This window comes from Falco biarmicus, chromosome 3 (genome assembly GCF_023638135.1).
Source record: "Falco biarmicus isolate bFalBia1 chromosome 3, bFalBia1.pri, whole genome shotgun sequence".
NCBI lineage: Eukaryota > Metazoa > Chordata > Aves > Falconiformes > Falconidae > Falco > Falco biarmicus.
Window position 1 is genome coordinate 75,152,941 of NC_079290.1, and position 288,358 is coordinate 75,441,298.

Sequence of the window (288,358 nt, forward strand, 5' to 3'; positions counted from 1 at the left end):
ACTGGGGATGTAGATCAAGACAACAGCAAGGACGGAGCTGCTCGCTTCCCTCTGGGTGGCCAGGTCTGGCCCATGATGTGGTACCACCTGGGTGGAGGGGCTCCCGGCTACAGGCAGCCCCCAACATGTCTGTGGTAGCCTGGGCTCCACAGGGACTGTCCCTGGCTCGGAGACAAGCCATCCTTCCCTGAAGTGCAGGTGGGGCCTGACAACCTCTCCCAAAATGACCACCTAGCAGCTGCTCCTGCTTCTGACCCCTCAGGGGTCTCCCTTCACACCGGCACAGGCACTCCTGAGCCAGCACAGCTGACTTGCTCTGCAGGGAGCCACCCCTGTATGGAGGAGGACAGGTTCTTCTCTCCTGTGAACAAGCTGAGTTGACTGACCTGGCTGAAGCACCTGTTGTCTTCTGCCCTCCACCATGGGCTGGAGGGCACTGCACTCTTCTGGCTGCATCCTGTGAAGAGGAGGACAAAGACCAACCAGCAGGACAGCGGCCTGTTCTTCAAGAAACCCAGTTCCTTTCATTTGAAGCCATTAAGAAAAGCAGAGAGCAGTGGCAATATATGTGTTTCACCTCCAGTCATAGTTTCAGGAATGAGATACAGTATGGCCCTTTCCTTGTGATCCCATCATCCCTGGTATGACATAGGACAAGTCTGTAATTCTCCAAATATTTTCAGAATGACATTTACAGAGGATTGCAGCTAAAGGCAACTAACCGTGAACACCAAATTTGTTCTCAAATCTTGCCTTACAATATACCATGCTATTAGGATTAACTACATTATTTTCTGACTCTTTTTAGTACTGAAGAAAACACTGGTGTGAAAACTCTTACTCTAGTGATTCTAAGGCAATATCGCACCAGCATTAATCATACTTATTTTTTCAGTCAGCTTCTACTTTGTAGTCAAAGCAAAATATACAGTGATCACAATTACTCTCGGTTGTGTGATAAGCCTAAAACAAAAAAAGATGGAAATGTAAAGACAGTGGTAACTATACAGCCAAATGCCTAAAGCACAGGATCCTCTTTTGGAAAAGTAAAGTGGTAAGGATGTTTTAAAAGCAAAGACGAAGAAAAAGAAGGAAATTCAGAGGTTAAATGAAATGCTCTCGCTGGTGGCTTGTCCCTGGCAAAATCTGCTTGGACCATCTTTTAAAATATGTGGAGAAAAACCAAAATCCTTTTACAAGGTCCCAATGGGTAAAATCCTTGATGAGCTATGCAAAGAGGAAGCACTGAACCCCAGGCTCAGGATGAGACTCAAAATCCTCAGCCCAGGCAACGCTAATTATCATATTAGAACAGGAGATATGCAGGCAAAACATTTCAGAGTTGCTTAGTTTTAAGGCCAATAATCAACGGCTGGTGGTTATGGTTTACATTGCCAAGAAATCTTCTTTAGATCTTTAACTTGATCTAAGTTTTATGCTCTGTTGTTCACAAACTCTCCCTGATAAGTAACCACAGCAGTTTAAGCAGGGAAGGCTTTGGAGAAGTCCAATAATCTTTGGGGGCTAAATCTCTTCCCATGCAACTAAACTTCAGCAGGTGGGAGAGAAGTCCTCTTGTACCAGCAAGTATCACTGCAGAGGAGAAACAGGACGTCACTGAACTGTCATTGAAACTGTCTCAGGCTACTGGGAACACAATAGAGGTAGGATGTCATATGCAATAACTTCCCCACACATCCCATTCTGGAGTGTTTTTATGGTGTCAGGGAGTTTCCTTCAGCAATCTGACACACCTAGAAATTTCCAGTCTGTGTTTATTGGGGAAGTAGTAGTGTCCTTAGCCACAGACTAATTAAAGGGCACAAACTATGAATATCATGTCTGCTACAGTTCATCCACAACTGAGCTGACACTGATGCTCACAGCACTTTTCTCCCTTTTTATCCTCCAGAAATAGGTACAATCTTTATTTTTGTATATACTGGTAGTTTGCATAATACTTACCTCAGCTTTGTATATAAATATTTCACTGAAGTAATATCAGCTCCAGCAGCTTCATCCTTCTCTATTTTGTTGTTCTTGTTGACACCAGGGAGGGAGGATGTGCTGTCCTTAATATTGCACTGCATACTTTCAGAAGATCCCCAAAATACTGCTTTCATCTTTGAAGAAAACATTCAATCTTCAGAATCACTCTGGGGAGAATTACAGGCAAGGTGCATAGGTGCAGAAATGTTTCTGTGGACCACACCAAATTATCTGATCTCATGATGGCCAGGGTCACGCTAAATTTCTTAGCCTATAAAGTACTATTGCTTGGATCTTTCTCACCACACGCATCTCTTCTCTAGCAGGCAGCATAACATTGACAGTTGTAGGTTACTGCTTGCCATGTTCATTAAGCAACAAACAGGGCTCTTTAATCAAGGTTGTTACTGTTTCTGCTGCCTGTGCTGCAGTAGGCATAAGATGCTGACAGGCTGCTGAACTACATCCAACTCCTGCATGTCACCTTGGCATAGAGGTCTACTGCAATACCCACTTCGGTGGAGGCAAGTTCGTTCTGTCTTCATCTCTGAACACCACGGGTTTTCCTCATCTTTCTTGTTATTATGCTCTAGTTGTGTTTGGACCAGAGAGCTCTAACTGTGGAACATCAGAGATGCGCCCCAGAGGAGCTCATGGTCTTTTCTAACCTAAACGATGCTATGATTCTATGGGAACAGAGGGTGCTGCTGAGGCTGCTGGCTAGAAGAGCCGTTAGCCAGAAGGGGGAGGTAGCATTTAACAAGAGGAAGCAGCTGAGGATTTCATTCTGACTGTGCAAGTGAAGTTTAGAGGTGAGGCGTCTCAGTAATGCAATCTTACAGGAGCAGTTATAAAGAGAAGGTTGAAAAAGCATTTTTCCAGCAGCTGGAGGGCTTGGGCTGGGATCAGCCTGGAGCACGGGGCTGTTGGGGGAACACAACAGTGAATGGCCTTCATGGCAGGTCGCAATTCCTCTTCAGACTCTTTCACAGATTGTTTCCAGAGGCATCATTTACTCTTAGTTGTTTGGTTGTTGCCATTAACATTATACACAGTAGCTAGCCAGTATTTTGTCAGTAATGTTCCACCTTTTCACTTTTTCCAGTGGCTATCTATAGCCTGTTTGCAATTAGTCTTTTTGCACAACTCCTTCCACAGTAATTTCTCAGACAGTGGTACCCTGCAAGCAGGATTATATGCTATGACTGCACTTGTCCATTGAAATAAAGCTTGCCACACTGTGACTTGTCAGCCACCACCCTTAGTGTTGTTGTACTGTAAGCATGTACAAGCTGAAAGGGGTGGCTGTTTTCTGACAGTCCTTCTGATCTTAAGGTCCAAAATGCTCCCTTTGTGCCTACATGGTTTGCCAAGGATGTGAGTCTTGGTACTGCGTATGTCTCCAAAGTCTGCTGTAAAGGTTTTGACAGAGCTTTTCCCATGCTAGAAAACCAAGAATCAAATTTCAATATTCAGATTTAGATGTCTCTAACCAGAGGTAAATTTTCAACCTGGGGTATTTTTCAGAGACTCCTGAAGCAACTGTGTTCAGCTTATATTCAACACCTTCCAGTGGCTGCAGTTGATTGTGTCAGTGTCATGGCTGGAGCTGATGACAAAGCCATGACATTTCTCCCTCCTGCATTTTAGGTCAGTGCACATGCAAAAAGGTCACTAAAGGGGAGACAGTGATTTCCATCCCTTCCCACATGTTGCTTGGCAGGACCAAACCATCAACAAAGGCTGAGGTGACAATCTGGTTTGGCCACATTGTTGCATTTTCTCTGGTGGAATCCATAGCCATCTTTTTCTAGGCTGCAGAGTAATGGAATGATTTGGTGACACTGGAACCCCTTGTTTGACACTGACCTTGATGGCAATTGGCTCAGCATGATCCTTTTTCAGTTTCAGAAAAGTGATGGTATTTCCAGAACAAGCTTCATCTGTCCATGTTCTCAGATAGTTCTTTTAACTTCAGAACCAGAAGGTACATTCATGTACCACTGAGCCGGGGGCCCCAGCCGTTCTGAGAATACTGCCCACAAGGGCTGTGGGTTTTTCCTGGCATATCAAATGATTACTTGGAGTGACTGTACACTCTCAGAGAATCCAGGTTCAGCTATAAGGCCTATTTGCCACCCGTTGGCCATTAATAGGCCAAGCTTGTTATCCTGGTTGTCAGAATCCATGGTAGGAGTATTAAGATGGTTGATTAGATTGCGATAGGTCTCTCAGTTCTGCCAGAGAATTTGATTCCCATATCAAAATAGTTTGTGTTCCTTGAAACTACTCAGTATGCATGTTACCATCCATTGTCGCAGCACTATCAAAACTAGCCGGCTGCAACAAGGCTTTTACCATCCCATACCAGGTCAGCTTCAACAAGTAGCTCCCACACCTTGCCCCAGCACAGCCACCAAACCCCACAAGGTTTCAAAAGTCCATCTACTGTTTGTGCTGTTTCTTCATCCTCTTTAAGCCAGTCCATCCTACTTCTTGCCTCTGCTACATCCAGAGTCTTCCCTCTTCTTGCTCCTCCCTCTCCTCTCTCAGTTTCTTCCAGGTCTCTCTTCATCCAGTGCTCCTCTTCCATACCTCTTAGAGCTATTTAACTACTTAGCTGGAACCAGCCACAGCTGCACATTATCCAGGTCAGCCAACCCACTGCCCCTGAGGCAAGCCCACAGCTGTATATGATCAATGTTAATTAACCTGCCTTCATTACTCTATAATTCTTCTACAATTCCTGTACAATCCCTAAGTCAAAGTTCTACTAATACCAGTCCTTTGGGGGTCTGTCTGCATGAGGTCTTTTAAACTTACTTCATCTAGGTCAGGTGCTGAGGTTTTTCTTGTTTCTTTTTTCTCCTTCAAAATGTATTTAGGTGTTATCAGTTTAAAAGGCCAATTTGTCTGCTTTCTAAGACTTTGAATCTTCTCTGTGCTGGGAAATGGTTTCTCACTCTCCCACTTGGACTTTACTGACTGAACACATGGCTGCACACATTCACAGACAGAATGTTTATTATTTCTGTTGAGATATTTTGCATAGGGTAATGCTCACAGGGAGAAGCGAATCTCTTGACCAAGACAGCTGCCTGGATGCTGATGTTGCAAATATCTCTCCATGGTGTCTTCAGCTAGATGGACTGAGACTCCCCAAACTGTTGTTCCGGTGAATTCTAGCTGACCACTACAGTGGTCATTTGATGATTGATGATTTAAGATCAATTGATGATCTTAAACTATGTTAGAAACACATCTTAACTATGGACAAAAGACAGCCACACCTGCCCATCCTTTCATAGGCAGGAATGGTTTCCACTGACTATATAAAATTACACGTGGTTTGGTCAATTCCGTAATCAACAACAGAAACTCCTTGGGGAAATCCCTGGCTGTGCACTGGGTCCTTCACCCCAAGTAGTTAAGCAATATATCTAAACATTCCGATAGCATCTATCAGCTCGAGGAGCAGAACTCCCATCTATCAGCAGGAGCTCCCTGGGAAACTTCTGGCATGGCCCCAGCTGCTGGGAGAGCTCCTGCAGTGATCAGTTGATTTTGTTTTGAAGTGGCTAGCAGATCAGTTGATCTCCTCATTGCCAAGCTACCCTAAATTCAGTGTGTTACTTCTTTGCCGATCCATCTGTCTTCCCAGCTATGTAGTGACTAGCTGGAGACCTCCTGGAGTAGTCAGTCAATTAATGACTAATTGGCCTCAGCATGCACACAGGCACAGCCTTCATCCAGCTGCACCACGGTAACGATAGAGTAAACCTGAATTTCATCCTTTTATCACAGCAGTAACTCAAATTCCTTTGATATAGCCACAAAACCTGAACTGCTGACCACTGTTTCGACCTTGTATCCTCGCAAAGGAACACTCACTATTTTCTCATCCTCATATAGGAGTGCTCAAAAGCATGATTTAGAGCAAGAGGCAAAGGGTGGCTTCCTAAGACCCTTCTCTCCAGAGGGACTTGAAAAGAGCTGTCACTTCCAGAGCACAGCATCCCTTTGAGCAAGACATGTCATGTCAGTGTTCTTCTGACAGATCCTATTCAGGCAAAAGGAGTGAGAGAAGGCCAGATCCTCTGGGCTGCTCCTCTTTACCTGCCCCGCTTCAGGAGCATTTTCTAAGAAGATTTCCCTTTTCTAGCACTCAGTTTAGTACTGAGTTTCTAGTTTCTGTGACGTCCAGAGTGTGTTTTGTGTTTCTCTTTGTGTTGCACGCACCCAGGACAGCAGCTGTGCTGCACAACAGACCAGGGAGAACATAGGGATTTCTGCTTTTATTGAAAGCACAAGACATCTCAGGGTGTTTCCTTACCCATGTCTAAATGTATAAAGTCATATGAACACAGCTACTGCCCTGAGGGGTATGGACTGGTGATAACTTGGCTGTGATAATGAGGGATGGGTAAACGCAAAGGATTGTGTCAAATACAGAGGTTAAGGATCTTTTATGAAGGGAAAACGGACTTCCAGAGCATCTGAGCACTGTCCCAGAGTGGCTGGATTGCAGTTCTTCACAGAGCAGGAAGACGAGAAAATCCACACAGGGAAACAAAAAGGAGCTGACATGCAGAATGAGATATCCAAGGGATTCTGGAGGAAGACAATACCCTACATAACAGACAGAATGAATTACCCCAGTCTTTCAGTGGGATGGTCATCTTTAATCACTCATCTTCAGTTGAAGTTGGTGTGCTCATCTGTTTAACGATGTTGTTCTTTCCTACGAAAGAACAAAACTTTCCAACATACTCTCTTCTCAGCACCAAAACTTTTTACATGCCAAATTAAAAATTGTCCAATTTGTAAAACCTTAAAATTGTGTGCTTGGAAAGCTGAAATAAAATAGCAAATTCCACTTCTCCTACACACCTTGCTCAAGTTACAAAACTGCAGAAATATGTAAGGGTTTTTATTAGTTCTTATTGTTTAACAGGTAAGTGACAATTATCATAACAAAAAAATTCATTAGGTCTTTTGAAAACAAATTATTCTTGCGTTCTACATATATTTGAACTTTCAACATAACAGCCTACAAAGGGGGAATATTTAAAAAACATGTAACAGACTGATAAACATGAGTTTTGGTAGAAACTAATAGGACCAGTGCTTCTAAAGCAGTTGCTTCTAAAAATTGTCCTCAGATAACTCTTCAGTCTTAATAGAATAATCTGCAAAGTGTCCATGAACAATAATTCAACAATTAGTTGTACAAATAATTGACACTTCTAAATAAGTGAAACTGAATATCAAACCATTGCAATCCAACTCTATACAACTGAGCGTACGATGCCTCAACTTAATGCATTTATACCGAAAAAAGTATTTTACCCTCGATTACATTTTCTTTAAGCATTCCGAGTAGTGACAAACTATGAAAAAAATGAAAAAGCATAAAATGTTTGATCTTTTAATACTAGTAACTAATGAATATGTACAAATTCAAGGCATGAATCTCAAATGCACTGGCATTGATTCACTAGCTGCTGTTTGTCAGCTGCGTTGCTTAACTGCCTACACCTACATATCAAATACACCACAGCGGTGTGGTCACACACTTTTCACATCCTGAAGGAATTACACACAGATTAAGTTATTCAAACTAGTCTGTTCTACTGGGCAATTAGGGCATGTGCATATAGGTAGCTACAGCAGCTTGGCTCAGGCTGTCACACAAAGTAGTAACTCAGTTGCGTTCTCATCTCCCAGCCCACATATGCTTGGCATGCAGACAAATTTTGGCCTCTCAGGCATTTGTGATGGTACCTCTTCCCCCCTCTCCCCCCTTCCCTGGTCTATCTACTATGACTTTATTTAAAAATAACACAACAAAACACAAAAGAAAATCAATGCATTAGAGACTAATAAATCAATTCAAAGTGAGCAAAATCACAACTGGAAAACAGAGTAGTTGGGAAACACATATTCTATTTAAGAATTTCTTTTCATGTTAAGATATTTTTGTTGAGTAACTGGATTAGGTCGCACACGTTGCTTCAAAAGATTTATCTGCTGTCTTCTGTGTCCAGACTGAAGTGAAACCAGGAGGAAATAAAGAGAAAACCCTGCATCTGCTGGAGTCTCTTTTAAACTTGGATGGGCATTCACTTAGCTGAACTGCTTCTGAGCCATGCAGTAGCTCATAGCCTAAAGCAAACCTGTTTGTAATGTCCAGCCCTCAGTAAAGAACTTCTAATTAAGGAACTGACAAGCTACCAACACTAACCAAAGTCAAGTGACAAAGGCCAGATTTTATAAACAAAAGTGTGAACACTGCCCCTTTGTGGTCTAAGGCTGGATTAGAAAGAAGAAAAAGGTTAGTATCCCAGCTACCTGGCATATTTGAAAATGAAGGTGGTTCTTACTGCTACAAGGACCCGAAGACTACTCAGAGTTTTAAAGGATTTAAGCATGGAAATGCACTGGGGTTTTGTTTTGTTTTTTTCTGCTTGTTGGGTGTTGTGTGGGTTTGTTGGTTTTTTTTTAATATATGTAGATCTGTTTATTTTACCGTGCTAACTTTAAAGCTAATTTAAAAGCCCCCTTTCTTAAAAGTTTGCAAAGCCTGTGTATCTGTAGGCTTTCATGGTCATGTATACAAGAAGGGGTGAACCATAAGCTCAAAATTTAAGCTGTGGAAAAGTATACTTCCATTTTGGGAGAACTGAGACAATTGGAGAGGGAGGTAGGGGCTACCAGTGCATGTTGCATTTAGGTTCCTATCTGCAAATTACAAACAGGACCTGTCCAAGGAACAGATGCAGATGCAATGGCTGTAACCCACGGAGGTTCCTGCAGGCTAACCAGGTAGCAGCCAGTGCATTGCGATGTAGAGGCAGCAGCACGGTGACATCTATAATGGATGCAGACTGTTGGGTTACAACTGAAACTTTGACTGAGAAAAAAGCCTAAGTATTCTTAACATATCTCTAGTATGATGAGAATACAACTTTGAGTTTATATGCTCTCTAGTACTCAAGCATGGATCTCTAGCTCCAATGAGAATTTCATCAATCTGTTTCCTCTGTTATTTTAATTAGCATCTTTTGGATGTTTCATTCATAAAGTACTATTTGTGTATTAAATTGGAAGACAGCGCAACACTGATTAATTTGAAACATGATGATACTATTCTCCCCTCAGAATAATAATACATACACTTATACGCACATGCATATTTATACACATGTATATTTATATAAATGTATGTATATACATGTAGGATATATGTGGCAAGCAGCTTGCTCAAACACGGTGTCTTCCAAATATCTGCCTCAAAATCAGTCTTGTTTAAACAAAACCCCCTAACTTTAAAATAATAATAATTAAAAAAAAGGATAGCATTAGACACCATATAAAACATCAGGGATAAGGAACACAATGTGCTATGGCAGTTGTCACACTTCTCTGTTGATGGAGCATGACCACCAACTAGGTAAATCACTCTAAATAGAGTTCTGTCTTGCTGCTTCTTTTACCTATGGAAGCTGGCCTATCTCTATACTACGCTGCAGTCTGCAATACAAACACACTCACAGAGTTTAAGAGCATGCATAGCTCACTAGGGCATCTGTTGGTAGTGAAAGGAAAGGCACCAACACTGCACACGTCCCATGCAAACACAAGTGCAACAAAGAAGAGAAACTGAAACACAGTAGGAGAATTTAACAGCTTCAGACTACAACTGTGATTGTCCCTACTATGCACAGTGGATGACATGAAATCCCGATACTTCCTCTGCTTATCGTTTTCCTAACATGGCCTTTTCTGCCCTCTTGAACTTCTGTAGTTCAATAGCTAGTTCCCAGTATCTGAGATACAGCCACATAAGTCTTCCATTCTGACTTTTACTTCTGTTGAGTAGATTGCCACAGTAGTTATCATGTTTGAAAATATCTTTTAAGCCACTTTCCATATGTAGAGCCACAGCAACAGGATCAGTTGCTGCTTTAACTAGCAGATTTTTCTCTATTTCTAGTCTCTGGCTTCTGGGTACAACAAGACTGCAGTAGATGTCCTGTCTTTCTTTAAGTCCCTCTTCAAATTCTTTTAGTAAAATATTGGCTCTCTTTTGCCACTCTTCTTCCTTTGCCAGACAACTTTGGTACAAGTTACCTTCTGCTCCTGAGTGCAAAAGGACTTGTTTTTCTCGCTCTAACTTCTCCTGCTCCTGCTCTAGGATCCTTCTTTCTTCTACTAGTTTGCGAGACTGGGACACGAGGGCTTCACGGTAACTCAGGGTTCTGTTGCGTTCCTTTTCAAGCTCCAACTCCAAATGAGCAACCGTGCGACGATTTTCTGTGATTATATCCCGATATTTGGCTTCCAGATTTTTTTGTAAAGATGAATGTTTTTTATAATATTCTTTTTTTTCTCTTTCTATTTCTTTTTGACATTCTCTGGTCCAGATCCAACCTGTCATATATAAAGGAGACTTCAGATATAACACATATAACATTGATGGGAATGATTAATTAACTATGCTTCTAAAGAAGCTATTAAGTGGTAAAAAACTTTCTTTCCTGCCCTCCCCAGTGATACTCACTTCTAGTCACATCCCACAAAATCTATTTCTGTGGGTCCATGTTCACAGTAAGTCACTTTAAATGGTCGTATTTCTTTTGAAGTAAAATCTCCCCGTGTCTTTTACTGCTAATACATACACTTCTTAGATTAAAGAGGAAAATAAAATTATGGGGAAACAAACTGGAGGCTTCTAATGCAGGAACTGCAGAGAACTTTCCAGGCCCAGGAAATAAACATACCTCTGCATCTCCTTGGGCTGTCACCAAGGTTAGGCTCTGTAGCACACCGTATGTCCGCTCTTCCGAGACAGGTTTGTAAATCAGAGGTTATTAAACATGGATTCGATTCCATGTGTGAAAAATGGCCGTTGCCTTAGTGCTGTGAACAGTGCTCCCTGGTTATAGCATTACAATCCGACCAGAGGAACCCTCCCCGGTGGGGTCCGGCGTTAGCCCCGCACCACCTCAGCTCGCCCTGTGGCTGGCGGGCGAGTGCCCGGGAGCGGCCACAAGCCCCGGCGCCCGCGGAGAGGCCCGGGCGCTACTTACGGAAGGCGGCCAGGCCCAGCATGGGCACCAGCAAGGCGTAGTTCCACCTGCTGCCTTCATCGCCGGGCTCCCGCCGGTTCGGCAGGATGTTCCAGTTGGGAGGGTCATTTAAATTATTCATGAAGGCACCTGAGATTTACAGCAGAGAAACACGGCGTGAGCAGCCGCCCTCCTGCGCGGCCCGCCGCCAGCTGCGGGACTGCCGTTTCTGCCCCAGGCCCTCACACGGCGGCCCCGCCAGCCGGGAGCTCACCGCGGGCGGGCCTCCGAGCAGCGCGACGCCGCCGGGCCGGCTCCCTGCCGGTCAGCCTCGCCGCCCCGGGGCTCCCCGCTGCTACCGCCCTCCCCTCCCCCGGCCGGCGGCACGGTAGCTGATGCTGCCGCCGTCCCGACGACCTCCAGGATCCTCCGCGCCGCAGGCCCCGGCCCCGCCGCTAGGCCAGCGCCGGCCCAAGGAGGGGCGCGGCCCCGACCGCCGCCCGCGGAGCGGGACCGCCACCTACCAGCCCGGGAGCGCGGGGCCGCGCCGGAGCCTTGTCGCTGTCACTTACCTGTGGGTCCCGCCCCCTCCCGGGGCGGCCCATTAGCCTCGAGAAGGAGGGGGGAAGCCGAGGGGGGCAAACCGACGGGCTTGCCCGGGTGCTGAGCGCTCCCGGCCGCCCGCTCGGGCGGCAGGGATGAGGGGAAGGTTGAGGAGGGGGGAGGACTCCGCACGCACGCGCTCAGGCCGTGGCTCCCCCCTTCCGACACACTTGGTCTCTCCCGCCGAGCCTCGGGGTAGTGGTGCTGGTAGCGGCGCTCTCGCGCGTGCGCCCTTGTCTGCGCCTCGGGCTCCGTGCGAAATGGCGGTGGCGGTAGCGGCTTCGCGGAGCTTGGCGAAGCGCTGGCTGCGGCCGGCGGTGCGGGCGGTGAGTGGCTGCTCTCGGCCCGCTCCGCGCTGCCCTGCCCGGCCGCCGGCGCCCCGGCGGAGGGGAAAGGGCCAGGCCGCGGGGCTGCTGCGGAGACGCCCGTTGGGGAGGGAGAGGGGCCTGGGGCCCCCGCGCGTCTCCTGCCCCCCCGGGGCCGCGGCGGGGGAACGCGCCTGGCCCCCTCCCGGCCCGCCCTCCCCCGCGGCGCGGCGTGCTGCGGCCCGTACTCGCTGTCTCCCCGGTGACCTTGGTGGCGAGCACCCGCCTGGCGCAGGGAGCCGCGGCTGGGCAGCGGCAGCGGCGCCGTGTGGGGCCGAGAGCCCCCTCGGCAGGCTCGGTGCCTCCGGTTCTTTTTTGGAAACGGGGCCGGCCCTGCTGCTGGGCCCCGGGGCAGGCAGCTGGGCGGTAACGGGCTGTGGGCACGGCCGGGCCGCGGGAAGCCAGCGCCGTAGCCTCAGGCCGTGAGCGGGCTCCCTGAGGGGCGGAGGGCGGCAGCGGGTGGCGGCGGTGCTGGGGCCAGGCAGGTGGAGCGCCTTGCAGCCCCGGCGTCGGGGCAGAAAGTTGGCTCCTTGTGGACCTGCGTGTGAAGCTGGTGTTACGTCTGCATGTGGCTCACATCTGGCTAGCAGCTGCTTCCAGCATGTGCGTCTTAAATGTGTGAAAGTGTTGTTTTAGCTGATCTGTAAGCAGTCCTTACTGAAGGCTTGGATTTTTCGCTGGTGAAGTGGGAGTTTCAGTTTCTTTCCACTGTTCTCGCGGTTTGTGTCCATAATGAGTTTGGGATTACAAACGATACACGTGTGGAAAAAGGACCCTGTAAAATGCAGCTGTAGTTGTCCCTGTCTTACAAAGCAAGCACAGAAGAGATGAACTATTGAGAGGGAGAAAGGCTTAAAGTGTCATCATGTTGTAGATGGCAGTGAACAAGCCCTGACTGGACCTTAAATTTCTCGAGGGCTGTGATGTTCCTGGTAGCACAACAGTTCCGGATTAGTGTGATCGGTGTTTTCTCAAATCTAGTGTAACATTTTTTCTGCTTTGTGGACTTTTGTTCAGACTCATTCTGAACAAAATTTAGTGGCAGCAGAAATTCTTCCACATAGCTTTAACAAAAAAGCCTGTGTGGATGGGAATAGCTGTTCTGGAAACTGTTATGTGGAAGCTTAGATATTAAAAGAAAAACAATCTGCTAAACAGTGAGGTGGTGTGGGTTTGGGTTTTTTTTAGATTATTTCCAGAGTCCTGTGATGCAAAATATATTTGATAACTTTTTATAGCACCTTTGGAAAATAAGTTTTTTTAGACTGAAATTAGTTGCAGGGCATTGTGGTAGAATTGTGACTGGAGATTGCAGCAGCAGATTGACCTACTTTTTTCCTCCCCTCAGATTAAACAATTTCTTTTGGGGCTTTAGGGCATAACCACAGTTTATAGCTCTTGGGTTTTGGTCTTTTTGGTAGTGTTTTTTCCCCTCAGTCATTTACACTTTCTTTGAGCAATACTAAGTAGATACAAACCTGCTTGTTGTGTGCTGTCTTTACATACAGTAAAGATTTTCTTTGAATTGCTTTATGTAATAACCAAATGTATTGTTGCTCACCTACAAGAAAGAATTTGTTGCAGTAAAAAAGTGTATTGTTGCTGGAACATTTTGGAAATGAGCAGTGGCAGGTATGTGCTAGAGAATGCATGGCCACTATGTTTAAAGTGTGTAGTGTCGCCTGCCATGTCAATTAGAGTTTTGCTAGCCTAACTTCAGTTGCACTCAGGCCTGTGGAAGCAATTTGGGTAGAGGGGACACTATTTTAGCTTGAGCTGTGATTGTTGGAGTGCTGATTTGCAGATAAATTGCACGTGGTACCTAGATTTCATCTGGCTGTCAGTGAGGTATCTGAGCTGATTCTGTATGTGAAATCCTAATGAACGGTGGTTAATACGGGAGTGAAGATGGGTGTGGAACTGCCCCAAAGTGTGGTAACACTGTAGGGTGGAAGGGGGAGAGTAATGCCTAGAGGAGGGTACTAGTGGAACTCCTTTATGAATAGGTGTTAAGACTGATCTTTATTTAAGGATGGCTGTAAAACCCAGAAGTGTGTTAGCAAATACGATGACGCATTAGGTTCACTGTTATGCAAGAAGATAATTTGGAGAAACTAGTATGAGAAATTACAAAGATAGGTTGAGGAAAGTGTACTGTAGTTCACTTCAGGGATGGGGCAAGAGATAGGAGGCATTTAGAAGTGGTAGGGAGGGAACACCTGTTTGTTAGCATATTATAGGATGATCAAAGCATGGATATAACAGTTGCTGGAAAAGGCACGTATCTCTCCAGCGCATTTCAGGATATATTTCAAGTCAGGCACTGCTGATGTCACTGCATGTGTCACTAGGATGACTTTGTGTTGCTGCTCTCAGCAATCATACATGTGGAATTAGGTGTATTTTTCTGATTGGGGTGAAGAAGGAATACCAGGTTCTAAGACATTGGAGATTTATATGGCGGAGACTAAAATTCTGATTGTTTTAACCTGCCAGAGCAAGGACTGGATACTGGGTAGTTTTGGGTGCTGGGTTTTTTTTGGTTTTGTTTTGAACATGCCAGGGAAGAGGAAATAACTTTACAGAACAGGAAAACTGTGCCATTGTGCTTCATTTAGGGATTAATAAATGGTTCTAAGTTGGTCACTAATTAATAGAGAATGAGAACAAGAGAAATATCTCTTGACTTGCAAAGCAATGATGAGCTGGAACAGATTTCCCTACCACCTAATTTTATCTTCATAAGTCTTGACCACCTGAAGTAATTCAGTTTCTGAGGATTGCTTGACATGAGAGGCATTTTTCATTAATTCCCGTGGTTCCCATAAAGCTGTCTTCATCTTTGTTTACTTATGAAAAAAATATGCAAGACTACTACAGCATTAATTGCAAACATATTCTTCTGTCAGTGCAGCCTCAGATAGGTCTGAGAGACTAGTTAGTGCTAGTGAAGTAAATAATAGTCTGTTAGGCCATTCTCTCATCCAGTCAAAATTTTTTTGTCTTTTTTTTTTTAAATTATTATTATTTATTTTTATTCCCCTGGGTATGAATATAGGAAAGCCAGAACATCATTGCATGTAGCTCTGAAATATGTTGATAAAATATTCTTATATATCTGGTATCAGTGGGAATTAAAGGTTTGTTACATTTGTGGGGTAGCTGAGAATGCTGAGTCTCCTTTGTGGAAATATTTGTTCTACAGTAGTTGTCTTGACCTCTTTCCGTAGTGGCCAGCGGCATGCCAGACTCTTGCACGTAATTTACACTTCACAGTCTATGGAAAGAAAAATGCTTCTACGAAGGTTTCTGATTCGGTATGTTTGTACTTTTTTGTATCTTAAGTAATGCTAGATAATATACTTCATGCTTGAGAGACATGAAAGAACCAGGCTTTTAGTGCAATGTTATATTCAAGTATGTAGGAGATTAAGTTGCTTGACTGCATGGGGGTTTTTAATCATAGAATCATTTAGATTAGAAAGGACCTTCAAGATCATGGAGTCCAGCTGTAATGAGAGATCATGGAGTCCAACTGTAATGATAGTTTCTACATAAGAGAGTAGGTAACAGACGCAGCCTTTGCTGCAAGAGTCTCTTAAGAATGTTAAACCTATGCTGCTTATGTCTCCATGAAAATTAAGTTTGACCTAGCTTGAAATGTTTGTGATCATAACCAACAGATTTATTTCTCCAGATTTCTACACAATATCCAGTAGTGGACCATGAATTTGATGCAGTTGTTGTGGGTGCAGGAGGAGCAGGTCTGCGGGCTGCATTTGGTTTGTCAGAAGCTGGATTTAATACAGCATGTGTTACAAAGCTGTTTCCCACCAGATCTCATACTGTTGCTGCACAGGTGAGAAATGAGGTAGAACAAATGTTTAAAAAATGCATGCTGTTCAAAAGCTGGTTTGGATATGCACATGATCATCATGTTTCAAGGCCAGTCTTCCTTTATAAATATTGCATATCTAGTCAAAACTATTTTGGAGGGCACTATATGTTTAGATTCTATTCAGTGCTTTTTCACTGCATTCAGTGTAACTTTGGAATTCATTGTGTTACACAAAACAGAAGAGCCATGGTGAAACTGATAAATTGCATGGGTTTTTCATAGCCATGTTAAATCTGACTTTACTGTATTTCTTGCACAGAGGCATAAAATAAATGGTATGTGATTTTCAACAGAAATGAGGAAAACCTATTAAAACTGTACTTTAGTAGTATAATTCCAGGAAAATGGATTTTCACTTTCAGGGAGGGATCAACGCTGCTTTGGGAAACATGGAGGATGATAACTGGAGGTGGCATTTCTATGACACAGTGAAAGGGTCTGATTGGCTGGGTGACCAGGATGCCATACACTACATGACTGAGCAAGCCCCGGCTGCGGTGATAGAGGTGAGGCTCACTGGAATTGATGTCAGATGTTAAGTATTTATAACACGGGCTAGCTTCCAAAGAGATCTTCTTACTGGGAAGATAGTAAAATAACTTGTTGGATTGTTATGCACAAGAATTTCTAATGCTTGTATTTGGGTTCAACAGCTGGAAAATTATGGGATGCCGTTCAGCAGAACTGAAGAAGGAAAAATCTATCAGCGTGCATTTGGTGGACAGAGTCTTCAGTTTGGAAAAGGAGGACAGGCTCACAGATGCTGTTGTGTTGCAGACAGGACAGGACACTCACTGTTACATACTCTGTATGGCAGGGTAAGTAGCTGTGAGGTAAATTTGGTTTGGATTTGTATTTGCAATTAATGACGATTTTTTTTCTCCCCCCCCTGGAGTTTGAGGGAGGGGGGAGAGGAAAACCACCACCCCACAGAAAAAAACCCCAAACACTCAACCAAACAAAACGCCAAAATACAAAATGTGTACCTGTTAACATATGAATGAGGAGTCCAGGGGAATGACTGATAACAGTTCTGGATTTCCTTCCTTCCTTCCTGAGGTATTGTACAAGGGTGTAGTCTAGGTGGTGCTTGTTTTTTATCAGGAGTACACAGAAACAGAATAAATTGAAAGATTGTAAATATAATGGCTCTTGGGAAGACAATGGGTGTTTATTAGTATGCACTGTTAGCTTTGTGCTCTGGAGTAGTTTTTCACTGTTAATATCTTTGTGTCTGTTAACTAGACACAAAAAGAATTTATGTAAACCTCCCCCCACCCCCCCACCTTTTTTCAAAAAATCTGAGACAGCAGCATTGGGAAACTCTGAAAAGAGGAACAAGGCAGTTTTCTTTCACTCATCTTTGAACAGGGAGAAACTAGAGTTGTAAATGCGAGAAGGCCTACTGTGCATTTCTGAGCTTGCTGTATGGCAAGTAAGTGACTACTGCTTTAGCATCTTTCCTACCAATTCTACAAACGATAATTGAAGAAAGAATGGATTCTTTTAAATTGGTAGTAAGCTACTTGAAACCTGAAATGAAGTACCTAGTAGCTAATGGTTTTTTTATTTACATAGTAGCTAGCTAATTGCTCTCCTTCAGGTTCACATATATATGCTGTTGCAATGCAAATGCTTAGTGCTGCCAAACATTGGTCTGATCCTTGAGGGCATGAAAGAATGTTTGACTTGATGCCTGCTGTTTCTGCTGTATACTAGGCTCCTGGAGATGTATTCTGCTTCTCTGTGAGAGGTTAAGTAAAACATGCTTGTACATGTATCAAGTACCGTAGCTGACTAAAGTGTTGACAAGTGTATAAAAAAAAAAAACCAACAGGTCTTGCTGACTAGCTATGACTCCCCAGAATTAAGTGTAAGGTAACTTGTGTCTCTTTAAGCTAGAATGGATTTATTAGTGAATTTTAATGATCTGTGAGGAAACTGGCTTCCCTGAAAGTTGATGGGGGTGGTTTTTATCTTGATACAGTCCATCTCCTTTGACAGTTTTGAAGAGAGTTTACTTTGGTTTCCGGATTTTTCTTAAAAGTTCTTTCTTCTGTTTTTCTCCAGTCCCTAAGATACGATACAAGCTACTTTGTTGAATATTTTGCCTTGGACCTCCTTATGGAGAATGGAGAATGTCGTGGTGTTATTGCCCTTTGCATAGAAGATGGCACTATACATCGTTTTAGAGCAAAGAACACTGTCATTGCCACGGGGTAATGTAATGCTTGTGATGGACAGAAACTTGAGCATGCTACTAGTTGGAAGTCTATGGGGATGACATGTTGACATGAGAAACACAATTTATATGTTCACCCCCCTCCTTTGATCAAAAGCAACATAACTAAAATCAGTCTTTCCCTCTGAAAGAAGGCACATACTAATTTTGTGATCAAGTATAAATTTAGTATGAGGTTTAACTTTGTCATTGTTCTAGAATTCAAAGTTGGAATATGTAAGAATATATCCAAATGGTCTTAGATTTTTAAAATGTCCTGCGTAAAGCAGACATTGTTGCAATGCTACCAACGTGTGTATATCTGTAAGGTTCTGAGTGTCCTGTAGGAAACAGCCATTTTCAAAATTCTGGAGAATCTGTTACAATAAGATACCAACATTGTAGTCTAATTGTTGCAGGATGAAATTACCAAAAGATGAGTCTAACTTAGCATTACTTGGTTGCAAAAGTTTGTATATGTTAGAATACTACATGCATTAGTCTTTTGCTGCTCATGGCTGTCTTCTATCTGTTTCAGTATGCAAAATATCTGTAACATATCTGTCAAAGAAAAAATACTTTGTTTGGTTGCCTTCATGATTTGGCTTGATTAAAGCCAGGGCTGTTTTCATACTTGCATATTTTGAGGTGTATACAATATGTAAATTGATATTTCTTCTGAGAGTTTTTCCTGAAATTGGGAGTATTGGCGGTTCTCAATAACATTCAAAGTGAATCTAGTTGTTTTAGGCCTAAGAATTCATGTTTAATACCTGATTTTAGACAACTAAGTTTTGAAACCTAAGAATATAAAATTGGGGCCATACTGAGGATATAAATCACTGTTATAAGCTATTTTTGATAAAACTGTTGGTAATAGTTTGAAAGAAGTCTTAAGGTATTGAATTGAGAGAACTTTCTGGAGTAATTTTTTCAGGCAAAAAGGCTTCTCATACTAACTTAACTATGCTGCTTTGGAATTGTTACTCTCTTTCTTGCATCCTCTGTCACCAGCTGTTTTTCAAATGTGGTTGAGCATAAAAGGGGCAATACCTATTTTGTTTTATTTTGGTTTGACTTGGTACAGGACATGGCAAAACTTATGCATTTTGCTTATTAATGCTCTGGTCTATTTCCACTGTTGTGGAAACAGCATAGTTGAGTGGTATGTGACAGCGATGTGTTTATCATCATCATCATCATCCCTTCCTTGCTAATTCTGTTAACTTTTGTGTTCCATAGTGGGTACGGCCGCACTTACTTCAGTTGTACATCTGCTCATACTAGTACAGGTGATGGCACTGCTATGGTTACACGAGCTGGTCTTCCATGCCAGGACTTGGAATTTGTACAGTTTCACCCTACAGGTACAGAATATTAAATAATACAACATTATTTTTAATGAGTTGAACTGATTTTTTTTATTGTTTTAAAATCCACTCAAGTCAGTTTGCACTTTTCTGCAGCACTTCATTAGTTGCCTGTGACAGATGTTCAGACTTGTCTGCAACTGCAGGTGAATATAAATCTGAGAGTAGTACTTATAATTTGAGAAATCTCAGCTGTTCTAATTTAAAGACCATTAGTTAACTGTTTTGAGGTGCTGTCTTTACAATACTAACAGGTTTTATGAATTCCAAGCTGAAACCATTTCGCCTCTTAAAACTTATGTTTCCTTTTGTCTTTAAAACATTAAAGAGTTTGACATTAGATACAGGAGCAATGGGATAGTTGGAAATGTTAGGGAATGACTTCTGTGGAAGTGGGGTAGTTGAACTAAAGCTACATATTTAGGACTCTGGTTTTATAGCACAGGATCAGTATCTAAGCTGTGAACAATGGTCACAAACTAAAAAACTTCTTTAATTTAGGTAATTAAACCCTTAGTATTAACTTGTGATGAGCGATGAAAATTTTTCAATTGTTCACTTAATTTTACGATGTTATCACAGAGATCCAATGTTCATTTGACTTAACTAAGGTTTTTCCAGTCAAAGAAGCTTCACTGCTTGTGTGATAAATCTGTAGCTTTTAACATAAGGATCAAGTGCATGAGTTGGTTAGCATTTTTGTTTTCTATGATGACCAGTGCTTAAAGGCTAATAGGTAGGCCTTCATTCTCTAAAGGAAAAGAAAACTGAGTAAGCTTGGACATTCCACACAACTTGAAGCCATCCCGTACTGCCTTAACATAGCAGAAGAGGGAACAAAAATGAGCAAACTAGCTTTGAGATAATCAACTTCTGGTTTACTTCAAAATCTTGAACAAAGTAATTGCTGAAGGTCCACATAGTCTTTGTAAAATTCTCCTGACTTATTGATGGGTGCAGATCTCTTCCAGTTCTAATATTTTTAGATATTCTGGGTGGTCCAAATCAACTTGCTTACCTTTTGGAAAGAGTGAAAGGAATAACAGGACTTGTTTCTAAGCAGTCCTGGAGGGCAGTTCCTAGTGGTATGATTAAGGTGGTATAAAATCCACCTCTGTGACTGATTTGCATTATTTTAAGATGACCTTGTTTGTTTAATCCTGATCATTCTGAAGCTGTCTAGATAATTATCTCATTTGATGGTATTTTCTTTCTTGACAGGTATCTATGGGGCTGGCTGCCTTATAACGGAAGGATGTCGTGGAGAGGGAGGTATTCTAATTAACAGTCAAGGGGAAAGATTTATGGAGAGATACGCACCTGTTGCTAAGGATCTGGCTTCCAGGGATGTAGTGTCTCGTTCTATGACCATAGAAATCCGTGAAGGAAGGTTAGTTAAATACTCTTAATGAAGCTGCAGAATAAATAATTTATACTAGACTGTGTACAGTGCAATAGTTCATTTGATAAACACCTGATAATTCATGGGAGTGAGCTTTAATAACTGTTAGCTGAATTCAGCATGCAGGGCAGAAATTTTCCTTGTAAATTTCTAATGATACTGAGGGAACACAAGATGTTAGGAGCCTCCTGTCTGAATTTGGTGCATTTAGACAGTTGCTCAAAGAAGCTTTAATGTATAAGCTCATACTGCAAACAGTGGAGGTAACTTAGTGCTCTGTTCTCTTGACTAACTCTTTGATTTTTACATATTTCTGCAGAGATAGTGGGGTTTAAATACTGTGAATTATTGTGAAAAGAAAGGTGGGAGGTGAAAAATAAGCTTAAATGCTGCCAGCTTCAGCAGTCTTTTCAATATACTAGATGGTCATTTTTGTCAGATAACTTTTGAAAAAAATAGGGGTGTTTTCCTGACAAATGAAATAAATTGGATCAGAAATATTACTAGTGTTTGCAGAATTCCAGTTACGTATTTCAATTGGTGGATTGCTTTTTTTTTTTTTTTTTTTTGGTAGGGGTTGTGGTCCTGAAAAAGACCATGTATACTTGCAGTTGCACCACCTACCACCACAGCAGCTAGCAACCCGTCTCCCAGGAATTTCGGAAACAGCTATGATATTTGCTGGAGTTGATGTCACTAAAGAGCCTATTCCTGTTCTGCCTACTGTGCATTATAATATGGGAGGTATTCCTACTAACTACAAAGGACAGGTAAGTAATATACGTAACTTCTCGTATTTCTTTATCATAATAATAGGAAAACATTTTCCAGATATAAAAGCATTAATGATGATTTTTATAAATGTGAGGATGATGAATAACAATAATAATATCAAATTAATGATTTCAGAGTACTTAAAGCACACAGTCTGATTTGTTTTTTTTAATAACTTGAAAACCATGTTCCAGTCCATCTGGAGATGGGAGTTCCAAGAAAATTCTAAAATGAAGTCACTATTGTGTCTGACAACAATTCTGTTATATCAAGTTTAGGATGATATAGTTGAACAAAGACTCTACTAAGTCTATAACTCAATGTATATTAACTCTCTGTGCCTCGTAATCTCTACACTGAAGCAGATTCCTCTAACTTATAATAGTTAAAGTCAATGTAATGGTGTCAGCTGTATTTTTCAGTATATCATACTTGTTATTTTTCTTAACGTAAAATTTTGCCTTAAAAATGCGCCCAGTTCAGACTTTCTCCCTGTGCTTTTTTGACTTGGTGCAAGTTGTGATAAAACAGAGCCATGTACTCCTCATAAGCATAGCTAAAGAAATCTTATGTTTTAAGGCCATCTGTATTTATGCAGTATTACTACTTACCCTTATAGAAGTAATGTATTCATGGGTTTAGAGTTGGAGAAAACTTTAAATTGCTTTGTGTCATCCTTACATGCACATGGTCTTGGCAGATAGAGGTTTGCAATATTATAAACTGTTTAAGAAATGAGTATTAATTGACTGTCTGAAATTATAGGTCATTACACATGTGAATGGTGAGGATAAAGTCGTACCTGGTTTATATGCTTGTGGGGAAGCAGCCTCTGCATCTGTCCATGGCGCAAATCGACTTGGAGCAAACTCACTTCTGGATTTAGTGGTTTTTGGTCGTGCTTGTGCCCTTACTATTGCAGAGACATGCAAGCCTGGTAAGTCTCGCTTTTTCAGAGACACTTGCCTTTATGATTTCATTTCCACTCAACAAAGAGTTGCTACCCGATTCAAATTCAGAATGCTAGACATAGACTCTTATTCATTAGAAAAGGCAGAAATCTGTGTTTATGCTTTTTATAGGCATGTTCTTTGCTATGCAAATGTTTGATATTAACATTTGCTTTGTGAGTTTAAAACTTTTTAAAACTAGAATTAGGTCAATGCTATTGACAAAAACAGTTGAGACTTTTCACAAACTAACAAAACAGAATATTGAATATGGAGACTTACTTCTCTACATCCTGCATGCATTTTCTACATTCAAAAGGTACTCTGTCTTACACTTCACATGTGTGTATGGTGGAATTTGCTGCCACCTTGTTGATTTATAAGGTAAACTGCAAATGTGAGTGATAAGTGATAGATATTAAAATCCTAACGTCTCATTCTATATATGTAGATTATCACTGCTGAATATTATTTTTAAATAATCTGGTTCAGAACAGTTACTGAGCTGAGAAAACAAAACAACCCCACCCAACCCCCTGACAAAATACTGTAAGGGGCAGTTATATTGCCAGAGCAGCTGAAGTCTATAGTAGTAATCTATTTTCTCATTGCTTAATGTCCAAATTAATAAGACTGTTTTATCAGTCTGCCTACACAAAGTGCACAGAGTGATGGTTCCTGATGGAATCAGTTTAGATCTAGCAGTTGCCTGTTGGCTCTGGCTTTGTGCAAACATATATTTGGATCTTTCTGTGGCTTCTTTGAGTTTGAAGTTGCAGGAGGGTTTTCATTAGTCTGAATGTGAAGTTACAAGTGAGATGCGGTGTGCTGGTAAGATGTTGTGTTTGATTTGTTATCCGTTAACAGATGGGTTCCAGTATTAGAGGTAAGATGCAGAGCTCGCATGTAACTGCCAAGCTTATCAACTGGTCCCTTAACAGATCCAAGAAAGGGCGGGAGGTTTGGAGCTGAGGAAGCAACAAAAGTACAGGAGAAAGTGGTAGGAAGGCACAGGCTTATTCCGTAGTTTAGAAGAATTTGCATCAAGTACTGTTTTTAAGGAATTAACAGTAGAATTTAGCCAGACTATTAAGTTTCCTGTGAACTGTCACAGGAAAGAATGCGAGTCATATATTCCATTAAGAACTCTATAACATTTAAGTGTATGGATACTATCGGTGGGAGTTCAGGGAAGTTTTATAGTTAACCTGTAAGTCAGAGGAAGAAAACTGATTGTTTTAGTCAAGTCTGACTTTTACTAGTTGCTAGTCTATGAACGTGCCAGAAACCAAACCCAAACCCAACCTACTAAACTTACTGAAACTTTCTTACTAGGAGAGCCAGTTCCCTCCATTAAACCAAATGCTGGTGAAGAGTCAGTTGCTAATCTTGACAAATTAAGATTTGCTAATGGAACCATAAGAACTTCAGAAGTGCGACTTAACATGCAGAAGGTAAGCCTGGTGAAGCTCTCAAGTGTGAGGTGAGAGAAGCTGAAAGCAACAGGGGTTTTGGTCACTTTGTGAAGTACACTTCAAGATTTGCCTTGCAGAAGTAAAAGCAGCGTGAGAAGACTGCTCAGCAAAGGCTGTACCAGTTTCATTAGTTTCTTTTTCCTGTCGTGGTTATTCCTCTTGGGTAGTTTACCTACTGTATAATAGAGTGGGATTTTCTCTGTTTGAGGTGAGCAGGAGGTTTTTTCCTCAGGCTGCAAACTTATTTGAAGTCAAAACAGCTCTACATCAAGCTCTGCTGGAACTAATGAAGTTACATTGGATGTTACGCATGTGCAGTACATGAAACTGATTTTGTTTTACTGTCTTGCAGGCAATGCAAAACCATGCTGCTGTATTTCGTACTGGTTCTGTACTCCAAGAAGGCTGTGAAAAACTTAGCCAAATTTATAGTGATCTGGCTCATCTAAAGACATTTGACAGAGGTAATTTGATAGCAAAGAATACATCTTGGCCAGAGTACTTGCTGAGAAAAAGTGTTGTGGTTTGGGGTTTTTTTTCTTTCTTTTTTCTTCTGTAAACCTTTTTAAACTTTGGCTAAAGACTGACCATTTTGAATCTCTCAAAATATTTTTTAGAGCCCGACTAAACATTGTAATTTGCAAAGTACTTGGTCTTACCGGTCACTTTTTGCTAGCATACTCTTTCAAAGACGCAGAGACTGAAATCGGATTTAACTGTATAAGGTACTAACTGCTGTTCTCTCAGAACATAATCCAAAGTTGTTCCTATACCAAGATAAACTTTGTTAGTATCTTCTGAAAAGGCCAGGGAGTTGCAAAAAGGCAGCCAGACTATTCATAGGCTGAGCACTCAGTTCTTGTTCTTTAGCTGAGCAGATAGCACTGCACACAGATATTGCCATGCTTTGCAGTGTATCTTAGGAGAACTTGGTTAATTAAGTACAGCTGATTATGTACCTTTTTTCTACTTGCATTGTTTATTTCTCTCCAACTACTGCTATTGGATGTATCCTAATGCTGAAGGTAGAGCTGGCTTTCTGGGACAGCTGTCACCAAGCATCAAGAAAAGTGTTACAGTAGCTTAAGAGTGTAGGGAATCAAAAAGAAGATACATTCATGCAGGTGAACTTGGGTCCACCTTAGAGATACTTAAATGAAGAACTACCTTGTATAACTAGCAGGTTTGGTTTTCTCTCTCAGGGTGGGTTGGAAAGGATCTGCTAAGGATCTACTTAAAAGAGCTACCATCTAGCCCAGATCTTGTAATCTGAAACAAGGTATGGTGACTGAATTGTAGCTATAATATAAAGCAGGTGAGAATCTATGGTGTAATTTTATCTCAGTAGTACACATGCAACATCTGGTAGACATGGTAGACAACACAGAGACATCTGGTAGAACTACTGAATTTGTCTAAGATTCGTTATGATTTTTGGGGTATAGGAATTGTTACTGAGCGTTGCAGGCAATAGTAATTCAGTATTGCAGAGTACTGTGACTGCGGTAGGGTAGAGTATTGGCTAGTTCGAATCTAAGTTTCAGCAATAGGACAGAAGTAAATTGAGGAATAATTTGTTTGTAGAACAACTTCCATAGTGTTTTAATATTTTACTAGGTATTGTGTGGAACACTGACTTGGTGGAGACCCTTGAACTGCAAAACCTGATGCTTTGTGCTCTACAAACCATTTATGGTGCGGAGGCTCGCAAAGAATCCCGGGGTGCTCATGCCAGAGAGGACTATAAGGTATAAATATTTTCTGTGACATGGATGTAGGATTGAATTTCCTTGTTATGTGTCCTCAGATGGATTACTTAAAAAGTTTTAATTTCTTCAGAGTATAGCCTTCAGAATCTTGAGTTAAGATTAGTGTAGTATTTGTTTGGGGTCCCATCTGCTCTGTCCTCGTTTGTTATATATAAAATGATCAATACATACAACATTGCATAACAGTCTTGAGAGAAGAGTTCCATGTGTGTATCTGATTAAAGAGGTCTAAACTAGGACTATAGTAATAATAAGGTCGTGAATACGTAAACAGGACTTCAAGCGGAATGGTTGTCCTATGCAGGGAGCAATACCTTAAAGTCCTTGCTAAGCCTCAGTATTTAAAATTTGACGTAGGCAGTGTTAAGATAAAACTTGCTGGCTATTAGGAAACGCATTGTGTTACAGCTGTAATTGGAACACAACTAATAATGTGGTTGTAAAGTGAGTTGCAGATGTAATTTTTGGTCTATACTAACCTAATTTTTCCTTAGTTACGGATAGATGAGTTTGACTATTCTAAGCCGCTCCAAGGCCAACAGCGGAAGCCATTTGAAGAGCACTGGAGAAAGCACACCCTTTCATATGTGGATATACAATCTGGGAAGGTACGTTGAGCCTGATGCTTGTGAGTCTTTCTCACTGTCAACAGACAGCTGGTGTCATAGACTGCTCTTGATACTATGACAATAGTGCAAATGATTGTCGCTGTCTGAGGTACTTCATATAGTTCAGTGTACCTAGAGCAAAAAATTGAATGTTTATTCTGTTGTTGAGCAGCAGGCATAACTGGGAGAAGTTGCTGCTGATCTTTGGGAAGTGACTGATTTGAGTTGGAATTGTTTTTCCCCTTGTTATCAGGCTAGTTCAAAGCTTTTTCTTCTCCTCTGATGATTGTAGAACCTGTTGTTGGTGTTTAGCACAAAGTTTTTATGGTATTTCAAAGATAGAACTGAAGTCAGACCCTATAAAAATCTTGAGTGTTGTGTATTTTATCCCATTCTTTGAATCCTTTTTGTTTCCTCTTCTCCATTCTCCAGCTTCCTTGAATCTAGTTTGGGGACAAGTGAGAACACTTCTTCGTGAATAGCTGCTGAGGACAGGAAGATAGGGTGACTCAGTTCAGTCTCCTGACTGATACATTGGGTTCTCTATCTCCAAGACTTTCCTAACTTAAAGAACTAGGAGCTAGCAACCTTAGCCATAACTTTATTTTTGTCAAAAAGGCCTTTTTCAAGTACTGGTCTTCTGATACTACTTCTGGTCAGGCTTTGCATTTAAGGAACTCAGTCAGTGGTAACTTGGTGGAACTTAAATGTTTCTTGTGTTGTGGGGTTTTTTTCTTCCATTTTTCTATGGAAGGAGAAGAATAATGGAGAAATTAATGTAACATCAATGAAGTCATTCAGTTGTTTGATCATTCTGGTTAGCTAGGCTGTCTTGTTTAGATACAAAAGTTTTGTTTGTATTAAAGTTCTTTGTTACCTTTTACTTTAGGTTACCCTGAAATACAGACCTGTGATCGACAGAACGTTGAATGAAGAAGACTGCTCAACTGTCCCACCTGCTATTCGCTCATACTAGTGTTTTATGTTTAACTAGCAGCCCTCTCCGGGAGGGGGTTAGTGTACATAAGCATAGCACAAGCAAATCACAATAATGTTGTCACTATCAGTTAATGGAATATGTTGACTAAATGCTTCTCTAGCTTGTATTCTGCGCTGGTTTACTGTACAATTATGAAAATGGAATGCAAGACAGCTTATGCTCTTTCACCCATCTGTCAAAACTGACAGGGAAAACACAAAATGTGTCTAAATAAAGTGATCAGAAGTCTTGTATTTGTAATTGAATATGCTGTTATGTATATAATCAGTGCCTTTATTTTGAATGTATAGTTCCATATTTAAGAACTAGAAATGCAGTAGCTTTAGACAAGACTGAGATGCTGAATTTTACGAAAATGTGCTAGTAACTTTTTTCCTAAAGCTAAAATTGTAAAAATGTCATACTGTTGTTTTATTGGAGGAAACAAGATAATTCTACTCCAGCTACTTCCTCCAAAATATACCATAAACAGTATATAATCTTAATAGCTAATATCGCTGGAACTTCTGCAGCCTTTTTTGTGGCATGTTCTGTGTTTAATTCCTAGACTGTCTTTTCTCTCAGAGGAACCAAGGGGCAGTTTTGCAGAAAACTTTGAAAACTTGAACTTGGTGTGCTTTAGTGCCAAGATGTAACTTGCAAGGCATCAGCTGAGCGGTTTCTAGCAGCATTTCTGTGAACAGCTCCCAGTTCTTGGGCGACTGAAGTGTACCTGCAGATTGCAATTGCATGAAGCACTTTGTAATTTTTGGTAATTCTTGTTTTCTAACCTGCTGAATGTTGGCTGTTGCTGGAAAAACGGAGAAGATGGAATGTTGCCAGTGAAGGCTGGAAGGATTGAATACACCATATTTACTCTTGCAGTATTTCTTTACCTTACAGTAGGGTGTTGGGATGGGTCTGGGGGAAAGTAGCACATCGAAGCGCTACTCTTGCACGTGCAGAAAGGGGAAAAAGGGATTGTATCTTGACTTTGCCTTTTTATGGGAAAAGCCGCGAGTAATGTTTCATACGCCTTTAAAAAGAGTACAGTAATAAGCTAACACCATCTTTCCCTTGCCTGGCAGCAGCCGTTTCCGTGCCTTCCCCGCAGCCGTTCGCGCAGAGGCGCCGGTTCTCCTCAGGCGGGCGCGGGAAGGGCGTCCCGCTGCGCAGGCCCCGCCCCCTGGGCCTGGCAGGCCCCGCCCCGCAGCAGCGCCGGGCGCAGCCTCTGCGACGGCGGGTGCCTCTGCCCCCTCGACGCTGGTCCGGGGCGGTCCCGCCGGCTCTCCCCTCCCCGCGGCCGGCCCCCGGCGCTGCTCCCCGCCGCCGTCACCATGCACCGCTCACTCCGCGCCTGCCGCCGCCTCGGCTGCTCCGCCGGCCTCCTCGCGCGCCCGCCGCCCCCGCGCGCCGCCGCCGCCCGCTGGGCCCCGCCGCCGCGCGCCGCCATGGTGAGCACGGGCCGGGGGGGGCGGGGGCGCGGTGACCTCTAACTGCCGCTGGCGGCCCCCGCCGCCGTGACTCCTCCCCCGGCGCCCGCCGGCGCGCGCGACCCTCCGGCGGCCCCGTCGCCCGTCGCCGCCCGGGAGGGGGGAGCGGGCGCGCGCGCCGCCCGAGGGAACGGCGGCAAGGCCGGTCCCGGCAGCGGGGCTTCAATCCGGCGGGGAAGATGTTGCCGCCGCGCCCTGCCAGGCTCGTCCCTCTTCCGCCGGGGGGGCCTGCGGGGCCCGTCCGCGTCCGGCGCCGTGCCGGGGCCCGGCTCGCCAGCCCCGAGGCGGGAGTTACCCCGGGGGGCCGGTCCGTGCGGCGCCCAGCCGTTCGGGTGCGCTGCCCGGGGCAGGTCCGTGCCGTGAGCCGTCCTGGCCGTCGGCGGGCCGGGCGGTGCGGCAGGGCCCGCGGCGGCAGAGCGGCGGCGTGCAGCGGCTTCTTCCGCAGGGATTTCTGGCCTGTTCTGGGAGCTGTGGAGGTGCAAGTGAGAAAAGGCCGTGTCCTTCCACACACGGGCTGCTCGGGGAAAGCGTCGCGGTGGGGCTGCCTGAAAACGGGCGCTTTCAGCCGAGCCTGCCCGAGGCCTCGAGCAGGGATCCCCAGTTACGGGGCAGGTACGGTCAGGCCACTGCCGGGCCGAAAGGCGACTGGGGCTGGTTTACTGCACCTGGTTCAATGTAGACACAAAAGTGTAAATCCGGCTGCGGAACTTCAAATCTCAGTACAGCAGCTAGGGTGGCACGCGGACACCTGAGGCTCAGGTGCATCTCTGTAAGTTTAGTCCCTAAAGCAAAGAGGTAACTTAGACTGTCAGAAGAATAAGTGGGGTGTTTAGGTTTTTATTAATTAATTGGTTTATTAAATTAGTTAATAAATTTCGACTAGAACGTTAATTTCCAATCTGTGATGTTGATTAAGGTGTAGAAAATGGCATTTAAAAGAACAAGCTTCCCAATGAGCAAATGAGCTGCATGGTGAATGAAACGTATACTGGTATAAGAAAACTATATATAAAAAGATATATAAAAAAACCTCAGAGCAGACTAACTCAAACTATTGGCCTGTCACATGGTTCCATTTTTTATTTTTCTGTTTAGATCATGTCCTTCATTTACTCGTTGAAGATCTAGTACTTATGAAAGGCTGCAATCTTACAAGGAACATGTGGTTTGATCTTTGCCGGTTAGAAATATGACCTGTCCTGTAAACATGTATTATTTATTGCTTGGGTTTAAATAACGGCAGTAGTTAGAGCAAAATGTCCCTCAAGTGAATTTGGAACTCGAGCAGCTGTTGAATTCTTACAGGAAAACTTTGTATGTTTTTATTTCCAATAGGAACACCAAAAAATATACCAACTGGTATTTAAATCTGAAAATAAACAAAAAAACCCACCACATTTTTATGTTTGTAGAGATTTTTCGGCAGCAAGAGTTGTTTCGGAATATTTTGTGTAGACACAACCAAACGTACGTGCTGTCCTGCGGTGTGACTATTCTGTTGCCTTAGCTTGGCGCTAAATTGCACAAGATGTTTTAAATGCAGTTGTGGTCGCAATGGTCCTTATTCAGCTGAATGTTTTAAAATACTTGATTTTGGTTTCTAAAGAGTAAATTTCAGAATTTGTGACTATTCCAGAGGAGAAATGACATTTAAAGATGGAAACATTCTTCATCTACTTAAGGAGAGCAGTTGAGCACAAATTCTGTTTTCTGCTGGCCTTGAAAGGTTGGTTTTGACATGCTAGAAATGATGATTCTTTTGCACTGAAATATCCAGAATTGCTGCATCTATAAATCAGAATGTAATTTTCCACAGGAAGCGTTACTGCTGCAGCTCTGCCATCTGAGTATCTCCAGTGCAATCTATGGTGCAATCGTTTCTAGCTGATTAGTTCCCTGCGACAAGGCAAAAGTGCAGTAATATTTGCTTAACTGTGTAAGCTTTGCTGTATGGCAACTTGTGATTTTGGAGGGCAGAGCACACCTTGTCGGGGCTCTTAAAAAAAAAATAAAAAATGCTTGTTTTGTAAAGGTGAGGAAGAGTAGTTCTGAGCTGAGACTTGCTGTAGCTTTGACAGAGATTAAGTAGTCGTAGGAGTTTGCCTTGGCTTGTGGCAGGGTTGCTGGGTCTCCTGGGTTCCCCTGCGGCGCAGTGGTGGGGGAAGAGAGGGCTCTCACCAGTGTGCTGCCATTGCACCATTTTACAGCAGGTTCCCTAGGTCAGGGAGTGACTACGGAAACTGCTTCAGATACGGGAACTGGGACCTTCAGCTCATAAAGCCAGTCAAGAGGGTGAATTCTAAGGAGTGAGGGAAGCAGGTTTTTAACATAAAATTTCAGACAGTGATTTCTGCAGGCTGCTATGTTAGTCTGAAGGTAATGCTGAAGTTTAGTTACTTTAGTGTGTATGAAAAATACCACTTTTCTATTTTACCTAATGTCACCTGTTACTTTATTAATCAGCAAATGACATTCAGCTTAAAGTACCTTACCCTGTTAACTTCCTTGGAGTTTGTGAATGTGTATAACATAGAACTGGCTAGGGAAGTAATTTTTTTAATAACGGGATTTCGTTGTTAAAAGGTACTTGTACGAGGAGGTTATAAGAACATAGGAATGGCTGATCCTTTTTATCTTTGTTTCATCATTGTTGACGGAATTACATAAGTTTGAGGAATCAATGGTGCAGCTGCTAGCTTTTTTGTCTAAAAGGTTGCAGGTAGTTTAACTATTATATCTTGTTTGAGTATGGATACTTTCGGTGATTGAACCACTGATGACATCAAGAGCAGGGCTTGGAGCCAAATTGGTTCTGCTTATTCAGCTCTAGGGAAAGCCTGACATTGTCTGCTTACACAAGGTGTGCAAATATCAAAAGTAGGGATTTTGGAGACCGTGTGTTAGTGGTCCCTGCTGTCGGAATATTCGTTTATGCATGTGTACAGTAAGACCCACAAGCATCCCTATTAAAAATTTTTGGTAGTGAGATACTAAAGAAGTATCGACTGTGTTCTGTTTCTTGTTAGCATGTAAATGAATGCTAAGTGACTAAAATAGGATAAAGAGGATTAAAGAACATGGGAATGGCATACTGGTCCACACTAAGCTTTGTATTCTTCTGGGGTCAGCATCTGGGAGAGCATGAGCTGAAACACAAGGTGTGGGGAACAAGACAGCAATTCTAGAGCTAACCTTTACTGTTTGTGGGCTTGGTCGCAGTTTCTTTTGGGTCACGTGCACCACCTGACCTGCAAGAGTGCTCCAAGCAAGTGTCTGGTGCCTCTGGTATGTGACTGTTGGAGTACCTGATGGCAGATCATCTCCATCTGGTTGGAACGCTGCTTAGGACAGTAAAAAGGCTGATACACCCCCCTGCATTGCTACTGCCTGCAGCTTGTTGTGCGTGGTGATGTGGGCCTGGGTAGGCTGCTGCAAAGTCAGTGCTGCTGGACAGGGTGCTCTGACCAATACCCAGATGTGCTTCTGTCCAAGAAGACTGAGACCCACCAAGCAAGGAGCAAGTAAAACAGACCAAGAAAAGAGGGGTACAGACTGACTTCAGAAGTGGACACCTAGGGAACAGTAAGAACTGTGCAAATGTATGCAATGCTTTCCTCGTGTTCTGACCCAGTCTTCACTTTCACATCAGGGCATTTCCTGAGTCTGGGGTTTGTCTGTATAATGACCCAATTTATATCTTTCTTCTGAGTATTTATCTTCCCTAAACTTGTGCGGAGTTCTTGCATCCATAGTCTCAGCTGGCAAGGAGTTTTGTCTGTCTGCTACTTGTGTGAAGAGCTGCTTCCCTTTCCTTGCTTTGAACCTGGTTCTTACTAGCCTAATGTTACGGCTCCCTTTCTTGTATTGGAAGAGACAGTGAGCAGCTAATGCCCATCACCATTCTACCAATGCTTTTATTGACCTCAGTTTTCCTTCAATCCTCAAGATGTCTCTTTTCTGAACAGAAAAGTCAGTTGTTTTAAGAAAGTTCTGTTCCCTGCCTTTCATCAACTTTATTGCCTTTCTTTGAACTATTTCCACTTTTTGGAGATGGAAGAACCAAATCTGCACAAAGACTTCAGAGTATAAATGAGTGATGGTGGCACAACAATGTTTCTTTCTGTATCCTCTGCTTTTTCTCATAGTTCTTAACATCTGATTTTCTTCTTTCTCTGCACTGCAACTGTGACTTGATGCTGTGATAGAGCTTTCCCAAGGACTCACCCTTGAGGGTCATGGTTAGGTATATGTATATACCCTACCTATGGAGTTGGGATTGTTTTATCTATGATTAAGGTTTAAAAAAATACTTATTTCCCTTCCTGAACACTTTGCAAGAAGGTAGTCTGTTCTCGGGAAGGATGAACACCTTCCTCACAGAAATGTGGGACTTTACTGACCAAGGCCTGGGGAGAGGAAGAGTAAACTGCTCTTTCCTGTCCAGCCTGGTAATCTTTGTAGAGCTGCATCTGAATGTGATCACATCATCACAAATGAATTAATTGTTTCAACAAAAAGTAAAAAATTACTTTTTAGTTGGTGTATGTCAGTGAAAATTAATTTACCTCTTGCTGTGTTAGATAATAATTCATGTATATACCAATGCAGGTTATACCTGATACAGAAATATTGCCTTACATAAATATTGCACAAAAAATACCTAGATGCAGTTTCTTTGTGTTGCACATCTAGGGCAACTGCGTTACTGGATTGTTAGGCTTAAGAAGGTGATTGTCAGTAACTTGTTACTGAATTAGTCAGTTCCTCCCTTTCAGTATATTTCTTAAGTCTAATGGGCAGTGTGGATTTCAAATAGGGATTGTGTTACGTGTATGTTGACGGGTGGATGCTACCCGAAGTCTTAAGTCTTGCAGTGCTGCCTGTCAGCAGTGGGTCTGCTAGATTACACAATGTTAGTAGTTGTGACTTTTACTGAGACAGGTGCTCAAACTAGAAAAATGTCTTAACTTTGAAAATACAATTAGAAGAATACCTATGACTAGCTAAGTGTCTTTGTTTTGTGTTTTTCACCCTTGAACGCTTTTTCTTACCTGTACCTGCTTTCAAAAAGGATGTGCTGTTTGCCAGTGTTTGAAATGTTTTTGTTTTTCCTTTGCCACAGTCCACTCAAGAGGCTTTTAGGATAGAATATGATACCTTTGGTGAACTGAAGGTCCCAAGTGACAAATATTATGGTGCCCAGACTGTAAGATCTACAATGAACTTCAAGATTGGAGGTGTTTCAGAAAGGATGCCAGTAAGTAATTCAAATCTATGTTGATTTCTTTTCTTTAAGTTACATTTGGGTTGTGATAGTGAATACCTTCTTCTTAGACTTTTGCTGGGAATATGAGCAACTTTGAATTTTAATTAAAATTAGAAATTCCATGGCAAGATAACTGTTCTGTGGTAGAAATATTTTTTGTTGCATTTAAATAAATTGAATGTTGCTTTTGAATAATTATGCTATTGCGTTGCTTAATTTTTTTGATAACCAGGATTAACAGAAATCTTTTCTCTAATTTTTCTGAAAACAAACTGAATGGAATGATTTGTTTGCTGTAGTGTTATATAGCTTGTTACTGAAGATGTTTAGTGTAGCATGAGTTGATATGAAGTTACTTTTTCATGTGTAATTTTTCCATACAGCATTAGTGTGCATGTGCTTTGTCATATACTGGACTTCCATGTGTTGAAACATCAGGTCAGTTTGCCCTTGAAAAGGTTATTTTAGAAATTAAATCAGTTCTCCTTTTCTGTTCATTTTAATGCATGTAATCTTTTTTGATATGCAAAGCATACCTGGACTTAAGCTGTGTACTGGTATCTGGACTGCTTGGATAAATGTTACTGTTAATAGAAGCATAGGTCATGTGACCTGATGGCTCTTTGGTTTGGTTGAGGACTACTGCTGGATTTAAGTCCAGAAGGAGTTTGGTTTAGAGCTAGACCTTCACTATAAGTTCCTGAAATGTCCTTTTGGGGAAAAAAAAAACATGTTTAAACTTACTCTTGTGTCTCAGGTTCAAGTTATAAGGGCTTTTGGCATCCTGAAGAGAGCCGCTGCTGAAGTAAATCAAGATTACGGTCTTGACCCAAAGATTGCTAATGCTATTATAAAGGCGGCAAATGAGGTAGGAACAAACTGTTCACAATACTAGATCTGTCATTGTATTTTTGTTAAGCTTTTCACGGAAGATTTGAAGGCTAGGGGAAGACCTCTTGGATTTCTCAAATTGTTAGAGGAAGGCATTTAGTGTTAGTAAATTTTGTGTTTCATGTTGAGGTATCATTTACTTAATGTTTTACTATTTTAATTCTGACATTTATAGAAATGGAAATGACTGATTAAATGCTTTTTGATACTTACGGTATAAAGATAATTTCCCCCATCTATTACGACTGCTCATTACTTGCACAGTGTTGACTCTTATCAGACGAACAGTATAAAAAAAAAAAACAGGAGAGGAATAGAATCTAGTTTCATTCCGCTAACGTGGTCTGACATGCCAAGGAAAGCTTTTTTGTTTTTGTTAAGCAATTGGATCTTAGAAATGTGAGAACCACCTGCAGTCTCAATAGTGTCTCTGTTACTAGTCTATTCCTTCTTCAGACTTAAGTTTATTAATAAATCTGTGCTTTTTAAGTATCACTTTTATAGCTAAAGAGGACATGATGTGACAAACAGAGGCATCTCCTCTTTCTCAGGATATAAGTGCCACCCAAGTGCAGAGTTGTGGAGGTATGGTAATACCAGGTGTGTTGCTTTCTGTAAAGCAACAGATACATTTATTTAGAAGCATTGTTTTACAGAGCTCGCTTGTTTGACTAGCTTAAAATATAAGTTACTCTTGGAGATGGGAACTTTGCCCCTGTATAAGATGGGAAATGCATAAGATCCTTTCCTGAAAAGCATGATTCCAGGAGGATTAATGTGTCCTGATAATCTGGAGATAGTTATCTAGCCTTAGAGTTCTGACAACAGGTCCATTGCTTTGCATTTTCAACTTTTCTGAAGCTACTATGTACAGGGGTGATAATTCTCAGCACAGATGTTGATACTATCACAAACACACATTTAGAAAAATCTCTAAATGCTTATCAGGTTCAACAGCCTCCAAAAAATGGAGATTGAACAGGAGAGTGTACCTGTTCCGTTTTGATTTGAGATGGTAGTTGTTACAGCCTACCTACTGAAGATGTCAGTTGGTATAGCCATCTTTGGCCGATCAGGACCTTGTTCCCATGGGTAATCAGCAAGTCAATACATAGGAATCTTTTTACGTCCATGTGGTTCTCTCACTTGTTTATATGTGCAACATTTTCAGTTACAGTTGAGGTACAGTAAAGACAGTCATGAGTCTCTTTTAGGTACCTCTCAATTTACAGCCATGTAGGTCCAGGGCAGTACTAGGGAAAGCATGCCTTACAGGAAGAAGGTGTTTGATACCAGCATCCATCTGCTGGCTCATTTTATTGATGCAAAATCTAATGTCTGTAGGTGTAAGAGGTCTGGAACTTCCCTGTATGAAATTTATTTCTGAAGAAATTTCAGAGTCCAGTTATACAAATAATTACTGTGTGTGCATGACAGATGATCTTTGGCAAAAGCACATCTTCTAGGGGACTACTTCCCATAAGGAATGGATTTCTGAATGCCTCTAATTCAAATGGTTGTGTAGCTGTGATCAGTGTTCATGATGAAACTGCGCAGCTGTTGAGCTTGATTTCCTAGGAGAAAGCAGTGCACCTATGATGATGAGAAATTTGTAAACAGGTAAGCACCATCTGAAAACTGATTTCTGACACTCAGAGGATGGTCTTAAGGAGGCACAACACTGAATCAGTACCCTGAAGCACGTTACATGCTCTGATTGAGAAACTACTTAAGTAATTTCCCTTGCCTGAGAGACCGAACTAACCTGAGCAAATAACTCCGGAATGGAGAACCAGCATGTACTACTTCTAGTTCCAGGAGGATTAGAATCCAGATTTCTTTAAAGATTGGGAAGGGGACGATGTTTTTGGACTTAAAAAAATTATCTGCATTGTTTGGGAAAGAGAAGTTGTAAGCTAAATGAACTTTTAAAAAGCTTTTCTTTCTGTGACTGTAGAACATGAAATCAAATTATCTGTTTCTCTGTTTCAGCACTCAGCATCTTCAGAAAGCATGGCACAAGTTTCTTGCTCCTTTAGTATCTGGTATTACATCACACTTAATTATTCTGGTATCAATTCACAATTGCTACATGTAGATTTACAAATATAATGGAGAACATTATTTCAGTTATAGCTAGAAAATTCCCAGGTTTATGCTTTTTAACTTTTTTTGTTCCAGTAGAACAACTTTTCTCTCTTTTTCCATTATAGGTAGCTGAAGGAAAATTAAATGATCACTTTCCATTGGTGGTGTGGCAGACTGGGTCTGGAACTCAAACCAATATGAATGTCAATGAAGTCATCAGCAACAGAGCCATTGAGATAATGGGGGGTAAACTGGGGAGCAAAACCCCAGTACATCCAAATGATCATGTTAACAAAAGCCAGGTCCTTATACTTGTATTATACTTCTTTTAATGTCAAAAGCTTTTTTTTAATTGTCAATTTTGAATTCTCTTGTTATTTATAGATTTTTAAAAAAGAAGTTTTGTGTACAGCTTTGTCAACAATTTTCCAAGTTTTTCAGTTTAAATGAACTTTAAAATGTTTGTCAGTGACAGTATGACGTTTTAGATTAAAAACTTTGAACTCACTCATGACAGATAAATTCACACATAATGTAGTGGCCAGAGGTGCCTTGTGACAACCACTTCTAGTCTTGAAAGAAGTTAAATATGGATCCAGTTTCTCAAAGTTGGGTACTTGTGACTGTTAATCTCCATAATAGTTGTATAAAGCACATAGAAAGAATGATAAAAATGGCTGAAGTCCTGTAATTAGTAAATGAAATAACTTTTTTTTTTTTTTCCTTCTTCTTCCCAGGGACCATGGTAGACATTTTTAGTGTATTTCACTCTTGATACTTCAGATTAGCTGAAGTTTTAAGCTACTGACTTGCTTATATCACTTCCTGGTCTTTTGTGCCTACTCAATATCCTGTGAGCTATGAGTTTAACATTATCAAAGCAACATGTAATAGATGTTCTAGTCACCTACAATTCCTTTAAAACCATTCATCCATTTGTTCCTCTTCTCTCATAACTACTACAGTGATTCTTTTTCTGGGTTTTTTTTGTCCCAATGTTGTTTTGAACAATCTACTCAATTTAGCTTTCTGTGGGCATAATCATTAAAAGTTGATTTTATTAATAAGGTGCTGGACTGGAATTTGAAAGATTTGGTTATTTCTGCAGATTGACTTGTGGAACACTCCTAAATTGCTTACTCTTAGTTTAGTTTCTTCTTGTTTGTAAAGTAAAGAGAATAAACCTGTACACATACATCTTACAACAATAATGGTGAGAAAAGCTTGTAAATACATTTCTTGAATTTCCTTCACAGAGTTCAAATGACACTTTCCCAACAGCAATGCATATTGCTGCTGCCCAGGAGGTTAATGAGGTATTGTTACCTGGACTAAAGAAGCTACAGAATGCTCTTGAAGGAAAATCCAAAGAGTTTTCCCAAATCATAAAAATAGGACGCACTCATACACAAGATGCTGTTCCACTTACGCTTGGACAGGTAAAAACCCCAAATTATGCATTTGTTTGGAAAATTCTTGTAAATGCATAGGAGGAAACCCAGATAAATTTGAGGACACCTACATTAAGTTGATTGTTTAAGAGAAATTATAGGAAATTAGCTAATTCTCAGTCTGAGTATTTTCATCTTTATTGGAGTTCGTTGGATGCTGTACTCTAATAACTGCATCACAGATTTTCTTGATTTTTTTCATATGTGTTATACTTATAACAGTAGTAAGATATAAATACTTTTTAAATTTTCTTCCATTACCAAATAACACAACATGGTATTTCTGTTACACTGACATTGCAAGGAAGAAGATAGTTTGTAATCTGTAAACTTATATGAACAAGGTTTTGCCAACACATAAACCTACTATTTGGAATGAAAATCTTTGATACATGACTTATTTTTATATATATATATGTATTACAAAGATAGCAAATCTTTGTTATCATAAACTGAATTGATAAAAATCCATGTAAGGTTTGTGGATTTTTTCCAAGAATGTACGGGTGGGGTTTTTTAGTGACTAGAAGTAAGGTAACAAAGCCCAAGATCCATTTCTCTGTTTGTACCTTGAGAACATTAGTTTAGTCCGAGAGGTGATTTACCGTGGATTCAGATCTTACTTAAGTACACAACTGAGATAAAAGGCAAGAGAAGGATGGGTCGTGTATACATTTTTATGTATGCAGATTGGTTTTATGTGTAATTGTTTCTGGTGTGAGAGCAGTCTTCTAATATATGTAAACTTTCCCTCTTAATGAGAACATGCTATGTTTTAGCATCTGGGTGAAGTTCAATGCCTTCATGATTTTAAAGAAATTAGTCTAATCTTGTTAAAAATGTAAATGTTTGTTCTTGATCGTTGTTGTTGCTTCCCCCTCTCCTTTCTTTCAAAGGAATTTAGTGGCTATGTGCAACAAATTAAATATGGCGTGGCTAGGATTGAGTCAACCATGCCAAGAGTGTATCAGCTGGCAGCTGGTGGGACTGCAGTTGGTACGGGATTGAACACAAGAATTGGCTTTGCTGAGAAAGTTGCTGCTAAAGTGGCAGAGCTGACAGGTGAGGAATGATATTGAAATGAGTTATCAATAAAGCAGTATATGTAACATACAGTTAAATTAAAACTAAATCTTTCAGTTTCCATACTTGTCATAAGCTCAGATTGTATTTATATTTTAACATGAAATTTTCTGTTAATGCTGTATGTTACATGCCTTATACTTCTAATGTAATGTATTTTTATAATTATACTCAGTGCATTGAAAGTGACTGCAATTACCATGTTTTTCTGAGCAAGGCTTATTGGAGACGGATACAGTTTCAGGCTTCTGTTATTAGCTCAGCTGTAATGCTTCTGTCTTGATCTTTGCTCCTCTGGCTCTTAATCACTAACCTGGCACAAAAGAAGGAAAAACACCCCCCCCCAAAGTGTTTTTTCATGTGAAGGAGTAAAAGTTAGCTGTCTGATTTTTTTGGTGCTGTCATTATAGATCCTAAAGCTTAATTTACAGAGCCATTGAGTTTTTGGATCTGTAAACCAGATCTTCTGTGTCACAGTATCAGGTTTTAAAATACCCTCAAATAAATGTGTACATCTGTCAAATTTGCTGTAAAATCTGAAACTGCTTATCAACAGTATTTTTGTTTTATTGCATCTGTTATTCACTGCCTTGTAGAGGGTCAAGACTTTCTTGTACCCAGAGAGGGAAGAAGTAACTTGTCATAAACAACTGCTGAGAAGCAGTACAGGGCTTGTTTTGGTGCTTGAAGAAGCCATCGGTGGTGTCAGGGAGCTCTCCCATCTTAATGCTTGTTAGGTGTACTATATGGACAGGTTGTACAAATTTAAAACAAGTAGGGCAGGCTCTTGGAAGTTCCACATGTTCTTATAGGGGAAGTTTGGAATGAACTCTGCATCTGAGAAAGCAGCTATGCAATTCAGAAGCCCATGCAAACTGGGTAGGATTTGGTATTTGGTGGGAACTGGAAAACACAAGGAATAATGGTGGTTATGCTGCTCTTTGAACTGGTAATGTAAACTCAGACCAGTAGTTTTGCAGGGCAGAAGTTCAGCTCACATTTGGTCCTTAGTCATGTCCTTTACCACTAATAACATACTGCTGAGAGTTTTCTTTTAGGGCAAAGCTCTGAAGAAAAGTTTTTTCATTACGGACCCTAGCCTTAAATCTCAGGCATTTAATTAATGTAAACAGAGCTGTTACTTCCATTGCTCCTGTGCCCTTGGTGTTGGCAGCAGTTTCAAGCATCCTCCTAACTCTGAATCAGCTTTCAGATGTTCTGTCTGGTTTGCGGTTCTCTCCCAGTGCTGATAACAATGTGGCTGCATCTTTTCTTCTTTAATTAGCTAATTCCATCGTGATTACTTTTTATTTCTCCTAATGTCTGCACTGTACTGCAAAACCCTCTATTTTCATAACTGAAAGAAGGCATCACAGCAATTGATAATCTAAGGAATCTTAACAATTTAATGTAAGAAATACGTAAGTTTGGGCTAAGCTGTAGGAGATCATTGACATTCACGAAATATTGTGGTGCAAAAGCAGTAATTAGTATGCAACACAGTATGAAAGCTTGAAATGTGTACCTTTGTTATGGGTAAATGCTCAAATTTCATGTTTCTTCTGTGTTTTAGTGACTTCTATTGTGTCTTGAATTTAATCTGTTTAAGAAATACATTTGTGAGAAAAGGTCTAGAGAAGAGAGGGGATCTTCATATTACTAGGTGTTGGGGTTTTTTTATTGAGCTAATTATGTGTTTGATTGTCTGTTTTATGTCTGCAAGGAAGTGCCTCACTGGTTTAATATTTCACCCACCTCCCTGTAGGTTTGCCTTTTGTCACTGCTCCAAATAAGTTTGAAGCTCTTGCTGCTCATGATGCTCTAGTTGAACTCAGTGGAGCTATGAACACAGTGGCATGTAGCCTGATGAAAATAGCTAATGATATTCGTTTCCTGGGTTCTGGGCCACGGTCTGGACTAGGAGAACTCATTCTGCCTGAAAATGAACCAGGAAGCAGCATCATGCCAGGTACAGAGAAAACATACAGCAAGAAATTGCCTGTTTCTTTTGTTTCAGACCGCTAATTCTTAACAGATACTTGCCAAACACCACCACAAATGTCAGTAAGTCCATGATTCAACACTTCTGTCAGTTTTTATGTTCTGCCACTTTTTGCCAAACTTGGTGGCCATAAAAATACTTTCTTGTACAGCTGTGTTGGCAAATAATGTGGGGGAGAGTAGAATCTGTAAATGTATGACTTATTAATGAAGTATACTTCTCAAAACTTTCTTTTAGAATTGCAAGACCTCTAAAATTTTTAGGTAAAGGCTTTTCTGAAACAAGCTGTAAATGATCTAATCTATGACATTGTAGCAATATCATGATGTAAATTGACTTCTGTCTTTACTTCCTAGCATGGTTAGTGTTACGTACTCACATTTTCCCTTCTGCAATGATCCTATTGCTATTGTATGGGAGGATACGAAAGGAAGGAATAATATTAGTAATATTCCTTGCCTCTCTCCTAAAAATTTATGTATATATTAATGGTGTACATCCAAAAATATTCTAGGCATGTTCTTCCTGTATGATAAATTGTAAAAGAAACAGGCCGTGAGCATATGGCTTTAAAAAAAGCAGATAATTAATGTTAATAGGATTATTTCTAGGAATGAAATTAACCATGAAACTTCCTTTCTATTACCTTTTTTTCCCTAGCAAAGTAAGCATAGTGTACTAATTTTATTACAAGTAAATCTTAACAAATTTGGTCAACTTTTTAAAAGTACTACTAGATTTGGTAATGATTTACCAGAAATGCCTACTTGCATGAGTAAAGACAGGTTATAATCTCCTGACTATTAAAAACAGTGGTAATTAACAGCTGTTTGGCTCACGCACATTTGATCCAGCTCTCAAAGGCTTGGTAGATTGCTGAAGCAGCCATAGCTGTTTTAAAAATCCTAGCTGAATTACTGGACTAGTACAGTCAATATCATTTATGAAAATTATTTTTTTTGTGTTGCACAGATGCAGGTAAGACATGTTACCTCCTACAAAACATCTTCTGTTGGATATAATTTGGTAGATGAAATTAGTGATTTTTGGTTGGTGTTTTTTGGGTTTGGGGTGGTGTGGATTTTTTTTTTCCTTCCTCTTCCTTCTTCGGTAACCTTTTTCCCTTCCTTCTGCAACCAGGGAAAGTGAACCCTACCCAGTGTGAAGCTGTAACCATGGTGGCAGCCCAAGTTATGGGAAACCACGTTGCGGTTACTGTAGGAGGTAGCAATGGACATTTTGAACTGAATGTATTTAAACCCATGATGGTAAGTTCATAAAGTTTTGAATATTTAGGACTTTTTAGATTGTTGTTTGTACAATCAGTTAACTCATTGGAAGAATACTCAGTGAATATTTGCTCAATACAAGCACTAGAGAAGCTAATAAATTGTAAGAACTAATTTTATTCTTTTGTATGTTAAGTGCTTGTTATTTTGACAGGGAAATGGCAATCTTTTTTACGTGAAACTATCTTATGTAGAAAAGCTTTTATCTTAACGGTGTATGCTTATCATCAGTCTAAGGAAGCAGGGAGAGAGGAACAACTGAGGCAAAATATTGTCAATGTCAAAGCAAATTTGGCATTTTAGCTAAAAATAAGATATTTTTTTTCTTTAGCAGCTATCTGTTACTAATTTCTGTTACTGCTGAATACCAAAGGTTTGCATGCTTTTGGCAAGTGAGTCATGCAAAATTGCAAATGATTAGTCATAGACTTCAGTTTTTTAAATTTTAGCTCCCTTTGACAGTGTGAGCAGGATACACCGAGATAGATACAGCTGCTTCTGTCTATTTAATCAAAAAAGTCAAATGGAGTGTTATAAATCACCTTGTACTGAAATTTGGATGTTTGACACCAAGTCGTAATTCTCATTTTCTTCTTTGGGCTGTCTACTTTTTATTTTTCCCCATAAAACCAAGAAGGAAAAAAAGAGGAAAAGAATATTAACAACAGCATCAAATCAGAAGATGGAGAACCGTGTGTAAGATGTTGAAGGAATAGCATAGAGGTTAGGGCAGGAATGATAGTTTAAAAAGAATTGAGGTGACTCGCAGAAAAGATCCTAATACTAATAGAAATTAAAGGAAAGTTTTTGAGTTTTTGTTGTCTTGTTAGAAATAAGAAGCACAAAGGAAGCAGCATGTAATATGCTGTTTTTCTGCACAGCCTATACTGACTGATACTGCTTTTTATTATGCTAGTTAGAAATGACTGAACGAACACTGAAATTTTACAATAAAATCTGTGTTTGTCTCTTCCTTACTGTGTCTGCTTTGGTAATGTATTTTTCCTGTGGATTTGAACATATTTCTTCTAAGAAGAAAAAGTTTTGAAGAGGGGGAAAACCCCCAGTAATCCTATTGAACAGCCAGGCGATGTACCTAGCAGAAGATAAATTTGATAGAAACAGACACCTCTCCAAATAAGAGAGTGGCATGTTATGGATTGTCGAAGTACATGACTAATGCCAGACATTATTGTATTTTATATTTTTAGATGTCTTCTCTTGATTGGTACCTGAGGGGGAAAATGACAATGAATCAGATGCCTCCATGTATTTTTTACTTGGTTATTTGTGAATTATTACAACAAAATTATTATGCATACTTTGGTTGTCTTTATGCAAGAGTTCTGCTGTTGAATGCTTCTCACAAATTCCATTAAATAGGAGTGGCTGAGCTTACCTTGCAAAAGGAGGAGGGTGTACTATTTACTGTACTCCTTTTCTGCAAATTTTCTGTAATTTCTGCAAATACACTGTTAAAGAAGTGGATATTGCAGGGGGTGCACTGGTTATGAACAACGGTGCCAGACTGTGCAGCTATTAATATCTGAATGTAGTAGTTGGTATTTCGTTTCTTTTTTTTGTTAGATTAAAAACGTTTTAAACTCTGCAAGACTTCTTGGAGATGTTTGTGTTTCTTTCACTGACAACTGTGTGGTTGGAATCCAAGCCAATACAGACAGGATTAACAAACTAATGAGTGAATCGCTGATGTTGGTAACAGCACTGAACCCGCATATAGGTAGGTTTAAGGCTCAGAAATTTCTCAAAACAGTATACCAAAATATTTTGTGCTAATGTTGTTTTGCATACATTATTCATGTTGTCACAGTGTTTAGGAAACCAAGTCATGGCTCAGGCCAAAAGTTAATTTACTTTAACATAAATAACTGCCTTTGCTGTTGAAAAAGATGTGTCCTCCTTGCCATGGCCATACCGGTGCATTATAAAAGTAATGCTGACTGGAGTAGAAAAAAGGAGATGGGGCGAATTTGTGTACCTGTCATCCTGATTTGACTGCCAATAATAATGAAAAGTGAAAGACTGTAACATGAGATTCTATTTTTAAAGGAGAAGGTCATATAAAACTTTGATCTAAATCCATGAAGACCAGAATAACATAATTGGGAGTTGGTGTAAATACTTTGTGCACATTTACTGCAAACTGAGTTAAGTGGTTACAGCAGTATCTAGCAAATTAATTCTCCAAAGGCAAAGTGTCCCATTTTTTCCTCACCTCTGAGAAACCGTCTGAAACTGCAAATGGCTCTCGTTTGCTTATTTTGTTACAGGGTACGATAAAGCAGCCAAGATTGCCAAAACGGCGCACAAAGAAGGGACGACGTTAAAAGAAGCTGCTTTGAAGCTTGGATTCCTTACATCAGACCAGTTTGATCAGTGGGTGAAGCCCAAAGATATGTTGGGTCCTCAGTAACTTCGGTAAAAAAAATAAAAGCATTCTTAACATAAAAAATAAATAAAATAAAACAAACAGCTTATGCTTTTGTTTCACAGGTTTTCATGGTATTGCTTTTTTAACACATCAGATGAACTGATCTGATGGGGAAGGTTCTACAGAGATATATTTTTTTATTAAAAAAAAAAACCACACAACAGAATGTCAGTGCAGATATAACTTGAAAGGTATTTTTTTAGGAGGCGACAGCAGTTCCGGACGGGTGCTGCCCGCCCCGCAGCGTACGCGTAGGTGGCACCCTACGTGCGGAGGGAGGAAACGTCTTCGGCTGCGGCGCAGCTGTCTGTCATGCCGGCCGCCCCACACGGCCAATCACAGCCGCCGCCGTCGGCAGGAGGGCGGGAGTTCCGGGGTGCGCCGCCGTGGGAGCGCTTCCGCCTTCGCGGCTCCGCCCTGGGGGCGGGGCGGGCCCGTCGGTGGGTTTCCGGGTCGGCGGGGAGCGCCGCTGCTGTTGCCGGGACCGGGACCGAGGCACCGCCGCCGCCATGAACCGCTTCTTCGGCAAAGCGAAGCCAAAGGCGCCTCCGCCCAGCCTCACCGACTGCATCGGGACGGTCAGTACCCTCCCCGGCGGGCCCTGCCGCCGCCTCGGGAGGGGCAGGGCAGCGGCGGGGTGGCCGCAGGGCCGGCAGGGCCAGCCGGGCTGTGGGCGGGCCCGGGGCTGAGGGGTGCCTCGCCGGCCGTGCCTCCGCTGGCGTGCTGCAGGTGAGAGTGTCGGTGGCCCGCCCGTGGGCGGGATGCGGGTGCCCGCACCGGCCCGGAGGCGCGGGGCTTGGAGCCGTGCGTCCGTGTGCGCCCGCGTACCTGAGCGCGGGTGCGTAGCTGTGTGTGGGCACAGTGTGCGTCTGTCTACATAGACACATGCCCGTGCTTTGGTGGAGCGTGTTTGTACATATGTATACATATACTTGTGTGTTTTAGTGTGCAGCTGTGCAGGAGCGTACATGTGCGCTGGTACCGGCATTTGAACGAGTATTTGTTTGCTGTGCCTGGGAACTCATCCCGTGTGTGGATGCACGTCATGTGCACGTAAGGCCTGGCTCTCCTTACATCCTCATGGATATTTGCAGTATTTCTATCTGAGGACTGCACAACTGCTGCTGATTGCAGTAGTGAACTCCTGCCACACCAGTTTGTGGTAAGGCAGGGACGGGAGCAAGGAAACCAGTGCCTCTGTCCAGTAGAGAAGGTGGGAGGGCAAATGTCTACTACCAGGGGCTTGCCGTAGGGACGGTGGTGAAGATGTGTACCTATGGACAGTTATGAAGCCCAGAGCAAGTAAGGAACGCTGAGGGGACACATGGTAGAACACTTTATAGCTGTTTTAAGGTTGGCCTGCCTGAAAAGAAGGTTGAGGAAGAGCTTTAAAATGGTTAATCTTGTGATTCCATAGTATTTTTTTGGCTTTTAAGTTTGTGAAGAAAACTGTGGTGTGTTTTTATAGCTCCTTCTGTCGTAAACTAATTTTAGAAGGTGGAGAAAGCATACAGAGGTCTTGAGTATTTGTCTTAGCGGTTAACGAAGTCAGTGAAAGGTCATTAATGGCTGTGGTGTAAGTGGAGGTTTACTAAGGCTAAGTAAATATTGTCTCAGGAATCTGACAACAAAAAATTTCTGTGGAAAATCATGATTTTCCTCCCAGAAAATTTATTTTGCTATCTGGTGAAGAGACTCCCTGAGTTAAATGCCTGATATTTGGTATGTGCTACCTACACATAGCCATGCACATCAGTCTCTGGCATACGTCAGTGGCTGGGGCAGGGAGAAGTGGTGATAGTGTTTTTCCCAGTAGGTTATTTTATTGGTGAAGAACCTGTATTGCTTTTTAGCTGTATTAAGCCCAAACATAGCTCTAAGTATGTTTAGTTAGAACAGTGAATAAAGCATGTGCTCAAAAATCAGGGGTACCTTTCCCATTGTTACCAGTAAATGCTTCAGTGGATGACTAGAACTCTAAAATCTGATATACTGTTATAAACTTAAATTTTATAAATTATAACTTAAGTATTATAAATACTTAAATCTTAAATTGCCGTTTTGGCAGCGTAAGCTGAAGGCCAGGAAACCTTTCCCTTATAACACTAATTCTTTATTAGTCTGTTAGATTTTTCAGGGGTGATTCTGCCATTTCCAAGTTAATGTCTGTTTTCTAATGTTGAAGCAAATGAAGACAAAATTTAGATATGTCAGCAGTCTTTATTCTACTAAGAGCTTGTTCAATTCCAGTGTTTTTGTGGGGTACATAAAAGTGTAATTTAAACAGCTGCTTTGATTGGCAACACGAGGAATTTAGGATGTTTTCCAAAAAAAGAGTCATCAGTACCGCCCACCAGGAGCTGCATGCGGTTTTGATTCTCTGTTAGTTGTTTGTAATTACATTCTCTGAAAATTTGGCAATACATGACAGCAGGTTAACTGAAAAGTAGTTGTGCCGGTCAGCTGTTGGGAGATGAAGGGCTGGCTCCAAGCACTGCTCTTTGGTATGAGGAAGTGTACAAACTGCTGTTACTGTTACTGAGCTCCATGTTAGCTTTTGCCGTTTTGACATCTTTCAATTCCAACTAAAATTTAAGACAATTCTGGTTTACTAGTAAGTGTGGGGAGAAACCTAGTTCCTTTTACAAGTTTGAAGTTTATGAATTAACTTTTTGTGCCGATTTACACAAAGTAATCTATATGGTTTGTGAAAGACTTGCTGTATTTTTCAGTTAATTTCCGATAGTTAAGTCTCTAGTATAGATCCTGCTAAAAGACTAGAGATATCATTAGATTTTCTTCTTAAATTGCATGTGAATTATTATTAGAGTTGTGTGAGATACTAAAAAAGCTTGCCCTGTTTCTTTACCGGGTTAAAATCAGGAGTTTGGAGACTTAAGTAATGTCACTTCTGTGTTGTTTTCAATCTTAGGCACATTTCATTGTATTTCTTGAAAGAGTCAAATTGCTTTGTAAAATATCTTACCATGTTAATTCAGTGGTAATTACCCATTAAATGCAGTTAGGAATTACTATATTTGGCAAGCAATGCTTAATGTTCATTATGCCTGTGTTTTGGATGTTCTTTCCTGTGTATGCAGAAGTAGTATGACTGAACCCAGTAAGATCAGCATACAACATGCTTTTTTTTTTTTTTTTTTTTTCGTGTTGCAAGATAACAAGCATCACCTTAAGTATCTAAACAATTCAAGATTTTTGCTGTTAAAGACCTGGTTCTGTGGGATCACTAATCTGAAGTGTTTACTGAAGGCCAGGAAACACTTTTCCCTACTTTTCTGTGATGGCTGGTTACTAATGAGCTTGCTGGCTGGCTGTGTGATGTCCTCCTGTCTCCTCACTTACCACCCCATGGGTATGTTCCCACTCTTTCTTGCAGTTTCTGCTCGCTTTTTTGCCGTGCTTGCCTTGACATTGCACTGTGTGGCAGGTTTTTTTAATCCTTTCTGGCTGAGCACAGTCAGATGACTCAAAGCTGTCATGAGGTTGGTAGGAGGAAGGATGCATCAGGAACTGAGGCACTGATATTGTTTTTACTTTTTCTTCTTTGAAAAAACACTCCAAATCTGTGGTTTTTTTCAGAGTAGTAAGTAGGAAACATAGGAACAAAAGGCTAATTAATAATTGTGACAACAACGTTAAAATTCAGTCTTATACTTGATGTTCTTATTATTTTTTTAAAATTGAAATAAGCTGCAGTTTTGCTTAATAGGGATTTGGGATACCATGATCACTTTCTTTTGTTTAGATGGGGCCCTTCTGTAGCAATGAAACGTATCTTGGTATGCCTTATTTGTGAATAGAAAACGGCTCTTCAAGTCCTAATACAGTCTAGTTTTCTTTTGGATAAATTAGATCTGTTGTCCCTTCTGTCCATTCTTATTTTTGAAAGCTGAGGTCTTGTGTAGTGTAATGTCTGTGTGACATTTTTATGTAGTTAATCAATGTAGGAGGATCTTTCTCCATTTCCTGCTAGTACTGCTTAAAGATTAATTATATAACTAAACCAAATAACTGATTCTCCCTTGTGAAGGCAGCTCACCTCAAACATGCATTTAGCTGATGAAGATCTTGAGGAGGTGCTACCTTTGAACCTCCAAGAGTTTTAAAATATCTATTTTTCTTGCTGTTAGTAAAATATTTGGCATAACAGAAAGCTTAATACAATTTTTCCAATGCCAGCTGTGCCCAGGCACTTTAGTGTCTTGTGTGGAGTGTTCATATAAAATTTTTAGCTCAGGATGCCTCTGGCAAATGTATGTTGATGTCATAAAGCAAAGATTTAAAAGGGTCACTGAGACACCAGAATAAAAATCTGCATAATTATACACGTTTAGCCACACTGTTAACAAGTCAGAATTGTAAATTTTCACTGATTGGTATCACACTATAATTGGAATGTCATTGTATTCTAATCCCTAGAGAGGCACTTTGGAATGAGAAGTTAATAAGCTTTACTTTGTTGTTTCCAGAGAAGTGCTGTCATAGTCGGTTCATGTTAAGGAGTCTTTCTTTGGGCTTTTAATGAGTTTGTATAAGCTGTTAGCATGATCTGTACCCATGCTTGGTTGCCTAATTTTCGTCTTTAACCCTCTTATGAGGAAGGGTTAAAATATTTCCGTAATGACAGCTCTGTGATATGCTTTGCACTAGGGCTGTTGCAGTTGACTGCTGAAGGCCTCTTCCTGAGCTATGCAGCTGCTATTGGGATTTGGAGCAAAAGTACAGTAAGAATTCAGACTAGCTACCAGGTGGAACTGCTGTGTCCTGGTTCCCTTTGTGGAAAGTGATGGGAAAAGTGTCTCTCTGACAAAGAAGTCAGGCACCTTTGAAAAAATGGTTAAGTCTGGGCTTCTTAAACATAACCAGTATTCCAGGTATTATTGTGAAGGATTAATGTTCTCTGGCCACCATAAATAAACCTCTAGCCCTGCTGAACACATCCCTGTCCCTTTTGCATTGCCCCCTTATCTGCCAGCATGGTGTACTTCTGTTTTTCTTTGTCTGTTCCAGTTTAGTCCCTGGCACTGTATGTTATCAGGAAATCCTGAATAGACACCATGACTTGAGTGGGTGTACAAGGGAGCATTTCAAAATGATGAAAACGTTACAATGGCAGAGCTTCCTGCAACCTCAGAAAGTTTCTTGTGCTCCTTGTAGAAGTTGTTTCATTTGATTCTGATTTTAGATTCTCTACAAACTTTAAACTGTTTGTAAAACCACTGAGTGAAGAAACAATGCACTTAGAAGCATAATAAAACTGAGGCTGTTCATTTTAAAGTCCAATACCTGAATAAAATCTTAATGAATTTTTTTTGTTTGTTTTCCCTTTTGTGTATTAAAGGTGGATAGCAGAGCTGAGTCAATTGACAAGAAAATCGCTAGGCTTGATGCAGAACTAGTGAAGTATAAGGATCAAATGAAGAAGATGAGGGAGGGACCTGCAAAGGTAAGAATCTTCTGTGGGATTTAAGCATGAGAGGATGTGACTTATGCTTCTTGTCATGTAGGGGTGATTTAGCCAGTTCGTCAGGTTCTTAGGATTGTATCTTGCCCCACTGATGACACACAAGATACTGCCAGGATTATTTTTATTCTGAAGCATCTCTTAGACAAGCATCTTTGAACAGTGTTTGCATTGGGTTTTTATTGTTTCCAAAGTGTAATGTAATTCCTCAGAAGTAACTTGCTTTCCTTCTTCCTTCTGTTACCTGAATTAAGTCTGGCAGAGAGGCTGTTTTGTTCATCAGCCAAAATAAAAAGTCTGCACTATGCAGAAAGGGAGTAAGAAACCCCATTTTTGAAAGGGAATGAACACATAATATCTAATAATAAATACGTATAAACAGTATTATTAACATACCTTTTGCAGTATTATTTGATGCCTACCATTAAAATATGTTGATGAAAGATGGTTCTGATGGAGTAAGTTTGACTTTGTGTTCTGCTTATAAAAAGAAATAAAAAAATTAAAAGTCAGAAATTTTGGAAGTATTTTCTACTAGAAGCTTTACATACAGGCTTAATTGGTTAATCGTTAGGGCAGAACAAACACTGAATGTGACTATTGTTAAACTCTTTGTAGTAGTAACTGAGGAAAATATTGGAAAATACAGTGCTATTCATTAGGTTTAAACAGTATAATCAAGTATAAAGTAAAATACTTTTCCTAATGTAACAATATTGTGTCTTTCAGAATACAGTAAAGCAGAAAGCACTGAGAGTGTTAAAGCAGAAGCGAATGTAAGTTTACACCTTTCTCAGTTTGGGATTAATGAAAGCCTGTTTTTAAGGGGAGTGGCACACTTCTCATTTTGCTTTCCAGTACTCTTGCTTCTGAACATTCTTTAAAGAAAAATGCTGACCAAGCTAGCCAGCTTTTCAGAAGCATCTTGTTACAGAGTCAGCATATTTGTGCCTTATTTGTATGTGAGTATATGAATTTGGATTGGGACAAGCTGACCTAAATCTGCTCATTATTAAAGCTGTGCTTGGCTCCTAAACTTTCTGAGGGAGTGCCTCATTTTATATTATTAATTGATTACTATAACTATTGTACTTGATGATCTTGGTGTGGTTTACTACACGTTTACCTGTTCTCTGTGGACACCCCTTAGGACTTGTGCACACGTACTGCAGGTAATTGTGTCTCTGCAAAAAACCCAGAATGGACAGGATAGATGATCCTGTGTCTGGTCTAGTCTAGTATCCTCTCTTGAAAAGTGTCCAGCAACAAATACAAAGGAAAGAATGTCAGAACATGCTAAGTGTTCAGTGGAGTAGCTTAGTCCCTGAACTGCAATTTTCTTAGATGCTATCTGAGCCAAAGCTCATATTATCTTGTATTTTATATCTCTCAGATGAATTATACTTCTGCAGACTTGCTCAATTACTTGTTAAGTATTTGTGATCTCTTGCCATCCAAAATACCCTATGGTAAGGAATACAGTAGTTAGATGTTGTGAGGAAGACTGCTTGGTTTTGTTTTTTCTTCTGGTTTTTGACTATGCTGCTTGCTAATCTTACTTGATAGTTGTTCCCTGTTGACAGTCACCGGGCCCCTCATAAAAGGGGAGCATAAAAGATGTGATGTCATAAAAGACATCATACCCCTCAGTCATCTCGTTTCCATTTTGCTGAACAGTAACACATTTAGTCGTTCATTCCTTGTCCAGAATTTTGTATTTGGATCATCCTTGTCTTGCAGACCTCTGCCTTGGATGTGTGAAGAAGAACTCATAGTTTGGTTTTATGCCTTTGTTTTTACGATTAACTTAACATAATTTACATTCTTGATTGGCTACAAGTTTATCTTTGAGAAGGATGATTTCTTGATTTTTTTAAAGTCATCTTTTTCTTTTTGGTTAGCCTCGATGGTTTCTTTTTGCTACCCTATCCTCTCCCCCTCTTCCCTGCTCTGCAAAGCTCCAGTGCAGAATCATTGAGGTTTGGATAACCTGCATCTCTTCCATTCTGCTTACAGCATTAGTGAGCAATGGCATGTATCTCTAGCTGATAGTAATTAAAACTCTTGCTATATCCTCACCTACAGTGTATGCCTATGCAAATATGATATTGGTAGTTAAAACAGAAGCTTAGTTCAGGAATAGCTTTGTCAGTTTTAAATACACAGAAATGTATAACAGCCACATTTTTATGAAGCTGTTTATTCTGCAATTGTTCGTAATAAATTTTTAAACCCCATATCTGTTCCTGTCTTTAGGCTACTGCTGATGACTTCCCAATTCTTTAAAAAGTTAAGAATGTTTGTGGCAATAAATAGTGTGGTGTGTTAAAACCATTATTTGCATTGTTTCTAACAGGTATGAACAACAGAGGGATAATCTGTCACAGCAGTCTTTTAATATGGAACAAGCGAATTACACTATTCAGGCACTGAAGGATACAAAGACAACGGTACCAGTATATTAATCTCACATTTGCTTAATTTGTGTATGCTACATCAGCTGCAAGCATGTTGTTTGACTCTATTCTAGGTGGATGCAATGAAACTGGGGGTGAAAGAAATGAAGAAAGCCTACAAGCAAGTCAAAATTGATCAAATTGAGGTGAGCTATAGTTCAAATTATTAAAGAACAGAAACAATATGCTGAAGTAGTGATGAGTGGACTGTGTAACTCAAAGGTAAGCTGATTGTTTTAGTTCATGTGAGTTTGCCTGCCTTTTTTATGGGACCACCATCGTAATTCCTTCCTGGTTTCTCTGGTACTACACAATCAGTTGTTGGCCTTACTGCACTGATTATTGTTTCCTTGCTGAGCTAATCTTTAATCTCTCCCTTCCTTCCCTCTGCACTTCAGCATAAATGTTGGTGAATACTTCCTGCTATGGCTTTTTTGTCTCTCTTCTGTTTGGTTTTCCCCCCCATGTTAGCAACTTGCAGATTAGTGCTTTGCTTCCCTAGTTCAAGGAAAACAAAATCCAAAACAAAAAAAGAAACTGCCCCCTCCCTGCCCCTGCCAAAAAAAACCCAAGCCACAAAGGAACACCAAAAACCAAACAAAAAAAAATAATTTCAAGAGGTCTGTAAGGCCTGGCCCTCTCTTCATAAAATGCCTAAAAAGGACCCTGGAAGTTCTGTAAATATAAAGTATGCTGCACTTCAGTACTAGCATTTGGTAAGAGTTTGATTCCTTTACATTCTCTTTCCTATGCTGTTTTTTTACATGGCCTACATTGTAAACCTTCAGGTAAGTGTCTCCTTACTTGTACCCAAGCACAGTGCCAGTAGGTGTGCTGAAGTATCTTCTAAATTTTGCTCAGGCATAACTCAGGTTCGTGCTTATTCTTCAGATGGTAGATAGAATTTCTCTAGATTTCATACTTCCCTGCTTTTCAAGGTAATGCTGGACTCTGTAATTTATTAGAGCTTTTCAATTTACTCTGAAGAATAATTAAAAGGATTTTGCAGAGATGTTGTTTCAAGGTTCCTCTTTTTCTACCTCATACATTTACTACAATTTTAATAATAAAGGCCATAATATAGTACTGAATGCATGTGTCTTGATTTGTATTAATGCTGCTTCAAAACATGGGTTATGCATCAAAAAATGTGAGTGTCGTGTACGTTGGAATTATTAAACTGAATTTGATTAAGCTCTGATAAATGTAACTAAAACTATTTAAATATAGACCAGTTGAAATTGTTTCGTGCTGCAGGACATACAAGACCAGTTAGAGGATATGATGGAAGAAGCCAATGAAGTCCAGGAGGCACTGAGTCGTAGCTATGGAACACCAGAGATTGATGAAGATGACTTGGAAGCAGGTTAGGAAGGCGGAGGATGATTTTTACATTACTGAATGTAAAAATCATCATACAGTCATACAGTGATTTTAAATTTCATTAGTCAAATATTTTAAGTGTGTTCAAAAAAAAAAAAATTTTTAACACTTTTTAAACCATAAAAGCTGGTTTAACACTTTCCTTTAAGACTAGTAACAAGAGCGTGAGACAAACATGAGATACATGCTAACAGAATGCTACAAATGAAGGAAGAAAGGTTCTCTCTCTTTTGTGTGTGTGTGTGCTTATTCCCAACTGATAACTCAAGTAATGCTAAATGAGTATGAATGTAAGCATTCAGTATGAATCCTGTTTCTCTGTAAGAGGACCTTTTCTTATGCAAAAGGAGTTCGTTGCATAGTTTTTTAACCAATGTAATTCAATTTCAGAACTGGATGCGTTAGGTGATGAGCTTTTAGCTGATGAAGACAATTCCTACTTGGATGAAGCTGCATCTGCTCCAGCAATCCCAGAGGTCACTCCTACCGATACGAAAAACAAAGTGAGTCCTTTCCTCTTTAAAAGCAAAATACTTTTTTGTTTTGTTTTGTTTTGGACTGATCACATTTGTGTTTGTTGCTTCATATTTGGAATCCTTAATATTTTGAATAAAAAAATGCTTAACATTTTTATGTGTTTTGGATGCTATATATGAGAATACAGTGTACTAAATGCTCTTTATTATATTCTAAGGACGTAAAATGGCTTTTTGCAACTCCTGTCTAACGTTGTCAGACTGCATGTACCATTACAGCTCCTAGAATAGTTATTCTTAAAAATGTAAATCTCATCTGCATGTTTGCTTTTGGGGCTTTAATATAGCTTCATATAACGCTGATGCTCTTGTTTTCTTATTAAATTACTATATATAATATATTATTCTTTCTTATTTTGTCCCCACAGTGACAAGTACACATATATTGCTTTATAGAAATCATAAGGGAACGTCTGTGAAATGTTTGGGTTGGTGGAGAGTTGTTAACCTGTTGCTGCTTCTTCTTTCTTATAGGATGGCGTATTGGTGGATGAATTTGGATTGCCAAAGATCCCTGCAACATAAATGTTTCAAAAGCACAATGAATATAATGAACTGTACTTTATAAATCAAATTAAGTATTTTTTTTTTAATTCTGGAAAACTTGTTCTTCCAGTGTAACCTTAATATCACTACATCCAGGAATGCAATATGAATGGCTAGTGGTGTTCTTTCTTTGAAGGAAGTTCTTCTACTACTGACTTTTCTGTTAATGGAAGATTTGGCACAATTCTCTTCGGTGGAAGCAGTCAGTCCAATAGGTTTTGATTTCTGTGCGTTATGGACAAAGTAATACATGAAGAGTAGTGGTGGCTGTTGATAGCTAAGGTTTATTTTGACTTCGTATTACGTTTCTCTTTCTTGGAACTAAGACTGTACGTTGCTGCTTACTCTGTAAAATAGCTCCCTTATTACTATACTTATTTGATAAAATAATTGAAAGCAATTTTTAAACTACTGCAGTCTTGAGACTTTTATGCTGTTGTACTTGTAACCTCCTTGAAAGCTGTAACAAATAGGGTTATTGTTAACTTTGTGTTCTATGGAGACATAAAATAACGTAGATTAGCAAATCCTTTTGTGTGGTTTCTGGTAATTAATTTGGCCTTAGCCTGCCCCCAGTTCTTACCAGCGCTCTGTGCTGCTGGAGCACAGGCTTTGCAGAGGTGGAGCCCGGCTCTGATCCCAAAGGCAGGCACACACCGGGCGTGCCCCGGCCCGGTCCCCTGCCCCTGGTTTGCCCGGAGCAGCAGTACAGGCCAGGGGACAGAAGGGCCCCACAACAACCGGCCGGAGGAACCTGCGAGATACACCTGACCAGCCGGCCGGGGGCGGAGGGTAACGGGGGAAGCGGCCGTCTCTGCCCCTGGCCCCGGCGCTCCTGGGTCTGAGGCGCTTAATTGTTTCCTCTCGTTAATTACAAAGGGGGCGGCTGTCGCCGCCGGTGAGGCCGGCAAACGGCCCCGCCCCGCCCGCGGGCGTCACGCTCCCCTTGCCCCACCCCTTCCCGTCTGGCGGGGCGGGGCCTAAGGCGGAAGTGACGCGCTACCGGCGCGCCCCGGGAAGCGCCGGCAGAACCGTTTCCTTGTGGCGGGGTGAGATGGCGGCGCCAGGAGCCCCGGTTACCGTCACCGTCACTTACAGTAAGAGCCGCCTGGGGGAGGGCACCTCCAGCCGCTGCCGAGGCGAGCGCGGCCCGCTACATCTCACCAGGTGTCTCGGCCGCCGGCGGGGCTGTGCGGGTTTGGCCCCGGGGCTCGCCCGTCCCTGCCGGCCGCGCTCCCCGTGAGCCTGGGTCCGGCCGTTGGCGGTAGCTCGGCGCTGCAGGGCGGGCGGGCCCGTGGCTGCCGCTGGTGCCGGGGTAAGCGGGAAACGCGCGGACGGCGGCGGCCCGAAGTGGTGGGGCAGGTGGGCGTGTGGCGGCCTTTGGTGCCGGGGCGCCCGCGGCTGCAGCTCCGCAAGGCCTCGAGGAGACAGCAAATGGCGGGGCCGGGGCTGTCGGTTGGGTGGCGGCAGCGTCCCGGGCCTTGCTGGGCCAGCGGCCCGGCCTGCCTCGGCCTCAGCGGGTCACGGCTCGTCCTCCGCTTTGCCTGGTCTCGATCCCGGCTGCTACCGTAACGTTACACATGTGTTCTGGCCACGTGTCGCCGCCTCCCTCAAGCTGGATCACTTAAGCGGATCCAACGGAAGGAAAAAAGAAAAAAAAGCTTTTTCTGTATCAACAAGATGATTAAACGGGGGTAGATCTGCTGTAAGGAGATGATGGGAACAGTTAACAAGGCTGTCCATGCCAGAGAGCATGGAGCAGAAGTCACTCTTTTGGTAGTAATCCTCATTTAGATGAAATATATCACTAAAGTCGGCACTGTAGGCTAAAAGCATGTGCTACCCAGTGGGCTGCCTTCTTGCTTGTTGAATAAGCTTGAATGTTTGTCGCTGGTGAGATGCCAGCTTGCAAGGGGTACTGGTGGTTTCTTCAGTATGACAGTTGAATGCTGACCTGATGAAACTGGTTATTCAAAGGCCAGCTGGTATGGTTGATCTTTTTTTCCTCGGGAAGAGAAATAGGAGGAGGGAGAAGAAGGTGGAAGGGAAGATGTGGTTAAATCTGCAAATAAATAGAAGAAGTTACTGCAAAGAGGTAAGAATAGCCTGGACTCCGTAGTTTTTAAAAATAAGATGGGAAATAACGTTATTAAATTTTGATGAAGTGGATCTAGGTGAGGTAGTAGGAGTAATGAGGATAGTAAGGTATTAAATCGGGAAGATATTAATCAGCTGATTTTTGTTAACAAAGCTTGTTAATTTTTAACGATTATTTTTAAAATTATTCAATAATAAATTCTGCTCCTCTTCCTTTTGCACTATGTTGGTGACATTCTTTCCATCTTTAGAGCTTGTTTATTTCTGCTTGCTCGTTTGTGCTTTCAAACTGTTATATTATTTTGTGAAAATGTTTCCTTTATCACCTGGCAGCTTTATCTAAGAGTATTTGGTAGGAACTTTATGGAATAATCTGTTTGTATCTTCATGACTCGTGCTCATTGATGCCCTCAGAAAGCTCTATTTGATTTGAGGGGTTTTCGTTTGCAAAGATGACAATAGCTTAACGATACTAAAATATTTATAATTCCAACATCTTGCTGTTTGCCAAGAGTCTTCTTATGTGAGAATATTTTTATCTTTCCAGTTATTTTCTTGTCTGGTAATTACTTTGACATCAATAAATAGCGAATAAAAGGCATTGCTCATCTTGGACTTAAGCTGTCCAATTTTTATCTGTTGTCAGATGCTAGTTGACTATGTAGCGCAAACATTTTATTAAAATTTTGCATGCATGAGTGAAAGTGGGGAAAGATGCTAATAAGGGTTAAGAAAGAGAATAGTAGCAGACCCACATATATTACCTGACAATCTGCAAGAAATTGTATAGACCTGTTTTTTATAAGTGTTTAGGCTTTTTGTTTTTTTAAATATTTTGGAATTTCGTACTGGTGGTTGCTTTAAATTAGTATTGTTATTTACTGAAGCAAACTGATAATACCAGTTCTAATCCATGAGATATATTTCATGGTGATTTCACTCTGCTGTGAATTTACACTAATATTTTATTACAGTCTGCCCAAAGTGGTACTCTTAATTTGGAATTAAAACTGTTTCTATTGCTAGGCAAACTTCAGCTGTTCTCTTTCTCATTAGCTGTTCGTTTCTTTTTTCTTTCTAACTGCTGACAGGCACAGCCTTTACACAAAGCAGTTATATATATCAAAACAGCCTTTTGAAATATATTGAGGTTAGGACTTAACACCCCAGCCCCAAAACAAACAAACAAACAGAGAAACCACAGATTGGGAAATTGCTTGGGGGAGAGTTTGTATGATGTGATTTTGAGCATAAAATAATTTTGGAATTAAGAAATATTGTTGGAGCTTGCAAGTTTGTCATGTGACTCTAGGCAGCTGGAACATTTTAAAATTTATATTTCTAGTGCTCTTCTTCGTAAAAGATACGCACACTTAATGATAATAGTTTTATTTCTGGTGTTTGTTAAGGACTTCTCTCTTCTTGCACAGTAAAAATGCCTGTCTTGATTTCCCTTGAGCCAGTGGTGGCTGGTTCCTGTGGGTGCTTTCAGATTGACAAGCCTTAAGTGTGTGGGAGCAGAAGGTTATAGAAAAGGGTCTATTGTAAAGCAGTTTCACAGACATACTCCTTTTTTCTAAAAACTTCCTGCTGTTTGAATGCAAGTATTCACAGGGACTTTGAATAGGATGTCCCATAAGTGAAAGGTGTCATAGAGGCTGAGGCTTCTTAAAGTGGTTCAGGCTGCATATGTATTATGGGGAGAAATAATAATTTTTGGATTGTGAGAATTCTCTTGGGTGGCTGGTGGAGGGGAGAGAGGTTAGGCATTGATACCTTGCTTCTCATTTATGAGGAGTAGGAAGCAAAGGAAGTGATAAATTGTCTCAGATTCCCCAAGACTTGTGCCATTTAAAGTTCCTTCAAGTGGGAAATGGAATACATCAGAAAGGTGTGACTTTCATGCTTTAGCTTGTGGGATGTCGACACCATCTACACTCTTAAAAGGTGGGGAATAATACTTAGCAGGAGCATTATGCCAGTAGAATTCACCTGATTAAACATTTCGGGTTATTAGAATGTAAATTTTTAGCTGAGGTAAGTCACTTCAAGAGGAAAGACATGCAATAGAATCCTTTGATTGGTAATTATTATTGTATGTGAGAATCAGTGATTTGAGAACTTCTGCAGAAATAAATATTAAAAACAGATTCCCTGTAATATTTTCTAGGTAAAAATAAGTATTACTGTTACTCTGTTTCTTCTTAGGTAATGAAAAACACAGTATTCGGGTTGCTTCTCAACAGGAAGATAGTGAACCTACACTACAAGACATGGCTGTACTTATTGAACAAGTCACTGGGGTTCCAGTTCCTTTTCAGAAACTGATATACAAAGGTAATGTATAAATCTATCAATGATTGATGATGATACCTTTACTTTTAGTCACTTTCATGTGTCGATGCTTTCAATGTCTTCAAAAAGACACTTAGGCTGCTAACTATATTTTAACTGTTTTTTTTCCTCTTCCATTTAGGGAAGTCTCTGAAAGAACTGGAACAACCATTGTCGGCACTTGGTATTAAAAATGGTTGCAAAGTCATGTTGATTGGGAAAAGGGTAAGTGTTGCCTTTGACCGTTTTTTTCCCCCCCCTTAAATTATTGTAATTTCTGTCAGTGCTTCAGCTACTGAACACAGAAACAAGTTACAGCATAAATCTAATCTTGTATACCTACCCACAGAGTTGAGTTCAGTCTCATGTTGTGGTGTGAATAACTTGGCAGCTTGTACATTTCTGAAATTCCATTATTGACTGACTTCTGCCTTACATTATTGACAAATTTCTGCCTAATCTGTTGCTTGTCAGTACTCATGAACCTTCTGTGCACTGATGACCTTATCTGCTCATCTTATTTTTCTAGTTTAAAAGAAAAATAAAAATATCTGTAGCTACTGAGTCTGCTGGGTAATTTCTGGTGAAATGACTTGTGGCTGCTTTTGCCAAGTAGAGGACAAGGTAGTATCTCATGATATAAATTGTTACCCTTACTTTAAAGGTGATAAGTTAACAAAAAGAAGTTCGCACTTTTCCTTTTTCCTTTCAAATTTGTATCATTTAATGTGTTTATATATGTTGCTGCTTTGATTATATTTGTAATTAAACTTTGGAAGAAGCTTATTTGATAGGTATTAAAATATGGAAAGAAAACAAGGTTAATACATATTTTTAATCAGCAGAAGCTTTATGACTATTAGCACTGTTGCTGCTTTTTAGCTGCATAGTGTCTCTGTTTGTTCCATAGTTGTGAATGTTGTAATTTTGAATACACAGAATAGTCCAGAAGAAGAGGCTGAAGTAAAGAAGTTAAAAGATTTGGAGAAGTCAGTGGAGCAAATAGCTAATAAGTTAGAGGAAGTTAATAAAGAGTTCACAAGTATCCAGAAGGTATGCTGGTTTTGTATCATTTTATATCTTTGTGAAACAATTTTGTAGGTATAAGTATTTTTAAAAAGTACTGTGTAAAGCTTTTGAGCAGTCCATAATAGGCTGCCCCTCCTAACTGTCCAAAGGTCCTGTAAAATTCTTACTGAATTTCAAATGCTGCTTGTGAGTTTGCTAGATAGAGACATGGCACTGTTTGGAAAAAGATAAATATTGTTGCATATTGGATAAATTAACATTTAGATCTGGAAAAGCATAAAGAGTTCTCTCAAAGTCTAATGTCTGTTTAATCTTTTAAGTAAACCTAGCAGAGCTTATATTTAGCATTTCAAGGACTGATAGATTACAGATTGAGACTAGTCCCTATCATATTTGAAACTACAGAAATAGTAGAAGGTGTTTCCTGCTGTGGTGCATTGATGCATTTTCTTAGCTGGATATTCTATAAGTTATGGAATAATTTTGATTTTCCTTCCCTCTGTTTTTCCTCCTCAGGGATTTTTAGCAAAGGATCTCCAAGTAGAAGCACTAAAACAGCTGGACAAGAGGATAAAAGGAACTGCAGAGCAGTTCATGAAGATCCTGGAACAGATTGATGCTATGGTAAGTAAATAACCTCAGAAGACTGTCAAATTGCAATAGAGACCAAACCTACTGTTAAGAATGTACTTGCTTGTAATTTATTTGATATTTTAAAATACTAAAAAAATTGTTTTAGCTTTGAAAATTAGTTAATTGGTTTGCTCATTTTTTCTTTAATATCCAGCTCTTGCCCCTGTATGTCTCCAAAAGACTACTTGGCAGCATCTATTTCTAAATGGTGACATTAATGCCTGTGTATGCTTCCCCATTCCACAGAAGAGCTTCATTTTGGGGCAGCAGCCTGTTAAGACTACATGAAATGGGTATCCTTTACTCAAGTTTTACCCTTTTAGTTTGTCTTGGCAAACTTTCATGTTAAACTTCATGGTAACAATAAAGGTCTGAAAAAAACACCCCAAAACAACAGATACACTTTGTATTCTATATCACGTAGGAACAAGGAGGTCCTGAAGACTGAAGAATTTTCTGGTCAGTCGTATGTGGACTGACAGTACTTTTACTTGAGATGCTTGCAGATTGAGGACTGGATTCTTTCATTGGAATGTACTGGGGTATATCCAAGTGCTTCACAGTCATTAATGGATCATAACCTTGCAGCGTATTTCCAGAGTACAATATATATCTTCCTATATCATGTAGTAGCTGAAAGCTAGGTGAGGATAAGGGACTTTGTGTAGAGATAGAAGATTGTGGCAACTAGGGTATGTCCTTATTCTGTTTCTCTGCTGGTTATTCTCTGTAAACTTTTGTTATGTAATTAGGTCATAATATCCTGCTCTGAAGGAAAAATGCTGCTTTTCTGTGGTAGTGATGTCTTTGGGTCTACTCCTTTGTACAGTGACCCTTTGTGGGATTGTTTCAGAAATATTTCATGCAAATGCCTGTAATTGGTAAACCAAATGTAGTTTACTTGATGGACACTTTGAAGTTCAGCTGCAGACTAAATCAAAGAGGAATAATTTGAATTGGCCATCATCAGATGCTATATGATACGGATGTGTTCCTAAGAATGGTGGAAGCTCATTAACTTATTTTTCCTCCTTTCATATTGTACACCTTTAATGGTAAACTAGCCTTTGCTGTTTGTTATAGCCAACAGTTCTTAAAATACTATTTTTAATTGTAATATGCTAAGTATTTTGAAGTCTCAAAAATTCTCTTTCCTTTTCTGCCTCACATAGAGGAAAATACTTTGCTGACAGTTCTTGAATCCTGTTAGACATACAGACTTTGTATAACTGATTTCCTGTTTGAAGTGGCAGATTTACAATCTGTTGCCATGAAAATAGCAGAGGTGACAACTGTTTAAATTGGATGGGATTAAAGCTTATTTCTGATCCCTTCAATTTCTGAATCTGTCCTATTTAGAAAAAAGTCAGTACTTGAAAAACCCTTTCACTGCTTCCTAATTAATCCAAACTGAATTTCCCAAGTTAACTTGATTCTGGTACTTTTTGCATGGCTTAAACAGAAAATGTGCTATTATCTACCTCCTTATCCAAAATACTCTAAATAGTACTGGACAAAGGACTTTCAGATTTAGTACAAGATTTTAGAAGGCTTATAGCCTAGTGACTTCACGTTTAGATTTAGGAAATAATGGATTCCCTGTGTCTCAGTTTTGTCTCTTCTGGAACTGGAGCTGCCAAAGCTAAAAGTAATTATAATTAGTATATTTTAATATTTTTAATAGTTTTTTACTTTGTTGTATAAGAGCCTATGACATGGACAAGCCTCAGTTCATTTTTTTTTTTTAGCAAGAAATAAGTGAGGATTTGTATTACGAATGATTGAAATTATGTTACACATACCAAAGTCCATATTTATTTGTGTTAATATACAAAGGTGGCTGTGGATTTTGTCATAAAAACTGAACTTCTGTGAGATTTCTGTGAAATCTTGCAGATGAAATACATGTAGTTGAGTGGAATCTAGCTGTTCAGTGTCTTGGTATTACACCAGATCAGATGAACAGGCCACCAACTTCCTGAGGTACTACATAGCTGTACTGTAGTTGTGCAATACATAGAGGTAGCAACACAGAAGAGTAATGAGGTATGTATATGCACATTAAATGGGTTCCACTGAAGTAAAAAAAGGTAAATAGAAATGCAAAGCAGGAAAGCATAAAGCTTCCAGAGAGTATTTTATCTGTATCTCAGAACTGTTTTATACAGTATTTAGTATTCTTTTTTGTTAGCCAAGTAAAAGGCAAGTTCTGACAAATCTCTTAAACGCTGTTAACCATATAGATATGCTGTTGATTCAACCAAAAGAATGTTAAAAAGAGATAAGGGGGGGGGGGGGGGGGGCGCGGAACTGAGCGAGCCAGAGACAGAATGGATGCACTGTAAAAGTGAAACTGGCAAACTCACACTATAAATGTTCCAGTTTGTTTCTTTGGCAGAATGGTTGTGAAAACTCTTTAAGGTGTCTTGGCTGTCATACATTGTTTGGTTCAATCAAAAACATCTGGCTTGATCCAAAATGAGATTTGTATGGTTATAGAGAGCTAAGGGTGACGAAGCCTGCATGTTGTTTTCTATCTGTTCTAGGGGTGTCACCCTCTTACTGTTACCAGACAAGCTTGTTAATTAGAGGAGCTGAGTTTGGAACTAATACTCATTTTTACTAGACTGTGTTCAACAACTGTGTATTTAAAAGAAGTCATTTGGGAAATGGAGAAGTAGCTTGGTAGTCATGCAGTGTTGGGGTGGGAGAAAAAAATGCAGTGTTGTCACTGCCAGAGGTGTGAAAGGAATGTCTTGAAGGGATGAGTTTGGGTAGAGTTAACTGTAACTTAAACATTTTAACGTTAAATGTGTTTAAGTAGCTACTGCTTCCACAGCAGGAAGGGTGGAGGGATCTTACGAGCATCTTACAGATTTTTGAATGCTATGACGCAGCTGGACATTCCCATAAGCCACAGACCTTTGAAGTTTCCTTCAGGAGAGATACAGATTTGGTCTTGTTGAGCATTCGAAGATTTGTCTGTGTGCATCACCAGAAATGCCATTTATTTCAGCAATTAAACCATTTGGTCCAGGAGTCAAAGTACATTATTTGTTACAAATCTCAGTGAGCAGAACAGAGAAGATCCTTGACTTGATCAACTGGCATAATGTTGTAAATAACTGAAGGGTTTTTCAAGAAAAAAGAAGTAAAGCTTTTCTGAGATCAGTAGGAAATTTAAATTCACAGTCATGACACTACTTATTGTGAGCCTGCTTTAATTTACATGAAGTCTGTCACCAGTATTGCAGTCTGAGAGGTTACTTTGTTCTCATAATGATTTCTTATTAAACGGCATGCTTGTAATCTAGGAAGACAATATTGCGGAGAACAGATTGTACGAACAACTGAAAGAAACCCTTTGTCTTCTGAGATACCAGTCATTGATTTTGTTTATATAGACTCATGAAAAAAACATCTGTCAAATTGCATGTATCAGTACTGAGGACACTGATAACATGACTGACTCATAATTAAGTTCTGATGGCCCATCTTCCTTTCTTGTGGGGTTTTTTTTTGGTTATAATTCTCTGTAAAAGTTATTTAAATTACTATACTGTTCGGATGAAGCTTTTTTCACTGTCTCCTTGCCCCTGCTATACTTGTCATCTGGTAAGTCCATACCAAATTAACATTTCAAGGATTACAGTAATTATTATGGAAAAAAACACCTTACTGTGTCTGTAACAAACATTTCCCAGGCTTCTGGGAAGTTTTGCTACTTAGAATAACATGAGAACTTACTACTAAACCTTTTGAATTTACCTGGATAAATAAGCATTCGATAAGCATTTGTTAATTGTGATTCTTACATCACATCTTAAATATGAATCATAACCATGAAGTCAAAGTTTTGGGGGAAAATTTTTCTAAAGCACATGGAGCACGAAAATGCTGTCATACCTCAGTGAGAGTAGAATGCTTAGTTACAGCTTCTGCATTCAGAAAAGCCGTTGACAAATGCTGCTGTTTAATAGCTGCTTTTAAAGAAACTGCTCAGTTGTCTACTTAGGTGAAGAAGACTCAGTGTCAATGTAATGTGCTTACCTAATTTACCAATTTATTTAACAATAAGTTTAAAAAAAGTGAAGGGCTGATAGTCAGTAAAACTGCACACAAAAATACTATATTTTCTTGATTTATAAAAGAAAATAATGAAAAATTGTCTTGTTAGATGGATGGAGTACCACCAAAAAATACTTTTTTCAACCCATTAGCATTGGTGGCATGTGTGTAGCAGAGTCATTTTTATTTTAAGTAATTTGATAACAAACTACGAATTTTTCTAGCTATTATTGCTAGTGACTGCTAGTATAGGAGATTGTCTCTTTTAAATATGATGTCCCTTTGGTTCTGATAAAATAGTCATAATTAATTTGGCTAGCATTTGTTTTGTTTATTAACTAACTACACTGCTATAAAGTGGATTCAGGCATCAGATACTACCTATTGGGGTCTATGGTTTAGGAAATAACCAGAGGAGAACAAAGATGTGGTGGGAACCCTAAGCTTAAAAATTGTTATTGGAACCACTTCCAAAACACATGAAGCTTGAGCAGAGCTGGAGGTGATGTTCTATGGCAGAGGGAGGCGGGTTTATTAGGAGATCAGCTGGGAGATGGGAAGAAATGCAAGAGAGTCTGTATTTCATAAGCAGTGATCAGGAGAGAAGGGTGCTGGGTTTGTAGTTGAAAGAACACTCAAGAATAGAGAGGATCTAGAGGCAGGAAAATACACAAATTTATCACTGTGTAAACAGCGATTGCTTTTAAGGAATTCTTGTATAAAGTATGAGTGTTGTGGATACAAAAGAACATCTGTGTATCTGCAGGGTGAGAACTCTTCAAGAGATACGGTTAAGCAACTCTGAGTTTGGGGTTGTGGGGTGGGATATAGCCACTGGTAACAGGAAGACTTGGGCTCTGTTTCTGGGTGGATGGCGGGAGGATAAGGAACCTGTGCCCAGGAGTTCTACAGGAGTTGCTGGGGTGAAGCCAGCACTGCAGTCATTTCTGACAGTTTAAGACCATATAGACCAATGACTGTGAGACTTGAGCAGGGGTTGGTCACAGAGGAAGTGCAATGCAAAGAGGAGACCTGCTATAAATGTAAGAATATGCTGTGCAGTAGAAAGCCATATACTAATCCAAATACTGCTCTGCAAGCAGTGCTAGCACCAAAATGTATATTTGGCAAGAATTTTGCATAAGCACTGCTTAGGCTTAAGCTACTCCTTCTTTAATTACCTGTGATTTTCATTAAATTTGGAAATGTTATTGTGACTTAAGGTTTATTGCCAGCTTCACCTGTTAAACCCTGAATAGTTGGACAACGTATTCCTGGAGAGGAGACGTAAGCTGACTAAGGTAAAACAGAGACTGTGAGATTTAATTTTATGTTAAGATTTGTGAACATTACTAATTTGATTGCAAAACATCTTTTAAGCAGCTTGGTAAGTTAGTATATTTAGGCCTTCCAACTCTATGTCTCTGTCAAGGGGATTACAAGGTGTGATTTAAAAAAACCCGCAGTTACGAGGGTGTGCAAGCAAACAGGAGTTTTTATGCACAGATGTAATTATAAAGAACAGTTTTGAAAAATGTTGTCAAAATTAGAAATAGTCTGAACTCAGATTTCAAAGTTTAGTCCAGTTACCAATATCTGTTTTAGAAGCAGACTGTGTATGGTAAGCCTAGCTGGAGTTCCCAGTCTGCTATTGAAAGTTAATTTAGGCCTATTCTGACAATAAAAAACTGTTAATTTGCTGTTTCGGATTGGTAGGAATACTTGTGTAGGTGAGAATGTCTTTCAGAAAATACAGTGTGAAATAAGCAAAGGGAGATGCGCAGTGTAACTGAGCTAGTACATAATTTCATTTTTAATTTGATTATTAAGAAATTCCAAGTCATGGAAAACTTCAAGGCATAGAAGAATTTCCTTGACAGTGAGATAACATTTTCATTTTCTGGTGAGAATCAGCCATTAATAATTAGACCTAACTGATCTTTGTTCGTTCAGGCTATTACATATGTGGAGTCAAAATAGTATGCATCAAATACTCTTTATGTTAAACATTTCTTGTCATATTTTGTTCATTTTAAAAAGTGAATTGTGTTGTTAAAAATCCAAGGGAAAACCGGGAATGTTTTCTGATGTGGTTACAGGGTCCTATGTCTAAGCTCTCTTACAGCAGTTCATATAACTTTATAATATTTTTTAAACTTTTTCCCTGTGAAAACTAAATACTTTCAAGACTGCCATTTTTATTTGTGGACTAGAGCTGGTGTTTGAAGAGAATTCACCCACAGCTTTAAACTAGCTTCTCAATTGTTTTGTTATATATTTGGACAGAAAAACACACGACAACGTTTTCAGTGTCCTACTTCCTGGGAGGAGACAGGCATGCTACCGTGAGCAAGAGCTTATTGCAGTCCATGGTACTGTAAAATACGCTTCATAAAGAGCAAAGTAGCTTCCAAATGGACAGTTTTAAAAAGCTGTGCTTTGGAAAATGGACACCTAGGTTTTTAGGCAGACCATCGCTGAAAAAGTAGTAACAGCTTCTGAACCTGTCCTGTGCTGTAAATCCATGGAAGTAAGGTGACGTTACATAAATGAATGAAGTGACTAGTGTAGAACAGGCTCCTGTAGGAGAATTTGCATTGTGCCTGACGGATTCCTGGCATTAACCTGGTAACTTCCTTTCAGAGCTCCTCCTCTTTTTCACAAAATAAGAGAATTTGGAAAGGATAGTTAGGTGGTGGAGTGCATCTTAGTACCAACTGAAGAGTTCCTTAATCTGCGTACTGACCTCTCTTGTGTCCCTCATGGTGATGGTGATTTTTCCACCTGAAAGAAATACGTCCAGTTTCTGGTTCTGTTTCAGGAGGTGCAGTCTGACATAAAAGTGCTCTGCAAGGGAAATACCTTTTCTGGTCTGGAAGAGAAGGGATAAAAGTTTATATGAGTTTTATCCAGCTTAACAATGCTGGCCTTTGGGAATACTGGTACTGGAGCAACAGAAATGGAATCTGGAACTACAGGAACAGAAGTTTCTTTCTCTTAACCCATCTTCCAAAGCAAACTAACAAACTGAAAAACCTGACTCTGGGAAGAGGTTAGTGTGGTAGTAGTTACTCCCACTTCCAGCTTCCATACAGTCCTAGGAGACGAGAAGCAGCGTTGTACATTCCTTCTTCCAGCTGAGTCTAAGAGTGAGAGGGATTTAAAATCTGAAACAGCCTGTAGCCATCAATAGCTGCATGTCAGTCATAGAATTTGTCCCACCAAGTTTCAGTAATGACAACTAGGTCATAGCTTTCTAGCAGCATGGTGGCTTCCAACTCCTGCTGTTGCCCGTGCTGTGTGCATTGGTGCAGAGGCACTTCAGCTGGGCTGTTGGCTGTGTCACGTGTTTAGAGGAACACACCTTAATTCCTTTGAGGTATTTCACTGGTGTTCCCTTTTGGCTCCTCTTTTGTCAGGAGCCCCTCGCTCATATCCATAAGACTTGAGGTGTGCTCCAGTGTATCCAGCATGTCTCAGAGCAGCAGGGTGAGGGCCCTTGCTAGCATCCATCCCTCTGACCTTGGCATGCTGTCCCACAGCTTGTCAGGCACAAGCTTGATATTATCTCCCTCCTGCTTCAAGTCTAGTTTAAAGCTCTGTCAATGAGCCCCACTAGCTGCAGATTCCCTTGCCAACCATCCCCAGGCCCTGAAGCCTCTTTTGATTGCCTTTAGAAATGTAAGAATGTGTTCTAGCTGACTCTGGAATGTGCTCATTTTCTCCTCACCCATGGTTCTGGAAAAGCATGCTAAGCCTGGTGATTATTTTTTTGTTATCACTTACAGTGTGCTGATTACTGCACAAATACTGGAGCTGTGTGATCCCTGAACTTACTGGGATCTTGATCTCAGTGATGCCTATAGTTTCACTTTCCATGATGGGCTGCTGCTTTGGTGTGAAGGCTTATATATTTCTGTCTCCTGTATTAGGTTATATACAAAACCTGTGTTTGGCTGGACACTAAAAGAAAAGAGCACCTTTATTTTTCAATTGTTGTAAGAGATTATATATCTAAATCTCCCAGTGAGGCTTTGCATTTTAGTTGAAACAGAGTATTATAGGGAAACCACTATTCTTGATATGGAGTTAGGGTGGAAAATAAAAGCTATACCAGTGAGAAACTCCCAAGATTTTTCTGCATCTTCAGCAGTGAGAGCACAGTGTTTCTAAGAATACTTGCATAAACTTTATATAATAATAGTCATCTGTACAGGTGTTTTACCTGTTTCAAAAAAACATCATAAACCTGAGCACTATTCCCCACCGACACCTGGATTTCACATAGCTCACAAAGGACAAAGCATATAACGTTTGCTGAGATAACTTACATGAATATGTTGGGTTGTAGGAGTACAGAAAATGATGCAGTTTGAATTAAATGAAAAGCTGTCAGCATGTGACACTTAACACGTGTTGTATTCCATGAGTAGATTGCAGAGAAGATGAGATGTACAGCTCAGACTGGCAATGCCTGCATTACTGATGATACATCCTAATGATGGCAGGTGATTGAGTTAATGTGTTCGTGTAAAATATTTAATCTTACAGTTGCTGAAAAAAACCCTAAAGTGCAGCAGAACAATTGATGTACACCACAGCAGACAAAAGCAGTGTATGTAGTCTATTGCTGTATGTTACCTAAAGACCATGGTAAATTTGCTAGCTCAGTTCTTTGCAATCAGCATGCCGCATCCCTGACTTTGTGAATTTATGACTTTTTCTTTTAAATTCTTTCTCATGTAATCATCCTTACTGAGAAGGCATGGCATTTTCATGATGCCTGTTCAGAGGATTCTTTGATACATTCAGTTTTTGCTGTAATTTAATATAATTTCAACATTAAGCTGCATCAACTTGTTTGTTTATTTTACTGCAGAATCTGCCAGAGAATTTCAGTGATTGCAAACTGAAAAAGAAAGGGTTGGTGAAAAGAGTTCAGGTGAGTTTGGGGTTATTTTTGTTTCCCGTTGACGCTGAGCGCTTGTGTAGCAAGGGTTTGTGAAAATGAGGATATTTGGAGCTTAGATTTTGCCAGTGTTTGCTCTTACATTGGTATATCTTATGACCTCTCTTTGGGAGGTATTTGATAGCTTTATAAAACAGCATACAAAAATACAGATTTTTGTGGTTCATGCTATTTTCAGATGTTTGTAATTTATACTAGCATTTGGCCTTATGGCTGCCTGAAGTTGTAATTCTGCTCACTTGCAAAGAAAACAGGATCATTCCTCTTTTCCTGTATCTTGGAGGACTGGGATAAAGAATGAGGTCTGGGCACAAGGATGCATTCAACTGACTCCTGCTGGATCTTGCTAGAGGTGTTCTTTGGGAAATTTTAGCTTCCATTGCAATGTACCAATTTTCTACAGAGAGTAAGTCTCTGAAGTAAAATCTGTACAGGAGAGCAGTTGTACTGAGGGGTAGGTTTTTTAATTGCTTTGCTATTGTATGATGCTTCTAAATTCCTAGGCATTGTTTCCTTAGAGACCTTGAGCTGAAGGTTTGTTAATAAATATTGGAACTCATCCTGTGTTGGCATTGTCCCCCCCCACGTCAAACTTCCATAAATGAATGGTAATGCTACTCATATTACTGGGTTTATTTGTATTATGCTAGCTTCAGTCGCAGGTTAGACTCTATCTGAAAATTGTTTGTGAAAGTACGTTGCATTCATGTTTAGAGTTGAAAGGTTTTGTCTTTTACTGTAACCCTATTAAAAACTTTCTGTTACCATTACCCAAATTTTTTGAAATAGCCATCTATTTTAGAGGAAGCCCTACCAAGAAGTACTTCATAGTAGAAATGGTTTGTGTTACAGCTTTAGGGACAAAGCACTTATACTCAGTTATAGAGGTAAGTTCAGATAATGCAAATTGAAATAAAGACGCTTGCTGGCATAGCTATGTGGTGTGGAGCTCTGAACATGCTCTTGATTCCACGTGTCTAACCAAAGCAGCAAAACTCTTTAATAGAGGTATGGCTATAAACCTCATGGCAAGGTACTAGAGCTGCACTCTTGGGTGAAGTTATTGCGTAAATAGGGGCTTTGTATAAGAACTGCTGTTAAAGCATAAAACAGTTTCTGTGGAGCAGAATCAGAGTTATTGATGTGCTTTTATAGGCACAGTGTTCTGCAACTGTAGGTTATGAACCTGTAGAGGACTGCAGAAAAATCTTAAGGGGTTTTAGAGCAATTAACAACAATTTGTTTTTCCAGAGCAAGAAAATGATGGCAAGTTATGCTTATTGCTCCTAAGTATCCATGAAAGTGAGCGGGAGCCATTAACTGCCTTCTGTTGCTGGCAGTCATGTATTTTCCAGAATGGGGAGACAGACATGAAACACTTGCAGCCAGCAACTGCAGTTGTTACCACCTTTGACTTTTTCATCCCTCAAGTCCTTACAGAAGTGATGATGGCTTAAGGCAGGGGTCCTCAAACTACAGCCTGCGGGCTGGATACAGCCCCGCAGGGTCCTCAATCCGGCCCCTGGTATTTACAGACACCCCCCCGCCGGGGGTTGGGGGGGAAACCAAGCAGCCGCAGATGGCTGCCTGCCACTGCATCTGTGTGCCGGCCCCCTGATTAAACAGTTTGAGGACCCCTGGCTTAAGGGATTGGTTGAAGACAGGTGATTGAAAAAACTGTGATGGTTAAGAAATATTCACTTGGCACAACAGTATGTTGCTCTAGAGGGAAGGAGATTTCTTAATGTAATTTTAACATTAAATACCTGGTTTGACTGTTAAAGTCTAGCACAGACATAGCAAAACTTGAGTGCAAGCCATAAATAGGTAGTGGGAGAGTCTTCTCAGAAACTACAGTGTACTCACATATGTTGGAATTGGCCTAAAACTATTTATTGGCTTAATGTGCTGGTGCTTTGTGCCGTGTACAGCACAAGCAAAGTGACGAGTGGCCGCTGGCTCTTAATTGCTTTGTGTGGATTGCTGTACTTGTAAGAACTCATGGGCAAGTTCTAAGAAAGCTCATGGTGCTGTGGACTGTCCCTTTTAGAAAGGAGCCTTCTGTCTTTTGAGGCACACCAGCTACTTACTGATAAAGGTGAGGGTTTGTGTTGGCCTGTAGTCCTGAGAAATAGAGGAGGCCTTGGTTTAACGAAAGCTTGTTTTAGATTTGGTTGATTAGGTTTGTCACTTGCGCCCTCAGCTACAGAAGTAGTATGTGTGTTAGAAAGGAGTTTAAAAGACATGTTCCAAACTCAAGCACTAACTTGTCTGAACCTTTATGATCCTTACTGTCGTTTATAAATTTTGGATCAACTCAAAGTACTGCAGCAGCAGAACCAGTGAGGATGGGCAACCATGTTATTGCCTTACCAAATATCATGTTTCTGTTGGATTCTGGGTAAACAAAATTATCAATAAGCTGTTATAAAACTGAACTGGAAGGTGGTGGTTGAGTTGGCTTCTTCAAATTCATGATGGAAACTGCAGTTTCTGTTCTTATGGAAGCATCTGCCATTGCTATAATTGCATCCCCAGTAACATTTGTTTATTTCTTATTCTCAGGTTTTTCTTGCCCAGTGTGATACCATTGAAGGAAATATTGGTCAAGAAATGGACAAGCTACAGTCAAAGAATTTGGCACTGGCAGAATAAGGCATTGCCCTACATAATTAGGAAACATAATTGCTCTATGAGCAAGAAGAAAAGTTTGCTCTTTGTTTTGGAGCACGTATTCAGCCTTTGTTTGTTTTGTTTTGTTTTTTTAAAGCCCAGTCTGTTAGACTGGTACCAGTCAGTCATTTCTTGCTGATTGTCTTGTTAGCCGCTTGGTTATATCTATTATTTTGAAAAGAAAATCCTTCCAGAAGAATGGCAGAAATAATCTTTGTGGTGAATTGTTACGTATCTTATGGACAAATGTTTAGTTAACTAAGTTATAAAGTTTGCAGTGATGGGCAGTTTTGTCTGATATGTCTTTGCATTTATTTACAGCTCAAATCAAAGAAGGTTTATAATCGTACAAGTGCCATAACTTGCAATAGTAAGAGGACTTCAGCTTGATTGAAAAAGGCAAACTGAGATGACATCTGGGATAGTCGAACATTCTAGTAGACAGTTCAGAGCAATAAAAAAATACGCATTTGTATCTACTTAATGTTTGTATGCATTTATAAATATAAGAAAGCTTGACTATAAGGGAGTCGTACCTATTTTAGCCTTAAATTGTCATAATAAATGGAATGTACTGTAACATGTATGGTACCTAATTTTGAGTGGTGCTTTAAGTTGTTACTGAGCTCCTTGATACAGACCTATGTTTTTTACATAGATTTCTGATGTACTGTGTTTTTTATAGATTATTCTTATTTTTATTGTTTGTGTTCTGTCTTGAGTTACAGTGGGAAATGAAACGAGATTACTCATGCTGCTTATATACCAAGGGTTCAGTTCAAGCAAAGTATAACTAGGGAGCTATTTCAAAAGGGCTTTTGTACTTTTTTTTTTTTTCTGATTTAACTGAGTTCATGATGCTATATTTAATGGAAAATTGCAGTGATTATTTCTAGTCTGTTAAGGTAATCAGTGAATTTTTATAACATGTTACAAAGTGACACAATTTTATTTTAGCAATGCTGTGCGTCTGAGGGTTATGACTGATTCTTGCAGTCATATATGTGCCATGCTTTAGCCTTCTCGGTTAGCTGAAAAAAAGCTTTTGCAGGAGATGGTGACTGTCAGCAGGTGCAGCCAACTTTGCAGTTGTTGGTCAGAGCCCATAGCTAATGTACCTGTAGTGGGAGTTGCTTTTTCACTAATGCTTCCGATCAGTAGGTTAGCTGTCTATGCAGTGGCAAGGAACCTGTTTCTGGGGGAGGAAAACACCCCCTCTTTCTCCTCAAATGAGTCAGGCTGAGGATGTTTAGAAATGTCCCTTAGGTAGTGAGCCTTTATCCATATGTGACTGTTTTAAGATTAGCTTGCCTTTGAAGATAAAAATAGGAAATGTGTGCAAAAAGATGTTAACTTCTAATAAATTATAAACCTTAAATAATATCTAAAGTATTATTATTAAAGTATTATCTTTGATGTTTGTAATTGGGGGAGCATTTCTTCAGTGAAAAATGCCATTGAACAAATGAAGTGATAGCCCTGCATTAGAAAGAGTCACTTTTATTCTAAACATGCCTTTTGACTATACCAAAATTGGAGTTGCCGTATTTTTTACCATTAACCTGTTTCTTCAAGGTTGTATTTTTTCCATATGTAACTTGCTTCTCAGCATCTGTGGAGGATTTCAAGGTCTCAACGAAGAAGCTTGTCTATCACATTAGGAAATGGTACGTTTGCTGGGACTGTGGATATTTTTTCCTAGGCTACTAGACTGGTCATGCTGCATTTCCCCAGCATGTCAAGATTAGGAGGAGGAAGAGTTGGTTGTAGCTATTTTTGTGAAACCCTACCTAGCTTGGTGCTGCTTCTAGACCAGATTCATCTGACTCTTAAACCACCAGCAACATTGTTGCTTAATTCAGGGAATGCAAAATTACCTGCTTTCCTGTAATGGAAAGGATCCTCACCCTCTCAAATGTAAGTCCTCTAATGTACTGAACTTTCACAGGTGCATGTCTGTTAAGTATCATCTTGTGTCCATGAAGAGAATTGGGAGCTGTGGTCATGGCTAAGACTGTGTCTGTTTCTGCTGCTCCTTTGCATTTTTCTCTCTTGGATGAGAACACTAAGGCTATAGGCAGACATCGTCTTCCCAGCACACCTTCCCAGAAACTGCTGCTTCTTGAGATGTGCTTGTGTGAGTAAATCCTCAGCCTGTCTCAAAGCCAGGTGGATTAACTTTCCTATGTTCCACAGCAGATCTTTTGATAATCAGGTACTTTGAGGCAAAGAGAATGATGATGAACCTCGCCCACCAGCACATCTGGATTCAGCAAAGGGTGGGTGTCCTCAGCTGAAGTTACCTTATGGTGGTAACTCACGGTATTGGAATATTTGGTTTCTAGGACATAAGTCTGTATATTGAAAACAAGCTTTTGGAATATAAAATTTTCTGTCTTCCAAATACAAAAATGTGTTGATTCACTTTGGAAAATGGATGGTTGTGTTTAGAGTTATCTAAGACCTGGAGTTGATTGACTTTTATACTTGGTTTGGAAAGGGGGGTCCTACACTTCATTTTTTCATGATAGCCTTAAATTTCAGTAAAAGCAAACTCCTGTGCTTTTCGAAATTGCAGCAGACCACAGCTGTGGGAGAAAGGGGAAGGAAGAAGAGATTTAACATATTCTCCAGTATTTGTAAACGTTAATACAGCTTAAGATTGAGATCTGCATTCTCACTGATGCTGTATTCTAGATGTACTGTGATACTTTGCGACTGAATCATTTCCTCACCCCAGCCGCTTGCCCTGCTCATGTCAAAGGCGCTCATGGCTGCACTTACCCCATCGTTTTCCTCCAGCTGCTGTGTTGCTCTGGCTGCGTTTACACCCACCCCCACCCCCCCACCTCTGCTTTGCCTTCTGGCCATTTGACGAACGTGGAAGTGGAATTAGACGCTTCCTTGCCCCGTTTGCTCCCGCAGCTCCTGCAGGCTGGTGGGAGAGGAACTAAATCCGCCGTTCAGGGAGCCGCGGGGCCTGGAGCCGCGGGACAGCTTGCTTTCTGGGAACAGCGGAAAACACAGCCTGGTTGTAGCCGTGTCCCCAGTGACCGGGTCCTCCTGAAGGCAGTGTCCCTGTAAACCTGGAGTAACGCTTCTTTGACTTGTAATGGGCACTCGTCGTTTGGAGTGGAGTTTTAACACCGTGGAACTTGGGGCTGGAGGGTTTTTTTTAGTTATATTATTGTACTCTCATAAATGAAAAAGCAAAAATAAAATGCGGAGCGTTCCCTGCTGTCCGTGGCCGCGGTGCGGGCTGTTCCAGCGGGGGGACCGCCAGGGCGGGAGGGGGGGGGTGGCGCCTGCGGTGTCACCCTGACTGGCCGTGAGCTGAAGCTTCAAGAAAAGCCGTTTCTGTTTTTGTTTTTTAGAAGCACTTTTCCCGGTTGGGACGTACGGGGTGTACTGGGTTTCTTGTTTATTTTTTACTTATTTTGGGGGGTGGCTTTTGCGGCACTTTTAAGGGCATTTATTCAGAGACGCGGCCCGCAGCTGCAGTACCATGCCTGGCTAGTTCCGACGGTGCTCCAGAGGCTTTAACTACTGAAGACCCTGATCAAGCCCAAGGTTTTTTTCCGCTTCTCTGCTGCCATCACCTTACTTTTGCTCCTGCGCCTCCCCCGCGGGCTGGGGAGGGGGGGGGGGGGGCGGGCGGGCCGGGCTCCGCTTCCCGCGCCCCCAGCCGAAGCTCCGCCCACCAGGAGCCCCGCCCATCCGGTGTACGTCGCGGGGCGGGGCCGCAGCGTCACTCGGGTCCGGGTCCCGGCCCCGCCCCGCCGCTCTGCTCGCCGGGGGAAGATGGCGGCGGCCGGGGTGGGCGCGGGGCGGAAGCAGGTGCGGCAGGAGGAGCTGCGGCGCCTCATGCGGGAGAAGCAGCGGCAGAACGCGGGAAAGAAGCGGATCGACTCGCCCTTCGCCAAATATCCTCGGCACTGGGCGCTCTAGCCCTCTCCTCGGGCGCGGGCGCTGGCCCGGCCCGGCCCGGCCCGGCCCGGCCCGGCGGGTGGGAGGGGGTGGCCGTTGCGGGGCGGTGGGGGGCGGGCGGGCGGGGGTCCGTGCCGCAGCGCCCTGCTTCCCTTAACGGCGGCCGGTACGTACAACAGCCTGGGGCACCTGAGCTGCACGCTGTGCAACGCGCCCGTCAAGAGCGAGCTGCTGTGGCAGACCCACGCCCTGGGCAAGCAGCACCGTGAGGTGAGCGGCCGGGGGCTTCCCGCCCGGGCGGCGCGGGCGGCTCGGCGCTGGGGGGGGGTCGGGGGGGAGCGGGGCGGCTCCAGGGCACCCGCTTTGCGGGGTGCGCGCTGACAGGTAACCGCTGAGCATCTGTCAGGAGAGAGTCGTGTCAGAACTAGCCTGAATGTCGGAGCTGCCTTTTCTTCTTGAAACCTGTGTACCCGTTGAAAGGGCAGCACTTGAGAGAACGGTCCGTGTCTAAGGGGCGTGCTCTGAAGTAAAGCTATTTCCACGTTAGCGACAACTTTCAACTGTCACTTGTCTGCGACCCCGACTTGTAAACCCTCCTTGGGATTGCTTTTTCACCTGTATGTTATCAAGTGGCAGCTTACACATGGTTAAGAAAATGTGTTACTTTTTCTTTATAAATTAGCAGTAAAAATAAAGAATTTGTGAAGCAATTTCAGGGAGCTTGTAACTTGTTTGCAACCTTAAATCAGATTTTTTTTATCCCTTTAAATTCTGCTGCCGCTTCTTAGTGGAAACTGAGAGACAAGTAATGAGGAAAAGACCAAAAGAACAGAGGGGTTCCTAGTTCATTGCTGCATACTGAGTAGATGGTTGTTGCAAGGCACAGTGACTTTAATGTCTTTAATACTACAGCTGTGTTTTAAGATGCTTAATATTCCAGGATCTTAGGATAGGTCCAGTTTTCCTGATCCTTCCTACAGTGTCTTACTGCTGTAAGTGTCGCTGATCTTAGTCTCCTTTCTCACTCATATAGCCTCCCTTGTGCAAGTGTCAATTCCTCTGCCCCCATGTCACGTCATTCAAGAAGAGGTTGACAGGAACATTGGTCTTTGTTTTGGTATCCGTGATGTCTATTTCAGTGCTCTTGTTGTAGAAAGATATTGACTTGCTTTAAGAAACTGTTCTAAAAGCACTGTATTTTAAGCTGCAATCCAGAAGTTCCTGCTAGGACAGTTTGCTGGATTTTGTACTTCCCTACAGAGAGTTGCGGAATTAAAAGGTACAAAGCAGACAGCAACTGGTTCTGCTGCTAGCACATCATCTCATCCTGTCAAGAGAAAAACTGTTGATACAGACAACACAGAGTTAAAGAGAATAAAAGGTAAGGAGAGAAAAATACTTACCAAGCACTTGCCAGAATCTAGCCACTTTACATCTTGAATGTTTTTGGTTTGTTTTTTTCTCATGGAAGTGAGTGTGGATGCGTGAGACTTGAGTTAGTATCAGCCTGTTGCTACTGAAAAGGGAAAAAGTCTGCCTTGCTCTTTCTCTGTGAGTTCACAGGTCAAGAAAAACCTGCATTTTTGGTAGCTTACCTAGTTTTCATCTGGGTTATTGGGTTAAGTTAGGTCATGGAGCTGTGGGCGTGGTCCAAACAACCAGAAAGATTGTAAATTAAACAGCAGAAGCGGTTGCCCAGAAGTGGTGTTACTCCTTTTCAGTGGGATCAAGCTACTGGTTTACTTCAAACCAGGTATGAAAGTTCATGCTACAGGAAAGATAGTTAATTTTTTTCCCTTGATGCTACTAATCGTGTAAATATATGAAATCTTATCTATCTGGGTGTGCATTTGTGAACTTGCTGCTATAGTAGGAGTCTGTCTGAGGGATATTTCTTTTAAAAGCACCGATTGTAAGAAGTGACTCTTGGTTTTATACAGGTACAGATGAAAAGCCACATACATCTACATCTGGGTAAGTAGGTCTTACTACATGAGAATTTCTTATTATGTACCAGCTGCTGCATTCTCACCCTATTCTTCCTTGTTTCTCCTTCCTAGCCAAGGGTAAAGGTTTAGATCAGGATTAGCAGATCCCTGTTAATTTTCTAATGTGTATGTTCCTGAACATGGCAGCATCTTCCTCAGTGCAGATGAGAAAATCTGGTATTAACTATAGTGTTTCTGACAAAACAGGAATTCTTTTACTGTCGCTATCGGACCTTTAAGGATTAATACGTGGTGGCATTACACAGTTTCTTAGAGTGAAAATAACTAGCTTGTGGCATGCAGTCTAATGCTAGCATACTGCAGAAGAGATGGTAGTTTGAAATTAAGACAAATTTAGAATGTATATTGAATTGTACATTTGAATGATGCTCACAAAAACCACCAAAAAATGTCATCAACATATCTTTATAAAGATTTTTTTTTGTTACTGAAAATTCCTGTAAATGCATATCATGCAGTTGAACTCTCGCAAATATAAATGACTTCAAGAGATTGGGTTAAACATCTTACTGCCACTAAAGATTTCTGAAGGGATTTGGACATCTTTATGTGGTTGTTAGGTATCACATGAGGCCTGCAGGTTTCCTGTACACTTCTTCACAGGATAAAGTGTTACTGTCTTGCACAGATACTATGTGTTGTTACCTTGTAAAACTTCTGAGTATGTGCACAAAATTAACAGTTGAGAGGTTTGTTTGTTCATTATTAAACTGATCAGTATGATTATTTTAAAATATAACCTGGAAAAATGTTTGGCTTGGAGGCCTGCAGCTATTCTAAGCAAATCTGGGTTTTCTCATTGCTGAGCCTGTGTGTCTCTTCTAAGCTGCAGTTATGAGCAGTAGTAGGTATCCAAAACAAGTAGTTGTGTTATACATGAAGGTTATCAAGGTTTACATGACATTAGTGTGGCCGTTGAACTATGAATTTTGTATTTAATGTGTTCACAGTAGGTATACTGATGCAAATGACTTTGCGGACATAGAATTACCTAAGCTGCCATTCCTCCCAATGTGCTTTGTTATGGGATATTTTTATTAATGTTTCTGATATTCAGTATTTAGATACAGAAATGGAACTGAAGTGTGTTCTCAGAATTAACCTGAGCGTTTCTGGGAAACTTCAAATGAAAGCAGCAAGTATGTGCTGCCTTCAGAGAGTGGTTACATCGGTAGCTGTGTGGTTTAGGGTGTTGCACACTATCCAAAAAATCATATTGCTCACAGATTGAATAGGCTTCGTATGGTAGACTGTAACTGATCTGTGTGAAGTTTGAAATAGTTATGTTGTGTGTTCTTTACTAGGCTACCAGCAGATTTTTTTGATGAAATGGAGCAGGATAGTGCAAATGAAAAGCTTTCAAAGGATCCAGGTCCCAGTTTATTGTCAGGAAATTATGATGATGATGATGATGATGAAGAGGAAGAACAAGATCAATCAGACAAATCTTCTGCTACGCATAACGCTGAAATTACACCTCCAAGTCAAGAAGTAGTAGCTAATTCTCTGCCTGCAGGTAACGCTGACTGAAATAGTGATTCAGTAAGGAGAAGCTGTGTTGTGATGATGGAGTGGTTTTCATGTATTTTTCTAATTATTGCTGTTAGCTGGTTAGGGTGTGTAACGTTGGAAGCAGAGAAAGGAGGTTCTTTGATGGCTTGTTACTGCGTGGTGTTTTCTTGGCATGCTTACTGATTTATGTTCTAATTGTTTGAGGTTGTCATGTGAAATAATGTCTGGCTGTTCTTCCCTTGATTCTATAAGGTGTTATTTGAAATTCCTGTCTAGTCAGAATTTTATGAAGAAGCTTGAACAGTTGTTCTTTCTGTTCATAGGCTTCTGTCCTTTCTTACAGACTTCTTTGACAGCAAAACTACAGCCGCTCCTATAGTTTCCCATTCAGGATCCATACAGAAAGCAGAGATACAGGAGAAGATAGTGGAAAGGTAAGCAGTCAAATCAAATACTGATGGATTTGGGAATTGTAAATAAACATTACTCTTCCAGGAAATACAGACAGTGATCACTTAGAAATATGTCATGTTGTCAACTTGTATTCTGCATAGTTTGTGTGTGTGTAGCATCTAGCATTATTTCAGACAGGTGTTTCATACAATAGGGGTAGGATAAGAGATGGAGCAATGCCATACAGTGTCAGACATCTCTATTTGGAAATTTTAACGCAAGATACTTTGGAAGCTTAATGGCAACCTCTGCTTTAACAGTTTAAAGAAAACCATTTGCTTGTTCTATAGTAATGGTTCACTTCACTTGAGCACTTTTTAGACAGTGGTTTAGGTTTTCAAAAGTACAGACTGTGCTGTTAAAATGTTTGGGTACTCAGTGCACTGGAAAGAATAGTTTAAGAAACCTAAGCTCCTGTTGTGACAGTGAGATTTAGACCTGTCTGTGTAGTTTCTCTTAAGTTAGGAAAGACCATGCTGAAGAAGAAAGTTTTGATGGTTGTAGGTAATACTCGGGGCATAAAGAACTGGCTCTGTTTCTGGGTCCTTTTCTACAAGATTATGGATTTTATTCTCGACTATTTTTAACTCTACAATAAAGCAGGTTGTAAAGTGTTAACTTGGGATAATAGTAGTCAATCATTTCAGGAAAGAAAACACGGCTGAAGCTTTGCCAGAAGGTTTCTTTGATGATCCTGAAGTGGATGCAAAAGTAAGTCATATGATCTTTTTGTGCTTCTGGATTTATTTCTGCCAGTTGTAATGCTTTCTGAGGAGTAGGGATGCTTTTCCAGGTAATAGTCATATCAGAATGTAAGAAAATGAACTATTTAGAATAGAATAGGCTGTTTCAGTTGGAAGGGACCTATAGCGATCATCTAGTCCCGCTGCCTGACTAGTTCAGGGCTGACCAAAAGTTAAAGCATGTTGTTAATGGGCGTTGTCCAAATGCCTCTTAAACACCGACAGGCATGGGGCATAAACCTCCTCTCTAGGAAGCCTGGTCCAGTGTTTGACCACCCTCTTGGTACAGAAATGCTTCCGAATGTCCAGTCTAAACCTGCCTTGTCACAGCTTTGAACCGTTCATTCTGTATTAATTAGAAAATACAAAAAGGGATGGGGGTGGGTGGGAAAAGCTTGTTAAACTCTCGGAAGATACTTTTGATTGTGGTTCCTTTGTGGCTCTTAAAGAAGACTGAAGAAGTGTTATTTGTTGATTGAAATGCTGGACTGAGATTTGAACAGTCCACCTGTTACTTTTATTTCTTTTGAGTCACCCCAGGAAAAGCATTTCACCTAATTTGTGTATCCAGTTCTGCTTTGGAATTAAGGATGTAACAATAGTTCTGTAATGTCCTTTGAAAGATCCTGTTGAAAAGTGTTCTATGTGACTGATGCTATACATCCTGTTAAGAGTGAAAATAGCTAGATTGTGGCATACGCTGTAATCTCTAGTACTGGCATATTACAACACTGAACTTGGTCTTCAGCCCTCTTGTCTTCTACCACTGTGGATTTTTTTGGTGCTCGGAAAAGAAATGCATGCATTCAACATGCATCTCAAAAAAACACAACTAAAAATCTTGACGTTTGGATCAGAATCATTCATACTACTTGCACAGTAGCAAATGATGACCAAAATAAATACTGATATTTGAATTAGAAACCCTTTTTGTTGCTGTTGGGGCTTTTTCGTTTGTTTGTTTTGTAAAATTTCCCACAGATTTGATGGCTTTCCTGCTCTGTTTATTGAAATAATAGTGTTGTAGGCTCAAAGTCTTTTCTGTTTTCCTGGAGTATTTTCCATATTGTTCACACTGTAGAAGGCTGCTGGTGTATTTAAATTGGATTGTGAGGCTGAGCCATGAATTCTGATTTGAACACCTTCCAAATAATGCTGCTTTATGTTCTGTTAGTCCCACTGTCCCAATTACAAGCTTTTGGTATCTCTTGCTCTGGCAAGGTTCTTTAGGCACCACTCATGCCCACGTGCTGGCATATGTGAATAGTTTTGAATAGTGACATTCTGAACATTGAAATATGTAGCTGAAAAAGCCACACTTTTTCTTTTGCATATGACTAACTGGAGTGTTAAATTTTTCAAATAATTAGTTTCACCATGAGCTCGGAAGCTTGTACAAAGCAGGATTGCCTAGCAGACAAAGGAGAATCTGCTTATATCTCTGAGAACATGGGTTAGTGATTTTTTGTTCTGGTCATCGCCTTGGCTACTAAAATCTACAAGTGGATACATTTTCCAACAAGCTCTTCCTTGAATTGCTTGCAGGTGCTCTTTCTTTTTAATCAGCCCTTTCTAAATTTAGCTAATATGCAGGGGAAGGAAAATATTCGTGACATTGCTTATACTGAGATGACTGCAGTGATTCTTTGCTGGACTCATACACAAAATAATTATTTTCAGAATTAACAGTGAGCCTTTGGAAGGGATATTGTGGGTGTGAAAAACATTAATTCTTTACATTAGTAATTTGTAAAGCATATAAATTCTGGATTAGATAAATATTTCAAGGAAAAATAATATCTTTAGTGTTTAAATTTATTGTAAGAAATACAAATAATTATGAATTACAAAAGACAACCACAATGCGTAATAACACAGTACATACACATATGATAGAAATAATCACAGAACAGAAAATGAAATGATGACTATTACTTCCCAGTATGTAGTTTGCTTGGAAGCTTCTAATTTATTCTACAAACTTAATTCATACTACTGGATTTTGTATAATCATTCAGGAATAAAATGTACCAAACTGTTGTCTTTACCATCATGATGACTGATGTGTTACCAAAAGAGAGGAACAAATAAAGAAAAAACAAAACTAATGCAAAAAGATGGTGTCATGAATTACTCTGTTGAAACTGCTTAGTTTCCACCCAGTCCAGAGCCAGGCATAATCTGTCATCTAACACATGTTATGTACCACATCTTCCAGTCTTGAATTGTGGAAGTTTTGGTCACACAGGTAGATTATCTTGTTTATTTGCTTGTTTTTAACAGAGTTTTGATTACCTTAGTTGTAGATCTTAAGTGAATTCTTACAGCTACTACTTTTTCAGTCTTCTCTTAGTAATTAATGCCACCTACCACAGAAGAATAAGCTTTGCATGTTGTTAAAAATTGGTATGTAGCTGTACTATTTCTTCTGTTAGCCAACAAAATTAGACTAGATCTGAAATATAGTCAGACTGTCTTAACACTAGTCATACTAGCGACAAATATCATTTGATATTTTATGTTATGCCAAAGGCAAATAATCCACTGCTTTTTGGCTTGTGAGATGGCTACTATATATGATTGAACAGGCAGTTTACAGAAGAATTTAAAGGTTATCACCTGACATAGTGAAATTGCAGACCATCAAATTAACAGACTTAGTCACTTCTGTGACTCCAAACATTCCACACCATCCATTCTTAGTCAATTATTCTTTAATGCTGCAGTCAAGGATGTTGTTTTAATCCAGGATTAGAGTCAGATTTTTCCACCAAAATCATTGTGCAGCTGCACTCTCTTATTCATATACATTAGCTAAACTGAAGCATGCTGACCTGACTTTTCTGAGAACACAGCGTAATTTGTCCGATTTCTCAGGTGTCTTACAGTGCCCCAAAGAGTTACTAGACATAAACTTTTAATAAGCTTGTTTTTTCATGTTCCTTAGGTGCGAAAAGTTGATGCTCCAAAGGATCAGATGGACAAAGAATGGGATGAATTTCAAAAGGCAATGCGACAGGTCAACACAGTAAGTAATGGAATCTATTTTTATTGATTCTAAATACTATACACAGTAAGGAAAACAACAGTTTCATGCAGCTCTGCAGCAGAATGACTGAAATCTGCATTTCTCAGCTGTTTGTTGCAATGCAGTTTGTGGTTAAATGCACTTTATAAATGAGCAAAGGGTTCCTTCTGTTTTCCACTTAAGGGAAATTAAGTTGAAAAAGCTTTTGGTCAGGATCCAGTCATCGATATATATCTAGTTACATTAGTTAAATTGTATTTAAATAAGATAGCATATATCTCAGATCAGTGTCCTGTATCCAAAGAGGACATAATTGTGGGCTCATCAGATGAGATATATTCATATTCAACTTTGAAAAACACAGAACGAACTACCACTCATATAAAGTATAGGTAACCTGGGTTTTATGATTAATTTACATGTTCTGGAAAGGAACCCCAAAATTTGGGAAAGTGACAAAAGATTTTGTGCATGTGACACAGAAGTTGGTCACAATTTTTTTGTACTTCCATTTTTTACTGTTTAGCATTGCATGGAAAGTCTTCCCGAAACAGGTTTTTATCTGCCCTTTTGTATAATATCAAACTGTCACTAAAGATACCTGGTGTTCTCAATCTTCCTTTAGAGTATTTGCTAGTTTTTAAATTTTAATTGTAAATAATTGCTTATATGTCAGCTGCTAAGAAAAGTGGTGCAAAAAAAATTATTGTTGCTCATTTTAAAGCGGTCAGCACTATAAACAGAGCGAATGTTCATACAAAAGCGGTGGTGGATACATTTTGCTAGCATTAGCCATTCAGATAATTCTTCAGCTTAGAAGGAATCTTCTCAGTTATGCGTGGACCATTGATTGCATAGCATCTCCCAGACATTCAGATTTGAGAAAGTATATGCTGAAAAAAATAACAGATTAGAAACACTTCGGGATCTAGTGGGAATATTTAACCAATACTTTCAATAAGCATGTGTAGTTAAGTTCCAGGCATTGGGGTATAGTCCTATTTCAACCTCAGACTTTGGATGCACGTAGTTTGTTTATGCTTAGTTTCAAATAGTAGTATATTGAAAAATTTGAAAGGTTAACCCCAAAGCAGCCAAACTGCTTTTAGTTTTAAGAAAAAACATTTCTACTTCAAATTAAACCAGATCAGATTTTTTCTGTATTTGCCTCCAGAGTCTTTTGTGAAGGTGAGAGTATACGTATAGGAGACTGACATTGACTGGAGGTAGAGGGGAGGAAGGAAAGACACAGAGATCAAAAAGGAACAACAGTGGAATTGAGGATGAAGGTGAATTTTCTTAGTGCTTTTCTGGTTTAGATTTCAGAAGCGATAGTGGCAGAAGATGATGAGGAGGGACGACTAGATCGTCAGATTGGAGAAATTGATGAGCAGATGTAAGTAGATCAATTTTTCCTCCAACTTTCTGTTCTCCAGCAGTAATGTGTCACTATTTGACTAGAGTGCTAAAAACATTTTTAATGTTACTCTTCTGTGATATTACCTGTCATTAATCACTAAATATTTGAAGGACAGACTCCTTCAAATTACAGAGTGATACCTAATAAATGCATGAATTCTGGTGCAAAGTTACGTAATTATTTGCAAAGAGAGGATGCACTGGAATCACTGAAAGTACAGCAAGCAGGCATGGGCAAAGTAAAGCAATAGTAGGCAAATTCTTTTAACAAACTGTCCCTATTCCCTCTCTCAAATGTCTTCCTTTGTATTTCTCTGTGAATTCTGATTGATATAGAATTTATGTGAACACTTCTAAAAAACAAAGTCTGATATTCTGTACTGCAATTAAAATTTTAATAACAAGATTTGTGTTTTCACCACTGATTTGCTGGACTGAAAATTTCCTGTTCTGTGACTAACTCTCCTTGTTTCTAATAAAAGTGTACTTAAAGGTTTTCTTGAATGTTGCACTTCATTGCATGAACTGGGGCTTTTTTGTTCATTTTGTTGAAATAGTAGCTGTAGCGGTTGGATAAGCATTAGTTTAAACTCTTAAGTAACCTGAAATACAGCTTAGTGGAACAGATTATCACCATCTTTATGTAGCTTAACATTTGATTAACAGTGATTATAGCAATGGTAGTGACTGAAAAGAAAAAAATGAATTCTGATTTTAATGAACCTTGCAACAAAAAGGAGACACTAAAAATTAAAGGAACACTTAAACCATCTGGACAGATTTATGTGCTACAGATAATTAGCATATAGTAACAACAGCATTGGATTCAAACTGAGCTTTGGTGGTACAGGAATGTCTTTTAACAGTGCTCATGTGATTTTGGAGAGGGCTTGAGCTAAGCCCGGCTGTCTTTGAGCGTTCATTTTCCCCAGTAGCTTAGGATGCTGTAGAACATAGAACCAAATTCAGAAATTTGTAGAGAATTTCAAGTTTGTTACCACAATTATTTTTCCCCAGAAGAAAAGTTCCAAATTGTTAAATACTCCTTTTGTAGCTTTGTCCTCTGAGTGTATTTAAGTGCAGGCTACTTCAAATTAAATTCAAAATCAAATTAATTTCAGTAACATTCATGTTTTCCTTAGCCTTCAAATACTCAGCTGTGACTGCCTGTAAGTAATCCTATTGCAGAAACACAAGGGGAAATAGGATCTAGATAATAGTTTTTCCTTGTTGACTTTTCCTAGCAAATAGGAATGAAGGAAGGAAAGATATATTCAAATCAGGCTGATATTACTTAGCATTTTCAACAAAATACCCTGTTAAAATGGCTAGAATAATTGTTATAAAACATATTTCAAGGACAGAACTTGTTAAGTAAATGGAAAACGGAAACTTGTGGATTGTGTTCACTTAAAATGTTTTGTAACAGCACACAGTAAGCACATAAAGAATCTGAACACTTGTGCTGATTTTCGATTTTCAGAGATGCCACCACTAAGTTATCAAATTGATAGCTGATTGATAGCTCATCTTTTTATGAAAACCGTAAGTGGAGCAAAGAATGGCATCTCTTCCAGTGTAGAAGTGGATATTGATTCAGTGTGTTTTTTTAAAAATTATTTGTGGTGGTATTGCAGTTGTTAAATGTTTGAATTAGATCTCATTGTTAAGAGAACTGACCACACCTCTCTGCACTGGTCTGTTTCCACTTGATTAACACAGAGAAAGTACGCTAGCGTATTGAAAGCTTATTTTTTAATTGATGGGAAACTGTGGAGCTTGCTTCATCCAAAGTCGGAGAAGCAAAATCCAGCACTGTAGAAATTATAGTTAATGTGGAAAGGCCACAAGTGTTAATAGGTGGTTTACTTTTCAACAGTGAATGTTATCGCCGTGTTGAGCTTTTGCGTAACCGCCAGGATCTGATGAAGGAGAAGTTAAAGGAAGCCATGAGATTAAGAGCAACACAAGAGAAAGAGGATGAAGCTATTGGTAGCGAAGACGAAGAAGAATTGCAGGATTTGCTGTCTCAAGACTGGCGGGTGAAAGGGGCTTTGTTGTAGCATTTCTGCATCATGGTTGATAATATCTTCCCGTGATGTTACTTCCATTGTTAGAAGTGAAATGCTTTTGTTAAATATTTATTTAAAGAGGATCATGTGGTGGTAAAGAGCCAAGTGTATTAAAAAAAATCTTTATAGATCTACAGTGGTGTATTACTTGCTGTAAAAACTGTATATTTCAAATGTTTTACAATATTGAATGCATCTTTCCTATTAAAATTATTTGTTTCCTACCAGAGGTATTTTAATAGAATTAATAAGTAACTGAAGAATCTCTAAGGTTTTGGAAGATTAGATATATCTTATCTGGTCATTTTGAGACTTGGGTTATTGTATATAGAAGTAAATTACTTGCAAAAGTGATAGCTTATAGAGTTTTCTGAGATTGGGGGGGTTAGGGAAAGGAAAATATTACACATATATGTTATCTTAAAATTTCTAAGTGCTCTTCCATCTGTTGCCCCAGCTCCCAATAAAATATGTACCTTTTTTTTCAGGATCTGTTACAGTTTCTCTGTGTAAGGACCAAGCTCAGAAACGTTGAGCTACAGCTTCTCCACAGTGTATATACACTGTGATGTGCCATAGGCAGTTCTAAGTATTTTTCTTCATAGTATTTTGTTTTGTTTAGCGCAGCCATAGTGTAGCATACCTCACTTTTCTTGAACCAGAGGGATGAAAACACAATGTTTACATATTTGCCTAGCTACATTAAAGGGTGACAGAATGCTAGAGAGGGAGGTACTGCACTGGAAACTGATGAGGTAAAATCATTTCTCTAGCTGTAAATACTAGAAGTTTTCTTAAGATATCTTGGGCACAGAGCATCTAAAATTGATTTCTGTTCTGATAAACACAGATGAAGTAAAATCAAGAACTGATGGACTTGACAAGGCTAGGACATAGAAAGCAGAACTACCTTGAGCTTTGGTAAGTGTCTTTTCCTCCCCCTCCCCCAGCCAGAGTGTATTTTTTTACTTTTGCCAATCTTAAAACATTTCAAATTTGCTGAGGACTTCTGAAAAAATAGGAAAAGTGTGTGGTTTGATTTTTCCATGATCCTTGGATTCAGCTCTTTATATTTATAAAGCTGTCAAAATTCAAGCAGTTTGGTGCATCCATTTATTCCTGCTCACATATGCTGGTTTACAGCCGTTGGTGTTTTGGTTGATTCAATAACCATGAGTGTAAGTAGCTGTTATTGCTAAAATGTTTGACATAACACTGCAGTCTTAGATGCATTAGTATTGTTGTTGAGATAGCAACGTTCAGAGAGTGTTGAAATACAGAAATGTTCAGAGAGTATTGAAACAAATAATTAAAGTTTTGGTAAGTTGGAGAAAATTTAATTGGGCCAGACCTGGAAATGTCTTCCTATAGCGTGAAACATTTGAATATTAATGTATAAGGTACCTGTCATGCTGTAGTTAAAGAGCTCTAGATGCATTTATCGCTATCAAGAGAACTTTCAGCTGAGAGTGTGGTACAATATTAACAGATGGACTGTTTTTTGGGGTTTGTTTTTTTTTAAAAAAAAACAAACCAAAAGACAGTCCTCCCAAATTCACTCTGAGAAGAACTAAGCTAAATTTCTAATAGTTCTGCTTATCTTTGCTTTTCACCAAACTCACTCACCAACACATACTAGCTTGTTAAAACTGAACTTTAGAACCACTCTCTGCATTGGGCTTCAATGTCAGAGAAACAGGTGGTTAAACTGAGATTTTACTGATAGTCATGGACATACGTGTTTTTACAATATAAAAATATTAACCTCTGAGTTTATAACTTACACATCCATTTTGTGCATATATCTGTAACTTTAGTTTCACTTTGCACATCAGTCTGCAAATCACGGTTTCAGCTGCTGATAAATAGGAAAGGAACTGAGCATTAAAACAGTTTAGCTGTTTTCATTCACTTGCCCTCTTTAGAGATACCTCGTGGTTAGAAGCTAAAGGCAGTGAGTTTAGCTACAGTGCAGGGAGCTTCTTCATTCAAATCCAAAACCAGTGCAGCCCATTGTTTTAATTAGTAGGAATAGATGGCAAGAGTAAACACCAGATCACTCCTCACGCTATTCATTATCCTTCCATGACTTCCGTTGAGAGAGTAAAGATGGTGGACAAGCCAATGTGTGTATGTATTGCTGAGGAAGTAACTGCCAGCATTGGTCCCTCTTGGTTGGTTAGGAATTGGTGCTTTTTTCTTTGGAGGAACCTCACAGATGCACAAATAGTGTTGTATACAAGTTTTATACAGCTTATTGTGTGCAACTGTATGTTTCTTCAGCATCCGAAACAAAGCTTTTAGAGAGCTTTGTGAAGAGATAGGAGTGACTTTGCTATTTGCCTCATACATTACATTGACGTGCATGTGCTGTTGTGTCAAGAAGTCAATAAATCATCCTGCTTTTTAGCAGTGGTTGTAGCATGGCTGTAAAGGGGAAGAGGGAATTATCCCAACTTTACTGAATGGTGAAGCTAATTTATCAAGGTAAATGTGTCTTAAAAACATAGGCATAATTAATTCATATTTAAATCTGTGGTCAGTTTTAGAAAACAATTTTATGGGTTTCTGATGAGGTATTCAGCTAGAAGATTAACTAGAGGAAATAATTGTTTTTAAAAATTTGTAATTCCTTAATTTCTAACTTCTCAATTTTCTGGAATTCTGTTTTTAAACAATAAAGATGAAAGTAGTCCTAATAACTAGCTCTGTCCATAGCCATTATTAAAACCAAAATTTTAATCTCTGGCACAGTGGAATTGAGAAGAATATTGTAATTCTCTGATCTCCAGGGTTTCCAGAAAACACAATCAGAATTTAGGGGGAAAACTTAGCATTTGTAATCCTTATTTATTGATAGAATAATTGAGTTTTGCCCAAATTTAAGAACTGTGGATCTCCTGCCACCAAAAAACTGTTGTGATTCCCCAGCTCAGTGGTTGTGAAACTGGTGACTTCCAGGACCAAAATGTGTGTGTGCGTGCATGTTTGCAATGGAGTTTTAACTAGCAGCTCTGCAGGGAGCAGCAAACTGCAGCTGCCTGTTGTTGGTAGCTAGCTGTTCTCTGGCAAGTGCAGTCAATCACAGACGATAATCTGTGTGCTAACTTCTCTCCTACCATGGAAGAAATAAGCTGCTGCGGTCATGACTTAGAAGTAGATATGGAAAAAGGGCTGTATTTGGTACAGAGGAGCCCAAAAGTGATTGCGCAGAAACAACCAAACCAAAATAGCAACAACAAACAAAACATTGTTCTGATTTGCTAACATGATTGTTTGTCATTCCTCCACTAAAGCATATAAACTTAAAATTTTGCTTCAGAATTACAAATATCAATTAAAAAGAACATTAATATTAGCTTTGGTCAGGCCCCTTGCCAATAAATTCAGTTTGAGGAGAGAAAAATTTTGCTGATTGCATGCCACTGTAATTCTCTGCATTTCATCATCTTAAAAGACACTGAGCTAGAAATAGTTCTAATGAGGACTGTTCTAATACTGGAGTATTTTCAGCACTTATAAAGACTTTTTTTTTTTTCTTATAATCAGGAAAGTTTGCACTAGGAATTGGACATACAGCCAAGAGGAATCATGCTATAGGTGTCATTAGAAGCTACATTGTGAGTATATAATGTTTCAGAATTTCCGATTGTTAGGTACCATCAGGTGAATTTGACACTTCTCTTTCATTTCAGCTACTGTCTTGAGACACATGCCAGTTGGAGAGTGACAGGACACATGCATTGATGCAGAAACTGAGTTAATCAACATTACTGCATTCCTTCCTGGAAACAAGCAGGAGGTACACTTCAGTAGCAAGAAAGGCAGTATGTACTTGTTTCCCTAGAAAGCGTTGCTCAGAACAAGACACTGAAATTTTCTGGTGTGAAGCAGTTTCTCAGTATCTGCCTTCATTTGATCTTCAAATGAAGGTTCATCACTTCACGTAGAACTATCCTGGCCTGTTAGCTGTGGAAAGAAATGCAAGCAATTTCCTTATGCAGACGTCTAAACCAGGTCTTTCCTCCAAAAACATAGCAGAGGGACTAATACCTTGCATAATTGGTGATTACAGCAGTTACAGAGGATATAAGAGATCTTTGTTCAAATCCCTCCTCTCTATGCTGTCCCCTTTGAACATGCAGTTCCAGTGATCTAGTTGAGCAGCCTAAAAATTTCAGTCTTTCCTGTAGAAGCTGTGCCACTGTAAAATGATTGAATTAGTATGCATATGTGACTTTCTTGTTCAATAATCATGGCACTTGCCCAAGAAGGGGAAGGTCCTGTTCCGAGTACATAAATAGTGCTGAAATACATTCAGCTGAGACTGAGGCTCTGGAAGAAACTGGATTTTGGTATCTCTCCCATCTCAGACAAGCACTCTTGTTTTCAATACTCTTTGATACTTAAAAATGCAAAAACTAGGCATGCTTCTGTTTCTGCGAGTTTGGGTGGGGAAGGTTCGGCGCATGCTTTAAGACTGTCTTGTGAAATCTCAAGAGAAACTCCCTGCCCATGCAGCCTGGTGAGGCCGAGGCACTTGCCAGGTGCCTACATTCATGGAACCAGTGAGGTTTATGCTGTTAGCTTCCTAGGAGCCTTGACTGGCACAAACACACAGTTCGGGGCCCATAGATGCCTTCTGGCTGTGTCTGAGAACAGAAAACACATTGCTAATAGCAATGGACTAGGTTATGTGGTTGAATACCTCTGTTGGTTTTCCTTCTGGTTGAATATTCCAGCCAGCATTCGTACTTTCTGTTTGTTTCATTTGAGAAACACAACAGAACTGCTTGAATTTGAGATGTTTGCCAGAACTCTGATACCGATTTCATGATGTGAAAGCTGCAGAACTTCTGTTATCTTTCATTTGGAAACTCACAGTTGTGTGGGCAGTGACCTTTTCATATCAAGTGCATGCTTTCTCTTAGCTATCTTTGGGCATGGGTGGTTTAGTTTTCTATCTTGGATAACATTATTTTTTACTTTTCTTTTTTCTCCCTCCAGATGTACCTTCTTGTATTTTGTTTGCCCATTTTGTATATTAAAAGTATCCAGGAACTTTTTCTTCTCATTCAGAAATATTTTCCAACTAAAATAATTAAATTAAAATGAGTCTTCAGCCTAGATTTTACCGCATTCCTGCCTGTATTTTTTGCAAAAGCCCTCTCACAAGAGACTTCGGTTTTTCCTTCCTTTGTCCATGTGTCTTTATTTTATCTCTCCTCATTCCATACACAGATGTGCCCCTGCACTAGTTTCGTTAAATCCTAGTCTTTTCTAGCCAATTCTGCAAGGCATATGGGAATTGTTAATGTGAAAGATGCTCTTATGTGACAGAGCTGCTGCTGCCCTTTGCCTAGCAGCTTTACTAGGAGAGCAAAGCCTTGACCTACTTACTGCTGAGCTGCAATAATGTTGGTTTTTTGTTGGCATTGTTGTTGCTGTTGTTTTTTCATTTACACTAGCCAAAGAAATCGCTTTTGCTGTTGAGGAAATTTAGAGTCTGCATTTAGGAAATGAAAGAGTATGCAGGTCTCTGCTGTGAAAGCAGCTTCAGCTCTCCTTTAAAGACTCAGAAGTTAAAATGTATTTTAAGTCATATAAATGTATTCTAAGTAATAATAACAAAGAATTTTGTCAAGGTTAGTACTACAGACTATAGTTCTTCTAACCTAATGGTTGGAATAGCTAATTCAACATTGGGTAAAGCTTCCTGAGTGCTGGGATGCAGTGATGCATTCTGTCATCTTCCTTGGCAGCCTTTATTGTCAAGAGTTGTGTGGCTGCATCTGTATTGAAGAAGCTGTTGACTTCTACAGATTGCCACGTCTTGGTCATATCATAGTTCCAGGCTCAGTCTCATGACCCAGACACACAGGAGCTCGCTGTACCCTAGAGTCAATGGAAAAAAAATATCGATATGCCCCGTGAGTACTTGGCCAGAGCAGTAAGGGGAACTGGGAACCCAAGCTAAATACCCGGAGACAAGTATAGACCTTAGCAGAGTAGGGATGGAGGTTGTAGAATTAGTTTCACGTCGTTAAAGATGCTACTCGCTTGCACTGCCAAAACCTCATGCTTTCTCATGAGGATAAAGCAATAAACATGAAAAGTATTGCCAATGCCCTACGAGGAGAGGGGGCCAGAGCACAGCCAGAAGCGCTGTATGCAGCAACACCTCAGGGCCAGCCCCTTTCTTTCACTTTTGTGTGAAGAGATAACTTTGGCAGATGGAAAGGAGGAGCTGAATGGCTCAAGCAGAGTGTCAGGGCAGGATGAAACACTTCTCTGGGCCAGCTCTCCATTCACTCTTTTTAATGCAAATTGTCATCATCCTCCCAGCTGGGCTAGTTTCCTGGAGGGGTGAAAGATGCTGTCTAGAAGCCTCTCTGAACGGTGCTGCTGGGAATGGGAGAATAGGAAGGGTCTGAGCAGTAATGTACTTGGTACCCAAGTTTGTTCTTTTGTTCTTGCTTTTCTTTCCCCAGTGTCTGATCTTACAGTCAGTATGGGAAAACAAGAGAGATACAAACCAGTGGCTTCTTTGAGCAAGAAGCCATGTTCTCTTTTCTATGCAGTGCAAGAAGTTCTCCAAGAGCAACTTTGTTAAAAAATGAACAAGGTTTTGCAGAAATGCTTATTCTACTAATTACACAGTCTGGCTTTATCTAATCCTGAAAAGACTTATCATCCCTGACAATGGGTTAATGTACTTTCTAACGTTGCTAGTATTGCACAGTTGTTACACTCTTTCCCAATGAGCACTGGGACCTTAAACATGATAATATGAAACCTTTAATTGTTAATGAAAACAAGCAGTTTGTCTATGATCTTAGTTTGACAATCCATAAAATAGTGTTTCTCAAATGACAAATTAGCAACTTGGTTACAAAGAACAAAGTTTAAACAACACAACAGTTGTATGCACAAAGCTACCACGTCTTTTTTTTAAATCAGGAAAAAAATTTATTTATAAAAACGTCTCATTTAATTTACTGTCAAGTCTCTAGCTGAATACAGTGGTTTAGAACACTAACGGCCCATGCTTTTATACAGATTAGCCAAAGCATGAACATCAATGAAAATTAACCCCCAAAAATAAGTTTTCTTTGCTTTATGTTATGAGCCACAACAGTGTTAAAACTGGAACAGTAATGAAAGCAACACAAGAGTTAGGAAGCACAGTTGCTTAAAGAGTAAAGGAAGTATTTTCTTTTGATGTCTCAGAATAATAAGAAAGTTAGAAATGGCAGAAACTCCTCTGTAGATTAGTCCATAGAAAGCATTGTCTCATGGGGCTTTGGAAAAGTCCTGTCTGGTGGCTAATGCACTAGGGCATGATGAGATACATTACAGAGCCCCCAGGCCAGTAACTTCTGAAGACAGCCTAAAATGTAGGAACAAAAATGAGGAAAAGAAAAAAAAAAAAAAAGGCAAAGAGAAAAAAAAAAAGAAAAAAAAAATCTTCTCACTATTAAAAAAATAACACTTGAGTACAACCAGCATAGAACAGCATTTCAATGCAGGCAAGTTTTCTCACACAGAGATTGGTGGTTTGTTTTTTTTTAAAGTGTCAGTTATTGAAACAGTTACAATAGTCCAGAACAATTTTACAGCAGTTTTCTAGAGCTTTAAAATAGCTGAGGTACCTTGCATTATTTCCAGTTTTTCCTTCATTATATACAAACAAACAAACAAACAAAAAAAAAGCCCAAAACAAACCAACCAAAAAAAAAAAAAACCCAACAAAACCAACCAAAACCCCCTTCTGGATAAGTGCAAACTGTAACAATGGCAGTTCTACAAATGGTTACAGTGACAAAACTTAGTGCAAAGGTACTAAGGTGAGGAAAAGCCCACAGAATACAGAAATGACACAAAATACTGAGATAGTACTTAGCCCTATACAATAATAATAACACACTTTGAAATACCATGTTTTAAAAAGTATTGCATTTGCATTGTGTTTTTAGTTTATATTAAAATGCACTGAATACAGTTCAATTGTTAAAGCTTTGTGTCCAAGGAGTGCAAAGTGGATGAGCATGGCGGGCTAATGGGATTCTGGATTTGGAAGTGGTGAGGAAAATATTGCATTACTGAGTTATGCAACAGAAATTAAAAAGAAGGCGGATGGACAAACAGAAAATGCAGTTAAAAACTAGTTCCAACAGCTAGCAACCAGCCATTACATCACCCAGCTGTCTTTGGTTTGGCTGCAACTAGATTTCTGGTTTTAGTTAATCTGAACATTGTTAAGTTCTTGTTAAAGGGATGCTATCTGTTCAGCTAGCAACCTTTGAATGCATGATTAGCAGTGAGTTACATAGGGATGTATTTTATACAGAAACCTAACAAAGAATGTTCATTTTGGCTGAACAAAGTATATGTGGGAGGGCGTACCAGAGTAGAGACTGTACATGTCTGATTTGTACCTACTACTAAGTACTTACAGAAGTAAGTACTTTGTCAGTATATATGAGAGTAAAATGTCGAGTGTAAAAGGTGAAGCCTACTCTCCCTCCCTAAAGTGGCGTTCTTAAAATCATGTTTTTCCAAACCAGAGGAAAATTGTTGCACCCTTTAAAAGAATGAAGTGCAAAGGCACAGGTGCCTGGTATTTTTTTATTGTTGTCTTCCAATAATTATAATTTAGCTGGTCAGACCAGAAAGCTTCATTTGTTGTACGCAGAAGTACCTGAGGTTCTGGTATTTTGTAGCCCCTATATCCTGCTTGCAGGCAGGTGTTGGGGCAGGGAAGACAGGAGTCTTCAGGCCTATTGAGAGCAGCAGAATGACCAAGGGGGCCAGCACGTTACGTGGGATTTCAGGGGCACTAACAATCATCAGAAGCGGCAGATTTGCAGGTTCTAGCCATATAGAAATTCATCAGAGGTGCCAGTTTGCCATAGAAAAATGTTCTGTAGTTGGAGGGATCCCTTCAAATGGATTTAAGTATATTTATATGCCAGGCAGCACTGCTGGAGTAACCAGCTGTCAAAATTTTGCCTCGTTTATGTTTTTCTTCCTCTCCAGGTGTCTCCTTGCTGGGGTGGGGGCAACCCTGCGGGGCTGCTGGAGGGCCGGCCCTGGCGGAGGGATGGCACTGGTGGGGCGAAGGCCCCAGGCCGGCGCCTGCCCACTGTTGGAACTAGTTGGTAGGTGGTGCCCGGGTGTTAGTCGTTATGGAGAGCGGAAGACGACTTGAGTCGGCAACAGTTAACACTAGCAATTTAACAGAAAATAAAAGATGCCGTATTGTTTCCTTGGTAACTAGGATCTACCACAGACTCTTGGTAGAGCTGGCAAAGCTTGCATTGTGTCTCATCCCTTCAATATGGAGCAAACTTCTGGCGGTCAGATTTCTTAACCCCGCTCGTCGAAGGAATTTTGGCAGTGTAAGCGGACAAACTCCCCGTGGCCCCCGCGGCGGCCGCGGCATTTAGTGCCAGGAGTGGGACAGTTTTCATGCCAAGCAGACTGGAGACAGGAACGGCATAGTGGGTGGTTGGCAGAGTTGGTAGGGGAGGGGGGGGTACTGACGGTAACGGCGGAGGCGGCCGCCAGCACGGCCATGGAGGTGGGGGTGGAGGTAGGGGTGGCAGACTGAGAGAGGTTCATGTTGAGGTCAACAGGGGTCGTGACGGAAGCGGTCTGGGTGCTGACTTTAGCCATCTCTAAGCTGCAAACGAAGAGAGGAAGAGGAACAAACAGGTTGGGAGGGTCCAGCCAGGGTGGTGGGGCCAGGAGGAGGAGGAGGAGGAAGGGATGAAGGGAGGGAGGACAGCAACCACAAAAGGGCAGGATTAGATCAGTGGACGAGGGGGAGAGACGAGTGGGAGGGAGAGGGAGGAGAGAGAAAAAAAGGGAAAATGAGGGTCAAAGGAGGAACATGTTATGTGTTAAAGAAGAGAAATAACAAAAGGGTTTTTCATGATTTGATGGTGAAAACGTTACTGAGACTCTACAGTTCTTTCAAAAAAAAAAAAGGTTGCGGGGGTTGCTAGTTCATTTTACACATGAAAAAAAGAAATTAAGGAATGTGGGTAATGGCAAAAAGATGGAAAAAATGAAACTGAAAAGAAAACTTAAAATAACTATGAATTTTACTCCCCAGCACTGGTATGGTGAATTTTGCTTTTCAAAATTAACGTTTTTTTTGAAAGGGGGACGCGGGGGGTTTTGCTGATTTTTTCAATTGGTCAATTTTGTGACATGAATAGTACCCTTTGTCATTTTGCTAGGATGAGAGGAGACTGAGCAATGATTTGCTGCTTCCATCTAAGGCATAAATTTTTGGTGTTTTTTTTTTTTAAGAAAGTTAGTTTTTCATTTTGTTCACTGAGATCAATGTGCATTTTTCATATAAAACAAACCTGATTAGCCAGTGTGTTCACTTCAGTTTGTACTTTTCCCAGACTTTTTTTCTTTTTTTTTTTAAATCACAACAAAATATTTATGCAATCTGATTATAAGGAAATTAGTAAAAAGGTAAACTGAAATACACCCCAGCTTCCACAGCAGTGGCATCCTTTCTGAGCTTGTGGCAGTGGTTACAGTGAACATAGAAGAGCTTACCAGCTAACAGACAAGGTACTGCATGGATACAACACACACATTGTCAGACAGGCCCCGCCAGCACAAGGAAGTTCAGATTAGCCCAACCTCTGAGCCCAAGGCAATGACAGGCTCCTTGGAGGATGTAGGTATCAAACCACCTTCATTTTAATCTAACCACCCATCGGCACGTGAGGTGAGTTTGGCCCGTGCACTTGGACTTTTCTCTACATTTTTAGACGTTAAAATACAGTCATTCCAAAAATACGGGGTTTTTTTCAGATGGCAAAATGTTTACCTAGAGCAGGGGTCCTCAAACTGTTTAACCAGGGGGCCGGCGCGCGGATGCAGTGGCAGGCAGCCATCTGCGGCTGCTGGGTTCCCCCCCCAACCCCTGGCCAGGGGGGTCTGTAAATACCGGGGGGCGGATTGAGGATCCTGGGGGGCCGTATCCAGCCCACGGGCCGTAGTTTGAGGACCCCTGACCTAGGTAATTCCTCCCCTTGCCATCTGTTGCAGCTTGTACGCTGGCTTTTGGGTCAGCGGACAACCTAAATACTAATTTCAAGGGTGCATTTCACGTGTGACCAGCTGGGAGACAGGGAAGCCTATCAAACAAATAGGACTACGGGTGAGAAAATCTTTGCTAGCTGCAGTCACATGTGCATTAATTCTAAGTTTGGGGTTTTTTTCAGTAATTACTTGCCAGGCTCCTGAGCTTTCTGTGGGAGTGAGCTGAGGAGCTGCTCCAGCTTCTCCCTCCCAGCGTGGCGTGCCAGTGAGCAGCCGGCCGGCCATGCAGAGGACCTGTCTGGCAGAGGACCTACCACTTTCTCACAAATCCCATCAGGCCTGGGGAAGCTTCCCAGCACAGCATTTGTGCTGGTCGCTGTTGGTGCCAGGGGCTGGGTGTGCAGACTTAAGAGAGCAGCTGTAGCCAGGCTAGAGGTTGGGAGGGGAGCATGGTCGCCCTACTCTGGGCTTGGAAGAGCCTTACTTTTCCTCAACTTAGACTTACATGCAGTTTTGAGAGTAACAGCCCCTGGTCTATTATTTATGGCCAGAGAAAGGCAAGGGCCAGAAGGCCTGGCTGCATTGCGCAAGGGCAAGGATGCAAGTGCTTGACCAGTGCTATATAGGGGATGGGGACGCTAGATTAAAGCCTCCCAAAGCAGTGCTGCTGATGGTGAGTCTAAAGGATACCTGAAGTGCGTCTGAGCTTGGGAGGAACACTTGAGCAGCAGGTCCTCTCTTCCCCACAAAAGAAAGAGGGCTTTTGGAGTATTAACTCCTTGGTGGCTTTTGCTGGGAAGTTAGAAGGTGCACATCTTCTCTGAGGACGTGGGAGGGGAGGAGGGTGAGTGCATGAAATGCAGACCCGTTTGTGGGAGGTAAAGCTTTGGTTTTCCTACCCTGTGGTGTTCATCTGTCCCCATGGATGAGCAGTTCAGAATTTTTCTAACCTCACAGCTGAGTAGTTCTTTGCAGAGGGAAGAGCATCCTTGTGCTGTTAGCTGTGCTACTTGCTACTTGCAATGTACTTGCGCAGCGGGGTTTACGTCAATAATACTGAATCAGTGAATGCAACTCCAGGGTATATCCTCGACTTGGCGTGTTGGAGTTGCATGGTGATACCTTAGTAGGTTTTGAGAAATTCAGTTTATGCAGATTATATTACTGGATTTTTTTTGTATTTCTAAATCAGTATTATTCTGGGAGGGAGGCATATAGAAAGATAATGTAGGACTTGGTGTTTCGGTGACTCTGAATTTGCCTGCCTTGCATTTAACAAGAACAAAAAAATCCTTACTGACACAGGGGGTATTCAAGTGTGAGCTTTTTCCTGCACTAGCAGGGAGAATAGATCCCACAGGTTAAACACTGGTGTTGGTAGCAGCCACTCAAACTCCCTGGTGCTCTGATGTACTCACACAGGTACAATTAAAGCAATAATTTGCCCTGCTTCACGTTTATTACTGATGGTAACACATAAGGTAAAAGTATGTCAGGTTAGCTATCGGCTGCCCTGTGACAACGGCAGTTTCCCAAACCAATTGTAGATGCAACAAAGTTGGATATGAAAGTGGATGAGGCAGCCTTCATACAAAATTTTCATGGTGCCAATTTTACACTGTCCCTTTGAAGACCTACACTAGATGAATATACACACCAAAGGCCCCATCCTGCATTACCCCAAACTAGTGAAAGAAATAAAGCTCAAGTGTGGCTTGGTGGTGCTGTTAGCTCGGTGAATGAACCTCTTGTCAAAAAGGCGGTAAAGAAATACCTTTGGGAAACTGCTCTTCAACAAGGAGCAAGTGCTTCTGGCTACAATTCATTTATAATCCAAAGTCCCATATTACACAGGAAACCTAAACTGCAGTTCATTCTTAATGAAAGCTAGAAGGTGGAATTGGATAATGAAAATCCAGTTACTACAGTGAAGACAAGTTAAGAGACAGAAGATTTTACAGGAAAAAAAAAAAAAAGACACTTCTACTGCAAACAAGCTAGGACACATTCTACTCATACAGAGGTCAGCACTCAGGTAATCAATACAGAATTAAAACAATACTTTAGAAAGATTTAAATCTGTCTTATTGTATCAATGTATTTATATATCTATGATTTAGAGTATGTTATGTACATATTTGACACCAGATTACAATAAAAGTCTTAAAACAATTTGATAAATTATTCTATAGATGGCAGCTTTGGTTGGAGGCTAGTTTAAAGATACACACAGAACGTTTCAGGACACTGGACAGGTACTATTTTTTACATCCTATGCTGCTTTTAGACATTGATTTATGCAGAAATACTGGCCCTGGAAACCAAATTCATGAGAATGACGTATTTTGTGGGGGAGAGGGAAAAAGTTCACCTTACCCTGAATGCTTATATGGCTTTTATTTATTATAATTATTTTGACATACCAGACTATAGTCTAGGCACTGTACTCCGCTCTTCCCCAACACTGTTTATTTCATGCCAACATCTATAAAAGAGACAGCAGTACTTGTGGCAGATTTAGGACTGACAGACACTGAAATTGGTTCCAGTGTGCGCAGGCAGCAGCAGCCTAGCTCTGCCTCTCAGAAACTTGCCTGAGCACCTTAACCCCAGCTACAGCAGACCTCCCTGGTGGCTGAAAGTTTCTCAGTTCTTCCTCCAGTGTGACTGCGAACTAGCACTGCTGCTGTGTTGGCACCTAACTGGACAGGAGTTTCTCTTGTGAAAGAAGAAATCAGGAACAGTGTCACTTCTTAAAATGAAAAAGTCACCTTAATGTCCTATGTTACCTTAGAGCTTAATTTATTATACATTACTTTAAGAGTCTTCATTTACAAATGAAGTCACTTCATCTAAATACAGTTTCAACACATGGTACATAATAATATATGATGGTTTATTGTAGATGATGGTAACAAATGACTTCTATCTAGAAATTCAACAGGAAGAAAGTATTTTGTTTCTGGTTTCACAGGGTATAGATAAGAGTATCCATGGTATATGCTGAGAAGTTTTCTTCTTTGCAAAGGTATGTTAAAAGACCTCAGATATATATCCCATTCCATCAAAAGAATCATTAAACAGCAATAAACAGAAGTGTAAGAGTTCACAGGCTTTTCTAGTGAGTCAAACAGAGGTTTGTTCACTAGAGTTTCTGTCTCTGGTGAGCAGCTCACTGCAACTCCATTAATAAGTGCATTAATTTATTTGCATGCTTTAGCTGTCTTGAAGATCTTAAATTGTTATCTTCTGAGATCCAGATGCATGCCATATGGTGTTTGTGCAACTAAAAATGAAGGGGTCTATTCTCCTCTCGATGTGTGGGGAATCCCTGAACACCAAGAGAAGAACATATCCTTAAGGGTTAAAGGAGGGAACACATTTTTATTTGATTACAGGGCTTATGGAAGTGACTTATATTTGCTACAAAGAATATTAAACAGAAGAGCTGTAGGTTGTTTTAGGATTCTGGAAATGGCTTATCTTAGGCTTCACAATGCCACCCCTCAATATATTTGTCCCTAGGCAACTACTTTCAAACTGAACTATAAAAAGGAGTATTTTTGTTTGCTGTAACACAGAGCTGCACGAACGTCCTTCTCCCCCGTTAAGGCATTTACAGTGGCTTGCAGTGGTGCACTACAGAACTGGGCTGGAGAGGAGGCTGGATCATAGGAAGCTGTAAACCTACTATGACTACAGCCCTCTGTATAAATCACATACTTTCTACTACCTTAACAGCAAACACAGTTAAACACAAAGCTTGATTCATATCATGGTGGTTTTTGGTTTGGGTTTGTTTTTTTGTTTTTTTGTTTTTGGGGGGGGGTGTGGGGGAGTGGGGAGTGGAAGAAAAAGGAAAACAAAAAAAGCAATAAAACCCATATATACTCCCCTTCCCCACAGTATATTGCCTTGGTCCACCATTTACAAGCACATCTATGAGACAGCAATACATCCATTACACTTTCTTCTCAGGGTAATTGCAAGTAAAGGCAGTATCAATTTTAACAGTTTTCTAAATAATCATATCAAAACTGATAGAGACTTAAGCCATCACAATGGCTTAGCTAAACAGCCAGTGCTTTCATTAACTCTGTCACTGGGAAGCAGAGAAGCAGATAGTCTCATCCTGTCTCATTAGGGAATGTTTTTTACACATATGTGATGCTGTCTCCGAAAAAATAAATCCCGTGCCTCTTTAGCAACCAAACGTCAGTTTAATATCAACTCCGAGTGGCAATTTCCAGTTAGTAAATCAAGTCTGTTTTGCAATGTTTTACTATATTTGCCATCTAGGACAGTAAAATGGGTCTGTGAAAAGTATTTTCTTCTAAAGAATTTATGATTGTCATTTCATTTGATTTATCTGCCTATATTTTAGGTGGATGCTAATGTGAGTATTCAGATTTTTCAGCTTGTGTCATTCATTGTGTACCTGGAATTGCACCAGATTAAGCTCCTTTCCATATAAACCAACAGCAAACACAGGTTCTAATGATACAGGCTTTACAGATCATTAGGAATTGAATAATACTATGCAAAATAGACACTGCGAAGCAACTTTCTGGATCTATCTAGGACAGACATTTGCTGAAGAGCAGACAGAGCAATCTCACAGAAGCATTATCACTTACAAAGCAAACTTACCTTGCATTAATGAGGTACTGTGCTAAGCTGATGTTTGCTGGGGATCCTGTGATTGTAACTTGTCGTTCTGCGGAGCCTTCTGTGGCATTAGCAATCTTGATCTGCGCTCCTGACATCTGCCTGATTTCATTTATCTTACTGCCTTGTCTGCCAATAATGCAGCCTATTAACTGGAGCGGGACAAAGACTGAGATTAGTGCCACAGACACAAGCAAAACCCACTTAACTGCAATTTGTAGTATTGCTAAAAACACGGCTATGAAAAGCTCGCTATCAAAACAAAAGATTTTTGCTGTGCCGTTTGGAAGGAATAACTAGCGCAGTCTATTGGCTTTATGATCGCACATCTCTAAATTAAGTTTCACTACTTCATAGTTATCAACTCGGCATCAGATTATTTCACTGTCTTGCGTGGCAGAAAATGACAGCATGGCATGGTGCTGACAAATACAAAACACAGCCCAGCCTGACCCGCCAGCGGCCGCAGCAAGCCAAGAGCGGCAGTGGCAGCCAGGCTGGCCCCCGGCAGCTGCCGCTGTGCGGCTCCGCACCGTCCCCTGCGCTGCTGGCCTAGGCTGCCCTGGGCATACGTGGGCCGCCCCGGCCAGGTGCTGCACTATTAAAGTCAGTGGGATTTACAGATCTGCAACTGCAGGCAGAAGCAGCCATAGGAAGAGACTGAAATTTGTCTGCGTTCCTTTACAGAAATTTACCAAACCCCTTGTTTAGTGAATAAAACTGAGCCTGAGGCAGGGGTGTGTGGATGTGCCTGTGTTCCTAGATTCCCTCCGTTTTTTTGGTAAAATTGCGTTGTCATCTTCAATTAACAGTGTTTTAGAGGTTGTTTAAATGCTCTTGGTGGAGTTACAAGCTTTCGGAAGCTGTGTGCAAGACCTCGAGAAGGTGTTTAGCAGCGCAGGTAACTGCTGCAGCTGGGTAAGGCAGTGTGACAGCTGTGCTGGGGTGCTGCTCATCCAGCACCTGGAGCCCCAGGAGCAAGTGGGCACCAAGCCAGCAGCAGAGGCTGAGATGTTTTGGATTCTTTAAGGATGACGAGGAGGACTTTTGTTTCGTGTTAAGGAAGGATGAATGCTGAGAAGCTTAGCAATGGCCAGAACGGGTAGAAAATGGAAACTTTGCTCTACAGGTCTGTTGACACTGGGATGGTGCTGCCAGTCTGACAGAAGGCCATGGCAAGATGCAGAGACTGCCTTCTGCTCCCACCCTTCCTGCTGCTACAGGCCCTGATGTCTTACCCTTCCTGGTGCTGTAGCACTTGGGAGTATCTTGCCAGAAAGAGATCCACATTGTCCATTTCGTCAAAAGAAGAAACCCCTTGCCCGCCCTGTAATCCTTGTTTCATGGTCAGGGACAAGCAGAAAGCCAAAGCGGGTACATGGGTAGCCAAAACAGAGACCAAGCACAGGAGGAGCACCCACCGTGGGGTTTCAGGAAATGTACACAGGATTTCCCATTCTGTTCAGACAGGAGGGCCTTGAGCTCCCTGGCCTTATCCCAAGGTCCTGGCTTAGTGTGTGGCTGCACATGCCAGCGCAGACAACCTATGTGAACCTCACCAAGAAGCCTCCAGCCTGTCTCTGTGCACACATGAACAGGCCTGCATGTATGGCAGATAGCAGGACAGAGATCCCGAAGCATCTGCTCCCTACGCCTCTCTGCCCTCCATGGTCTGCAGGTAGTGAAGGTGGGGCAGCCCAGAGCACTGGTGGAGAAAGCACTTGTGGGGCACTCAGGAGGCTGCCACTTATATGTGCTGGGGGTCCTCCAACAAGGTTTGTAGCCCAGGTGCATCAGTACAAAGCATTTGCAGTCTCCTAGCTGACTTTGAGTTAGGTAGCGAGGATTCAGTCCAGACTGGTCAAGGATATTGCAAGAGGTTCAGTAACCTTTGGTCTGAAGCTCTTCAAAGTCATCCATTTTTGCCATCACAATGGGCTGCTTGAAGATGCTCTGCAAGCTGTGACACAGTCCATAGCTCACACAGTACACCCTTCTCCATTCGTGACACAACCTACAGCTCACACAGAATACACTTCTCCATTTGCTATGCAGGAAGGACAGTAGTGCTGGGGTGCTTAGGCTGTCTCTGCGGTGCCTTTCCCATTATGCATACTTACGCTGAAATTCGTGCAGTATCTGAATATTTAAGAGCTGATGGGTTCTGGAAGAAGCTCAAGGGACTGGTTTTCATCTACAAAGCTTTGGTCAGTCAGGCCATGGACATTTGCTTTTACATAAAACACTTGCCCTGCCTTGCTTTGACATGAATATCATGTCAAACTGCACCCAAACACATATCTCTTTTCAAGACTGAACTTTCTAATGCTGTCAGCTGCCCCCCCATCATTCTGTAGCTGGCTGTTTCACATGATTTGGCAGGCTATGCATAATTTAGTCCCACGGAAGTCCCTCACCACAAAAGCAAGCTTCCCCAGACTTTGAACGGTGCTACCTTGCATGCAATGCTGTTTCATTTCACAGATACGAATTCGCTGCTTTTCCAAGCTCAGCAGATGGAGCTAAGGAATGTGGAGACGGTAAATATATAGCTGTCTTCAAGAACTTTAGGTGCTGCATTATTTTTGATGCTCACCTGCTTGCTCAAAACACAGTGAGCCTTAATCTCACTTACGGATTAAATCAAGAGGAAGTTCTCCAGAAAACAAGTGATAAAGCTGGCCCATGTGAGAGAGGAGCCAAGCATACTATAGACTATACCAAGCCTACTACGTGCTATAGTATAATACATATACTGTAAATATATATGCGTATAATATACACATACGCACATATACACACATAATATGTGTGTATATGCATACATATTTTAACTCTTTCAAGACTTGAGCAGAACAGCTCAGATCAGATGCGCACCTAGCCCAGCAGCCTGTCTCTGACTGCAGCAGTAGCATACACTTAGAAAAACAAGGATAAAACCCGTGTGAAGTATAAAACAGTTTCCACTGGTATCCCAGATTTCCACCTAAGGCTTACAGACTACCCGAGCAGCGGCTGGTATCTCTGCCTTTAAGCTCAATAGTCCATGTGTCTGACAATTTCTTTTTGAGCTCATTTCTCTTGCTGCCGCTCAAGAAGGGCCACAGCAGTGACCTGCGGAGCTTGCCTTTGTGCTGTGTGTAAGCATCACCATTTGTCCGGACATCTCGAAATATCAGCTGATGTCCCCTCCTTTTTGGACTGTGAACACCAGGGAAAAACTGTTCCCTTTTCACTTTCTCTACGCTGCTTCTGATGTGCCTTGCCTTACCTCAGTGCACGTCATTTCTCCTCATGCCAAAAACCCACCCAAACTAACCCTAAAACATGGATTCTGCTTTTTGCTCTTTTCTAGGTTTACCCTGTCCTTCAGTAAAGTTCTGGTGGTACTAGTGTAAACAAGACTGAATCAGAAGTCTGGACTCCTAAAGGGTGGGACTGGAAGGTCCACTGTGATTCCTCCTGCCCCAAACTCTTGATGATGATAGTTTCTCCCAATATACTATCCCACATCTGGCTCAGGTCCCTCTCTCCCTTTTTTTTTTTAATTTCCCCATAATGCTAAAAATATATATATATATACTTCCCACAATGCTAAAGTCACTGACAGCTAAATAATAACAGCTTTCTGCTGGGTTTTTCCTCCAGATTTGTTCCTCCATGTCCATCACATTGCATTATTTCCGTGCAGCAATCAGACTTTCAGTTTTTGCTTTATTATACAAGTCCAATGCTGCAGAGTATTGCTTGTCACGGAGGTGGCATGGAGCTTACGTTCTTTTTAAATACTGGTTAAAAAGTCAGATTGTTTTCTTACAATGAATGTAGTGCTGGTAAAAAGGGCCAAGGAAGTAGCCTCTGCAACTTGGTATCTGCTGCCTGGGGCAGAGGGGTTGACCATACCTGTCCACAAGTATACGTGGTTCCTCTTGGTTCCCTGCTGCCAACCCAGAGTAAGTCCATTGGCTCTGCAAAGCCTCTGCATTAGCTGAGCAAGCAGGTGCTCATCGTGAAAGAGGCTCTTTTCACAAAGACACAAGCTTTCTTAGTTCCAGGTTTGGGCTGGGTTTTTTTTGGTATTTTTTATTTAGAAGTGCTGAGGAAGAGTACTCTATAGGGAGAAATAATGTCCTGAGGTATGATTACAGTTCTTTACAGACTTACTGCAGGGCCTGGAAAAAGATGCATAAATACGCTGTGCCTCAATACTACTACTACTACTACTACTACTACTACTACTACAACAACCTCCTTCATTTCCCTTGCCAGGATAATACAAAATCTGGACTATAATGGTTTCACAGGCCTTGCAAGAAGGCATGTAGAAAAATAAGAAAACATGTTCAGAAATGAGCTGCCTTATTACTTGTTTTGTAACCCCCTGCAGATTTGTGTGTATTTCAGTTTATTGAGGACCCAACATCAGTTCCCATCCTGTTCCCTAAAGTGAGCAGTAGGTAGTTCTTGGGGGGGAATTACTTTTAATGATAAATAGTACCTTGTCCCACAAATGGTCTCACTTTGCTTCTGATGAATATTAACTCTGCAAAATTTTTCTACTGATTCTGGAGCTCATCTGGACAAGTCTACTGGAGGAATCAAATGCCATTTTCTTGGATTAAGGGGAGACAAAAATCAGGCCATGTGCAAACATAAAAAAAAAAGGGGGGTTTTTTTGATAACACATCCCCTTAAACATTGTAATTGACAGGATCTGGTTAATTCTGTATTTTTGCTCTGGGCATTATTTCTCTATCACATGGGAGGCTCTCAGCAGTAAGGTAAATTTATTGAGCTTGAATCCACAGGTCCCTTGCCTTCAGTAGAAGTGCTTTGATTTACACTACTGCAGGACCTTTGCTAGCATGTCTTGTGTGGATTATGAAAACGTCACCTAACCATTGCTTTTAAACCCTCTCATACAACTGGAAAGTTTCTGAGCCGGGATGGACCTAGCCAGCAGCTTAGTTTTATAAGAGAATGGCACTTGTTCTCAGGACTTTTCTGGAAAAGGGCTGCAGGGAGGGTGAGGTGCACTTTTCCTGTTAACGTGTAGGTGGCGGGTGGCCTTGCTGGAAGTCACAGCCAGCGTTGGACACCACCCTTGTATCCCCCTTAAGGGCTTGTATCAATTCTCCCCATCTCAGGTGATGGATTAGGGACCTCCAAAGATGAGACTCAGTCACCACAGTCGCCGCTTGTGGAAGAGGCAGTGCCACGCAGATGTCCTTGGAGCATCACATGGAGCTGACACTGGATTTCACTGCGGGATGCTCCAAGAGTATTTTGCACATGGGGGCCCCTCTCCATCATTTGCAGGGAAGTACTTCTGGCTCCATGGGGAAATAAAGGCAGTTCTTCAGTAGGCCATTTCCAACTTGGATGGATCGACATTTCTGTTTCCATGGAGTATGGATCAGATTTATAGCTTTCTCAAAATGTTCCTGGTGATTTCTGAGGGGTAATTGTTTTCCTGTTACTTGCCTCTGCCTGTCTCTCCCATGTATGTGCAAAATATGCATATTTTCATTAAGGATTATTATTATTACTACTAATACTGCTACTACTATTATTATTAATTATTCACTCTCAATGGGAATTTTTAGGGATTGGAGCATCAAATCTTAAGAAATCTGATCTCTGTGCCCATCTAGCCACATGCAGGAATACCATCCTGTCCGGGCCCTTGAGGACGTGCCACTGTTAACACCACTTTATTCCGGGATTTATGTGAAAGACATGTATACTGTGTAACTTAGGCAGCAGAAGAAGGCCAGACAAGATCCCAGCAAGGAAAGAAAGGCAACCAAATGCCCCATAAAAGGTTTTGATGAGGAAAAGGAGCTACTAGATAAAAACCAAAGTGACTTCTGAGAGGGATCTGGAGAAATGTTCTTTCTGCTCGCTCACCCAGAAGTTATGAGAAAACCCAGAAAGGCAAACCTTCTGAACTCATTATTTGGAGAGGAAGTCTCGGCTTTTAGCATGGGGAAAACAACTTTCTGTAAAACACATTTCTTTGTTCTCTTGTATCTCTTTTTTATTGAGCAACAGGTTACTTGCAATTATCATCATACTGTATGAAGAAAGCAGCATGAAGTTGCTACAAGAATTATTAATAACAGGGAAAAAAATTTTTTTCACTGACTTTATACCAAAGGGAGTGAAGAAAATTGATTTTAATACGAGGCTATGCAAATTGTAAACGGCTATTAATATCTACTTTCTGTAGACTAGGCTAAAGTCTGAGCTCCTTATTCTCTTCATATCTGATTTTGCCCCCTCAGATTCTTACTGAGGCTTCAGCTTTATGCGCTTATCATTACCTTGGTTTTAAAAAACAAGTGTAGCACATGTAGGTATACACTGGTAGCTGCAGAGCATGCAGATATTTGCAAGTTTCATGCTCTTCTCATGAGTGCTGGACTTTTGCATGTGTAAGCATGCACGATAGTAAAGCCGGGGGACTCAGGCAGCACAGGGGATGATCCCTGGAGTCGGGGCAGGCAGGGGATGGCACCTTCCTTCACCTTCAACCAGATAAATAATTGCCATGCCACAATGACTGCCTGTCAAAACCAGGACCAGAGGATGCTTATTGGAAAGTGCAGTCAAATTACCCATGCAGGCTTTGCTGCACAGCTGCTCTTGCCTCTCCTGCCCTGACCACCCTCTGTGCACAGCACCTGACTTACAGCACACACAAACGTGGGTGCCAGTGCCTCCTCACCTGACTCCTTCTCTGCCCCGGGTCTCTCTGTCTCCCTCATCTCCTCATTTTTGGCACTGAGTTGCCTGGAGCGCAGCCTTGCTGCAGCAGTGATGGGGCCACAGGACACTAGTATGCATGGTTACACTGGGAGACCCCAGGGACGGTACCCTCTTGCTACTGCAACCCAAGGACAGCCTGGCAGGGCACTGCTGACAGCCCGGTGCACAGACAATGAATGCCATGGGAAATTCACGGGGAAACTGTTTTTCCCCCTGCAAAATTCCCAAGCAGGCCCGGATGCCCGACAGGACATGAGAGCCCTTCCACCCCTCTGTGCCAGCGCTACAGCCCTGGGTGTGACAGCCCCCTCCGCGCCCCCCCCCCCCCCCCCCCCCCAATGCCTTTTGTTCCTTTAATATACACCTTGACACCTTATGAACACCAGAACTCCCTTTCACCATCTGTAGAGCCCCTGCAGGCTGTTTCTTGCCTAAACCCATTTTGGCCTCATTTCCACTCCTTTAGCAACAACGGCAAGACATGTGTTGTGTAGCCAGGAAAATCTATTAGAAACAATGCATGGATGTGTGTTTGCTTTTCAGAGGACAGTGCTGAACTGGAGCATTTCACACCTCCTGGATGAAAAACTGCTGGGTTTTTTTAATTTTCTATTGCACTACAGGGCACAAGGCCAACTTGCTCCCCATCTTGCTCTGCTATGAACTCCAAAAGAAGTGAAGTCAGAAGATTGACCTTGGATTTATATCACTGATGGCAAGAACAACATCTGCCTGAAAGTGAGATTAAAAAACTTGCACTGTAGGGATAAACACGGTGCTCCTATAAAATTCTCAATAAACAATAAATTGGGTTGTAAAGCAGGTACTCAAACATCAGCAGGGCATCTTACGAAATCACAGCACTCACACCTTCACTTCTTTGTATTATTCTGTATTTTTTTCTTACTGTAAATCATTGCCACTGAGTTTAATGGGGCTTACACAATATTGTAAATATTCCTTAAGTAATATAATTGCTATTTGTGATCTCACTCATGCTTGAAAGCTTTCTTTACTGGAGGGGAAATCTTACATTTTCCAAGTGACTCATTTGAAATGAAAACTGAAAAAAAACCCCGTTTGCAATGAAAGTGAATAAAACCAGAAGGCATTTTTATATGACATGCGCTGTATCAGTTGGGCAATTTGAGTAGCTGTTTTAAGATTCAGCGCCACATTGCCCATGGAGACGGGGTCTGTCAATCACAGCTGGTCCAGAGTTGCTGGAGCAGCAATGTTTTCTGCCCTTGTTTTTCAAATAAACCCTTATATTGCACCTTTATGTAACCGGTAGCTTTTTTTCTTGGGAAAAATGCTGTCTCAGGTAAGTGCAGGGTGCAGCGGAGATGAGCATGGCAGAAGCTGTTGCCGTGCAAACCTTCCATGCCTTGGCACGGAGGACACCAGCCCAACACAGGGCATACAGGGCTGCCCATTTTCCACCTGCTACAGTCTTTGTGCTGAGACCATCTGTGCTTGTGCCATCTGAGAGATGAATTTTGATAACTCATCTAAGACCACTGTAAGCAGCAGGCACCCAGGCTTTAATGAAGCTGGTGAAGCACTGCAGCACTGGCACCATCACACAACTAAACCAGCATCGCTGGAGACCTGACACGAGAGGGCACAGCCACTTCTGCTGCTTCTGTCCACCATGTCACTAACCCCTAATCCCCCCTCCCCAGCAGACTAAATGCTGTACAGTTTATTCTGGGAATTAGTGTTTATAAATCAGGCAAAACCGAGAGGTTTCCCCTCCAGTGGCAGAGGAGCGAGAGAAGAGAAAGTTATACTGACTATTGGTCCACTTACATCATTGGGAATAGTAAGTTCATGGGAACTGGTTGGAGTAGTGGCATCCAGTCCTATTCAGGGGACAGAGGGAGAATGTTACGCCAGTTGTTTGCAAGAAGGGCAAGACACAACAAATGATATTTTAAAGAAGGAAAGATACAGAAAGAAGGGGAAAAAAAAAAAGAAGAGAGTAGCAAAGAAAAACAGAGAACTGCTAGTGAAACAGAAAAGAAAGCAAGAGATGCAAAACTCAGAGGGCTGGACTAATTTTAAATTAGTCTTATTTTAATTAACCTTTAACCCACCAAAGCAACAAATGTCACATGAGATTTCACAAGGTCATAAAAAGCTTCTAGAAAATGAAGGGTTTCCCCTAAAAATAGTCTCTGAAGTTTTTTTAAACACATCAATTGAGCAATTAATGGATAGCTGAAATTTGACCTGTCTGCCAGGAGTTCTAGAATACAGAAAATGAAAGTGGAAGTCAAATGAACAACTAGCAAAATACATAGATATGAAACAGAAAAATTAATATATTAAAATAAGGATGAGGAAATTAACCTAGGAAAATTTGGAAATTATATGGGGGATTAGTTGCTGAAGAAATGTTGGGAAGGGTAATATTTGAAGGGAAATGTACAAAATACTCTAAGCCGCATACATTTGTTTGTAAATTGGGTGGACAAAAGGAAAATGCTCAGGAAAAATGGAATTACTGCTCTAACTCACAGTAACATTGCAGAAACGTACATCTTGCAAATATAAACAGGAAAAAATTAAGGAGCAGCATGTTAATGACAACAATAAGGAAAATAAAAAGCTAGGAAAGGCAATTTAGTATTACTCGTAGACATTTTATCAGATACATCATGAAGAAACAAAAGTGTGTTTTGGACATCATGCCTCTTTCTCTCCTTTTCTCTTTTTTTTGGTGTTTATTATTATTATCTGTAAAGATGTGCCAAAAATAGTCATTTCCAACTAGAAAAGATGGAAAAGAAATGCACTTACAAAGAAGTTACTCACCTTTTACTTATGTTTACATTCAGAGTTGCATATGCTTATTTTACATTGAATATAAAGCTATCAAGTTGCTCACAGAATTTGATGTATGTGATAAAACGTTATTTGCCATAGAAAGCATGTACCAGTACTTTATTTGCCATAGAAAGCATGTACCAAACTTTACGAAGTTTTGAGATGCCAAGCGTGTATGTAGTGAAGTACAGTAAAAATGAGTTATCGCAGGGTTAAAGGACTTCTCACTCTTGAATCAGGAATTTAACTTCGGCTTTAACAGGTATGGACCAAAATCACGGTTCCTAATTTAGCTAAATTTCCATTGCATTTTGTAGCTGTATCTGCACATCTAGTAGGAAGAGAGGCACTTGTCCCAGCAGTGACAATCACAGATGCTCTTAAGACATGTAGGTCTGCAAGGAATTTGAGTTTCAGTGTGCCGTAATGTTTTTAAACAGTATTTCTGTGCCATGATAACATACTGTTTTCCTATGTTTGCTTCTTTCTGAACCACGTTATCAAACTGGCGATGTGACAAGATGCGCTCCCAAGTACTTCACTCGAGACCAACTGGTACATACTGTATGGTCCATAATAACTTTACAAGGACTGAACAAAAGAAATTCAGGGCTTTTAGCCAGTGGCACAAATGAAGCGGTTTTGATAAATAAATGTAACAAACAAAGCATGTTTTAGTAATGAAAGGAATGGTAACAGAGGTATGGGGGGGAAGAAGAGAGATTAATATATAAAAACAGAAGGATTGCTGGTCATTGACCACATTTATTATTAAAATGATGTAATGACCATGGGAAACAAAGCTGTTAAGAAGAAGGACATCCCCAGGGGGTCATGGGTACGTACCAGGGAAACCAGGGGTGGTCTGCCCAAGGGGAGTAAAGGGGGGATGCTGCATAGCCAACTGGTGAAGCTTGGTCAACTGCAGGGCAGGATGGGAAATTAGAACTAACCAATCAAATGGAATTATTTCAGAGCAGAGAAACCATCTTACATGTTCTAAAACTGGATTAATTAAAATTATATTGGAAAAAAAAAAAAAGGTTTAATCGTTCATTCTAATCTACCGTAGAGAAAATCAAAAAACCTAAACTGGTTATAAATGACATCTCTACTGTTATTACATGTAATGGCTATTGTTAATATTTACTAATTACTGTAGAATTACATATTAAAAGAACTCAAATATATCACATGCAAAAAAGACCAAGATAACTGTCATTTGTTCCTGGGCCATTGTACTTTCTAGCAATTATTATGCAAGGCAAGAGATGCAGCTGAGCTAACTTGGCTACACAGTATGTTGTTCAGGAAAGGTGTCCTTAGGCCGTGTCTTTATTGTTAACTGTAGAAAGCAAATGTTGCCCGGAACAAATAAGAGGGAGAGGAAGAAAAAGGGAGTAATTTACATGTGCTGGACTCACGTCTGGATGAGGGATGGCATACTGCCCCTGAATCGTGAATGCCTGGAAACAACAAGCACAGTTGAGACACAGGTCAGTCAGGTGGGACAAGAAATATTTCTGTTCTCATCAGAAAAGCTCCTCCTGGCTCCTTGGGTAAATACTGAGAGAAGCTTAATTGTCTTGTGCTTCTTGATAATGCTTGGTATGGTATGGAAATGTCCGTCAGGCTGCCCATGCATCTCTTGCAAGCAGGGGATGCCAAGTGCCGCTGCCTGAGCTCTGATGACCTGCCGGGAGCAGAGCTGGGGACACTGCACGGGTTGAGGAGGATACATGCCAGCCGGCTCTGAGCCACCTCGTCTGGCTACCAGCAGCCACAGATGTTAAATGCCAGCAAACATGTACACCCCGCGGGGCTGGTGCCCCAGGCTGCCATGCCAGCAGGTACATGAGCACATGTGCTGGACGGCAGCCTGTCCTGCAGTGCCTGGGCACGGGCCCAGGATGCCAGTTTGGAGATAGGAGCATGATGGAGACCCCCGGCGTGGTGGTCTTATCTTCCACAAGAAGCCAAATAGCCTCCCTCCAAATCTAGCCTCTGCACCACCAGAGCAACGCAAGGGGTACAGTTTCTGGTATCTCTTCTAGCAGTACCGGGGGTAGGTGGGAGAGGCAAAAGAAGCACATGAGCAAGAAGGGATATGGTGGCGTGCCTGGCACCAGTGAGCACAGCCTGGCTCTGTTCAACTCTCTGTAATGGCCTACAAAAAAAACCTACCGAGAATTTATAATTTTCTATTATATTCTGTAGGGCTTTTCTGAAAGTAACGGCATGTCAGAAAAATATTAATGTGTTTGTGCTTAGGCAGGAAAGCAGAAGGACAAATTATAAAGTATAAATATTTGTAGTGTGAGAATTATAAACAGGAACAGGGCTGATTAGCTTAGTTTGCAAAATGCTTATTTGACAAAAGGCCTCTTAGAAAGTAATGAATCCTGCAAATGATAAAACAATTAATTTAATGGAGTTCAGATATTAAAACCTTTAATGCCTCAACTGCTTGATGCACATTTCTGCAGCAGAATTTCCCTTCTGGAGAAGAAACATTTCATTTACTTTTTAAATTAGTTACAAAGCAAGGCCACAGTCAGGCAAACATGCACAAGAGCAGTTTTCAGGCAGAAGTACGTGTGACCAGGCTCAATAGGATGCTCATGGGCAAACATACGCACGTGCATCTTGTGGGGGATGGCTATTGCTGATAGTTTGTAAATGACAAAAAAAGGTTCCAGACCACCAAACCAGGTGATCACTGCCATCAGTGGGTCTTAAGCAAGCACATAATCAATCAAGCAAACCGTGTGTTTAAGTGTTTTACTAAATGAGGACAACCTTAAGGAGATGTTACACTGCTTTGCTGAATGGGGGCTCTGTGTGTAGCCAGGCACAGGAGCAGCCTCAGAGAGGTTATAGCTGGAAACGGTGCTGAGCAGGGGCTTAGGTGAGCAAACTGGGTTTGGAAACCATGCTTTGGTCTCTGACTCTCGTGCTGGAACACGAGTGTCCTTTCTGATCTTGGCTTTACTTCAAACCCAGCTGAGGGAACATCTTAAGACATCGTGGACAAGATGGGTCTTAAATTTTCTTTCCCAGTAAAAAAAAAAAAGCTCTTCGTTTTTTAGGCTCCCAAAAAGTCATTCAATTGATTAGGTTGAGAAAAACTGTCTTTGACTGCTTTACCCCTTGGCAGAGGAACCGTGTCCTTCTGTGGCTGAAGCATAGCAAGCACAAGCCTGGTAGAGGCTACTGAGACATCTGTACTGTAACATTTCACTAAGGACATGAGCTATGGGTCAGCTTTCATCAAAGTCAAGGGCAACTTTCCTACTGACATAAGTAACAGCAGGAATGATCTGGTCTACAAATCTTCCTCACTTTAAACCACAAAACTGATATAAGACATAAAGCAAAGCTGTACCCTGTGAGTACCCACCTAGACAGCAATGTAGCACAGTGGGTAGAAATGTCCAATTTGTTTCTACCAGGCAGGAATACTGTATTTATTATTTTTTTTAACCACTGCATATGCTAAATGTAGGTAAGGGGCAGAGCAGGGCAAGGCAATGTTCATCTTCCTTTCAGTTGTGAGATGCAATACAGTATCGAAGAAGCACAAGAGAATTAAAAGTAATACTTAAAGCAGAACTCCCGCAACTTGTTAAGGAAAACAAGAAATTTGAGTTTGCTAGTGTTGCTTGATATGCAAGCATTAAACAAACCAAAACCTTTAAAGATGGCCATGCTGCAATTTAGAATGGAAAAATAATTTATGATAACATAGCCAAAAGGCTGGATGGAATTAACACTGCTGACTGAATTTTATTTTCAGTATTAATTTCTACTTATGAAACTTGGTTAAAGTGTCTTTCTATACTGACGTCCAAACACACCTTAAGCTTTTTCTTAAAAAGTCTGCTTAGTCAAGAACAGAAATTCAAAGCACACAGAAAGTGCCTGACACACTTTCTCACATCAACAAGGTTGCATTAGAAAAGTGAGAACGTTTTTTTAACTGATAAAACTGAAGATGACAAAGAGCTATTAGGCCTTAAAATAGGACACTTTCAATTATTTACACAAACTGCTCAGAGCACTCTAGCAAACAGTTTCAATACTTTTGAGTAATCTTATACAGAGACAGTCTTTGAAAGCAATGGCAATTACAATACTCGTAACATGGGCTGCCTCATATATACACACATATTTCTTAAAGGAAAGCACTGCAGTGTAAACTTATATATGTGTGGAGTAAATTATTCTGAACTTTCAGCCATAGACCAATTTCTGGCAAATTATTTTAAATTTCAATTCAGCTTTGGTCACTAAGGAAGCACGTTTCTTGTTTTAAGACACCTAAGGGGGGTAGGCTTACCAGGAACTGAAAGCTACTACATCCAGACTATGAAAATCTGCATATACATCCCAACATATTGTTTCAGAGTAGAAGGTAAAACTCTGAGACAAAAATTCAGAGAGAGGTCATTACAAGGGCCTGTCGGACACAACTGCTGTTTGATCGTCTCTAAAAACTGACAAAACTGCTCACACTGCTAGTGGAGCTGCAAGTTAAGAGTGAAAAAAAACCCCAACCTCTACAATAAGCAGTTTCGTCCCACTCAGGGAGCACTTGATTTGGATACCTCTCAGTTTGGGCAAACTTTTCTTAATTACAGAAGTTAATTTTAAATCTCGGTAAAATACCAGTCATCACAATTTTACATCAAGTTTGCAATGCAGTGTTCTTTCCTGCAAACTGTAAGCACACAGAGTAGACAAAGCACATCAATACTATACCAGGCAAAAAGAGTAAAAGTTGAAAACTAACAGGCGCTGGCTGAGGTTGGGCCAAGACGGTGTGGTTTCCAGCTGAAGCCAAAATGGTGTCTGCTCTTACCTGGCCACCTGCAAAAATGATAGGTGCAGAGGCAGGTTTGGGACGGTAGGGGATGGTGGCACCTTTGGGTGGGGACTGCAGACAAAAACACAAAGCGATCAAAATGCAGAATGAAGCACAGCTCACATTAAAAAAATCACTCCTTATCTTGGTCACCTCAGACAACAAGGCATGCAGGTGACCCAGCCCAGCCCAGCCTGCCCTCCACCCCATCAGCCCAAAAGCAGGGCAGAGGCCAGCTGTCCAGGCTTTCAGGGGAAGAGCCAAGGTCCTGGCTGCACAGCTGAAACAGGCAGCGCTGGCACTTGTGGCTTCTTTACCGCCATCATTGGATGAAGCTATGAAGCCTCATTAAGCATGTCAAGGCATTTCGGGAAACACAGACAAAATTTTGAGATTTGTTGATGCTTTGGAAGCGTCTGGCCTGTGGTCACACTTTAACACAAAGCACATCTCCCGCTTATCAGTCTTTCCTACGCTGCTACACACATCGAGGTTTCTTGTTTTACCAACTCAATTAAGTCAGCTGTTCAATTGCAAATTACCAGCCTGATCCTGCCTTTCTTCTGACTCAGCTGTAAGGATGGAGACAAAATCCTCCTGGCTTCAGCAGGAGCGTAACTATGGCTTTCATAATGCATGACAAGGGAGCTTGTTTCCTGTAGCCCAAGGCAAGGACCCAAAGGGAAAACCCCTAACGGGTGTGTGTGGGGTGGGGGTGGGGGGGGGGTGGGGTGTTAACTTTCTCTTGTAAATAAAGGAGCAGCATGTGTCTGTAAAAAAGGCTTCAAGCTGTCTGTGCAACACCTGGCAGAATTGTGCTCTGATTTCAGTGCATTAACTACAACTAAAGAAGGTAATGACAATATCACCTCCATTAACTAATATCCTACAATTGGCTATTTTGTGTCAATGAAAGTGTTGGTTCCCAAATTAAATATATGCTGCAAATTAGAGCACATTCATTTTCTTAAATGAAGCAGCAAACCATAGTTACGCCAGTGTCATCTGGGTGCTGCTTGTGATTTGCCTAATGCTAAAATTAAGTATTTCTTATGTCAAAATTGGTTATTTGAAAAGTGGCTCTACCTGTGGGAAAATGGGACTTTCTCTCTCTAGTTTTGGGAAGCGGCTTCTCTCGTCTTCTTTAGCAAATAACTATTTATTCCACAAATGTCACTTGGACAACAGACTATGCTGTGTATTTACAAAGCTGATAACTACTGCCATCATGTACTCCATCTTTAACAAACTAAAATGATTTTTTAATATTATCTTTCTGTTCTCTTGCATTTTTATAAAGAAATTTCTTCTTTACAGTAGTCCAGCAAGAACTGAAGCAACAGTCACTTTTTGCCGGTAAAATACCGTGGATTTTTAGTTTTTATGCTTTTATTTGCACTAGGCTGTATGACATTTTGGTGCAAAGGCTGTATGCAGCCTGGTGCACTGCATACTTCTGAACAGCCAACAGCTGTAGTGCTGTCTCAAACACTCTACTGTTTCTCTCCTCTTTAAAGAACAGTAGGGTGTCAGAGATCATCATGAGACAGCCCTTGACTAGACTTAGGTAAAATACCAAACTAAAAAAAAAAAACCCACAGAAAATTTCCAGCAGAAAAAGTGATAGAAACAGATATGTTTCATGTTCCTTGTCAAAAATTATGGTTATTAGGTCAAAATATTTAATTTTGATTTGCCAAAATATTTTTTTTTTCAAACTTCTACTCAACTTAATCGGTTGAGAAATGTACTTGCACAAAATTATGGGCATTTTCAGCAAGGGTTAAAATGCACAGATTGTTATATAAATTAATTTTGTATCATTTCATCTAAGGGCTGAAAAACTGCTGTCAAAAGGAAACATTCTGGCCTTATGCAATGACCTGACCCTAAGGAATCAAAGTGTCCTGGTAAATCTAAATTATGCCAGGCAGAATTATTTCTGTTTAAAACAACACCTCGATCTTTTCTGTCCTGTTCTGCATCAGAATCAGAAGGGGCTGCAGCTCCTTGCTGGATCTGGTTTGTTGTTTGACAGCATCATGACAGCCCTAGTCTTTGATTGCTAAACCCTGAGAGGCTCTCAGACACGAGGAAGGGTACGGTCTAACAGAGTCCTCTTGAAATCCCTGGCATGGGGAGGGCAGGCAGCGTCCCTGGGGGACCCAGGGCAATCGAAAATTAATAATGTGTTTGAGCATCTCCCGAGTGAGAGGTGATATGCCAAGTGCTCACTTACCTCCAGCATAACCACGCATATTTGTTTCACACACTGGATAATGGCGTCAGGAGTGCCTGATATAGTCACTGCGCGCTCCGTGGAGTTTGGCAACATGTCCCCTGCTACCTGCACCTGGGCTCCTGTGGACTTGAGCAGAGACCAAGCAAAGAGAGCGTCACCGTCACCGTCACCGTGGAGCAGACAATGGCACCTCTCAAAAGCCAGTGATTGACTGATGTGATTGATAGAGGTGATGCACCTCTAAACTTTTTGTCTTGTCTTTGCTTGATATGTGGTAGAGCATGTATGTAAATCCAGGCCCAGACAGGGTAACTGGGGTCTGGCAGGACATGGATTTGGCTGTTCAAGCCAATTTGCAAACACTCCCATCCTAGGAAGATTAACAGAAGCTGTTAATGAATCAAACTGTGACCTGAATTTCAGGACAAGTCTTTTAACCCTCTCAAAAACAGACAGTTGCAATGCTGACTAAAAACCAAAAAAGCTGAAATGAAGTACTTTTCAATAATAAAAAAAAAAGAGAAAGGAAAAAAATACTGAAAACTGAAGAACATCTGCTAATGAAACATGTTGCAGATAAATGGCTCTTTAATCTACTGACGGCTGACTCGTGTCTCTGGATGAAATTTTGGGCTGGCTTATGCTCTGGAATATCTCAGGATGGTACAGAAGCACTTCTAAATTGTAATTAGTGTTGATTAAATATATGCACATCATCAACTTTTAGCTCATTAATGAACCCAAGGAGGTAAATGAGCAAGTTTTGTGGGGGTTTTTTGGTTGTGGGTTTTTTTTTTTTTTAATTTGATCTTGGCACTAGTGTATCTTAGCTAACTGAAAAAAACCCATACCCAAAGAAAGAACAAAATACATGAGGTCAAAACAGTCCTTAGCATTATTTCACAAACATCCTGGAAGACCTGCTCAATCAACAGAGAAAAACCCAGGCATTTCACATTGAGTTATCATTTTCACTTATTACAAACAAAATATATTCCTGACTGTTATTGCAATGCAATAGTCTGGGCTTTTTTTTTAAAAAAAAAAGTATTTTCAGTAACCATTGACTTTGTGTCAGTCAGCAAGGAGTTAATTTGTTTTCTTGCTAGTTACATACAAAGTGTTATTCTTCTTTCCAAAGACTGATTAAATTACTGATTGCATTTTCTGTTCAGTAGCGCTGTTTAAGGCCAGAATATCAATTCCTTGCTCTATAATAGGCTTTGGAATTTTGCCATCATTTGATCAATCAGTCATGCTTTGCTTTGGTTTTTTTTGTAATCTTATCTTGAAAACAGTACTGCAACCCTACATGTTGTTCCTGAGCATATGACTGAACACAAAAGACCATCCCTTGTGCAATTGACGCTCAGTGTGTTGTGTGATGATGAAATTAGACCGTATCTCAAGATGGATGCTTCTTTTTTTTTCTTTTGATCATATTTGCTGTTTAATGTACAGTTCTGGGTATCTGTACATCTAGAACAAAATACTCTGCCAAATAATGCAGTCATTTATGCATTTGCTTCCAGTGCTTCCAGTGTTGCTTCTTGTTTATTTTTTGACTTTGCTCATATGCCAGCAACAAAAAATCAAGTAATGTTTTGTCCATTACCCTTATGCTTAAGAAAGTGTGCAGTGTGACTTCTTGCTTATCAGCCTTATCAAAACACCTATTTGGCCAAACACTATCCTTTTACTTCTTTGTACTAGATTAATAGGTGATGCTTATGAAACTGCTCACCAGAACAATCACTTCAGTGATTTAATGTATGCAGACCAACAGACCCATCTCACCTTTAAAAACCTATGTCCTAAACCCACTCACTCCGTGCTTTAGATGAGGTTACCAATATTTAAAATGAAATCCAAAGTATTAGCAGCTGTAAAACCTAGAGCTAAGCACTCACCAGCACACGCTTCACACTCATGCCTGCTCCTATTTTAACACAACTAAGAAATCAGCTGGATTCCCGCTGCCTGACAGTTCTCCTGGACACCTAACAGATCTGGAGGACCATGAGAAATCACGTCTCGTGGCTGAGGTTGCCTCCGAATGTGTGCTCTGACAGTAGCTTTGCCTTCTCCAGTGGCAACACTTTAGCCTGGCTTCCCCTGCTGCCTGCCAGGGTGAGTGTGCAGCTGCTTGGCAGGCTTTCTGGCTGACCCAGACACCAACTGCTGCAAACACCAACAGTTCATTGGCTGTCCAGCCTCTGAGACAGAAATGTGCCCTGCATCAGGCAAACTGAGCACCTTCCTTCCACCCAGCAATGCACTTCAACACACAAGTATCTTCTCCCACCTATATAAAGTTCTCTGACAAAGCTTTTTTGGGATTAAAGAAAAAAAAAAGAGAAGGTTCCCCTATGACCCTAGCATCTGCACAGAAATATTGTTTTCTTCCCCTTAGCATCAACAAGTGACTCCTTTCTGCCACATGTCAAAAGCTGGTTTGACAATAAGGACTGCTGACAGGCACAGCTCCCAGACTCTGATAAAAAAAATAAAGTAACAGCATTCCAAGAAAAAAAGAATCCAATTTGTAATTGCCTTTTATTTGTAGGTCTCAGGAAGCACAGAGACCCCTTCAAACGGCAGGGCTCTGAAATGTTCTGCGAGTTTACAGCAGACAACCTATGTATGTTTTCATGAACACAGTTTACAAAGCAAGAGGCACGTGGAGGAGCAACATGTTGTTTGCTTGGCAACAAAACCTCTGAAACAGCTTTTGGCAGCTGTTGGCTATTGGAAGCAGCATGCGCTGCTATTACGTCCCTGTATGCAAAGGACAGAAAAGACCCTTTCAGTAGTGGCCAAATCCTGAAAGGTGAAGATAAGCTTTGAGAGGGAACTTTGTTAAAAAAAAATCCTGGGACAATAAAATTTGAATCCCAATGAAACAATTTGGAAGAACTTGAAAATCAACTGGAATCACACCCCTAACTGTCCTCTATGATCACCTTTCCTTCCAAGGCTACCATAAACTAACATTTCATAGCAAATACTGGACATACTATTTTGATCAAAGCATTTTCCACTCCTTCCTGACATTTGATCAAATTTTCTTTGACAGAAAAATATCTGGTAACATTTTTTACATTTGAAATGACACTTGAAAGCTCAATAAAGCCTACTGTCTTGGATTTACATTTTAGATAAAAAAGGGAAGTTTCAGTTTGGTAGAGCCTGTCAAAAGCTTTTGTTTTGACAGTCAAATATAAAAATGGATCAGCATATTATTTTGATATTCAACACCTCATTCTGTGTTGGAATAAAAACAAATTTAGGAGTACTGTCACTTTCTCCAGAACAAAAATCCATTTTTCTGAAATGTCCTATTCAGATTTTCTCCACGTAACCATGTAGGTACCTAATTTTCTTGCCTGACTGATTAGAAACGCTGGATCCTGGGCTTGGCATGTGCTATGTTGTTGCAGTCATACATGGAAGAATTAAAACTGGCACCATGTGATAATTTTTTGCATTTTTTGGTTAGAGGAAAAAGTGGCTGCTAGCACAGCACATTGAATGAACACCTTCAGATACAGTCTGGATTAAAAAAAAATATGTTTGGAATACATGAAATCAGGTCACCTGTGGCACAGTGAGATTAGGGAGAAACAGGAAAGGAGCACGAAAATCAAATACCTATACAAAGTAGATCAAGTGTTTGACCTACTAACCTGGACTCCCCAGTGCTACTTGGGCCTTTCCCTGGCTGCAAGGGTGGTAACTGCTATGGGAATGGCTGCAGCACTCCGGCCTGGGATCACCTGAGTATTGCTGGGGAGGGGGCTGCGCCCAAAGAGAAACCTGAAGAGCCATTTTCTGTCATTAAACTGTTGTTTGCTAAATTGTGCATCAAAGACCAACACATTGTAAAGCTCTTTTTTTATTTCACACGTGGTCTTCAGCTTTGAGGAAAATACAAGGGTGCAGCTGTGCTGGAGCCCTGCTCCCCCCAGGGCAAGGCTTTTCACTCAGCACATGCTCATGTTCATGCAATGAGCAAAGTGCAGTGGATGATGCTGGCAAGGCATGCTGTGGTAGAACTGAGCTAGCCTGTGTCCCCAGCAGACATCCCAAGACTTACCTCCCTGATTTCTTTGATTTTGGAACCTCCTTTTCCTATAAGGGATCCACACTGACTTGCCGGGACGACGAGCCGCAGTGTTACAGGTGGTTTGCTTGTCACCGTGCTGTTTGTCATTGAAGCGTTTATGTCCTGCAATCACAACGTCAGTGAGAGTTAGCAGAGGATTTGTCATTCCTGGTAAGCACTGAAGGTCTCAGAGCAAATGCCCAGGCTGTTCGCGGAGACCTGGGGAGCATGCAACCAGTCGTAGTTTGTTTCTGTTGCAGGAAAGCTGCTGGCTCTGCCGGTGGTGCACCATAAGCACGAGCCGCACAAGCGGCTTGTGCCAGAGGAACCCTTTTGCTGTCTGGCATTGCAGGTCTGTGCTGCAGGACCAGAGGACAGTCTCTAAGGCAAGACTTGGAGGAGGAGGTGGTATCTCAGATTAGATCAGCTGAAGCAGATGGAAAAGGCAGAGGCTTTTGAGTTCACAGGCCACCAAATCCTGATTTGGATTCTTTTCCACCATCTCAATGAGAAACATTTCCACCATACATGTCTTTACATTTCATGCAACGCCTTGTCAGATTTGATACAGAGAAAAACGGTTAAGAAGGGAATGACAAAAGAATCTATAAATAATCTAAAGCAAAGAAAATCAGATTATTTTGATAAATAGTTTGCTGCACCCCAGGTTTAAGTCCTCTTTTGTAGCAGATCCATAAGTATTTGTAGTGCTACATAATTTCTAATATTTTTTCCCATCACAGCTATGTATAACCGGAGTACAAAGAGCTCAGCAGAACAGCAATTACCTGTATCCAGATAACGTAACCTATATCCATGTATCTCATTATCCAACGAGACTACACTATATGGTCTCATGAGCATTTCAATATACTACTTGTTGCAAGGTGTACATTGTTTTAAATGTATTTTGTTTGTTCAAAATCTTCTAGGCAAGAGAAAACAATCCCTCTAAAGTCTTCATCATGAAGGAAAAGATAAAGTATATCCTCCCACTGATCGATGGGATGCTGTTGAGAGCACTTAGAATCACAAAAAAAGCCACGAGCTGCATGGCACTTGTCCAACAACTTATGAGAATCTCAGTATGGTTTGCTAACACTAGCTGTGTGCTGAAAAGACCATCTCATCAATCAGTGAGGTGCCATGGCACAGATATTACACCCTTCACAGAAACTCTATCCGAAAGATTAGGACAGAAAACATGCATTTCATATTCATCCAACTCATTTATGATGCAACAAGAGTTCCAGTAGACAGAACTGATAGCATTCCCTACATTCTTGCTTATGAAGACTACCACTTGTTAAAAAAAAGAAAGAAAAAAAAAAAAAAAAAAAAAAGCAGCCTGTACTGCGTGATCGGGACCCCAAAATAAAAAATAAAAAAAAAAGAAAAGAAAAAGTACTTCAAAGAACTCTGCACACCTCATTGAACCAGTGTGGAAGCTCACTGAACCAGCACTGATTCCTATAGCACCTCCACATTTGTGACGGCAGCATTCTGTCCAATAAATGGCTTGGTGTGACCTTGCTCAGCTTAAAAGGAAGAAAAAAGTCTTGAACAGAATGAGGTATTGCTGCATGCCACAAGACAGCTATCAAATCATTCCTCTGCCAGCCAGTAACGCACATTTTGTTTAGTGCCCCTGTCAGTGAGGGATTGCAATCCAAAATAAAGCAAGCACGATAACAGAATTTTGCAGCACCCAAGTATCTGAAATAAATCCCAAGTCATGCTGATTTTTCAGCTGAAAGATGCCAGCTCACTACATCACGTTTGTGTCAGGTGGAGGCACAGGATCATCCAGATGCAGGTAAACAACCCTCTTCAGCTACACAGCACCACCCTGATAATGTCTCCCATTTCCCTATGTGGCCTGGCCTCAAAGCCTTCACTGCACTTACTGTCTTCAAAAGCACTTCACAAAAATTGAAAGCTGCTATTCTCTTTATTTTTCTCCTCATCATTTAAAAAGAGTGAAACCTAAACATGCAGGCTTAGCAGTATGGAGTGCATAAAGGAATCAGTCCACCTTAAAAACATAACAAAAGAGAAATGAGCAGAAAAAAATCCCCTCCAGAGCTGCAGGTTCCCAGGTAGGGCTGGCTGGAGACTTTTGTCTTTCAAACTGGGAGATTCCCATTTCTTTAACCTTCAACTTTCTGTGGCACTGCATCCATTTCCTCAGGGCTCTGGCAGGCACGGGAGCCAGACCTTGCATGGCTTTCTGCCTGCTTGCCTGGGCTGCTCCTCAGCCAGGACAGGCTGACTGGGAGCCTGGAAGTGGTGTGGGAGAGCCAGCTCCCACTGTTGGAGCCCTGCGGCATCCCCAGCTCTTGGCATCCCAGAGTCACAGTGTCTAAGGCTTCCCAAGGCAAGCAAGCCTGGCAGCTCAGAAAAGCTCTACCAAGCTGCTGATGAAAAAAATCAAAATTCTTCTTTACTGGTTTTTAAATGAAATGTTAAACCTTCCAATTTTCACAGCAAGTATGAGGCTGTGAGGTGGGTCCTTACTTGTTAATGACCACCACAGGATTTACCATTAACAAGAGTTAATGTCTGTCAAAAAGAGATCTCAATTGCTTTTATCACCTTCCTTTTCTCTCCTCCTTCTTCCTAGAGCTGAGCAAATTCTTCATAAATGTTTGCAGATGAACAAGGATTCTGCCAAACTTTTTTTCATTTGTTTGGAGAAGGTCTGACCACTGAGCCCTGCCTGCTGGTTATTCCAGCGCTTAACTACCATGTGCTTCCAGTGGATTATGCAGACCTACACCCAAAGCTAGAGCTGCCCCACTCACCGGTGAACGTACAGCTGATTTCTTGGGTCTCAACCTCCAGTCTGGAAGTCACTGCTCTAAAATGTCCTCTCCTGCAATGTCAGTGGTCTGCCTGGGTTGGTGCCATTTTTTAATAACACTTTTTCCTTTACAGTGAATTTTAGTTGTTTATGTAATTACCTGCCTAGCCTGTAAATTCATCATCAGGCTGCTAGAAAATCAACTTTTATTAGGAAGGTTGTCAAAGCAGAGTGATATAAGGCTGCACAGAGCAACCACACAGAGAATACTCCTCCAGATTTTTCCTTTTTTCTACCTATCTGACACATTTTGAGGTTTTTTCTAACATTAGAAAAACATTCCAGGGCTCCCGTGTCTTCCTAGATCTGTTTATCCCCAGCTATACAGCTGTAGGGTTGAAATTAAGGATTCAAGGGCTTCATGTCGAATTGCTTCACGTGGGCATGCACAGCAAATACCAAAAAAATCTCTCAAAGTAGCAGTCTCACACATGCATCTTTTTTGTTCTGTTTGAAGGTAGCTGGGCCAGGCACTGTCTGCTCTGGGATTTTCAATTTTTTAAATGACTGAAGAAATCTCCAACAAAAACACATGCATGAAAAATCACATTTGGCAGCTAGCTCATTTGTATTTTCTGAAACAGTACTTTATTTTGCCACCAAAGTGTTACAGTTACCTTATTTTATTGACAGGAATAACTATAGGAAACCTAACTGATTATGAGAGGCATATTTCTTTGCCATTGTTCTTTTAAATATATCAGAAGCCAATTTTATTAAAACTAAATACAGATATTTCAGAATATATAACCTCAGTACCAGATCTGCAGGGAGCACCAATAACCCTTTGCTAATACCCACATGAAGGGTCCGGACTAGCCACTAAAATCTACATGGGTAAATACGCCTAAAATCCAGTCAGATGGCAGCATTTCAGGTTTCTTTGCCTGTTACTAGCTACAGCACTTTCAAAGACTATGTCGTGTTGGGTGGTGGAGTGGGGATCTGATGATGTACAGCGTTCCATGTTTTTATGAGCAGCGCAGTGTTATTTCCACCGGGTACTTGTTTTGGTGGGAACTGGCAGGGATTCTCTCCGTTAATGATTCCCTCAGCATTTTTCAGGATAAGGCCCTAAGCAGAATGCTTTCTGTGTAGAGAGCAGAGAGACTGCTCTCTCCAGGTTTCCATGGACTGAAGGGTATGGTACCATACGTGACGCTGCCTCTTAGGCCACAAGAAACAGAGACTGGTACAAGATGAGTAAGAGATAAGGCTGAGAAAGAGATGACGAGGTGCTTTTAAAATTGGACTGGACAGAATGCGGTTCTGCAGGATTTAGCCTCAAAATCATTATCTCATTAATATTGGTAAGGGAAAAAAAAAAAAAGCATTCTTACAAAATGTACCACGCCACAACATTAAGGTACTTTATCAACATATTGAAAGATTGGAATATCTGGGAGGATATTCCAATATCCTCCTGGGAAAACAGGAAGATCTGAAAATCCATGAAGGATTGGAGAAATACAAATGGGATTAACATCTGCAGTATAAAAAAAAAGGGTCATTTGTCTAGGGGCTGCCAGGAATGTCTGTCCAAACCAAAGAGGCTCTCACTGAGGACACCTGAGCAGGAGCTAGGGACACCTGCCAGGCACAGCACAGCTGTGTGCAAAACACTACACTAGTAGGAGGTGGTAGGGATTTGTTAGCCTGATAACACCCCTCTAGTTCAACCACTGATGGAGGGAGACAGCCCCTTTCTCCTGCTTCAGGTGATTCAGTCTACCTGTCTGAAGGCTCTTCCTTTAGGAGAAGCTGAATCACCTTCTCTGTGTTGGTGGTCAATTTGCCTCTGTCTCTCCAGAGATAACACAAGAGATGTCTGGATTAGAAGTGTGATTTTCAAAAGTAGAGGGAGTTAAATCCTGTCCTGAGTGACCAAGGTTCATGTTCTGTAGTGTGCTGAACTATCTGTGAGGTTTCCCATTGAAGTGCTGACCATATCTAATAGTAGTTGGTCCATGAAACTTGGGGAGATCCCAGCGCTTTAGGAACATATCTGCACAGAACGCTTATTCTACAGTAAATCGAGCTCTTGCCTCACTTACTCTTAGTGTCTTTATTTTAATTAATTTTAAAAGCCAAGCTTTAAATATGGTAATTGGTAATTGGTAATCATATAGTTTGTTTTCAAAATAAAAATTTTCTAGTTAAATAAGTTATATATTCATTTTGACATACATAAAATTTACAACAATACCAAATGGAATCATAGAAAAACAAAGCTAAAAGTTAGGCAATTACTTGTTTCAAATCAAACCCGCTTTGGGACCAGAAATTTTCCAAGACATTTTTCCTACCATTAGTGCACATTACTAAAAGCAATTGCTTTTCCCCGAAGCCTCCAAAAAGCAAAAGAAATGATCAAACAGCTTGTAAATTGACCCATTATTTTTCTTCAGTGTTACTGCCAAAAGCATTTATAAAAATACAAGCACTTTCACTGCTATTAAATAGAACATTAAACAAATCATATTTAACATTAAAGCAAACATGAGAAAATTCAAACAGTGTTTTTATTTCAACTTGAAGAAAGAAAAAAACATATTTTATTTGCTTACCTCTTCAAATTTTAGTGCAATCATAGAAAAAGCTTTAAAAATTGCATCTGTTGGGCCTGTTATTGTCACAATTCTCTCTGGACATGAGCCTTCTGAAATATTGATTCGAGCACCACTCTGTCAAAAAAAGAACACATATTTTACAAATTTATATCTCCCAGGGAGCAAACTAAGTAGGATTAGGTATATAGTTTGGGAAGGAGTATCTTGAGGCATCTAATTCCCTCCCCAACAATTGCACCCCCAACATCATATAATTTCAGTATAAACTGATCACACTCCAAAAATCCATCAAACTGCGGGAAGCTGGATTCTGTCTGAATAAATACTTATACAGCCACCTTCGCAGTATGCAAACAGCATCTCTGTAATTCAAAGCTGCAAATAATTGCGTAATCAAGTCTTCTCCCTTCCCTCTTGCAGGGTTAACTGTAAGTAGGACCAGAGCTGCAAAATTTCAGACAATGTTGTTGTCTCCAGGGAGCCCTGACATCTCCTAGGAAAGAGGCACCTCTCTGGTTTGGATACCCAAAGGCGGTGCTCGATCTGTCTAGCTGGGGCATTGCGTTGCACTGTGGAGAAGCTTTCTTATAGACGTGTCTCATGTGAAGGCAGTCAATTAATATGTACTGAACAACCCTTTAAAGGGGTAGCGGTAGGACAAGCAGCAGTAACGGTGTTATCTCCTTAAGGCAGGGAGCCCGCTGGAAGGAGTTAGAAAACTGTAAGACTTGGAGACAAGCCAGGCTGGCTCTCAGGGATACTTAGTCCCCTTCATGCCACTACGGCAGCACGAAGAAAACACCTCAACTAGATGCAAATATATTTAAGAGGATCTTAATGCAGATAATGATCAAATCCAGTTCAGGTAAGACCCACCCTACACTTCCCCTGAGGTTTCAAGCACGGAAATGTGTTAGGGCAGCCTAACAAGCCACTGAAGCCTCAACTCACTCACAAGCACTGACCTTCTTGAGGATCTGGGCTTGTAGAAAATGTGAGATAATCAGGGTTAATTTGGCCCTTTGCCTTCAGGGTTACCATGAACCAACCCATGTGTTGTGTGCCTGAGCCCTTATCCATGTGCATACTGCTGCTCAACAGTGAGATACCGTATTTCCCCAGTACAGAGCAAGACAGAGTTGCATTTCATTCCATAAAGATGGCATGCAACTTGCCACATCTGTCAGGGAAGTAAAAATAAAGTTGCATTTTGCTTTTAAAGAAGTACTGAAGAAGGCAGTCATTTAAAGGAGGACCAAATTACCATGTGGAGACACAGACTCTTAGTTCTGTGTTGATATAAAGATGCATATAATTTCTTTATTTTAAAAAAACAACCAAACAACTAAAGCCTCCTGTGACCACATGTACATGACAGTAGGTTTTCAGGACTACAGGAAGAACATTTGATGCGTATCTTGAAAAACTAACCAGGGCTCATAACTCTTCTCTAAGATGTTTAACTCAGAAGTCAGGAGCATTCTACAATGATGGTTTCCCTTTTGTGCATGCAGTTTATCTCCAAAGATATCTGCCCATAGTCATACTTAATAATTAAACTAAAAAGTGTTTAATCAACTGGCAGGATTACCTAGTATATTGGAAACATTTTTCTTGTATTCTTTTTAAAGTCTTAGTAAATGTACTTACGTGTGAAAACATGGGTGAAAGCTCTTAACAAAAAAGGTGCTCTGAACTCAGCCTGACAATGAACTCCCTATTGTGTATATTTAAAGGTGGATCTCAGCAATTTTCTTTCAAATACTTTGAGATTTCTCTGCCACAGACCTTCTATCAGCGTATAAAACAACAAAGCAGCTGACACAGTAATGTTCTGCAGATTTACCAGAACCAAACTGATCTTTCTTGAGGCATCCTCTATACAGTATGCACTCCTAAAATTTTAAAGAGTAGGATTTGTCTTTTGACTTATGCTTTTAGCACTGGCTTCAAAGAAGGAAAATTACATGGTAAGATGTGCTGCCTTGCTGGACAAGTGTGCGTCTGCCTTGCCTGAGCACAATCCTCTGAAGACAGTGCCGCTTGCTCTGCAGCAGGGAAAGAAGCCTGTGGACACTGGGGAAACTGAGGTTTACGCACTACCCTGTTTTAGTTAGCTATTTTGTGTTTGCAGCCTTTTCAAAGGATGTGAATAGCAGGCGTGCAGGTCTACCCTGACCACATCCTACCCACAGCAGCAAAATGATGAAAAGTTAAGGTTTTGCCAAGACATAGCAGAGGGATACTTTGCGTTATCAAGCCTGGCTCCAGCTCTGCTGGAGCTTGTGTCTGCCCTCAAACACAAGCATCATTCTAATACTTGGTTTCAGATTTTGGAAACACTATCAGAGGCCAAGCCACATGCAGGACAGATGTTGGTATGCTAAATAAAGATACAGTGGTTTTAATGCAAAGAATCATGCTGGCTAAGCTGTTCCTGAGATAAGACAGCAGCAGGCCGATTGCCATGGGAATGGAAGACTCCAGACTGCTGTGGCGATAAGGAGGTTACATTAACAACAATGTTTAATTCAGGCCAGCACGCTTATATACAAATTGCAAAGAATGGTGATGTTAAAGTAACTGCCCACTTGATGGCAGTGTCGGTTTGCACACGCTGAATTTCCCCGTTCTCTGAACTGGAAAGAAAAGCAAGTGAAGACATCAAGGCTTGTCTTACCTCCTCCCTCATCTTCTTTACTGTCTCACCTTTCTGTTAAAGAAACAGAAAAAAAGTTAGCCTGGGCCGATGAAGTCAACTGATACACAATATTTTGACATGAAAATAGAGAAAGTAATTTCCTGACCTTTCCGATAATGCTTCCAACCTCCTGAAACAGAAAAAAAGAGACAGTGAATGATATGATTCGCTACAGAAAATAATTTGCTCTGCTCCTAAGCTATTTCACTATCACTTATTTCAAACCTGCGGTGTGAAGCAGAGCCCTCTTCCGTTGCTGCTGTATATAAATATACTGTGTTAGATACAGAGAGGCAGACTAAAAATGTGTCTTTGCAGCTTACTGATCATGCAAGAAAACTACCCTTAACAGAAACTGATTTTGTGGTTACAGATCAATCCTGCTACTATAAACACAGATAAACCCCGTATCAGGCAACGAAAAGTTCAAAAAGAATAGAACTGCACAACCTACTAGAGAAAATGGTATATAATACAAGCACCAAAATAATTGCTGATCTCTCTGAGGGAAGGCATTTACCCTCTTTACACCATGTAATAGCTAGAGCTGAATTTGCATGCTACCGAGTGTTATTGTGTAAACACCTGGTGGCCTGTCTTAATCTCCCTATTAAGCACTTACAGAACAATAACTGCTAATCACTTTTTAGGGATTTGGGAATTGCTATTTAGTTTCTACAATCTTCCATGAAGGGACAGAAAACACTTAGAAATGTGACTGTGAACATACAATAGGGGAACAATACAGCAGTTCTGGCAACATCCCAAGGGTTAAAAGCTTGGTGAATAAAATGAACAGGTAGCAAAAATGAAGGTAACTCTAAAATGAATAATCTGAATGCATTACAGAAATCACCCAGGTGTGACATCAGACTGGAAATCATCTGATTGAGAGGAGACCAGCTAAAGGAAAAAAAGAAAAAACTTTCCTCTCCTATACTCGGATCATGAAGTCTACTTCGATGGTTAAGACTGTCTCACGTGGCTGACCTGTCCCACACATATGATGTACAGTCCACTCCCTCCACTTCCTCCCATCTATATACTTAAGTCTGACCCGTCCTGAAAAAGTCCAAAGAATAAGATTTAGGAAATTGTCCTGCATTTCTCTATCCAGTGAGAGACCCATGATAAAGTGGTACTAACTTCACTCTGCAGTAGAGAACTACCTGCAGTGACCTTGAGAAAGCTATTTTTCACCAGTTATTTATAAGCTCATAATATGAAGCTGTTTGTGCTTGCAACTCTTCACATCCTTCTCACAAGATGTAAAGACTTTTCAGGGAGAAGAACATGTATCTCAATGAAGAACTTTGGCATGTGGTTCCTTTGCGCTCTCTGCAAGCCTGCACATAATGCCAGACAGGGGAGAACAGTCAATACACTGCTGGACAAGGCTGCTATTTGGAGTGACTTAGCCAGGTTGGAGAAAAGGGCTGAGTGAAACCTTAGGGAGCAGAACAAAGTCAAATGAAAAGTTCCATGTCTGGGATGGAACAAGTCCATGCAACAGGACAAGCTGGGCAAAAATTTCCTACATGCAAGCTGGCTTTGCAGAAAAAGTCCTGAGGGTCCCACTGCACAACTCCAATATGAGTACGTGCATGCACCGTGAGTACATTTCTGATCAAACAGATGCTGAGTGGTATTAGCAAGAGCATAGCCAGCAGGCTGGGGCAAATGATTCTTGCTTTCTCCTTGTGTCTGTGAGACCATGACTGAAGGATTGTGCCCTGTTTTGGGCTCCTAGTACAAGACACACAAAAGGACACATGGAAGTGAATCCAGTGCAGGGCCACCAAGACAGGGGGCTGGAGCACAGGACACATGAGGAGAGGCTGAGAGAACTGCATTTGTTTGTTCTTAGGAAGAGAAGACTTGGGGGGGGGGGGGAGAATCTTATTGTGGTGTATGATAAAGAAAGCAAGTTGCAACATCAAATGCCATGGAGAGCAAGACTCTCCATGATGATAAGCCTTGGAGACTCCTCATGTCTCACAGTTCCTATCTGCCCACTCAGCACATTCAGAAGTTTTACCTTGAAAACTTTTTCCATTCTTCTCAGTCACAGCTTTCAGAAATAATTTCTTTTGTAAAACAGATACTAAGGAGGTAGAAGGACCTTTTTCTATGGGTGAGCATACTGTATTTCCGTTGCTATGGGTAAGCAATCATATTTCAGTTTGTGGCATAATTTCCATTTTTGTATATCTGAAGTTTCATTAGAAGCTGTAGGCCTGGTCTCAAACCTGTAAGGCTTTGCAAGTATGCACTTAGTATGAAAACTGTCCCAATCCATTTGATCATCATCCTGGGTCTTCATGACAGATGCTGTTCTTTCAGAAATGTGTGGATAATGGCTAATAAGTACAAAGATATCTTTGGAAATACAAAAAGATACTTTTGCTTTGGAAACAGAAAAGCAATGTACTGTTTGTAGCCCTAGTGAAAAAGATGGTCCATTTCAAACAAGGAAATTGGGAATATTTAAACAAGCAGAGTAGGGCATAAAATGTTGCAGCTCTCAAGCTGCTTGTTCCACAGAACTCTGTGGGAGTTTTGCTATTGATTTCAGTGGGGACAGGAATTTTACCTGACTGATCATCACCTTGCTATCACCAAAGAGCACCTGCCAAAGAACTGAGGAATGAACAGTGTGAATCCCACTGAGGAAAAGTATTTCAGTGAGACTGGTGACCAATTCCTTGGAACATGCTAGCAAATGTCACTGTAATGCTGTGGAGTACTTCAAACCTTCCCTTCCTCAAAGAGTGAATTTAAAGCTTATTCTGTAAGGAGGCAGTTTCAAAACATTCAAGCGAATGCCACCTCTTCCCCTGCACTGGGAGCTGGGATTCTGCTTGGAAATGTGAAGGAAGGGCAGAGGGGGAGAGAGAAACATTAACTTACCATACAAATTACTACAAAAAATAGGAAAATCTAGAATGGTTCTAAATGGGTCCCTTTAGACTTTTCTGAGGCCTTAGTTGTTACTAGAAAGGTCCCGTAAATACTGGTGAAAACAGATCATGTCTTTAATTATGATGAGAAACCTACTTCAGCCACAGATTAAATCAGAAGATTCTTTACACCTCGTTCTCCAAACTACTCATGCTACTTCATCAAACCTTTAATGTTCTTCATACAGTCCCATGTTTGTTTCATATAGATTCTTCGATCACCCTCAATTACGTTTAGTGCTTAATGAGATACATAACATAATTTTTATGACACTTAAGTTACTGATATTTCTAGCCAAGGTTACTTTGAGGGCTCTATTTTCTTTGGAAAATGTTTCCAAATCTGCCAGACACCAAACTGTGCTGTAGTTAACTGCATAAGACTGAAGGAATGGGATGCCTGTCACCTACATCAGTTCATTAAAAGTTAGGAGTCTAGCGTAAGCCAGGCACACAGCCTCCTCTGTAGTCCAAGGAGAGGGGCAATGGACGATGTTTTGTTCCTAAAAGAGGAGGGTTTTGTCCTAAAAGAGGAGGGTTTTGTCCTTCTCCATCTGCAGTAGAAGAAGCCTAGACTGATACTAACAAACCTGAAGTTTGGTGAGAGGAATCCTACAGCTGTTGTCAAATTCAGCCTCAGCATAGGTCAGACAGGATTTTGATTTAGCTGTCCTAGCAAATCAGTGCCTGCTAGAATATACTAATAACTCTTGAACTATTTGCTGTTTTACAGTGCTCAGCAGTGTAAGCTAAAGGTAAGTATTCATGAACAGTTTGATTGATTTATTGACTAACCATCTGCATGTAAACACAGTGAGGAAAATAAGTTATATGATAACAATTACTTGGTTTCATATGATCAAATTTCAACAGCTGATCGAAAAACAGTGAACAAAAAAAAAGAGGTTACAAATGGGGGAACTAAAGCTCAGATGAAGAAAGATGAGTCTAAGGCAACCCAGTCAGAGCTGAAAGTACTGCCCAGGCTCCTTGGTCTCAACATATGAACACCCACCTGTTAGAAGCAGATACGCCACAGCAACCATGCTGGGTGAATAGGATGCCTCCAAAAAGCTGCAAGTGTCCATGTGCCTACATCCACTGACACGTACGCATCACACACAAATTTATATATTTGTGTGTGAAGTCAGTGTTATACATACAGGCACTAAATAGATAGATACCAACTTTCCTTCAAGAAATGACAGCAGTTTGGGGTGCCTAACCTGAGACTCATCAACAGGGCCTGACTTTCAGATTATGCTGAGTACCAACCCAGGTAATGCCTTCCAAAGGGCGCATCTCCAGGTGACAGTATCTCTCTCACACTTGGGCTCCAACAGCAGTACTTTGGAAATGTCCAGGAGAATTTGAAATATACGTGCTGATTTCAGATAGCCCAAAAATAATTCTCAAGCCAGGGGTGGGGTGGGGTGTTGAGTTGATTTATGACTATGATTTTCTTTAGTATGCCATTTCTATTAAAATAGATAAAATGACAAGAGCTGAACCTCTCCAAGACCGGAAGACTCTCAGTATCAATAAAGTATTTTTCTAGCCAACAACCCAATTCATCACAGAGACCTTGAGGAAAAGCAATGGTAAAAACAGGGAATGCTTTCTTTCATGCTGAAATGCAGCATGTAATATTATTTGCACATCTTATTTACATGAATGGGATGAGTTTTGCTCTTAACAAACACTTGGGGAGCGGTGGGCCCATCAAAGAGCAGAAAGCTATTTCTGCAGTTTTTGCATCACCTGTGGTGAGAGCAGGGCAGCACCAGCAGAGCAAAAGGTGGCAGCAGAGAAGTATGGGAGCCAAGGCTTTCACAGGGCTCTTGATGGTGCAAATGACTAAACAGAGATGTAAAACAGGCTGTAGGAGAAAGCTATTTCCTAATCACCAACCTGGTGTGCCTTTTGAACAACAACAGAAAGAAATTAGTCATGTTAAGAAAACAAGAAGCTTAAAAAATAGTAACAAACCTTGGTTTAAAGATTAACCTTTGATCTGTAAACATAATGAGTGAAATTCCATCATTTTTCTAAGTGTGAGACTAGATTAATAATTACTGTCTCCCAGGAAATCAAAACAAAAAAGGTTGCTATTCCAGGACCACAGAAAAGCACAGGCCTTGCTCTATTACTGTGGGGCATACAGCTTCTACTACCAGTGCTATAGGGTGAATGGAACACTAACCTCACAGGAGTCCCGAGAGAAAGCCACATCTAGAAGTAAAATGTGTAATAAATAAAATAAGAATATATACTTTCACCCCAAAGCATCTGACAAAGCATAGGCCACATCCTAAAGCCTGCAATTCATTCAGCCAATGTTTTGATTGCATACATTCCCAGCCTTCTACAAACAAGAATAAGAAAGAAGCAGTAGTACTGGACCCTACAGAAAAGCCTGCTAGAAAAGCATTGAAAGGAAAGAAAGAAATACAGCCTTCCATGGTGGGGAAGCACATCTGCCATGACACAAGGAGGGATTCTGCCAACAGAAAACAACATATACAACATCTACACTGATAAAGTTTTCTAGGCCATCACCTGCTGTCTTTCTTCCATCCATAAAGAGGCATAACAACCCAGCTCTCTCTCTACACCTTGTTCTGAGGATGGATTTGCCAATACTGTATAAACTCATGAATACCCTTGCATGGAAGACCCCAGGAATATGTTTGACAAGATGTTCTGAACAATGTGTTTGCAGGGAGCACACGGGGCATCAGCATTTGCCAAAGACTGGCAGAAAAGTCAGTTTTGGAAAACATGATGTAACATGTCTACCTCAGGGAGCAAATGGCTGCCTTTGATAAACTGAGAGTCTGATTTGTGTTCTGGGATTATGTGGGATTAGCCTCACTGACACAGGAGATCTCACATTCCTAGGTGATGCTTCAGTAGTCACTGTCTGATGCTCACAGCCCTAATTTAGTAAAGCATTGCAGTCCAGGCCTTTACTGAGACAGCTCTCATGCTAACAAATGTGGTAGTTTATGAGGAAACCTTCAAATTATGGTATTTCTGATGGAGATGCCAGTAAAGAATCTTCCACAGGTCCATGTACCCTTTTTGGGGCAGCTGTTCCAATGGGTCTTTCTCATTTGCTTTTTAATAGCAGGTGGGTAACCAATTTACATTCCATTTCACATCAAACCTCCTAGCCTCCTCCCCAAAAAACAAACCCAAACCAGGTTCTGTCCCTTTGCTTGTTCCTCCGCCTGTGATGCTGAAGCAGCAGCACTGACTAGGGTGTATGCCTTCTGCAATCTCAGGTCATTACAGATGTAGGGCAGCAAGGAGATTCCGTTTGACAGAAGTGGGAAAATTCAGCTATGCAGATTATCTCTGGGGACATACAGTGTCCAGGGATTGGGGCAAAAGACCTTTGTCCTTTCTGTTGATTTTTTAGACTAGCGAGAAACTCTCAGCTGTAACTACAAACACACTAAGAGGATATCCATCTTGTGTTGTGTATTTGAATGCATAGTTTTGTTCCATGACCAGAGCTCTTAGGTACCACAGTAATGCAAACAAACAAAACAAGATCTATTATAGCAATAGGCAGGACAGTCAATCCTCATAATACCCTGACAGTGTTCATGGAAACTAGAAAGAACAGAACAATCACTGGCTTGGTTTGCATTTAATAGTTTGGATTAAATTACTGACAAGGTGATTCTTAAAGCTACTTTGTATTCCATATTTTAGTAAGTAAAAAATAAAAGAAAAAAAAAAACGGAGAAGAAGGGAATTACCTTCAAGATGGGGAAAAATTATTTCTGTGATTCCTTTACAGTCTTTCAGGGGACAATTAATCAGGCACAAAAAAGTGGTCACTAAAAGAAATCCCTGATGGCAAAACTATATTATCTATACTGGTGAAACCAGCAATTTTCTCCATGATTTTATTCTGTCTATATTTGTGCTGTTAAATGTGAGAAATCACCTTAATAAGTCTAAATTTTCTTTCTTTTTCTTGTAAAAAATTCTACATATAGCATCATAAAATGATCACCAATGTGTCTGAAAGACACCACCGATGCTGGATGGAAGTCCACTGTAACTAGTCCTTCCAGCACCACAAGGCACCCACTAATCCTGCTGAAACCATTGGGAGGCAGATTTCCTCAGGGCATCTAAGATTATAATGGAGTTTTAATGCCTAAAACCTGAGACAATCATAGGGTTTTGTCCAAAACTGAACATTTGACAGCAGATACATTTTTATAATTCACTACTGCTGAAACAATGAGAGACTATCACTGAGCAAATGATATCAGGGAAGGAAAAGCTCCACTCAGTTATCTTCTCTTTCCTCCATCAATGTAGATAATATTGTCTACATAGTATGTGTGCTGCTCTTCCCCAGACACATTTGAAGTCTGCTTAGGAGACTTCCAGAACCTCATAAAAATCTCAATACCAGGAATTTGACTTGGGATTTCCTTATTAGGATTTATTTTTAAAAATATATTTTACTCCATTATTTCCAGCCCCAAGCACTTGTATCATTCAAAATAATGATACTCCATTACACTTGTATTTATTCTCTCCAGGTGTTTATGAAAATGTCTGAAGAAAGCTAGACACAGTCTCCTCAGCCTCCTAAAATGTTGCTATTTTTGTGCAAATTCCCCCTCTGCTCAGTCTTCAGCATCACTCAACAAGTGGCATCTGCTGCTGAGCATGGAACTGCAGATGTGGTTTCGCCAGAAGAACAGCGAGGGAATTACCATCTCTTAGCTCCACGACGCACCAATGCTATACACCCAAAACTGCATATACTTTTGCTGCAATAGCTTTCCTCTCCAACTCGGCATATCCCAAACGTGCTGCTCTCTAGACACTGCCACAACTGATACTTTCAGCCTCTTATGCATTCCAGATTTCCTTCTCTCACTGAATGTGTATCTTCTAAATTACCTTCTCCAGTTAATTGCCTCAACTTTCCAATTTACACCTCTCGGTATCTGGCAAGAGTCCCACTTCCCTGCTGCTTTTCCCTTCCCTCCTTCACCCTACCTGTAAATTATTTCCTTGTTCTTCCTAACCACCTGACTTTATTAATCCATTTTTTCTATTTCTGAACTCCTGTACCCTTTCTCTAAAAGATTTCTCAGACTCAATATATGAATATATTCTGTGTTGGTTTCTTGCAGACTTCATTGCACCCGATACGGTTTCATCAACACACACCTTCACACAGTGCCTTTGGAAATGATACATTTTTGCCTCTGCAGGTTTGTACCAGAGGGAGGAAGCAGAGACTCCTGCGGCACCATTACGAGATGGAGACCAAAGTGGATATGTGATCCTGCTGCCCTTTCCATGCTGGCACATTTGAACACATTCTCCTGTTCCACCTCATGGACCTGGCTTTTAAATCTCCATTAAGCTGCTTTCCTGAAATTTAACATCTTTATACCGGCACAGTCTCTTTACCATCCACATCTAAAATTAACCATTAATGGTGAGTCTCTAGGGTCTGAATCAGCCTGTTAATGCTGTCTGTGTACAAATCCAAATCATCCAAAATCATGTCATCATCATCTAGTATAGTCAAAGTAGGCACTTTTCAAGAGTTATTTACTTCTGGGCATGAACTGACCAAAAATAGAAAAGAGCACTGTAGAAGTCAAGTACTACGGTATGTTGGCAGATACCTGTGGGCAAGGCCACAATTCTCCACAATCTTCTGACCTCATTACATGTGGCAGTAAGCAAAAAAACCACACCCAGCCACAAGTCATGGGAATAAAAGATTCAGCAAAAGGTAAGCAAGGAATGATAAGAAAGAAACACTGAGCTCCATCAAAGACCCCACAACATGCAGAGAGCCCACAGAAGTTTGATTTTGACAAACATTAAAAAAGAAGAAAAAGTGAAAGGCACATTTATTTTGGAGCCTGAGCTCTGCCTTACTTTAGAGGGCTCTGACAGCTAGGGACTGTTTGCCCAGGAATACAGACACACTCAATTTGTGTTCCTTAAGCCCTTCAAAAATGTTGATCTGATCTGGGTAAATGCTGCCACTTTTGCCTTTGCTGGAAGCAGAAATCTTGCAATCCCTGCAATATTCTAATCCTGCCCAGAAATTATACTTTTAAGGAAGACAAAGGTAATAAAATATCTGTACCCATTCGTGTCTCTGCCCTACACAATGATTTTTTTTATTTTACTTCAAGAAACAGAAGGATTTAGATGAAAAATCAAAAGTAGGGCAATGTAAACAGCCGCCCCAGCCCATATTCCCTATTTTTCTCTACTGAAATGCATGAAACAGCTTTATTCCTTAATATGGTGCATCTTTCTCATTAATAAAAGATGAAAATGCATCTCTATTATTTAATATACTCTATATATCCAACTCCTGCACATGCTTCAAAAGGCTTTTCTGTTCCTCCTCTCTCCAGAGCAGCATTCAGGTAACTCCGTCAAAAAGGTCCTGAGCAGCAGAGGCTGCAGTGCCATGGCAGCTTTATGGGATGTACTCATTTTTGCCTAACTTGTCCTTAAAAACCTCCAGTGACAGACAGTGCAGCATGCCTGGGCAGCCTCTTCCTCTACTCACATATCTGCAAAACAAGTCTTTCCTAATTTTGCTTTTAAAATTTCCCGCAAACAGACTGTTGCTTCTCTGTGGATGTGACGAACATCTGGGCACTGCCCTTGTAGTGTACTCCCTAACACCTGCCCTCTAATTCATCGCAAGAATGTATGACAAATGTTTTGTGTTGCTCCCCATTTCTCTTCAGGGCTGTCACGCTATCATAACATTTTACTGACATAACACGGCACAAGATGAAAATTGGGCCCTTCATCTTACACCATCACACACTCTCTGAAGTCCTGGCTCAGGAGGACACCTTTCATACCAGGCCCTGGAAACATTTACCTTGAGGTAAATAACCTTTTATACCTTATAGTGGCTGGCTTTTTGCTGGGCCTGCACAAGCCTTTTTGCTGCTTCCACAGATAAAATTGCTGGCCTCCCTTAACCTCCCATTTTCTGCCCTGAGAAAATCAAGGCTATGCCTTGCCCAATTGCCAGCCAGTGGCTCCCAAATCTTGCTACGCTGCGGAAGGGTGTCTGAGCTGGTCCCCCAGGTGGCCATCCCAGCCTCTTCAGTAGGAGGCTGCACCAAGCCCTGCAGGAGCTCAGCTGGACGTACAGCTCCTTCTTTCCCCAAAGCAAGATAAAGCAAAGACTGATGAGAGGTGTCCTACCTGTGGGAAACCACTGGCCCAGGGTTCTCCTGGAGCTCAGGACTGTTCCCATCTGTTTCCCTTTCACCAGACACTAATGTTGTCTTTTATTTTTGCTACTTCTTTTGCTTGTGGTTGTTAAAGATGCTTTTTTATCCCCTATCTTCTTGCAGAGGTCTGTCCATTCATACAAATCCTGATTTTTCTGTCTTCAGGTACAGAATTTAGCTTAATTATGTCATTAATATGTCCATCCTTGACTTAAAGCCCCTATCACATGAAAGGTACAGGCTAAAAAATTCCTAAGTCTTCAGAATTTACAGCCGAGATAACTAAGTGCAGTAGCACAAGTTATGGACTTTCAATCAGAATGAATGCAAACATCACAAAGCACACAGACCTTCCCTACGCAAAGGTACGCTGGTAATAAAGGTTTAGAGATAGAGTTAAGGTTAGTGGGGATTGACCCTCATATTTCCATGAAACACACTAAGAAATAAATAACTTCAAAATGCTCTTTAAAATTTTCTAACTGAATCCAGTTTGCTACTTTTTTTTTTAAAACAACCTTTTAATTCCCCTCTTTTCTTTCAAGTTATGGACACTTATTTATAGCCCAAGCTCTGCTTTAGTTAATTGTTTTGTCTAGAAATACTAATTAGAGATCAGCAATTTCCATTGATGTCATTACCACAATAAATCCTAAGGAAGAGCCTAGAAACATGTTCTTCTTCAGAGGCACATACAGCTTTCAGAGTGACCTTCTCACACTGAGTTCATACTGACTCAGACATCCTTCATTCTTCTATATTCTAATTTCTGAATCACAAAAATGACATCAAAGAAACCGTAAGGGCCTGACTTTTATCACCAAAATAAATTATGATTTAAGGTATTCTTTGCAATACTTAGGCACAATAGGATACATGATTAGAGCATAGTAGAGTTAACAGTATACCCTTCATGCCTTGTTAACTGAGGATGCACGGTATAGCCCCATCTAAAATGTTAACTTTACAGCTTTTATGGGTTTAATTTAGACCCTTGGGGCTACATATGCATTGAAGACTGGAGATATAACATCCATTATTGTTAAAAGTGGTTGCACACACAATCATTGATGTTTAACACAGAAAATTAGCTTTTTCTAATTTCATTTCTGATTTAAATTTTTTTTTGTTTGTTTCAATTCTTAGCCTACAGTTTAACTTAAATGTCCTGAAACTTACAAGATTCTTGGATTTTGCTTTAAAGGCATGATTCTGAAAGAAGCAGAGATGTCTGACAGTGGTTAAAAAAAGCACACCTAAGCACAGGGGAATTTGACTGAAACCAGTAGGGCTACTTACACCCACCAGGATAAGGACATGTTCAAATTCTTTTCTGGATTAGGAGCAGAACCTGGTAGAATCAACCCCTAAGACCTAATTTTGAGTGCAGACATTTGTACAGATTTTAGGTGGGTTTGGTAAGAGATACTGTTATTAAATTTGTTTGACAAATCCCTACTTAAAATGCAGCTCTTACACACCTGATGCCTGCCTGAAGCCGAGTATTTCAGGTGGAAAAAAAATCAAACAAAATGATTAGATCGTTTCTGAGAAAATACATTACTTGATCTAACATAAACGAATTTCTGAGTTTTTAATTTGGAAACTTACAAGTGTAACCCCTCATACTTCTTGGCAGCTTCATAAGTAAAATACAGAGGGAAATACCTCCGTCTCCTATTTGTGCTCTGGGTATATCATATGTATGTTCATGCCACACAGGTTGAAAGCATGCACTATTTTAAAATGTAAATGTATTGCCAGTTATTAAATTACATTCTAGGAGTAAAAATACTTTTTAGATTTATATATACAAATTTGATCTCCAGAATAATATATATATACATAAATTCCTTGTCCCTTGCTAAGAAAGAGCAAAACCCACCTCCTTTTATATAATATTTATTCACTAAGCCTAAAAAATGCCTGGTGTTGCCTGATGCAAATAATACAAACCAACCTATGAAATGTGTTTTTTAATTAAAAGCCTATTTTGCGATCTGGCAATGTGAAACAAATGGCGATCAGACTGTTAAGTCTGACAATACTGAATTGGCACTTTGTCTATGGCACAGATTTCACACTTATCTGCATGCTCAAGTGCTGCACTGGACAGAAATGAGATGACAGTCAGCCTTCCAAGACAAACCCACAGGGGACTTGGACAAACGCTTGGTATATCAGGGGGTTCAATCTAATAAGATGCTACATCAGAATAACGAAGAATATTCTGTCTGCATTCAACAGAAACAGACAATAATTCTGTGGCAATTTTTCCACACAATTCAATGTTCTGGTATTTCAAAAAGACCTGCAAAATCCAGCAAATGATGGGAAAGGCGAGCCGTATGCAGGTCAGCCCTACGCAAGGCTCTGCCTAATTTGGCTAACTATCAACGAAAGAACTCTTTTTTTTTTTTTTGCCACCAGATCTGCTCAAAATGGATTTGTTACAGGCAGGGCTTGTTCCAATGAATTTCGGCTGCAGTGCAAACTTAAATATGGTGCCTTGAAAGGCAGTGGGTGATTTTTCAGTCATGGCAATGACGCTTTTGACTCAAGATGGAGAAGGAGGAGTAGACCCTCTGTCAATGTCACTGTCAGGCTCTGATGGTAACTGCACACACTCACTCAATACACAGGCAACTACTGTGGCGACAGTAAATGCTTCACCTTGCCATGCATGAGAAGGCGTATGGTAAGCGTGACATTGAGACCTCCTTCAGTCACTTTTGTGTCCTTCGTGTTCATCCTGGCCTTGTATCTTCAATACTTGAAAGCAGCTTCGTTTTTCTTTTTTTTTTTTTTTTTTCTATTCACTTAATCAACCTAAAAAGAGAGAGAGAGGAAAAAAAAAGTACCATTGAGTGGCTGAAGCTACTCTGAACTGAGAATATCATGTTATACAAACCAATTAACATTCCTCCCTTTGATTTTCTGGACTACAGTTTAGAGCTGAAAAGGCTCCTTTGATTACTATCCCTCCCCAACCAACTCTTTAGTCCCTCACCAATTACAAGATAAACCCCTTTTGAAACCTTAAAAATTCTCTTAACTTCCTGTATTTTGAAGCTGAAAGTACACAGCACAACAAAAAGAGTGAAATACAGTGTTTTCTTCTAACAGAGAGAAAGTGCCGTTCAAACTTTCTGGTGTGTATATGAGAGATATATACATACACACACACAAGCACATTTTTACACACGCCTGGTGCTGTTTTCATTTATCTCCCTGTTACTACCTCCTCTTCTTTTTGCTCTTGCAGAAGAGATATTTTTGTTTTCTCTCCAGCTAGAGAGAAATTAATTCTGAGCCTAACCACTGATGCCTGCCAGCAACAGCAGATGACACATTATCAAAGACATCTGAGTAACTAAGAGCCACTTGCTGCTGTAAATCTGGGCACTGTCTGACTCTGGTTTTGTCTAGCAGGCCCAGAGGTGGCTTGGTCCCTCAAAGGCCAAAGCTGAGGTTCAGCCCTAAGTAGAAGGAAGATTTTTCTTAATTTGTAATGACGAATTTCAGATTTTCAGTCATTTACAAAGCCATAAATATCCTAAAATGCTAATGAAAGCTGCAAGGGCTAGCTTTGAAGGGGTAAACAAGATGCATTATGAGTTTATTAATGCAAGGGCATATATCAGTACAAACAGAAATGGGGGCAGGAAGGAATATTACCAAGGGCAGGCAAATCGTACAGTAGAAAAGAGACTCTTATTTGGTTTTGACCTTTTAAAACCTATCTTATAGAGAATAAAACCCTTAAACAGCATCACGCCCCTCAGTAACCATCTCTTATTAATGACAACCTTATTAGCTTTGCATCTTTGAGTTTCCCAAAAATTTGGCTGGGCTGGTCTCTGGCTAATGAGCACCCCCAGGGATGACCATCTGGGGGCTCAGAGCGTACAGCGGTGTCTCACTGGGGTGGCAGGCTATCGTCCCCTTTGCTGAAACTGCTCAGGCAGGAGACCAAACTATTGGAGGGACCTATGAGATCATTCCCCTAAAAATGCTGGATGTAATATTATGCAGACTGTTTCATCAACTGATTAAGCTCCATCTTAAGAGCCACTAAGCAGTGACATACTAGACCAAAGTAAAGCCCATCTTAGCTCAGCATGCTATGTGTGCAAGAAGTCAACAGTAATGCTTAAAGAAAGAGCACAAGAAACATGTACGGAGTCATCCCTGATAGACTTGCTGAGCTGCCAGCAACCAGCAGTTCAGGGTCTTTTGGGAGACTGCATCCAGACCAGCATTTTCAATAGGACTATTCCTCAATGAATTTGCCTAATCCCTTCTTGAATACATACATCTGGCCTCCAAAAGTTCTGGTCTCACAGATTGATTATTAGTGTGGGACAAAGTGCTCGACTTTATCTGGCTTAAATCTGCTGAATGTCATTTCCCCTTGTTACACATTTGCCCTATGTGTATTATCTGAAGACCATCCCAGAAAGTCATTCTGGGACAGATGGCCGATGCTTCTCGCTTCAGCCTGAGCCCGCGAGTGGCTGAGCCACTCCGGTTGGTTGGTTTTGCCACTGGGAAATACACTGGAAGAAGCAGAACCTTCTCTCAGGTCTCTGCAGAAGTACTTAGGACCACAGAGAGCTGCTGTGCCTTTAGTGACTGCAAGCGTAAGAGACAGACATGCTTGAGGAGAGGTGAAAAGAAAGAGGGAGAAAGAACAACTTAAAATCCTCCTTCCTAAAAGTAAATTTGTAAGTCACTACTACAGAGCAGCTCCTGCCTAGGGCTGATGATAACCCAGCATCGACTCTGTATTTCATACCATATGCTCCACCACCCAGACCACAGCCACTGAAATAAGTCCCATTTATTCCACATTTCTAGGCTTACCTAGAATTACATTACCTATCACGTACCGAGATGGAGAAAAAAAGAAGAGAAGCAAGGTGCCTGGGTGAGAAGGTAGAAAACAGAAGCAGCCTGGCCATGCCCCTGATGCATCATGCATGCAAGAGGGTGAGAGGAAAATGCCCCTAGGCAGTCGGTAGGGAATGACAGAGAAAGATACTGGGCTGCATTCTGCTTCTTTAAGGCTAAACCAAGACTCACAGTAAAATCTGCAAGTGGGTGACCATGGCAGTCACTTCCGACAAGTGCGGAGGGGGAAACAGAGGAGGACACTGTGGTTGTTCCCAGACTAAGGGAGGGGATGGTCCCACGGTGCTCACCTGCTCCTTGCTGCTTGCTGAGGGAAATGCTCTGGCTCTGACAGTGCAAGCATTTTCTGCTCAGCTCTGTCAAAAAACAAACCAAAACCCCCAACCCCAAAACACCAAACAGGAGCACTTTGGTACATAAACAGTAGAATACATCTTGGTATTCTGGACTTTATGGGAGCAATACTGGCTGTCTGAGATACCTGGAAACCTCTGTTTGCTTAGGGCATGCTTAGGAAATTTCACATAACAGATGTGTTTCAAGTAGAAGCAAGGTATTTAAGACCTTCTGTGGACGAAAATTTAGTAATGAAGGTACAGCTATGTTTCTAATATATTTCCACATGGGAAATAGAATCCCAGACTAGGTACAGGTTTACTGTTGCCATGGCCTTTTACTGCTGTAATGCTACAGCAGTATGCTCAGTTTGGAAAAAAAAAAAAATTGAGGAAAGCCTTTTCCCAGACAACAAACCAACTCCCACCCAAGCCTGACCTTTCCCAGATGAAACCTGAAATAATCTCTATTTTTAGCTAATGCCTTTTGGGTTTTTTTAAATTAAAACAGAAGTTAAAAATTAAATTCTACCACAAATGCTGTTAAGAATATCACTGCTGTCTAATCTTTTGAAGGGTTTTGTCTTTGTCCCTCCTCAAAACAAGCTCAAACTCTGGCACCTGGTACTGAGAAGCAGAACAGATGTCTGGGGGAGGGCCGAGAGTCTGTATGTGCCTGCAAGGAGTTAGGCAGCTGTGTGAGATACAAAGGGAATGAAATCAAAAAGGCAACCTCACATGATAAGGAAGAATACGTAAACCCTGTACAAATACCAAGAAGAAATAAGAGTTTTTACTATGCCAGGTCAGTTACAACCGCCCCGGTTGTTCTGAGAGTCCAAGTATTCTAATAAAATGTTTACAGCTTTATAAAGTAAACCTACAGGACAGTTCATTACCTGAGTATTTCAGTTTTAAAGACAGATTAAAATGCATTGTTGTGCTTTATTATTTTAATACTAATGAAAGGAAATTTTTCCATAGGCATCATTGCAAACATGTGCTGGTCTAGATCTCTATGTGCATGGAGATGTCAGATCACGGCAAAAGGAAGATAATAGTTTCCTTTATAAAGCCTCCTACCAGCCAGCAATACATCCATGTATTTATAAGCTTAATGCTGTAATATACAAGCACATCATGAATATTTAATCAGCAAAATAATTTCCCTCTCTTTCACTAAATCAGCATTTTGAACAATTTACTATGTTCCTGGCTTTTGCATGCCTCTCTGTGTGAGCAAACAGCGGGCTGAATATACAAGTCTTTTGTTTCTCAAGTTCTGTGTGATGAGGTCCCATGGCTACTTGGGGGGCTGGGAGAGTTGAGTCTCAGGCTATGAAAAAAATCAGTGTGTCACACTTTTCCTGATGCCAGAGGAAAGTCACTGGACTCCACAGGTGAGCAGAGAGTATTGCACAGGCAGATACCATCAATGGCATGGCTGAATGTTAAAAGTGAGGGTTTATGCATTTTGTCCTGTTTTCATCAGAGAGTTGGCAACAGCAGGAGGACAGCTGGACAACATCCTCCTCCTGACCTTGGGACTCTTGGACCAGAATCCACAAAATGCATGATCCAGGGCTCTGCAGCTCCAGGTAACAAGTGAAAAAAACAATGCCCAGGGAACAAAGGAAAGCAGATCACATCAGATAGTTCCCAGCAAACAGCATATCTTTGCCTCCTGTGGGGCACAGCATGAATTTTTGAGGACATTTCCACTGCTGTTTATCACGTAAAAAGTGAAAACTTCTCTTTAGGTAGATAAAAGGCATCCAGATGCATTAAAAAACCCAACCCCCTTTTGAAAACTCCAATGAAATGGACATGTAGTCTTATGCAAATGCCTTTTATCGGTATGTGTTTCTATAAATTTTCAATATTAGCTATCCCAAGCTGGCATAAAATGGCATGCTCTATATGCTCACTATTCATTACACAAGGACCATCAATTTTCCAACATGGCTTTTCATAATTATTGGTAGATTAAGCGACTAAAGCAACAAACAGCTAAGCCATGTGTTCATTAGACTATTACAAAGAACAACACAGTTCTTCAAGGATTTCACTGATTTAATAAAAGGCTAGAGGATGAACTATACAGCTGAAGGGCAGTGCATGGAGGTTAGGAATCCATGTGGCCAAAGGAATAGTGTGAGATGGCTGCCTGAAAACTGCGACATGGAAAGTCAACCTCATGACCCCCTTTCTTCCTACCCCTCAAGCCTACTAATCCCCTCCCAAGAAAATAAGCAGACCATTGCAGAGAATATGGCTGCACCGCACTGAAAAAAAATTATATATGTTTTAAATCTCTAAGGCGACCACTTCTCGCATGCAGGATAAGAAAGCCTTTGACTCCACAGCGGGCAGGGATGCCAAAGATGAATAAAATCAACATAGTACCAAGGTAGACATCAGGCAATTGATCTCTGAGTTTAAAGTCACAATAAATTATTTGACATCCATGAATCTGCCAAGAAAGCTACTCATCTGGAAGATCCAGAGGAATGAGAGGGAGGAGGGAGAGTCTGCACAGGGTGAAATGTGTTGGTGCTGCACAGTCACAGAGGTGTGCTGGAAAGGTAAAAGATGCAGAGAGGAGAGAGGTAGAAAGAGAGAGATGAAGCTTCAAATGGCTGATACAGAGAATAATGTGAGAAAAATCAATGTGCAAGTAAGAATCACCTGAAAACATTCAAGGAGAGAGCCTGCTCCGGTATGTGAAATCTTGATCGCATGGCTGTTAAATCTGAGTGCCTGTCAGGAAAGATGAAACTGGTCAGAACACCCAGCACAGCATTCCCTGTGCCTGAGCCTCAAAACTGTGGAACCTAATTATGGTGCTTCATTACCATCAACAGAAAGATGTAATTATGAAGAAAGCAAGAAAGAATCTATAGATGAAATTCAAAAGAGCAATTTCCAGTTCTTCCACTGGAAGAAAAGTATTTTTATAACAAGGCAAAAAGAATTGGGGAAACTACAGTGACACGCCGCAGAAGCCATGTCTAATTTAAATGAGGACACTTAAACTCAGTCATCTAGTTTCCAAGCATCTGTAGGTTTAGAAAAAAAAAACAACTTCAGTAAGAGAAACATAAGAACATCTGGTTTCTCACAGTAAATCTGTTGTTTCCATAATATATGGAAACATCCCAAAGGAGGGGTAGCTAAGCAGCTGATGAAGCCATAGGGATGGGGTGGGAAAAGATGGGCTGAACAAGGAGACTAAGACATGAGCAGAGTAACCTGAAGACAAAGAGAATTATCATGAATTATGAAGAACTGGAAGTTGTATAGTAACACACTGATGTTATGCAGAAATAGTTCAGAGTTTGTTTTATTTAGCAAGAACTCTTAGGGAAAAAAAGTGTTATTACCAAGAAAAGGAAAGAAACATGTAGTAAGAGTGAACAAAAAAGAACAGTGAAACATGGGAAGCCATGAAAAGGCTGTAGCTAAGTCCTCTTGATCAGAAGTCTCCAGGTGGAGCGAGACCTCCTGGGAACGGGAAGAAGCACATTGCCAAGGATCATGAGAAGAGAGGACTGGTGCTTTCAGCAGAGCAGAGTTCTTCAGGGACAGATTTATGCTGCTTACATGATTTAAGTCTTTCATTTAAACTGGAGGGAATACAGGAAAGAGAAGGAGATTGAAAAGAACATAAGAAAATTACTATGAGTATTGATGACATTATCAATAGAAATTGACATATTCAGCCATGTATGTAAGGTCTAAAATGAAAAATAAGCTGTCTGCCACAGAAAGGTTTATGCTATCAAATGAAGAAATAACTACTTTGCTTTGGAGTTCTTTGATAAGCTAAGCAGTTATTATCACAGCTTTTCACTTGAAAGTAACATCTCTGGATGTCAAAGGACTAAACAGTGTAATTATACAGGAAAACACTAGCAGGAGTTAAAAAAGAAAACACAACCCAAAGTGAAATAAAAGCAAAACCAGCTCCAGTTGTATTATGTTCTTTCAAGGGACTTATTTTCAGAAGTGGTGAGAAGTGATAACAATCAGCAGCTATTTATGGTCTCAGCTGAAGCAAAAGAAGATGACCAGACATTTGCTAAACATACACTTCTTCAGTTTCTGAGTCAATGGAAGGATGAAGGCAACTACTAAACCATATCATTGTGAGGTTACTAAGAACAAAAAGCTCACAAGATGCCCACAATAATATAACAGTAATAATAACAACAACTCTTCAAAGGATTTCTCTCCCAGTAATAATTACTTGGAAAAGGAGAGAGAAAGCACACTTTGAAGCCCTCCATTTTTATACAGAAGCCTCACCAGGAGAATCTGATTAATGAACAATAGCTAAGAAAGCAGGTGCAGGATTAACCTTTCTACTTTACCAGTTCCATCTCCCAAATTACTAGAGAGGACTGTACACAAAGGAATGAGATTATACATTTCATTCACATCCTTATCATTTATATCCCAAAATAGATTTAATGTTAATCTTTAACTCTTTAATGAAATGAACAAGATCTGCAGAACCTGGCTCTATTAAATTGTTGTATCATGGCCCAATTTAAGTAAGTTGATAGTTGGGATGGATTAAAAAAATCCAGAAATGAGAAAATTAATTCTTTGTGTTAGCAGAACAGAGCATGTTTGTGTGTCAGTTGGCAAAATGGCTTTTCACTAAAAAGATAATATAAGGCAAAGAAATAACTCAAGAATGAAATTGAAACAAACGCTAGGGACCACAAGGTTTTAGGAAATTCATAAATCACGTGCTCAAAGACATATAAATAACAACTAATAAGCTGAATATGGGCCACTGAAAGAGCAGCAATTGAATACACAAATATACAAAATATCTGTTTTACAAAAGAAGTGGTAAAATATTAGCTAAAAAGTCGAAGGGGGATTAAAGGGGAGCACATTATTCCACCAGTTAACAGCTACTGACATATTAGCAAGCCATGTGGTCCTTTTACTAAAATACCTGTATCTCTGATATGCTAAGCTCTGTAGTTACTACACATATCTGCAAGTAGCAGGTTTGCCAAAGATGTGAAACTGATAAGGAAATCACAGACTGAAAAAATAGCGGAACAACTTTTAAAGGTAATAGCAAGTATAAAAACTGCCAAGACTCCAGGAGCGCTGCCTTTCAAATGCAATTTTATGAAGTACGTCAAGCGGTACTAGTTTTTCCTTGAGAGATATGTTTAATGTTATTTTGCCAAAGGAAGAACCTGTCCTATCTATAGAAGAACCTGTCTTTGTGTCCTCCCTGAGAATTCCCTTACCCTATACAACTAACAACTAATTTGCTGAAAATCACTAGGTGTCAAATAATCTTTGAAGAGAACAGCAAAATATTAGAGATATTTTTCCTATCCTCAGCTGATGGATGCTTAGCTGCTGAACTTGATGTATGTGAGCCCCATTTAAATGGACCACTTTTCTTCATGCTGGTCAAAAATCATATGCTTCAGCCAACGGCACTGGTTGTTCCCTTTTTGATTTATTAAAGGAAATGAAGAGCAACATATTTATTGACTCTTCTACTTATAACATTTTCTGTAAAGCCTTCTGAGTAAACAATAAGACATCATGAATTTATTACAGGAAGAAAACTCACAGAAACACAATAAAGACTCTGTCTCATTGTTCACAAAACTATTTCTTAATATCAACATTTAATGATAATTACTTATCTAATATAAATTAATATAAAAATATTATGCTATGTGTGAATAGACAGCTACACACTTTGCCAAAATATAGAAAGTTATCCCTCCAGAAAACATCACACATCAAAAAGGTAATAAATGCTATCAAACGCCTGGAAATCAAATCTCAGGAAATCTAGAAAAGCTGTATAATGGCCTTCAGCAAATGCCAAACAGATCATGAGGGAAGTAAGTAATTTTCAGGCTACAGAAAACACAGTGATTCTTTTGCCAACGATATCTTCCATCTAAGTCTTTCTTTTTTTTTTTTTTTTTTTTTTTTCCTTTCTGTAATTATTCCAGAAAGAATTACCTTGGCAGGAATTCAAAGAACATCTTCACAGTTTGCCATGAACTAAAAAAAAGCACCAGAGTGTGCATGTCTTTATTTTGTACAGGTCCACCAGCCAACTAGCTCTTCCATATACGTGAAAAAGCCAGGCAGCTAGAAGCTCTTGTAGATGGAAGCTGCCATGTTAGACCAATGAAACATAAACCCCTCCAGAAATAAGAAACTTGTGGCAGCCCACCATAAATTACTCCATACAAATATTCTCCAGGAGGATTCAACAATGAGTTCAGGATGGACCAGAAGATGCTTTCTTTCCTTTCCTAATGGCACGCAATGCAATTAACTGTAAGCTTTATTGTGGACCTGGCAGTTCACAAGATCAGGGAAGACAATATACGCATATGGTACACCAGCTATTTACCAAAGAATAACTTCTAATCATAGCTTGGAGCACAAAATCAGCTTTACTTGCCACTTTATCCTGTGGCTCCAAAACCCTCAAGTTATGCATAATGCGTTTCAAATCTTTGTTTGCTTTCATGTTGCTCAAGTTTTAAATAAAAATTTTGCTTTACTTGCTTATGTTCAAGTAAGAAACGGACACTCCAACTAACTTGCATTAATCATTCTGTATGGCCTGAGATACTAAATCTAATAAAGAAATGTACATATGAGTCACAGAGAACGTGGGGAAAAAATTGAACAGACCACCAACAGTATCAGAGTTGTGTCTCTGCATCTCTGTGCTTACAAGATTACATGCTTACAAGAATGCCCTACCATATGAGAACAGCTTTTCAGTCCACACCTGTTTCTGAAAAAAAATAGACTGAAAACCTAAATATTGTGAATGGGTGTTGCATTTGTTACATTATCTCTGCCCCCAGAAGTCAAATGCATGACTTTGACATTTTATCAATTAAATATTTTTATTATGAAATGTTTCAATTGTAAATTTACCATAATTTAATTCAAAGCAAACACAACAACTAAAAATGTTCTGTGGCATACAAACTTTGCATGTTGATTTCAAAATAAATGCATTTGCACCAAATGAAAGAGACTCGAGCCTAAACAGATGTTCTTTTTTCCATTATTTAAAATATATCAGAGAATACAGAAATCATTCACATGATCTATTTCCAAGATATTTAGGGTAAGCCAAGATTTATATACACATATAAAATTATATGTTTTAAGACAGTATGCATATATGCATAGAACATGCTTAAATGCTGGAAAATAAGCATTTACATTATTTTTTTACATGACAGATGTGGACAGATGTTAAAAGATTGCTGTGGCATAACCTAAAAAGCAAATATTAAGAATAGCATGGTTCTTTAATGACATTTTTATCGTTAGTAAAAAAGTCTCACAGACTTAAAGAAGAATTCCAATTTTCTTTGCAGTACAAGAGTACAGAGAGCTTCTTATTGATCAAAGCAAAAAAATGCCCCAAACCAGTAGAAGAGTCCAAGAAATATGGAAGCTTCTTTTATCAGAAACATTAACCTATCAAGTATGTTCCCACTGGGCAAAGAATAAACAGATATTTAAATATATTTCTATTTCTGTAATTCCATCAACGTTTCAATGATATCTGCCCTAGAATATATATTTTTCCAACCTATTTGTAAATTAAATGTTTTGTAGACAAATCCAGTTCAATGAACATGAGTCAGTTGTTTCACTCAATCCAGCATAAAACATGGTTGTTGGTTAGGGAAAAGAGGCTAATGGTAATAACACATTTCACCTTATTAAACAGAAAAATATTATATATTGATATAATTGAATTGCTGACTCAAACAAGGAAAAATATCACTTTTGTAATCACCTTAATTATGCTGTTTTCAAGGCTGTGATTTCAAAGTCCATTCAAGCTCCCTAGATAAATAAAAATGAATACTCATTTTAAAAAAAAGGAAATTCATACAGCATCTAAGGGAGGAAAGAAGATGAGCTCCCATCCTTCTGTTGCAAGGGGATTGGTACCAGCCTCTGGAATGCGAGTCACAGGCTCCATTCTGGGACACCACACTGTGCTCACTTGAGGCAAGAATGGATTGGGAATTGCCTGAGAAAGAAACTGGTCCAACAAGAGCACAGCCATAACAGCTGTAAACATGGCTGAGCACTTCCATCATTCACAGAGATAAAAGGGAAAACAAAACGCAGTGTTGCAACGTCCCGCCAGGTTGCTGGAATTGTTGCCTTCAGAAGTCACACTCACAAGACAAATACTTAGCTCTCGATCACTGGTGGTTAGTCAAAACATATAGCATTATAAGAATTTCACTGTGAAACTCAGGTCTATGTAGTGGGTAAAAACACCCAGGAAGTTCCCAGATCTTAATTTGAAACTAGATTTAACAAAACAACACAAAATGGAAAAAAAAAAAAACCCAAACCAAAAAACCCCACCAAAAATCCGCACCAACAAAGAGTCCCCAATAAATGACTCTTTTTATGGACAGTCAATACTCAGAGTAAAGTGCCAAACACATGCCAAGATTTAAGCCACTTAAATCAATATTTTTGTCACTGATTTAAACCAGAAGAATCTTTACAACCCAAAACAAGTCTAATTGATGAAGTATTCAAAAAGAAAGAAAAATCAAATTATTTACTCATGACTTCAAAGTGCCAGCTGTAAAGTGAATCACTGCGTCTTGCTCTAGCACTGGGGGAAAAAACAGCACTAAGGCTCTCCATTTGCTACTTCTGTGCAACCTTTACAAAGGAAAGACCCTAATTTTGCATAAAGAACTAATTTGTTTCACAGTTACTCATTTGAAACAGCACCTCATGAAGTATCTGTCCTTTTGTCTGTCCTTCAGTCCCTCTTCTTACGAATACATGCATACATACATACCTACCTACATATATGTATGTATATATAAGCTTCTGAACCAGTTTTAACGTTTTGAGGAGATACAGGGATGTCCGATGTTTCAAGTTCACACAAGTTTCACGGAAGCACAACATAACCAGAGGTACAAGGCTGCGGTTCCACTGCAGGAAGAGCTTTGATAGTGACCGACCCACAGCCAGGCTGGCCGCAGCAGGTGGGCCAGCAGGTGCACAGAGGTCACCCAGCAGCTCACAGCCAGCCATGCCTTGCGCTTGCCTCTTCTCACAGTGACCATCACAAGAGAGCAGAGGGAGGGGGCTCTGGAATTGAACTAATACGACCACTAAAAAAGCCCCCAGGTTCAGAGGAAATCCCTACCGAAGGTGCTGTAAGCAGACATAGGGTACACATCAGATTTATTTTTCCCTAGCTGCTCCAGTAGCTTTGTTGCTCCTAGGAAGCCCCATTGCCTTTAACAGAGTTTCACAGATGTAACCAGATGTGGAATTTGGTCCTACATTCTTTTTGTAAACAGGACAGGACCTGTGCTAATGTGAAGGATTTGATCCTGCCCTTACCTTCCCACCTTTGGCCTGGGACCATGAAGTGGCTTATCTGCTCATTTAAAACAAAGAAGGTAAAGATCAAGAGAAGGTAATTGCTGACTTATTGCAGAGACTCCAGAGACATACCGAGGAATAGGTTACCGTTAAATAAAAGTAAAAATAAAATAAATTATAAATGCATTGATGAAGTTTTGGTAGTACCTATACCAATAACTAGAAGAGGGCATTAGCAGCATATTAATGACAGTAAACTGGAAGGAATGCAGACATTATAAAAGAGAGGAGCTCAAATATGAGCAGGAAGATAACAAACCCAAAAGAAACAGTGAAAAAATGTACAGCAATACATTTATGATACAAGTAATACAGTTACATTACATTTACAATACAAATACAACACCTACGGAAAACCAGTTCTTAATAACGAGTCAAATATTTAAGGCACTAGTGATACAATAGACCTGGGGATGGCATAAGGCTGCAAATCAGAGATAGAAAACTTGTACTTTGGAACAGGAAAAGAAGGAGCAATCATGTTCACATAACCATATCCTGTTTCATATTTGGATCTGGATCTGGACACACCATAACCACAGGAAAAAAGAAAGAATAAGAAGTGTGAATTCACTGAGACTGGAAGAAACTATTAATAGAAAATTTTACAAAGATGGAGGTGGATCTTGGCTAGCAACAAATGAGGCAGTATTCAAAAAAAGCTACTGATATTAAAGGTGACCAAAGAAAAGGAAACTAGGATGCTGCAAGTGTGGCTGGCTGATGCAAGGATGACTTTACTAACCAAAAAGGAAGAAATTAAAGCTAAATTTCTTGTTTGGGACATCTCCAGTATTGAAAGACATTCTCCAGAAGTGGCAGGGACTCTGGCATTTCCATGCAGAAAGGCTGCATAAAGCTTCCCAGAAGCCTTATAAGCAGTACACTGCAGTCAGCCGAGACACTCAGCGCTGGGAAAGCCAGATCAGGTTGTAAACAGAATTTAGACATCAACTATGCATTTTACAGGAAATCCCACCTTGCAAACTTTGCTTTCATTACAAATTGAATCAAAATGTCAAATTTTGAAACAATTTAGTGTGTGAGTATATGTATTTCTGTATGTTTAAATATTTTTTGTTGATTCAAATAAGTTATTTTTCTACAGACTTCAATTTGCTGATTTTATATTCTATTTTGTGTAATATATCTTAAAGTAGAAGAAATATATCTTTGCAATGGAAAACCAAAATGGCAAAATCATACAATTTTGAAAAAGCAGTATGGACAGTCATTATCAAAGTCTTTTATTTATTTTTTTAATAAGGAAATCAACATACTCCTACAGAATATTTAGATATTGACAATCTGAAAAGAAAAAAAAAAGAAAAAAATATTCTATCCGCTTTTCTACAGGATCACTTTATAATGGAAAGGAAACAGAGTCAAATGAACTTGTGGGGTCTTTTTAATCTCCAGTTTCCAAGTCTTTGTAGTTTTTCTGTCTCTTTTCCATTTTTACAAGAGCCCTGGTGTTATCTTTATTTAAGTTAGGGAAAGGAGGAATGTTTCAGAGATCTTTTTACTATTTTGTAGTCAATAAGTAAGTTAACTTGGTAAGAGAAAAAGGAGGTCATATAATATTCAGAAAGATACAATACTTGTTTTCTTTTTTCCCCTCCAGTGCTCTGTATTGAAATCTGAAAAGCCCTGTTTCAGATTCTGCACTTTGCTATTGCACACGTAATAATAGGACACACTGGCCTTTGATACAATTCTCTTCAGGGAACAAAAGCTTCCTTTGGCACAACTACAGCCACTGCTTGTTGTAGGTTACACATGTCTTTCCAGTCAAGCATGATTAATAACTGTTAAAAAAAATGCTCATGACCCATGGCAAGTATTCTTTCAACTATAATACCAGCATTATGGGCTCTGAATCTCAGTAATTTTAAAATGTGCTTCTACAATGGAACTATAATTTAATTACTTTTTCTGCAGCCTGTTCCATTTTGTTTCATCACTTTGATTGCACCATGCGCTTGGCAGCTTATGGAAGACTACATCTGCCTCCAGGATTATTTCACTGGGCTCTTTCGACATCTGTTTCTGAAAATGACTTTATTTGCAGTGGCATAAAGAATAATCAGAGACTTGTTTAATCCAGATAAATTGGAAAAGAGAGAGAGAGAGAGAGAGAGTTGGAGGCAGTGAAGAGACAGGGGGAAAAGAGAAAGCAAATCTATGCTGCATGCTGCAGAAGACATCAGAATAATCTGACCTGTTCCTGTGCTTCTGAAAATGCTGTTAGCTGATGGATGATATGATACATGAAAAGATGTGTCACTAAGTCAATTCCTTCTAATATTTGGGTGGAGTTCATAGACGCAATACATAAGGCGTTCTAGCTAAAGCTTCATGTAGTACATGATCAGTTTAATATAATTTTCATGAACTACATTTGCAACTTCATCCCTTGAGAATCAACAAAGCAGTCTGAAATGATCTGTAGCAGCTGACAAAAGTCCTTACAATAAACGAGCTAAACTCAGGCATCAGCATGACCTGACATCCTTCTAAATGCGGCTATAGCCAACGCCTGTTGCACAGTGCCACAGCATGGACCACCAAGCACAGAGTTTAGCAGACACCCTGATGGATAACTTCCCAAATATTAGCAGATGTGAACTGGGTCACCCATGTATCAGATGAGCAAGTGCAAGGCATCTATAACATGCCCGTGCCTGTATCAGCTTGTATTCATCACAATGGAAATCACCATTGGTGACAGCCATTTATTTTTGTGTTATGGGTGGGTTTGTTAACTTGCAAACCATCATAAGCATTTAAAGAAGTTCTCTCTATCAGATCACAGATGTTGGTCAGGTTTTGTTTTGTTCTTTATTCTTTTTATTTTTTGCAGGCAGTGAACAGGTATTTGCCAGGCAGCATCCACTGCCTCAATAAGGAAGCGCTGCAGGAAGGCACCTCTGGCAATAGAAGAGTAATGACCGAACAAGCCATACAAAGTGGCTTTAGGGACCAGGACCACTGAAATACAAAGCACCAGTGTGGGCAGACCGTAACGATAACAAGAAAAACAATCCCTGACATGCTAGCACTTCTAAGAATTTAAAATCTTGCCTGTCTTGTTGCTCCTTTCCTTTTGGAGACTTTTTCCTGTGCTATTTGCTGGTCTTCTGGGCTCTATTGGGGTAGCAAGTACGTCAGGAATAGTCACACTGAAGAGATTATCCAGCTGGTTTAGACATATGTATTTTGCTAGGAATAACTTAAAGACAATCAAAAAGTAGGCCATACAAATCTCAGAATAATAATGAAGAAAAATCATTGTCCCTGAAAGTAGTAGGTATCATGCAAACACACAATAGCTGAACCTAAATAACTTGGTAACAGCCTGATTCCCATAGTCATTTAGCCTTAATTAACTGTCACAATCATTTGTGCTTTCCTTTCCCATATGGCCAGACTGACTCCTGCCCCAGTCAGAAGCAGTCCCAGCTTCCTTCTGGGACTTCATCCATCCAGGGCATGCAACTCCCTGCACCCCCAAAGACATGCTTTTAAGAGGTGCCCTTGCACTATGCTGCTGTCCCCATGGGAAGGTCATGAAAAGGAAAGACAAAAAAATCCTCCTCTTCTCTATTTCACTGCCTCACCTTTCCTCAGCAAAATACAGCAGGTGAGCTGAGGACGCTGAAAAGCTCAAAGCTTCCACATTGCTGATCTGCTTACAGGAAACACGAGAAGCAAAACTCCTCTGGCAACTTGTGTGTCTAGTAACTTGGCAAGCCTGACAGACTGCATTTGGAAGCCTGGTTATTTTCATAAGAGACATAATCCCAAAAGCAAACATCTCAAACTTTTGGAAGGAAACACTGAGCAAAAAGAAAATACAGAGCTAACAAAAAGGAAAAGAGCCATCAGTGCAGAGTATTTTGCTGAAGAACTATCTGAAACCCAGGAGAACAAGGTTCTCTCCGCTCCGTTCTAACCAACCCCCCAACATCTCACAGATGTCTGAAGAAGAGGTGAAAATTTGATAGAAGATACCACCTATTCACAGAAGGTTTCTATTTGGCTGAAATAGGTGGGGAAGTTACCCTAAAGAGAGATACGTTCCAGTAGCAGGACATGCCTGTGAAAATCCTGTTAACAGAGACTATTAATAATTACTTTCTTTTTTTCTTTCTTTTTTTTTTTTTTGTTTTGTTTGTTTGGTTTTTGTTTTTACATTTAGATAAATTCACTTCCCTCAGTTTCCACCTCGCAAGCATGAGCTGTGAAAGAGCAGCTGTGCAGGGCCAACAGCCATACAAAGAAATTACTCATTGATTTTCTAGACCTTCAGAGTAAACTGTGCACAGCATAAGACATGCAGAGGGTTATTAAAATTTGACAAGGCTTTGCTGTCTTGCCAGTATTACCACAGAACAAAACCTACCATGCTTAATCAGAAATTCTCCCTGAAGAATTTATAAGAATTTATTGCTCGACAGCCAAGGTGAAAATAGCTTTGCCTCTGAAGTACCAACTAGTGACCACTATTGGACAATGAGTAGATGCCTGTGCCGTACTGCTGGTCTGATTTGTCTCAGTAGCACTTTGGTCCCCAGGCTATTTCATAAAAAGTGTCCTTAAAGACAGGTTAAGTGTTTGAACACAAAGCTGTTTACCTTAGCTTGGTCACATGAACTTGGGATGAAGCTTGCAGACTGTTGCTAGCAACTGAAGAGACAGAAGACAATGTAATCCCTTAAACACTGATAATAAAAGCACTTTGTAAGGTCAAAGTCAAGTCAGGACAGGGCAGCACGGGGTAGGTCTCTCTTTACTCAGGTTAGTTAAGAGAGCAACACAGTTATAAGGTGATTGTTTGTGCTGATGCCAGTTTGGATGCTTGCTAGCACCTGCTCAGATCGATGGTCAGCACAGGGGGAGGACCACGCTATAGTGTATTAACTGTTCCTCCTCCCTTTCCCCCTGACATGCTCCATACAAATTAACCATTTTTTGTGCAGCATTTAAGCAAATCTACTTATAAATTGCTTTCTAATGCTCCATTTCCCAACTCTGTAATTGATTTTCATCTACAGCTTTTATATACATCCTTAAAGGGAAGTCAATTAAAAGCGGCTGAAATTAAAATGGACCCTATTTGTAATGGGCAGATCTAGTTCCTGTCTGTAGCTATTCTCCACCCCAACAAGGAAAGTAATAAAATACAGAAGGAAAATCTGTGCAGGAGGCTTCACTGTGCTCTGCTTAATTAGCCGCTATTCAATATGTGGAACACACAGCAGTGTGCACATTCATGTCTACACGTTCTTACATAAAAAACCAATGTGCGCTGGTAAGATATATTTTCTGTAAACTGGGATATGACACCAAAATATTGTCAAAAGGAACTAGTCTGCCTTAATTTACAAAGCAAGTAAAGATTTTCCCAGACTGCAACAGCTCTGAGCCTGTTTAATACTGAGATCGTTAACAGGATCTTTTTCTTCAGGATCTAAGTCTTCAATTGCTATCATAAAGATGAAGCTCTGTCTCTGCAACAGCATTCAGTCAAGCTATCTAGACCCTTCCCAACCTGTGCTGTAATATAAAATCAAGATAATTGAGAGACCAGTCATGCAATACACATATACATATATATTTTTTCATTCTGATGGAGTCCTACATGCATAAAACTGCCTGTTTTAGCCCCAATGCTCCCTCAGCACTCAGACATAATATTCTGATCACATAAAATGCAGCAGCAACCACTGTTTTATAACACAGTCATTCTATACACAAATGTCAGATTATGTGCTTTTCTTGCCAATGCAAATGTCAGTTTAGATCGTTCATAGGCTACAGACGTGGCCCAGGTTACCCTGGATCCCCTGTGGAGCTGAGGGATGAATTCTCAGCACCTCGCAGAATGAAAAGCCTTTGTCGCAGTGATAGGCAAGGGTACACTGGTCCTGCCTTTCTGGCTTGAAGAAGACCCCAAAAATGCAGCATCAAACAGAAGCAGGGCAGGAGAACTGTGGGTATATAAAACTGATGATCCTACTTCTCTGATCTGTGAGCATAGATGAATGGGGAGTGGAAAGTCACAGTTTGGGGCTCTTCTGGGCACAAGCTGGACCTTTAAGGAGGGGTGTCAGCCTTCTAAAATCATGGAAAAGAGAACAGCACAACATTTGGTGGGTGACTTCTACAGATAACCATTCCTTTACTGTTTCTACAGCAACCTGTTGAGTGGAAAAGGCTGCTGGTGGATGTCTATAAGATGACAGTGAAAAACAGGGCATTTTAGGGAAAGGAAATATCAGGCATGCATAGTGTGTTAAATGTTTCCCTCTGTTTCCCTTGACTTCCCTGTGCTCTAAATAGGGAAGGTGGTGAACCACTCTGAAGGATTTCCTGGGCTTTATCAATAACCTCTAAATGGCTCTACTTCACAATTTCTCATCATGACAGGTTTGGTTAATGGTAATTGTGAAGGAAAAAGATGTAGACAGTCTGAAAATGTTGTACCTCATCATTTTGTGTAGGGGTTTTTTTGTGTGTTAAAATCTGAGAACCATCAATTCTGTTGAAGTATTAGGACCTTGGAGAAGAATTACACAGGTAATTTGTTATTATGGCTAGCTGAATAAAAACCCCAAACCCCTCCAACAACACATCATTGCCTCCCAGAGTATTTCTTCAAAGATGAAGTTCCAAATGCTACGTAAAGCCTAAGGCATCATGTTTTAGACGAGGTGTGTATGTGCTAACAGAGGGATATCCATGATGATATCCTCCAGGCCTAGGCAAACCGACAGTGCCTCTCCTCCACCCAGCCACGCTGCCTGCCTCCTCTTCATCAGGTCTATGGCCAGCTAGTTCAAGAGACTCAAACCCAAATATTCTGAATTTCTGCAAGCTGTTTTGTTAAGAATTCCTAAATGAGAAACTAGACCAAAAAGTCCTATTCCTGCTACCTAAACATTTTTCAAGTATCATCCATTCCCAGACATTTCTGCTATTAAAAACCAGTGGAAGCCAGCTCTCCCAGGAGTATAGGGAACTGAGTTAACGACAGTGCTGAAATGTTACTGTACCCTCATGGTGCTTCAGAAGACTAGCAAAAATAATAGCAAAAGAACAAAAGAGTTGTAAGTATGAAATGCAAAGATTAATAAATACTTAAGCAGTACCTTTCAGGTCATACAAATACATAACCCAAGTCATTCCCTTTTTATTCCATGAATCTCAGAAGCACAGAAGCTGATGTAAAGGAACAGTTACAGCTACCCATTCTCTTCCCCTGCAGTGCTCCCCCACCACCGCCTGCGCCCAAGCTGCTGACATCCGTAGCACTGCTGAAAATGACTGTTTTGCCATGCAGCTTTTGGAAATACGTAATACAAAACTCAGTGGGTCTTACCTCCTCCTTACCAATGAACTATGAACACAACCTGGCTTGACTTTACAGGCAGACTGAATATACTAGCAGCTGTACTCTTCCATAAAACAAGATACAGAATTACTAATTTTCCCACCAAAATCATCAGACCAGAGTTTCTTACACATGGCCATAAAGTTCCTTCCAGATGACATACTTAAAAAAAAAAAAAAGAAGAAACTAAGACTCCATGGAGGAGAAGATAAAATAATTCATATATTTTAGCAAAACGTAGGCTTATGACTCTGAGACATGTAGGTTTGGCAGGAAGCAAATTTGTAGACAGCCCATTACAAAAGGCATCTTGTTGGTCTCTCCCACAAATGCATAAGTAACTGACAGGGTACTTGAAAAACATTAATGAAAACAGCTTTTTCATGGAAAACTGAGTTGTTCTGTTGTTGTGTGGTGGGGTTTTTTTGTTGTTGTTGTTGTTTGGTTTTGGTTTTTTTTTTAAATTAAACAAAGAGTCTTATTTTTTGCATGAAGGACATTCCAAATTCCATCTTCCAACTTTAATCACAAAATATGTTTGCAGCATATATTAGAACAATGGCTCTTCACAGGGAGAAGCCTTTGCTGGATGGACTTGCAGATAGCAGATACCATGTTGTTATCCTAAACCTTGGTTCCTCACCTGGTGTGCAAAAGCAGATCCACCCACAGAGCCAAGATACGTGTTTATTGCATGCCTGCACAGAGACGGGTGCTAGGTGGTAAATCCACAAAGCTAGCTCACCCCTTAACACATGCTAACATTTTATATACTTTGAACAACTGTTCACAATTATGTTTAGTCACACTTATTGGTTCTTATAAGCCTTGTCTCCATTTAAAGGTACAGTGTTCTTTCACTGTGCATGTTCCTAGTGGAGGGGGCTTTGTTAGTAGGGGTCTCTCTTTGCTCCAGGGTGGATCTTTTAGTGTGCTAATTAGGATAGTTCACACATAGTTCAAGTAATTTTCTGTTTGGTTTCATTAACCATTTGGTTCTCCTTGAGCTTATCTTGTTATCGGCTTGATGTATTTATGGTGTCTATTCCCTCTCACAAGGCCATGCCTTGTTAACTGTTTGTCAGGATTAATTGACATCCTCTGTTTTTCAAGTTCTTTCTTGTTTTTTCATTGTAGATATTTACATATTTCTTTAAAATACATAATTCTTGTGTCAACATAGCTGCTAAAATACCAAAGTGTGAACCCACTGGCCAGGCTCTCTCCCTTTCTCCTTTTCAGATCTTGCCCAAAGCAGTTGCAGTCTGAGCTTTGAGAGAAAACTGTCTGTTCTCATCCTGTTCTCACTTGCTTGAACACGAATGCACTTCTCTGGACTATGACCAGGAACAAGGATTTCTGTCTCGGTGTGGAAGAGGGACACTCTGCTGTCCCCTGTCCGTCCACTCCACAGAGGGCAGCTCACCATGAGCAAGGAAACACAAGTATGGAAGAATGGCTGCAGCAAAAATGCTAGCAATGACAAAAGTTAGGCACGAAGCCCTACACTGACAGCACATGCACTACAGAAAACGGTAGTGTCACCCTGAAGTCCAGGTTGAGATGGATGAAAGTGCATGTGCCCAGTATTTGCTATTGAGTAGGTGCAGACAGAATATACAGAAACTGAGTCCAAGGTCTCAGGTACAGTTGAAGACATCCAAATCCAACCACCTGTGCCATTTTCTACACTGCAGCTGTTTTCCCAGCTCCTGCAGGAATTCTGGCCAAGCACAACCTTGCTATTTAAACGTATACATCCTACGATTGTAACCTCAAGACTCACAAACTTATAGCACTGCTCTCAATGTCAAAAATGGTGCTGCAAATTCTGCAGATATTTAAGACAGCAACATCCCATAGACTATCTGTGGACTTACCTAGCTCAGAGCAAGGGGACAAAAGCCCTCCCCACTCATTGCAGGTAGGCAATAACTATAAAAGCTACACAGAACCAAAGCAAATGGAAACAACGTGTAGCTCTATACGTGGGCTTAACTGTAAGAGCATTAGGCTGCACAACAGGCTTTCTAGTAAGGGCTAACTAGATCTCTACTAAAAGTTTCTGCCAGCACGGACTATCAAGGGACAAGATGACATAATTTTTGGCTGCTAAAGCTCTGCTGATACAGCCTTCCAGGCCAATATATGGTCAAACCCATGCACATATCAGAAGTAGTTTACTGTGCTTGGAGATTGTGTACAAGCTGTAATATGTTCACTCGCTAGTCCAAGCTGAAATCATACAAGGGGTGCACCGGTGGTATGGCACTGTGAGTTTACAAAGCCGTTCTACTGTTTATATCACCTGAGCACATGCCCTTAATTTCACCGAGACTACTCAAATGATTGAACGTATATGGGACTGGGCCTTACCCTTGTGCTGGTAACATTACCTTGAACTCTGCAAGGTGAACGGCCATTTACATCTTTAGTAGATTAAAAGTGTTGGCTTCATTTGAGTTTGCTTCTCAAACAAATTCAATTTGGAGGATTTTGTGTCCCTTTTGTTCCTGGTATGTAAAAAGCTAATCCACTTATTCTGGTACACAACCCTACTTTAAGATGCTTTATGACTGCATACTTTTTGTGATAGAGTTACAATTTATCATATGCTGGCACTGAAGGAGATTAAATCCAAATTCTTGCAATACTGTGGCAGTTAAGTGATCACTGTGAACACTAGAGCTAGTTCAACTGCTGCTTGTCAACAGTTTGATAAATACAATGTTTTTATTCTGCTGGTAAATTGTCTGTAAAGAAAATAAAGTTTTTATAAGTGCGTTTGTCATTCTCAGGTGTACTGGGATTGATTTATCTGGCTACAGGTTTATCCTGAAATGTTCACAGTGAATAACAAGTTGACTGGGCAACATATGGCATTTGGTATTTAAGCACAGTTGTGCGTGCAACAAACCTGGTTTATTCCATCACAGGGCAATCTGGCTCAAATTAGTATCATAAAATAATATTATTCAATTTAATACAACCTGGTTTTTAAGTACCTTCAAAAGCAACTGATAGATCTGCATAAAACCAGCTTCTAATCTAACAGTTTGTTTAGAGGTCATTTCTGATTCTGGTTTCAAGCACAATGTAACTAGCCTTTCTAAACACTGACAGCTTGTTAAATGTGTGCATGCAGCTGAAACAAAATTTCCATGGATAAGGAATAAAAAATAATTTCAAATTAATAACTCTCCCTCTATTTATGTACATATGTATTTAAGAACTGTAAGTGACCCTAAGGCAGTTCATCTCAGACTCCCAAGCTCCTGGTATGACAGCAGGCAAGTCCACATGCACATTGCACGTCCTTATTTCCCATATAACATGCTAGTACATTCACATCTTTAGTAGCCCCCTAGGTAACCTGACAGATAATGAGGAATATTTCATTAGAAGATGTTGAAACTTCTTTGTTTCCATAAATTATTTGAATTGTGGCAGATAATGCTATTTCTGACAATTCTCCTTTTTCTTTCATTGTGAAACTCCCAAGAAGGTGCTGCCACATCAGAACAGTGGCACCACATACCCTTACCCTGTAAAAATGAAGGCAGAGTTACAGAAACATTTCATGTGATGACAAATGTATTTTAAGAAGTCTCCATCCTTTTCTTTCCTTCACTACTCTATCCTCTCGGCCATGCTGATGCAGCTGTAAATGGAAGAAAACTGTACTGAAGGTATTTGACTTGAAAACCAAACTAAACCAGAAAAATAAACCCCAAATCTGGAGCTGGTTAATAGCACAACCCTATAAATAATCAACTGGCACAACATGGAAGTGGGTGAACAACAGTGCAGGAATGGTAACTGATTAAACTGGCTTTGCTGACTGAGAAAATGTTTGTGTAACCATACCTGGCTATACAACATGAATGGTACTGAAAAGCCAGATGTGACATTTTTTCCCTAGCAGTTTTGCCCATTTTTAGTTGGCCAGGGTTTAAATTTTCTGCTGTTTCTCAGGAACCACAAGACAACTTGGTATCTGTCTATAATTCCTTGCTGTTTCTCAATCATGCTGTCTCAGTTCCAGAAAGGAACATGTTTGTGAAGCTCAATTTCTCAGCAATGTGCAATGTAACTCTCTCTGTGTTAGCAAAACAAGAGGAGTGGTAATTTCTTATTATTGTTGCCTTCATCAGTCTTAAAGCTGCAGTGTTGGTTGTTAACCAAATTGGAAAGATGTGTCAAATCGGGAGGCCAAATTAACCTGCAAATTTTCTTCAACAATTTACACATCAAATCACAGGTGTGATCTTTTCCTTTTCAAAAGAGCAGCACACATGGTTTTCCAGTTAGCTGTGACAGCTATATGCTCAATACAGACCGAAAAGTCAAAAAAAGAGAAAGGTATTTATTGTGCTTTCTTATATATTAATTATAACTTTTTAAGAAAATGAAAGCTTTGTTGCAAACACATTTTGATCATGGAATGAAAATGTTCCTTCACATTTCTGAAATGTTTTGAGATCCCCAGAGAGAAGATAATGTGTAAGCCTTATTGTTAAAACTACCACCTCCTCATCCTTAGAGAAACAGTATGCAAAATGCTTATGGTGAATTTTAATGCAGCAGAAATGCAGACACTATTTCTCCATGACAATTTATCTTCCTTTTCCCCATTTTAGAAAAGTATTTGGGCCCAGATGTTATCAGGTGAAGTTCAACAGCAGATGTCCTGTTGTCAAAGGCACGCCAAACAGTGAATTTATTTTAGTGATCTCCTGGCACTCCGGTATAAATGGCTCAGTGCTATCACTGGAATTCTTCCTGCTCACCTGAAGTGGATTTAAACTAAATAGTTTAAATAAAAAGTGTCCTGGCAGGTCTTTTTATCATCATCTTGTTTTGACAATTTTTTTCATGTGATGTTTAGAGATGGGTTGTAAATGCCAAACTCTGAAGTGACACTTCCTAACTCTACTCACAAGTACAAGTATTTCCGCCAAGCCCCAACAGACAGATCTAAGCTTCAAAACTGGGCCTTAACTGTCTCCGCTCCCCCCCCCAATATAATTCCATGCATTATGTTTTAATAATCACCAGTGTCTTGCCCAATGAAAATAAGGCTCTGCGATATATCTGCAGTTCCTCATTAAGCCTCTCTAGATCAAGAAAGGATTATTGCTTCTGGTTAGCTGGAGAGCATGTGCCAGTGACCACAATATCACAAAGGTCTAAGCAGCTAAGGACTGCATGCTCCTAACATCTCCCCAGAGGTCCTGCTGTCTTTAGTAACTCATGGGTTCAAGCTCATGACCCATGTCCTGCCCACCCAACACCTGCTCTGACACTTGTGCCTGGCTCTTGGCTCCAAACTTTCCTTTGCTGTCTTCTGCACCTGCCAACACTATCTTTGGACCAACTTGGATTTTTCTAAATCTTCAAACCCGGACAGATACCTCCTCTCCCTGCATAACAAACTACTTCTCACCATTAGCTTACACCCTCCAGACTTGGAATGACAACATGTCCAAAGCTCAGGCTGTCCCACAGCTGGGCCGCACCGCTGGTATCGCTGTTGCTCACAATGTGTTTGGAACCTTGGGGAGCAGATCAACCTGGCTTGCCCATGGCCAGCAGCCAAGAGGAAAGGATAAGCCTGTCTGGACTTCTCCCTTCCCACACTGCTCAGAGCCAGTTCCTAATCCCAAAGCCTCCCTTCTCCCTGCCACCCTGGGGTGGTGCCAGCAGCAAAGTCTCCTGCCTCAAGTTCATCTGATTTAAACACAAGATCGTCATTTCCTTCCCTGAAGTCATCCTCCCTCTTCACCACACAATTGTCAATTCCTAGATTAACTTCTTCGACAACATCCTCATTCATTACACCAAACCGATTCATGCCCTGAACACTGCTCATCTCATGCCCAAAGGGAATGCTGCTCCTCTGGAAAAACAGCTGCAATGATGTCATCCATGACTGTAACACAATATGTATGTATAACAAAGCCAAATTGAAGGCACAGAAGAAACCACACATCTGGCTTCCAAGAGCTTGTTTCTGCCACTTTAAAGTTCTTTTCATGTTGTTTCTCAGTGCAATGCTATATACTCTTTGTTAAGCACTGACAGTAGGGTTAGCACCGCAGTGGAAACGGATATAAAGAGAGTCTCTGTCTTGATGAATATCCTTTCAAGCAAAAAAGATGCATAAAGGAAAGAGTGTGAACCCTTTTGCCCTCACAGAACTCACCTCCCACTGCCAGCAAAGTGAAACCTACAGGCATAGCAGTCCTGCACCACTACTAGGGGATGCACGGGAATTCCTTCAGATGGAGTTGGGTTTTTTTGAACAAACAGCTTGCACTTCAAGCCTCCTCAGTATGGAGGCTATACCTTAACAATTACTTCATTAAACTTCATTGTTCTAATCAATATCACATCCACTTTTGTTCTGCTTTACAGTTAGCATCACATAACGCACAAGTTATCACACACTGTGATTTTTTCAAACAGCAGTCAAAGCTGTGCTGCATGCAAGCGACCAACACCAAGAAAAAGCAGCACTGCCTTTGGTTCTGCCCTCTCCCTTGCAAGCCAGAGTCCTCTCCTTGCTATGTTCAGTCTCTTTCCATTTCTAAAAAGTGCAATTTTAATATGCCGAGAATTTTAGGCACTCCAACAATCTGTAGACACATTTGAGCTTCTGAATATAAAGGGTAACTCTATGCTAAATTAAAAAGGACTGAATAATCATTTATTTTAAACAAAGACTTTTTTGTTCCCTGAAGTTGTTGCTATGCACATTGATGCAGGAATATAACTTGATCACAGGAAACAAGAAAGCTTTGTAGTTTGCATTTTTTTGGCTTACAAATGCAGTCCTGTTCACAGTGGTCACAAAGACATCACTTGATTTTTCACCAGTATTAATCATGAAACAATCTTTTCTCGCTAAGTTTTACTGCTACACGATTAATACACAACTGTAATATATGACTGGTCTTTATGGGTTTGGGGGCTTGAAAGCCTGTTTTTTGCACAGTGTTTCTTACTGTTTCAGACACTGAATGGTACCAGTGATGGGCAATGGCTTGCCATCAGTCCAGCCATGCCTCTTCATAGCCAGTTCACACAGTGCAAACCAGATTCCAGACCTGCTCATGCTGTCCACTGTGGCCTTTTGCTTTCCATTTTAGACATGCCATGAGGTACTCTGTAGCATAAGGTAAGGCTGCCCCAGAGAAACAATCATCTAGGGGCAGATTTGCACCAGGAGTGATAAAGTTGGAGGCAGAAAAGACCTACCAAAACCCTGGAAGCCATCACTGTCTGCTGCTGCTGTGCAGTTGTGAGCATGGACAGGTGGTCAAAGGAGCTCTCTGGCCTCAGACCACACCTGGGACAGCTCTGGGCATTTCAACAGCATGGGGTATTTTCATTTGCAGTGATGTAGGTTTAAGTGCTCAATTGTAAACGAACCTTAAGCTAAGGAAAATTAGCTTACAAAGCATATTGCAATTAAGAACAAATGAAACAGAGCCATGGATATGTGAAATGGCTTTGGGAGGCAAGGCAAAACCACCACCCCCCAACTTATCTTGCTATTGAGTTGGTCTTCAGTAAGACACTCAAAGTCTGGGAACAATATTCTCTCTTCTTTGACCACAACAAACTGCATCTTCACTAACCCTAGGATCAGAGAAAAATCAGCTATCTTTGCCCTTCTCCAGTTACAGCTGAATCACTCTTGGCTTAGCAAGCAGGGCAAGGATGGGAACTTGAGGCTGGAGAACCAGGAAAACTTCCTTGATCCTCTTCCCAAAAAGTGAGCTGTGCTAAAAGTCTGTTTTAAGACTGCCAGGTATTGTCTTGTTAGCTGCCGGAGCATGAGCATGCATGATGTGAGGCACCAAGTGGCTTAGCAACTCAGGAACAGCAACCAATGCACAACATTTCACAAAGCAGCACATAAGGAGACAGTCTTTTTGCCACTGTACGATATCAATAACAATTTAGACAGAGCAGTTTTTATCTGTCACTGATCCGTAATTCACTTTTTGCCACACTGAGTTATCATAACATCTTACGCTGAATGTAACTTCATTCATCAGTTATCCTCATCTGACAAGGGGAAACTGTAATATTATTGCATTTCACATGAAAGAAAATAGAGCATCAGTTAAAGAATTGGAATAGACTGCCCATCTTAAAGACTTTTCTAATAAAATGAGTTAGATGTGCTTTTTTTTTTTGGCATTGCTAATACTAATTTTCACTGAGTGTATGTATTTAGTGATGTTCCTTATCAAGAGACGTCAGAAATCACCTAATCTGTTCACAACAATTCTGCAAAACAATTAAAACAGGCAGACTGCAGTAACCTTCATTGGTTCAGTGGCAAAATTGCATCCACTCACTTTAACCTGAAGAATGCTTCCAAGTGAGTCATGGACACGATGTTAGGTGTGCATTCACACACAGATTTGCTTAGGCTGTGGGATTAGTGCAGGACAAGAGAGAACACTTTGTTGCCTTAACATGATGTCTTTACCCTAGGGAGACTCCTTCCTTCTTTTCTGTAACGAAAATCGAGCTGTCAAGTGTCAGTCTGAACTCTAGTCAGTCAGACTAAAACGTTGATAAGATTTCAACTACATAAAACTGCCTTGTCCATTTCTGAGCTTTGCAACAACTAGAAATAATCTCAGAAAAATAAAAGTACCTACTTATAACATATGGAATCTTGAATTAAAATCAACACTTCACAATTTTCTGCCCCCTACCTTAACGCGTGGGGACTAGAATAATGTATAAAGTCAAATTCTCAGGATGTAAAAAACCCCACCAACAACAGAGCTCTTGCTTGCCTGTTTTTTGGCTCTTCAATTTGGTTCTGCTCTGTTAAGCCAGGATGAAATCACAGCAAACACTACACTAACTCTTCTGTTAATTAACAACCTGCTTTGCAACTGCACTTTTCATTCCCACAAAAAGTGCTGCATTTTCACAAAGTATCGCTTGTAGTAAGGCATTCAAACATGCTAATCGCAGCTTTGCCTCCCAGGGAGATGTATGGGCTTACTTTGCATTAGTTAAAGGCTTCTGAGTTGTTTTCCTTTTATTACTATTATTATAACTATTTGAAAAAATAGAATTTGTTTTATTTTTGCAAACTTGCACAAATCCAGCTCAAGAACAGGTAAAATGATACTCCGATACGCTTTATGAAGTGACACAAAACCCAGTCAGGTTTCCAAGAGTGGCACAGAAATGCAGATAGAATGGGGCTGGGAGGGAAAATTCATCAGACATCTCTTTTCTGCCACATAGGCTGCTCTGCGTTGGCTATGGCAGGAATGAGACAGAGAAATGACTGCAGACTCTGCAAAGCAGATGTGATTGTAAATTGCAACATATGCAAATAGTTCAGCATAGCTGCCTATACATATTGCATATTCATTTTTTAAATGGTCTTCACTTGTATTGTTATTAAGTATTTAAGGCTTTATCCCTCTATTTTTATCCAGTTGCTGGGTAGCAATAACAAAGATTGAAAAGTTTAGTCACAAGACAACAGGATCCAGCACTTGATTATTGCAAATTCCTGTTTACTGCAAACACTGACATAAGCGAATGAAGAATCTGGGTTAAAAATGCACACAGAGGATGCTACCTGTCTTTGTACTGACTAGCAGGCAGCTGGGAAATTGGCAAGCTTTAGCACAAAACCAGTAGGAAACTACTTCAATGAGATGATTTATTTTATTATAAGGGCATTTAAAATGTTCAGTGAAAGTAAGGAAAGCTGGTGTTTCCTGTTGAATTAATTCTTCACTTTCCAATAGATCTAGGCCTCTGTGGCTCCTATTTTCATACCCGTGCAGCAGTAAAATTCATCTTGCTAGGAACGGTGGTGCTGATTGCACTGCTAAACAAATGAGCAGAGGACTGGACCTGCAGGTCTGGGAAGAAGCACCCTTTGGAATAGTTGCCCACTGCTGGATAAGAGAAAGAGAGAAGAGATGCCTTGGAGAACACATTATTAGGAAACTGCCCAGGAAGAGAAGCCCCAGGGATCCTGCTCTATTCTGAAAGCAGTTGCTACACTGCTAACATATGATAATCTGCCTGGAAGATTCTAGGGTAATGTTATAACAAGAATAAAATTGATGATGCAATTTTTTACCATGTCAGTGGTGGGAGATTGTACAATACTAAGAAAAAGACAAAAAACCAGGCCACTGCATAAAAAGAATGTCTGGAGTGCATAAGAAGTTAACAGGGCACAGAGAAATGAACACAGTGGAGCCAGAGCACCCCAGACCAATTTACAGTGAGTCATGACTCTCAAAAATAATAAATCAGCACGGACACAAATCCAGTCATCATCCAAACAGCACGGCATGTTCTGAACCAGATCTTGAAAAACAGTAATTTGTCCCTTGAAACTGAGCATTAGGATGAGCCTTTTTTTCAATGAAATGTGCAACTAATAACTTTCTTTTTAAAAAAATAAGAGACAATCATATTTGACTGTGTAGATGTTACTTATTGAAGGTGTAGCCCTATTTGAAAATGTATTTTCAATTGTGCATTGAGAGCTGAAGGCTTTTCAGAAGTTCACAGATACAGGACGCATTATGTGCTGTTAGTCGTCTAGTTGTATTTGTACACAAACTTGGTCAAACAAAGCTAGCGGAATTTTTTAAAAAAATCTTTTTTTCTGAAAATATATATGCAAATCACACATACAAAGCCTTTACTACCTCAGTCTCACGCGATGTTGTTTTCAGTGGGACTAATAAAAGTCTAGAGTAAATTAATTTGGCTTATTGGTATTACTGCATAGAGAAGGGCAAGGCAGATTAGGCTCCAATCTACAGTGCTAAAAATACTCAGATACACTTGCTGTAGGATTTTTAAACATTGGACCTTCTTTTAAAAGAAAAGAAATAAAAATACTTTAAAAATAATTAAAAGTCGAGGACTCCTCTTGTGGAAACCACCAGGAGCTCTGCCACAGGAATAAATGGCAGCCACATCAATGGCAATGGAAATGGTAGATAAATTGTCTACAAGCATACCTTTATTTTAAAAAAGCCCAAAACACAAGCATGAGATTAATTTGTTACAATGTAGGTGGTAGGTGTTAAAGAGTCAATTAGTGAAATGAAAAGTTAGCGTAAATCCATCACTGTCAGTTAAGATGTATTAAAGATAACAGATATAAAGTCTCTTTGCTGTTCTTAGACATGTAAAGGCATTTACCCTTAGGCTATTGTTATTCAGCTCCTGTACTTGAACATTAGTCTGTGTCTTCATGATGCTCAAGAATATATACACTTTATTGGGCTATTTTCTTCATTTAAAGATGAACTGCCAAGCAAAAAGACTACATCCCTACTACTGCTTTAGGATGTATTAAAGAACTCAGTAGCAGGACTGAGCATTTTTGCTTAAACATTATGCGCTAACATCTTTTGTCTTGCTTTCTCTTTCTGCCCCATCTTCAGTGAGGGGTTCTGAGCACTGCAGCATCTTGTGTTTTATCATTTGCTTCTTTTGAAAAGCACAAGTTGTTTTATCTTTAGCTTTGAGAAGATATTGAATGTATACATTGTCTAGATCTGGATGTTTCCTCCAGCTCCCAAAAAGGAGCAGTAAGTTTTGGGAACTTGCAGAAAGCCTGGATGCCTGTTGGCTTCCACTCTCACACACCTTGAAGAGGGGGAGCAGAAGCCTAGGCTGCTCAGTGAACCACTGCACTGTTGCACTTGAAGGCATGTGCAACGTGCCGGTTTAGGAGGAAGAGGGAAGGCCTGGGGCCACCTTGCAAACTGAAGGCGTGCTGGGTCCCATTTCCACGAAGGGGTTGCACCGAGGGTAGTTGGCTCAGATGGGGCATGCTGACAGCCCAGCATAAAGTGGGACCTTGCCTGCTGTTGGGTTTGATATACTTTTGAAAGTCCCTAAAATTTCTTTAGATTACTTTGGTCATTTATTTTCCTCAAGAATCCCACTCCTTAACCTACATTGACAGGCAGACCGTTCCCAACGTGTGATTAAATAGATACAGGAGCAGAAAGTAAAGAACAAGAACCCATGTATTCCCTTTGGAAACCAGGCTCCATTATCAATAGTAGCAGTGATACAGACTAACACTTTATTGAATGGTTAAAACATTTGAGATGAATGACAGGGCCCAGTCTTCCAAGAAGACACCCCACAAAAAGTGTCAGTTCCTTGACTGGGCACTTCTTTGTTCAGATAAAACCTTTGAACTAAGCTCTTCCCCGGTACGTTCCAAGAAGCTTTAAACTGCACTGCATTTACACAGACTGGTAGCCCTGGCTGGGCTGGGTAAAATCTAAGAGTAAAGGTGTCCTTTGCCTCTCTGTAATGAAATGAGGAGCGACACCCTGCAAAGACCAAGCTTTGTTCTTTGCAGGCATGGCAGAAGGGCTGCAGAGGCATTAGCATCATAGAAGACAGGTGAAAAAAACAGTTGTCAATCTCTCATGCCTTGCCTGTTGTATAAAATGCACTAGGTTAGAACTAAATTGCACTGCTAATGAAATCATATTGTTAAATGAAGCCATTTAACATGGACAAGCATTAATCAAAATTAATTCATCTTCAAACACTGTCTGTGTTAAAAATGGAAGATCATTGAACTCTTTCTATGTTAAGAAAGCACAATTAACACAAGACAGTACTCCCACGCCGATTATAAGCATCACCAAGCTTACATGAGGAAAGACAACTGAGGCTGTGGAGAAAAATATTTTCCTCCAAATGCCACCCTGCTGTTCTCTCCCATCCCTGCCCAACAGCTTTGAAGAGGGCAAGATACAGCTCTCTGTTGATTCACCAGGCACAGTTTCAGCTATCTCAATGAATGAATCTGAAGGTAGAAACAAAAGAATCATAACATTTTGTTCTACATACTGAACCTCAAAGGTCCTGATCTTGAAATGTCACTGGTCAGAGAAGTCCAAAAAATATGCTTCAGCAAGAATTGTAACATTTAATAAAAAGGTGCAAGTACTTTCTAAGGATATAGGTCTTCAGCACAAATATGATGTATAGAAATAAAAACAAACCAAATACCACAGCTGGTCTTTAATGACACCTAATTTGCATAATAAAACCAGAAACGCGTGTTTATGGAACTGTCAAAGGCTTGAGGAGATGGTTTTATCTTCAAACTGCTACTAAAAAAAGCCTCCATTTCCACAGACGCTTCCCAATGCACTGCATTACCTTGTCAGCAATGAGTGCTAGGAGATCTAAGCACCTAGAGACAGGTGCTTACTGAAATACAAATCCACAGCCAGGTGCTCCTTCAGACACCAAAATTCACCTCAAAGAAATTTCCTTTTGCAGAGGACCGGCAAGCTTTAAGTCCCTCTTAAATTTTCAAACTAGGGTTTTAATAAGACTTAGGTAGAGTTGTTACGCTGACCACCTGTCCGAACACTTAACTTGGGTGTAAAGTAGATCATACAGCACATGAGTCAACAAGCCTTGTGATCAATGGTGTCAAAGGCTGACAAAATAAAGAACAGCACAGGCACCTCCACATTCAGCATTCATTACTAGAAGTCAATTATCCACCACCTGTGCAAGTGCATTTGAAGTCCTTGTGTTACTTGAAAATAAAATTATACCAGGTCAGGTCAGTTTAAGTGGCTGGGTTTCTTGTTGGCTGAAGTCCACATCTCTGTTTTTTGCTGTACTTCAATGCCAGCTGCAAACTTCTAGTAAGGCTGCAGTATTGTGTTTGTTTGTTTATTCATTTATTAAAATGAAGCCTCATATTAACACTAACAATCCAAGCTAGCATTCACAGAGCTCAAAACTCCTTGGGACCAGTCTGCTTTACTTAGGTTTGGCACCAGTGACTCTATCCAACCTTTCTCTTCTTCAGCAAAAAGAAACCATATTTTTACCTCATCAGCCCAAGCTCAAGCTTTTAAGAGCAACTGCTCAAGTCCTCTGCTACAGCCCTTGTTTGCAGACTGCTGAGGTTTGCCATTAATGTAAGTAAGATGGGAAGTCCAGGACACCCAACACCTGAGCTCCAAAACAGGGAGCACTGAGTTACTCTAGAGGTACTTTCAGCAGGCTGTCATCCAGCTTTCTACTCATCTCTTCACTTTCAGTATCCTCATTCTGATATAAACTCCACATTATTTTGCTGCTTTTCTCTTAACCATTTAGATCACAAAACTGGCTTTTCCTTTCAACTGCTTATATGCTGACCTGTTACATCACTGCCAAAAATTAATAGCCCACATAGCAAATTGCCACAATTACTAACTAGTTTTAGTATTTCTATGATGCAAAAACCACAAGAATCACTTTGTTAAGACAAAACCAACACTACTATTTACAGGTGTGTCTGTGCAAGGGGCAATTTTCTGACAGACACCCTATTTTATTCAGTGAGCTGAAAAGAATCTCCCTGCCCAAGATATGCTTAAGAAAATGCATACAATAATTTAATTAGGTATTGCAATTTTGTGTAGTCCATGTAAGATTTTCTGTAGAAATCCCCCAGTTTATGGGATTTCACTGGAAAGACTTGGTGAGTTCACGTCACGCTGCACAAGAATGTTTCCACCTCACGTTATTATTTGAAAATGTATCCTCTCCTGACAACATACTCTTGCAGCACTGTTTGTGGTTAACATGGGAGGCACTGGTGGCCCAAATATTTGGTGTAAATAACTGTATGTGGAGACAATGGTGTGGATTTATTCTGCCATCCTGGATTCTGACTGAACGCCTCTAAACCAGAGCCTCTTACATGAACTTGGTGTCAGCTCACACAGTATCTGCTGCCAGGTAAGGCTATCTATTTAGCACAGTAACAAAAAAAAAAAAATTATCAATAAACACAGAAGTTAAAAACATCTACCTGTTTAGACTACCCTGGAAATATCTTCAGGTAAGTAATCATTCCACCAGGAGTGGAGACTGTTGTCAATCAAATAAAGAAACTGTAGCTGAGTACTGGTATTCTGTCGATGAACATGGAGGTACGTGCGCAATCCATGTAATGTGTTGAAGAAAATGTGGTATCAGAAAGGGACAGGATGGCCAGCTGAAGAGAAACTGGTGCAAGTTCCTACCCTGCCACAGATCTGCTGGGTCATCTTGAGTGACCACTGCTTGGCATCCCCTCCTGTAAGCACAGCTAACAGTGCTGATGCTTTTCTGTTCAAGGCACTGAGAAGTCTCTTGGGGAAACATACTAAAAGATGAGCTACAGTATAGCTAGAGATGTCTCATTGAAGAGCCCGAAAGAACTGAAATGCTCAGAAACCTCTAGGAGCCTATCCATAACATCAGGTGATGTCCTGCTCTGCTGTTTGGGTAAGGCCATTTTGCTAAGAGTAGCTGAAAAGCAGTTATGTCAATACCTTTGAAATTCAGTAGTAAATTCTGGTTTGATCATCTTTTCTCCATTCCTTCCAGGGAGGCAAAAGTTCAATCAAGGATAAAACTTAGAGGTATCTTACATTATTCCTCCTTGTCCCCCAAGAAAGTTTAGGACTGATTCTTAGATGGGTGGATGTTGGTTCAGCCATTGGTACATTTGTATTGAAAAACAAAGGCAACCCTACATTTACAGTTAGGAAAGTTACTCCAGGAAGCTGTGAGAGAGTAAAACAATAAGACATCATTGGGGAGCTCATTTTAGAGAAAGCACAGCAGGATGCACAACCACAGAAAAACAATATTCAAAAAATCTGACCTAGATAACAGTATTTCCTAGTGACTAGAATTCATTAAAAACAACCGATTAAAAATGTACTGCACAGGATTCTTTGAAGTCTGAGTGTCACATTCAGTTTAAATAACCCAACCCAACTTAAAAATAAAAGCAAGTTTATTTTTTTCCCTTACCAAAAAATAACAACAAAGCAAGCTGAGAGTTCTGCTATTAAGAACAGGCTCATAATAAGTTAGTATGAAACAGAGCTCTGACTTTGTAGGTTTTATATGAGCGAATGCTTTCTTTGGCTATGAGTGAAGCTGGTAAGCTTGCAGACCTGAGTGCTGGGTTCAAAGAGATTCCAAATGCAAAAGCAAAACTCAGCAGAAAGTCTCAAAGTTTCCATATTATAAAACTAAAGCATTTTCACATCATTTTAGTGGAAAATCATGACGATTAAATTATGCTGTCTCATGGTAGCAGTGTGTTAGCACATGTTAGGAGGTCTCCTTCCAGCCTTTCCTACTTCCCTGCTTCTCCGTGAGTGTTACAGTGAAACTCCTTCTTAAAAAATGAGGCTCAGTTGTGTCCCTCACAGAGAGGAAGAAGGGAGAATCAAACCCTTTCCTCCTTGAGGTGGCTTTTGAATTACGTTGAATAGAGCCCCAGGTTACCTCTTCATTTCAAGAAGCTACTCCCATGCCTTTATACTCAGTTAAGCATGTGGTTAAGCACTATACCAATGTCAAAGTGCCTTTCCGCGTCAAGCCTATATTAACCTTACAAGTAGATATGGTTTACTTTCAAAGCTTACTGTCATGTAAGCATGAATAAAGGGATGAAATACATGGACTTGTCCGTCTTTTCCTGTAAAAATAACATGATGCATCACAAAACATTCTCTAGTGTTAATTCAAAACTTTAGATCCCTGCAGAAGGTCCTCTGGACATCTCCATGTCTGAAAAAGACACTCTCCCCATCCAAAAAAAAGCAGACTCTAATCTCGAGTTTAAAACTTGCTAAAAGAGAAGAATCACAGAACTGCAACCAACATAAATGCACCATTCTTATCACACTGAATGAGTTTGACAGTTTCTTAAAAATGACTCCAGAAGCAGCTTTGAATTGTACAACTGCTTTATACCTACTGACTGCGTGGTTAGGCGTTTGTCACTTGATAGTATTTATTTGTGCCCTGAAACAGTTACAGGAGCCAAACTAAGCTCTTATCTCTCAGAAAACACTAAGCTAATGTAGGTAGGTGCGTGTGCTCCATTCTAGTCATTATTTACTCACTTGTATTTGATATTCAATTCCTATACATCAAGTCTTTTCCAAGCAAACTCATTAAAGGTCAATTAGAAGATGACTACAGTTGCTGGCTAATACAGGGCCTGTTCATCCCCTGAACATACCAAAATACTGATCAACCATACTGCAGGAAGGAAAAGGTTCATTGCAACTTCTGCAACGTGGACAGTAAGCACACTGCAAAACAATCCCTCCTGGATTTAACAGCAGTGACTGAAGAGTTCGCCTGTCCTCCCACCCTCTTCCCACACCACTTCATTGCCAGTTAAATCTGGTTAGTCAGTGACTCAGAGTCCCCAGCCACCTCAGCTCATGTGCTTCTTCAGTGCCAAAGAAAACCTGAAGGTGGATTACACTGCCCTTGGGCTGGGAGCTGCAGTGGCTGGAGAGCAGGCACACTACTTTTTGCTGGTTTATCTCAAGGATAAGGAGTTCCAGCAGAGGCAGGGCAAAGTAATCGGCAGTAACTTCTCAAACTGCCTTGACCTGAATCAACAGAGGTCTTCAATCACAGCCCACAGAGCAAAATCCAGCCCTGCTCGCCATTGGCTCCACGTAAGGTACCCACAAAAGGATTTGCTAAAGTATATTGCAATTCACATTCTTTTGTTGCCCCAACCACTGATAAATCTCTGGAATGAGACTTGTTATAACTCATTTCACCAAGCAGATGAAATTTCTTCTTAGACCAGCAGTTCTGCCTGTGTGGCTTTGGATCTTCAGGCAAGTTTGCAGACCTACCAGAATGAAACCTGAGCAAAACAGCCTTGTGTGTTTTAACTGATTGTAACTCTTGCATTTTAGAGTTACTAGTTTTAGGCCTCACCAGGCTGACATCTTCTCCTTGTGGGGCCAGTAACTAGAAGATAACTTGGTATCTTGGAGTCAGTGCACTTCCACCTGAGATTTTTGCAGGTCATCTCAGAAGTCCCAACACAACTGGCACCTGTCCAAGTGTCTCTAGTGACAGTGACTGACTGGTAGTCATTTACAAGACTTCCCTAGTATTTTCTTTCTTTCAAGAACAACACATCACTGTATTCAGACTTTAAGCCTATCTATAATGCAAAACTCCTACAAGGTGCTCCTGTTGCTTTGAAGATCTCCAGCAGCAGCCTTTTGCTGGATGTTCATTTACTTGATTTGGTATCTAGCTGTTCTGCATCAGTTTCTATCATCTCAAAGTTCAGAACACGGTTACAGGCTGCACAGCTAACACAGGCTATGCTGCTCTCCCACTGTCAGAGTGCACGCTGCCTTCACCCCTCTGCCCAAGAACCGACAGGTAAGGTTGCTCCCAGTTTTTACCTCATTCCTTCTTACTTGAGAAGCTTTGAAAAAAGAGGTTCCAAATTATTTTGCTATTTTATTGTTCCATCAGAATCATGATGCTTTTTTCTTGTAACTGGATGGAAGTTTCTCCTTTGGAGGACACTACTTCCGTTGAATAGTGCACAGCCAAATAATCCTTCCTCCCTACCTGATGTTCCAAATGACTGATTTGGGACTCTACACTAACCTTGGCAGCTAAAATTGTCTAAACTGTTTAATGCTGAAGTAGGGAGTTTCTCCTGGCATGCACAAATTCCTATTTCAGCCCCCCAAACTCCAGAAAAGTGAACAGCTCTCTGTTCCTTTTTATTTATTTACTTCATTGTATTTGAGCCCCTTCTTGTGAAGAACATTTCAGTATGAATTTGGATCTTAAGAATTAAATTCTAGGAGAAGCTGGCAAGAACAGCGGGAGATGGACAACCACAATGTGCCATGACACTCAAAGCAAAGGGACTTAGGCCAGGTAGGGGTAGTACCACTTAAGCTCTGAAACAGGAGCTCATTCTGTGGGGATGTGTATCTGATCTCTATTACACTAGGGTAAAATGAGGAGCAACTTCAGGACACTGACTGGATTTACATCAACAATAGAGGAGGAGATAACTAGTTTTACAGAATGTGAATGTACTTCAAAAAGTTGAAGTGTAATTCAGGGACACACACACACACCCCCACCCACCCCACCCCAGTCTTACCTGCTTCTTTTTTCCAATATATTGTTCTGGTCCTAACAAATACTCCATTTGCACACTAAGGCCAACAAACAGTTAACCAAGCATCTGCTGTATTTCCTTGAATAGTCCTTTATTTTCTCTATAGGGAAATACTGGAAAGTCTGTCCTTATGGAAGGCCACTTAGGCTGTGACTAAGCATTGCTTTGGATCAGTCACGTCCCAAATTCAGTAAAACAGTTAAATCTATGCTTAGGTTTGTTTCTGCTGAGCTAAAGGCTTGCCTGTATGTGTAAGTCTCACCAAAATCAAAAGGATTAAAACACATACTTAGATTTACACAAGGGAGATAGATTTAAGCATAATGTTCAACTGCTCTATAGAGGTGGGACTTAAGCAAGTCAAGGCAAGTAACAGATTAATTTTTAAAGAGTACTGCTCTGTGGTGCTGTGATATTACAATAATTAAGATGTGACTGTGGAAGTGGCAAATATCACTCCATACCTCTAACCTTCTTCGCAAAGAATATATTTACAAATGAATGTAATTAAGGTGTTTTAGATGCATCATTGGTTGTACCATGTTCTTGCTCCTTTTGCGATTACTATCTGTCTGGTTTACTTCACCAGGAATAGGAGATTCCCAATATCCACATGAAGACTTGCTCCCATCATTGGGAGGTAACATATTTTCAAGTTCCAATAAGGTAAAATTAATGTGCCAAAATAAAGGTAAGTCACCTGAGGATGACCCCCCTCAGAGCAATGTCATAAATTATTATTATTATTCCAATTCCTGCTCCAGAGACATTGGAAGAGTCTGTGGCTTAAGACATTATCTAAAATACTATTTTGGTGACTGTGAAAATCAGGTTTTTTTACAATCAGACTGTAAAAGTCAGATCCACAAGCACAAATCCAAATTATCCAAAATGATTGACAGTTATACTGTTCTCCAAAGTCTTAATATGTCTCAAAAAAGTCGATGTATGTAGGATTTACCACCAGAAATAACTTCTAAAAAACCCGAAAAAAATCTAATTGTAGATGGATACAAGTAAATGACTTTTAAATCATTTTAGAAAAGGTCTTCTGCATTTACCAAAGCAATGAACTTTAAGTCCCACATCTCAGGCTTGAAAACCCAGAAGCAGCTGTTCAGCAAGGTAGAGTAGCAAGCGGAGATCCAGTAAGCAACTGACATATTTATAACATAAATCCGTGATGATCATCACATTATGATCTTCATGTACATGTATATACATACATTTTAAACTGCATAGCCTATATACTTTATAAGGGCATTAACAATGCATACACAGATTATGTGTAAGAATATTAAAACTGCACCAGGGTGTATATTAAATTAATGGAATTTCCAATTATACAAATCTTAGTATTTCTTCAAAAAAAGTAGCAAAAAGGAACTATCTCTTCCTTTTAATCTTATCGTTTAAATCGAAAAGATACTAAAATTTACATTAATCAAAACACAAGAAAGCACCAGTTTTACTGGTGATTTTATAAAAATATTCTCTGCATTGCTTGTGGTTGTGCTCCTCAGACTTATTACTGCAATTCTCTTGCAGTTCGGTTAAATGTCAATGCTCCAATTACTTTAATAGTCAAACTGTGTGCTATTTTCACCACACAGTCATTCAGGCTTGTCATGTTTGACAAATCCAGTAATTGAGATGAACTCTTGGAGTAAACTGACATGTAACCAGTCATTTTCTACTGCAAAACATTGACCTCTGCAGCGTAAACCACAGAGGATTTATTCAGCAGTGTGAAAAAACAAACAGGCTTGTTAAGTGTAAGACCATCGTTTCATACATCTCCACTCATTTCCTTGTTTATTCACTTTATGTTCCATTGGGGTGGAAATTAAAACATTAGGAGGACTTTGAATAACTGCGGAAAAAGGACTAGAGCAATTATTCTGAAACACTATTGTAAATTAAAAATCACCTAACATTACTAGAGACCAAGTGTACAGTTAAACAGCTTCAAACCCCTGGTTGATCCTCCCTTGCCCCCAAGCAGCTGCACCCCTCCCCAGCTTCAGCTCATTAACAAAAAAAGGTATTACACAAATTACAAAGTGTTTGAACATGTTTTTTTCAGTCAGTCATTACAGTACATTAACCCTTGCTGGGCCTTTTTATTTCTACCATTCTTCCACCACGATGCCCTGCAGCCGATAGGTAGGCAACACACTGAAACCTCATGACTACCCCCATTTACCTCCGATTCACTGAACCAAGCACAAGCGCTGCTTAAACTGCCTTGTGTGTACTTGCTGGGCTGGCAGGTCCTTGGGTGATGCCTTTGGGACAACTATCAGTATTTGACAGGTCTGGACAGCTACAAGCCCATTGCATTTGTATTAAAAACCAAATATTTTGCAACGCCAACTTGTTACAAAGAGAAAATGCAACAAAGGTTTGGGATAAGGATGCAACCTAATTCAAATGCAATTCTGAAGCTCCCCTATGATTTACATCAACAGGGACCTGATGCTACTTTTGTTATAGTTATGAAAGTTACCATTGACCTTTCTACAAGAATTTAGGCCTTCTTTGGATTAAGTGCTGACATTTCATATAAAGAATAATAATAAAATAATAAAAAAAGTTGTGATCAAGAGCAAATGGTGAATAAAAATATAAAGAAGAAATAATCCACACAGACAATACCAACTTCGAAGACATGACCTTTGCAGATGCCAAAATTAAACATCCCCTTGCATGTTTCTGACTGCCTTTATCAGAGACTGGCTGGTCTAGGATACGTTACCAAACTAGGCTAAAAGAGACCTTTGCTTCATGTCCCCTCTCCCAGACTTTTTGCTTGATCTTGGGCAAGAGAATTATTTTTTTTATTTTACAAGCTGATTGACTGTTCCTTCTTGGAGTCTTTGAAAGAAATGTGTTAACTATTACAGGTCACTCAGATTCTGCAGGGGATAAAGACCTCTTAAGTACCAAAGGCAGCCTGTCCGTATAATTTTTTAATACATACCAATTTAGAACCAAGTGTGTAACAACCACCAAGGCTGAAAGGGCAACAGAAATCTTCTGAGAAGGCAGAACTAAGAACAAAAGACTTTTGTAGTAAAAGAAGAGATAGAAATTAGTTGTGCCAAATTCTATTTCCAGGAAAAAGAAGCAGTTCAAATACCTAATAGAAGGGAAGAGTTAATAACTAAACAGCTGCACTCTGATTAAATACTGCTTCCTTTCTAAGACAGGCATTGCCCACCTGAAAGACAGAGACCAGAAACCTATGATGCTACTTGGAGCATCTAGTAGCGTACAAAGCATAAGAGCTGGTTGAGTGTGAACAACACCCTCTCTCACTGTTGAGGTCACCTAATCAAGGAGGAAGGCAGTAACTGTCCTTTCAGCTGGAGGCTCCAGATTCCAGTGTTTTCCATGGGAAAACACAAGTTCTTAATGAATGACGGTGCTTAGGTACTCATATGTCATGCATTCAAACAGAAATTAGCCTGCGGTACAGCGTGTGGCTGACTGAAGCAATTCGCTACATTTGTCTTGAGGAGTCCGACTCAAAGAGGAACAGAATACTGACCCTAAATCACAGTCCTTTTCACAGTCTCACAACCCTTAGTATCTCCACTGGTCACGTACACTGTGTGTACGCCCTTACCAAGTAGGGCATCTGCAGAGATCATGAATTAACTGCCTGCCTTTTCACATGACACAAACCCGGTTGAGTCTTGAATGAGGAACTACCAGTAGCAAGAAGGTCATGAGGAAAATGCTCTCCTAAGGTACTGCAAGCCGTATAGCAGTGTTCCCTGAAGGCAGCACAGTCTCTGGCACCACCTGCGTGAGACTGCAGCTGCTGAAGGAGTTTGTGTCAGGGCACTACACAGTCCCAATCCACAGAGCATCTGTAGGCATCACCACAATGCAGAGAGGACAGCTCCTTGGGTTTAGCTATGAACACCCATGCCCTAACGCGCATTAGGAAGGAGGACGGTTATTACCTCTCCAACCCAGAGCCACAAAGCCTGAAGAACTGCACACACCCAAGACAGTGGTCAGTGCTCTGCCCTCCTGCCCATCGTACAGCAGCCCCCTGCTGTAAGAGTCCCAGTCTTCCCAAGGGAGGGAAAGCAGATGATGCCCCACCTGCCACCGTGTTGCTGGATCAATTTTTTTTTCTTCTTTTTTTTCTCACTGACCTGCTGTAGATGATCATAGTACATTAGTCACCCATGCAACACACCACATGCACCTGAGCAGGAGAAGAACCTTTTCCACCCGGAGACACCAGCTTTGCTACTCACCCTCCATGGCTTAACCTCCTGTAACAGCAGGGCTCTGGCAGAAAGCCTTTGCTTTTCTGTTAATGAGTAGCAAAGCAACGTGCTAACTGAGCATGCCTAGTGCTTTCAGGTCTGCATTGGGCTGCCTACTACTCAGCAGCTAGAGTTTGACTTTGACGTGCTGGTTATCATGTGTGAAGCATCAGACAACTGCTCAAACCAGCTTTGGGAAAAGGGGGAAAAAGCATTTTCCTGCCACAAGACACAATAAATCCAAACCTGTGAACACCCAAAACATCATCCCCCGCCCATCCCCAGGAAATCCAAGCCTGGTCTGATGTATCCAAGCCACTGTTCCTCTCCTCTCTCCCTCCACCTTCTTATCATAACTGCAGAGTGGATTCTCACTATTATAGAAAAAAAAAAAAAAAAAAAAAAAAGATTGCAACTCTAGTACACTTCACAAGGGCAACAAACTGTAGACCACAGCAGGGAGAAAAATCTTCAAAAAAACTGGAACATGATGACCTTCAGGGTATGATTAAGAAAAGCCAATCCTTATGTCAGCGGGTCTGCACTAGATGACCTTTTAAGGTGCCTTCTAGCACTTTCCTATGACTATGTTTGCAAAGCACCATTTATTAGACTGCATTTGTGTCAAAGGCAGAGCTTGTGTTCCTAGGTGGTACATACAATAATATTTGCCTGCTAACTTAATTTGTTACCTATGTAAGGTTATCTTATGTTATCTAGTCACTAACACAATTCAGATTACTTGCCAAAAGTATTTAAAATTTAATTCACTAAATCACACCCAAAAAATGACACTATTATTAGCCACTGACTAATAACTAAGGAAGTGTCTGTCTGAGAGATTGCTTTCCAACATTTCACTTTTGCTGCCATACAAAGCAACCTACTCTACAAAAGATGGTTGCTAATGATTATATGAGAAATAATCATGCCTCAAAACTCCAGATTTTCCTGACTTTTTTTTCTGCATAAAAATCCAGGGAAACGTGTGTTCTCAATATATCTGCTCCTGATAATTGGAGGGGGAGCTGCTTCATGAAGTTAATATTTTCTTTTAATAATCAGTCATTGGTATTTCTCAGGGAACATTTTCAGGCCCCAGAGGCTGTCAATGCCAGCCATATCTCTTTTGACAATCTGAAAAGAGATTCTCACATCCTGTGGTGGTTTATTTTTTTCAGGCCACATCCTTATTTCGTAATCAAACTCCCACCCAGCCAGACATCTATGCTGAAAAAAAGACTTTGCTCTTGCAGAAAGAAGCAACAAGGAGGGAAGAGAAAAGGAGCAGGAAGAAAGCATTATTTATGGCTCAAAGTTGGGAAGATGGGCAACTGAGAGGAGCAAAAAAGCATGAGGATTAACTAGGAGGACTGTGGCTTATGCCTTCCAAAGATGCTACTTTGCAGGGTGGCCTGCAAGCCAGGCGAGTGGGTGCCTTGACTTCCAGGAGACTCTAGGATATAAGGAGAAAGAGAAATTATATGGGGCACTTCAATATATGTTTAAGGATATATGTTTAAACTTGTAACTCTTCAGTGGCTAAATACAGGACAGACACCTTGCTGCTTGGTGGAAGAACAGGGATTGTGTTAGAGTATTTGCCCAGAGCTGTAACAATTTAAGGAAGTATCAACAGCTTTTCATCAATAATTATATCACCAAGGGGCAGGGAAAAGCAAGTTTATTAACAGACCTGAAAATATATGTATGTTTATGGGGTATTGGTCATACTCAAATGTTTAACCACAGTGATTGGTGCCCAGGTACAAAATTAATAAACATTCCTTTCCTTAAACATACACTTGTGTTTTTCTCAGAACATTATTTCAGGTTACTTCATGGATTTTTTTGGCTCACAGACAGCTTACTTCATGCTGACTTATGAAAAAAAAAAAATCAGAGCCCAAATTACTTTCTAGATGTTAAAATGGCACTGCCTTGTGAGAGAACACGCTGCCCACAATAATCTCCATTCATGTCTCCAAGCTCTTGAATTACTCAAATCTAACTGTAAATCACCCTGACATATTCTAAGTGGAATGGTTTCATGTATGAAGAACATTTTAAATTGGTGTTAATAATACATAATAAAGGACTTATTAACATATCTGGAATGGAGGGGCCAAAGGGCTTGATGTCCCACAAACAACCACATAGTCTTTTGAAATCAGAGTAACCATTTCAATCTTGGAAGCAATTAGTTTTGGTTATATACTGAGTACATTGCTAAAGCTAATATGAGTGATCTGGAATATTCCTTACATTTAGATTGCCAACAACTGTACCAGGCAAAAGATGGTAACAGAGCAAAAGATGGAATCCTGTGCCTTGGCAGGCTTATAGTCTTTAAAGATGAGAAGAGTGAGTGGAAAGACAGCAGGAAAGAAGCAGGTTAGTATGCGCCTCCCAAGCTATAGGTTACTAAACGTTGTACATACTTTACTAAACACATTTGCATACAATGCAATTACTGGAGTGCATTTTCTTGAAGAGCCACTCACAGCCTCACATGCGGGAAGGTCCATTCATGTCAGTGCTGCATCCCATGAGTTACAGGAAAAAGGGAAGATCCTTTAGGGATGGTCCTAACAGGATACAAAGGGCTCCATGAGTAATTATCATCTCTCATAACCATGGAAAACCAAGATAAAACACACTCATTTAGTCATAATGCTGCTCACATAAAATTACTGATGTAGAAGAGACAAAAAAAGAAAAAAAAAGAAAGAAAAAAAAGACAACAAAAGAACAGAAACTAGTCAGGGCTTTACCTGATGCTAAACTAGACCTCCTTTAATCAAGTTTGCTTCATATGGCTCTGGGGCCTGTGATGCTTTTGGAAAAATCTTGTTTGAGTTGCTGAAGAATAATCTTACAGCCCAGATTAAGCTTTTTCATTTATTCTGAGAACTGAAACCATTTTAGCCATTCTAAGACAATACATTCTGTGGCACCTCTATTTTCTGTCATTAATTCTGTGCATATTAAATAGAATTTTTAACATGTATACATTTATAGATAGATGTAACATGCAGTCTACTTTTTTATATGTATACTTGCATATAACTTCTATAGCATGTAATACATGTTATGTGTATATATTATATGTAGTATATTGTACTATGTCCTTTCCCTTAATACATTGCAAAACTCCTTGCACTGCCTAAACAACAAACAACAATAGAGGATGTTTGTTATGCATAGTGGGCTTGATACATAACTATGTTTTTACCCTTTTACATCTATTTAATTAAATTGAAATGAGAGTGCCACACAATTCTAAAACTGGAATACTCGAATAATGAACTGTACCAATAGCTGTACTGTACCATGACACTCTAACACCTAACCTCAATATCTTAAAAGCACTTTACAGACTTGATCTGCATATTTATCCATTTCCCTTTCAATCTGGAAAAGTGGAGTAGCTGTTGAAAATTTTTTGTTAATTGCCCTCAAACATCTGTTGAATAACTCTGAGAAAACGCAAAATCAAAAGGGTATCTTTAATAGACTTTTTTTCTTTATGACTTTCATATATACGTTCCTAGGCATATACTAATATATCAACCCCTAAAAACCAATAGAAAGCTTCAAATTACTTTGAGCAGAAACTGAATTTTATTCCTCAAAGCACAAACTTGCAGATGCCCAACTTTACTGCCTACATTGAAAATGAGACTAATATAAGTTTCCAAATGAGAAGGAAAAAGAAAAAAAAAAAAAAAAACCTCTTCGCACAATAAAAATATGTAAGATGCAAGAACACACAGATACACAAATACACACAGAGGAAGCCTGTCTTGGTGCTACAGTGAGGAACCATTTGAACTTACATTTCTGGTTGGCTTTCATTCCACCAGAACCCTATCAACAAAATGATAACCATGTATTACAGGCTGCCTACTTACTGTTAAAACACTCTTAATCCTGCCAACGCTGGTTCTACAGAAAACATTATCAGTGTGCAACCATAAATGAACAAAATTACCATCTGCACATTGAAGAACAGAATTGCAAACATAATTATATCTCTTACAAGTTGTAAGTACACAGTTGTTTCAAATTTGGACTTATAACCTGTTTTTCAACTAACAGCTTCAGTCTGCTTCCAAGTCACCAAGGTAATGGCTGTAATAAGTAGCTATACCTCCTAATCAGTGAATGTCACAATAAGCATAGTGCATCTATCTATCTAATCTTTTTGGCCACGTTATTATGGTTTATGAGTAGTTTTACCACCCATATGTTATGCTGTCATGTTCTTCTAAAAGCTAGTTATTAGGATTAACTGGAGAAAGTGAAATATGAACGTCTGCTTAAATTGCAGAGATAAATGCTGCTAGAAGCAAGGTGTCCTAGGTCAGAGAAAGAGGTGTTATGCATTGCAGGGCATGCCACTTATTTTGGTAGGAAACCCACAGAATTTGCTTTGGCCTCTGCAAGGCTTTCTGACTCGTTGCCACAGTTGACTTCATGTGGAAAACAACAGCTGACCCTCATTTATTTCTGCTCTACTAATAGGTACCACGGACATCTGTACAAAACAGTAGAATCAATCCTTCTTCTCACTAACTTTAAAGCCAGATGCTGTAATGCCTGTGTTATTCATCACATTAAGATCACTGTACCTTATGAAGAATTATTGATACCCCTTTCTGACCTTAACAATACACCAATATTCAGAGGACTACTTTCATTAGGACAAAAAGTTCACTATGAAATCAGATGTCCTTAGATGCCAACACCCTCATTTTTGGTACAAAATACAAGAGGTACACAATGGAGTATAACTAGCAAACAAAAAGAAACCTCAAAACCACAAAACCCCCTGGGGATCTGCAACCCACCACAAATTAAGACTTGCATAAGAACCAATACTGTAAGGCTATTTGAGGCAGGGGGGAGACAAATCTCATTCTGTGATATATTAGCAGAAGTGCCACATGCAAAAGACAGGAGGCAATTATTGTCCTCTGCTCAGCACTGAGGAGGCCACACCTGGTGTTTAGGGCACTGCACTTCCAGGAAGCATGAAGAAACTGGAAAGAATATAGAAGAAAGCAACATATTTAGGAGAGTTCCTAAAGCTCTGACTAGGAGGGAGAGACTGAAAGGTGGGGTTTCCTAGTCTTAGTGAAAAATGAGAGTTTTCTGAGAGGAAAATGTTCTTATAAATGAGGACAGTGCTGGTTTTCTCCATTTCTGGACAAAAAGTTACTGGTTTAACTTACAATAAAAAAAAAAAAGAATTGTTCTGTGATTCTAATTAGTAAGAGCACAGACCTAACAAAGAACAGCGAAGCAGAGAGGCAGATTACTGCACGCAGCCCCCTTCACTGCAGATTTTTAAGAAAAAAATCCTGTGAAGGATAATATAATTATACATAATTCTCCATCCTATTGCAACTAGGTGACCTTTAGAGATGCCTTCAGCAGAAACAGTGTAAGAGCTGTGGTGGTCCACACAACAAAGGGTAAGAGATGACCCCCTTCCTGCTATAGCACAGCATCCCATCTCTGTTGAAGAAGGGCTGGAAGGGCCTGGTGCTCCTACCCAATGGCCTAGAGCAGGGGTCTTCAAACTATGGCCCGCGGGCTGGATACAGCCCCGCAGGGTCCTCAATCTGGCCCCGGTACTTACAGAACCCCCCACCGGGGGTTGGGGGGGGAAACCAAGCAGCCGCAGATGGCTGCCTGCCACTGCATCCGCGCGCCGGCCCCCTGGTTAAACAGTTTGAGGAGCCCTGGCCTAGAGGAGTCACCCTCATAGCTTCTCTGCCCTCCAGTCTTGTATTTCTCAGATGGAGAAAACTGGGCCAAATTATGACATTTCCATCTTCCTACATGCACGGGTCATCAAACAAACTTTCTTCCTAAGTCCCTCCATCAGCACGTTGTGCAAGAGCCCTCTGCTCTTTCCTAAAGCCATCTTCCTGGTGTTTCTGTAGCTACCTCTGGCCCTCCCTGCTGCCTTTCCCCCAACCCTCTACTCTGGCCTTCCCACCCTTCTCAAACCTTTGCATGGCCAACAGCTCCCTTTGGACTGCGGGGAGCAGTTTGCTGTTTTGTAGGAACCAGGCTACATAAAGAAGCTAAATGACCTCTTGGTGCCTATCCTGACAGCAAGGCTGAGACCTGCCCACAGTACACTATGATGCATCAGTAAAAGACTACCTAAGACATTTATGTGACATCTCTTGCTACATTATTAGAACAGCAGTTTCAGTATTGGAAGTTCACACACTTCTCCAGGGTGGACTCCTCTCTGTTCCAAGTTCAGTATCCTTCCTTTCTGACATACGCATCTTTAAATGTCTCTTCTGTTACTGTAGGATTCCTTCAAAAGAACATGAAGGTTATATATTGAGATGACATCTATTTGTAGCTGCCTCTGAGACTCAGAAAAAGGTCTTTAGCCAAAATTGCCTGTGTCCAGCACCAGGGATTTTTATTTGGCATGTGATCAGCAGCACTGTACCGAAGACATGAAGCTGGTGTGGCAAGCTGTAGACAGAACAGCATCCATACTAGTACTTTGATGATGTTATACACTGAGTGAGCCCACAGTTTGTGGCTAGAGCACATGGGATACCAGCTGATGAAACACAGCACAGGCGCTGTGTGTTTGCAGCGCTGTCCCTACTAATGAGGTAGGCTGCTGCGCTCTGCAATAGCTGAAGTTTCTATGGAGCTTTTATCTTCAGCTTCAGTGAGTTACAATAATCCAGCCTGGTTGTGCAGAACGTGATCATCACTACTGCTAGATCCACACCAAAGAAAAGGAAGCATAGCTTCTTGAACAGCCAGAAGTAGAATAATTAATTTCTGACTATTTCTAGCATCTTGGTATTGAAGTATTATCTAGAGTAGAATGCTGTACAGAACTCATAATGCTCTGAGAAATAAAGGTCAAGTGCTTTCCAAGAGAAAAGGGGTCACTGCCTCTTCCAGTTCCGTCAGATCACTCTAGATAAATTTCTGTGCTGTGGCTTGGATACAGCCTGAGCCAGTTACTCTTCATGAGTAATTTAACAGTATCATATGATCTACATGTCAAAAACAGTAGGAAGATCAAGTATGGATGTTAATATGATTTAAAAGGTACTTTGCTGTAGCAACAGCTAGAGACACAATTAGGTCTCTGTCTTTGCTAGTCATGGAAACATAATGAAAGATCAGTATAAGTAACTACGTTACAGTGGTCAAAATAAAAGAGCTAAGCAGTATATTCTCTTTGGTGCCTCATTTGCTTATTTGAGGCAGTCGTTCCTTAACATCTTAGCCATGATAATATACCGTGAAGGCTGTATTGCAGATGTACCTTTAGCATTCTATTTGCTTCTAATGAAACATAAATAAAGGCAGCACAAAATGGTACTTTGCAATATATCTTGGAATAAACACTTCTCTGATACACAACAGCTAAGCATTACAGTGTAGGTGCATGGGAAGATGGGCAATGTTCGGTACTCTGCATTAGAAGCTCCCTTGTTAGTACTAACACTTTTGAGCAAAGGGAGGTTTGGCAGCAGCCAGAGGTAGCTGCTGGCTTTTCACCCCAAAGCAGGGGGAAGGACTGCCTTTTCCCACTCACAGAACTGGAATATGGGCTGAAGAATCTAAAGGGCACATGTTCACAGTGTTAATGACAAAAAGGGATTACCCAATGAAAAAGACAGAGTTGCACATTAAGCAAGATAAACATCTGACCCTCCTGGAAGCCCCAAGACCTGCAGTACTTTCTGCAACAAATAATACATTGTAATGCAAAGACCTTGCGTCAGTGAATCTGACTGGTGGGCACATCTAGGACACCATACCCATACAGCCAGACATTATCAGAGCGTGAGAACTTTCAACCTGAGCAATGTGCCAAAGGGTGCCTCTGCCTTACCCATTCATGCTTTGCTGGGATAAAAAGGACTTGCCTCACAACAACACAAGTTTTGTATTCAGAGAAGAGACATGACCTTTTGATTTCTGCATCTATTGTGCTTTGTTGCTTTCTATTACCAGCCATAACTGCACAGCTGGTAGGAAGCTACAAGGAGGTTGGCAAGGTAAATACCCTGCAGAAGATGACTGGACAAATGTGAGCAGGTACATGATTTGCAGCCACCTGCAGGCACAGCCATTGGCACAGAAGCCCCCAAGGAACAATCTCATTTTAGAGATCCCAGGCATGTCAGGAGAGCACACTTTCTTTTACGGCCCTTGGGTCTGCCACACACAGTGGTGGGATGCACACCTAGTCTCTAGGAATACCCTTCTCCTCATTAGGGGCTTACAAATGAGCTCAGCACAATCCAGTCCTACTGGTGATGGTCCACTGCCAAAGAGTTTAATTTGCTTCCTCAACCCGCAAATATTATGTAGTATCACCACCAAGTAGTACTCAGTAAATCCTCAGCTGCTGCTATGAAATAAAATGACTGATAAGCACTATTTTTAAACACATAATGTGTTATTCATTATGCAATATACACTTCTGTCATTCTCTGAGGGAAAAATGCCTAATTGCTTACATTATAGCTCACTAGAAATATAACAAAGAAAACAAGACAGGCTATTGAAGGATGAAAATAACCACCATGGCAACGTGGTACGGGGCCTGACCCTAAGAAAGAGGTATTTATTCTGAAGGCATGTAAAAATTATAACAGGAGTTTTGAGAAAAGCACTGCCAATTAAGGAAATTGTCTGAGTTACATGAAAGAAGTCACGTTTACCTAAATACTATTTCTTAAGCTTAACCCGTATTGTTCTGTTCTTGTGTGCAGGGGTGAAGAACAGTGGCATACAAGATTGATGGAATTCTGACTCTCCCCCTTTCTGCTGCTCTTTGGGACTATAACTCAGTGTAATACAGACAAGTAGTTTTTTGAAAAATTATAGTGGCTGTCACTTACCTTTGAACATACGGTCAGTTTGACAAAATGTCTAGCAGCCTTACGGCTTAATACCTGCATACATATATATGTTAGTTTTGCCTCAACAAGCAATGGCATAAACCCGTATCTTTTTTCCTTCCTGCTGACTGCCCATCACTCACACACATTTACACAAAGAGGAGTATAATACAAAAGAGTGAACAAATAATAGTAATAAAGTGACATTACATTTCTGCAAACACAATGGGTAGCCATTTCTCAGGAATCCTGTATGTCCTCTACACACAAAACCTGCAGACCTCCAGAACAGCTGCTACTTATTAGCAGTCTATAAATCTGCACACCCATAAATGCATCGGATTTGCTTGGTTATCTATCAGATATGCAGAAAGGTAATGGTGTGGCACACATTAGAATTCATGAATGCACTTTTTGTAGTGCTTTTTTCCCCAGAGGTACATTCAGGCCAAATCAATGGCCTCCAGAAAGTGGTGATGATGCAGCGCACAGCTTGGAAATCCATTCACGAGGGAGGGTGACATGAAAGATTAATTAGATGTTTGTACTTTCTGAGGCCACAGTTGTTATTTTTGTGGAAAGGCACCTGTTACATGCAGGTATTTACCAGGTTTGACAAAATGGGGCATAACTGGACACGAAGCCTTAAAAATTCATTGCAATTGAAAAGAGTAAATGTTTAAAGCACACTATAGCCATCGTTCTACACACGGTGTGCCACGTGTTAGAATGGTGATGCACTAACATTACTGTTAAAAGGTTCATAGCAAGAACTACATGCTAAATACAATATAATTAGTGAATACTTCCCTGTGAATTAAATGCAAATACTTTGATATGTGACCAAGTGACCACATTTAGTTACTATTGGCACGTTAAATACAATTTTAACCCCATTGTCAAGCACCTGAATTTTCTCCTAAAATGGCAGTCAGGCAGAATACAGTATTTCCACACCAGGGACAGGAGAGGAACTGGAAAGCTTGGTGAGCCATGAAAAATTGAATTTCAGCGAGGCAATGGAAAGGACATTGTTGGGCAATTACAGCACTCCAGTGTTTGCAGTCCGCGAAGGCTGCAATCATCTGCAGCGACAGCATGGTGTACGACTCCCCCAAGGCAGTGCACTCTAGTTAAATCAATTTGTCAGAAGCAGGGCTGCTTCCTCCCTTCTGCAGAGGAGGCCCACCGGAGCGGAGGACAGCTGGGGCGCACAGCTGTCTCTCTGCAGCAGATCAATTAGAACATCAAAATTCATCTGCTAATTAGCAAGCGTGTACAGAGGGGAAAGAAACCTCCCTTAAATGAATCATTTCCATGTATTAATGAATTCAGTGACATCCCAAATTTAAAGCCTAGCCCAACGAGAAGAGACATAGCCACGTGAGGTGCTGGCTAACACGATCAGACAATTTCATTATCATAAAAGTTGTATCTGCTGCTGAGGTGAAAATAAAACTCTCTAAAACTAAAAATTTGCACTTCCAGTATCGGCGTAAGAAGACTCACATCTAGTAGAGCTACTAATGTCTGATCACCCTGTGAACAGTGATTGCTGTAATGTGGCATTAAGAGTAAATGGGTGGGACCAGGAAAAATGCTAATCCTGGTCAGCCTGACATACGGCTTGCTTTGAAACACACTGAAAAGTCCCTTGACTTCTGTGATTGAAGACTGGGCCTGAGGTCAGCAATTTTTATCCTTGCTTTTATTTATTTTTATATTCGACCTTTGCGTTGTTGTTAGAATGACACTTATTGTTTATTCACATGTTGCAATGTTGCCAAGGGGTGTTTTTACAAGAGAACTTGGCAAAAGTCAGCTGCTGATCCAATGCCGTTTCAAGTCTTAGCAGGACAAGGTCACTAATTTCTTTTTCTGACACTTTTAGCCTGCTTAGCAGAGACAAAAAAAAACCCCACAACCAACCAACCAAACCCCCCACATACTATTTTTGCATCAAAGCTCACAGTGTGGCTGTTAATTCTTGCATGTGCAGTTCCTAGCCCAAAGACAAGCCAGGCACACTGAATATATCACAGAAAATTAATTTCTCCAGCTGGGAAGTGTACCACCAACCTCCCTAGTTACTTCCAGTGCCTCTGCCATCACCACCTAATCATAATGGACTTGAACAGCTCTTCTTTGGATACAAGCACAAATCTTTTGTTCTTGGAAGTTTGTCTGAGAACCCTCGTACAATGGGTATCTCGTCAGAAATGCTTAAGGAAAAGAGAACATCAGTGTAGAGAAGACTGCGACAAAACGACCTCCCAGAAACTATAGCATAGTAGAGGAAACTCTAAAACTGTCATCTGCAATGATCCTACTGCACGTTTAAAGCAGTTGATTCGCTAGAATTCAATCAATTTTCCCAAGGTGTTTATTTCGTAAGGGCTCTGTTTTCTTACAACTGTATGTAGATGGGATTTTTAAGCCATTTGGCATCAAATGAGCAACTGCAAATCATTATTTTAAAATACATTTTTATAACCTACAGCATAGAGACCACAACACACTATACCTACTTGGAAACTGTATTCTTTAACCTGACAGATTGGTTACCTTGTTCTTAGGTACTTAGCGGCCTCACCAACATTTTCCCTTTTTTGTTCTTTTTAAAACCAAAACTACATTCGACGGCTGAAAACACAAAGCCCCACAACAATGCCAGTACAGGAGGAGCCGAATCCTCTAGGGAATGGCTATGAAATATTATCGCTAGCTCTGCTGCAGTCAAACAACCTGCCACAGAGAGCCACGTCCATTCTCATCTATTGAAGGCGATGAGCTGAAAATAAGTCACAGAGGAGGTCAACCAAGATAACACAGTGCCCCAACTTGCCTTCCAATAATGAAGGGCATGTATGAAAGTCCTTTAATAATATGAGGAAATTTTATCACCACCCTTACTTCTTTTTAAATCCTGCATGGGACTTTCATCTTGCATTGATTTCCACTACACCCAATGAGGCTTATGCATAAGCAGAAAGAGAGTGACACATGAAGTTTTACAGCTCTAAGCTGTCATTTAGTTCTGAATTTCTTTCTTAAGTGGGGACTGCTGATTACGGCAAGCACTGAGCTGTAATATATACTCCATTAAAAGCAATCCAGAGAATGTGACATTCTTCTTATCATATTATCTCAGTTACTGGCAGAATAATATAATTATGATTCACATTGAAGTGGCCTAGAGAATGAATTTAATCAAATTTTAATATAAAATATGGCCACTGAGAGCATATTCCATTCAACAGCTTGCTCAGTCAAGATGCTGGGGGGGGAGTCCACATTTGTCATTCCCAGTAACAAAACAACAATCTCTTTTAAGTCAAATATGGCATCAGGATGTTTAAGCAGACATTAGAGGATGCATTGTGTCACTGCTGTTGTGCTGTAGTCTGCATACAATTTGGCATGGATGACTACTGTGCCACTTTCAGTCCCTTATGCTTACAACACGAAGGCATGGAGATCCTTAGCATTTGAGTGCTCCTAGCAAGGAATAAGTAATTCATTCACTGAGGAAAAACTCTTCTACCTAGACTCATGCAGACCAAATGGCTGGGTTCTGTTCTGAAGGACACGAGTGCAAATTCAGAGCACAGTCAAAAGCACACCAGCTGTTGCAATTCCACACTGTTCTGACTGAGCTGATATCTACTGATTTGATTATAACTAGATGACTTGAAAATTGAGTGTGACCTGGTGATGAGATCCTAAGTAACTACCAAATGCAAGGAGATATGTGTTAAGCTTGTAAAATTCTCACCACAGAGAGAGTTTTCCAGTGAGTTCACTCTGGAACTATGGTTGCAAGTGTTCAGGTATGAAACTAAATGCAGAAAAGATACAAAAGATACTAGATATAAAAGGCATTTGTGCAAGAGTTAAAGTTCATTACTGTGCACATCTTCTGCAACATATAAACTTTGGTTTGCTGCTTTTCAGTTTTAAGGCTCTAGCAGGGCCCTTGCACTCTGGTAACGCAGGAAGAGCCGTGCTGAGTCAAAAATTAATTGCAAAGCTTCCCTTTAGTTTACAGCATCTGAGGGTCCAGACATATGGTTTACAACTATTTACAACTTATTAGCTCATTAGTTGACTATAATTTCCTAGCTGGTTATGAGATTTTTCTTGAAGGTGGATTAAGTCCATGAATTCCTTGGATGTCATTCATGGGTTTTGTTGTTCTTTTATTTTGTTGGGATTTGTTTGGGTTTTTTTTGTTTTGGGGTTTTGTTTTGGTTTTTGTTTTTGTTTTTTTAAAATACCCTGTCCATTTGCTAGTGTGCTAGGGCTCTTGCCACACCCCTTCCTGCATCATAGCATCTGCCTCCTTTATCCTTTCAATTCATTAACTCCAGTTGCTGTTTTCCCTTTGCTTTCTTCTGTTATTTTAACTTCTTTTTGGTTGCTATCTGCTATGTCTAACCATCTTCATTTGCTTACTCTCTCTCCATTTCCCCTTCACAGCAGCCCTATGATCCCACATCCTCACTGCCCTACCTCTGGTGACACACTCCCCCAGGAGTAACCTTCTAGCCATGTCCACCTTCTACTTCCCACCCCAGTTCTGGTGCTACCTCCAGGTCTTTAGTAACATTATTCCTACCTGCACAACTCATCTCTCAGCCTTTTACTTTCACTCTGTCTCTGCTTATATTTTCTCTGAGACTCTGCAATCAAAACTACCATAACCAGCCACAGCTTCCTTATAATTCCCCTTTCCATTATTCCCTCAGAGTCAAATGATTTCTTCTGAAATTACTTCTTAATTGTACTTCCTGAGTGATTTCTCCTTTTCCCTACCACTCTCCCTACCTCTGCTCTGATGGTCATGGGGATATTGGACTCCCCTAGTAACCTCTTCCAAATGCTCTTCAGTCTGGACTTTTGTTCAATTATTTTATTTTAGTTTTATTTAATGTCATGCCCAGTTCTACTTGTGTCTCCCTATATGTTGCTGTCACCTACAATCCACCAACTCCTTCCACCCGTTCTGCACAACTAACTGAACTAATTTTTAATTACTGGTTTCTTCCACTTCTTCAGTTAGATACTTTATCACCTTCCTATCTTTGTTCAGCCAAGAGCACTGATTCAAGTCTTCCACCCTGTCAGACTAACATTTAATTTTACTTTGTTCCAACTAAGCAACAACATGTTCACTTTTGCTACCATCATAGCCTTCTCTATCTTCTGGTCTCTGCCAAAAGAGAGCATCAACCCTTCCTCCTCTCTCCCTGTCACCAGAAGTCCCCGTGTTTTTCAGGTCATGAATGCTGATGACTTTCTACCTACTCTCAGTTTACTCTTGCGTTTGGCTTTCTCTGCCCTTGTGCACGTGGCTGCAAATCATATCCCCTCTTCACTGTCTTCATCCTCGACTCACTTTTCTTCTGCCTCATTACAAAGCATGGGAACTGTTTGGATATCCCACTTCCTACAAGCATTTTTACAAATAGTGTTTGAAACTCTATTTCCATTTATGACCTCTTGCAGTCTGGCTTCCACTTCTTGTACAGATTCCTGCCTTCATTGAAGGCTTTAGAATCTTCTTTTTGGTCAGGTTTTTTAATCAGTATGCTGGCCATCCAACTGACTTCTGCAAAGTAAGTCAGAAGCTTCTTCTCCAAGAATTTGAATGCTTTTTTTCCTATCCTTCAATTACTACTTAAGACAACAAACCTGCCCACCCCCAGTCCTCTTTTTCAGAAAAGATCTGACACGGGCATGTCTTGTCTTATTTTACCTTCTGCATCTTATTCCCCAAGTAACCTCATCATGAAACTGGACTACTATGCTGATATTATTGATTCACATCTCCCATGCATAATCATCTCCTTTTCTCCAGTCTGTATTTTGATCTTTCATTCTGACATCTCCTGTAAGGATTAACAAGTTCAAGAACAGGGATAAAACACAGTAAACCTTCCTGCTCTCTCCTTCCTTTTGGCTCTACCATCTTGCCAATCTCGCAATCCTCTAACAGGATGCCCCCTTCAAGTCTACCCTCAGTGTGACTTCTCTAGCTATGGCCTAATCTTGCAAATGGGCCAGAGATACGACCTTTTCTATTTATCCTCATTGCAAAAACGCGCATGCTGTGTTCTTTTTCCTATTTTTGACAGCTCTTCATGCTTCTCAGTTCATGCAGGAATTCAAGAATTTTAATCTTCTCATGGTTATGGTAGGCAACATCTGATGCATTTACTGTCAGAAAAACTTGTTCAGATCTTTCAGGTTTTACTCCCTATCCCTAATGAAGGGGTGAAAGAGGCAGGCAGGTGAACAGGGAGAGCAGATTCATACACACCTGGAGCATGGGACTTAATGTCTTGTATCTGTCTAGGAAACTGACACATGAAGGGAAAAAATAGAAAGGCAAAAATAAGGAAGATGTGGAAATAAAGAAAAGGACATACAATCAAAGAAATGAGAGCAAAGTTAGAAAGACAAGAATGAATGAATGGGAGAAGTCTTCAATACTTAAAAAAGGATATTCCACCTAGATCCCACCTATTGTGAATGGAATGAATGGGTGTCAAAACCAAATGAGTACGTATGTAAACATGTTGTGTAACCTCTCACGAAAACTGTATAAAATACCTAATTTTTCACTGAAAACTTTGGAGCTAGTTTGTCTGCTGCGAATCGGCTAGCTCCCCAACGTTGCACGAAATAAATACCTTTGCTGCTTAAAAGACAAAATTTGTCTCCGAGCAGTTACTCTGTGCCGTTTTGGCATCAATGCCAAGAGATGTGCTGTGGTTTCACCGCTTTGCAATAGCACAGCTACTTGATGTACTTGTTACCGTGCACGCAAGTCATAGTAGATCCTTACTTGTTTTAGGATTATTTACCAGTAAATTTAAACTCATAACAGCTTTTTAAACATATCAGTATCTTAAATAAAAATAAGTGTTTTCCCCTCAGAGCTGCGCAAATAGGTTAGAAAGACCTGTTTTGTTTAAAATCATGTATCTTACCTCTAAACAGAAGGGTTTTTTCCCCCCAGATTATTAAAAAAAATTTTCCACTATATTTTAACCGAACAGTGGCTTCAAAAACAAACTCAAAACTACTATACTCTAAACAAAATATGACCCGTTGAACTGAATTCTACACATTGATTAAAATTATGCTTAATTGTGTCTAAACATACTATTTATAATTAAGATAGATCATTAAACACTGTGATTGTTGTCAGAAATACTAAAAACCCCAACAGATATGTATGTACAAAATTAAAATACTACATAGGTCACCTTCAACGTTAACGCAGGCTATTCTATTCTCAAGATCACTCTTTTCCAAGTGAAAAGATTAATTTTTATTTGCTTCCTAATCTACAAATTTTTAAATAATCTATGGTGTAAATATGGTACTTCATCTGTTCCAGAAACATCCCCTTTCAGAACTACCTTTTCATTTATTGAGACCATGATGAATATAAAATCAAACCTATCATAAATTATCACAATCAAGCCATTGAATATATTAGAAGTTGAGTAAAGAAAGATGCTGAAATAATTTGTCTTGCCAAGTGAAATAATGGAAAATGTAGCAGTGCAGAGGGCAATGTTATGCATGGAAGAAAAATAAATGGAAGGGTCTTCGTTTCGCTGGCTGCTCAGTATATTTTTCTGTCCAGTTCTCTCCAGTAGGTTAATAGCTGGGCTGTCTTAACCATGATAGGCTTGATGACTACACTGACAAGAAATCATGATCTACGGCAGATCTGTTTTTATGAAATGGCTGGATGAGCCCTTCCATTAACAATACTAATCAGATAAAGTATTGCTAATGGACAACCCTGCATCTGTTTAGCATGAACTGTTCTGTTTAGTATGTATATGCTGTATTTCTCATGCAAGATCAAGATGTCACTGCTATAAATTTATACATTATGTTTGGAAAATTATTTATAATTTATTCTCTACATCTGCTGCAACTTTGAAAAACAGAGCTGGTTCTTTGTTTTGTCATTAAATCAGATTATTCTCGTGCACTGCTAAAGGTTTCAATGACCCAAGCAACAAACAAGGGACCAACATTTAAAGACACACTGGGAATTTATATATTCACTTTTGCCTCCCGGTGTAAAGGAGTCATTTATAAGTAGTGTGTCCTGACAATCACATTTCTAGGTAAAGCATATTATGAAACTGGAAGTATAACAGCCATTTGACAGATATGCTGCATAAAACCTGAGCACCAATCCCCTCATGGAACTATAAAATATTTAAAGTACACACTGTTTACATGCAGTTAATAGATGACAGTAATAAATCCCTTTCAGAAAAAAAATTGGTCCTGCGAGCTTTATAGAAATCTGAAAAGGTGCAGCATCCACGAAATTCACATGCCAAGAGATACCCATGTTCTTCTCCATGAAAAGAATGGCATCTATGCCAAAGCGTGTATGAAAATTGTCTTCCTTCAGTCCTGTGATGGGTTTCACAAAAGCTTTTACAGCACTTATCTTCAGTCAGTGAAGATCTCCCTCACTGGCATCCAAGAAAACAAAAGAACTTGGTTGGCTTTGTTCCCTTTTGTAATATAGCATGCAAAAAGAGAGAAAAACATCACCAGTTTGTAACAGCAACATTTTATACCTATCTGGCTGTCAGTGCAAAGTCAGTTATAGTCTGGACATCAGCAAGAAATTAGAACTGAAGTCACTTACGTTGTTTTGATCCTTCCAACTTTAACATTTGTTTACAGAAGAGTGTTGCAGTCCCTGAACACAGGTTGTGACTGGCTTTCATTTTAAAGCAAAACTTAGGACTCTTCCAATTTGGCCCAGAAAACTGATTTTTGCTTCAAGATTGCCAGGTTTGCAGCAAAGATAGAGACAGGTCTTTGTAAAGGATAATACAAAAATTATCGGAAGTTGCAAACTGCTAAAAGGACCTATTCAATTTGATTTTATTACCTCACCCCTAAAAGTTTATTTATTTTTCCTCTACATCAAAAATCACTTGCTACTGTACTAGGTCAAGCTAGCAAGATCCTCTTGAAAAGCCAGCTTACAGAGAAAAGCTTAATAGGGCTCCTAAATGTCTATGCCTAAGCAAATCCCAGTTACAAGTTTCTTGTTAATGAGGACCTTGGGCAAAGAGGGACCGTTTCTTACCAGCAAGGGGCTTGGGAGGTCAAAAGCTCCCCCCCGCCCACAGATGTCTTGTTTGTTAAGAGCTACTGTGATGCTTCAAACATTTATGAAAACACGAACTGTGCCGCAAACTTCTATTCCTTTGATATTAAAAACTTGAATTGCATGAACTAGGAAGCAAATGGGCATTTAGAATATTAGTGATTTTTTTAAACACATTTTGCTTTGGCCCCCCAAATTGCTGGAAGTTAAATGGCTTAAACCCAGCAGTACTAGCAATGCTGCATGGCTAACTCATACTGCAGACTTGTCAACTCAAGTGTCATACAAAGAAGCTAAAAGATCAGGTTACTAATAATCACCCTACAAAAAAGAACAGAAAATGCAATTTCATCCTTTAAAAGTGGCTTTTGCCAGCCTACAAGCCTAAATTTTCAATTTCAATCAATGCAAACCTCCATTTTTTCCAAAGTTATCACCCTTCCCCCCAAAGGAATAATGTGCCAAAGCTATTACAAGGGTTACTTGATTTATTTATTTATTTTAAGGTACGATAAGGTTTGGATGCCCTTTCAGCTTTAAAGCTTTGATCTAGATATTGTCATGCCCCATGTAATTTTGATGTAGTCTAGTGCCACACAGAAACAATGCCTGGGGTTATTTCTGTGACTCTTATTGCCAAGTTATGCAGCCTTCCACTTGCGGATGGAAACAGATGCCAGATACTATCAACTGTAAGTGAACTCTTATATCTCTTCTCTGTAATTCATCTGTTTTTCCTTAAACTTTAACCTCTACTGCTGCTGAGTCTGGATTCCTTCAGTGCTGCTGTTGTGCCTGCAGTGAGGTTTGCTCAGCTTGCTCAATCTTCTAACACCTGCCAACTTACCATTGTGCTTTACATGCTTTCCTTAACCCAATCACTTTTTTCCTTAAATCAGAATGAAAATCAGTGTCTAAATCCTCAACTATGAGTTTTACAGTATCCAGCCCTACAGGCCTATGCCAGGAAGTACAATAATAAAAAAAAAATAATCTTAACACAGTCTTGTCGGCTCCTTTGAGGCCTGGGACAGATCCAGACAGTACAAGTGTTTGCCCTTAACCTGCAAACTTTCCAGCCCCACAACAGGAGGGTGGTTAAAGCAAGAAAGAGGAGAGTTTTGGTAAAAGGAGGATTTGAGCTGCCAATTCCTACAGTTTTCAGAGTTTTAAGGATTTTTTTCCTCCCTGAAATGTATGTAACAAAGCAGCAAACCCTTTATAAATGAGCCGAGTTTCTCTTCCCTAACTTTATAAGGAGCATCAAAAAGCACAGACTGCAGGAAAGCCGAAGGGCAGCTGCAGCTTGGCAGCAGCTCAGAAATTCTTACCTGGGTTTCTGCCTGAGCACTGAGCCCAGAAGGACCACATTGCAGAGGACCAGGCAGTCCAGAGTTTGTACAGAGTGATAGACAGAATTAGCCCCGACATGCAAACTGTTGCAACTATTCCCTTCAACACTGAGGTCATATGCATGGAAAAATTTTTCATATGTTTTGGGGGTCATATCAACACTGCATATGCTTTTGTAATAGACAGGAAGGTACACAGTTGAAAAAGAACCTCTCACAACCCACAGGTATCTTTTGGCCAGTGCTTAAAGCTCTTCATTAAAGAGCTGAAAGCAGCCTTTGTTTCAATAAATTCACGGGTGTAATTTGCCAGGAAACCCCGTGGCTATTCTTACTATTAAGATGGCATTGCGGTGTTACCAAGCTGCTACTGAAGGTTTAATAGGTCTGTGACTTAACTGCAAGGAATTCTCGGCACAGACCGTGCTGCTCTCGTGGTGTCATAATGCACCCCAGAGTTCAATTACTCAGCTAAAATGCAACAGTTGCATTATACAACATAATGTAAGAAAAATGTGCCTTTTCACAAAGGAACTCATCTATCAATATACTTTCAGGGTGGACTTTAATTTGTCACTTATTTGTCCTTCAGTTTAATTAGACCTGTTTGCTGTGTTAACAATTGCAAGAAGATCTGAGGTTGGGTTCCCCCCCTCCGCCCCCCAGGAAAAAACCAGTAGCTTGGTGGTGGTACTCGCGGGGGGTGAAAGGATCTTCAGGAAAGGGAGACAGTTTGTTGTTTTGCTTCCAGGGTGAAAAGTTATTTGGGTAACCCAGTGGCTTCAGGCAGCATCACAAAATAAAACAATATGGTCTCAAATAAAGGAAAGGAGGAATGCCATAAATATCACAGCAGTGCTCCAGTAAAATGCAGTACAATTAATTCCATAAGCTGCAGCTTCCCTACCTGCATTATGAGCGGTCTGCAACAAATACAAGCCTCAATCGCCTGAACTGACAGAACGTTTTCCTGCTCAAGACTCCTGCCAAAGGCTATGATCAGACATGAGCATATTTTATGAAGCTGACAGTTACTTCGAGGGAAACAAAGTCTGGGCTGATGTCCACCCCAGGCAACCCTAGTGATTTCAGTGCATAATTCAGTGCAAAACCAGCAACCTCCTACATGTTCCATGCTGAAAAAAAATAAAGGGAGAGGGGATCCCAAATACCCAAAAACCAATGCCACATCCCTTAAAACATCACGTTCTGTCAGAATGAAGTCCAGTTCCAACCTAAATATCTTTTAGGGGTAACCTCTTCCTACAAACCTCCGAACAAAAATACCACATCTATAATTAAATAAAGAACTATAATGCAAGTATATATGAATGAGCTCTGACCTTTACTTCTGGCTTGCCCATATGACTAAAATAACGACATCTGCTTAAGGTCAGAGGTCTGTAATATATGAATGCCATGCCTGTAGTACATGTGTTCCAAAGGCAGGCTGCACTGTCATGGATAATTATCATATCTAGTGTAGACACATCTGTTTCATTTATAGTAGTCAAATTTTGGGGTTTTTTAAAAGCATATGTAGAAATAACCCTTGATCCAGAACTAAGACATCTTCATTATAATGGGAGACCTCTCTGGCAAGACTGACCATTGAAAATTAAGTGAAAAATATGACTTTTTTCAAACTAACTTTTCATTTGCATTTAAATTTGCAGTACATCAGATAATTGTACAAGCAGTCTAGGAAAGCCCTGTGCTGATGTTTCAACACAAAAAGATCTCATTAGAAAAGATTTTGACCATAAAAAATGAAAGGCTATATTCTAGCGACAAACCATGTGATCCATTAGTAGGATGGGGGGTAGGGGAGAAAGGCATCAGCATCACCATAGAGATATGTTCTGCTAACTCAGTCTTGCTGGTTTTCTGAAAACAAGGGAATATATTTTCAGGTCAGTGATTTCCAACTGCTTTCAATTCACAGATCCCTAAATATTTTCCAGTGGAGATGCAGACCTTTGAATAGCAAAACTAAGCCCAAGGCAAAGTGCTTGCTTTTCATCTTTACCTGCCATGGGTTTCTGAGATATGGTTCACAGACCATAGGCTGAAAACATTTTTAAAAAGATATCTTTTTATCACAATTTAGCTGTTTTGCTTAGAAGACTGCTATCCTAGCTTCCACCAAAAGGAAGAGGGAAGAGACACACTACCCATGCTCTGTGGGCAACATTTTTTGAACTGAAATCATGGATGCTTATGTTTTCAGGACCCTTCCTTCTAGATATGTTTAGGTACAAATTGCATTGCAAACGCTCTTTCTGTAGTTTATTAGCATTCAATTACACAGGAAACCACTCAGGTCTAACTACCTGAGACTCATCTTCAGGATGAGGGATCTGCGCCTGGTCCTGGTTCAGAGCCAGAACCACAGACTCGATATACAGCACAGTGAAATGCCAATATACTACCTGGGGCCCAGGGATGTGCATACCTGCTACCCTGGAGAAGTCCTGTGTGTCACCTCGATTTGCCCATGAATCACCAGACATGGGACAAACTTATAAATGCCTTTCTTTGTTTTTAAATATCTTTATTCTAGTTGCCTGCAGAATTCATTCCCTCCCCTCAGTTCCACTGGAGCGAGGTGAAGGCCCATTGCTCTGACAGATTTATACTACATATAGTCCTCTCCATATTTCCTTTGGGAGCACCTCATGCATCCATTTAGCAACAGATATGATTCACCCAAAGGACCCAGCCCAGCATTACGTGGCCTATATAAAAAGTCCTCTAGGTGACAGATATCCCCTCAGGCACAAACTTGGAAACAAAAACATCTTTGTGCCCACTGATCATTGAAGCCCCTGGAGCTTCTTTCAATCCATGTTTTGTACACATGTTGGTTTTGAAGACACGCATCCCTTCTGCTCCTTACAGAGCGTTCTCAGTGCAGGCATTTAAAAGAAATATTGATTTGAACTGGGTTCTTCCTGGATGCGTACTTTCTCTTCCCCAATCCCATTCCAAATTCTGACTAAAGGTTTGAGCACTAAGCGCCAGCTCTAACTCTGCTGTTTGGCAACAGCACAACACGGCTTCTGGTGATACACAGTATTACAGCGAGGAAAGAACAACACAGTCACCATGCACTGGCTGAGACCCAATCTAGATGACGATGCAGGCTCTTTCCAATAATAGCATCTCCTCCTCTCCATAATTTATACAGGAAATTATGATTTAAAAAAATCCTCAAACTAATTTGTATGTAGGGAATGTGCCAGTTGATAGAAAACATGACAAAACCTTGATAGAATCACCAGAAAAATTCTTATTAATATAGATGCTGCAGGCAACAATCTATTTTTTTTTTTTTTTTTTTTTACACAGTGGTTTTGATGAACTTATTCCCACATCCACAGTGTGTTAGCAGTCTTTTCCCCTACTAACACACTGTAGAAATCCATTTTCTTCCAAACATCATCATCAAGTGGACAATTTTCCGGAGAAAATTGGCTCAAATTCAAGATTCTTTGGTAGGATCAAAGATGGATAAAAAAAGGGGGAAGGGAATGCATGAACACATCAACCAGAAAGTTTGCATGCATCTACTCTTGCACTTGCTTAAAAAAAAAATATTTTTTTTCCTTTAATCTCTGCATGACCATTTAATATTGAGGTGGAATTTACCTCCGATTTGCAATTGGGAGCAACTTTGCTTTCAGAAAGATCCAGATCGGGTACATTAAATATAAACAAGGATCAGTTAAGACCAGAAATCTTCACTGTGGAACACAAGATGCAGAACAGGGACTTACACACTTTTTTCCCCAAAAACAAGTGATACACAACGTCCTGACAGAGCCAACGTTCATACCATAAAACTGCAAAAGATTCCACTTTAATAAAATCTTGATTTTGATGAGCTAGAAATCAGTGGTTTATAATGATTACATCAGAAAAATCTTTCAGATATTTTTATGAAAAAGACATAAGACTTTCCTTTATGTGGCCATGAAAGCTTACTGAATATCTTTGTTACATCACACAACAGCAATCAGGCTGCTTAATTACAGAAAATTCAAAATCATGTTAAGAAATTATTTTTAAAAGTGCTAAATGAAAGAACCATGTTGTTGAAAATTGCACTGAAATTTATTACCCTTTGTTCATAAGATATGAAAACTGAAAGTGAATTTCAAATACAAAATTTGAACTTCTCTTTGCAAATACTGCCAAACATAAGAGTAAAATAACTCAGCTTACATGAGAAAGGGCTTCCTTACTGCTGATAACTGCCTGACCAGTGGACACAGAGAAGGAATTGACAGTTAACCCAAGTGACTCAATCCTACCTCATATTGCTACATTCTGCCCAAGCCCTCCCAGCATTATCAACTAATACACTTCCCATTGCCTTAAAGTATGATTGTTTAATAGCACTTTGCGCCTTAACTCTCGTGAACTGATCTCTAAATGGGTGGGTGTGTCAAGAGCACAGAGTGATTGCTACACCGATTTGTGTGTTGCATTTTCTTTGTCAGACAAGTCAAAAAGGCAGGAAAGAAAAAAAGAAAAAGGAGGGATAGCAGAAGGGATAGCAGAATGGTTTCTGCCTCTGTAAGCATCCCCCCTGTGCCATTCCAATTTAAAGACAGTCCTTAAGACAAATACCACGGTGGTCATGTTTATTACAAGCCAAAGAACAAAGCAATTAAGGACAAGGCACAAAAAGCACTTAGAAGACAGCATCTGTAAGCCCATAGTGGTGGTATGGCATCTTCTGATGTTCTCACTTCCCACAAAATAGTCCTTTCCCGTCACCAATTCTCTATAAATGTAAAGATGGATTAACGCACTGCCAGGGGGTCCTGGCTGCCTGACTCCCAGCCCAGTGCCAGCAACGTTTGGTGACTTCATGTGCCAAACACAGCTGGGTCCCAGCTTGTCCTGAGATGTGTGCCACAGCCCGGGAGGGCAGGAGGCATGGCCTCAGCTGAGGGAACAGGAAGGGGAGCATTACATGCAGTGGTCACTCATGGCTTATGACCACCTCACCTCTGGCTCTTCTAATAGCTACAGACTTTCTTCCCCTGATACACTAGGAAACTGTATGAATATGAGCCAATTTTCCTATTTAACCTTGCAAGGATAGTTCATTTCAATGCAAGTGGATTTAGTACAAGATACTGCTCAGACCTTGGAAACCTAGCTCATTTGCAAAGGGATCCCCCCCTGAAACACAGACACACACGCAACTGCTGGCTCAGGAGTAGCTGTAGGTGCATTTCCAGTGTCTATGAGATGAAGCTGTTTAGCAGCTATTTCTTCTTATCCCAGAAGGTACACAGACACTCAGACAGCAACTAGGTTTTGCAAGACAATTGTCTGCACCTGACAGACTAGTTAACATGGCTGGCTTAGATTAAAAAAAAAAACAAAACAAAACAAACCAAAAAAACCCCACCAAACAAACCAACAAGACCCCTGAAACCACCCAACCCCAAAAAATTCCCAAATACACATCTATTGTCTCTTGCTGACAACATGACCACAAGTAGTGTGACCGCACACTCCCTGCCCCTGCCTTGCCTACCAACAGTGCTGTAAGCGCCTATAAATACCACGGGGACACACACTCATGGTGCGGAGCCCACTCACACTCTCTTTCCATTCTCTGGCCTCATTGCCAGATGCCAGACAGTTCTGCAGGGCTGCAAGGGCACTCCCAGGCTTTTGTAGCTGACCGGAGTAACATGGCAGCATCATTTGTTTCGGAAACAAAACAATATAGAAAGCTTCAGCTGTATAAGTAGGAACCAAATGGTTTCTTTTAATCTCGAGAACCTGTTATCTATACGTATCCATCTTCCACCACGCATTTTTCTTTTGCTATTTATGCACTACAACACAACCCCCTGAACTATTAACCTAAAATGATGCCAAGTAACATAAATAAATAAATAACCCCTCTGATACCCTAACCTCAGGTGCTCGTGGCACACACCTCCATCGGCCCCTCACCACCCGTCAGCAAACAGCCATGTCAAGGGCATTCAAGCAACCTGCTCTGAGCGGGGTGGGGAGGCAAACCAGGAACAAGCACCCCAAACTCCTCTTCTCCCAGCGCAGCACAGCAAGATGAACTCCACATCTAATAGCCTGAGACAGACATTAGGAAGTCATTTACCAAGGAGATGGCAATCAAAGCTGTGTCTCTGCAGATTTGGTGGCAGTGAAGTGCAAGACAAGATTCCAGCTCCAGGGCTAGAAAGATGCCTTCAAATGACTTCAGTTTTCTCCCTTAATCCCATTATATTCTAATTCTGGTTCAATTTTTGCAGCTAGCCCCCTTTCCTTGGGCTTCCCTTGGGACAGTAGGACTGTGTTTCGAATTTTCAGGACTAACACTGGTCTCCCAGATCTCAGTGACTGCTAACTTCAAAAGGGAACATTAGATTACTTAATGACATCCATTTTGGCCCTAATCATAAAACACTTAATGCATTCAAAACTTTTTGGTGTTTGGTTTGTTTGTTTTAAATAACCAGTATAACCTAGGAGTCAGAATGGATTTGCCAACAATTGGCAAGGACTTTCATCATATGAGGAAGCAGGCACATTTCAAAGACAGCTTTTCTTATTCAACTTTTACTTTTTTATGATAAATTATGATAAAGCATCATCCAGAGCCATGCGTCAAAATATTTCATACAATATTACAGGGACACAAATCTTTTCCAACTGAAGACTACGAAACAAATTGATCTCTGGCACAGGCTAGTATAGAAACAAATAAGAAATGTGGACACTTATGCCAAGGATAAATCTGGATGGGAAGAGTAAGAAACCACCAATGGTGATACAATCAGCACAAAATCTTTAAGTGTTTACATCTGGATGAGTAGAAGAATTTGATAATCAGGAAACAAACCACTTTCTCACTAATTCTGAAATTCCAGCATTCAATCAGGCAAGAACAGTACAAGATGCCAGTAGCTTGAGCTATTTCACACAAATAAGCAATTCTGGAAGGAAGCAAGAGGTGCTAAATGTTGCTCAAGGGAGGAGAAACAGCAGCAGAGAAAGAATTAGATACGTAGGGTAAACTTAGCAGAAAAAGACTACTGACTTGGAAAATGCACATTACAAGAAAATTGCAGAAAGTTAAAGATTTTTTAAAAAATTATAAAACTTATCACAGGGTTCTATTAATGACATCTGTAGTATTTCTGTGTAATTTGATTTATAAATGTAATACATTGTTGGATCACAATAAAAATGAATGCATCTTGAAATCAAGACAGATAAACGGACACAGTCCAGAGGTTTGATGTATGGGGTGGGGCAGGGGGGGTGGAGAACAAAACAGCCGATCCTGTAAAAATTTAGAGGCCTCTCAAACACAGGAACTGCAGTTGGTTTTATGACACTTCTAGTATATCCAGTAGCTGGTCTTACACGCAGCTGGTTTCTCTCTGTTTTAGAACTATGACTTTATTGCTGCCTTGGATTCAGAAATGGTAAATACACATGAAAATTAATCAAAACCCAAATACAGATTGAGTAAAAATGAATTATTTTTAATTTTTTTAGAAGTCCATAAGCATTAAGTTCTTGTACTTTAGAGGCAATATTTTGCATCCTCAAATCCTTTGATTTGCCTTTGTCTACAACGCTACAGAGGACAGCAATCTACAAACATTTGAAATGTTCTGACGCAGAAAACAAGGCAATATTTAGTCACAATAAAGCAAGCTACTCCTGCTTTAGGCTGGAATATAAGCAGCATTGGCAAAAACTGTAATTGACGAAAAGCATCGAGTGTGATGGCATCTGCAAGTAGGGTCAATATTTGATTTGAGATCAAAGATTATTTGGCAAGTTTGATCTGTTTGCAGGAGAAGCAACCTCTGGTCTTCAATATGTACATATCCCCTATAAATCCAAGGAGGTGATAATTCTACAGTACAAAGCCATGACGTGACCACAAATGGAATATCTCATGCAGCTTTTATGTCAACGGATTGCAAAAAAAGATATAAAATAACTAGGCATATAAAAAGAAGGGTAACTTAAATGATGTAGGAATTGGAGGATAAGATACTGAATATGAAGACAGACTAAGGAAGCTAAAGTTATATAATCCAGAAAAGAGGATTGAGCAGAACATGATCATAGTCTATAAATAACTTACAGGTAACAACATAGATGAAAGAAAAGAATTATTATAGAGTCCTGGTAGAGGATAAGATGAGAAGCAATTTCCTTTAGCTAAAGAAGGAAAAACTCAACAGAAGAATGTGGGCCAAACATCTGCAAAACCTAACACCTCACAGCAGTATGCATGGGACTGCATTTTAATCCAGGTGGAGCCATTTCATGCACGTGGCAGTTCCAACTAAAACAGGTAAGTCCTGCACCCACCAGGACACAGCCCAACCCTACGGTCACCTGCCAACAGAATGCACTGTGGTTTGTTTTGCGGTATGGGTACCCAACAGCAAGAAGAATTCAGAGACATCCGTTGAGTATAGCTTTAGAGTTAGAAGACAGGCTGTCCAAAGGAAGCATTTTTCTTTCCCCCTGCAAGTTATGGGAGACAGGTTGTTAATAGTAACTACAGACAGGAAAAATAGCATTAACATGGCAAATAACCTGTTGTAACAGTTATAGATGGACATACAGTGAGTACCCAGGGTGCCTCAAACAGCAAAAGAAGACTTGCTTCTCAATCCAGCTTGAAAATTTTCAAGTCATGTTAACATAAGCAATACCTGCTTGTAGCAAACAAATTGTAATGAGTAAGTAGAGATTTACCTCAAAGACTGAAAAACGTGGTTTGACTTTCCAGATATATTCCACAGAGCAGCAGGAGTCTACAAAAGATGACAGGAAGCTGGCCTTTAGGTGAATATGAGATCCAAAAGGCACCGAGGCACAGCACCAAGGACTGAGCTAAGCTGAGAGGAATTATTTCCTTGGGCACTGTTCAGGCAGTGTAGCCATAATCACACAGACGTAGAGCACAACCTGCAAAACCATGTTTGGATGCTGGTAAAAGCTCAGGCTCTTGCCTCTTTTTGTGCTGCTGTGGCTACATCACTCTGACCACACAGGCAAACCACTTAACGATAGTTTTAAAATATCTGCGGGAGGACTGACGTGATGACCCAGTCTGCACTGCAGGCAGCCAGATATCCAAGTGGACTTACGTTCAGCAGTTAACTTCAGCCTAGCAAGGCTTCCCAATAGCCAGGGGAAGAAAGATGTCTCTCAGAAGAGAAACACTGCAGTAATTAAAATTGTAACTGGAGCTACAGATTGCCCCTCACTGCAACAGAGGTGGATTTCTATTTGTTTATTTTACACATCATGCACTTGTGTCTACAGTACTAACACAGTACACTAGATAATACACTCGTGTTTACTCAGGAGGATTGGTCAACAACCAACCAAAACCTACCTGTTCTGTCCCATTAACAGCCACGGCGACACGCACAACTTCACACAGAGGTTTCAGATGTGCTGGATGTCATGCAAGACCGTTTGCTCACATGCCACTGCAATACTTTCTTGTAAGTATTTATTCCCATTTCAGCTGGTATCAGAAATACTGGGACTGAGATAGTTTTGAATGGGGAAAAAACCCCATAAAAATCCACCTGTGCCTAGAATATAATCTTTTAGGTTATTTCACTCCTGAATGTTCCAAGTGGTTGAAATGAAAATGCACAAGTTTTGGAAAGTTCATATTCCTACTGAAGTGGTGATGGACACAATACAATACTAACCACTAGATCTTTCAGATGTCATTAAAAATAGTATCTCCTCTTAGGGATATGGAAAAAAATCCACATACAAAGGTAAACATTTTCTACCCAAACACATTGTAAAGACTTTCACTCTCCATTTCTAATCTCATGGACATAACACTCTCCCTCTCCCTTTCCACTGGTCCTATGACTGAAACAAGGTATCTTTGCAAACCCATTTCTTTCTTCTTTACCCCAACAGAAGGTGCCATCTAGTCTTAAAACTCAGAAGACCTTCTGAAGAGGGGAAAGAAATTCAGGATAAGTGGATGGGAGAAGAACGAAGAGCCTGTGAAAACAGTTTCCATGGGTCTTAGAATCATAGAATCATTTAGGTTGGAAAAGAGCTTTAAAATCAAGTCCAACCATTAACTCAGCGCTGCTAAATCCACCAGTAAACCATGTCCCCAAGCACCACATCTACACATCTTTTAAATACCTCCAGGGATGGTGATTTTATCACTTCCCTGGGCAGCCTATTCCAAAGCTTGATAACCCTTTCATTGAATAAATGTTTCATAATATCCAATCTAAATTTCCTCTGACACAACTTGAAGCCACTGTCCTATCACTTGTTACTGGGGAAAAAGCTTCTGTCTTACTCAGATTATGAGCTGGAGCAGTATCACTCATCACTTTCACAATGAGATGCCATCTTGTAGCCCAAGTCAACAGAAGTGGCTGGTAACATCTTTGTGTGTCACAAAGATGGATGTTCCTGGGATGTAGGAGCACAGAGGATCCCAGAAGCCCTCAAGGAATAGAGAAAAACCTGTTCTCATCCTAATGCTCCAACAGAATAATGGAGAAGAAATTCTGTCAGGGGTTCTGTGTACATGTCCTCCTCAACACCTTCCTTGTACGTTACAACAGGACAAGGCTACCTCCATCTCAGCCTTTTATCACATTTGATCTTCCACATGTATGTTAGAATTAAGGACAACCTTCAGTCCGCCCCAAAGGATTAAGGCAGCAAATGAGTGGAATACATAGAAATAGCTGTTTCAATCTGGGAAAACTAACCATGTAAACTGTATTAAAATATGGCTTGAGTTGCAAAACTAAAATCATCATTGGCTAAGATTGCAGATCAGTAGCACTTCACATTGTGACAAAAATGGTATTAGAGGGGATTCTGAGCCATAAATACCTTCTTCTGTTCCTGATTTTTGGCAAAGTCACCATATGCATATACAAGCTACAAATAGGTACATAAATTAGGTACTCAGTGCTTACACAAAACTGCTGACCTTAGAAATATTAAGTGAACAACATTAGGTTAAAAATAATACAGATGAACTCCATACTTTGTTGGTTACACATCATAGATTAAAAATTTGAACAAATACAGTTCAATGTCTTTCTCATTAATGATAAATGTGAGGGCAAGAGAGACTGTTACAAGCAGCACAGTACTCAAAGCTGCAGACACAAAAGCTAGTCTCACAACATGAGCTATAAACCTGAAACATGAGCTATTTTATTTTGTTTACTACTATAGCCTACCCATTTGATGTCTACCCTAATAAACGGTTCTCAATGAAAACCATGCAAGTACACACCATTTTCTCTGGCTTTCCCCAGAGTATTGAAGATCATATAACAGATCATTGGCTTTCTGCAAGAGTCGCCTGCACAGTTTACAAGTTTTGACTAATAATCTCTTGAAATTAGGTCTGCAGCAGAAGACATGCTGAGCCAAAGTATTCTGAATCTGTGAAGATGTGATTTGTGAAGACAGCCTTGCCCTGAGCTTTAGACATATTCGCAGGTCCAAAGTGGTGTTTTTTTTCTGTGAATATCCCCCCCACCCAAAAAATTGCAATTACTATCAAGAAAATAGAAGTACCAATCCAGAACTACTTCAGCTGAGATGTTTCTGTGACTATTCCCAGTAACATGCTTGTTTCTAAGAATTTTCTCAGAAAGCAGAAATAACAGTGCAAATTACTTTCCTTTTAAACCTGGGCAAATATGTGTACAAACCTTACATGATATACCCAGATTCTACAAACAAAAGCATGTAATAAATTTAACATAGTAAAAGCACAATAATTTTCTTCAGAAAGTTGCCAGCCATGGTTTAAAATTTTAGTTGAGTACCCAGTTAAGTGTTTCAAGTGAGTAAGAATTAGTATCTTTGAAATCAACACAGCCAAGAAAGGATTTTGCTAAATCTGCTAAGCTTCACATACGATAATCCCCCAGTATAAAAATATACGTATCTGAATTGCATTAGCAGCATATAAACATAGGCATGAAACAATCCACAATCTTTTACACTTGTCCAGTGTATTTTAAGGCTATTACTTAGAAATACATTTCTTTATCTGTCAACTTACCCATGTTCTCATTGTGAGCATCACATTCTGATGTATTTTAAAGTATGATCTCAGAGGCATACAGAGCTAAAATGCAGGTGACGTTTTATTAGTAGCTGCAGGCAACCCTAGTTCTGGCTACTTTCATTATTATTTATTTCTCAATATATATATGATCTGCCGCTTTTAACTTTATTGACTAATAATAATATTCACTGGAGACTTGGGTCTTTCCTGTCTAGTGATGGGAAAGAAGAAAGGTCACAAGGTAAAAGCAAACTCCATTTTCATAGGCACTTTAATGCATTGCTCCTAAGGGAATTCAAGTTGCTTTAGAAAGGTTTAGATATATATTGGTGGGCCCTTTACTCCCGAGCCAGCTAAAAGCCCATCCATCCGTGCACAGCCCAATGTAATAAAAGCACAGTAAAAAAGGATAGTTTCTATACACTTTTTTTGTAAAGCCTTGCTTGCATTTTATTGCCAACTCCACAGTAACTTCACACACCCGCTCAAAGTAAGAACAGAGTTGCTTCTTAATGAGAGATACAACAGGCAAGAAAAGGTCACAGTGCTGTGAGATTTCCTTTCAGACAATTAGGATTAGAAGTCAGCAGATTACCCTAAAACAACACCCAGGGATGACAAGGCAAAGCCCATGGTCCAAATCGTGTGTCAGCAATCTCCTCCCAGCACGTCTGAGGTCAAGGAGTGGCTACCAAAGAAACTGTCATATATATATTTACACATACACACACATATGTAATCCACTACAGGTGCTGTTGACACATTTGCCAAGTCAAATAACAAAGTAAACAAACAAAACTCTGTAAAAGTTTAGCAAATCCAAAAGTTAGGACTACCTTTGTCAGAAGAAAACCAGTATCGGAAAACATGAAACTATCAAGTTAGGTTGCCTAAACAGTTCTAACCCTGCCTTTTATCATCTTTGAATTGAAACTAAAAACCAAGAATAGGAAGAACGTTTCTGAGAAATCAAAAAGCATCATCCAACCACATCTAAGTCTGTTCACACAACTGCAAGGAGACTGTATCACCCACTGGCTATGAAGTGCCACTCATCAGCTGACACTCAGTAACTGGTCATGGATGTGATCCTACGTGGGAGCAACACAAAGCAGAACAGGTGAGCTTGCTACGTTCAGTCATGACAGTCTTAATAGCTGCAGAAGGAAATTATTTGCATTTCAAGCATTTAAGCTCATGCATTCTGCTCCACAGCCAGGAACAGGTATCCCTTAAGTTACCGTGCCACAGCTGTAGATCGGTATCTTCTTAAAGCATGCTTTTTAAGACATGGGTAAAATTACTCACAAACACTAACTAGCTGCCAACGAGAGGTTGAATACTATAATGTCACATATTAACTTACAGCAGAATATGACGACAGATTAATCAGTACTGAAGCTCCCAGAGATAAATAGGCAAATATGGTTCCTAGCAGACAGGAGGCCAACAGCAATGCTGGTTTAGAGTGTGGGAAGGAGTCACACCCAGCATGTGATGGTCACAACAGACAGCCCCAGCTGCAGATGAATTTCTGTCAGTGTTGGGGGATGCCTGGGGAGCTGCTCTAGTTAGTCATGGGAAAGTACAGCTTCAGGAGGCTCCATCACCATGGGTCACATTAGAGGCTTTTGTCAGAGATGTATCCTTCCTGCACAAACAACAGAAGCCTCCAAAATTTCAGCAGCAATTTGAGGAACAGGGTCAGATTCAGAGTATCTTACTTGTCTACACTACAAACACTGATGGGGACATCAGACTGTGTTACAAGCAAAGTTTAAGAGCTCTTACAATTTTTATTCAGCATCCTTCACTCCACCCCAGTCCACAGTAAGCATCGTGCAACGCTCACGATACTTAATTAACAGCAACAATCTTTCTGCTACCTGCCAGGCATCTGTATTTGTGCAGCGTGAACACCGACAGGGGAAGAAGGGAGGGGGAAACAAAGTGTATCTCTCTCTTGGTGTCTGCCCAGAGCAATCTAATGGTGTAACTTCTGATGTTCCCTACTACTCGATCAAAATCCAGTGATTTAAACATCTCTGAATTGAAAGGAGTTGACACTCCAAACTTGATTCTTATCACTGCAAATGAGAACTCTGAACTTGCATATTGGAACAATTATAGAACGCTCACATTTTCCTATTTGAAGAAGCAAACAATTTTATTTTCATTTACTCCCATAGGTATAACATACAATAATAGAAAAGGCAAACAATCTTTTTAATCACTTTGATCATGTGTAAGCAAATCTCCACCAGATCCAGGCAGCTCAGGGACTTTCAGTATTTAATCCAGTCCTATATAGTAATTATTGAGCGGATTTACAGCATTTACAAAGGTTGAGTCTGCTCCCAATGTTTTTACAGCCTTTTCATTTAAAGTCTCTGCCATTGTTCTATAGAATGTTTAATGTTACAAAACAGCCAGCAAAATTTCCATTAGCTCTTCCTAGATGCTGGCACACAGCCACAATCATGCTAATGAGATCCTCGAGGTACACACACAGTTATAATTGAATGAAATTACAGAAAAGTCATTTTATGGTCTTCAAAGCTCAGATTCTGTCTTTCTATTTGTAAAAATCAGGGTCAAATGCTGAATGTGTGCTTTACTGCCCACTGATGAGAAAATACAAGCCAACGGGGGTAAATAGACCACCATAAATAGAGAACTAGACAGCATGAACATTACACCAAGCACTTCATTGCCATGTTGCTACATCTAAAAGTATTCTTTTCTTGGGACATGTACCCCTCTTTGCTTTCTGTGAAGTGCTCTGCATCTAGGATGGTATTCTGCTTCCCTTGTTGCTACCAAGAGAACCAGACTGTTCAGATTTCATTTCAGTAAATCCTCAGATTAGCGCTAATATCTTATCCATATTTGCTTACCAACAAACGCATACCTATTTGTATATAAAAGATGACAGGAGTCTTTTTCTAGAGCTCCACATGCTCTCCATGCAGCTGCCCAGAGTCCTGCTGCGTGCCTGGGACTGCAGCTCTGACACAGCCATCCCCATTTTCCAAGATGTAGCCGAACATTGATAAACCTGGCTTTAAGCATCACAGTCAAGTGCTTCTGTCTGATGGTTGTTTTTTTTTTTTTAAACTTTAGTTAAATTATTCTTTGTTTCTTATTACAGACATGTCCCTAACCTAGTCTATAAGCACAGCCAAAAGTTTTTCAGGGGACATACTGTGAATCTGACAGAAATAAAACAGTACAGAACAAGACAGAGAAGCACAAATGTGGTTTTTTTAAAAAAAAAGCAATGGAAATGTTTAGAAAGTTTTGAAAATATTTGTCTTAAACTGTTTGTGAGGTCAAAAAGAAACAAACCCAAAAATTACACATTCAGGTTTTCCTCTGAACCATTTTGTAGACTTTACCAGGTTTCACTGCAATAAATTCTACCAAGAAATGTTGTCGCGTCCTCCTCACGTGCTTGTAACAAGCCATAGGCTGTCTGAGCAACTAGATCATGCTGAGAACAACAGGTATGTGGACTCTTTTTACTCATTTTGAAAGTCTGCTCCTTACATATTCCATACTGCTACAATCAAATCCTGCCACTAATGCCCACATGCTCCTCAGAAGGGAAGTTTGTTGAGGTCACTGGGCTGAGTCTGGACAGTCCTAATCACCATTCAATGACTCCCAGCAGCGTCTAGCTACAACAGTCAAGCACGGACCTCTGAGGGGTGGGCAGAATAAGAAAGTTCGTCTCATTAGAAAGGGTCTAAATAACCATTACAGCTTTGGGAAAAACAAGATCTGATTCAAGTGGGAGCCTGGTCTGTAGAGAAACAGAATTGGGGAAAAAAAACCCTGAACCAAATCAAAACATACATTAACCCTTCTGGAAAAAAGATCCATTTATGTTGGTTTGTGGGGTTTTTTTGTTTGTTTTGTTTTCCTTTTTTTTTTTTTAAAGTATAGATAACTTTTTATCTTTTAAACAACAAGGATTTTCTATGTCAATTGTTTTTTGTGTCTCCGTGCTGAAGGCTTTCAGGGCTCAGAAAGCAAGTCAAGATGCTGAACAGCATGTGTGTACACAAGATGACAGTCTTTGGCAGGGGACACAAAAGCTTCAGAATATGGGTGAGCATGGCAAAGGGCCACCATGTATGTCAGGGATGATGGGGCTGTCTGCTAGAAATCTGGCATACTGTTCAAGTGGGAGTTTGTTAACCTGAACTTGATTTCTGTGCCTGATTGATAAATGTTAACATACGACTGCACTTGATGAATATTTTCATGGCTTTATTACCACTTTATAGGTGCTTGGACATATTATCATCTCCCTCTTCCCTCCTAGCCAATGGACACTACACTCCATAAAAACATACACCCTTAGAACTAGGTGGATGTCTCTCACAAAGACTTTCTGCTCGATTTCAATGAAAGAGAGCTCGCATTGAGCTGGTGTTTTTTAATTAAACCTCCTTCGCTTAGTTCTTTTTTGTCTTGTGGAGCATCTCTCAATCAGGAGTCACCACAGGATGCACCCGATGGCAGGAGGCTATTTCATCCCCTCCCCCAGCCCAACACTGACTTTTCCCACCCAACACCCCCCCCAAGCCCTGCCAACTTCATTAACTAAATGCACTGAATAAACCTTAACATCCCAGCTAAATCCTATTGGCCCTGGATTTGCTGCTTAATGCTAAAACCCAAGCGACCCATTTTTCTCCTGTTGATACTTCTATTGCTGATGGCAGCCAGCAGAGAAAAATATCCAACCTCAAAATATTTTAATGTAAGGAAAAAAACTAGAGAATTCATCAGTCACTCTTTCTGCTGCTGCTGCTTATGAACTTCACGTAAGCTCTACTTGGTTTGCCTAAGCCTCCCTTGCTCTTGTGCTTCATAGGCAATGCAGTAAGTCTGTTGCTTAGCAAATGAATGTGACAAAGCGCATCTGTTGTTAAAAGTGCAACAAGGTCTCTTTTAAAGAAAATAATCTTCCAAAGTATTTGAAAAGAAATTTCTGTGCATTCTACAATCTCCCGCCGTGACCTTGCTATAAATGTGAGAAGATGGAGACCCCACAAACTGAAAATCTTTGGGAAACACTAACAACAGACAAACATTTTCAGTACTACAGTTTAATTTTGAGTTCCTATCTTTATGCTTTGCTTTAAAACATAATAGTTTGTCTTCACTATTTCACATATGCAACAGAAAAGGCTAAGAATTATTCACCATCTCCCTGCCACCTGGCTGCCAGCCCTCCCGCTGCACCCCAGTTATAATTGCTGTACCTAACCTCACCTTCGGTCAGCTGCCCAGTGCTTTCTCCTCAGTCCGTGATGACGAGCAGGAATCCTGATGGTCACCTCCCAGCTCTTGTCTCTTTATTCTCAAAGCACCCAAACCAGATGATTCATCTAGCTGCAAAGTCTCCCTGCGGTAGCATTCAGAGCTTTGGCTCCTGACCGCTCCTGGGGCCACCAGCCTGCCTTTACTCCTTGCTCCATCAGACCTCTAACCTGTCTGCTCCCATCAAAGTATCACTGCCATGGCCACCATGTGTTTTGCCACAGCATCCGTCACTCCAAAACCCTTCCCCCCTGCAAATACCGCTTTCACACCTCTGCCACACACAGCTGTGGCTGCAGCAATGTCCTCCAGTAGCTTTGCAAGCTTCACCACAACCTCCTACTGCAGCGAAACACCCTTGCCCTATTGCAGGGCTCCTTTGCAGTTGTCCCTGCCCAGCATGCTTGGCACCAGCCCCCCTGAAGCAGGAGGGCCAGGTCACCCTCGGTTCTTCTGCATCCTGTCCTGCTTCCCCCAGCATGGAGCACCATGAGGGGCGCAAACCACTGTACTTTGGCTAGGACAGCCTCTTGCTTTGCGATGGCTCCATAGCAAGTGGCTTCATGCAAGAAAACTGAGTGCTCCCCTCGCAGCTTGCAAAAGTCGCTCACTGCATTTTCAGTAATCTGTCAAAGAAAGCTATTCCAGCTTGCTCCTGGGTATCTGACCGACACAGCAGTCTTCGGATTGGACTTATATTTTTAATACCACATTTCACTTTACATTAATATCAGACCTCAATGCCCTACAATACCAAGGCTGGTTTCTGAAAAGAAGGGCTGCATCCTGAAATGTCTACCCATGCATGCACACTCAGTCCTTCGCCCGGCAAATTCCTGTGGCATTCAGAGGCTACAAAGCCTGCAAAGAAACAACGAGCCTGGACATCCGGTAGAATTTCAGTTATCCTGAATAAAATTTGTATTTACAAAGAACTTAAAAGCAAACCTGATCTAACACTGAAGATGTGCAGCACAGGTTACACATTAAGATTATTAGTACCATATCCATTATGAGAAGGCTTTCAAATAAAAGCACTTTATTACTAATCGTGCACTTGTGTTAATGTTTTTCTTACCAATACCACTAATGGAGTGTTCATCATGTTTCTAGCTTCTCTTAAGTAACAAGAAAAATATATCAAGCCATGTAAGAATAAAATGGATATACTCATGTCGCTATGCATTATTATACTGCACACACTCTACAGATGTGTTTAAATATGGTCCTTGAAGGAAATAATGGCAAGTGACTTCAATATTACAGAAATACTCAAACCAACATAAATTGGAGACCAAGAATGATACGGAATAGAACTGGTAAAAAAACCAGTTACATTCTAGAGGACTTGTTTTTGCACCATAGACAGAAAAAGAAAGCAAGGGAGCAAGTTTTGGGGTTTGTTTTTTTTGACAGAAAGCAGCTAGTCCAGACTGTAAGGAAAGTAAAAATATTTTTGTGCACCTGGTTATAGATTTAGAAGGCACAAAGTAATGATCCATCAAGTTTTTCCTTTTCTTGAATATGGGTGGACTTCTAGATAGATGACTTAAGAGCTTTATGAGTAGGCAAGTCTCAGCTTTTCAGTTTATTTTCTTTTTATAAACTCTTGCCTGATTTTAGTATGGCCAATTCCTGAATTCCATTTTGAACCATCTTTAGTGATAGTTCATGAACTTTGCACCAGGAATCTTTGTAGGGATAAGGAGTGGACAAATGGATTACCAGCTGCTCAACTCCATTTATTTATTTTTTTTTCCTTCTTACTATTGTTCTACTTCTAAAACCGTATACAAAAAAAATAATCATGACCTACAGCTAGGCTGAATGGTACACATATTTCTAACAGCAAATTATTTACTTTTTTTTTTTTAACATTTGAAAATAGACACACACAGCAGTTTCCAGCTATGACTGCATTTTGCTGTCTATAATCAACCCAAGAGCTGTTAAATTATCATTAGGTAATATGTGTTAATTAAGTGTTTATTTTCCCAGTAGGTAAGGGTTATCTATCAACTAGTAGGTTTATCAGAAACACAAACAGAAGTTGTACACTAAACAAAATCATATCCAGTGTAACTGGACATTCTAGCAGATGTATTGAAGAGATTAAAACACAGCTTTTGGCACATACTAAAAAAACTTCCTGCATCTTTAAAAACAGTAATAACAACAACAACAAAGCATGAATTCCAGTCTTCTCTTACTACTGTTATCATAAGGCTACCATGTATTTCCTAATTTTTCTTTACAAAATCCACACTGCGAAGCTGACTTTTCCCTCATCGCACACCAGGCAGACCGACAACACGATTGTTTACTCGGGCTGTTTACATTAGCAGTTCAAACACCCCAAAAAGCCTCCGCAAACGCCAACAACTAAATGAAAGGCGATAACTTCCAACGCTAATACCCCCAAAAAACGGGACAACGCTCCAGCTCAGCAGCTTTCAGACAGGGATGCGGGTTTACGGAACGTGAGAAACTTCTGAGCCTCTGCCTTTCTGATCCCTCCGCGGTGGTTTTCCTTAGCCTCTCCCCATTTCACGTTAAACTTGCAGGGAGCTATTAATGGGACACACACCCCACCCCCCCGATGGTGTGACCGCACTCGGCGGCGGGGCTGCCGCCCGGGCAGGGTTACTCACCGCGGGGCAGCCCGCGCCTGCCAAGGGACGGTCCCCAACAGGTATTTCCGCGCAGGTCACTTGCGCGGACCATAAACCAGCCCCATCTCCACACAGATCCCTTCTACAGCAACTTGTTGGTTTCAGTCTTTGATCGACTTTGCCCATCGCAGCCTGTCCCGAGTAGGCTGAGGGGCGAAACTCATCCCCAACACCACCCGCAAAAGCAGCGCGCCCGGCTCCCGCAAGCTCAAAACAAAGCAAAGCCCCCAGACCCACCCCCCCGCACACAGCACCCCCTCCCCGGCCGCGCTACAACGCCAGCAAGCAGGAGGGGGTCCCGCTTGCCCGCCCCCTGCCCGGGGCAGAAGCACCCACCTGCAGCGCGGCCCCACCGGCCGCCCCCCGCCCGTCCGCCGTCCGCCGGGGGCTGCGGCCCGGCCCCTCCGTGCCGCCGGCTCCTCCGTGCCGCCCGGGCGCGGGCAGATGGCCGGGAGCCCTCAGCTCTGCCAGCGTCAGCCAAAGCGCAGCTTTTTTTTTTTTTTTTTTTCTCTTTTCCTTTTTTCCCTCCCTTTATTATTTTTTTTCCTTTCCTTACCCTCTTCCCCGCCTCCCCTTTCCCCGTTTTTCCTCCCTTCCTCCCCCAGCAGATAAGCCCGAGTCAGCCGGAGCGTGCTCACAACACCCCCTCCACCAATCATTTCAATTAGTGCCACATGAGAGGAGCTTCTACCCAAAATCTGCTTAAGAAAGGGCCAGAGGGCAGGGCAATCTCCTTTGCTCAACAATGACCAGAAGCTGCTATAAATACCCAAACAAAAGTACTGCCAAGGCCAGGAATGTTACATCCTAACGTGAAAAAAATCGTCAAGATCAGATGTATACCAGAAGTACAATGAAGGAAAAAATAATTTTAAAAAAGAGAGAGAGATTAAAAGAAGCTGCCACCTTCCTAACCTCTCTCCCCAATACATAACCTTGTAATATGTTATCAAAACTGTATATTTCTGGGTGCCAAGCTATTACGTTTTTGAGGTCCCGAGCAGCTTGCTCACAATCCCTTTGTGACAGCTGCAAGCTAATATTTATAGGTACCCAAGTCTATGCATCTTATATAACCAAGTACAGTGGCCAGGGCTGGTCAGAGGTGGCCTCTAACCTCACAGATGCATTGCATCACACAAATAGTATAAGCAATTACTTCTCTAAGTTAACACATCAAGAAGTTCCCAATACGTCAATAAGTACATCAATACATTAGTACACGCTCGTGCACATTTGTATCAAAACTGGGGGATTTAATCTAATTTGATTCAGACACATTTTATACCAGCATAGTCCAGCACTGTGAAGAGAAACTCCAGCCTGATGTTTCTAGCTGTATAGTGAATTAGAGCTCAAAACTAACACACACACCCACAACACCCTTGGTCGAGCAGAGTGCCTCCACCAGCAGTGCCTGGATCTAGAGCTTGTACACCACTTCGCAAATCTCTGGTTTGCACTGTACAAGTAGCTGGATGCTGACTGCTGCATCAGGGGGAGGGCAGGCCAGGGTGGGAGAAGAGAGTGGTTTTGGTCCCATTTGACTGCTTGTAAACTCTGCAATGCCTTGGAGATAATAATTTCCAGTCTGTTGATGGCAGGATGACAACAGCTAGGTTCATCTGAGGGGAAACCAATAGTCACTGTCACCTAATTCCCCCCACAGACGTCCCTGAATGCAATCATTGCAGAAGGAGGGCACTCAGCTGATGTCCCTCCAACTCTCGTGTCTGAGTGTTTATGTACAAATCTATGTAAAAGTAGTTAATCCTATTGACTAACCTCATGCTCTTTTAGAACTGAGGTAAGAGCCATCTGGAATTATCCCCGTGTTTTCCCTGTTTGGTTTCCACCAACTCAACAATAAACTTCTCTTCTACTACAAATAAATGTTATTTTTTCCATTTCATTCCCATGCCCTCCTCTGATCATACTTGTTTGTCCTGCTGCAGTGAACACTGCTTTCTCATACTAAATCCATTCATATACAGGCTTATCCTCAAAGCGCCCTTATCCTCAAAGGATGTCCAGAGATGGTTTTTGCTGCTTTATTAATTCTCTGAATTTAAGCATGTGCCCTACATAACAAAGGGTGTACTTTTAGAGGACCATTTGAAGAAATATGTTTTAAAGAGAGAGTATTTAAGTGAATCTCATACAAAACCCTAGTCCAAAAAATCACGTGCTCAGGCTTGCAAGAAGAAAACTGCCAGCAAGATTTCCAGACTTCCTAGTTTTTGCAGGGATAGAAATATTCTTTATTGCAACAAAGAGCTTTCAGTAACCCAGAGTGCACAGATGCAGAACAATAACACTAACACAAACAATACAGACTAAGCATTGTCGGGCCAAAGCTGGCAGCCTGCGGGCTGACAAAGCCCTCCCTAAGGACAGGGGAGAGCAAAGTGGACGCTCCCATTCTGGCACAGGCAGGGAGCAGGTCCATGCAGCCCAGCCCAGCAGCTGGAGATATGGCAGGACGTCCAGCTGTATCTGCAAGGTATTGCAATATAGCTAACAAACCCTGCCAGTTCCACTGGCTGATCTTTACGTAGGGTCCTGCTTTGACTTCAAGCAGGGCCAAGCTGGGTGCCCACTGCAGCAGTACAGACGTGCTTTGCATTGCAAAGGAGTGGACAGAACCTTCGCTGAAGGAAAGAAAAGTGATCCTCAACAACAAAACCCCCTCCAGGTAAGCAGTAAAAGAGTTTTAGAATAATAAGCCTACCTGGGAAAAACATGACCTATGACTTAAATAGCTGCATAGCTGTAACTGAGTAACAAGACAGCAAAAATAAGTCAGTAATGGATGACTGCAATGGAATAAGTCACTAATGGAAATGCAAGATTGTGTGCATGGTATAAATATCCAGCCAGCCAGGCAGATGGATAAATTGGTGAGACTGAGCCACTGATGACAGAAATAGAAGAAAAATATCCTTCTTTCTGAATTTTGGGTGGGTTTTGTATCTTTCACTTGCTGGATCATCCATCTTTACAGAGTTCCAAGAGAAAAAAAAAAAAAGAAAAAAAAGAGACTATTTTCTCATTTTTCAAAAGGCCCTGTTTGAGTTGTTGTGTCTTGATCTGGTCCTCATTGTTTTGCATACTGCTTTCCTACACCAGCTTTTCCAACCTCTGGATAGAAATGGTGGAGGAATCTTGCAACCTCCCTTAGGGATGCTGAAAATGTAATGTGGGGAAAACTGCATGTATGGAAATACGCCTCACAGAGAGGTATTCAGAAGGGCTCTCCTTTGTAAGCTTGAAAGTATTCAAAATGCCATTTGCTTTACAGATCAAAATGCTGTATTTGATGACAAATCTAAGAGACAGATGACAGAAATCTCCATAAAGTGTTGCAAAAATAAAATCTATAAAGAAAAGGTACTATTTTATTAAAAAATAGTATATATTTACAACTTTAAACTGTTTATAAAATATTCCACCAATAGATCAGGGTAAGAATTCTCGTTTTATAGAAAATTATGACTATTACCTGGAAGAGCTTTAAGTTAACTCATTATGGAAATGGAAACCTGGATCAGACACATTGGGTGCTTGCCTTTGACATAATTTCCTGGAGAAGCAAGCCTATATATGGAAACTTATCCTCCAGCATTGGTTGAAGTTTTCCCTTAAACACTGTTTTGTTTGATAAGTGAAAAATGACAACACTACCAAATCATCTAGTGTTAGCGTTCTTTTCTTTTACATGTCCCCGCCCTTGGGAAAAAAAAAAAGAAAAAGATTATACTGTTTCTTTGTCTGAATAAAATGTTGCAGTTCAGGAGATAAAGATGTATTCAGCTGAGCAATTAAATAGCTAAATAAATGAATCAGCAGAGCAGAAGTGACAGATTTAATTACTGCTTAGAGCTAGGAAGGGGAACTAATTATGGGGTTCATGAACCACATGCCATTCTTCTCCTTAAGCATGTGCTTCGATTCTTCTGGATCAAGCTCTGCAAATGCAGCAGCACCATGCATCAGGCTTCAAAAAAAGAAAAAAATAAAAAAGAAAAAGCTATCCAAAATTTTGAAATAGAATCTAATCTTTGAAAAAAAAATAGTCAATACTCTGTTTTAAAAGCCCATGTTCACTTGACTCGCTACCATGAGTGAGTTAGAGGAAATTTCTTTTAAATAGATAAGCACTAAAAATTCAGTTCTCCAAAAAATGAAAGCACAATGAAGTTCACTGGATGCGAATAAACCAAAGATTGCAACAGAAAGCTGTGGTAATTGAGGCATAAAGCATACAGCTATATCAAGTGATTACGAACCCTATTTATCAGAAGGTATCTGTAGCTGGGAAGCCTGAGAAAGCTGTTGATCTTTTCTGCTCTCTTCTGCTCTGGCCAGTCCACCACAGCAAGCAATACTGTTCAAAAAGATGCTTTTGTGGCCACCAACTGCAAAGCCACCAGCAGTGGAAAAACCTGTTCCTCAGTTTCTGCCTTCTGTCCCATTTCTCTACTTTACATTTACTTTACCATTGTAATTTTATTCTTGTTTGATAAGACTGTCAATGACAATTATTTGAGCTTCACATTAAAATTATGAGGCTTGAGGTATAATCCCACAAACACGGAACTCTTCCCCTTGTAGGAGGGAGAAAGAGAAAAAAACCCCACATACTGCATTTGAATCACATCATTCAATGAATTGTATAATTTTGGCAATGGATGGAAACTGATGAAAAGAGACAGGTATCATTTCAGGGAAAAAAAAAGAAAAGAAGAAAAAGCACTAGGTATATTTTTTTTAACAAAATGAATTAGTAGAGGTAAGAGAGAAGTTTTTCATTTGTAGTCAGTGGTTTTCAAAAATTAAAATGTCAATGTGTTGTGATGTCTGTTTCAGCATGATTTTAAAAATCAACACGTTTTCTTCTTTTCCTAAAAGTACTGCGAAGAAAAAAAAAAAAAGCCACACAGCTGACCTCATACACCATACTAAAAAACAACGAGACCTCCTACCACACTGACTTTGAAAATTTTTAAAAAATAGAACACAATGCAAACAATAAAACATCTTATGGCTGGGAAAGATCTAAATCCACTCAGCTATAGCCATGTTCTCCTTCCACACCACCAGTAATTTTGTCAGAATGAAAATAATTGTATCCAAACCCAGCGACGTAGGCTGCTCCCTGAGAAAGCTCACTGGACAATCACAAATGCCACCATCATCCAAGATTACAACATCACCTCTGCTTGGCTGAAATTCCATTCTCCGAAGGCAGCCAAAACCAAGGCCTATTGCATCAATAAAGTCCAAAATGAACTCTATCTTGAAAATCAGTGTCTGGACTTCTCTATCAAGGTAAACTGTACCTGCAGGGAACCAGAAACACTGTAGATCCAAGATAAGGTAAAAGCAGGGTTATAATTTTTTTTTTTTTAAATGGAATTATGGTATAGCTTTATAGGAGGGACATCCCTTGCCTGCAATTCCAGTGCAGTTAGATCAGAAGAAAATACACTCTACCTAGACACACAGCAAAACAGGGAAGAGCTGATCTTCAAAAAAGACTCAGTATCTGCAACATTATGTGCAAGTTGCATTAGCACTCATACCGTATGAATTTTACAGCATCTGTTATCCATGTTAATGAAGTGTGATGTCTATAGAAAGTCACTAAGGTACCAGTGGTTGTGAACCTTGCAAAACACATGCACAACTGATATCTCATAATAGAGTTATTATGATTGTATAAATAACCTCAGTGGAGCGTGAGGAGTTGAAAAGGATCCCATGGGCAGGGGCAGCTAGTCAGCAGATTGCCGAAAGACAAAGCAAGAATATACTCTTAGTGCGCAAGACTTCTGATCTCAGGAGGCATAATCAACTGTCTTTATCTAACAGTCCCTGCCAGGATCACATGGAAATGACCATTTAAGTAGTCTGAGGTATCCCTCTCCAGACAGGACAGGATCAGTATTTGCATTTGCATTCAAAAGCACAGCCCCAGAGGAATACAGGGCATTTAGAAGTGGATGTCATGCAGAAGTGAGCTCAGCACCTGGGAGGAAGGCTGATTCTACAAATCCACCATCTTCTGCTGTCACTGCAGGGCAATGCAAAAGAAATCCCTTATGCAACACTTGAAACAGGAGTCATGGTTAAGTATAGATCAGAAGTGTATTTGTCATTTTTTTATTTATACCCTTTTGTTCTCAGTCTTGCACTTGGATGTCCACCTTTAAGTCTTGCTTAACATCATTTTGCAGTGTTTCACCACCCAGCCGATCTAGTGCAGTAGATGAAACAGAGTGAAAGCAGTAGGTTCTCAGTAGAAACCAAAACCAAAACAGGGTGCACAGGGTGTCTTGAGACATGAATGTCTCCTCCGGCAGCATCATAGAAACCCAAAGCTGGCAAGTATTCCCTTCCTATTTTCAAAGGGTCACTGAGGGATGGCCAGGAAGGGAGGACTTTACTAGCAGGGAAAGGATTAGCCCTAACAGGCATGAACTAATTTCTCTCCTGCAAGAAGCAGATGGCAAAGCAACATTCCACAGTTCTGGGTGAGCCCTGGGTTTTCAAACAGGCTCTGACTCTGTGTTTCGTTGTTACAGGGAAGGTAGCAGGTCATTTTTCACTGCCATGGGGAGCATGCCAGTTTATCAAAGCTGCCCTTGGGGAAGTTTGCTTGTGAAGATTTACAAAGGAGGTGACTAAGTACGCTAGTGGGTGTAAAAGGAGTTGCTCTTCTTTTACAAAGGAGTACAAAGTACTTTGTACTTAGTACAAAGGAGAAATTTCTGTGTTTTTTATATAAAGTCTAAATAACATTTATACACCACTAATCACAGAGCTAAAAATAATTTAAAATCACCCACAATTTTCTTCTTTGAAAACTCAAAGCAGTGATTTTTTATTATTTTTTTTTTGGAGTGCCCTATTGCATTTTCCTCATAGTTCATCAAAGATTGGAAGCAAACATCCAGTCTTCACTGAAGGACTAATATAAAAACCAATCAAGCTCCTTGACAATAATGACAACTGAAATAAGAGGAGCCACTGTCCAAACCAAAAGCTGAAGTAGGCATCCAGCCATGATGCCGAAAGGGTTTTCACTGAGAAGGGCAAGGATGCCTGCATACAAACGTCAGAGCTTGCTTACTGTTGGAATAAGTTGTATCTGAGAAAAAACAAATATATGCCAGAAACAGGAGCAGCAAGGAAGCATGTGAACTGGCTAGAGGGCAGCCTTTGAAGACTGAGGATGACCAAAACTCAGAGAAAGTTCCTCCTTTCTCCTAGTGCAGTGGTATCCCAAAGAGGGAGAAGCCATAAGGAGTATGAAATAAGGAGTAAGAAAACTGATCCTCACAAGCCTCACAATACAGCTCTTGACCTAATACAGATGACAAAAAGGGGATTATAATACAGCTCACTGTGACACTTTTGAACAATTAGAATAAAAAGCTGTCTGGATCTGTAAAACCAGAGAAGCAGTTACGTTGTAAAATTCTGACACTTTGAAAATCACTGGCTGCAAGACAAGGGAATAGTACAAGCACAGGATGAACCCAGAGAGCAATTCACAGATCTAAAGAAATAGTTCAATTCCATCACTTAAGGTCTGAGGTTTGCCAGCTTGAAGGAACAAAGCTCCAGGGCACAAAAATCAGTCAGTTGTGGAACAGACTTGGGAAGTTCCACTTCTAGACTCTGAATTTGGCTACTAAATTTGTAGTCTTTGGAAATTCCCATGGCAGAAAGTGTAGAAATTACCAAGCCCAAAATCCCCAAAACACAGGGAAGCTGGAAAGTCAAAGCTGAACCACCTTTGTGGTTCAAATCTCAAATGCAGAAAGTGATGGCAGGACATCCATCCAGACATCCTGAATGAAAATTGTTCGTAACACTAACCTGTTGAATTTACAACAAAGTACCTGGGGTAGAAAAATGAGAAACTCAGATAGCCAGGAGTGGAGAATGAAATGCTGATAATGTCATATGCATTTTGGAATGAGTAACATGGTACAGACAACACTGAGACCAAGGATGTTCCCTGAATTTCTAAATATAAGTAATGCCATGATTATTCCTCATTTAAGACTATAAACATTTTGCATGACTTTTATTCTAGAGCCAGCACAAGACTTTTCAACAGCTCAGGCAAAACTGACAGCCAGTCCTCCTAAAATAACAGATGGGACAGGGCCACCCCTGCCTGCTGCAGAAAAGCCGGGAATTGCAATGGAGAGATCTAGAGGATCCATGCTGCTAATCTGGCTGTCTCCCGGGACTGATACCAGTCAGCTATCACAGCTGCTGGCACTGGGCATTCTACCAATAGTTTCCACTCCTACTTTAGGGACAGCAACAGTTTCAGACAACCTGTTTTTCCCTGTCCTAATGTGGACAAAATTAGGGGGGGGGGGGGGGGGGGGGCGCGGATGTTAAGGGACATGCACTTTGTCTTCCCAGCAGCCTGCTACCTTAGGCAATTTCTGCTTTGCCTGTGCTCACAGCCAGCCCAGTTTGCTGCTGGAAGGTGAGGACCTAATTTAACTTTGCTGCTTCTGCATTCTCAGAAGATTCAGTAAAGACTATGTTCACCAGTGTCATCCTATAATTCTTCTGAGAGACGGGGGCCTTGACCCTAAATGTACAAAACCCGCCTGTGTCAGTCTTAATTCCATCCCCAGGGACATCAGTATAATATCATTCTCAAAAATGCAAATAGTTCATCTCTAATGATCAAGAATGTTTTAATATGCTGTCCATATTGTGCTTTTCAAGCTCCTTATGAAAGAGTTTGAGTGCACTGAATGTAGTTCCTGATGTAGAAGGCTACCATTAGATATTTCAATATGCTGGTGCAACAGAAGAGTTATCAGTATGCCAGGGCAGAGCCCGACTAGTCTGATCAGGAAACTACTGAAGAGCCGCAGAGTAAATAACAGATTTTAAAATGGGAACAGCTTTGAAGTGGCTATTGGCAGTTTCTCATTGGACACTACCATCAGAACATGCGTTGCATCAATGTTGGCACATAACACTCAGATTTCAGTAAATATTAGTGCTTTGAGCTAGAGTTATTAAGGCCTTATGCAGGTATATTTGTCACAACTTTTCTGACAGATTGTAGTGTTGTTGGCCAAGACCACTAGCGTAGCAACAACAGGAAAAAAAATGCAGAACAGTAATTTTTTTCAACATAAAATCCTTGCCATACCATAATGACTTCTTATATCCAACTTCATATCCTACTTTGTTCCACTATTTTTTTAAATGTTTGGAACTTTACTGAGGGAGAAATACTTCAGTAATCCTCACCAAGTCCAGACCCCCTCTCCACCTACAGATTTCCACTGTGCCCTCTTGAGATTCACTTTGGCTTTTGGTGCCTTTGCTCCATGGACATAAAGTAATAAATTTGTCCTACCTTGCATAGCTGCTATTAGCACGACCCATTTAGATCCTGGAGTGTTACAGCATTAGGGAAGAAAACTGGCTTATCCAATGTACCATTTTGTGTGTACATTTCCTACTGAGTTTTTAAAAAAAAAATCTAAATTTTTTTTCTTGAACATTTGTTTTTTCATTTTCTTTTCTAACTTCCATGATCTTGTTTCACTTTGTACCATGTTGCGTCTCCTGATACAGCTGTCTTCCTCCTTCAGTCACTTTTCTGTGTCATATAACTGCGATGAGGTTTCTCTCCATGCTTATTTTATCCATCATTGCATTCTTCTTATTTCTCCTATATTGCCAGGCTCTCTAGGTTGAGAAGAGGTAATTATTCCCAAACTTATTCACATCTTTGTATCTCCTTTCTTATTGCTCTGAGCCTTTCCTTTCTTTTTTGTGCACCATCCTGCTTCCCCTCCCAAAAGAATTTTCTCCCTTCAGGGGGGCAAAGGAGAGCCCTGCACCAGCAAGCATTCATGGATGAGGAGGCAGGGAAATTAGAAAGAGTGACTATCAGAGAGCTTTTATTCTGGATACATGTAGGCCTTTAGCTATGTGTAAAACACCTGAGATAATGAGTGCTTCAGGGCAGGGACGGTATCTGCCTGAAATAAGCATTTCTTCAGTGCTCAGCGCAAAAAAGCTGCTAACCTTGCAGAGGCCTTAGAGTTGCTACAGCTCAAACCTCAGGTGGCTTTACATGTTAAATCTTACATGTTGTACCCAACTGGGAAACAATATCAAAGCTGCTGCACACTACAAAACACGTGGTTTAGGGGCTGATCAAAGCCCAGGTGCTGGTGGTTCCCAGATGCTTATTCCCTTGTCCTCTGCAGTGGACTTTCAAAAAGTCCAAGCCAGGAGCAACCAATGCTGTCATTTACCTTGATTTCAGTCATTTGGAGAATCTAGATCTGTCCTCAGAAAAAGAAGTTAAAAGTCTCATTGTTAAGCCTCGTTACAAGATGATGCTTATGACTGCAACTGTAACTTGGCATTTCAAAGAAGAACTCAGAATCCAGCAGAACTCTTACAGTAAGAATAGAATTATTTGTTTTATGTATAGTGATATTAATTTTTATATTTACTTCCCTTTCAGGGGTGGCAAGTGCATTTTTAAAGTCTGGTAACTGCTTGGTTCCAGAAGGTGAGAGTCTCCTCCCTGCACACCTAGATAAAAGTTAAAGTTGGCAATACATCGCTTGTATTGAGCCTTACCTTGTTAGGGCTCAAAACAGACACCCACTGGTTTTGTGCAGAGCAGCAGCTTCAGGGAGAAATGAGCACCTCTCCTTCTGGAGTGATTCGTGACCAAAAGCTCGCAGGACTCAATCCTGCAAGGCGCTGACATAACCTGGTACCATGCTTTGCTGCTTCAGGGTGCAGTGCTCAGCCACTGCCAGGATATACCCAGGAGTGATGTCTGTATGCACCTGTGTGTTTACAAGAGGCGGAACCTGCCATTTGATGTCTGCTGATGAGTGAGGAAATCCAGGCAGCTGCCCAAAGATGAAATTTGCCTCTCATTTGGGGTATCTGCTTGCTATTCAAATCCCATCAAAGTATCTGGAAGCTTTGCTGCCTCAGTCTTCCTCACTTTTGAGGCAGGACATACACTCACATGTGTATGTCCATATCTAAATATGTGTCTGGCTTATCTGGGTATAATTTTCAGAGAACACAGAGAAAACACAGTTTCATAATTTCAGAATATTCCTAGGACTCATCCACTGAACTGTAGTGCAAGCTGCACCAGAACCTTTAATATTTCAGAGGTGATTATTTTGGTATGATCACTTTTTCATTTGTCTGTGTGCATTTTCCCAACTGTTCATTCTTCTTTCTACTCCTTCTCGCTCATCCATGCATGCATCCTTGCACCAACCCTTCCTTTCTCTACTCATTTTTGCAAATGGTTTCCCTTTGATTTTTTTCCCCATGGTTTGAATTTTATGAGCGTTGCCTTCATGTTTTAGTGTATTTTCCGAGAGGACACAAAAGAGAGAGAAAGCAATACAGAAAAAGAACAACAATTACTTTATAACTTTCACTACATACCTAATGTCAGGCCATTTTTACAGGGAAGGCAGGGAACACAGAAAGAGAAACTCCCCAGAGTTCTCTTTTTTCCTAGACTATTTCAATACACAGCCCAGTAAAGAAGATTACTAGAAGTTCTTCTGAAAGTGCAAGTCATTTCCCAACCAGAAAAACAGAAAAGAATATCAACTCTGGCAAGTTAAATTTAATAAGCCTGTCCAAAAAAGATTTTGAAGAGCAATTTGCTGAAGGCATAAAACCAATAATAAAATGTTTTTTAAGCACATCAGAAACAGGAAGTCTGCCAGAAAGTCTGTAGGGCTTATAAGTGACTGGCGTATGAAAGGGGAGCTCAAATGAGATCAGACTGTACAGCAGCAAAGTGAAAAGAATTCTTTACACAGGTGTTCACTGTGGAAGAGACTTGGGAGGTTCCCAGGCCAAACCCTTCCTTTACAGGGAACAAGCCCCTTAAACGTGGTTAACCAATAGCAAACACATAGTAGAAGTAAATTATCAGTCTTCACAATGTGGAGAGATTTCTAGTGGATCAGTGCAGGGAAATGCGCTGTTCAACATAGTCGTTAGTAATTTGGATAAGGCTGAATAGTGAGATGACAGCTAATCACGCTAGATTATTTAGGGTAGTAAAACCCAAGGGTGATTGAAAATCTGCAGAAAGATTTCAATTCTGTGTGATTGGTGATAAAAGTATGAATGAAATGTAATGCTGATAAATATTGAATCTGGAAGAAAACCAGAGTCCTAACCATACACACTCAGTGATAAGCTTCAAGTTAGCTGTTACCACTCTGAAATATGAGTACTGTAACTGGAGTACTATTCTCTGCAAACATCAGCCTAAAGAAAAGGGAATATTATGAATTATTATTATTAGGAAAATGAAATAAAAGAGAGCAATCTCACTACCACAGAGAGAATGTGCCTTATCTTTTGAGTCCCGAGGGACTCACCTGAAGCAGAAAACTTACAAACAAGGATGATAAGTAAGATAATTGATGCTAAGGGACAGTATCTGTGTGATGAACAACAAGGAGGTTGAGACAACTCAGTCTGTAAAATAGAAAACTCAGAAAAAAACATGTCAAACCACTAATGTCATGTGCCATATTGAGAAGTGTAAAACAGGAGAGGTTATTCACCCCTACTAGTAACACAAGAAGGAAAGAGAAGCAGAAGAAATGTTGGGAGTGTCAGATTAAAGCCTAGAAAAGAAAAAACTTCTTTACAGCATGAATAAGTTATAGAACAAAGCATTAGAAGATATTGCAGATGTTAAAATCCTGCATAAATTCAAAACCCGACGAGACAAATTCATGGGTCATCCCTCTCCCCTGCCCAAAATTTATTAGAAATAAAAGTATGATTTCTGGCCAAGTACCTAAACTTCAGAAAGGCTGGGAAACGTACTTAAAAACGTATCCCCTTAAAGCTGCCATCCTACACTCTTGAAATATATGTTATCATCTATGTTTAGAAAAATATACCAGGCCTACCAGTTTGGCCCAGCGGAGACATTTTTCTGTTCTTACCACTGGGAGAGCTGTGCTCTGAGCAGAAGACCTGCACACTTCAGCACATAGGTGCAGGGCTGCTCAACCAACCACTCATGACAAGTATCAGGACAGCAAAAGAGGGGCAGAGGGTTTCTCAGCTAGTGCAGGGAGCTCTACAGCATCTGTACTAAGAGCCTAAGGGCTCTCCAAACCTGGGTATTCACCTGGTATAGTCAGAAGCTCTGACCACCACTCCGTGGTGTCACCAAAGCTAGGCGATTATTTCAGTCATCAATGTAGGTGTTCCTCGGAGGACTTCTGGGACCATAAGAAGAAGGATAAAATCTTGTCTTCTTGAGAAAAATCCCTTCTGCTCACAGATTCATTGGACAGTGCAGTCCCTTGTTGTAAGGTAGGTCTTGATACACAGCTAGTGAAAGATTTTTGAAAGAGAAATCATTGCCCATCTTCTGGAATGAAAAATCCCAATCAAAGTCCACACTTTCTTCCCTTCATTTCCCCAACCCATAAGGCCTATCAGATCGATTCTTTAAGCAGAAGAATATTTGCAAAGATTGACAAAAATGATGAAGTGGTTTGCATTTTAAGCAGAAGAAATAAGCAAGACAGAAAAATATTAAAATAGATTTAAGTTGAATTTGTCCAGGTTAGTAAATCACCCAAACCGACCTATTTTTACCTTGTGCTTGTTTGCGAAGTCTGCAGAACTCTTCATTGGTAGGGATTAAACATGCTTCACTGACTTTTGTTGTTCTATTTAACAAAACCCCACAATCTGTTCTGGCAGCCCAGTATACATGACCACTCCTACAGTATTTCCTAGCAGCAATGAATTACATTTTGGTAATAATAATGATTTGCATTTTCACTGTTCTTTTTCTTCAAAATACAAAGTGCCTCAGGAATATTATTTAAATTCTTAAAGCAGCCATTTCAGTAAGTAAAAACAAATTCTGGTGTAATTATCAGGTCGGAAGCTATCTTGGGGACTCATTGGGTCCACTCAAACAAGATCAACTTTGTAGTTACATCTGAGTTCAAAGGTTGTTACAGGGACTTGCAGTCACCTTTGTCATATCTCCAAGAATGGAGATGCCACGGGCTCTCCGAGTATCTGTGCCAGTATCTGACCACCCCACCCATGCCACCAAGGCAGAAAAGATTTTTCTGATAGTTAGACAAAACTTCCCATGTTGCAACTTGTGTCTGTTGCCTCGTGCTGTTACGATGCACTGCTTAGAAGAGTCTGGCTTCATCTTCTTTGTACATCACCAGCAGGTAGTTTAAAATAATTTCATACCCCCCTTATTCTCATCTTCAGGCTGAACAAACCAGTTCTGTCAGCTTCTCCTTATATGTCCTGTGCTCCAGCCACATAGTGCCGCAAGCGAGATGTCAACGTCCATCTTGTACAGGGAAACTGAAAGCAAGAGACAGTCCTCCAGGCAGGGTCTTACAAGTGCCAAGCAGGGGGCAAGCAAGAATCACTTCCTTCAGCCTGCTGGCTACTCTCTTGCCAGTACAGCCCAGGATGCAGTTGACTTCCAGGATGCACTGATTTGTCTTGGAGTTGTCTGCTGGGACCCCTAGGACTTTTTAGGCAAAGCTGCTTTGTAGCCTGTTGGTGCCCAGCCTGCCCTGCTGTGTGGGCTTGTCCTGCCTCAGGTTCAGGAATTTGCTTTTGTCTGTGCTGGTTTCTTAAACTTCCAAAGGTTTATGCCAGATTACTTCTCCAGCTTGTTGAGAGTCCTCTGAATGGCAGCCTGTGCCCTGGCATATCGTTTTCTCCTCTAATTAGGTATCGTCTGTGAACTTGCTGAGGGCATGCTTTGTCCCAGTGCTTACATTTCTGGTGAAGGCATGAAGGAATGTCAGCACTGGCATTGACTCCTGATAGATATTACTAGAAACAGCTCATCAATTGGACTCTGTACAACCGTTCAAAACTCTTGGAGCCTCATGATATGGCCAGTGGTACATTCACCTTGTAGTCCACTTCCCAAGTTCATGTCTCATGAGTTTGGCTGCAGGAATATCATGTCACAGGCCTTGTCGAAGTCAAGGCAAATAACCACTGCTCTGTCTTCACCCACCATACCAGCCATCTCCTCAGAGCAAGCTCTCAGACTGATCAGCCACAATTTGCCATTTGTGAATCCTCGTTGGCTGTTCCCAATTGCCTTCTTGTCTTTCATGTGCCTTGACATGGTTTTCAGAAGGGTTTTCTCCAAGGTCTTTGAGGAGTCTGAAGGGAGCTTTATGAGCAGATAGCTCCCCAGATCTGCTTTCCTGCTCAGATGGATGTAACGCTTGCATTTTCCTAGTCCTCAGAAACTTTTCCTGTTCCCTAGGTATCTTTTAAAGAAGATAGAAAGCAGCCTTTGCAGTGACCTCAGCCACCTTTCTGCACATCCTTGGGTACATTCTTTCTTGTCCCATGGACTTGTGTGTGTCCAGTTTGCTTATTTGGTCACTAACTTGATCTTCCCAGACCCTGCCTGTGAGATCTGAGGACAGAACTTGCCAGTAAAGACCAAAGCGAAGATGTTGAGCTGTTCAGCCTTTTCTGCGTGCATTGTTACCAAGTTCACGGCCTTGTTTCACAGCCCCACATCTTCCTTAGGCATCCTTTTGATTCTGCCTCTGGATGCTGTTCTTGTTGCCATTCCCATTCCTCACCAGTTTTGAATCCAGCTGAGCTCTGGCTTCCCTAATTCCCTGCATACATGGACAGACAATGGTCTGCATTGCTCCCGAGTAGCCCTCTTTGGCCTCTCTGCCCTCTCTTTTTGCACTGGAGACTGGGCTGGAGCTTCCTGCCAGTCTGTTTTGCCTGTGTGACTGCCTGGGCAGTGGGCCTGGCTGAGACCATGTTTGGGGAGGCTGTCCTCAGGGAGGAGCGTTGTCCCCAGGTCCCCTTGTCCTTCAGGGCACTCTCCCATGGAACCTGCCAAACAATTCCCAGAATGACCTGTTGAACCCTCTATTTTTATTTGCTCTTACCATTCTGAAAACTTCCCATTCTTGCTCAAAATATTTGTTCATGTCAAACAAAAGATCTGCAAAAAAGGAAGTTTAAGTGTAAAAAGAAAAGAAATTAAAATTAAACTTTTTTCTCTATCAAAGTCAATTTAGATGCATCTGAAGTTTTACAGGGAGCCACAGTCACTGAATTGTGCTCACTGACTAGGCTGAAATAAAAAGTAATGGAGTAGTGATGCTTAATGATTATTGACTAAAAATAACATAAATTATTTGTAATTTTAAATATTAATTTGTAAATAATGATCCACAGCTAAGCCTGACAATATGACGGGAAAATAAAATCAAGAGAGATTACGAAAAGACCTCCCAACTCAGCTTCTCACAAATTTTGCTTGCTACCTGTCAACATCTGTTTCGCTTTTCAGCAACCTAGTCTCACCTTCTTTGCAACTCACAGCACTACCTAATTTAAACATTCTGTAACCATGTTTTTCAGTCCTATATCATAAGCCTGTGAGATGTCCAATTACTGCTTCTTTCATTTTATCCACAAAAGACAAGCAAAAGGGAGAATACTGGTTTTTACTCCCACCTGTTATGTTAAGAGAAGCTGAACTAGTGTTTGACAGGTAAAAATATAAATAATGAACCCTCAAATTAAAACAGTATTGGAATTAAATTCACATACATTTGTGAGAATTTGGGGAAGTTCCAGAAACTGTCAGCATTTTGCTTTTTCTTTGACATGTATACTATGCTCAAAAAGCCTCCATTAAAATGCCATGTAATTAACTTAGGATACAGGGGATAAAATCGTGAAGAGAACAACAAAGATAATTTGTCATCAGGATTTTCATTAAACCCCCCTAGTATTATAGGAATTAATTTCAGCAGTGCTTTGCCCTGATTACTGCCTGTCAGGCAGCATACAGGGACCCAACGGGATATTTGAATGGGGAGCGTTTGCAGAATCTCATCCTACATCAGCATTATGAAGGTAAGTGGTTTATCTACACTGACTGTAATTCATCATCTGTATTTTAATACTGCAAAACTTGAGAACTGCTCTGATTTTAACTTCCCCTAGCATTACTATTTTCCAGTAAATGTTACATTGGTAATAGCTTTTCCTGACACACATTGCTGTCTCCATCTTGGACAGGGAGAAAGATCAATGCGCTTCAAAATCACCATAAGTCATTAATTTGTTACTTTTGTTCCCCAGACCTTACATTTACTACATAGCATTAGTCACACAGGCACACAGACCTTAATGGCCATGGAAAGGAGAGAACCAACCCTAATCTTGGATTCTGAATTGTCCTACCGTCTCTATAGGAGCATCTAGGCAGTGTTATTACCCAGCCTTCAATTTTTTATTTTTTCAGAATCTTTCCCTTGAAAAGCAGACCACTTTGGAATCTGCAACACATTTTAAAGTAATGACTAGACACTAATCCACTAATGTATTAAAGTGGCACTTGCGAATTCAGCCATATTACTTTAAATAATCTCTTAGCCTACTGATGTCTCTCTTAGTATCCTGTGTTTCCACACGTAGTTGAGGAATAAAATTATTTGAACTAATATGTGCCTATACTTCATTTCACACAGTATTTCTTGCATGAAAAGCAAATGATGCAACATGTATGCCTTTACATTAAGGAAATCTGTAATGCAACATGTAGTCACAATTTCAGTTTCTATAACATTTTTTCTTTCAAGTTACCTAAAAGTCGTTTTATAAACAATTTTACCTTTAATCTGAGAGTGCCATTGGGGATTGTATTACAGAAATTACTTTGGTCACTTTTGGCCAAAGCAATGCAGTTCAGTGTCACACATGGGGGTGGGGAGGGGGTAGCAGATGGAGAAATCAAATTCACCCCAATATAATACACAGATACAAGATGTTACTGAAAAACAAAAAGCTGCAGTGTTGTACAGTGTCTTATAAAATCATGTTAAGTGAGCACAGAGGTAATTGGAAATTGTCTTAAAATCTTTTTGCCCATTGGCAGGAATTTATGATTTATTCTTTGTAAAAACTTGACCAAATAATGTCTGTGCTGCACACAGCTGCCTATAAGGCATGTAGGCAAAGTATTTTTTATGGCTTAAAAATTATTAGGGAATCAAGATTCACCTAGATCCTTGAGCTGAAATGTGGCTAAACCCAAAGGACTAAGCTTTTGATTCTCCTTCTTTGAGCGGCAAAAATGAAGGTCGGGGTGTGTCCTGATTCTTAAGCAGAATTTCAGACAAAAAAGCAGCATTCTCTAGCACTGTGCTTTAGAAGCTGTGCTGGTTCATTGCTTTTCCATCAGTTCCCAGCTTTCCTAAGAGCTGGCCCAATATAATACAGGTACTGGGTTCAAACCTGCTTTGCTTGCATCTTCTGTCATAATCACATTATGAGATGACACATACATTCATTTGGCTGTAAGGGAACGCTTAAAGAATTCAGGTTAGGAAGATGACTCAGTTGCCTTATTTATATGAAAAGTTCTTCTGAGCATCTGGCACATCAAGCCATTCATTAAATAACAAAACGTGCCATCAGTCTTTCTTCTCTCTGTTCTTGTTTTTCCATTCCGTTTCATGGTCCTTCTATCATTGCATGTTTCCCTTCTCCCAGTCTGTTGATTTCCTTTCTCCTCTTTGCTATTCCTTTACTTGCTCTTCCTCCTGTTCCTCTTCATTCTTCCCATACTCACTGCTATCCTACTTCTACGTAATGCTGCCAGTCATTCCCAGCTTCTCCTTTCATTCACATCCAGCCTCCTTCTGTTTATGCTGTTCCTTTTCATGGAGCATATATACAAGGCAGGAAACCAGCAGCTTTCTCATTTTCCAATACTTCATGCAGGGAAAATCTGTGTCATTACACAGAACCTAAACCCAGTCTACAGCAATGCCCCATTCACCAGGTGCCCCAGAATCGAAAGGCCACCACTTCTTTTGCATGTCCTACAGCCTACAGAGCTGTTCTGGCCAAGAACAGGTCATGTAAGTGACAGGCATGACAGTGGCTCCACAGTACACAGTAAGTCTTGCTCTTCCCTGAAACTCTTCAAAACTGCTGGATGTGTAAAACAAGTTATGTTTGGTCAAACTTCAAAAAAAGTGTTTTTCTCCTCCTCTCCCAGTGCTAAATTTGCCTTTTGAATTATTAAAGCTACTCATCAGAGCTAGTTCTACCGGGCAAGACCTGTGGCTTCTGAATACAATGATGTCACAGACATGAAAGAATTTCTTTTCTGCCACAATGGAGCCATTGAATGGAACCTAAAATAAAAAATAGAAAATCTAGAGACAGAACATTAGATTTTTCTTTTTGATATTTTTTCCTTAGATGTAAAATCGATTAAATAGGCCAGTATGTAGGCAACCTCTTATTTCACTAGAATTACGGCAATTACATCCACTCCACATGGACGCATAGTGAGTAGTAATGGCTAATTATTTCAATGGGCTTTTTTCTCAATCAATAATTATAACTCTCAGATATTGATTATAACCCATATCTTTAAAATTATCAACAATTCTTGCTTAAAGACTGAGTAGTTGCTTATAGCAGAAACCACAGACATTAGAAGAGAAGAATTACTCAAAATTATATTCATTCTGCAACACAGAAAATCTGTTAGCACACACGAATTAGCAAGCTACTTTGTGTTTCCAGTGAGGGCAGTGTGATAGCCTGTGACTGGTAATCTAGAGCACAAAGCTGTGAATTTGGTATGCCTAAGTGCCACCACTGATATTCCTACATTTACTGTGACTTGTATAAATGAACTAGTCCAAGAGGAAGGTGGCTGGATGATGCTTACTTACATTCAGATATTGTCCTTTATGTACCAACTATAAACCATTGTCACCAGGGCCTATATAGGACACTAATTTCTGTGCCTAATTCTTTCAGCTTAGTCAGCTCTAAAACTTTAGGTAACATCTGACAGTGGAACTTACATGGAAATTAGGCCATCTGAATATGACTTTATCCCCTAAACCTGTTTTCTCAGCTTCTCCTCAAAGCCAAGCAATGGGATAGGTTATAAGGATAACAAGGTTGCCAAGCATGTCCAAAAATACATCTAATGCATAAAGAACAGTGAGAAGGACTTCTTGCAAATTCATCTCCCATTTTCAATATAGACACACCAGTTTTTCATGCAGGGTAACACCATGGCTGCAGGGACATAGCTTGCTGAAATTACTTTATTGTGCTTTCTCTCACCCTTCTTTATGGATGCTGCTGATACCAGTCAAAGATGACTCTGAAATCCCATTCTTGGAAAAGGCACAGAGGAGGACTCATACAACACACTTTTGGAACCAGTCTGTCTTGCTAGATTCTGGTTTATAATAAACCTGAAGCAATTTCTTTATGTAAAACTAGGGCAACAGAAAAATGATTGTTAGCCATGTGAGAAAAAACATTGAAACCTCTGGCAATTAATGGAAAGAACTAGTTCCTTATTGCAGTACTGCCTCCATACAAGTTCACAAGTTTCACCAAGTCCTATTTTCCACTGGCTTCAGTGGGAACTGGTCATGTAAATCAAATGCAGTCCTGGTACACCTGGTACACCTGGATGTAATTCTGCCTTTGCTGCCTCTATGCTGACAGACTTCTCAGCACCTAAAGTCATCTGAGCAACAGGGAGGCTTTGTTAACTCCATGAAAACCTGCGGGTAACTTGAGGGTTATTTTATCTTTCCTTTTTTTTTTTTTTTTCCTTTCTTTTTTTTTTTCTTCTTCTTGCAATCACTGCAATTTCCAGGAATTAGAGTGCATGGGCTAGAATAACACTGACATGCTTTTCTATAAATCTAATGGTAATCAGGATAGGAATGTCACACAGTTGTGGGCTCTCCTTTCCCAGCAGGAATGTGAGGAAACTACAAAATATTGTAATATACAACAGTCACTGTGAGTAGAATTTAACCCATGAGACATTATTTTATCTGAAAAATCAATAAATGTCAAACAATTATAATACGAGTAACTTTTCCCATCACAGCCTGTTACAAAATTGTGCTTTAGACAGAAGGCTAATGCAAGCCATATTTTAGCCATGTGTTTGAGTTAGCAAAAGGCAGAAATCTCCAGAATTATCCACTATCACCATGGCATAATCTGAAATTTTATTTTTTTTCTGTCTTCCAGATACATTTTCAGTTATTCTTTTTTTTATTTACTTATTTTAATTCTTGCCACATTCTCTGAATAGGGTTCAGTTTAAAACACTTCTCTGTTTTGGTTTACAACACAAGCCCAATAAATACTTATATGCTTCCAAGCATGAAATATTAGTCTTCTAAAATATACACTGGTGCTTTGAACTATCACAGAACTGATAGTCAACATGTTCAGAGCTTGTCTGAACCTGACCTACCCAAGACTGGGTCCTACTGCTTTACTCAAGACAAATGTTCCAGAGGAACAGGAAGATAGCATATTTATACCACTTAGTACACATGTGTGTCTGTGTTTATACACAAACATACATTTGCTACAGATATATACATACACAATCTGTATGCATATATATATACATATCTGTAAACATGTTTTACATAAACATGTAAACATAAACCTGTTCATACCTGTAAACATAATTTTATTATGATTAACCTAATGATTAACTAATTTGATCACACTTTCTTTTTTGACTTGAATCTGAGATATCTCCCTTCTGTTAGTACTTGATAATGAGCTGCAACTTTTCTTGCTCTTAGAAAGAAGGGCAGGTAATTAAGAATTGTTATTTCACTTGGCACTGCTCATCTGGAGTGGAAAAGTAAATCCTCAAGGCTTGTGGATATGCTTGGTACAGTAATTATGAGAATGAAAAGAACAGCAATTTGCTCTAAGTTTCAGAATCAATTCAGCCTGATAACATCTGAAATCAGGAAAGCAGAACTGACCAGGGTACAGCAATGAGAAAAAATCACCTCTGTCTGACCCTAAGAAAGGTATGCAAAGCCCGTGCTGCCTACAACAGGTGATATCCATTGTCTGGATGGTGAAAATAGTACAGTCCTCCTCTTTCAAGAAAGCAAAGCTGTGCAAATCACTACCCCCTGGCTCTGAAGGGAGACGAAAGCAAGGGATTGACCTTTAAAAGGAAGAAGGAAAACTATTTGCTGAGAAGATGCAGAAATACACACCCCTGTTGCCTGACACAGGAAAGAAGAACACATGCTGAATGCATATTTGCACATACATCCTTCTATTTGCAGCGCTACCCACAGCCAAAAGAAAACAACCGTCTCAAGAGAAACAGTGAGGAAAGCGATGGAAAGTAAAATATAGCCAGTCAATGCAATGCAAAAAAAGATGAGACAGATTTTTAAAGTTCAGCGCCCATGATAAGTGTTCTGTCCTGCTAACAGGTCTCCTGAGCTGCTAGGAGTGGTGGGGGATAGAAAAGGAACAGGAGAATGTTTTTGAAAGCTTAATGCTGGTGGACCACCTTACACTGCACCCTAATGCAGTGTCTCAGCCTTTGTACTGGGTGCCTGAGAAACACACTTGGTTTTCAGTGTCTCATGTTCAGTATTTATGTAATTCACCAGACTTTCTGGGCAATTCACAAGGAACTTTCCTACTTCATGTCCATGCATATTTTGTGACTATGCATGGAGACACAGACATGATCTATTTCACTGTGTTTATAGGTCCACAGCACAAGAGGCTTGGGCTGGACACCCTTATTATTGTATGACGCCATGTGAAGCACTTCATAGGGTAACACAGCATACTGTAAATTTAAGGGATTACAATTTATGGTATCCATCCCTGGGCACTGTGAGTCCTGAACTGGGTTGCTGTGACGCTGACCTGAGCCCTAGGGCACAGGCAGGGCTGAGCGGTATGGACACTCATTCTCTGGCTTAGCTAATTGGGTTCTTCCAAGTAGAGCATTGAGTCCATAGATCTCTACAGAGAAGACATGCTCAGTGGGAGATGCAGCAGCTGGCAAACAGTGGAATGGGAACACCCCACAGAGCGGCTAGTGCGTCTACGTGCAGCCATATGTGGGCATGGCAGGGTAAAGCCAGCATCACCTCCTGCCACAGGCTATAGTAGCAACTGTGTTGGAATCCTTTGCTCCAGAAAAAAATGCTAAATTTCCCAGTTCAAAATATATATAAGCAAACATTACATAGAGGTGCACTCATAACATTAATGCAGGGTGGGTGTTTTCAATAGTATGCCTTGGCATTTCATAATGTTATCTGACCACTTTCCAAAAAGAAGAATAACAACACACAGGAATAAGTGGTTTTGTTTAAGGTACAGTGATTGTAAAGGAAAGAAAGCATAAAATCCAGATGCATAACCATTGCTGGGGTGTTTCCTGACCTAAATTGCAACTCTCCTTATGTCTAATATCCTGGAAGCAGAAGACAATTAATGATGATCATAAAATAAAATACTGAAATGATTATTCAATTCCTATTCTCTGGCAGAGATTATGTTGGTTATTACTGGCCTTTTGTGCTTCAATAAAAGCCTTTAAAATATCACCTCTGACTTTACTGATGTGCTTTTGAAGTAGTTTCTTGAATCAGAATACCTCCACTATAAGTGTACTTCAGAGTTCCTGGCTTTTGTATTAACAGCTTTTCTTTCTTAATGTTTTCTTCTCTCCTGTGGTCAAGGTTTGGACATGCTACTCTATGCACAAAGTTCCTCTCAATGACTTTGTTCAAGCTCCCTTATTTAAGAAAACAATCAGTGGGATTAATTAATTCTCATATATGGCTTCCAGGCTGAGAAACTACATGTCTTTCCCTACTACTTCTGTTAATTCCACTAATAAAGCTTATTGCCATTTACTAGTAGAGAATTTAAACAGTAATTTTGTTGATGATAGGCTTTGCAGCAGAGAATGGATCTTCCTTTCCCATCGTGACAATGGTGCTGCTGTCCTTTCGCAGTACATACACAGTTAGGCAGATGATCCACTTGGATATTACAGCAACAGGCTTCTGTCTCCAGAGGACAAAACAAGACTAATCAATCCTGTTCAGCATTTAGGCTCCTCCTCAGGTGTCCAGGCCATGTTATCTTCTCCATATACTTATTTTTTCTTCTGGAGGAATCATCAGGGATTCCCTAGTAAATTACCAAACTGAACTCTTCAAACTCCTTAGGCCTTTCCATAGCTGGGATTATGGAGAATTAGTTAGCTCTGTGAACTGCTGAGACCACCTCCTAACCAACTCTTATGTTTCTAATTGGTTGATTTAGAGACTAAGTTGTAATCTAAAATAAACTTTTGTTTCCTGTGTAGCAAAGGTTTGATTCATCCTCATTGGTCTCTATTTACTTAAATAAATTAACAACAATTAATGTGAAGTAAAAGCAAACCAACCTCAAAATATTAGCATAGGCCAGCTTGAGTTTTTAGAAGAGGGAAAAAGGTGAATGAATGTTTAGATAACAAAGTAAATGAAAAAAAATTGCATATGAATTTACATATTGCTGCATGCTTAGCACCATACCTGAATGCAAGTCTGATGAACACAACCACACTACAGCCATTTCTGCTCTTTTGTTTAAAGTGCTTAAGACTTGGGGAATAGCAAACACTCACTTTGCACACGATATTGCACTGGTTTCACAACATTACTCTTCCCTGTTTTCCACACTCTTCCCCATAGCTGCGCCAGTAGAGGGGTTTGTGTGAACACTCTCTAAAATGCTGGAGGCAAAAAGGGGCAGTTTAAGTGGTGTGAACTGTGGATCAGGACCAGCTTGGCTTAGTTTGCAAGTTTTAGTCTAAGGAGCAATTATGCGTGAGCCACTCTGCTAGCAAAACCATAGGGGCAGCACTGCCAGCTGGTGGGTGGCAATGACAGTAGAAAGCAGGAACGTCTTTAAGCAGAACAGCTGGAGCCTGGAAGATGCTATCCCTCTGCAGCTGTAAAACATCTGCCTCGATGTCCCTTAGGCGTGGGAAAGACCAAACCAAAAGAAAACAGATGTAACAGGGAAAGTTTCTGTTAGCATTTGGAAAAAAAAAAAATTACAATATCTTACTTCTATCCACTTGGTATAAGCTACTTGACAAAAACCCCAAACCAGCTAGTAAATCAGCAAACTCTCATAAGTGTAGAAAGTAAAAATTTCTTATACTTGATCCTCAAACAAACAAACTACATTTTACTGTGCTTTAAGTGCACCAATTTATTTTTTCTAGCTTTTGGCATTAAACAACCTCCAAACTCATAAAATGTTCAAATATTAATAGCTAAATCCATCCCCAAATGTTGTTCCTGTACTGGCTAAAGTTTCTAGCAAAGATTTGGTTTGCAAAAAACACCATTACTAGTACTTAACCTTAAGTAAACTCTACATTTCTATGCAGACTTTATAGGCTAAAGTTTCAAGAAAATTGCATAAAATAAGTGTCTTAAAATTCAATAGCAGTTTGATGGACACTTTTATCTGGCCTGACTGAACTGAAGCTGTTCCCTTCCCTATGATGCATGTTCAGTTGCGCGGGAGCAATCTACACTGCAAGCCAGATGAGCACATTGCTCTGCTTTATAAAGGACCTTGAGAGAAAGGGAAAGGAGATGGGTAATTTTCCAAGGCTGCTAACCCAGTTCAGTGTTCAGTCCTTCAAAAAACTATGTCAGCACAATGGGAAGAAAAGAGGAAGATAGGTGGAAGGCTGTGGACAGGAGCGGGAGCTGCTTAAGGTCAACTTTGCCACCAAAAAAACCCCAAACCCATGGAAGTCTATGTTAGTGTTAAGCCTGAGTTCTGAGCCTCACTCAGAACTATCAATTATCACGCATCAATTTATATTAATAGTAATATACACATAAATTCAATACTGTTAAGTTAAATATTAAACATCCTAAATAAATAGTATTATAAACCTTGATTTAATAGTCCTTTAAAACTGTAATCAAATAAAACTAAAATTCATGCATATACAATGTTATTTGTATTTTAACACCTTTAAAGAACTTCATCTAAAAATTATAGTAAGAATTATTATGCAGGAAAACAGTCACTTGTGATTCAGTGGGATTTGTCTGTTGCATTTGGAAGGAACTGTGGGATGGCATCATGGATGTGTTTTTTCTTCTCATTCTATTAGACACACAATAAAGCTTTCAGAATATTTTTAAGTGTCATAATAGAACCTCTTTAGGAAGAAAAAAATCGCTGAAAATCACAGAAGTCTACTTTCTAAGGCTTGCCTCTGACCCCAGACACAACCATCAGCACATAAACTGCACTTATCTTACAGATATGGAATATGGACTTCAAGCAATGGCTGCCAAGACACACATTTAATGATGATAAAGGAACAGAGCGCTGGAGAATATCAGCTAGTAAACTTCTCAGGATTATTCATGGAAGGTATCATCCTTTTGTGTAAACACACAAACACATAGTGCCAGCCAAAAGCCATGTTAAGCTAACATTGAATTAAAGGCGGCTTTAATTTCTGAACTTCGCATCATGGGCTGAGGGTAGCTTTCCCTGCTCTCAGTGCTACATCAGAGCTTGGAGCAGGGGCCAGATTAGGAACACCTGGAGCTTCCTAGGCTGCACCACAGCTTGGCTTTGTATATTAAAAGTATATGGCACCACTTCTTAGGGGGTGTGTGGCATATTAGGGAATCAAGGTCAGGAGAGGAACTGAGAGCAATTGCCCCAAGGGCCAGCCCCCCCCCCCAAAGGTGACACAGCGTCGTGAGAAATGGTGTTCTAAAGGATGATCAATATCATCTGCATAATGCCTGCTGTAGGCATAGCGATCATGGCTGCAGTGCTTTAAATGGGATTGTTTAAAGACACCAAAGTCTGACCCAAAGAAGGACTTACATGCCTGAAACTTGCCTGTTTCTCCCAGCTATTCTGGTCAGCACAAGAAAGCACAATGCCCCTCTGCTACAAAGCCACCTCTCCTATCTCACATGCATTTGAAATTGAAAGCAGCAGTTTGAAGCCAAGAAAAATCTGTTTGCCTATAAAAGGAAAAATTACACACAAACTGATTCAAGACATTGAATTATAAGTGGATATAAGAAAACTATGAATTGTAATAAAAGTTGCATCTCTTTATTTTCCACAGCAATACATAAATTACTTGAGTGGTTGTATTTAGTTCTTTAAGCAAAGCTGTGGGACTGGGTCTTTAGGTCTCAGCTTTAATCATAGAAACATTAAATTCTGCAAGTGTTTAAAGTTATCTGAAGTTGCTGTTACATGGCACAACTACTGATCTGGCTTGACTTTTAAAAGGAGTGATTGGCAGTACAGGTGGAACAGACCAAGGTACTTTTGCCACGCCGTGGGCAGTATTGAAGAACAGTGCAGAAAATGGGGTGGGTTCCAGTCAACTGCAGAGGAGCCATGGTACTCATTTTATAGACTAATAAGACATTTGGATAAAGGTTTTAACAACAGAAGCAGTCACTGAAACAGTAGCAGGCACTATTACCTATGAGAATACATTGTGGAAATCTTTGTAGCTTTTTTTAAATCAAACAACAGTTTAACAAAGAAGTTTTGTAATTTTTCATTTTGTTCCCAAGTATTTACTGACAAGCACAGCTCCAGAAGATCTCTCTTATCCTTCTGGACTCTGATTTCTCATGCAGAATGAGTGTATCGAGGTTGTAATATTAAATAGTTTACTCACAGCACTTTCATTCAGACTCACGCTAGCTCTCCTCCTTCGTAAAAAGGTACATTTGGACACGTGGCTGAAGAGCCAACCCACGGAGTTGCCTTCCGAATGCAGCAGCTGAGTGCGACGCACAATCCCAGAGTTATCCCTCTCGGTACGTTCAGAGGAACGCATGGGTAACAATCTGCACCTCGTTCTGAGCATAATGGGAAATGCCATCCGTGCCAGCAAGGCTGGAAAAACCTTTTTCCTGATTGGCTGCTCATCCCAAACTGCCTGGCAGAGGTTTGAAATATGCAATGCAGGGAAGTGATATTCTGTGGCATTCATTCAATTTACCTGCACTACACTCCAGGGAACCATGCTATTAAACAACAGCTCCAGCGGGTCAATAAAGTTAACTTAATTAAATTGCTTTCCCTCCCACTCTTCCAACTAGCAAGATTTAGGGCACAGGGACACAGCACTGCTTGTAAATAAAAGGATGATTTAGCTAATCATTTGCTGAAGAAAGATATATTTTTGTCAATAATTCTATACACAAAGCAGACAGCTAGTTTAAATTAAAACAATCATGTAGGATAAGGGGAGAGACAATACCTACTAATGAATGGCCATTAATATTTTTCAAGCAGTGTCGATTAAATCCACTACTTAAAAGTTAAATCTCAGAGATTGCACTTTTTGCTCCATAAAACTGAAATTACAATTGCTTGGGTGTAATGTTATAAAACATACTATCATTATTACAGGCATAATGAATACACATTTGCAATTTTCTGGGGACCGATCTGGTCCCTTTCTGGTCATTTTGATATGTACACTCTCAATGCCTTACTTTTTAGGAGTCTCTAGTCTGTCCTTTTCTATGGCAGTACACAGAAAATAACACCAATAACTAAGGATAAAAAACATTACAGTTAAGGCAAAGTTTACAGATTATTTGCCACCTTATCATACTTTCAAATCCTCAGTTTGAAATTTCTGAGTCTGCTTGTTTATTTGAGGGTAGCTGTTCTGAAAGGCTACAATTAAAATGACGTAGCTGTTTTGCAAAATGATATTTAGCTATTCTTACTCCCTATTCCTCAGAAATTCTACTACTTGCTCACTTGGAATACAGACCTGCATTTTGGCAGGAGTTTCCCTGATGTTACATGTGCATCCTCTGCTCTCTCTTGAGTATTTCCATCTTTGCCTCAAATCTCCCTTTGCATATGCTGGGCAAAAGTATGCAAACACTGGGCAGCTAGGCTCTCTAAAGATTTCTTCTGTGCTGTTTATGATGTATTCCCGCTGAGCTTCTACCTGCAAGTAAATGGGTCTTTTTTGGTTTCTTTTCTTCAAATATCTTTACTGTTTCCTATGAGTAGTGACATCTTGGAGCTGGTCTCGGTTCTTACAAGCAAGTGAAGACAGAGGGATGCTTGTAAAGGCACATAGGCACAATTTAATTCAGGAAGAATGAAAATACACTACAAGGCAGAAAAAGGTCCCTTTATGTCCTCATAGCCAGTTCTTGCAGTACAGACAGTCTCTCCATACACCTATCTGCCATGAGTTCTAAGACTGTCCTTTCCTCCTGGAGCTCAAATGCTTCTCCAGTGCTGGGTTTGCTGCTCTTTGTTCTACTGACTCCATCCATTCAGTGAAAGTGAAAGCCCCTGATCCCAAACCAGTGAAATCACCATGCTGAGTAGCCTTAAGGTAGAGTCCTTTCTCTGCTTTTCATACTTTTTTTTTTCTTTTCTTTTTTTTTTCTTCTTTTATTTCTTTGCAGCACAAGCTGGAGTGGCAACAGCCTTCCTGCACATCCTCTCCCAGTATTACAGAAAGAAGTCCAGGGAGAGCATTAGTCACACGGATTTGAACGTCACTCTATAACAACTCCCACTGAATACCATAAGAGAAAACTAAGATTAAACATATCATTTACTGTGATTAGGAGTGTCAGAATTCAGCTGGAATGAACAGCCATTTGACTGCTTCATATTCCAGGATGTGTTACTTCATCAATGCCCTGTCAAAGTCAAGAGTCCACAATGAAAAATGCATATACAAATACAAACATTAAATAACTAGGCTGAGAAATTTAATATAAGACCAAAAATCACCTATCTAGGGAACTATCTGTCAAAAAGACTAAATTAATTTAATGGCACAATGCAGTGGAGAGGTGGTCATGACACCAAGCGCAGTATGGTCACAGCCAGGATGTCTGGTGGGATTGCCTGTCCCTCCCCTCACAAAATTTCTGCAGCACTGAGGGTGATGCACTTGACCTCCAGGCGGGGAGGGTGGTACTCGGCTGTTCCTGGTGCACCTTCCTGCTGACAGATCTCAGCCTCAGAGAAAGAGAGCTCTATTCACAGCATCCAGAAGTGCCAGGAAAGGGAGGGAGGACTCTCTTGTAGGACAAGGGTGACCTTTTGCTAGGACTGAATACACTGAATAAGACCCTTCTGGAAGTAGAAAGGTGAAGAAAAGGGAAGTTTCCATTATAAAACAAATAGCATTGAAATGGAAATCTCTTTTTTTTGACCAGTTTAACTCCATATGGCAGCATAAAATAATTAAATACTGTAGTCATTATATTCACATATTTTCTTTTCTTTTTCCCCCTCAGTTCTCCAAGCCTGATGAAGTTAATAGGCCAGGAGACAGATGCTCTGCACTTTTGTTGCAATATATAAATCTCAGTGAATAGTAAGAAGACTAAAACCATTAGCAAGGAAAAAAAAAAAAAAAAGAAAGGAGAAGACAGTTTTCTTAGGATAACTAAATGGCTTGGTTTCTTCCTAATGAACTGTACTTCTGGCTCTTTTCTCATTTGTACCCTGACAAGGCAGGCAAAGAATGTGTCTGTATCTGCCTAACAAGGGTTGCTATCTTTTAACTAGTTATTAGTACTACAATACAAAAATAATATTCATGTTGAGCTATACAGGACTACATTCAGCCAAACTTGCTCTTAAGCTGGACTGTGTCTGCCTTGTATCAGAATGGGGAAATCATAGTTTGGAAGTGGCACTCCTCCTTAAAAAGACACTAAACACTTGCTCTCTGCCCCAAATTCTTTGGGCTGTCAGGAATTTGCAGCCCTTTGCCAGAGCCCCAGGAGGAGCTGCTGGAGGCTGGGTGTCACAGACATACACCATAGCCCCAGGGATCCCAGCTGCAGCGACATCGATTTCTCCTATTTTTGATGTTGTGGGTGATGCAGCACCAGCCTGTTCTTCAGCCAGAGGGCTGAGACAGGTGGGCTTGCCCCACAGAGCCCCGCAGGCCAGATCCCACACTCACTGCCAGGGCTGCTGTTGGGCATCCACGATTTATGCCTGCAGGAGGGACCCAGGTCTCAAAGGCTCAGTCCCTCTGCCTGCTGGCGAGCAGGAGCAGAGCAGCAGCCTGCCTGTGCACTGTAAGGAGCAGGCACCACCTGCTTCACTTACAGGAACGAGGGCAGAAGTTCACAGTGGTCCCGCCTACCTTTAGCCACTTAACCAAAGCTCCTAATTGAGTTGCCTTTGCCTGACAATGGAGAGGAACAGACACCTCAGAAGGCCCACTCAGACCTTAAATAGACCAGGGTCCCTCAAGGTCTTGCGCTCCCAGAATTTCTCCTCTATGTTAACTGGAATATCCTGAGATGATGGTACCTCTAACCTTAGGACCCTTTGTTTGATGCCAGAAGCTAGACAGAAATGGGTCCATGGGATCTTTGGTGAATGAGAGAGACTGTGAGGATGAAATTGTGGATGCCCCATCCCTGGAAGTGTTCAAGGCCAGGTGGGATGGAGTTTTGAGTAATCTGGTCTAGTGGAGGTGTCCATGCCCATGGAAGGGAGGCTGGAACTAATGATCGTTAAGGTCCCTTCCAACCCAAACCATTCTATGATGAGGTCAGTGATTATGGCACCAGACACCCCAGCAGGACCTGCCCACCCATCTCCTCGTATTGCCCTGAGCACCCCTGTGGGGGTCCCGTCTGCTGGGACCCTGTGTGACTGAAGCTCAGGCTGTTTCACTTGCTCTCACTAGCAGGTGCGAGGAATGCTTGATCCCCTGCACCCAGGTAGGACCTGGCCACAGCAGAACTGCTGTCCTGAATCAGGCCTGGGGCCACAGGCAGGTTTCTGGAGAGGAAGGCAGAGCTGCAAAGAGCTTCCCGCTGCTGCAGTGGGGAAGGTGCCACCCCTGGGTTCAGCATCGAGCGCAAGTGGCAATGACAGGCAATACCTGCTGTGGCACAAAGTCTCTGAGGGGAAAGGTAACCTCCAAATACAGTTTTAACAGACCTGAACCGGACTGGATTTTTGCCTTTTTGTACACAGTGCTGCTGGCATTTTCTGGCTGATTAAAGGCTCCCTAAAACTGGATTCCTCTTCCAGCTGTCCCTTCTGCCATCCCCCTAACCAGGCAACTGTGACCCTTTATTTTTACTCATGCAAACACCTGCAAAACTCTGAATCAGCAAAGACAGGTGTCACAGGTGCTCAGCTTCTCCCGTGGCCAAGGTCTTTATTTGTTATACCTGTCAGCACAGTCAATGACTGCTCTGTCTCACTGTGGGCAAGCATATTCCTGCCTGTCAAGAGCATATCTTTCTATTTTAGCAATGCTCTACACCAAGCAACTGTCATGCTGTGGGGAAAGGAGATTGTGATCAGCACCGTTTGTCTACATAATTGCACTTGTTACTGAACAATTGCTGGGTCAGAGGGTAACATTATTTATTTATGGTCTTTCCACATTCATCTGAGTTTTCCTGTGCCTTTTTCCATAACAAAGATTGCGATGCTTCTTACTGCTGAAACCCTGCTAGAAACCTAAGAAAAAATATCTGAAAATGAGTCTGTTACACTCGATTGAACAGAATTTTACATTAAAGAGAGGAGAAGTGCCTCAGATTCAAGGTGCATTTCTAGGAAAAAGGGAAGATGACATACATATTTAGCTTCTTTTTTCTTCGTACTGTGAAAAGTCTATTTCTAGGAAAATAATTGAACACTGCTAATGGTATACATGGAATTATATATATAGAAGATTAAGATCTATACATTTTCAAGGTTAGCCTTCAATTAGCCCTTTACTAACACTACCAAACATAGCTCAAATGTACTTGCCTGGATGCTACCTTGTCCTTACAAACTAAAATAAAAAAGTATGTTCCCCTAATATCTCAGTGTCCATATAATCTGGTTCTGAAATTTCCTAAATGAGAAAAAAATATTTGCTTTCTTTATGATAAGAATTGCGTTTATTTTCACAAAGATAATGCATAGTATTTTGCCTTTTTGATACGCCTATTATATAAACAAATCAACATCTAAGTGTAGCACAATTGTTGCCTTAGGTAAGCCAGTATTTCACTTCTTTAATATCTCAAGGGTTTCCAAATAATCATGCAAAATAGAGCTGCTTGCTTCATTTTCCACTGTCCTGCAGGCAGGCTGGATAGAAATTCACAAAGCATTTTTTAATACAAGAACGGATTTTGCTCAAACTGTTGTTTTTTTAACTAGATGCATTTTTCCAATTAAATACATATCTTTATTTAGGAATAATATCATATAAAATAAAACATAAAATTCTAACAATGTACTGCCAAACTTAAGTTCTGTAACTTGATTTTACATTAAATAACACACATTATTCAAGTATTATGTATCTGTTGGTAAAGATTTGCTGACCATCAAACCGCTGAGCTGGGAGAGTTTGAGCGACTGGAGAAAACAGTCTCCGATGAAGTGTTCAGTCCAAGTTTGATAGCTGTAGCTTCCTCTGCAGGTGCAGAGAAGGAATTTTCTTCATGTTATTCAGGTTAGCTCTGTTCAATATCTAGTTCATGCAAAGCTATCTCTTGGGAGCTGATAAAGGCAGGAAATCTTACTTTCTACTGTAGGTAAAAGCTCCATGGCAAAGGCTGAAATGTGCTAATTCTAAAGTCTTGCAGAAGGCAGTAAACAGAAAGAAACACACAGTTCTGTTTACTCAGTACAAAAAATGGTTTATTTGACTAATAAATAACCTTAAATAATAAATAAATAAAAAAATAAACCTGTAGTAAATGTGAAATGTCATTGTTTATTTCTAAGTTAGCAAAGAGTAAAAATCAGGAATCTGGATAAATAATTAAGGAGCTTTTATATGATTCCAAACCACAACTTAGTAAAGCTCCACCTTATACAAACAGAAGTACCTAATGTAGACCAAGTAGTAGTCAAAATAATCCGGTGCATGATATTCTCACAACAGTGGAATAGGACTGATTATAATCATCAAGGACTTCTTTCCCCATCACCATTTTGACCATGGGAATTATGCTGCCAGTCAACAACACTGTAAGCAAGGAGAATATGATGTAAAAGAAAATTACCTACTCTTATTTGGGTAATAACATACTTCCCAGTCTAGATTATCAAATAAGTGAGGTCACCTGCTGTATTTACTGCTACACTGTGGCAGCAAACCAAAATACTTGAATGATCCTAGATGAAAGGAACCAACCTTTTTCCAGGAAATTAATTAGAAAGTAAATGCACGAAAGAAAGACAGATTTCAATTGTGTTCCTTCCTTGCTTTTTCCCATAGTAAGGCCATGAAATCAGCTCTTGGCTTCTTTTAAAAAAGCCAAAGCAGACTGAGCACTTCAATTTTGTTGCAGACGTTTTCTTCATTGTACTAATGATTTCTGTGGCTCTTTTCTGACCCTCTCTGCTGTTTTCAGCACCCTTTCTTAAAGCACAGGTGCCAAAACACAGCTTTCTAGCATCAGTATTGCCAAAGCCAGACTCAATGACCAAAGCAACGAACCCAGTTCTATATAATCAATTTTCTCATTTGAGTTGCTTATCTGCTGTGATTCCTGAAATATTTCCCTTAAAGGTTAGGACTCCTTAGTACACAATTCCTCTTTCTTTCGATGGAGCTAGTATTCTTCAGCCTTAAATTCAGTATTTAGCTTTATGTAGATGGATTGAGGTTACCAAGCAACCTAGGTTCCTTGCTATAGCAAGTGGCCTGGACTGTTTGTATTTTTTGTAAATTTCATTGACAGTGATGTTCTATCAGCTTCCAGGTTGTCTGAAAAATACTGAGAACGTACATCTAATCGTGAACCTTGCTAAAACCTGCTGCAAATGCCCTCCCTCTTTTATGACTCCTCAAGCCAAGTATTTGCTGTGATGTGCTCCTTTAGCATGTGCTCTATTGACATTGTGTAGGGTTAATTTTTTGTCAGAACATTGAATAGATTGAAGTAAACTCTAATAAATACTTTGCCTGGGAATACTGTAGAGCCAAGGTAGCTGAAAGGTACTGTAATCAGAGGTGAGGGATTTGGGTTCCAATACTACTTAGTAGAAGAGGGAATTGACTCTGTGACTATTACAATTCTGCACTACAAAATAAAAGGAGATAAGACCACCACTACTTCTGGCTAGGCTGTGAATCTGCCTGTCCTCTCATTTCCTTTTGTAACATCTGCCTCAAACCACAATGTTGTTAGTTAAAATCAATTAATCTGCCTAAACCCAAATGGAGCCTCTTCCCACCACCCCTGCCTCATCTCAAAATAAACCACTCCCTTTTTTCCATTCAGATTGGCTACTTATTATTTATTTCCTGGGTTGATGAAGTGATAAATCAGTTTTGTGCACAGTCCTGATATGCTTAATGACATAGAGATCCAGTAATTCAATTATTAGGCTTGGATTCATTGTGTCAAATGGCCTCACTTCCCTGTGGTCTGCTTTTCACAGTAAACAGGAAAGAGTTTCAAAATTGCATCTTAGAGACAAATCCAAGAAGAATTGAGGGTGTTGGCTCTAGCTTGTTTTTCCTCTTAGTAAAATCCAAGTGAATAGTCAATAAAGTAGATATGGAAGCTCATATTGTTATACACATCTCTGATGCATTACGGCCCAGACAGGAAAGGGAACCACACAGAGGTGCAGATAAATAGAAGAGACACCACTTAGGAGCGAGTCGTGTATCCAGTATATCTACTTTTGGGAAGAGAGAAATCTGAGTCATGACCCTGTGTTCCTTTCAGACCCCAAGTAAAACTCAAAAGTTTGGCTATGTGCTTATAGCCAAAATGCCTGAAAAGCAACCAAGCAAGCACTGAGAAAGAAGGAAACCGGTTTTGCACTTGTAAAAATAATGGAGACAGAGCAAAATCTTACAATTTCATCTGCTTGTGTAGAATGTGAAATTTCAGGTGTTCAATCTATAGTTTCTAATAAAATTACATTGAAGTAATATAGATAATATAAGCCCAAAGATTTTCAGTCCTGTATTTTTGCTAATTTATGTGAGAAGTTATTAAATAGTGCATATTCTTTATATCACTTTTTCTTCTTTTATATGAAATAATACATCAGAAGACTTTTATTTTGGAGATTACTGGTAGCTAAACCTGCTTAATTATGATATACCAGGTCATGATATATTAGATACTGTATGACTTAAATTCAATGTATTTTCTTCATCTTTATCTCACAAATATGCAGTGGCAAAAATTGATAATATCCTAAAATTTCATTACATATCATCCACAGGATAATCAAATATGACTGTCAAAGTTGAGGCAGCCTTTAACCAGGCACTGAGTTTCATAAAATCCATTGGGTACGCTGGAGTGGAATGTATTCCTACAAGAAGCAAGTAATATAATGTAGAGGGATTTTTAAAGGACCGAGGACATATGTTACTATTGTCTGGGTTGGACAACCCAGGCCTGTTAGTTGAAGCTGCAGAGCAGTTTTAAATAGTCCTGCGAACAAGCAGTGGGAGAAAGAAAAGAAGCTATGCACAAACAAGAAGCCAGGTGCAGAGCAAGTCCTGGGAACGGCGAAATCAACACACTCTCATCGGCACACTCTGATAAGACACCTGCAGCATGCTCACCGTCAGCAACACGGACCCCACGTGGCCTAGAGACTTTTATCCAATCACCTGTGTGTAAAGTCGGGTGAGCGGTCGGTTTAAGTTATAAATATGACCTGTTTGTTTAATAAAGTGAGCACGGCATGTAGCCATATTGGTGTGATTGTCGTGACTTGGCTGACTCTCCACGGGGGACCCTCTTCGATATAGTATTTACAGTGGCTGTATGAAACTATAAAGAAAGATGAAGTGTAGTAGTGATAGAAGAATCTTCATTGTTATTCTGGTGAAGCAGTCTCTGGAAATATAAGAACCCTCACATAAGAAGCTAGGATGAGTGGACTCCATTGTTTAGAAATAATTTTGAGTTTTAAAAAGTAGTTTCCTATAAATGATATTCTTTGGAAACAGAAAAACTTTAAGAAGTTCTGAAGTTCTCCCTCAACAAGTCCTGGACAGAAAGGAGCTTTCTTTTCTGTTCCCCTTAGTAAAGAAACTTTTCCTCCCCCTTCCAATGCAAGTTCTTTTTCTTTTCTGCTTTTCCCAATCCTACCGGAGCTTCTAACACTCTTTCCTCTAATTGTAGAAGTTTTCGTTGGATACTATTATTTCCAGCAGTTTCCAAATTATTCCAGCTTCGTTTCCCTAAGTCCAGTAAAAACTTCTAAATTGTTAAATACTTTTATTTTCCCCTTGCTATAAAATCTCTGCTATTTTTGAGAGATACCGTTATATTTGTCTCAGTTTTCACCTTGGACTTCAGTCAGATTGGCAGGAGTAACAACTTGTAGGTTACTTTTTAAAGCTTAAAAAACTTTGAAAAAAGTTTTTTTTCTTGTTGCTTTAGAATTGATGCCAAGGATCAGACAAGCTCTTCCTCCCAGTTCCCAGCATAAACACAACAGAGTCTGTGAAATCATATAAGTAAAAAGTCCAAAGACCCTTTTCAAGGCTTGAGTTCCCCCATTTTACATCAGTTTACCTTTGAGGAAGTATGTATCAAGCCTGAACAGGTATGAGAAGGTTTAAGGACAGTCAAAGGTCTAAATTTTGGAGTATGCAGGGGAATTTGAGAATCACAGTGCAGAGCTGGTGGGACCAAGCGAGTCAGGTATTGCTCCCAGAGAGATAATAAGTGTAGTCAGGGAAAGAAGTTGTATTGAAGAGCTATTCTGGTATAACCTGCTGTACTAGGCGGGCTGCACTGTGTAAGGTACTGATTTAGATGCAGTATTAGCAAACTCGTGATGTAATAAAACTCTGAGACTAAGCAGTTCAACCTTTGAAGAGTAAGACAGGCAGAGGGAGCATAGAAGACTAAATGGGCAAAGGAGGCATGTGAAACCAGTTTTTGTATCCATGTGAAATCCTGGCAAATTTTACGGTCCCATTTACTACAATGAGTAACTTCTGGAGGCTCCCAGAAGAAAAAGAAGAGCCCAACTACAAATGGATAAACATTTCCTGACCCTGATGCCACACAAGTCTAGTGTCAGAAAAGAGGTTTTAACCATTTAACCTTTTACCAGGAAAAAGTCCCAAAACACCCAGAGATACAACTACAGTCCCACTGGCATTACAAGTTGAAATAATCAGATGAGTCAGTACTTCATCTCAATTGTATCTGCAATATTGATAGGTTTAATTCTAGCTGGGAAAGTTTAAGATCAGTTTCATACTATTCAATTTGCACTCAGGTTCACTTGGCCCAGAAAATGATTATGGTAGTCCATGTAATAAATACAAGTCAGGAATACAGGGGAGAAAACAAAATGGAGAATGAACTTACTTGTCAGAAGGCCAGTGATATTTTAAAACCTGCTGTTGGTCAGTTTTTGCAGTCACTCTGTGGTCTCAAAGAAGATATCTAAAAGTGTTGAGTATGCTCTGAAAAGAAGAATAATCAAGGACTTAGTAATTATACCACCTATCAAATACTAAAACAAAATTTGACCATAATAACTTGCTTTCCCATTTTATGATATTATTCATTCATAAAATATTTTTTTTTTCACCACTGAATATGCAGAGAGTTTATGGGCTTCTGCAAGTTGAACTGCTTAGATGAGGCCTCCTGGAGTGCACAGGGAATCAGAACAAGAAGAGTAATTATTTAATTTATTCTCTTGCACAGCAACATTCCTAAGCTCTTCCAGTTGTGAGGGAGCAGTGAAAATGAAAGAGGTCCAGCTCCTTTCTGATATAATAAAACAATACGCTGGAGTAAATTACTTTCCAAAACAGGCAAATAAAATCATGTCCCTAAACATCTTTCAAATAATTGAGTAGGGTGCATTGGCTATCTTTTGGACTAGTTAATGTATTTGGCCTCCTTATTTGTGATCTAATAGCTGAGGATGTCCCTTTGTACTCACAATGTTATTCTGCATTTCAAGTCTTGCTTTGTAATTTCCAATTGCCCTTAACAGACAGGACAGTTGGCTGACTCAAGAAGCCATCTCAGCCCTCCAAATCAAAATGAAACTGAAAGACTGGGAGATGACCAGCACTTCCACCTATGCAGACTCTCGAGGAGGAGGTAGAGGAATTGGGAACAAAGGAGTGAAGCTGAGCCCAGGAAAAAGAAGGGGTAGAAGGAAGGTGTTTTTAGTGTTATCTTTGTTTCTCACTATCCTACCCTATTTTTACTTGGCAATAAAATAAATTAATTTTCCCCAAGTCAAGTCTGTTTTTTTGCTCATGACAGTACTTGGTGAGTTATTTGCTTGTCTTTATCTCAACCCATAAGATTTTCTATCATATTTTCTCCCCCCTGTTCTGCTGAGAAGGGGAAGTGAGAGAGCAGATGGGTGGGTACCTGGTTGCTGGTCAAGGTCAACCCACCCCAGCTATAAAATAATGTTTCCATTGCCAGTCTCTCCAAGACCAGCAGGACTGAGACTGGAATGGGAAAAAAAAAGCCATACAAAGAAAATTCTGCCTATAATGGATGGGAGTAAACAGAACTAGTAAGGAACAGAACTCAGAGAAAACCATGTGAACAGGAAATCTTCATACACCCCTAAATTCTGCACTGTAGTGCAGCCAGAAATTTGAAACCAGGAGCTTATGTTAACAAGCAAAAAGTCAAATGACTCGTACTTCATGAAAGGAGAGTGCTGAAAAGCTCATTTAAAAAAGATCTCTGTTTGTGATATGATACTGAAGTGTTTTTGGCCCATTAAGGAATTTTTGACAGTGATCACTGAAATAAAACATTAGCAAGTGTTTTAAAGTCAGAGATGAGACTGATCAACTTGCAGTAATGTATTTATTCTGTCAGCACTTCTTTTAGAAACAACTATTTAAAGTTCTTTCACAGCTAGGTTTTAACAATCCTGAGGTGATTTATTTAATTCCAGATTTCATTAAGCTCCAGAACTTTCTCTTAGCAACCATTATGATAGTAATAGCATATTCTGGCTATGAAAAAGACTGAAGGGCTATGCAACTCTTTCTGATATGGAAGACTATGGGATGAAATCTTCATTGACTTAGTACAGCAAAGGATTAAGCACTTGTTTGGATTCCCCTGGGTTAGGTCAGGATATGCCTTACAGCAGCAAAATTAGCAAAATCCTCTCAGATAAAACTCATTGAATGAACTCTTTCCTGAATGTGTTTCTTGTTAGAATTAATGTTCTGTTAAAATAATCAACAACTCACCAAAAAGATGTGGTCCATGGGAAACATTCACACTGCCTCACATACTCGTGTGAGAAAGCTCTGGTATAACAAAACCTAGAACAATATAAATCGCCACTAGAACTAAGGGAATATCAAATTCTACCAACAATCTCCTGTTTACAGCCTAAAAGACTCTTGTAATTTAGATGTGTTTTCATGGCTAAATAACTAAGGTCTCATGCCTGTACCCTGGGAAATCTTTAAACACACAGTGAAATTAACTGATAGTTGGGAAGCAGAGCTGGGAAACAGCTTTATAAAAATGTCACCTAAATCCTCATCAACTGTCAAAAATATAAAATGGTATACTAGGAAATAATAGGAAAAGAACATAAAACAGCAGAAGAAAACGTGATAATGTTGCCATAAATACCCACTGCCCACCTAGCATTTTGAATATTGAATACAGTTTCAGTTATGTCATCTCAAAAATGACAGGACAGCAGTAGAAGGATAAAGAAAAGGGTGACAGGTTGATCAAAGGTATCAAAGGTGTGTAATGGCTTCTATACTAGGAGAGAAAAAAAAAAAAAGCTTTAAGATTTTTATATTGTAAGAGAGTCAAACACGGGAAAGGACTGTGACAGAGCCCCAGAAAACCATGAACAGTACTGAGAAAGTGAATAAAGAATGCTTTTTTACCGTATTTCATAGTACAGGAAGCAGTCCCAATAAAATGAGCAGTTAGGAAGTTTAAAACATGAAACCCAGGAAAGGATGCTTTCCACAAAGTTCATAATTAAATGGTGAAACTCATTGCCACAGGAAGTGGTAGATGCCACATACACGTATGGGCTTTAAAAAGCAATTCACTGTGGTGGTAAAAGAAACAGTGACCAGCCTGTATTTTACACAGAGATGCAAATATAAGCCTTCAGCTTAACAAGCATTATGGAGCGTTGTGGGATGATACCAAGGGAAGTGATCCTTTGGTACGATTTAAATACAGCTGTCACAATGTCCTCATGCATTTTGCTCTTTTATTGCATTCTTGGTGATATCTTGCAACATGCAAACGTTAGAGAGTATGCTGTGCCTCCAGCTAGTGCACTATGAAGATTTTGAGGGCAGAAAATTCCTAGTTTTCCTGGTCCCCCTGTGCAATTTTGCATCCTAAGGTAATTAGAATAAATGAGGGGATTTATTTTTACATAGACAAGACCACCCATAGTTTTAGAAATAAAAAAATCAATATAATGAGAATTATAATAATACTCCGTACTGTACAGACCCGTCATAATCTTGTAATGTTTTGGTACCTTACATAAATGAATAAATAAGAATGGTTGTACTAGGTCAGACAGAAGATCTGTCTATCTAACGCAGCATCCCATCTACAACGGTGGCCAAAATACAGAGTTAGCTTTGGCTGGCATGACGTGTTCGCATTTCAGGACATTATACACTTTAGAAAGCCATGCAAACCTTTTCCGTCCTGAACAGGCACTGAGTAATAACTATGGAAGGAAAAGTTCTGGAGGAAAATCCTCCTCAGGTCCAAGTCCTGGTTCAGTTCACATCAGTTGGGATCACACTAAACTATGTCCCATCTCTCCTCTCACATGCTGTTTTTCACTGAAAAGTAACATGGGTAGGTAGTGGGATGGAGTAGTGATAGCAACCCAGGTTAGTGATCTGGGCAACCAAGATTCTGGGCACACATGTCCCACAGCTTAGGTGCCACCTGCACAGCGAGAGATCTAGTTAGCCAAAGCTAGTCAGAACATTTTCATCATAGTATTATAAAATCATTTCCTAGACATAGCCTTTTATCTCGTAGGAAGTATCAGTCATCCCATGGTGGAACTGGCAAGCCCTTCGCTTGTAGCATGATGGTGAGCAGGGTAAAGTCTTTCATGAAACTGCATCAGATGAACATAAGATGTATACAGTGTTGAAGCAACCTTGCATATTCACAAAAAAATATTTCATCACCACAATAAACAGAAAGTGACAATTCTACATATCCAATGACTATGCATTTGTCTGGAAAAATCTCTCTATTCCTCCATCATAAGTTAGACTAAACAGTTAAAATTAAGATCACTAACTATACAAGAAAGACTATTTTCTTCCTTTTTATTTTCTTCTTTTTTTTTTTTTTTTTTTTTTTTTTTGAGGGTGGGAAGGGCAGTATCATTACTTATTTCCATAAAATGACAGTTTTGTTTATCAATCTTTTTAATGTTCGGTAGCAGTTGGATGCCAATCCTGAGGCTTCTTAGAAAACCCTAGCCTAAAGCCTGCCTGCCTGAGCAGGCTGCACTATTAGAACTTTAAATGGTAAGCCCCTCTGCAGAAATGTTTATATCAATCCAAAATAGCATATTTGGACTAAATTTAAACCAATTCCTAAGACCCTTGCACCCTACAAGGGAAACTAGACTGAAGAGAGATTGCAGAAAAAGCTACTTCTAACTACCCACATTGGAACAGACTACTCCTGAAATTCATGCTCTATACAAAGGAATGGCAGCCATTCAAAACTGATGGGAAGGAAATGAGGTTTACCTCCAAATAAACGTGTCTGTATAACTTCCTTCAATCATTTACCTAAATTAACATGAAATCATTATTTTGGCCAAGACAAAATACTTTCTTATGCAGGCACGTACTTACCCCAATGCCTGTCCACTCAATAAGGGTGACTTATTGTTCAGTGTAAGTGCACAAGCCCGAAGAACATGTTCCAGTGGCACAGAAGCAAACTGCCATGAGCCACAGGATATTACTGAGTGTATGCTAGTAATTGAGCTAGCAGACTCTAGGGCAGGGTATTCAAGTCCCTGAATGGCTGACAAAATCCCTAGTAAAAATCTGGGTTCTTTTTCTGGGGGATGGGAAACACAAGAACCTTTCCAGTGTAATTTTACTACTGTGGCATGAGGTGGGACTGCTGGTGTGGGTGGACCCCAGCCTGAGGAATGCTTGGCTTGCGGGGCACAGTACACCCATATTTCCAAGTCGATTAGGAAAGCACTCCTGCTGCAGTTGAGACCACAATAGACCACACTGGCTCAATCGCTTTTGTAACAGTTTACTGCATTGTCTCCCAAAGCACACCTGAAGAATTAAACTTTGCACTGTATAAAAGACCCCCAGTCAGCTGGAACCCCTGTGGAGACAATGAAGCAACTCAAGGGCACCTGCAAACTACACCTCCTACTACTACATGCTAGTCCCCCCCCCCGTTAGCCTCACCCACCCACCTTCACTTAACCTTGGCAAAAAAATAGAATTTTGTTATAGCTTGTGTCAGGCTTAAAAATAATATGAACTATATTATGCCTACAGGGCTTCTGCTGCTGGTACAAGAATCAACACTAAACCTACTAGCCCAGCTGCATCATAATAAACACGGCTCAGATAACATTGGTGTGCCAACAGCTCCTTGTATAGTCCTGGCTGTATTTTTTGATGGAAAAGAGGAGTATACAAAGAAATAATGAAATTAATAGGAATAGGTTAAAGGGTAAAAAAAAATATTATTGTATGATAGCTTAATTCTTTGTATTGGGTGTAGGTGTCAAAGTATTGGCAGTGGGGGGGCTGCAGGTGTGGAGCCAAGATGGTGGTACCTCTAAGAAACATATTTAAGAAAGGGCAGAAAATGCCACACAGGCAGAGGAGGAGGGAAAAAAGATGACTGAGAAACAACAGAGGGAGCGCCAAGGTCAGAGGAGGAGGAGGTGGTGCTCCAGGCACTGAGCAGATATCCCCTGTGGCTTGTTGAGGACCCCGTGCTGGGCAGGTAGGTGTTTCATGAAGGACTGTGGACCATGGGAGAGATTCCAGGCTGGAGCAGGGGAGAAGAGTGAGAGTGAAGGAGCAGAAAACTAAATTTTCCCCAAGTTGAATCTGTTTTGCCTGTGACAGTAACAGACAAGCGATCTCCTTGTCTTTATCTTGACTCATGAGCTTTTCCATCCTATTTTGTCACCTGTCATTCTGAGGAGAGGGATTGAGAGAACAGCTGGGTGGGTGCCTAGCCATTAGCCAAGGTCAACCCACCACATCCTTGGAGCAGGCAACACCTTTACTTTCTGTGGAAAGGTCCATACTGCATTCATTGCACCACCTCAATTATATACATGGATTCCATACTTTCAGTTAACTTAATCTGAACTGCTCTGAGCAATCCCTATATGGACAAGGAAGAATTCTGTTCTCAGGGACCATGAGGATGCCACTCTACTTTCCTACTACATCCATTGTAACTAGTTTGTAAATGCATTATCCAACCCTATTTCCTGCTTGCAATTTGTTAATGAGCAGATTTCTGCCAATGTATTTGTTAATTATGGACTAAAATTATTTTGACAAAGCAATTTTAACATGTGGGTTGTTTGTCAGCTGTTTGCTGTTGGCTATGCATTGTTAATAATTGTTTTGACTTCTGCCTTATGTGCCTTATGGTGCAGGAAGAATGATATTGTTCATGAATGGCTACCTCATAGTAACAATAATGTTTCTGCTTACTGAACAGATGAAAACAGCTTTCCAAAGACACAGGTGAGTAAGGAACAGCTGAGTAACAAGCAGCAAAATAACTAGCACTTTAGTTTGCACCTGGATATTGTTGTTTGCATGTGAGTACAAAATACTCAGCAGAGCAAAGCCCTTCCTCACACATGTAAGTATATTTCAATTCTTCTCGAAACACATTGAAATGCCACCAAATCAAATATCTGTTTGGATCTAACAGATGTTTTTGTCAAATGTTACAGCAGTAGTGAATCCATTTAATCTGTAAGAAAACAAGTTTGCTGTGACCACCGTGTAGTCTGTAATGCAAAGATTGCCATATTACTGAAGGAGTTTTGAGTGCAAGTGCTATGGGCACAACAATTAGGATTATTATATTTGCTGTAAATTTGGACAGACACCTGGAACGATTTAATTTGCTTTAAGCTTGGTCAACCCAAGTGCATTCTTTTTTCAGATTTTCCTTAAAACCTCTGTGCCACCTGAGCAGATCACATCTGGTAGGGTCAGACTGCCCTTCTAATACCACACACACAACGTTTTTAAAGTCCCAAAGGCCTGTGACATTGCATTACAATGGATCAGCCACCTCTAATATGCTGAGAAGGAAAAAAGCAGACTCCCCAAGAGAGAGGAAGCAGACAATCTGCCCTGAGGCTTCCCTATTGTTATTTCATTTAGAGAGACAGGCAATACCACTGTATCTGTGACACAGAGGAAAAGATTCTAAGTCTCCCAGGCTGTCTCCTCCTTAATTCGATACTGATTGTTCAGTTGGTCCCAACCGTCCATAAAACACTGAGATTTTTCATGGCTGCTAAGTTAGAGAAATCTGCCTGCTTGTGATGTGTTGTTCTTCTACTTTGAGCAATACTCCAAAATCAGTAAGCAGATGAGTAATCATAGGCAGACACTGTGCTACCTCATTGAGAAGCAAGATGGTTTTTATTGAAGATTATTCTGGTGTGTTAGGAAGCAAAATTCATGCTTAAACTTTCATAATTGCCACAGTTTAGTTTTGTAAGGACATGTGTAACACAAAGGTATGTGTGAAGAACGTTACACAGCTCAGTGAGCATTGCTTTGGGGAATAAGGACAAAAAACAAGTGTGGTGGTCAGCATAGTATCGCTGTTTGACAAGCCTGGACTAACAGCTAGGGAAAAGTGCAGATAACAAAGAGCAAGCGTTGTTTCACTGACACACTGCAGGTGATATTCTCTTCTCTATATGCAGCAGACACTGATCAGTTACAAATGGTTAAGAACAAGCAAACTTTGAGAGATCATGTCTAGTTAATACTCCATCTCAACTTAGAAAATACTAGCATGATTATTGTGCTGTATTGCTCAGTAGAATTATTAAGCACGTCCAGAACTACCATCCTCTTCCACAGTAGGTATCAAAATCCTTTACTGGTTGACAAGTGGTATTATACAGACTGTACTAAGAGGCTGAGCCACCTGCCTCAGGCATTGCAATGAAAGAGGTAGAACTAGAAATAAAATTCCTGTCAGCTATCCTGGGTGCTACGCAAGTTCCATCACTGCAGACAGACTTAGGTGACATCTCTACCAGGTAAGGACAGAGAAATGACATAACTTGCCCTATATCACATAGGTGAGGTTTACTTAACCTTCATAGTATTGCATTATCTGCTAAACTGCTCTACTTCTGGAATTAACTAAGGTTAATGAACTGATGATGCTGTCAGAAAGCAACTGAGAAGAAAAGTCTCATTGTGAATTGCTGAAAGGTACTGCTTACATCACAAAAATGACACCCATTAAAGAACCACCCTCCAGCAAAGAGAAACTGAACAATCATAACAGAAACATAACAACTTGCACAGTGAACTAACTGTACAGAAGATATAAGTATGCTAGGAAGAAAAATTGTTAACATAGTATCAATTTAATCAACTATTTTTATTCCGGGACTAGAATGAATGGATACATACCATATTATAAGAATCTGTGAGCACAATCCCATTTCACTTACATATGAAATCAATGGCCTTACATTAGAAAAGAATCTCATTCAGTGATACCCTTGACACCATTCACATGATTAAGATGAACAAGATTTCACTTAATATGGTCAGCTGACATCCCTGATGCATATCACACATTACCAGCTATACTGTTATGTTATCCTTACTCAGCTCTGCAATACTTAAAATGTCATTTCATCTATTCAAGAATCAATATTGATGTCTGGCTACATTAAGTATTTCCATTTAAACAGTGTGAAAAATCCCACCTTTTCAACTGTATTTTTAGTTAAATAACTCAGCTGAAAACCACAAGAATAATTCTTATTCAATTTCCTTATTCGACATATGAGAATGATTGGCAGTAATCTACCTCATTTAAACAGTGATCTCCCATAGCTTTCCAACAAGATATAAATGGAAACAAATAATTTTGATCAATCTACAGCTTATACACACAATAAATAGCATTTTGCAACCAGTAAGCAAATCTGTAAGGGTACAGTTTATAGCAGCAGGTCATTTGCTTGTACTGCAATTTAGATCTCCGTTTTCTCATATCCACTTAGCAATTTTACCTGCTATGTTTCCTAGAACACTGTGGTGTATTCTATTGTCATAGACATTTCAGCCATGCAGAAGCACAGCAATATTTCCACAATTTAACTTGCATGCAGAAGTCCAACTTATGCTTCCTTATGCCAAAAGGAAAGCCACAGCAGTTTCCATTGCTTACAGATATATGACCTTATGCCAAGGTCTGCAGGTCCTCTTTGATCACTAAGTGTCACCTTGCACAGGGTATGTGATACAGAATCCCACTAGGTTTGTAAGTCCCTGACTAAAAGATTCCACCTTTCAACAGTGAAGCCGTTTGTTTGTACTAGCATATGAAAATGGGATTCCTTTTAGAAATTAGGTTTCCCTCACCTTCCATGGCCATCCCTATCTCCTCTAAAGAGAAAACAGACAACAAAAGAAAAGGTAATAGACAGAAAAATGGCTCTAAAGAAGGAAAAGATGTCAGAGAGAGTGAATTGTGGAATTACTGCTGGCCAGCTCCTGCTGTTCAGCTCCAGGGTAGGTTTATCTCTAAGAGAAGGAAGCATGGTCTATTCCATCAGCCAGATCAATACCAAAACCACTGAGTAGCTGGGGGAATTGAAAGGCTGTAAACTGGAAGGGGCTCAGTTGATGATTTCAAGTCCAGGCACTCCCAGAAAAATCTGCAAGACAAGCGGGGGTTTAGCAGAGTTCAAAACCCAAAGATTGTCTTGGGGGCTGAGCAGAGGGGTTTGCAGTGTAGGCAGTTGGTAGGTCATGGGCTGAAGGACAGCCCAGCCCTCAGCACAGATACTGGATGGTGGCCTGCATAAGGTCCAAGAGCTGGGAAACACCGTGCCTTGGTGCAGCATAAACCCACTGGCACCCACTGCAGCTGTTCTTCAGGAGGGCAGTGTGCTACTCCGGCACAACATCTGCTGATGCAGGCAGAAGGTTAAGCCTGTAGATCAAATATTTCTTTGTTCCACTAGCTGTGCAGTTTGCATAAACTGAAGTTAGTGGGACCTTGCTTATGCCTAGCAGGCAAAGTAATAGTTTACTTGTGCTTTATTCCATTTTTCAAGGAGGGACAATGAGGCCTAAGGGAAATCTAACCCTTTCTGCACCAGTCTGCCACCATTCAACCTGACAGCTTTGTACTTACAGCTGCAGTAGCATCACAGTCTATGGTTTGAGACAGATGCTGAATTTTTTCATGAGTAACCATTGCAGTAAAAGTGAAAACTCTTCAGAAACATAAAAGTTCTTTGAATCACCACAGTATTTATAATGAAAAGAGAAGTAACTATAAATATTTAAGTGTCTTAAATAAAGATTAATTAAGAACTAGGTGGGAAGCTGCCTTTTCTTTTTCAGCAATAAATTTTTAATTGCAAAGTATGCTTTAGTTACAAATTGGTGCTTAATGGAGACATAAAAGAAATCTGAAGGTCAGAGATAATGATAAAATACCTGCATATGCATGTGCACGTAGAACACTGTACTATTCTTGAGCAAATATTGAAAAAAATATTAAAATATATTCATCTAAATCAAATGCTAAATTCTGTTGAAGTATTTACCATACTTTTTATTTGCATGACCTCATGCTCATATGCAAGAGTACCCCTTAAAAGGATACAAATTGCAGATACCTACTTCTGAATTTTTTTTCCTGTGGCTAACATGCCATTGATTAGGAAAATAGGGAACAAACAGAAATATGCCACTTAAAAGACATGAAAATATCTAGTTTTAATTACATGGATGAAGCCACATCTATGAAGCATGAACATAAACAAAGAGTTTCATTTTTTCAGTAATCAGGTAATAAATAACATTATTAGCCATCTGAAGACAGAAGGATGTCATGGCCTATTTTAAGATGTTCTCTACCTGTTTGAAAAGAAAGGTAATTCTTCTCTGGTCTTTTAAAACAAACAGAAATCAGAAAGGCATCACGAGTTCAATTATTCTCAGCTACTCAGAGAACCTGGAAAAACTAGTTTGTCATGTATGGGCAAGGCATACTTCGATTTTGTTATAACATAGTGCCTTGGTTGGTTCTGTTGACTCACACTTCCCCTGTTGAGTGAGCTTTGCAACTGCACATGTAGAGCTTTACACATAAGCTAGGATATTCCTATCCATCCAGGTTCACAAATGCTCAATTTGAGCATTGAGCACTAAGCTGAAGAAGTAGCATTTTGTAGGCACCATGCATCAGATGAAAGTTAATTCTTGCAATATTAGTTGCATAAAGGCAATTCTGAAATGCAGTTTTATAATTGGATGAGCAGAACTAAAAGAAAAAAAACAAAATGCAAGAAGAACCTTACCTGAACTGAAACCTAGCTCTTAATACAACAAACATGGATCAGGCTGAAACCATGTAGTGCCCTTTCATATCAATGTGGCCTCCTAGCACGCATAGAATAAAGTCTATTTCCTATGTTCTTGCTTGTCCTTTGCACATTCAGAGCTAAGAACATAAGAACAATAAAAATAAAGGGCCTGAGAAAATATCATAGATTTTCCCCCAGTTATTCTCTTGGTGGGATGTTGAACAGAAAACAGGCTTCTTATTTTTTCTTTATGTTTGAATTTCCCAGATGCAACCTTCCAAACTTTTCTCAGGTCACCTGTGGTAGGATATCGCTATGACTTTTGGATACTGACCACTCCAGCTCTGCCTGCTGCCCCAAATACTTTATTCTGTGTTCACAGTGGAGCTTTGCACACTTTCTTCCTTGCCACTTACTAGCAAACTGAAACACAAATGAACTCAAGCAAGGGTGAGTGGTTTTTGCTTTTGGCAGCTTTTCAGAATCCCACTTGAAATGGAAATGCTGTTTTTTGGGTTTTTTTTAATCTTGGGAATGAAGTTCCTAACCAGAAACAGCAGCAGCAGCAAAGCATGTGTCTTCTTTCTCTGGTGTTGGCCTAGCAGATACCACTACAGTTAGTATAAACTGTTAGCCCCCCATACTGCAATTTTACCAGCTTCTCCTTTCCTGGTGCTTAAGTACTGAGTTAAGTACTTATGCTAATAATAGAGAATTAGGAATGTCCTCTATGCCCTACTCTCTCATGGCAGAAGCAGGAACCAGCCTCCTCTGCAAGCATAAAAAATTCCTAGTGAACTCTAAAGGAGAGAGCATTGAAGTGATGCATTGAAGTAAGAGAGTCAAAAATGGAAAAAATGGGCAGTTAAATACAAGAACTGCATGATGAAGACATATCTGAACATGCCAGGTCACATCCTCAATTGGTATGAATAACCTTAAGATCATTAATCTCAGAGTTACATTGGTTCTCCCGCTGCTAGTGATGTAGCACAAGTCAAAAAGAATCCAGTGCTGGGCTCCCACCTTGTTAAGCTTTGGTGGTTTGTGTGTTTTATAAAACAAGTTGAGAAAACAGCCAGGACGGGTTACTAGAATCTTACAAGCTGTTCACTTAGAGAACCTGAGCAACCTAACTGGCGCATAGCCTAGGAGCTGCTCTGCCTTTCCACAGGGTGAGCTGTGCACCCTGGCAGGGCAATCTGGGATAGCCTTCACAGCATCGCTCCAGTTGTACATAGACCGTGCATCAAATCATGCCTTCAGTGTCCCCAGTGTTTATTGAGGCAGATTTCCAAACACCAAGGTACACATTCCCTGAGGAAAGTATAAAATCTTCTAAATATTTCTTATAAGTCCTGGCATGGATGAGAAGATAAAAATTCAAATCTTTACTTTCTCTTTGAAGATATTATTAAGATCTTTATGAAGTAAAGCAGAAGAAGAGAAAGAAAGGATGGGAGGAAGGAGTGGGCTTTAAGGAAGGAGTCAAGTGTGAAAAAAGTGTTTTGAGGAGTAGGGTTTAATCAAAGCTAAAAGGCAAACCTGCCTGGCCAAGAGCACAGCAGAACAGAAGGGAAAGAGAACCCTTGGCAGGAGCAAATGTGATCCCAGTAATGGTTTCGGGCCAATATCCACAGATTTGGGATAATTGTACCTAAACCAAGATCACCTATCCACAACATTACTCAATTATCATTAATAGAATAAAAGTAGTGTGGCTATGAATAGAGTATAATATGCACTAAGGAAACAAATTAGAGCAGATAAGGTTGGCAATTTCAAAACAGGTATTTGTGATCTCAATTCACATATGTTTATCTACTTCTTAACAATATTCTTAAGTCTCAATTCCTGGAGTGTCAGGACTCCAAGACAAATATAAGAAGGAAACATTTTATAACTGGGAATCCTTCTGGATGCAAAACTTTCACTCTGGTTACAGTGTTTATTTACTTGAGACAAGATTCAAATTCAGGAGCACAAAGGCTTGCATCCGGATGACCGTTTTTGGTTCAAGTGTTAAGGGAAGATGCCACTGCATCATTATACGCCCTGCTGTCCCCTTCTGCCCAGAGAAAGGGTAAGGGGTTGGGTGGGGGAGAGAGGGAGGGAATTATAACCTCTGAGTGTAGGACAGGCAGTACGTTCAGCATTAAGGGGATAGGTGCCACTAAGAGAAGGAACAGAATAATGAGTACAAAACTCAATTTGAAACACATCATACTATCATCATGCCAGTGACAAAAAGATTACCCCTATCACTATTAAAGAGAGACTCAGTCAGCTGCATTTTCTGAAGCTTTTACTCTGTACAGCACTTTTTGAAACACTAGCTGTGGTTGTTTAGCTGCAAAGTACCTCTGTTCAGACAGAAATAAATGAATCTATGTAATACTCCTGAAAAGTTAGAAATTATTAATTAATAGATATTAGTTTAAAAGGAAACTTTTTTTATTTCAAATGGCATCACAGCCACAAACTACCAAATCTTAATTTTTCAAAGCAAAATATTTTAAAGACTTCACATTCTAGTAGCTACAACGATATATTAAAACAATTTATTTGGAGAAGGAACACCTGCATTTATCTAAATTTTGAATGGAGGAGACAATGAAATGTTTAAAGGAATGTAAATCCTCTTAATATTCAGCCACACATCTTTGTGCTTTCTCCAGCCCCTGCTTCATACTTAAGATGAACTTCACACAAGCACTTGAAGTTACCCAATTATCCTTCTACAAATCCCTTCTCAAAATTCTTATTTGCCATGATGCCTATAAATACAGAATACAGAAAAGGAGATGGAAAGGACAACAGGAGGTCATTTATCCGTATTCCTAAGCTTAGGAATATGTTGTCCTGTTGATTATTCCTGAAGACTACTGCAGTCTCCACATTGACAGAAGGTCTATCTGGATCAAAGCAATCCATACTAGTACTTTCTTAATATTCCGTTCTCATCTTTCACATCTTGCCTTTAAGGAAGGAGTCAAGGATGATGTCCTTTACTCCGTCCACTGTGAAAATGAAGAACACTATTTCCTTCCTCTGCTGGTGAAGCCACTGTAATACCAGACCATTAGCAGTGCTGACCATTTACTTCTCACAGGTTTCACTGTTACCTTTTATCTCCCTTGCCTGTTTCTTCATCTTTTATTTAGGCAGTAAACACCTAATGCTAGTGACCAACCTTTCGCTCTGTGTACGCCTGAAATTCAGATTAAGACCTATTTGGTGGTATTTTTACACACATTTATTTTAACAAAATGAGGAAAAACTTACAACATCATAGTTGTTAAAAGATGGGAAAATCCCGGACTTCTACTAATTATTTCAGAGAATTGTGAAGATAACAGATGTGGGTTAAGCATGATTATCAGCCACCTTGGGTTTGCCGAGAATACTGTCAAACCAATCTAATCTCCTTCTACAACATGGTAACAGCCTTTTTGGAAGAGAAGTGTTAGCTGCCTAGATTTTGACACTGTCTCATATAACATTCTTACAAGTAATGTGAGGAAAACCAGGTCTGAATAAAATGTTCATACAACAGATACAAACATAACTGAGTTTATCAGATTAGTTAATGAAGCGCTGTATTTACTGCAAAATCAAGGGACGGAATAAGCAGAGTTATCCTGAGGTCCCACATGCAGTATTGCCCAATATTTTCACTAGTGAGGCAGGTGACAGAGTGGAAGTGCTTGCCAAGTTTGCAGATCACAGCACGCTTTGAAGGACTACAAGGATGTTGAAAAGTAAGGTATCAACCAAAAAGAATGTCAATAAATTAGATGTGATTTGGAAACAAACAAACAAAAAAGCATTACTCGGTAGGGAAAAGAGTGAGTTACAGTATTCTTACGCACAAAAAATCAGCTGCAGAAGTACGGCATGGTGAGAGTTTTAAGTGAGTTATATGTATGAAAATAAAGTTTGTTTCATACATATAATCGTGGTGTAGGTGGGTATCAGGGTTGTGGCTTATGCATACCCAGTGCACTTCACTCATTCCTTAGTCAGTCCAGCAGCTCCCCAGCCAGTCACCATTATAGATGAGATAAAGGTCTGGTTTGAGACCAGGGACCAGCCTGAAGCTAGGTGATAGCCTGATCATTCACAGTCAAGTGCTTGACTGATGTTACTGGAGACTTCCTGGTGGGAATTTTGGACAGTTCTGAAGTTGTTCCCTCCTCCCAGGTCATGCTCTGTCTAGTCCAATTTGTACAGCTGGATGTGTTAATACCCTGGGTGGAGTGGACCCAAGAGTGCTTTTGGTGGTTCCTGCTGCAGAATTTTGCATAGCTAAGACATTAGTAAGTAATCAGTACAAATCATTTCTGCAGAAATGGTCACGTAGGACAATCCTTTATGTAGGGTTAAGATATTTAAGAGGTATTTTGCATGTAGTTAAGATATATGAATAGCAATAAATTGCACAAGTGCTGGGTGCTGACTCTGGACCATGGCCAGCTGGATTACAAGAAGTGGACAGAGCAGTGGTTCAAGGGCTTCACCCCATGCAGCTGAAGATACTGTTGCAAGTGCCCTTGCAATGGACACTCCTGTCACTACCAGACAGAGACCAACCATTCTGTTTGGGAGATTTGATTCCCCCTATGTGTATTATCCTATGCTAAGACCCTCACGTATTTTTTTTTTCTTTATCCAACACTGTCTGAGTGTTTACGCAACAGCAGGATAGAAAACAAGTACTGTGCAACAGTACTATGGAAAAATGATTTAAGAATCACAGAGGATCTCTGTGTGAGTTCCATTCTGCTGTAAGAAAGGCAAATTCTGTCTGGGGGTCCCTAAAAGGAGCAAAATCTGCAAGAGAAACAAAATGATCCTTCCTCTATTCCCATACAGGAAGACCCAGATGAGGGCCTAAACTGGACCTGTTCTTCATGTGCACGACAGGACAGGAAACGATAAGCACGACCACAGCAAGGAAGATTCAGGTTAGAGACAAGGGGAAAAGTTTCTCTGAAGGAAAGATCCTGAAGCACTTGGACAGACTGCCTAGAGTGGTGGTGACAGCATTTCTATCTGCCTAAACTGTTCCTTAAAGTTTTCAAAACTCTGACAAAGATGAGTCTGCCACAAGACAAGGGAATTGTCTAGGTGACTTCTTGTGGTCCCTTTCAGGTCTATGACTCTAACATAACATAGCAAGTGAAGGAAAAGCCTGTCTTTATTTGATACAATTAGTCTTGAAGTGTCTGAAGTGGATAAATACAGAATGGTCAAGTACTCTCTTGGAAATGTCACCAAATAATCTGCAACAAACATGTACCTTCTGATCATTCCAGTGCCTTTACCCTTACAACCAGTGAAAATCTCTGTTCAGTTCTATCCTCAATCCTCAAACTATCCTCAAAGTCTGCAAAATGAAAGGAGTTAAAATAGATGTTTCTGTTACTAGTAGATCCTGTAAGACCAGTAAGTTCACTGTGACTGAAATATTCTGTTATAGGAGCTTTAATATCTCAAGATACCATCTAAGCAAATAGGCATTTTTACTCCTAGACACATTAGCAGATTAATAACCAAGCTTATAAATGCGTAATGAATTAATAACTTGTTTCAGTCCCTGGAGGTAACACACAACTAGATTCCATAATTTTCTACTGAAGAAGTGCCTGTTTCAAGGACAAGCCTATGAATTTCCTGTGGTGTGAATCAGTACCATCATCATGTGCTTATTTTTACTTGGGTCTGTTTGCAGCAGGAAGCCCCCTTTTGTTTAAACTGAGGGAGCTGCCAAATACCATGCCTCTCACACAACACTCGGACATTTGGCAGCAACGATGGTGACTCCTGCAGCCTGACTACACAGGGGGAGCTGTAAGAAATGTCTTACAGCATGGCCCTGAGTCTGACAGCAGGAATCTGTCTCTAACCCATCCTCTTGCCTCCAGCTCCTGTGAGCTACCAGCAAGGGGGGTACACTGTACCATCAGAGACGTGGGCCAAAACTGACTCCCTTAGCTCCTTTCTCAAAGGGAACGGGTAGGGAAAAAAAAAGCTGCCAAGGGGAAAATAATTTGTCAGCAGAGATGATGACAGGTAGGTGTATTGTTCCCTGTTCCCAGGAAGGCTATAGCAAAACTGAAAGTGATATCATATCTTTAAATATACCCTTTAATCAACTCAGCCTGCTTGCCAATGACACAGTAGTTGCTGTCATTAATGAAGATAGAGGAACACAAGCCTCTGCATGAGACACCCTGTGAAGGTGAAGGTCCAGAGAAGGTCTGTGAAGTATATGCTGGTGTCTGTGGAGCCATAGACTTACTGCTTTTTGTGCCTGAGAAAGCCTATGGCCCTGAAAGCACTGGCTGCACAGCCTGAGTCTTAGAAACCATCCCGTAACTCTGTAAGCTCTCTCCCCTTGAAAATCCACCCCTCTTGAGCTCTTCTTTATCCATCAGTTTACTGTAAGAAGATTCAGCACCATCTCTGGCCACATGTTCCCTTCCACCTGCACCACATATTTCATTATGTCCAGTATCTCCCTCCTTCAGACTTCTCTAGACTCATGTGAACACCATTTAAATTCCTTCCTGGAGATAAACATCAGCCCCTCCTTCAGACTTCTCTAGACTCATGTGAACACCATTTAAATTCCTTCCTGGAGATAAATATCAGCCTGTCCCACACTGCTTGGAGAAATAGAGCAAGAAGCTTAACTTTTTAAACACAGATTCAGCTACCGAATTCTTACTGGATAATTATCACCAAAAATTACACATGACTTGTAGAAAGCTACATGAGAAAAATGTGAATCTTGTGACTCCTCAAATTTTGAAGTGTCTTGGTGCTCCTTTGTTCTTAAGAAGTAACTTTTGTTAGCAAGTACACATGTAACCTCCTACCTCACTAAGAAAAAAAAAAGCCCCCCCAAATAATAAGTAAACTATGCATTAAGATTTAATATGTATAATTGCCAGATTTCAGGAAAAATGACAGCATTCAATAAAGAAAAAGACAACTACATCTTCAGCAACTGTAATCATAAACTAATTGGATCTAATATAACTTCAGAAAAAAATTCATAACAGCCAATCTAATTTATTTATGACTTAAATGCTTTTGCTGAAGAGAAACATTAGACCTAAGATAGCACAACATAAAATAGCAACTATCAGTTGCTGCATTATCTGTGGTGTGTCCACCCACTTTATTGAGGAAAATTACAAATGAACCTCTGAGAGAAGGAAGATGCTGTGTGTGGGTATTGATGCAGAGCCCGATGAAGTCAGAGGACTGACATGCTCTAATGGCACGTAAGAGACTGAATGTTTAGAACAGAGATCTTGTTGGGGGAGGAAGGTTTTTTTCTTGCTTTTGCTGGATTTTGTGAGTTTAGTTCTTAACCTCCTGATTCTTGTGTGTATTTCTCCAAGTCAAAGGAAATCAGTGTTCTGAATGCAGGATTTTTCAGAAAAAAAATAAATCTGATCTGTGCTGTCCATTCCCTCACTGACCTGTGTCACTTGCTATTCCTCATTTTTCAGCACTCAGCATCAACATCAGGCTCCAATTCAGCATGGCCACATTCTTATCAATCAATCTTTACTCCTTAGGAGAAAACCACGTTCCTCTAGTATAACTGCTACCTACATTGGTTCTTCTTATTACAACCAGATGACAAAACACGGCAGCTGACACTGTATGGTGTAATCTGACTGACCTACATTTCACCAAGTATCAACCTCTACAGGCTTTAAATGCATTGTTCCCTACTTTCAACTCATTTCTGCATTCAAACTACATTTTTCCAGAAGTCTCCCCACAGATGAGAAGATTTCATTTAACATTCTCTGCAGCTGGACAGAGTTGTGGCTTTCTGTGTTTATTTACAGTATGTTCTATATTTGAGTCAAATGTCACCTAGCAACATCAACTTGTCGCCTATTTTACTCTTACACCCAACCCTAAAAAGACCAATGCACACATGCAATTTGCTTCCTGTGAATAGATCCTGTTGAAAGGGATGAAGTTACTCATGTTTAGTGTTTTACAGGCCTGGGGAAATGAAATGGATCAAACAGAGTTGAAATACATTATTTCTGATAAGTGTTATAATAAAATATTATTGTACCATATCTGAATTGTTGAAGTGTATTCAAAAATGTTCAGTGAAACCTCATCCAGGAAGACACTCCATTCATCTTATATTACAAGATCTTAGGCACGGATAAATTATCATTGTACAACAGGTACTCTGTTTAGAGGATATATATATGCACACACACGTATATCTACAAAACAACAACATAATAGCTCTAACCTATTCAAATAGATTCTTCTTAATACAATGATTTTTAATAAGAACACGCTAGAACAGTTGTAACAGCATACTAGCTAAAGGGATACTGCTCAGCTGATGTTTCCATCTATTGATCTATCGTTAAGATATCCTGCTGTTAAAATATTATTAAAACATCTCCCTCTTCTACTAAGAGGCCAGTTAGGATGGAGGGAGACAAAACCACCTGGGAGACTGGGCTTTTTTCTTCGTAAGGTGTCAATATTAAAAGAATTCTTCTGAAGAACAGAGGATTTTAGATTTTTTCAGTATGTTTTTACGAGGGCAGTGGAAAACGTGAAAGCTGCTGTGACAGAAAGTACCTGCCTTAGCTGCAAACCAAGACAAGCCTGGCTGATCTGATTTGAAGCCTACACAGGGCTACAGAGTAGGCTTTGATGAAGTCCACGGCACCCTAGGTCTTCTGGGTGCATGCCCTGGATTACTAGCTTGCAGCACTAACCCTCAGCCCAGACTGGTTCTCACCCTCCTCTTACCAGGCAGAACTATGCATTTGCATTTTAATCTGCTCACGACCACTTCAAATGCTAAAACTTAGAGAAAGCAAGGCCACCAGCATACACCTCTTGCAGTCTTCTGCAGTGACTTTCATCATTGCTTCTCTTTGCAATTCAACGACTGTTCTCTACTGCTGCTCATTTTTTAAAAATTAGTATACCTTTATAGCTTCTTAAGACAATTTTCTTGAACTCCTCTGTAGTACACATTGACCTTTGTTCTATATGCAAGTAATAGTTATGTAGCTTTACCATAACCTTAATATAAAAAAACAAACAAACAAACAACAAAATGACAACACCCAAATCATACTACACCTTGCCACTACCTTTATTTTAACCTGGATCTGCTCTTATTTTCACCAACAACATTACTACTGTTGTGAATAGATGCAGTTCTGTATATGAAGCATCTTGATGTGGAAAATAGTTGCGGCTATCCTTAATCATAAATTAAAAAATCTCTACCTTCTCAAAAGTATTTATTATTTCTCAGACTCTGAGTGCCAAAAATGTCATTCCAGGTTCTGTGGGCATGCATCAAGATGAGAAAGCAAGATCAGAAGACACCATTACTACTGTGCCAACGGCCATTTGCCAGACAAGGCTGTGGAGAAATGCATTTCCTGGACAGCCAGAATTACATGCTAAAAATCACTCAAAGGAATCACCTATCACTTGTTCCAAATAGGTGCTGAGAACCCATTTTATCAGCATTAACTGATCGCAGCAACACTGTTGGTTAAAATAATCCTTCTGGTTGTAACTTCATACATTAATGTTGCCCAGACAGGCTGCCTTTAGCCGATAAACTCACAGGTTAAGACAAAAAGCTCACAGTCTTGGTTCAACTCTGTTTACAATGACTTCAGCTTTCAGAATATTTTTCTTAATGAAAGCCTCATGCCCACATGATGTGTGAAAATTAACGTGTTAAGACATGACTTTTTGTTGGTACTACTGGCCCAGGGCTCCTCATAGTACTCTTGCATCCGTGCTCTACACAGGCCATACTCCAAGTCTTTAAGCCTTGTTTTTCACCCTGGTTTTGACAAGCTGAATGGCAGTATTCATCCAGTCTGCCCTATCATCACAGTCTGATCTGTAACGTAACT

At 40.4% G+C, this 288,358-nt stretch overlaps 7 protein-coding genes across 24 annotated transcripts; 5 read left to right on the top strand and 2 right to left on the bottom strand.

Moving 5' to 3' along the window:
• Positions 1–6,898: 6,898 nt before the first annotated feature.
• Positions 6,899–11,772, bottom strand: CCDC127 (coiled-coil domain containing 127). 4 transcript variants are annotated; one of them, XM_056331080.1, is made up of 3 exons: positions 11,633–11,772; positions 11,082–11,210; positions 7,919–10,422 (listed from the first exon to the last, which is right to left on the bottom strand). In XM_056331080.1, exons 2-3 carry the CDS (start codon positions 11,200–11,202, stop codon positions 9,749–9,751), a joined length of 795 nt encoding a protein of 264 aa, XP_056187055.1. In that variant the 5' UTR covers positions 11,203–11,210; positions 11,633–11,772; the 3' UTR covers positions 7,919–9,748. The 4 variants fall into 4 exon arrangements, with proteins under 4 accessions (XP_056187058.1, XP_056187055.1, XP_056187056.1 ...); XM_056331081.1 differs by lacking the exon at positions 11,633–11,772 and adding an exon at positions 11,335–11,624; XM_056331082.1 differs by lacking the exon at positions 11,633–11,772 and adding an exon at positions 11,585–11,623.
• A 59-nt stretch (positions 11,773–11,831) lies between these two features.
• Positions 11,832–27,728, top strand: SDHA (succinate dehydrogenase complex flavoprotein subunit A). Its single transcript, XM_056331079.1, has 15 exons — positions 11,832–11,989; positions 15,259–15,345; positions 15,726–15,887; positions 16,289–16,432; positions 16,580–16,744; positions 17,997–18,145; positions 19,390–19,514; positions 20,739–20,907; positions 21,494–21,689; positions 22,459–22,630; positions 23,979–24,097; positions 24,471–24,582; positions 25,736–25,866; positions 26,382–26,495; positions 27,385–27,728. The coding sequence occupies exons 1-15, from the start codon at positions 11,924–11,926 to the stop codon at positions 27,469–27,471; spliced, it is 1,998 nt and encodes a 665-aa protein (XP_056187054.1). The 5' UTR covers positions 11,832–11,923; the 3' UTR covers positions 27,472–27,728.
• Positions 27,729–28,718: 990 nt separating this feature from the next.
• FH (fumarate hydratase) lies at positions 28,719–45,548 on the top strand. 2 transcript variants are annotated; one of them, XM_056331075.1, is made up of 10 exons: positions 28,719–28,928; positions 34,090–34,224; positions 34,991–35,101; positions 37,338–37,514; positions 38,469–38,651; positions 39,560–39,725; positions 41,512–41,715; positions 42,889–43,016; positions 44,625–44,778; positions 45,329–45,548. In XM_056331075.1, exons 1-10 carry the CDS (start codon positions 28,812–28,814, stop codon positions 45,469–45,471), a joined length of 1,518 nt encoding a protein of 505 aa, XP_056187050.1. In that variant the 5' UTR covers positions 28,719–28,811; the 3' UTR covers positions 45,472–45,548. The 2 variants fall into 2 exon arrangements, with proteins under 2 accessions (XP_056187050.1, XP_056187051.1); XM_056331076.1 differs by lacking the exon at positions 28,719–28,928 and adding an exon at positions 32,405–32,549.
• Positions 45,549–45,901: 353 nt separating this feature from the next.
• CHMP5 (charged multivesicular body protein 5) lies at positions 45,902–56,422 on the top strand. Its single transcript, XM_056331077.1, has 8 exons — positions 45,902–46,067; positions 50,852–50,956; positions 51,704–51,750; positions 53,331–53,424; positions 53,505–53,576; positions 54,688–54,796; positions 55,204–55,316; positions 55,824–56,422. The coding sequence occupies exons 1-8, from the start codon at positions 45,999–46,001 to the stop codon at positions 55,872–55,874; spliced, it is 660 nt and encodes a 219-aa protein (XP_056187052.1). The 5' UTR covers positions 45,902–45,998; the 3' UTR covers positions 55,875–56,422.
• Positions 56,423–56,874: 452 nt separating this feature from the next.
• Positions 56,875–74,282, top strand: BAG1 (BAG cochaperone 1). 7 transcript variants are annotated; one of them, XR_008820744.1, is made up of 8 exons: positions 56,875–56,992; positions 60,201–60,329; positions 60,469–60,551; positions 61,266–61,379; positions 61,872–61,979; positions 67,280–67,357; positions 70,936–70,998; positions 73,591–73,658. XR_008820744.1 is itself a non-coding variant. In XM_056331685.1 (7 exons), the coding sequence occupies exons 1-7, from the start codon at positions 56,950–56,952 to the stop codon at positions 73,678–73,680; spliced, it is 630 nt and encodes a 209-aa protein (XP_056187660.1). In that variant the 5' UTR covers positions 56,875–56,949; the 3' UTR covers positions 73,681–74,282. The 7 variants fall into 7 exon arrangements, 5 of the variants coding, with proteins under 5 accessions (XP_056187660.1, XP_056187661.1, XP_056187662.1 ...); XR_008820743.1 differs by lacking the exon at positions 73,591–73,658 and adding an exon at positions 62,143–62,281 and having other exon boundaries at positions 67,292–67,357; positions 70,936–70,999; XM_056331685.1 differs by lacking the exon at positions 67,280–67,357 and having other exon boundaries at positions 73,591–74,282.
• A 3,180-nt stretch (positions 74,283–77,462) lies between these two features.
• ZNF830 (zinc finger protein 830) lies at positions 77,463–89,085 on the top strand. Its single transcript, XM_056330572.1, has 10 exons — positions 77,463–77,621; positions 77,796–77,895; positions 78,886–79,006; positions 79,566–79,599; positions 80,939–81,150; positions 81,490–81,580; positions 82,247–82,310; positions 85,290–85,370; positions 86,690–86,766; positions 88,669–89,085. The coding sequence occupies exons 1-10, from the start codon at positions 77,500–77,502 to the stop codon at positions 88,850–88,852; spliced, it is 1,086 nt and encodes a 361-aa protein (XP_056186547.1). The 5' UTR covers positions 77,463–77,499; the 3' UTR covers positions 88,853–89,085.
• LOC130145587 (poly(rC)-binding protein 3-like) lies at positions 84,137–151,796 on the bottom strand. 8 transcript variants are annotated; one of them, XM_056330567.1, is made up of 13 exons: positions 151,719–151,796; positions 146,455–146,610; positions 133,657–133,680; positions 133,530–133,562; positions 130,847–130,963; positions 125,408–125,539; positions 121,309–121,437; positions 118,998–119,141; positions 115,615–115,671; positions 115,052–115,127; positions 113,186–113,238; positions 104,585–104,754; positions 84,137–86,263 (listed from the first exon to the last, which is right to left on the bottom strand). In XM_056330567.1, exons 2-13 carry the CDS (start codon positions 146,530–146,532, stop codon positions 86,203–86,205), a joined length of 1,074 nt encoding a protein of 357 aa, XP_056186542.1. In that variant the 5' UTR covers positions 146,533–146,610; positions 151,719–151,796; the 3' UTR covers positions 84,137–86,202. The 8 variants fall into 8 exon arrangements, with proteins under 8 accessions (XP_056186542.1, XP_056186545.1, XP_056186546.1 ...); XM_056330569.1 differs by lacking the exon at positions 84,137–86,263 and adding an exon at positions 93,036–96,251 and having other exon boundaries at positions 115,630–115,671; XM_056330568.1 differs by lacking the exon at positions 84,137–86,263 and adding an exon at positions 93,036–96,251.
• Positions 151,797–288,358: the final 136,562 nt, after the last annotated feature.

Bases quoted from the DNA above. Each gene is read 5' to 3' on its own strand.
- BAG1 (XM_056331685.1), top strand. From the start codon at position 56,950: ATGGCGGCGCCAGGAGCCCCGGTTACCGTCACCGTCACTTACA. The intron at 61,380-61,871 runs GTATGCTGGTTT...TTTCCTCCTCAG, and splicing joins AGTTCACAAGTATCCAGAAG to GGATTTTTAGCAAAGGATCT. The intron at 70,999-73,590 runs GTGAGTTTGGGG...TCTTATTCTCAG, and splicing joins GGTTGGTGAAAAGAGTTCAG to GTTTTTCTTGCCCAGTGTGA.
- CHMP5 (XM_056331077.1), top strand. From the start codon at position 45,999: ATGAACCGCTTCTTCGGCAAAGCGAAGCCAAAGGCGCCTCCGCCCAGC. The intron at 50,957-51,703 runs GTAAGAATCTTC...TGTGTCTTTCAG, and splicing joins TGAGGGAGGGACCTGCAAAG to AATACAGTAAAGCAGAAAGC. The intron at 51,751-53,330 runs GTAAGTTTACAC...TGTTTCTAACAG, and splicing joins GTGTTAAAGCAGAAGCGAAT to GTATGAACAACAGAGGGATA.
- SDHA (XM_056331079.1), top strand. From the start codon at position 11,924: ATGGCGGTGGCGGTAGCGGCTTCGCGGAGCTTGGCGAAGCGCTGGCTG. The intron at 20,908-21,493 runs GTTAGTTAAATA...TTTTTTTGGTAG, and splicing joins ATAGAAATCCGTGAAGGAAG to GGGTTGTGGTCCTGAAAAAG. The intron at 22,631-23,978 runs GTAAGTCTCGCT...CTTTCTTACTAG, and splicing joins TGCAGAGACATGCAAGCCTG to GAGAGCCAGTTCCCTCCATT.
- FH (XM_056331075.1), top strand. From the start codon at position 28,812: ATGCACCGCTCACTCCGCGCCTGCCGCCGCCTCGGCTGCTCCGCCGGC. The intron at 38,652-39,559 runs GTAAAAACCCCA...TTTCTTTCAAAG, and splicing joins TTCCACTTACGCTTGGACAG to GAATTTAGTGGCTATGTGCA. The intron at 39,726-41,511 runs GTGAGGAATGAT...ACCTCCCTGTAG, and splicing joins TAAAGTGGCAGAGCTGACAG to GTTTGCCTTTTGTCACTGCT.
- LOC130145587 (XM_056330563.1), bottom strand. From the start codon at position 146,532: ATGAACACGAAGGACACAAAAGTGACTGAAGGAGGTCTCAATGTCACG. The intron at 133,681-146,454 runs GTGAAGCATTTA...TTTCTGTTTCAG, and splicing joins GCCTTCTCATGCATGGCAAG to GAGGTTGGAAGCATTATCGG. The intron at 130,964-133,529 runs GTAAGACAAGCC...TTTTTTTGACAG, and splicing joins TAAAGAAGATGAGGGAGGAG to AGTGGTGCTCGAATCAATAT.
- ZNF830 (XM_056330572.1), top strand. From the start codon at position 77,500: ATGGCGGCGGCCGGGGTGGGCGCGGGGCGGAAGCAGGTGCGGCAGGAG. The intron at 77,896-78,885 runs GTGAGCGGCCGG...ACTTCCCTACAG, and splicing joins TGGGCAAGCAGCACCGTGAG to AGAGTTGCGGAATTAAAAGG. The intron at 81,151-81,489 runs GTAACGCTGACT...CCTTTCTTACAG, and splicing joins AGCTAATTCTCTGCCTGCAG to ACTTCTTTGACAGCAAAACT.
- CCDC127 (XM_056331080.1), bottom strand. From the start codon at position 11,202: ATGAATAATTTAAATGACCCTCCCAACTGGAACATCCTGCCGAACCGG. The intron at 10,423-11,081 runs GTAAGTAGCGCC...TATATATGACAG, and splicing joins GCTGGGCCTGGCCGCCTTCC to GTTGGATCTGGACCAGAGAA.